Below are 288,358 nucleotides of genomic sequence, written 5' to 3' on the forward strand. Positions count from 1 at the left end.
TTAAAATTTTATTTTTAAGACTATCACAAGAAACACATTAGTATTTGTTAAACATAATTAAATCAAATGCTTAAGAGAAGTTTTCATGAACCATCAAGAATTTAAAAAAGCATAATCCTTTTTATCCCAAATATTGCCATAAATAATGTATATGAACACCAATTGCAAAAAGCTTTATTTATGAATGAAGTAGCTAGCAATATGAGATGATAGAATTATACAAATTAAATTCAATTCCATATCCCAGATTAAAGAGCAAAGGGAATTGTTACATTAAGTACCATGGTAGATTCAAAAAGAAAAATAGTATCAAATATACCTTGCTTCTTGTGGCATTCCAGAATGAATGCAAATTGATGGAAAGTTGCACTCCACAAGAAGCTTGTTCAACTTTTTAGCTCTATTAACACTCTTCAAAAATATCACAACTTGATTAAAGTCCAATGCATCAAGTAGATCATTTAGCTTCTGGTTCTTCTCCAACTTGCTCAGTTTGATGTAGTGCTAGAAGAATCTCAAGACATAAATACCAAAAACAAAAAAAGAGAGAACAATTTACTATTTTATCGAACATTATTAAACTCAAATAAATTCAATACCTAAACTAAACCATAAGTGTCAATTTTGCCTCATTGTCAACGTATATCTCCATAGGCTATAAATGGAAAAAAATGTGTGTAACATTAGGTGGTGTGATTGCCATCAAGAGCCAATAGTGCCACAACAATCCACTTCATATGTGTACCATGAAAAAGAACTAAACATAGCTAGTGCAATTATCATCAAAACTTCTAGAGGTCAAGACATGATTTGTGCCCTCAAAAAATGGTTTATCTAGTGAACCTATCAAGATAATTATAGAGAAACTAAAGAGGGCATGTATATTGACAATAAGTGACATTGCTATATGATACTTTATTCACAAAGCTAAAGAAAATCTAGTTAGAAGATGCAAATATTTGTTAAGCTGTGACTATCCATATGAGTTAGGTGACAATGAGATGTTGTAAAATATACCAAATCAGAGTTACCAATAAATAATGTTTGCAATTCACACAAGCATATTTATTATTTACAATTTATAGACTTATTGTGCCAAAAGTATTAAATAAGAGAAACTAGTAAAAAATATTGTGTTGTCTCTTGCACATAAAATTAAGTTCTGGCTACAAGGGGGGAAAATAGAATTTTGAAAAGAATGAAGCTTTTGGCTTTCTTCCACCTTGCATTTTGGCTTAAATAGAAGAAAATTTGAAGAATGTTAATGTCATAGCTCTCCACTCTCCTTGCTAGAACAAGCTCACAAAATATAACTATATGACTTGACAAAAAAAAAGATCACAAATGGACATCATAGTTGCAAGATTTATACTTGGCAAGCTAGTTTATGACTCAAACCTGGTAGAAAAGCTCAAAAAAACAAGAGCAATTTTTCAAAACTAATATGTAATTGTTTTAATGCTTTTTTTAACAGTCAATTGTCTTCCTATTCTTTAGCATACTTGTAAATCTGATAGTTTGATTCACAAGTCTTGGTTGTCAGATTCATTGTGTAAGTTAAGGCTTCTAATTGTACAAGAGTTTCTCAAGTTAGAACTTGAAAAGTACTCACCAATACTTGGTCAAGATGGTGAATATTATGATTAATTTTAGTAGGAATAGGCACCAAAAATGGTTCCCTAAAGTCAAACTAAAATTTCTAATGCCACCTGTGATAAAACTCATTTTCTCATTTAAACCAAGGTCAAACAAATTCTTGTTTGTTAATGTATTCCAAAATCATTTAAGGTGAATATCATCTCAAATCCTTTGGAATAACCTATTTTCTGAGGTTTTACCTTGTTTCACATCACTCTTCCAACAATAACACATGAACAATTTATGTAAAAAAATTGTACTTGTTCAATAATCAATATTTACCAAAATAGGCCAACAAAAAATGTATTGCCCTGAGCAAGCATATGTTGCAGTTGAAATGCAAGACCTAGAAAGAAATGAAAAAAAATTGATATATTGAAGAAAGGATATGTACAAACTAGAATACCTTTACATCAGCAAAGGAACAAAAAATCTAAAGTTGACAAATCATACAAAGTAATCATGCAAATTCCAACAGTAAGACAGAAGGGAGCATAAACTAAGTACAAGTTAAAACAATAAAGTGATGATGACAGGCTCACACATTAAGAATAATAACAAAAGGTTAGCTAATGAAAATTTACAACCACTAAATTCATTTATTAGGAATAAATTCCACAATCACTTCTAAGTGTAATCATAGCATGTGATTCCACCAGCCAAGGGCTGAGGAGTCCAGGGATAGAAATTATACAATCCATATAACATACACATCATTTCTTGAAAATTGCATGAAAATTACAAGAAAAAAAGGGATAAAAGTTATAACTTATTTTAGACATGTAGAAAACTATAGTAAAGGTAAACATATATCCATGTTTAGACACTCACATGTAGAACACTTGATTATAAAAATGAACATTCAAGCTATATAATTCCAAAAATAAAGAGGGAATTTTAACTTTTTAACCATAGTTACCATATTCCAATAGTATGACTCCTCTAGCTCATGATTAGAGTAATAGCCACCCTTGGATGTGGATTTTTGCAAACTCTTCTCTTTTTAGAAAATCTTCTTTATTTGGGGTTTTTCTAATTTTTGTGAACTCTTCTTTTTTTAGAAAATCTTCATTACAAAGCTAAAGAAAATCTAGTTAGAAGATGCAAATAAAACAAACTAGAGATTTTCAAATCAATCAAAAGTTCAAAATGGTCAAATACTAGTAGAGAACAGTTCAAATAGTAGTAAAACCTTTTTTTTCAATAAGAAAAGAAATTCCACAATATTAATACTAAAAAGCTAAATCAAACTTGGAACAAGATTTGATTCATCAGTTCCTACTATGCAATGAGGCAGATAAGGAGGCTCTAGCTTATCTGGATACTATGTGTCAAGAAATGCTAGCATTGTCCATTTTTTAGCACTAAATTCTCTGGCCAGCTTCACACTCTCTTCCACCATAACATTTATCTGTTGATTGGGGGTTGGGGAGCCTACAAGAAGGAGATCATGCTGATTTCCATTCTTCCAAAAGATCTAATAAAATTTTCATTAGGTAAAATTAAAGTAGAAAGTCCATTTGAGACTAACATAAAATGAACTTCTAAGCATCATAATCTTTCTCTAGTCCAACAGGATTATTTCAAGGCATGTTTAATAACAAAGTAATGCAAAACTATTACAATTGTCTACAAATTGATAACTTGAAAATGTTGGCTTTGGCTTAATCTGAAGATTACTAATATTTCTCCTTTTTGTTTTGGATCAGGCTATAGATAATAAGAGACCAGTTTATGAGCAAGTTTTTAAGACATTTGCTCCATATATAAATTCATAATCAACTGCACTATGTAAAATATAGGAATTGTGTAATCTGCTTTCCTTCATATGCCACTTGCATCATTGTGTATAAAGATTTGACACCACATGATAATTTTCTTATTGCAAATGAAATTTTTTCATTTTGATAAATGAGCATATCAGTTTCAAAGTTGTTTCTATCTTCTAAAAGCATTTTATCAATATTTTCCTTCTAGAAAGTGGAATTTCATAATTTATGAATGCTAGATATGATATGAGGAAATGTTTATAATATCTTAGACATAAATTTCTTTGTCTTTATTTATTTATCGGGATTTGAACAAGATTTGTACATTCAAATAATTATCTTTTTCCTAAGAAGTTGTTACCATTTGTCCTAGATATTTGTTAATCACATATGGTGGTATTAGGTACATGGATCATTCTTAAGCATCCTTTGTACACGGTCTTTAAGTTTAGGTTGGGTAACTATATTACAGTGATTTTATGGATTTTATTCAAGCTTGTAGTTTTCATTAGTCCCATTATTTAGTTTTTTAATTCTTTTTGTTTTGATGTTCTAACCATGGCATTTATTATCCAACAACTTTCTAATTTTCCCTTTTTGTCTCAAGATTCCAAGCAAAATATTACTTGTCCAACCCTGAGTGTTTGCAAACATTGTCCAGAGAAATGATTATGGTTTGGTATACATGTCAGTTAGCTAGCCTAAGCCCTATATGCTTAGTTGGAAGTGGACCAAGGAGAGCTTCCAAAGAGTGATAATAACTTAGATGGCAATATAATTTTGAAGATCTACAAACTTGTTGACTACATAACAAATCAACAGCCTAATTGGCTATAAAATGCCAATGATCTAATAGGTATGTGCAACAAATTCGAATTGTCAACTTTTCTTTCCTGCAAAATATATCCAACTAGGCTTCTCTAGGGCAAGTTGTTTTTGAATAGCCACTCCTCAAAAAATTATCTATAACCCTTGAGAATTCCATGATATAACCTTCATTTATTCCATTGATGGGACTTCTAAGAGAGATGATATCCCCTAATGAGTCAATTGCCTAGTTGGCTACAATTTTCCAACAATGTTAACATCAATGTGGTAAAGCAAAAAGATTGGATCAAGTCAAAAAAATGGCTCATGTGCTTGTTATTTTGAAGGATCCAATAGAAGAAATGTTGAAATTTTTAAGGATCCAATAGAAGAAATGGTGCAGGAGCACCACAAAAAACCAAGCCAAAGTTGAAGTTTATGGTGACCTCAAAGACCCTTAATACAAATCAGGAGGATGGAGTGTATAAGCAGGGTCATCAGATCAATTGCAAGATCTTAAGACCTATAATGAAACTAAAATAATGTAATTCCTCTTTAGAAGAATTGGCCTTATGGAATTTTCAAATAGAAGGTGAGTTGATTAAAATACCTCTAGTCGTTATTCATGAAGCATGTTTCTTAGCAGACTTACAAAGCTATCAATCAACTATGCACTTAGTCTAGGATAGGATTTCAAAGTTTTCAATATGACAATACTACATACATGTAGTTCTTATTGGAGGTTAGGTGATAAATCAAAGAGGGTAGTGTTGTACACCTTAATGAATAATATATAAGGTAAATTAAAGAAGTAATTGCTCTATGGAATGAATAGATAAAGAGAGTCTCATACACCAATTTGTTGTCTTTCATAACAACTAGCTTCATCTTTTTAACTTTCTATTATGTATATGAAATGCTAAAATGATTCAAAAAAATGTTGTAGTGTCAGGTCCTTAAAATAAATCTCCTTCTATTAAGTTATAATACAACAACTAGATATTATGGATGCAAAAAGAATGGTTGGTTGTAATGGACCAAAGTTGTCCAAGTTTCAATAATGTTCTTAATAAGGTTTCTAGGAGTCTAAGATAGGTTGGGGATGAGTCTAGGACTTTAGGAAACAATTAGGAAGAAGTCACATTTTCAAATAAAGCCATTTCTGGTTTTTTAAAAAATCAAATTTTCAAATAATAATGGTTATCTCAGGAAACTATTATTTTGTTATGTTTTTGTTTAAAAATTCAACTCAACACTAAGATTTGGTTGGTTAGTTTTGGGAGTTATATTGGAGTCTTTTTAATAGCAAAGGGTCTTTTTTATAGGATAGAAGAGAAGGTATTGAAATTGGTGTATACAGTTTTGGACGAACAATAAGCAATAACTATTTAAACTTTGCAATTTCCCTGATCTATCAATTCTCAATTTGATTGATTAAATTTCAAATGCATTGATAGGGTTCTTAAATCATTTTATTTTACTTTGGATGTGCTTCCAAATATTGCAGTGACTCATTGTCACACTAGTTACTGTTAACCAGTTGTTTGTATTTGAAGTTTGTTGTTGCAGTAGGGTTTAGGAATAATTTAGAGTCATTCCATGAATATACAGGCATAATTCATGGAAAAACAACTATTAACTTGTGTTATAAATTACTGACCAAGCATTTGCAGAGTTGGATTGAATAGAAGTGATCACAGTGAAGGAAAAACAATGGAAATGGTGGATCAGGTATAGCAGTGGCTAATTTGGTCAAACAAGGAGTGTGTTTTATGTTTGGGAATTTTATGTGGTTTTCATTAGATGGTGAATCCATCTTCAATTTTTTGCAAGAGAGTGTAGAACCAAGAGATTATGGAAGCCCTAGATAACAAGGGTTTTAAGGCATAAATTGGGGGTTTTGATGCTACAGACCCGTTGGAGTTAATTCCTTTTGCATATGGCCATTTTAAGGCACAATTAGTTACTATCTAGTAGTTGGGTTTGATAGGATGTCATTTGTTGATATTTCCTTAGGAAAATTAGTCATTTCCATGCATTAAAAATAGGGGTATAGTCATATATTGGTATTGACCCAAAACAAGCATATGAATTTTTTTGATATGTCATAGAACATTGAAAAGGTTATCCATAAATACCATCACCTTATCATGTGTCTTGGAATAAGTCTAAGTTATTTGGGTTTTTTGTTATGCTTCCAATCTACTAAATAGCCTACTAGCTTTTTTAATAGTTTGAGGAAGAGTTGTGTGGATTGCAGGTATTGGAATTGAATTGGAACCTTAGAACCCTTGAGTTCGAGTGTTTTAAAGTTTATAAAACCAAACCATTCATTTAGGATTATTGAAGATAGTCTTGACAAATCATATCCTTGAAGTATTTGATATGATTGATAGGCTAGAGTGCCTAAACCTCTAAAATTCTAACTTTCATTGTGTTTTGAATACCACCACCCTACTCAACTACATCAAGAAATGTTGAAGGATAACAAAGAAGGATATATAGATGAGAACTCAAGTAATTATAGCTTATTCAAATTATGGACATAAAGCTTAAACTACACATTAAAAAATATTATGAGACCTTGTTTACATTAATATTATTCATTTGAAAAAAAAAAATATTAGACTATAGATAAATACCATTGTACACTAGTGAGGGTGGATCATGAAGATATTAATATCATTCGTCTATCTCCTTTTAATAGTGTTTTCTCTTTGCTATGGGAACCCCAATAAAATAGCTAGTGTTAAAAGACATTTTACGGCTCTAGAAAAGAAGATTAGATAGAGAAGTTTAGGAAAATTTTAGTATGCAATAATAGATTGATCATGATGTTAGCTGGTTGGACTAGATCCTAGTCAATGTACAAGTAGACCTGACAATCTCCAAACCAATATATACTATGATGGGCTCATGAGCAGAAATAAACTAATTATGACCCACCCAATTCTAGTTTTTGTGGACTAAGATGAATTTTGGGAAAATAGGTATATATATCAGTAGACCTCACAAAATATTCAAACCAATATACTATGATGTGCTCATTGTTAGAAATACACTAGTTATGACCCACCCAAATCTAATTCCTAGAGATTAAGATGGATTTTGGATAAATAGATAAATATAGAAGTTGACATCATAATCTCCAAACCAATATACCATATGCTGATGATAAAAAAAAAAACACTAATTATGACCCACCCAATTCTAGTTTGTGAAAACTTGTGTATTTTGGGCAAATAGGAACCTGGACTTCCTCATGTTTCTTCTCTGTGTCCAAAAACTCAAGAATGAAAATTGGTTTAAAGATAACCTTAAATGATGTGTGACATAGAAATAGAGGCGAAAGAGGTGGAGGCCTTTCTATTGGAGGATTCTAAAGAATAGTTGAATCGAAAGGGAACCAGGAAGGGAAGAACTCACATTATGGTAGCAATCCCTCCAAATACATCCCTGCCCATCAATAGTACCAATGTCACTTGTGAAAATGAATATGTGAAGCAAAATATTAGAAGTCTAATAAACTAACCAAACACAAATAAAAACTTTAAAGTAATAACCTTCACAACCATCTAATAGCAACACCTTTTGATAGTTAACTGTTCATTCTAAGCAAGAGGGTAAATTAAGCATCAATAAAGATAAGATTTCATGATCTACAATTTAAGATCATGCTATAGAAAGTACATCCCCACCTATTATTACAACATTTGTCACATTGAATGCAATTATAAGGGCACTATGAAATGAGAAACCATAGAAAATGAACATGAATTATGTTCAAGTAAGACCATTCTATTGAATTCTATAAACATTTATGCAAACCTAGAAAGGTATTTAAAATTAGATACAAAAGTAACAAATAAAACTAAACATACCCCAGCAATGTTATCAAATGAAGGCTACATTTAAACATTGCATAATCACATGTTGCTTTCTTTGCTACCATCTTTGAATAGCAATACCAATTCTAAGCACCAAAAGAGATAGAGGAGAAATTAGTTTAATAAATTTGGAATATGGAGATAAGTTTACAAATCTTTCCATGGTATACAAAAACAAAGTAAATGGGTTAACTTTTTCTGGATGTAGTAATGAAGGTTGCTCCAGTACTCCTCATCCACTATGTTTTGTGGATTTCTTATGGGGTCAAGGTTGTTCAAAGAAACTATCAAATGACTACTGCAAACTAGAACACTAAGGAGGGCTATAATTACCTAATTACAAAATAGCTAAGACCAAATACAAACATCTATTTGAAATAAGGTATGGTGGCTTGTGGACTGCAACACCATCTATTGTCATATGAAAGTTATGGTAGGAGAGAAATAGGTGCATTTAAAAAAATAAAAGGATAGGATAGGAACAACTTACCAACAAGATGGAGGCTGCCATTATCAAGATTGTGAATAATAGAATACTGAAAATGCAAAAAGTGGCAAAAATTATGACTTATTGGGATGAGAAGATGAGAAGTAGATGGATTTGGGTTTTGTGATTCCTTGGTATGTTAGTTTGAGCTTCACTTGGTTTTGAGAATATTATAATATTCTCTACTTAACAAAGCCAACCATGTGAAGGTGGAAGCTCATCTAGCCTCACCACCCTCCCCCTAACATCAATCTAAATTACCCATTATCATCTAATTACATACTTCATTCATTTATTCATCCATTTATGAACTATAACATTCAATCAATACAATCACATAACATTCATTAATAAATATATAATTCATTAACACAGAATACTAACATTCATTAATATGATATAATGCTTGCAGGCAAACAAAAATAGGGGTGAGTCAAGGTTTGAATGTTTGAGTCAAGTAGTTGATGACTACTTCTTATGATTGGTAGGTCAAAATGTCATGAATTTTCTCTATGTTAATCTAAGAAGGAAAACCTAGTGATCTCTCATGAAGAAGAAAATTGAGTAAATGGGTACTTCACATCTACAAATAGTGTTACATAGTGAGTTGGCTAGAAATGTTGCACTGTGAGTTGTAAAGATTTGGATTAAACCACATTGAGTTATCTTATAACACATCAATTTGTAAAGGTCCACTTATCAAGACTTCAAAATCAAAGTGTGTCTTAGAATAAAGGATGACTATGTAAATAACTAATGTTGATCTAATCCTTGTCCCATTCCACCAATCAGAGGAAGCCATGTACACGACCATACAAATGTCTTTTAATATTTGTTGTCATGTGATGTTTTAACAGTTAGTTGAGAGGTAGTTTTCATTAATTTTTTTTGGATTTTCCAGTTACAACAACTTTCTTTAAAAATTCATGTTGAATGCATGGAATGTTATCACCCAGAATAATATTTGGTAATCATTCATTTAGTAGGAAAGAATGATTTGTTTACAAGGCTACAACCTTTATAATGCAATGCATTATTGTGCTATTGAAAATATCATGAGTCTCTAAAATACTAAAATGTAATCAATCTTGGAGAATTTGAATGATATATTTTTTTTGTTTTTTTACCAGTGCTATGTTTTTTGTAACCATTTGAGCTTATCCTATGTTTGTTGTTGCATTTTCAAAATCTACATAGAATTTTATGTTACTTTTCTAGTTGATGAGATCTTTGGGTTAAACCACTTGCCTCTTCCCTTAGCTTCCTCTCCTCCATTAATAGAGCACAAATTAAATGGACTCTAGGCTCCAAAGGGGAATTCACACTAAACTTTAAATGGAACTGCAAGAGGCAACTCATGACATTTGAGTGTTGGTAGTATTATCAAGGATGACTTCAGCAAAATAATAAAGGTAGCTTCCAAGAAACTTCCACCTAGAACAAACCATATAAGAGAGGCAAATACTCTTCTCCATGTTCTCCTTTTGGCTAAATCATGTATCATTCAAAAGATTTATATTGAAAGATACTAATTATTATCATCCTTTGTATGCACAAAAGGCATTCAACAAGTTGGAGGCTTAATAACATTATGGGAAAAGCTTGGGATATTTAAGGAAGCTTTCCCAAATAAACTACTGCCCATTGCTACATGAAGATAACAAGGAGGTAGACCTTTTATCTAACATTGGTATCAATGAGAGAGTATCTAATTACTAATGAAAACATCCAGCATTAGTCTCACTAGATTCTTTTCCATTCACCGAGTTTGAGTTTAGATGGTTAGAATTCTTAGAGACAATATCGGGGCATCAAGGCAACATTAAAGCCATTGATTAGAAAGAAAGTGAATATAGATAACTTTATTAATAATTTAGGTGACAAGCTAGAAAAAGCCACTAAAGCCATCAAGTTCCTATGGTATTGGGTTAATTGGTCAAGTTGGAGAATGGAGAAAATACCACCTCCTTCTTTAGTTCAGATAGCATAATTACAACATAGAAACTTTTGAAAATTTTGTTACTTATTAGTTGTGTAAGATATGCACTCAACCTCTCCAATGCACACGAGCATACAACAAACATAATTACTCATTTTGATTGCCTAAATTGGCATCAATTTTGAAGAAATAAGACCCAATTTGCTATATGGAGTTAGAATAAAAATATGAGTCCTTCCATTTGATTCTCAATAGTTCACGTTATGAAACCAAAGAAGAATTTTCCCTCTTTGAAGTTATGAACATTCCTTCTTTAACATTTAGACCACTAAGGTGCTTCTATATGACAGTGGCAATATAATTCATCTAATCTTCTGGTAAGGTCCATGAAAATTGAATGTAATGATTTCGAGTGCCTTGTTATCTCAACTATTTCCTTTCCTTGTCTTGAAATAGACAAAGAAAAACTAAAAAGTCTCAAAGATTATCTTCCTTTGAGTTTGGATCAAGTTTTACCACTCAAGCTGTTGTTATATTAAGAATATTTAGTTCATCTTTGCCACCATGCATTTCTTATTTAGGAGCATTTAGGAGTGAATTGCAGATTGTCATACCATCAGAAATAGTGACAAACAACCATTTTTGGCCTATAAACTATGTAAACTTTTCCTTATTGATTTTTTCCATCAAATTCACACCAGGATTGGCCAATGCTAGCTAAAACCCATATAAGCTCAACTAGGTATAATATTGTCTTATATAAGGACATACTTCTCCTATGAAAACATTGTCTCTTTTGAAAAAACCTATTTACCAACTTTAAAATCAATTGTATGTTTCTTATATAATTCCATGAACCTTGTAACATTGATATATAAATTGAAGTTAAAAATAAATATTATTCATCACCTAAAGATGCTTGTTATCAAGGACCCTCTTAAGCTCTTGCAAAATTCTAATTTCATCGGTGTCAATGTTGGCCACTGCTTCAAGAATGAAAATAGAGGAGTGCATCTTTTAAATGTAGTTTAAACTCAATGTGATAGAATTCAGAGTATGTAGAATTTATTAGATTTTCTCAAATCCCCATCAAAAGGTAGATCATGCTGAAAAAGTTTGCATATTTTCATATGAACTATTTAAAAATATTTTGATTTGTGCAAGTAGATCATTTAGAATCACGTAAAATGGTAGATGAAGCTTAAAAAGTTAATATAATTTCATATGAACTACTTAAACAAGTCAATTAAATCTATCCCACATGACACTAAATATCAAATTTGGTAATTGATTCATCTAAAGGTAGCCTCTTTCATGGGGTGATAACAAATAATGAGATTTATTCAAGTAGAAGAAATGGGTGCATTTCACAACTTACAGGGCATATCCAGAATAACATACTGTAAAATATTTTCTTTAACCCAAAGATCCTTTTCATCCTTTATCCATCTCATTAGCCTATATTCAATGGTAGATCATGGCATGTAAATATGTGTGATATGGCTATTTTTTCTATAAATATACTTTATGAAGATGAAATGTGTAGGATCATGTACTATGTTTTATTGGAAACTTGTGGGTGTAAATTATTACTATGAATGATTCAAAATTTACTTAAAATGAATTGATTCTTGGAGATGTTATTTGCAATTTTTGATTTATAAATAGATAACTAACCTTTCTCTTAAGTAGTTTTAGTTGGCAAAATATATTGGAGAATCTATGTGTAGAATGATGATTCCTGGAACTCTTATGGAATCCGTATACTACTCAATATCTCTGTATATTGTGGTGTTTGGGATATTTCTAAGAGCTATAGTATGAGGCCTTGAAACGGTCATTATCAATCTTAGTATAGAAATGACCACCTATAATGAAAGGATACAAACTTTGTTGAGTAAAGTAAGCACTTCATTACTTATTTTACCAATTTATTTTAAGAGGTACTAAATTCAAAACTAACACTATCGAAACAAATGTAATGTATACTTATTTTTTCATGGGTCCCTGGCAATGAAATAATAATAATTATCAACATACCTCTGTGATAAGACCTATCTCAATATCTCCAAAGACCACTCCAAAAAAGCTCCCATGCAAACTAAGAAATCAATTTTGTCCACCTACTAGAGATGATAACCTCCAAGGATATTAATTAAGCCAAGTGTGGCTGAAATTATAATGGAAGAAAGGACTACAAGGGGAGTGTAGTGAAAGAGTGGAGTCAAGAAGAGGAGAGTTAACATCACTCCAATGGTCATCACAATGTTTGATACTACTATCTAGCAGCCACCATTGAATTTTATAGTTGATCTTGAAAAGACACCTAAAAAAACCTCATGTATAGTTAAGCAAGGCTATTCAGTACTAAAACACAAAAACTTTAGTGCCATACCAAGTTCAAAACCTAAAGCTTTAGGAGTCCAAACAAATAAGAAGCCCAAAGACTTACCCATTGTGAGGTAGCAAGAGAAACATGGACCTATAATTTTCATTATGCCAATGGAAATCATCTCCTTATTGCCATCAATATGGTAGTTCTTAGTGAGCCCAAAACTTCTACCAATTGTTATTCCTTCCTATTTTTTATGTCACCTAGATTAGCCTAAATGAATATGATATATGAAGGTATCATGAGAAATAGCCTTGAAGGAGACACTGACCTAATAAAGGAAAAAAAATTCATCTACCTACCATAGTATAGCCAAATTAGGGCTCTACCTGGCTATATCTTCTCTGGCCTTTGCAGTATGAGTGTTCATGTGAAGCACCCAAATTTCTCGGCCACATAGAGATATGGTTCCAAAGAAGGGATTGGGCTAGACACCTACCGAGAACCAATTGATAGCCCAAGAATTTAATTGTTTATTATGGCCAAGCATTCAAAATAATTTATAGGCTCCACTAACTCATTAATAAAAACCTCACCTCTACCTCTCACTAGGAAAGGTCCTATAAACAAGACAATACAGAACCATGGAAAAGTTTTTCACCCATTTTGAAGCTTTATCTTAATCTATATTTTGTTGTGATAAGCTTTCTCCCAATTATTTGTCTTGTCTCTTTATTTCTTTTGTCAATTCCAACAGATAATTTTTTGTTTCTAAACATTTAACTAAAGGAGCAATAATTGGTAAGAGTTGATTAATATAGGAAAATCTAAAAATATATGTTTGATGTTCACTAGGGTTTACAGATCAGAAATCATTTTAAAACCTCTTCTTAATCATATTCTATTGCACTTGTAGTAAACAAAAACATTAGTGAGCTACACTTTATTGCTTGAGACTAATCTACCTAACCTGTGTTATTTTTACTGAGTTAAGTCCAAATCCAGGGCTTCCTTCACATTTTTGGTTGGCTATAAGCAAAAAACTTGAGCCATATGCATTCAATTTATGCCCTATTTCAAATGTTAATGAAGGGTTTTAGATTTAAAAAGTTGAAAGAACGAGGATTACACAAAAATGCTTTGGCCATATGCATTCAATTTACGCCCAGTCTTAAATGTTAGTGAAGAATTTTAGATTTAAAAAGTTGAAAGAACCAAGGATTGTATTTAATAAAGAGAAAGAATGCATGAAAAGGGGCACCAAACTGTCTAGATTATAGGAAGATTCCCTCACTACTTCTAATTTCCAATTATCATTCAAACTCTTCAGCTGGTGTGAAATCTGTGATGAAGACTTTTATTAGGGTTTCTTTCAATACAAAGTCTAGACATAAAATATAACATATATCGCAAGAGGATATCGACTTTAATATTAAGCCTATTATTTAACTAGTTCTTATATGTGTAAATACCTTCAATAATTTAGACGAGAGCTTGGCAAATGTTTTAGTTATTATGGCTCCTAGACTAAAGAGCATAACAAAGTCATTATGGAGGAACTACTAAAAGTATCTAGTTATTTCCTACTTCATAGTTATGGCATGAAATCTCATGAGCAAAGATGGTCGAAATCACTAGAGCTAATGAGAAATCCTGTGAAATCACCAGAGTTCATTCTCTCGCGAAATCACCAAATGTAATGAAAAATTTATTAAACTCAAATGTGTGCTTGAGCATCTTTATCATAATTTTAAATTTGGATATTTTCAACTTGGGAAAACTCATATTGTTGGTTGAAATTTTGACCAAGGGGGAATTTTTTTTTTTTTTGCAACCAACGTGGGAATGAAAACAAAAAATAAGGAGGATTCATAGCTTTGGTCAAAAAATTTGGTAGAAAAATGGGTGCAAATGTACTAGTCCTAGGTCTTGCAGAGCCTTAAGAAGAAGAAAAAGGAGAGTTAAATAGCCTTATAGTTGGCCTTGGCGTTTAAATAGGTGCATTGAGGATGGGAGTTATCTACCCCTAGGTGTAAATGTTCTTCCACTAGGTTATTCAAAAGTTGTTAATTCAAAAGCCAACACTCTAAAAGTGTTGCCTCTTGAACCATCACCTCCTCTGTGCAAGATTTGTTAAGGATACAAGCAAATATCCTCCTCAAATATGGGTACAGTAAGGCATGACAACTCCTATCCAATTTTTTAACTCCCTTTATTAAATAATAAGATTTCTAATTTTGAACATCTTTATCCCCCCTTTCCCACCAACACAATTTTGACTTTCTCTAGTTCCTCTTGAAGCATCTTGATGTAAAAGTAGAGCTTATCCATGGTCATTGAAATATCATCATTTTTTATTTCAAGATTCTCCTGGTTCTTTTCTAAATCCATAGTTCAAGTTCTATCTATTCATGACATTTTCCTTACTCATAATCACAATCATTTGAGGAAGTGTCCAAGGAAAAGACGATGATTGGTAGGTGCTAAGACGACATCAAAAGGATGTAATTAACTATTATGGGAGGCCATGAATGCACAAAAAAAGGTGTAGACTAGGAAAAATAATTAATTTAGACATTATAGTGGTCATTTTAATCTCAAATGATAAACATCTTGAATGCAAGTCACTTAAAATTTGTCTACATTGAACTATATAAAACATGTAATGATGAATATGTGATAAATTTTTCTTTTCTAAGAATAGAAAGGACCTACTAAAGGTGAGAATGATGATATATGTATTTCTCCCTAAATTTTGTTAGTATTGTGAAATTAGTTAGATCCCAAGTGGGCTTGGCTAAAAAAAAATCAAACTGAAACACTTGACCTTTATTTTTCAAACTGTAACTTTCTACTTGAAAGCCTCTGAGACTAATTTTAAAAATGACTAAAACACCTGACTGAGCAATAAAAATAAACATATTGATTATTTTTTCCACATTCTCTTACCCTATTAGATCTTGTTTCATGATGACACCTGGGTCAAAAGATATTGACTATCAAAGTTGCCTTCTCTGAATTGCTTGCAAACAAACATGTTAGCAAACTATAAAATGTGTTCAGTTTTGGCTTCAAAAATAAGTCAAACTAATAGTTGAGGGCATGAAAAATGAAGCATTAGTTGATTTTCATGAGGAGAGTATAAATGTATGATTTGGGATCATGAAAAATAACTAGTCGTGTTTGGTAAATGTGCGAAGTTAGGTATTTAGAATTGCAAAACTAGGAACATTGGTAGAAAAGTGACTTTTACAAATGGAAAGGACTTGGGAAAGTGTGCATATGGATTGATCAAGACTCAAGAATTGGTAGAATTAAGGTATCTTTAGAGTAGAACATAATGTTATAATCCATTTTGTCTCATATATCATTGATTTAGAGTTATGACATCCTCAACAAGGGTACTGATCAATTTGCACTTTTTGACACCAGTAAAACTTTACAAATTACATTTGAGAACTAATCAAATGGATTTGTAATAGGTTCAAGACTGAAAAATAAAAAGTGGCTGACCTTTAGAAGACAACGCAAAAGGAATTTTCTCATTTCAATCAACTGAGTCAAAGTTATAACTGGTGAAATAGGCCTTCTTAATATTTTGAACAATTTGCATCAGCACAACAAAAATAAACAACCAACATTCAAGGATTAAAAACCTAGACAAAACATATCAAAATTACTCAAAAACTAAAACATAGGTTCTTTTATAGGCTTTCTGTCACTATTTGACACTTGAGAAAAAATGCATATCTGAACATAGCTTTAAACAAAACTTCACATAATGACTTAGAATGAAAATTTATCATTAGGAGAAATATGGACATGTTCAAAGAAAATTATTAGAAACATAAAATACGTATAGGCCTGAAAAGGATAATTGGGTACTCATGCATTAAATGCACTTATAGGGACTTAATATGACTCAAAATTTTAGAATGGTACTCAAAATGGGAATGTAAATTTGAGTCCCATTAGGTGGTAATTGGTTCCATTCCTCTCCTATGGATTGACTTGTTGGAGTATCCTATATCTTCTCCCCCACCATCTTAGTGCCAACAAGCATGAAATTAAAATCTGAGAGGTCAAAGACATTTGTCTCTTAACCCTACATATATGCAATCCACTATTTTTGCTCATCCTCTAAAGTATGCACTTGAATACATTCTTTTAGAATGGATGTTAGCATTAGAGTGGAGCTTTTTCTTCTTTCTTCTTATGTGGTCATAGCCAAGTAAGTCCTCTAACTCAAGGGGACATATTCAATTTATTCCCCTTCTTCTTCCATTTTGGATTTAGGAATGGTTTCTGGCACCTATGGGGGAGGAGTATTATTTTTCTTCAATTGTCCTCTATGTGACCCTTCCATAGTGGACTCAACCCTTGCCTTCTTTGGAATTGAGGGGAGGCTTCTTCTATTGATCTTAGATTGGTTTTCACAAGTGAGTGTTAACACGCTTAAGCTATTTACTTAGTTCATGCCAAACTAGTAATACATGTCAAGCACAACATGTAAATATTAGACCATGCTGAGTTGTAATGAGTTTCAAGTCACTCAAGTGCCAAGTAGATAGACTAGGTCTAGTAATGCAGGTGCCAAGTAAATAGTGGATGTTGAGTAATGTAGGTGCCAAGTCATAATATAAAGATCAATGCATGCCAAACATCAAAGACTTCATATGTCGAGTGTCATAGTTTTAACATATTTGTTTGTAGTGGCACAAACAACTATGTAAACTATTTTTGAGCTAACATAAGATTATATTTCTATATTTTGGAGATAAGGATGAATCATTATTTTAATTCCTATGCAATTACATGTAGCCAAATAGAAAATGGAAAGGATTAAGCGAAGAAATGGATGAATCTCAGTCATAGATTCATACCTAACCCTAAGCCACCAAAGTCTTCTTAAGGAGGACAAAGGCCTAAACTCTTTAGGGATGAATGATAGAATTGAAGGAGTGAAGAAGATAGTTTGCAAGTAGAGCATTCATGGTGACTTAGAAGTGAGAGTAAATTGTAGATCAATTAGAATACAATAGAGGATAGAGTAAAGGATACAACATTGATACATCTGATCAAGAAGGATCAAGAAAGTATTATTTAGAGGTGATATGCTATCAGGAAAGCAAGTGCTAACTGCAAGATCTATGCTAAGACATTTTAATAGGTGATTTTAGTCAAATCCCTTAACAAACTAGTCCTAAAAAATTGTATGAAATCCTTTAATAAGGTACTTAGTTGTAAGTTGAAGTCCTCTAACAAGGCACACCTCTAATAGGGTGTTGAAATCCTCTAAAAAGGTGAGACCTAACAGTCTTTGTAAGCCTTTAACAAGGTAGATCTTTCACAGGGTAGATCATATATTATGGTCAAAACATTGTAACCTTCATTGGATACACTTTATTACTATAGTAGTGAACATTTTGGGGTGACATCCCTACCTCTATTTTACCTTCTCACTTGGAGGGTTTTTGGGTAATCATATCTAGTGTTATGTGTGTGAATGCTTACATGTTTACCTTATTTAGATGTCTATGCTTTACATTTTATTTCAGCTTACTCATTGAATGCATGAGATGGATGTGTGGTGAAATTTTTATGGTTCAAGTTTAAACTATTGATTCACCCACACCCCCCCCCTCCCCCTCTCCAAACTAGAAGTTTACCTTTCTTACTGTAATTGCAAAAATTGGTATTAGAGCACTGTTCTCTAAAAGAGAAGCTTTTTAGCTTTGAGGAAAGATATTGAGATGGAAGTCTACAAGTTGGGAAAGACTATTGAGAATTAGGATATTGCAATACATCTCATACTACATAATTGAATCAAGCAAGAGAAGATTTAAAGAATTCCTTGAAGAGAAGGAAACAAATGGCTATTACAGAGAATGACACACAATATAAAGAGATAGACACTACTAAGCTATTTGCAAATGAATACTCTAATGAATTTGATGCAATAGTTGTAGATCTAATGAAAAAGAATAGAGTACAAGTTGATGAAATCAAAAAATCTCAAGTTAGAGCAAGAATCAAAAGCTATACTACTATGTGAGGTAATCGAATAGAAAAAGAAAGCTATGGAAGACAAAGCCATGATTGAAGAAGACAAAAGAATTCTAGCCAATAGACTGGAAGTGAAGTCAACAGAGCTAACCAAGATTTCTAGCATGTAATTGGATACTCTAAGTCAAATAATGAATGCCAACAATGAATTGAATGTCAAGGATATTGAGATAACTACATTAAAGTTACAGAATGAACAATTATAGAGTGACCTAAAGAGAGAAAAGGAATTTTTTGAAAGTTTCAACAAGCCAAATGAAGCCATCAAATACTTTGAGCAATTATTGAGATCATCTAGATCCAACAATGATACATCAGGACTAGGCTATACAAGCACTGAAGAAGGAGAATCATCCAAAAGTATAGAAGAAAGGAACAACAAAGGTTAGAACCCAAACCTACTTGTCATATTTATGGTAAGAAAGGACATACTACTAATGTGTGTAGGAGACAAACTACAAATCAGAATGTCAAGCCTAATAACATGATTCATTTTCATAAATGCAACAAGTAAGGTCATCAGGCACATGAATGTAGAACTAGGACCATGCATACACAAATATTTGAAGGATATTGCTACAATTATCAAAAGTATGGACATAGAGATTTTGAATGTAGATCCAAATCCATGTGGACACGAAATAGGCAAACAAAGGTAAAGAACAATAAAAACTCTTATAATTGGGATTACAATACAAGATATAGCTATCATTATCATCAAGAATATGGACATGTTCCTAATAATTGTATTAAGACACACTTCAGTGGTAATTACAAAAGACAATTAAGTCAAACTACATGTTTTAGCTCCTTGAAGGTTGGTCACATCAATAGGTATTATTCAACTAGGTCAAAGGCACCAAGTTGTGGATTTGATAAAGGTAAAGGCAAGGTAGGTGTTGAATACATCAGAGATGAGATAAATAAGACATGGAAAAAGAAAGATGTTTACAACATATCAAATGGAGAAGGGATCACTTTGCCCAATGGGTCAATTGATCACACCTCATCAAACTAGGAAAACAATAGGTATGTGAGACTGATATTTAAAGGCTATATCATGCATCAATTCCAAAAGAAGATAGTAATAAAAAGACTAGATTAGCATGAATAAAGATGCAAGATTTTGTTATAAATTCAAGACAAATCTTTAAGTTTTCCATGTTGTTGCTAAGCATTAAAATTTTTCTATATGTGTTGAGTGGAATGCTAGAAGATGTCAAGATATCAGACTAGGTAGTTGATGCTGAGCTCATAGTGGCTGTCGAGTGATGGCAGTATCAATGGATGTTGAGTGAACTTGAAATTGGTTTATGTTGAGCTTACAACTATGTAAGCACTTAGTATTAAATGCAAGGTTTTCAAAGGGTATATGATTGATTTTATCTCATTTTTCATTATTTCAAATTTGAAGAAGAGTGAGAAGAGTAGAAGGCAATTTGGAAATCCATTCAAAGTAGTTGCAAAAGATTTTAGCAGCGATATCATGCCAGTTGATTAGATTTCTAAGGTATTTATCAAGAGTTGAGCTATGTAGTTTTAGTTTCCATAAACCCTAGTTTGACACAATGACATCAAGTTCAAAAAATGTTGAAGGGAAGGAATTTTTAAATGTTTAGCTAGTTAGTAATGAAGTTAAGCAGCCCATGTTTAAATCCATTCTTGACATTGCTTATAAAAAAGTCCCTTCTAGCACACTATCAATGATCACACCAAACATAATAATGGTACAAGATGTGAGAAAATGATATAACTACAAGATAGGAAGCATTGGTGATATGGGAATAAGAGGTGCATACAACAGGTTGTGTGAAAATAGTGTTCTAAAAGAAGAATTCAAGACTATTGAGAAAAAGGGTTTAACATGAGCCCTAGATTTTGAAAATGTATTTAAGATAGAGTGGAAATGAATAGTACTGAGCCAAATTCATTATGCTTCCTTATGGCTAGAGAGTGGACCTATCAAATTAACCAAGAGAATAATTCATAGGGTTATTGGGTACCCAACCCTATATTGGCCTAAGACACTAAGAAGTTATTTCAAAGAGATGATTGAGAAGAATATTGGAGTAATTTGGAATAAGAGAGGTATGACAATAGATACAATCATAGATCCTCTTATTAACTTTTTTGTAAGGGTAATAACACATAAGTTCTATCAATCTAGTAGATTGAATAGTGTACCCTGTATAGTTGTGGATGTTGGTTACAAGATTGTTACGAAAGATCATACATATGATCTAGCAGAGCCACAACTACAATAACTGATGGGAATCTTGGAGAAATCAGGAAAACCAAGATTGCACAATTCAAGTTTGGTTTTATATTGATTTGAATATTCTTTTATGTACAAAACACATTCCCTTCATTTGGTATTATGTGATGGAAGACTAACAGATCAATTGTAATACAAATTGGTGAATACATTGAGCAACTAGGAGAGAATTTTTAATCCTTAATCACTAGCTACTTTGAAGATTTCAATAAGTCAATGAAGGAGAGGCTAAGGATACTAGTTTCTTTAGTTGAGAAACATTATAATGATGTATGTTTTCTTGTTGATGCTGACTACACATTTGTACAAGCTACCACACCAAGGTTAAGATAGTTGAGACCCTTAGGATATGAGGTAAATGTAGATGAAGCCTCAACAACTATAATAGCTCTACTAGTAGAGGAAGTGGAAAAATTTGAATTTTTTTTTGGAAATTATGAGATGGTAAATTCCAAGATTACTATGGAACTAATAAATGCATCAGTTATATAGAAGAAGGACAAGCTGGTAAAGAAATTGGAAGCTAAATTTGGAGAAGGTGCCAAGGAGGAAGAGGAAGAAGAGGAAGAGGATCAAGAGGAAGAAGAAACTCAAGCTCAAGAACCTCTAGTATTGACATAGGGCATGGGAGAAGATAAAGAATAAGAGGAGACTAAAGTGTCAAGGGAGAAGAAGTTGAGGAAGCACCTGCTCTTGCAGAGAAAAAGAAAAGGCAAAGGCACAGTCAGTGGAAAGGACAAAGAAACTTGTCAAACCAAGTCAACCAAACCCCAGTACACCTACAACTAGAGCCAACACACATGCTACAACACAAAAGGCTAAGGAAAAGAAAAAGAAAACAAAGCAAAGAGGTCAGGAGAAAAAAAAGATAGAGAAGGAAGTATGTGGCATAGCCAATCGATGAAGAGAAGACAGAGTCAGATGACAATAGCCAACTCAAGGTGGTGATTCATAATCCTCTCTCAGATCTTGAGAATTTATGTGAAAATGTAAAGAACAATGCAGATCTATCAAGCTTTGGTCATTTTGATTTTGATAAATTGGGTAAAGTGGAGAAAAACCAAGTGGAAGAGAAACTATATGCCATGATGTCAAAGTTTAAGACAACACCACTAGAATTTTTCAACTCTATACTTAAGAATCTATATGACATTGTTGAGAAAAAATGACATTATTGTTTGAATTTGGAAAGACAAATTAGGGAGACCACACTAGCCCAAGTAATGTCAAAATTGACTACAGGACAAATTTCTAAGGCTATAAATAAATATGTAGTTAGATTCACACCTAAATAGAAAGCCTTTAGCATTCTCCAAAATAATATTAAGGATGTTGTTAAGAAATCAAGACAAATATGGAAACTCATTAATGGGTTAACCACAGTGAAGAAAGGAGAGACTGAACCTTTAGAGGTTAAAAATGATGAAAAAGAACATGATGACAGAGATAACATAGTTGGAGGAGAGATAGAAGTGAAAGAAGATGACAAGGCAACGACCGAGCCTAAGTAGCAAGAAGAATAGAGTGTGCATGACACACAATTACTGAGTGTTAGTCTTGCCCATGACACAACCAAAACTACTAAAATTATAACTGTCAAGGATGTCTCTAATCCATCAACTTAGAACATCAATCCTCTTACTATTGAAGACTTGAACAAAATATTAGATCAATCTACATTGCAAGCCAAACTTAGTGGCAATCCTATTTTAGTTAGCATAGATGAACTATAGAAGGTAGTAATTGATATTACAAGGGAAAAGGTGAATCCACAAGAACCACCTTCTATCATCCCTTCAATTACTCATGTACAACCTTTGGTTCAAATGATAGAAACTATATCTACCAAGGTTGATACAATTGTTAAAGTTGATACTGTTGAGAAGAAGACAATAGAAGAGAAAGACACCATTGTAGATTAGAAAGAAACAAATTAGATAGACTCATCTATACCTACAGCACAAGGACAAGATGCAAATAAAGTCATAGTGATAGACCAAGACAAGCCTAAAGAGAGTGAGCTAACATCAAAGGTGAAGGAACAAGTTTCCATCCAAGCATTAGTAGCTTTACCAGTATCTGGTACTCCTTCCACACAAACTCTTCAAAAGTCAAGCATAGATGCTACTCCATTTCAAATCTTAGTGTCATTCCCAAGCTTACCAAAAATTGAAAAGGTAATTCACTATGGAGATATCACTCTTGATGAAGAAATTGTTATTCCAAAGTATGATTATGATATTGTGACACTAGAACAAATAGGCATACTACAGTAGGCCTTAGAAAGGAAAAAGCATCAAGAAATGCTTAGGAGAGAACATAGGCAAAAGCAATCACTTCAAGATATGAAGGACATCTTTCTAGATACATTCAATATGCCAACTCTTGAAGAGACCAAGCCACTAATAAAACAATTGATAGGCATAGTAGAGAATGTTAGTAATGAAGACCTTGATACAAAGGCTAAACTCTTAAAATGGTTAGAAAGAAATTCCAAAATAAAGTCAATGAGAAAATATCTAGCGATATAGCACTTACACAAGTTGCATTGGAAACAGAGGTTGAGGATGTGAAGAAAGTACTTGAGAATATATTCTCATTATACACAAAACTATATAATCCTACACTCTTCACCCAATAGACCAAAAGTCACATTCTAAGTTTGGAAAGCCAAATATCTACATCATGTGCAAGATTACCATCAAATCCAGCTCAAAGTGAGAAGAATTTTAGGAAATTGATTCAATCATAGAGTCAATTAGTTGTTTTGACAAAAAATGAGGCTAACATAAGAGCCAAATTGACAAGCATACAAGCAATCCTCACCCCACATATGGAGATACTGCACAAGGAGCTAGGCTATGCTAAAACTCTATTGAAGAAAGACCCCAATCTTTCTACTCTAGATGGTTTAGTCCACCTTGTTGTCAAGCTTTCAATCCAAATTAAGTCGTTGGATATTGTATGTGATAACTAGGATATAGACCTCAAGATCATAATGGATGTCCATAAATCTTTTTTGGACAAACACACAATAAGTGTATAGCCCATTTGACGTAAGTGTCGAAAAGGGGAAGAATAAAATGAAGGAATAAAATAATATGGGGGAGTATAAGCAAAGGGGGATAATAAGAGAGAATAAGAAAGAAAGAGCATAGTAGCAAAGATATATCAGTTGAGGAAAAGTAGGTATACAAGAAGTATATGAAAATAGAACATTGAAGTCAAAATGTATCAGTAGAGACACATTTACTCAAAAAGGAGTATAGAATTTTGGTTACATAAAAAACATATTAACTCAAGGGGAGTTATCAAATTTTGAGGTGTACAAGTTATTGTAAAATTTTGAAATTTTGAAGTTTTGTATGTAAGCTAAGTCATGGATGTGTTATGCTCAAGAGATTAAGATGATAATATATATTCAAGTGTTTTTGGCACTCATGTCAAAGGGGGAGATTTTTTTATCTTAGATTGGTTTTGACAAGTGAGTGTCAACACACTTAAGCTATTTACTAAGTTCATGCCGAACTAGTAATACATGTCAATTACAACATGTAAATAGTAGACCATGTCAAGTTCCAATGAGTGTCATGTCACTCATGTGCCAAGTCACTCAACTACCAAGCAGATAGACCATGTCGAGTAATGTAGGTGCTGAGTAAATAGGGGATGTCGAGTAATGCAGGTGTTCTATCCAGTATAAATATTAGTGCATGTTGAGCATCACAGACTTCATATGCTGAGTGACACAATTTTGACATATTTGTTTGTAATGGCACAAACAACTATGTAAACCATTTTTGAGCTGACTTAAGATTATATTTTGATATTTTGGAGATAAGGATGAATATCTATTTTGATTCCCTATGCAATTATATGTAGCCAATCAGAAAATGGGAAGGATTAAGAAGCAAAATGGATGAATCTCAGCCATAGATTCATACCTAACCCTAAGCCACCAAAGTCTTCTTAAGGAGGACAAAGCCCCAAACTCTTTAGAGATGAATGATAGAATTGAAGGAGCAAAGAAGATAGTTCACAAGAAGAGCATTTGTGGTGACTTAGAAGTGAGAGTAAATTGCAAAATTAGTTAGAATAGAATAGTGGATAGAGTAAAGGATATAGCATTGAAGCATCTGATAGAGAAGAATCAAGAAGACATTATTTAGAGGTGATTTGTTATCAGGCAAGAAAGTGCCAACTGCAAGATCTATGCTGAGACATTTTAATACATGATTTCAGTCAAATCTCTTAATAGAGTAGTCCTAACAAATGATATAAAATCTTTTAACAGGGTGCTTACTTAGTTGTAAGTTGAAGTCCTCTAACAAGGCACACTTCTAACAAGGTGTTGAAATCCTCTAACAAGGTGAGACCTAATAGTCTTTGTAAGCATTTAACAGGGAAGATCTTTCATAGGGTAGATCATATTTTATGGTCAAAACATTGTAACCTTTATTGGATACTGTTAGAAAGGTTAATCTTTCCTTGGATATATTTTAATTGGGATATTCCAAGGGTCCCTACATGTAGTTTGTCCACTTGTACACATGTGGAGGACATGTCATTGTTTGTCCTTTATTCCACATGTAAGGACAACTCTTGTTTATTTCTTTATTTAGTTTATCCTCCTTAAGAGGATTGTGACACTTTGCACACACCTATTATGAATGTGGCATTCATAAAAATGGGAGTTACAAATGCAACTCCTCTCTCATCTCTATATAAGAGATGCTCCTCCTTCTTTCTTCACAACAACACACCACTCTAAGCACTTGATGTTATTGTATTGAGCTATCTTTGCTCCAACACTCTCTCTCTCTCTTCTTTAGGCATTTGCCTTCATTCATAATAACTCACAAGGGGTTTTCTTTTCTTTCCCCTTATAAATCCTTGTCTCCATTGTTGAACCATCTTGGTGTATGCTCTTGGAGTTGCTTATCTTATGGTAACATTGTTTCACACTTAACTTACTTGGATTGTTTCTCATTCCTTGCTCAACATTATTCATTTCTTACATGGTATCAGAGCTTGGTTATCTAATCCTTGTTTTAAGTTTTGTGGTGAAGGTTGCCATTCATTGGAGCACACCTTATTTGGAGACGTTATTGAGAGAAGAAGATTGTGTTGTGATCTTAGCTCGTTTTAACTAATCTTGTGCATGCAAGCTTCATATTTTTTACTAACCCTCTTTGGAAGGCTTGCCGCCAAAGGGTTTTCTTGCAAAGCTTCATATTTTTTTTACTAACCCTCTTTGGACGGCTTGCCGCCAAAGGGTTTTCTTGTAAAGCTTCATATTTTTCACTAACCCTCTTTGGACAGCTTGCCGCCAAAGGGTTTTCTTAGTAAATTTTAATTTTTTTGGTTTGTTTTGGACGGCATGCCGCCAAAACAAAACATATTACATTGGTAAAGCTTTTTATAAAAACACAATAGTAAAGCTTTCTATCTCTCTATTTTTTTTTCTCTTACTTCATTTATCAAAAAAAAAAAAAAAAATTTCTTTAGGAAAAAAAAATATATTTTACTACTTTGTGTTTTAAAAAAAAAAAAAACAAAAAAAACATAGTGCAAAGTTTTATATATATATAAAATAAAATTTAAAAAAAAAACATTCTTTTATAGGGCGGCCGCGCCACCCGCGCGCCACCCCGTGCCTCAGCGAAGCAACCACCGCCGAAGGCACTGTTTCAATATCTCTGCATTTTGGCCTGGGACCTTCCTCAGCAGCTTAACATTTAATCTGCCGAAGCATTTTGGCCACCATCTCTGCACCACCGGTCCCGATTCGTGCCGCCGCGCAAACCCCGCCGTTGCAGATTTGCGTCGCCGCGCAAACAGCCGCCGGTTCAAACTTCCGCTGCCGTCGGTGCAGCTTTGCACCTCTGCGACCCTTGCTGCGCGCAACCGCCACTCTGTGTGCTTTTTTTAAAACCCCCCACAACCGCTTCCTCCGCTCCCACCACGCGACGACCACCGACTTTGGCCGCTCCCGCCACGCGGCAACCACCGCCCGCGGATCGCCGCTCCCACCACGCGGCGACCACCGACCGCGGCCCTTCTTTCGCCACGCGGTAGCCACCGCCCGCTCCCCTCCATTTTCCAATTTAAAAAAAATGGTTCCCCCTCTTTCTTTTCCAATTTTGTTTTAACTAAAATTAATCCAACTTTAATTGTTTAAATTACTTTTTAATTTTCTCTGTCACCATTAGTTAAAATTAAAAAAACCAAATATTCTTAAAAAAAATAACATAAAATAATAAAATATAAAATTAAAAAAAAACAATTTTGTTCAACTCATAAAATTTTAATTTTTTTTTTCTCCAAATCATCTGATTCTCAAATTAAGGGCATTTTTTTATTTTTTCCCAAAAAGCGAAGAATTTTTTCCTAATCATGTCAACATTAATTCCAGAAATCAAACTTAATTATTCGAATTATCATTCTTGGAAAACTCATATCTCATTTATTTTTCATTTTAAACATCTCTTCGAAATAGCCACTGACCCTTCTCTTGAGCCTGGTTCAGCGGCTACTCAAGATGAGAAAGATACTTGGAAAGCTAAAAATGAAGAAGCTTCAGGGTTAATTGGTATTTCTATTATTCTAGATTTATATGTCTTAATTGCTCACTGTTCTAAAGCTCATGATGCATGGTCCATCTTGAAAACCAAGTATGACAGTGGCGATGAATATCGCAAAATACAATTGCAAGATCAACTCGAAGATCTCAGGTATGCAGATTTTAAAGGTATGGATGAATTCCTCTTAAAATTTGATTCTCTTAAAAGTCAAATTATCACTTTAGGTGTTCAATTAGAGGACATTCGTTTAATCCATCTTATTCTTAAAAAATGTCTTCCAAGATAGTTTCAACAGTTTATAACCAATATTCATGCACAGCTTGCTATTCCTACTTTATCTACTCAGTTAACTTATGTTATTTTTCAAACTTTATTGAGACAGGAAGAAGCTAAGCTAATTCAGTTTGGTACTCTCAAATCAACTGAACATGCATTTGTCTCTAGAAATTCAACTAATAATTTTCGTTCCAATAATCATAATTACAAGCAATCTAATTCAAATAACACCAACAATAAATTTCATCCCAAATATAATAATACCCATCATCCTAATAATACTCGTAATACTAATAATCAAAGGAACCATTCCAATTCCAAACCTCATTGTTCTTATTGTGGTAAAGATGGTCACCTTGTCAATAACTGCTTTGAAAAACAAAATGATAAAAAACCTATGAATCATAGTACCAATCATCAAACCTCAAACCATAGAAAAGGTAATTCAACTAGTTCTAATCCTCGTCAAGCTTTTACTTGTAGCTTTAATCTTTGTAAACCTTTAGAATGGATTGTTGATAGTGGTGCATCACAACATGTCACCTCTCATAAAGAAATTTTTGATTCCTTACAACCTGATATTGCTAACATTCCTATTCAGTTAGCTAATAATCAGACATGTAAAGTTGAAGGACTAGGTGATGTTACTATTCCTAATGGTAAATTGCATGATGTTTTATATGTACCTGACTTGAAAACTAATCTAATTTCTGTTTCACAGCTATGTCAGAACTATAAAGTTGAATTCTACAAAGATACATTTTATATTATAGATCCTCAAACTCTTAAAGTAATTGCTTATGCTAAAATGGATAACGACAATTTGTTTAAATTCCATGAATTTGCTAGTTCACGATATTCTTTACATACTTCTATTGATTTCAATATATGGCATGAAAGACTTGGTCATTTAAATTCTGATTATATTACTTTCATGCAAAAGCATAATATGGTTGATGGCTTGCCTAACATTATTCCTTCCAAGATTACCTGTACAGGTTGTATGAGTGGTAAGATGCATAGGGATCCCTTTCCAAGTGGAAAATCATGGCGAGCAACTCATAAGTTGCATCTTGTCCATAGTGATCTTTTGGGTCCCATGGAGAATACCTCCATCCAAGGTTCTCAGTATGCACTTACCTTTGTTGATGATTTTTCTAGACAAACTTGGGTCTATTTTTTGCATAGAAAGGATCAAGTTCTTGATATATTTATTGAATTTTAGTTATATGTTGAAAGGAAATCTGGGTATAAACTTAAAATTCTTAGAACTGATAATGGGAAGGAATATGTGAATAATGCTTTTCATTCTTATTTGAAATCGTGTGGAATTAAGCACGAGCTTACTATTCCTTATACACCACAACAAAATGGTGTAGCAGAAAGAAAGCATCGGACCATTGTTGAAATGGCTCGAAGCATGTTGCATGCTAAGAATTTGCATTATAAATTTTGGGCTGAAGCCATGTTTTGTGCAACTTATATTCTTAATCGGACTCCTACCAAAGCTCTCAAAGCTATCACTCCAGAAGAGGCTTGGTCTGGTAGGAAACCAAATTTACATCATTTACAAATATTTGGTTCTATTGCTTATGTCCATACGCCTAAACAAAAAAGGCATAAATTAGATGCTAAGTCATCTCCTTATATGTTTGTTGGCTATGATGAACACACTAAGGGTTATCGTGTTTATGATTCCACTACTAAAAAAGTTCAAGTTGCTAGAGATGTTTGTATTGCAGAAAATGGAGTTCATGATTGCTCTACTACAACGGATGAAGAATTCAGTGGCACTAAAATTGTGCTAGTGGAGGACCAACCTCCTTCTCTTAACCCTACTCTTTCTCTTAATCAAGTACCACCGGTTATTTCTACTCCTACATCTCATGATACTCAAATAGATACTAATGATACTTTTCTTACTCATGATTCTTCCTCTAGTGATAATTCCATTACAACTAAACGTAAACCTAAATGGGCTCAAAATCTCATCAATGAAGCTGATGATTATATTTCTAAATCTGGTGGAATTAAACATAGACGGATTAATTATTGTAATTATGCTTTGATGACTACTATTATTAATTCTAACAATCCTAAGTATTTTGATCAAGCTAACTCTCAACCTCATTGGCAGAAAGCCATGCAAGAGGAATATGATTCGTTACTTGCTAATCACACTTGGGACTTAGTCACATTACCTCCTGGCAAAAATCTAGTTTCATGTAAATGGTTATATAAAAAAAAATTGAATACTAATAATGAAATTAGTAAATTTAAAGCTAGACTAGTTGCTAGAGGCTTTTCCCAAATTGAAGGCTTAGACTATAATGAAACCTTTGCACCTGTCGCTAAAATGCCTACTATCAAATTAGTTCTTGCTTTAGCATCTAAAATGAATTGGCCCATTCATCAAATGGATGTTAAAAGTGCCTTTTTAAATGGTGAGTTACATGAAGAAATCTATATGGCTCAACCTCCTGGATTTGTTAAGAAAGGTAGTGAAAATCTAGTTTGCAAATTGAACAAATCTATTTATGGTCTTAAACAATCACCTAGAGAATGGTATTCTCAAATTAATTCTTTCTTCATTTCTCAAGGTTTTACTAGAAGCAAAAATGATCCTAATTTGTTTATTAAACATACTACCGATGATATTATCATTGTTATTGTTTATGTAGATGATTTAATTCTCACTTCTAGTTTAGACATTTTGATTTTTGATATTAAATTCCAACTTAAACAAAAATTTCAAATGACCGACTTAGGTATCTTACATTACTTCTTAGGTATGCAAATTTTTCAAACTCCTAATGGTATCTTTGTTTCTCAAAGCAAGTATGTTTATGATCTTTTAGAAAAATTTAAGATGAATGACTCTAACCATGTTTCAATTCCATGTGAATTAGGAACTAAATTAATGAATGATATGAATACTCCTTTTGTTGATGAAACTTTGTATAGACAGTTAGTAGGAAGTTTAAATTATTTAACTCTTACTAGACCTGATATTGCTTATAGTGTTGGTTTAGTGTCTCGTTTTATGTCTAAACCTCAACAAACTCATTTTAAAGTTGCTAAACGCATCTTAAGGTATATTAAAGGAACTATTAATATAGGCTTATTTTATGATCCAAACTCTGAATTCATTTTACATGGCTATACTGATTTCGATCTAGGTGGAGATCCCAATGATGGGAAATCCACTTGTGGTTATTTTTTCTTTGTTGGTTCAGGTCCAATTTCTTGGAAAAGCAAAAAGGAACACTCTATTTCCCTATGCTCAATGGAAGATGAATACAAAGGTTGTACCAATGCAGCTAAGGAAGCTTTGTGGATTTGAAGAATTCTTGATGATTTTGGTCTACCTCAACAATCACCTACACCTATACATTATGACAATCAAAGTGCTATTGCCTTGGCAAAGAATCCAATGTATCATGCCCGCACCAAACATATTTCACTTCAACATCACTTCATTCGAGAACAAGTTGAAGACAATCAAATTATTCTTCTTTATTGTAAAGGAGAAGATCAAGTGGCTGATATCTTAACCAAACCACTTTCTAAAGAGAGATTTCAGTTCCATTGTAAAAATTTGGGTTTACAACCCGTTGAAGTAAACTCCCCAAGTAAATATTAAGGGGGGGTGTTAGAAAGGTTAATCTTTCCTTGGATATATTTTAATTGGGATATTCCAAGGGTCCCTACATGTAGTTTGTCCACTTGTACACATGTGGAGGACATGTCATTGTTTGTCCTTTATTCCACATGTAAGGACAACTCTTGCTTATTTCTTTATTTAGTTTATCCTCCTTAAGAGGATTGTGACACTTTGCACACACCTATTATGAATGTGGCATTCATATAAATGGGAGTTACAAATGCAACTCCTCTCTCATCTCTATATAAGAGATGCTCCTCCTTCTTTCTTCACAACAACACACCACTCTAAGCACTTGATGTTATTGTATTGAGCTATCTTTGCTCCAACACTCTCTCTCTCTCTTCTTTAGGCATTTTCCTTCATTCATAATAACTCACAAGGGGTTTTCTTTGCTTTCCCCTTATAAATCCTTGTCTCCATTGTTGAACCATCTTGGTGTATGCTCTTGGAGTTGCTTATCTTATGGTAACATTGTTTCACACTTAACTTACTTGGATTGTTTCTCGTTCCTTGCTCAACATTATTCATTTCTTACAGATACACTTTATTACTGTAGTAGTGAAGATTTGCAGGTGTCATCCCCATGCCAGTTTTACCTTCTCACTTGGAGGGTTTCTGGGTAATCATAACTAGTGTTATGTGTGTGAATGCTTACATGTTTACTTGATTTAAATGTATATGCTTTACATTTTATTTTAACTTACTCATTAAATGCATGAGATGGATGTGTGGTGAAAGTTTTATGGGTTCAAATTTAAACTACTGATTCAACCCCCCACCCCCGCCCCCCCAAAAGTTTACCTTTCCTATTGTAATTCCAACACCTTCCTCTTGACCTATCAGTGGCACCCTCTATTCTTCCTCTACCTACTCTATTCCTCTCCTATTGGAGGTACTTGCTCAGTCTCTTGGACTTGAGCTTCTAGGTTAGCTTGAAGCTCTAGAGCTTTAGTTTTAAGTTGCTTAGGCACTCCTTTTCTTTTGTTATTTCCCTTATCTTCCCAAAGGGCCCATTTTTTAGCTATAATTTGAATGGAATTAGTATTTGGAATTCTAGAATCATTCTAATTCACTATTTGGGTATGCACAATCAAAATTGGATTTAGAAAAAATGAGAATCCAGTATGCTTGTTTACCTCAAAAACCAAGATTTGGTATTCCATCTCAATAGATGGAATTGGTGTAATTCTTGTTTTGATTCCAATTTACCCAAAATGGCATTATATAAAAATTAAAATCAAAATTATTTGAGCTCCAAATGACCTATTTTGTTTCCCGCTATGTTCCAACATTATACACACTTTTCTTTGGTCATTATTTTTGCCACCTTTGGTTGCAATCTCTCATTTTTGCTTTGGTAGTTTTTGGTTGCCTCTTGTTGCTCTACACATGTTTTCATTTTATTCGTGTACATACCTTGCAATCATAGAGACATTTGAGGCATTATGTCAAATGATTCATGTGTTAGAGAGGGAATGATTTTCTTTTTCAACTTGAGGGTTGGGTTCACACTATCAAACTATCATTATTTCAATATTTTCCCAAGTTTGATTTTGAACAATGTCTGAATGGCTTTCCTGTTGAAAACTAGGGTTCTAATTTTTCTTATAGCATTCAATGAACTCTAGAATAAACATAGCATCTTGAGCCATCATCCATCCTAGCACTTCATCGTTACATTCAATTGGATCACTATAGCACTTTATTATATCTATTCCCATTTGAATAATCTCCTTGACCAAATGTTATATACTACTATTCTTTTGTCTTTTCTTAACTTCAATGGAAAGCCTAGATTTATATCTTTCGGCCTCATATATTTTGAGTTCAAGGTGGTGATAAGGCCGAAGAGAAGTTATTAGAAAGGGTCTCTAGTATTGTGAAAATGTATGGATGCTCATGAGATGGTTGCCCTTCTTCTTTCCCCTACTATTGCATCTCCTTTATAAGGTGCAACCAATTCTATAATGTGCAACCAAATGGAGGAGATGTCAATTCTCATAATGAATTCTTGGTCAACCGAATGGTCTCAAATTGAATTCCCTAATCATAATGTGCGTTCTAGATTCCAGAATCCCAAAGCCAACATTCTAAATGCCAATGCTTAATTTATATTCTAGCAACCAAACAGGCCCTAAAGTACTCAACCTCCCTCTCATATTGATGTACTATTTCTAGCCTCACTAAGGATTGAGCAAGGAAGGTTGGTATTGTGACTTTTGCACCTTTACCCCTAGTTGGGCATGTTGTGTATTAAAGAGGAATAGTCTAGGGAATTGGACCAAGTTTGAACTTTGAAGGGTTTCTTGATCCATTCCCTTGTTAGTTGGACTATGTGCCTAGCTCTATTATTATAATCTACATTTTTTATTGGCATATCATAAATTTTATCCCTATTATATAGCAGATGTAGGATATTTTTGTGTCCTTCTTGATAGCCTTTAATGGGATCTTTATTTTCAAGGCCTTTTCTACTAGATACAATCATCCTACAATAATCCCTTATTCAAATATCATAGTCATCTATTGCATTCATTTGATGGTCTTCCAATACATCCTTGTGTAAAAAATACTTCCCTACCAAATGTTGCACCCTCCCAATGTTATCAAAGTATGGGCAAGGGGACTTATACTCTTCCAAGGGATACTAATCCCATTCTAAATCAAAGGTCATAGTGTATTGCTTCTTCTTGACCTTGAAAGCACCTATGGTGATCAACTGCACCCATGTCTTCTTGTGTCATTTCCTCACTCTGTCGTATATAGATGTGAGTTTCCTGGCAATCTTTAAAAAAACTAGCCTATCTAAAGGATATCTTGGAAGCTTCATTGGGTATACTTGTGTGCTAGCTGCCCTTAGGTATGTGAATGTTTTAAACTAGATGTAGTAGGTGTCAATCTCTATGATATCCAAGTTGAATCTTCTATTGGTCGTCATTTATAACTGGTTGAGGAAAATCCAAATGGGCAACCTCTGCTATGGATATCCAAGTTGAATCTTCTATTGGTCATCATTTCCACTTCACTAGGTATTCTTCATACTACCTATTTTTGCTACTTTGATGCACATGACTATCTAGAATTTCTTCTATATCTTCCTTCTTAGAAATAGGAATTGGACATGGCTCCAGCATCAACTCCTCATCTATACCATCATCGTGATATTTTGTTAAGTTTGCAATATTAAAAATCGAAGATATGTGAATCCCATCTAGAAACTCCACATCATATGCATTTCTTGAATCATGTTTCTTCAAAATTTTGCAGAGGTCAAATTTCTTCATCTTCAGCTTGTTGTAGGTACCCACTAGAAATCATTCCTTCCTCAAGTATACCATAACCAAATCCCTAACTTGGAATTCCTTATGTCTCCTCTTTTGATTTTCCCTAGCCTTATACTGTTGGTTCATCTTGGTAATATGTACATGTACCTCCTCATGTAGGTTCTTGACATGTTTAGCAAATTCTTCTACCTTAACACTTGTCCTCTCCCCTTGCTCCATGTCCCTCAGCTCTGGTGCAGTCCTTGGACTACTCCCATACACAATTTGGAATGGTGATCTACCAATACTCCTATTTACAGAAATATTATAAGAAAATTCTACTTGTGGTAGAATCAAATCCCATCCCTTAGGCTTATCTCCTACTAAACACCTTATCAAATTGCCTAGACTCCTATTCACTACTTTTGTTTGTCCATGAGTCTGCAGATAATGTGTAAAACTAAACTTCAATTCTGTCTTCAACTTCTTCCACAAAGTCCTCCAGAAATACCCAACAAATTTAGTATCTCTGTTAGAAACAATACTTTTTGGGAGACCATGTAGGCTCACCACCTTTCTAGAAAAATAAATTTGCAATAGGTACTACATCATGAGTCTTGTGGCATGGAATGAAATGTGCCATCTTAGAAAACCTATCAACCACCACAAATATTTAGTCATTACCTCTTTGTTTCCTTAGCAATCTAATAACAAAATCCATACTTATGTTCTCCCAAGGCTTCAATGGAATAGGCAATGGTTGATAGAGTCTAGTATTGTGACTAAATCCTTTGGTTGTTTGACATACTTGAAAATTCTACACAAACTTCTTCACATCTTGTGATAATTGAGGCCAAAAATAATGTTCTCTAATAATGGCAATGGTCTTATCTCGACCAAAATGTCATGACATCCCTCCACTATGTTTCTCCTTGATCAAGTTCTCCATTATAAAACTCCTCGAAATACACAATTGAATTACCTTGAACAATATACCAGCCCAAATCAAGTAATCTAGCCACTTGGTCCTATCTAGAGTAACAAGTTCTTTACAAGACTCCCATTCCTCTACAAAATTAGGATCTTTAGGGTATAGATTCTTTAGTTCATCAAACCCAACCACTTCAACTGGCATTATTGTTAGCAATAGTTGTCTCCTACTTAGTGCATCTACAACCCTATTAGACCTTCCACCTCTATGTTTCAATACAAATGTATAGCTTTGCATGAAGTCTACCCATTTCAAATGTCTCTTATTCAATTTACCTTGGCTATTTAGGTACTGCAATACTTGGTGATTAGTGTACAAGATAAATTCTTTTGGCAACAAATAATGCCTCCATTTCTTTAAGGCCTAAACTATTGCATAGAACTCTTGATCATAAATAGAGTACTTCTTCTTTGCATCATTCAATTTTTCACTAAAATAGGCAATAGATTTACCTTCTTGGCTCAACATAGCCCCAATAGCACTACCACTAGCATCACAATCAACCTGGACCATGGAAGCGTCCTCTTCCTAGACCTTATCCATGTCCTCTATCTCTTCCTCTCTAATCTCCAAATTTTTTTATCATTGAAGTAGTTGACACCCTCATTCCTTTGGTTTCAACTAGTACCCAATCTTCATTTTTTTTTTGGTTCTCATTTTGGCCTTTAAATGACCTACCATGACCCCTTCCTCCTTGGCTATGCTCTCTTTGCCTTCCATCAAACCTTTTTTTTAGCTTCTCCTCAACTCACAAGGCAAACTAATATGTATCTTCAATGCTAGTCATTCTAACCAAACTTAACTCCTCCTGAATACTAGGTCTTAACCCACTAAGTTAATGGGTAATCTTTTCCTTGTTTGCTTCTACATACCTTGCCCTAATAACAACTTGGTAAAATTCCTTTGTGTATTCCTAGGAAGATTTTCCCACTTTTTTTAACCCTTGCATCTTCTTGAACAAATCAAGCTCATAATCAACAGGAATGAACTGCTTCTTTAGTTTGTCCACCATATGATCCCATCTTGTGATTTTCTCCTTTACTCTTCTATTTCTCTATAGCTAAATCTCTTGCCACCAAATTTTGGCATGGGCTTTTGTTTTTTCCTTTGCAAACTTAACCCTACCAGGGTCCCCAATATCCTCATACTCAAAATATTCTTCCAGCTCATTGATCTAATCGATCAACTCATCTAGGTTTAAATTTCTTGAAAAACATGCCAATGTTAATTTTAGGTCTTTTTCCAAGCTAGCAATGGCCCTTCATGGAGGCATCTTCTTGTATCAAAGCCACAACCACAAAGTCCTGGTGCAAACTACCTCACAGTCAGCACTCTATCTACACACTCAGGAAAACCTACCCTAATACCACTTGATGAGGGCACAAACCACAACCAAAATGAATGCAGTAGGAAATAGAAAATATTAATATCAAAATTGATATGCTATTACCTTAGGTACAATGAAAATAGACTCAAATATATGCCCTACAGGCTTACAATGGTCTAATTTAGGAGAAAATCCTCCTAATAGTACCCTCTCTCAAACTCCACCAAGAACTACCTTTACGATGCCAAACATGTTCTTAAATAAACCCAAATTAGGTTTAGGGTTAGGAATACATTTTAGAATATGCCATTTGGCATCCACCACCAAAATAGAAAGTTCTAGAAATCATGTCAGAAGTTGGTGTAAAATTAGAAGAATCCAGAAATGGTAGTCCAACTTCTAAAAGGCATAGTTTTTCATCTGGGACTCCAATTAATGAACTCTTTACATTTCTAGAAATCTCTCTAAGCAATCTATAGGCCTAAGTACTAGATTTTATCATCTCCCATTTTTTGGGCCCATAGGAGGGCACTAATCTAACTTTGGTAATCTAACTTTGAAGTGCTCTTAGGAGGTCTCCAAATAACTTAAAACCACAATAACTTTCAAATTGTAAAGACTTTTGACTTGATTCTTTTTTTTGGAGTGCTTTAAATTACAATTTTAATCATCCCTCCAACTTACACATTCTGACTCATCATAATTATGGCTCAATTATGAAATAACCTATTTTCTACATTGGCACATAGCCCAAGGTTCTCAAAGACTCTAAACCAAAAAACCAATAGTGAAACTATGAGAGTTGGAACCTTTATTTGACCCAAATTAATATCCAAAAATGAAAACACATTAAATAGAAACTAAAACTAAACATATTTTTGGGTGATACAAGATTGCCCTTACACACTTGGATGCTCTTGCATCAAAATATTCCTTAATAGAGGATGGACCCTGTTAGGAGTCTATTACAATATTTTGTACATAATGTCCCTATTAGGATACTTTGAATCATTTTCAAGAGATTCTAACCCTATTAGGGGTTGTGGTACAATGTATGAAAGATGAACTCACTGCCCAAACATTCAATTTTAACTACAAGAAGAGATCGCTGCTCAAACATGTAATTTACTATTATGTTCTTCTTTCATTTTTTCTGTCAACTAAACTAATCTCTATCAGACCTTTTAGAATAGGTCATGAACCTCATATCCAAATATCAAACCTTAGATCACTCAGCAAAACATTGGCAATGAAGTTTCCGTCACTTTCACACTACTCTACTCAACTTCACATTTTTCTCTCTGCTTACAATCTGTTTACATCAATATAATTCATGTCATACTTGATAAAGGAAAATTTCCTTTCTTTATGCTCAATCCTCAAAGAATTCCCTAAGTTGGTTGTTAGATCTTCTCAATTAATTATTAAAGGACCACATTAAGAACATGTTACACTTAACGATAACATAAATCTTTTGCCTTTCAATTTGAATAAATTTCTGTAGATGCAATATTATGAAGAGAAAACTTAGCCACATCATCATCAACATGTCTTTTTGATGTCCTAAACCTCAATTCTTAGAATATCAACTCTGCTAAGAGATATAACAAGTTTACCAGAATATGTCTCTATAAACTCTATCTTTGAATAGACATCACCAAAACTTACATAACTTCTTATAGACATATCCTTTCTTCTTTTGATGTTAACTACATGTACTAGATACTCAAAAGTATCTCCCATAACCTCAAATAGTTAGAATACTTGACTAATCATTTTTACCAACTTGATCTTTTCTATGTTCTTCTATTAGATACCACAGAAAACTATTATGTTGACATCAATGACAAACTCAACCATGAATGTAACGTATCATCATAGTAACATATCTACAATACTCCCCCATAGGAATATCATTAGCATTAATGCTTGAAAAAATATCCCACTTTGGCATTGATGGAAACATAGATGAAAAACATCTAGTTCCAAGAGTACCAACAAAAGACTATTTAACTTACTTTTCAAATCCTCTTCAGCAATCATTCTCCCCCATTGATATACCTCAATGTACTTTATGTCAAATTGTCATTCCATATTGTGCTTATGCTGAACATACTATTTCTTCATGTTGTTTTTCATGTCAAACTTTTCCCCCATTGACATCAATGTCAAAGGTTTCAAGAACCAACTTTATTGCATCAAACTTTGCAACAACTAATTCTTACTTAGCTCGAGTGTCAAAAGACACTATTCAAAATAACATCCAACAAGAGTCCTAGATGACTCTATTCATCATGGATACTCCCCCATATAGGAAGCATCAGCATTTAGTCTAGACAACAATGGTGTTCTGTTACACTGGATTGATGCATTCTTGCATCTTCTACTTTGATGTAGGAAGGTGCATAACCTCAAGCATACCTCACAAATACTCAAAAATCTCTTCAGGAAGAAGTTGGGTGAATATATTTGCAATCTTCTTTTTTGTGCTCACATACTCCAATTGAATTTCCTTTTCTACAACCTTCTCTCTCAATATATGACACTTAATAGAAATGTGCTTGGTCTTAGAATGCAACACTGGATTCTTAGACATATTTACCATGCTTTTGTTATCACAATGTATGACAACAGGTTCATTGATTTCTATCTTTATATCCTTTAGCATCTACTTCATCCAAATGACTTGATTGCAATTATTTTCTACTACAACATACTCTACTTCTACTATACTTTGTGACATACAATCCTACTTCTTTCTTAACCAAGAAACTAATCTTCCTCCATGAAAAAAGGCTCCACTACTGGTCCTTTTTCTATCATCCATACTAACTACCCAATCTACATCAGTATAAGCACTTAGAGTAAAATCATTAGATCTATCATACCACAATTTGAACTCAGATGTTCCTTTCAGATATCTAAATATCCATTTGACTGCTGCATAATGTGATTCTTTGGGATCAGCTTAAAATCATGCAACAATTCCAACTGCATTTGCTATATTAGACCTTGTGTGAGTCAGATATTGCAATCCTCTAACCATATATATCTATACTTTTTTTGGTCAATAGTAGGTGTCTCATCTTTTGTAGATAACTTATGTCCTATTACCATAGGTGTTCCAATGAGTTTTCATGTTTTTAAGACAAACCTTTTTAGTAAATCCTTCAATTACTTAGTTTGAGAAATAAAGATTCCTTCTTTATTCTATACAATCTACAATCCTAGGAAATATTTCATCTCTCATATCACACTCATTTCAAATTCTTTCTTCATCTTCTTAGCAAACTTCTCACTTTCCTCATCATTTCCTCCAAATATGATATCATCAAAAAATATTACCAAAATCATCAAACCATCATCAACCTCTTTCCAATATAGGCTATTGTCTATGATACCTTTTCTATATCCAAGTTTTGTCAAATGTTTTTCCAACCTTGCATACCAAGTTTTGGGTGCTTGCTTCAATCCATACAATACTTTCCTTACTCTGCATACTATGTCTTTGTCATCTGTCAAAGTTTATATTGTGAAATCTCTTATGCCATAACCAATTTTCATCTACCTTTGCAACCAAATATGTCATTTCAATAGGATTCAACTGAAATACATTACCTCTAGATCTAGTTCCTGTTCCAATTACCTTTCCATCTTTGTCTTTGATCATGCATGTCTTTTCTATGAACTATAAATAATAACCTTTGTCTACTAATTGTCCAAAATTCAAAAGATTATGCTTTAAACCATCAACAAAGTATACATCCTCAGTGTTAATTTTTCCATCAAGAGTTATAGATCCAATACCTTTAACTTGGCATGTTGCATTGTTTCTAACTCTGACAATGCCTCCATCCTGACTTTTGAAGTTAAAAAACTTGTTCATATCATCAGTCATATGATGTGAACAACCACTATTAATTATCCAATCAAATTTCTTCTCAACCTATGACACCAAAGCTACTTTTTCTAGACTTTCTTCTTGAATTGCCAAAAACCCTATTTCACCATCACTAGCACTTACTTCTTGTTCATCAAAATCATTATCTTGATTTTTTTACAAAAACTCTCTATCTTTTTTAGGTTTGTAATTTCCTTTATACTTTTTCTCTCTTTTAGGATACTTAGATACATAATGACCATATTCATCACAAGTCCTGTTGGTGTTTTAAAACTACTAAGCAATAAAATGCTCAATACCAAGATGACAGTACTCACACAATCTAAAGACTAGCCAATTCTTATTAACAATTGTATGTGCAAAGCATTTGGGCCCAACTTGAACAAAACCAAGGGTGGTTTTCTACTCTTCTGGCTTTGCAAAACTAGGGTGGGTATACCCAAAGATGATTCAAGACTAGGAAAACTGTATAAGGATTTTTTTAGTTTCATTCTGATTCTCATCTCAAATCCTCAAATACATGCACAATTCTTGATAACTTGATAAACACATCCCATATAACAGATATGGCCAAAAATTCTTCTATAGATCTGCAGGTGCTCTCAGCAAAAGTGGTTAACTGAAGCTAAAATATTCCATGCAGACAAGTACTGGCCAACTTTTAAGATCTATAGGAAATAAAAGTAAAATTGATTTAATTCTGCATTTTTGACAACTATTTGTGACATATTTCTCTTTCAGCTGGATCAAATTTGATCAATGCCTAATCCATGGGGTCTCAAAGTCTACTACAAATTTCTAGATCTAATTTTTTGCCTTACAAAAAATTTCATTAGCAATTCTTATCAAAACTCATCATTCAAAATCCTTTCTCCTACTACAGCAATCTTATCATATTCATTAGAGCTTTTACTTAATCCATTGAATTAACAGCAGTGACAAACAGATATACAACCTAACTGGATTGCATTCAATTGCATAAGCCTTTACTTATACAACATAAAGATAACCAAATAATCAAAAGGAGACAAAGTTTAGAAAGAAAAGATATGGGTACAGTTCATAATTTATATTCATTTTCCTTGAAAATTGTATATAATTTACAATAAACTCAGAATGACCCTCAGAAAGAAACACGTATCATCCTATATTCATGTATTCTCAAGATCTGATAGAGAAAATACCACCAATTTCTACTCAATACAATGAACCAAAAATAGACTAAGCATATCACTTAGAAAATTAGAATTTAGACCTCTTTCTCTAGTCTTGGGATCTCACTTATATAGTGTGAGATGCAACAAGCTTCAGGCTAAGAGAAAATGATAGGTGTCTTTTACAAGGAAAATTTACATACATCTATCAGAAAGAAAATGACTAACAAGAAGTTATGCCAATCACACATTCTCTTGCGGCTTTTGTCTATCACCTCCTTTTGTTGATTTTTCTCCAACGGTGATTCTATCATATATGTAACTGCTAAGCTTCTCCCTGACAAAATCTATTCTGATGATTGTATTCTATCCTTGACCCATGGGTTTTGTCAAGATAACTACTTTATGAAATTCATCTTTACTTCCCACTCTTCACTGATCATTCCAGGCTTCAAAAATAGTGGAAAAATTACTTAGTGTGCAACCCTTGAGTAGGGAGACAATGTGGCTATCAATTATACCAAAATGGGTAACTTCTGATTCCCAGCCACGTCTGCTTTCTTAACCACCTTTTGACCAAAATTTTCCATCCACTGACGCAAAAAAGGTGCATACTAACAAAAGGCAAGAATGACCATACCCGTGAGTATGAAATCTTCTTCACCTTCCTCAAAAACTATGCACAAGATGCCACACATTTTTGTTACCTTGGCATCAAGCTATGATATCTTGAAAAAAAATTTAAAGGATGATGTTACCGCTGAGAGGGCTGTTATCTTACCAGGTTCATTCATTATCCTTCTCAAAACCTTGGTTACTTGACTACGATATCTTACCATAGTTTCAAAGAGATGAAACTTTAAGAAAACACTTAGGATTACTAGCTTTCCTCTATCAAAAATCCATATACTTCTACATGAGACAAAACACTTCTTTTGTGCAAACCAGTTTGAACTAGTGTGCGGGATTTTACGATCTTGGGCCCAAGTATTTTTACCTAGTAATCCCTTTGCTATCCACAACCTAGGATCTAATGAACTCCTTAGAACCATCCTTTAATTAAACCATACAAGACTGAAAATTTTTCAGAAACTATGGCATGAGAACTTACTTGGAGTTTTTTGCTCTTTGTAACTCTATAATTTATCTTTGAACCAATCGCTTAACACTCATGTTAGATTTATCTCAATCCTTGCAGTAATTATCTTTATTCAAGGTAAATCTTTATTTGTGCAAGGTAAAACTAGGAAAATCTTTCCTATTATACACTATTATTAACTTCACAAGCGAAACTTTTCACATCTTATTAATGTGTAGAGTGCCACTACCTTCAACATTTAAACCTGTGCCTTCGATCCTATGAAATCATATGATCAAGGAATGAAAACTAGGCTGACTTAATATTTCTTTTAGCATGCTGGTAGTCAAACCAATAAATTGCCTCCATCTGTATCTTTCCTTCAAAGCTGGTGTTTCAAACTGGGTCCACGGATGACAAGGACATGGGTCATTGACTCATTAACTCGCTATACTTATCTTTCGAGCATTTTCTCATAGCGAGCTAATGTTAGCCACTGATCTTGCTTTGATCATATGGAAGATACTCATAGCAACTTTTAAGAACATAATGGTGGGTCCCTCACTTGTTAACTTGCTATACTTATCCATCGCACATCTGTTCATAGTGAGTTAATGAGAACTGTCAATCAATACTTGATCTTGTGGACAGCAATGTACTGCAACAGTGGTAGGCCATTGCTCACTAACTCGCTATGCCTAAATTTCAAGCATTTTTTCATAGCAAGCTAACAATGGCCTTTGATCCTAGTTTGATTTGGTGATCAGAATTCTTTGTGTGCTTCGTACATGGGGAGTGGGTCCATATATAGCTATCACTGAGATGGCTAAACACGCTGGCACACACATGTACTCCTTTTTATCTGTTAATGACATCACACATTCTTGGCCTTGTAGCATTTGTAATTTTTAGGCGGGTCACCACATCGCTACCGGCAAAAATATTAAAAATCTGGCTAGCGACCTCTCGGTAGACAGATGTCGGGACATAAAGCTCCACTTGCAGAAATAAAAGCAAAGTCTACACAAGATTTTCTTTGTGATCTTCAAAATTACTTCCTATTATAAAAGAACATCGTGTTTTCCAATGATCGGGTCCTCGCTAAGTCGCTATCGGGAAAGTGGTGTTTATTTTGACTAGCAATTATAGCGACCTTTGAGGAATTCTTATTTCAACATGATAGAAAACAAAACACACACTGACTGAAAATCCCACCAATAAATGTGGGTGTCAGAGAAGGTGGCCGTGCATGTTTATAATGCGGCGTGGGAACTTCCACGATCATATCAATCTTTTGAAAGAACACTGCCCTTTTGCAAAATTTGGTCACTCGCTATATCACCACCGGCAAGTCATATGAATTTTTTTAATAGCAACTTAGCAAATGCCAGAAAAACTTGGACGTCAGGACAGAATTCACAATTTTCTTCATGTGCGGCTATTCTCAAAATTAACAAGCGTGGGATATGGTATGTGCCAAAATTTACCTTATACTTAACATTAATTCTCAGCACCATATTTCACCCTTCAGCATCACAGACATGTGTCATCAACTTGTTAACTTGCTATACTTATCAGTTGAGCATTTTCTCATAGCGAGTTAACAATGACCGTAGATTCAAAAGGATCCGTTGGTGGGTAAAACTTCTTTCACAAGGATTGAACAATGAACTCACACGGGCGAGAAAAGAATATTTGCTTATCCTCATATTTTAAAAAAAAATTTCTCTAGGAAAAAATTAAAAGGAATAGGATACAAGGGTTTTAACAAAATTTTCAAAGGCTATCAACAATATGACTTAGCTAGAAATCCTATTCACCATTTAATGGAGACAATCTGAATTTTCTATTCCAGACAACAAAAATTTATTATGCAAAAATTCAGACCAACAAGTCCAACATTTAAAGATTTTATTACCTCCTTTTTCTCTTTTTACAAGAAGGGCTACTCCTTCTTCAATCTTTCTATCCTCCTTAGATCTACTACTACTAGAAAAATCTACTCTAGCACTTGTGCTCCTTGATAGACTAGGTTGAATATTTAGGGCACTAAAAGTTGTCTCTATTTTAGTCAATTCTCCAAACTATCTGAGGTCATTCTCAACTACTTTAATTCTTCCAAGTAATGACTCCTTTGTGAAATCTTTGGTACAACATATCAACAACTGTATCATCTAAACTGCTAACTCAAATGGTGGTATTAGAGTCTTCAATATCTTCCATATAACCTCATCATCTTCTTTGGTTCCTCCTTGAGCTTTGATACCTATAGTGATTTTTGATATCCTGCCTATATATAGTCTTATAGATTCATCTTCCATCATTTTAGCATCTTGAAATGCACAAATCTAGCTTTGTAGTCTCAACTTCTTAGAATGTGCATCTCCTTCAAGACTATTTTCCAAAGCTTTCCAAATCAAATGTGAAGTAGTATGTGATTTTACCTAATCGTACTCAATTTTAGGAAGTGTAGTGAATAGTGCTTCTCTATCTCTCATTTTGCACATAAAAAGATCTCTTTATGTCTCAGTAAAAATTTTTAAATCCTTTTCAGCAATGATTGTTTTCACTAATTTTGTCAAGATCCAATATCCCAAACCCGTACATAACAAATATGTCTTCATATTTTCTTTCTAACTATCATAATTTGTTCCATTAAACTTTGGACTATCTTTCCTAAACATGTTCACCATGGATCTCCAAAAGTTGTTAAAATTTACCTTCAAGGACCTGATGCTCTGATACCAATTATTAGAAACAATAGTCCATCAAGATAACAATGGGGGGCAGGGGGGTGGAGGGGTGGTAAATTAGTTATCTGATAATTAAAAAATTTATCTTCTTTAAACAAACTTAACCATTCAACCAAACTAAATAGCAAGCATAATAAAATGCACATAGACAATTACAATAGATATGTTGACTAGGGAAACCCTTGATTAGAGGGAAAACCCTAGTGGGAATGATGCCCACAAGATGATGTACTAATATAAATATTCCTTGTTAGAGGATGGACTCTATTAGGAGTCTTTTACAACATCTAGTACATAGAGTCCCTATTAGGAGACTTTTAATCCCTACTAGGAGATTCCAAACCTATTAGGGGTTGTGGTACAATGTATGCAAGATGAGCCCATTGCCCAAACATGCATTTTCAACTACAAGAAGAGCTCACTGCTCAAAAATGTAATTTACTATTATGTTCTTCTTTCCTTTGTTTTTTCAACCAAACCAATCACTGTCAAACCTTGTAGACTAGGTCACATATCTCAAATCCAAATATCAAAGCTCGAATCACTCAGCACAACCTCGACAATGAAGTTCCCTTCACTTTTGTACTACTCTGCTCAACTTCACAATCTTCTCTCTCTCTACTTACAATATCTTCACATCAATATAATTCATGTCATACTTGATAAAGGAAAATTTCCTTCCTTTATATTGAGTCCTCAAAAAAATTCCCTGAGTTGGGTGTTAGACCTTCTCAATTAATTATTATAGGACCACATTAAGAATACATTACACTCAGTGATAACATAAATCTTTCACCTTGCAACTTGTATAAAATTTTGTAGATGAAATATTATGATTAGAAAACTTAGCTATGTCATCATCAACATGTCTTATTCATGTCCTCAACCTTGATTCTTGGAATATCAACTCTGCTAAGAGATATAACAACTTTACTAGAGCATTCCTTTTTAAACTTTATCTCTGAACAAACATCACCAAAACTTACATAACTTCTTCTAAACTTATCCTTTCTTCTTCTAATGTTAACTACATATACTAGATACATAGAAGTATCTCCCATAACCTCAAATAGTTAGAATACTCAACTAGTTGTTCGTACCAAATTGATCTTTCTGTTGTTCTTCTATCAGATACCATAGAAAACTATGTGTTGACATCAATGACAAACTCACTCATGAATGTAGCATATCATCATACTAACATATCTACAATACTCCCCATAGGAATATCATCAACATTCATGCTTGTAACCATTTAGCACACACACTATTGAGTCTATTGGATTTATAGAACTTGTATGCTATAATCCTTACTACAAAATCAATTAAGGGATCTATGATTGTATCTATTGTCATCCCTCATTTATTCCATATAGCCCCTATATTCCTTTCAATTACCTCCTTTTCTTCACTTATCATTTTCTTGGGTTGATCTAGGGTTGGATACCCTGTAACTCTATGCACAATCTTCTTGGTGATTTTTACTGGTCCATTCTCTAACCATATAGAATTTTCATGAATTCTACTCAAAACTATCTTAATCCATTCAGTCTTGAAGATATTGGGGAAATCTAGGGCATAGATTAACCCTTTCTTCTCAATAATTTTGAATTCCTCCTTCAATGCTCCATTTTTACACAATTTCCCATATGTCTCCCTAATTTACATGTCTCTTATGCTCCCAACCTTACATTTATAGTAGCATCTAACATCTTGAATCATTAAAACTTGTGGTGGTATCATTGACAATGGAGCAAATGGATCTTGTTTATAAGATATGTTTAGAATATCTCTAATTTTTTCTTGTTTAGTCTCATTTCTTATCAATTGCACATTCAAAACTTTCTTTCCCTCTACAACCTTGGCTATTGAAGAACTAGATGTCATTTCATAAAACTAAGTTTTACAAAAACTTAAACTACGTAGATCGACACATGATAAATACCTTTTCAATCCTACTAAGATGGTGTCAAACAACTATTAAATCCATTTTCAAATGCTCAAAAATATTTCTCTAATTTCACCTTTAGCTCTTCATTCTCTCCTTCAAATTTTAATGATCTCAAATGAGTAGAAATCAATCATATAGGCCTCAAAACCTTGCAATTAATGCTTAGTGCTTTCATAGTTGTAAGCTTGGCTTCAATAAAGATTTTGACTCACTCATCTTCCATGAAGTTTCCTCTTAGAAACCACTATGAGCTTGTTCAACACTAACAACTTTGATAGCTTGGCATCAACTAAAATTTCATTTGGAAACCATAGTGAAACTTTTCATGCTCAACAGTAACATGAATACCAACAAAACTTAAAGATTTCTTCTAAATTCTTAACAACACTTTGCATCTTTCTTCATGCATATGTAATATTTTCATAACTAAATCCATAGAACTGATGTATATTATATCTTTAAGATATCAGTCCCACATACCTCTTTATTGCTTAATTTGAGAAAGTTTGATCATCTAACCCATTGAGTGAAGTGATTCCTTCTGAACTTGATGTACTACAATCTTCCTTTCTCTTCCATGTCTTGTTCATCTCATCTCTGACATTCTCAACATCTACCTTTTCTTTGCACATGAAAAATTTGATGCTTAGTCATAACAAATATTCATGTTATCCCTTGACTTTTGAAGGCTCAACACTTATTGTATAACTCAACATGAACTAAGTCTGTATAGCTTAGCTTATATCAGCTTATGTCTCACCTAGAATTTATAGGAGTACTCAATGACTATAGACTTTCTTGGAAATAAAAATTTCTTGGCTCAAACTAAAATTAAAAAATTATAATGTACATGGATTTTCCTTAGTAGGATGGCTATGTTGTAGTGATGATCGACCAACTCTACCATAGAAATAACTAAGTGTTTGACACTAATAGACAAAAAATTGTAGGGATAAACATATACTATGAGGATTAGGAGATGCAATAAGTGGTTGACCATTAGAAATAGAAGAATTAAAATAAATAGGTTTTGAATTTATAGGTGAAATACCATGAGGCATAGTTAACTCAAAAATATTTTGATATTTATATTATTGATACAATTATAACATATGGTCTAGACTAGTAGGAGCAATAGTAGGAAGAGAAGCCCAAAATAAATTAAGAGTAGTAGAATCTTGAGGTTTAAAAGGATCATAAAGACTATGATTGATCTTATTAATCTCACCATCATAAGGATTTATAATGCATTAATGAATAGGAGAAGCAATAGCTTGCATAGAAATCAGCCAAGGTAAACCAAGCTTCACTTTGAACTAATAGGAAGTAGGAATGACAAGAAAAGCATTGTTCAACCCTTTACCATAGAGCTTAATAAGAAAAGAAATGAAACCTTGCAAAGGATAAAAGAAACCATTACAAGTTTGAATCCAAGTATTATTTGAGTCATAACATTCATGTTTTTCCCTATATTATAAACATGATCCTCAATAATAATATTTCCCATAGAAGTAGGATCAACAAGACACCCATAAGAATGATATTTAACAATCTAAGTAGCTATTTAAAGAGGACCATTTAGAGCCTTAAACTTATCAGCATTGGTGAATGATATAGTAAAGGCTCTAGTACACTTATGCTTTACTTTAGATTTAGGTTGAGAATTAGATGTGTTAGTTCTCAAAATTTTTGGCTGAATTCCTTCAAGTCTTTCCCACTTGATACTAGGAATCTCAACACAATCTTGGTCAATGTCAAAGACTAGAACTTAATTTATCAATCTCTACACTTTAGGCTCTATGTAACCTAGGTGATTGTACCTATATTTATATTTATTGAAATGAGTTACGGATTACTAATGTAGTCTTTATGACTAATACTCTTGAGTTGGAAAGTGTGTTCTCAAGAAGAAATCAAATGTATAAATATTTTGAGTGTACATAAAATGTTAAAGATAAACACTACAATAATTGTGGATAGAACTTCACTTATCTACAAATATATATATCAACTTATAAGAAATAGGCAAAGACCAATCCTTAATCCAATTGGAAAAATAGAGTCAACCCCCACATAATCTTATCATTGTACCCTTAGAGACAATGTGCACCCCATCAACTACTAGATAGAGAAAATATAAAATGCAATTCCTTATTCTAAAAGAATTAACCCCAACCAAATGAGATCAATTAGATAGATACCATAGAACATTAGGAGAATATCTAATAATCAAGATCATGCATTACTTTAATCCATCAAAATAGTAGCATAGATCCAAAGGGACATGAATATCATGAGAAATTAGTAAACCATATGCCAAAATATATGTAAGGAAAACATCATTGTATTAATTTCATTGATAAGGAAATACATTAGAGTCTAGTTTAGTTGCAAATTACTTCATAATGCATTCATTGTAAAGAAACATATTGTATTATATCCAAAATATGTCCTCCTATCTATCTCTTAAAAATATTTGATTCTTAAATAGAGGTCTTCGTACCTTTTCTCATATTAAAAAGAAAAGAAAAGGTGCAACATAGCTTCAGAACTCTTCATAACTAAAACTAACTAATAACTAAATGTGTAACAAAGTTTTTTTTTTTGATAAAATAGAATAATAACTTAAAACATGAAAATCATTTTAAAATTCTTCAGTTTCCTCATCTCAAGTAGTTGCTACATCTTTTGGCACATCTTCTAGAACTTTCATGTAAACATCTATCCATTTGGAAATCTCAGCATGTCTAGGCCATAAACATTCGGAGGTTGTTGTACTGAAGGCTCATAGATCTACCCACTTTCTCTCTTGAATAATATTAACATCCATTATGAATTTTGTAATATTTGTATCCATTGCAATCAATTTGTTCAACAACTTATTAAATGAGTCCAATCAAAAAAATTTCTCCTCTTTAAACTTGGTTATCACTGTTTGGCACAATATTTCAAGCTTATGCCTCTAATCCTTCAATTATTTGATTTTTCCTTCTTCATCTTTAATGACAGGAATACTTGAATGATTAGTAGATGCAATTTTCTTCAATTTCTCTTCCAACTTCTATTGTTCCTAGTTTATGCAATTCAATTTTTACTCACACCATCAATGGAATCAATAGTATTTTTTATCTATATAGGGGCATCTAGGTATCTCTTAGCAACTTCAAAGATTTTATTCAACTCATATCTGATTAGCTCCATTTCCTTTCTATTTCTGAAAGTATATTCTTGCATTTTGCAAAGAAATCCAACATATTACAAAACATTATTTCCATCAAACACTTCATAACACTTGGCCAAAACAAGATTTATTCTACAAGCAAGAATTTCCTCTAGGGTTTTCAAAACATAGTCTTTATTATCATCTTATTGATTCATTTAGTTATCTTGATTTTCTTTAATAGCAATAGTTGGTGTCTTGTAGACTATCATGGCATCAGTACTTTTAATAGATTTCAACTCAATCAACTCTTTCTTGAACCTTCTTATTTTCACATGCATTTTGTTTATTATATAATTCATTTCAATCTCCCTTTGTTACAATTCCCTAATCATCTCTTACATATGTCTAATCTAGGATTGACTAGACATAGATTCATGTGTTATTTGTGTTGCAACAAGCATAGTGTCTTTATTATCCACAATCTATACCAAGGCCATTCATGTTGATCTCTAGGTCATGTTGCCAATTGGTGTCAAACATTTACTCATTTTTAAACCAAAGTTTGTCGTTTGTTACTACAAATGAGCCATTCTACTAAGGTTGAGAAATGTATGTGATTTCTATAAATATCATATGTATATTGAGAAGAAGTTACTACCAAGAAAATTAGTGGTATTTGAGTACTCCAGTACGTGTCAAGATAAGAAAGTATATTGAGTGACAATTTATATAGTGTAGTGTGAATATTGAGTGACAACATGTGGATAACACTTTTGGCTAAGCACTAGGAATGATTATGTTGAGTAAGCCAATTTTAGTATATGTCTTTGAATGACATAAACACTTATGTAAACCATTTTGTCCAACTTCTATGCTTATTTTAATGATCAATGAATAATTCAAGGAGATAACTACATATTTTATTTTGATCATTTATCTCAATGCAAGTCATGTAACCAATCACAAAAAAGGAATGCATAAACATTAAATTTTTTGAATACATATCATTGATCTTGATCTAGAATCTTTGTCAATTTCCTAATTAAGGAGGATAAAAATCCCTAAACTAGTATGTGACTAGAGGGAGAGTTGTTATGCTAAAGAGGCTATGTTTGGATGTTAGAAGCAAAAACTAGGTAGAGCAACCAAGCAATGAAATATAGAACAGAGTCTATCAGATAAGAGAAAGGATCAAGAATTGGAAAGAGAAGATTCATAATCTTGCATTTGAGTACTAAGAAGGATCAAGCACTGATACATTCTAGAAAGTGAATCAAAGTAAATCTCTTAACAGGTTGTTTGGATAGGTTTATGTAAATTTCTTGACCAAGTGCTTAAATTTTTGTAAGTTGCAAATCCTTTAATCAAGGAATACAGAATAAGTCTTGTAAGTCTTAGCAAGGAAGACTCCTCATAGGGTAGATCACCTAAATTCATGAAACATTGTGACACAAGGATAGGGTACATTCAAGCTGAAACACTTAAACTATACAACAAGCCCTACTCAGAGTTACACATGTGTTGGTACTGATATAGACCCTGGTAATAAAAAAATTTAGTTTAGGGTCTTGAACCTTTTTGAACTAAGCTTGAAGTGGTTTGAAGTGGTTCAATTTTTTGAAGCAAGTTTAAATGGTTTATTCTAATTCATCTTGGTTCAAAGGTTTAGCAAGTTCAATATTGAAAGGGTTCTAGTGATTTCACTTCAAATTATAGGTTCAAATATATAGTGACTCTAAGTTCCCATTCAAAATAAATTCAATGAGATTCAAATTGATCCTAAGAGGATTCATAGGTATGTTTGAGGTCCTTGTTTCATGACAGTTTTGCGATCTACTTTGGTACAATTAGTTCAGTCAAGTTGAAGAAGCTTAAGTTTGATTGTTAGTTCATGGATATAATCACAATTTCATATTTTTGAATTTAGATAAAAGGAAGCAAAGTTAAAGATCTTGATAAACAAGTAGAAAATGATGGTTCTCACTCTTGATAAACAAGTAGCAAATGATGGTGTTCTCTTGGTCTTTCTAAATAAAAAAGGAATGACATGCTCAATAAAATTGTTTAAATCTAATGGTCCCATACTCATTTAAAAACTTGATTTAAACACCTGAAGGAGACTACAAAACCTTCAAGAAGAATTTCAAGCTTGAACATGTTTATATGGTAGGTAAGCATGCATTACAAGATACTAGTAAAACTATTTGACCAAATGCTTACCCACAAGTATTCAAATGTAGCCTATGGTGATAATTGAAGACCATCAATACAAAGAATTCATGCCTCAGCAAGTTCTAAATGTAAGGGACATTGGGTTGATAAAGACCATAAGTATGTAGTGGACACATGTAAAATGTCTAACATAATGCCTTTATGGATTGCGCACTACTGCATGAACTAGCCATTCAATCTAGAAACACTCAGTTTGTGCTCCATGCTAATTCACTCAATAAAGTTGTTTGAAGAAAGAATCATATGGAGAATGAATAATACTCCCCTCATTCCTTAAATCCACACATGATGAATTTGAAAGCATCAATATGAAATATGGTGGAGTACAATAGTTTGGTGCAATGAATCTCATATAAATGCAATGGTTTATTCTAGAAACACAAGTGAAGCACATGAAAAATTGGATAGAATGCCTTAGAGTGGAAACCTAGGTGTCTATGCAGAGGTTTAGAGCCATTCATATTTTTTGAATGAAGCATACATGATAACTCAACCAATGAACACGTTGAAAAAGGTGTGTAACCGGTCACTATGATAGTCATGTAACCAAGCACAAGCTCATTCATAATGGAACGAGACACATTATGAATTGTTTGAAAATCAAATATAGTCTTAAACCCAATGAAATACATGGAATTAAAGGAAGATCAATAGTCAAAATGACATATCTTCAAAAGCTTTAACTATAGTTAAAAGGTGATGAACCTAAATCATGGGTTGGGATATTAGAAAATATTCATATGGAGGATAAATGAATCAAAGCCTGTGATGTTCTTTATAACCAAATGTAGAAAAAGTGAAAACTAATTAGGACATTAGAATATAGTTCAGGTAGAAGATGAGCTAATCATTTTAAAAAATCTCTATGGAAGGCATGACATGTGCAAACAACCAATTGGATGTGGAGCAAGATTGTAAAAGATTAGCAACCAATTTCTTTATTATGATTTGACAATGGTGTGAAATGTAACCACATGTTGAGAAGGAAGATATCAAAATTTAGAGCATCACCCTAAAAGAGTCATCATGTATGTTGTGAAAGTAGTATGAGATACACTTAGTAAAATTCTCTCTCTCTCTTTATATGTTAATCATCAAGTATTATCAAGACTATGGACTTCATCTTATGATGGCATGATATACACCAACTCATAAAAAACAAAGAACATCTTTTTGATGCTACCTAGATAGCAATATCAAACTTAATATTACCTTGATTTATGAAGTTATAATGTTTATTGATTAAATCAACATTCATTATAAAAAATGAGATTAACATTCACAGGAAACATATCACTAGTACATTTGGGCTCATTTTTTGACCTTTATTGGTCAAAATTTTGACCCATTTTTCGACCAAAATTTGACCAAATTCGACAAACAAATTGGTCAATAATTTTTCGGTTGAAAATTTGATGAACCTACTAGATGGTCAAAATTTTGACCAATACGTTGGTCAAAAAATGTTGAAGTTGTTAGGTCATTTTCTGCCATTCATCAGTCAAACTTTCGACCAATGCTTGGTGGAAAGTTGCAGGACATTGGTCAAAATTTTGACCAATGCATGGTAGAAAACTAGATGGCATTGGTCAAAAAAAATTTGGTCAAAAATTCGACCATCCAATAGGTTGGTCAAAATTTTGACCAATACGATGGTCGAAAAATGTTGGAATTGTTAGCACATTTTCTGCCATTCATTGGTTGAATTTTCGACCAATGCTTGGTAGAAATCTGTAGGGAAAATGATATCATGAACCCACTTCCCATGTACTAGGTATGAATATTTTTTATCGTGAGATCGAGCCGAGATCAAAGGGTGGCGTTGACTCACTATGAAGAAGTGCTCGAAAGTTAACTCTAGCGAGTTAGCGAGAGTGGCCCACCACTATTGAAGTAAAATTGTTGTCCACAAGATCAAGTCTGGATCTACCATGCTCGTTGACTTGCTATAAAGAGATGTGAAAAAATTAGGTATAGCGAGTTAATGAGCAATGGACCCACCATTGTGTTCTTAAAGGTTGTTTCAATTATCTACCACACGATTAAAGTAAGATCAGTGATCATCACTAGCTCGTTGTGGAAAGGTGCTCAAGAATTATGTATAACAAGTTAGTGAGTTGATAACACATGTCTGTAGTCATCCATGGGCCCAGTTTTTTATGTCCCCAGAGTGGGCCCCTAACGGAAGGTGACGTAGGTCTGTTCATGCAATTTTTTGCTACCACATGTCCAGGCTCCTCGCTAGCGAGGTTGTCCTGGGGTTGCCCCCTTAACATGGGGAGGTGTCATTTACTAATAGTCTAGGCTTTTGGTGCAACAGTTACTAACTTGGTATCAGAGTCAGAGGTCTTGAGGTCAAGACCTGCAGAGCGTGGTGGGCTGTGATGTCCCCAGAGTGGGCCCCTAACAGAAGGTGATGAAGGTTTGTTCGTATAGTTTGCTGCTACCATGTGTTCGGGGTCCTTGCTAGCGAGGCTGTCCCGGGGTTGCCCCCTTAACGCGGGGAGGTTCCATTTACTAATAGTTCGGGCTTTTGGTGCAACGGTTACTAACTGTAGACACCTAAATTTGATTACACTATTTTAGTAATCCTATTTAGTTATCTAAAAAGGCATTATTAATTAAATTTCTATTTAATTAATCCTTTGTCATCCCCTAGTTGATTAATTTAATTAATCATCTATAGTCCTAATTGATAAATCAAATAATCTATTATTTATCAATTAAATCCTATTCTTCTATCTAATTCCAAAAATCCCCATTTATTAAATAAATCTATTTGATAAATGAAATCCTCAAATTCAAAAACCCCTAACCTATCTCTAATCCTCCATTTAGCCTAATCCACCCCATCCACCCATACTAACCAAGCTTAGCCACTAACTCACCCACCCTCATTAATTCCATCCACTTGCACATCTCTAAAATCCCTAATCTAATCCTAAACCCAAGCCTAATCCACCCCCTAATGTTGTCACATTCCTTAAACAAGTTTAAGACTTTCCTAATCCAAACCAAAGTCTCCCCTCAAAAAACCCAACCACTAAGTCATGAGTGCTCTTAAAAAACATAAAAGACTCTTACAAGCCCACTCATGACTCTTACATCCATCTTACACACTCATCCCTCTTCCACACTCATTCCTCTTACATCCCTCTTACATACTCAACCCCACTCATCATGCCTTTAACCAACCCTTTACCCTACCCTCTCACACTCATCCTCCTTGTGACAAGTGTCACCTTCCCATTGGTGCTAAACAAGCACAATCCATGTGCTCTCCTTTGAGTGCATCCTAGCCCTCCTTAAGCCTTCATCCATCCTTGCATCTAAGCCCTCCATCCTTCTACCCCTTAGCCTATAAATTGAATCCCATCCCAAGCCATTTCATCAACAATCTTTGAGCTAAAGTTAACATGCTATTTTGAGAACCAAAGCCATCAATCTTACCCTTATAATGCCAAATTGAGAGCTCACAAAGCTACCAATTTTCCATTACCCATCTCCATTGAAGCAGCTTTTGAGCATCTTGAGCATACATCCACAGCAAAAGGACACATCTACAGAATCCAGAAAGCATGGAGTGTTTTCTCTTGTGAGGTTTGCACTTCTGGTTTGCTTTCTTTGTCTAAGCATATATGTGAATTTAGTTTTTGGTTTGTGAATGTTTACTTTATTTGTTAATGTTCTTTGCATACTAAATTCTTGTTCTACACTAACTACCTGTAATGTCCCATTTTTTTATTTATTGTTTTTGGGAGGAATTAATTATAAAGTCATCAATTAAAAAATATATATATTATAAGGTAACTTTATAAATTAAATAAAGAAAAGCTTCTAGAGGTTGTTGGAAGAAGCAGAGAAAAATTAAAAAGGGAGGCCGACCTATCAAGGAAAAAAGAATAAATAGGCATTGAGGGCTCATTGTCTATCATCGAGATTTATTATTGATTTTGCTTATGTGCGTTGTGGAGCCTAGGGTTTCTGCAAATAGTCACAATTGGGCATTGAGAACGAAAAATCTCAATTGGTATGCAATTTTGAGGGTGTGAGAGATCAGCTGAATTATTGCAGCTATGGGAAGGATATTTCAGTCCTTTCATTTGTGCTTAGTTGTTGATTTGGAGTTTCTAGTGGAGTTGCACTTTCACCATATCATCTACAGCATTCAGTCTCCACCATTTGATCAATCCAAGTTCTTTATTTCAATCTGTAGTTGCAACAAGTTCTCAATTGTATATAGCCAGTTAGGGTTTTTTTTTAATGTGCTATGTCATAATGTTTTGGTGCTGAACTTTACCATATCATTTGTAAAAATATTTGATTTTCATTGAATGAATACATTGGCATTGCTATTTCTTTAATTTTAGCAATATATTTTAGTGGTGTGTTAAAATCTATAGTTTTTTTAGTGGCCTATTGGTACGGGTCATTATAGTGGTATCAGAGCGATTTCCTGCCAGCCTGATAGGGTTACCCAGCCACCATTTAAATAAGTTTACAAAGGAACCAGCATAACTAAGAATATGGCTGAGAGAAATTCTCCAAGCCCATCAAGAAGTGTGCGAGATGATGAGACTTTATAGCAATAGGAGAGGCTTCTACAATCAATAAAGGAAAGTACACAAGCAATGATGGTTATGATGTAACATTTGATTGGGGAAAATAGGAGAAATAATCATGATCAAGATGATACAAGCATGGTTGGATCACAACATAGGAAACGGTCTGGAACAACTGATAGACCCACATTTCCTACATTTAGAGAAGAAACTCCAGCATGCACACCTGATGCTATGGTAACAGATATTGTAGATGAACTCCGACAAGCAAGGAATGAGTGGGATTCATTACTAGAATATGTACAGGATGGATGGACATTTGATAGGTACCTGAACTATAGAGCTGCCAGGCAGAAGCAAGTAGATAAACATAGTGAGTTGCAACATGTCACCAACAAGAAGGTATTACCCACATTTGATGGCAGTGGAAAAATGACTGCTCATGCTTGGATTCATAAGGTAGATACTTTCCTATCTCTGAAGACTATGACAAAAAATGAAGCACTCAAGTATGCCACTTTACACTTAGATGGGGCAGCACATGATTGGTGGACACATGGCATGATAACATTGCAACACAATCAGGTAACCACTTATCAAGAGTTTATGGATAGATTGATAGAAAGTTTTGATAAAAAAAAATCCTAAAGTTTATTTCCAAGAGTTAGCCCAGTTAAGACAGTTAGGAGACTTAAAACAATTTATCAATGACTTCTAGAAGCTTGCAGTGATGGTGCCTGACATTTCAGAAAGGGGGCTAGTCATTTTATTCATAGAGGGATTAACTAAACCACTCAAGGGGTGGGTAAAGGCATTTTATCCTCCTACATTATAGGAAGCCATGAAGAAAGCCTGTAGTATGGAACTTGTAGCTCTAGCAAACTGGTTTAGTTCAAAGAGTTCTTCATCATTTAGAGATAACAAAAGGGAATTCAGCAAGGGTAAAGAGAAGGTTAGTGACTCAAAAGATAGGTTAGTTGTACCTTGTGATAAGGAAACACTTAATGATCTGTGTAGGAAGAAGCTATGCTTCTTTTGCAAAGGTCCCTATGAGTTTGGTCATGATTTTCCTATGAAGCCTAAGGGGAAAGCTAACCGGGTGATGTGGGCTTATTATGAAGGTTCAAATTTAGACATCTCAGAGCACCCTGATGAGGATCTTGATGAGGTAGAGGGTGAACAAGAGGTAGATAGTGCTAAGAAAAAAGAGGCTCTAGAGATACATTTATAGGAGGCACGTCTGTCTAGTATTCAAAGAGAGGGATCTTTCAGATTTTGAGGAGTCTTGGTAGGACAAAAGATTATTACTCTATTGGGTAAAGGTGCCACGCATAATTTCATTGATGCACAATTTATGGAGAGGCATGGACTCATTATTGAGGAGTTCGAGGGACTAAGAGTTAAGGTAGCTGATGGATATACTCTTCGTTGTGATAGGATGGTGCGAGATCTACCTTTGCACCTAAACAACTATGAGTTTAAGGCAGACTATCATGTGGTCAACATGGGTGACATGGACATAGTACTTGGGATGCAATGGCTACATTCTTTGAAGGAGGTTACCCTGAGATTGGAGGATATGGAGATATGATTCGTGGTGGATGGCAGGACTCATGTGCTAAAGGCTATCTATAATGGTGATGTTAGGACTATCTCATTTAGGTGGTTGGAGAGATTAGCCAGGCATAATAATATAGAGTGGGCAACAATATGTGCCTTGATGCCTACCCTTGGGGAGCAACATAAGATTGAATATCATCTAGACATTCAAAAATTGAGAATCAAGTATGGGAAGGTATTTAGTGAGATTCCACTAGGCAGGCCACCAGACAGAGGTATTGAGCACATTATCGAGTTGGAGGAAGGTGCTAAGCCTGTCATGATCACACCATACCAGCACCCAAAATGACTCAAAGATGAGATCGAGAGGACCATCAACGAGTTGCTAGCAATGGGACACATCAGACCAAGTAAGTCACCTTTTGCATCTTTTGTTGTTTTGGTAAAAAAGAAGGATGGAACTCTATGAATGTGTATTGATTATAGGGTGTTGAATAAGAAAACTATAAAGAACAATTATCCCATCCCACGCATCGATGAGCTAATAGATGAATTGCATGGGGCTTGTTATTACACACAAATTTATTTGAGATCAAGCTATCACCAGATCAGAGTTCGAGAGCAGGATATTGAAAAAACTACTTTTAGATGTCATTACGGTCATTTTGAGTTTGTAGTCATGCCTTTTGGTTTGACTAATGCACCTACCACTTTTCAGTCCACTATGAACAAGTTCTTCCACCATCAGTTGAGGAAATTTTTGCTAGTGTTCTTTGATGATATTTTGATCTATAGCAGGACATGGCAGGAACATTTAGAGCACTTGGAGACAGTATTAAGCATTTTACAAAGTGAGTCCTTATATGCCAAGGAGTCCAAATGTGATTTGGCAGATGACAGAATTGTTATATATTGGACACATCATTAGTGTAGAAGGAGTGCGAATGGATCTTGAAAAGATCTGTGCTATTTTTGATTGGCCACCACCAGAGAACCTTACATAGTTAAGAGGGTTCCTTGGTCTATGTGGATTCTATCATAGGTTTTTTAGTGGATACTCATGACATGCAGCACCCATGATAGATTTGCTAAAGAAAGGGGCATTTGTGTGGACTCGGGAGGCACAAGAGTGTTTTATGCAATTTAAGGAAATAATGACTACATGCCCAGTATTAGCATTGCCTAATTTCACAAAGCCATTTGAGCTTTATGTGATGCTTCTGGAGAGGGAGTTGGTGTTGTACTCATGTAGGAAAAGCATCCTATAGCTTATGAGAGTAGGAAACTCAGAGGGGCTGAGAGATCATTCAGCATATATGATAAGGAGATGCTGGCCATCATGCATGCCTTGGCCAAATTCAGACAGTATCTTGTGGGCAACAAATTTTGTATTAAAATTATCATAATAGTTTGAAGCACTTTTTGGGACAGCGGGACCTGAATGATCGTCAGCAAAAATGGGTGAGTAAGTTATAGGCATATGATTTTGATATCACATATGTTAAGGGGACACAGAATATTGTAGCGGATGCTTTATCCCGTAGACCACACCTCACTTCTATGATTCAGACATCAGAGGATTGGTGACACTTGATTGTAGCAGAATATGCCAAAGACATGTGGGCCTCTTCTATAGTGGAGGGGACAACAATCAACACCAAATACACTCTCATAGATGATTTGATCATTTACAAGAATAGGATTTACTTAGTCCCAGGATCGAAATTGAAGCAGTTGATTTTGAGAGCATTCCATAATTCACCTAAAGTAGGCCATCCTGGGTATTTCAAGACTTACAGGTTAGTATGGGAACGATTCACTTGGAAGGGACTTAAGGCTGATGTTTTGTAGTATTTGTGTGACTGTCATGTTTGCTAGCAGAACAAACAAGAGCACACTTATCTAGCAGGGCTCCTACAGCCACTTCTTATTCTTGACAGGAAGTGGGAGTGCATCTCTATGGATTTTATTACGGGCTTGCCTAGGGCCTAGGGGCATGATTGTATCTATGTGGTGGTGGATAGGCTGACAAAATATGCTCACTTCTTCCCTATCACTACTACATACTCAGAAACTCAGGTGGCAAAGGTCTTCTTCAGGGAGATTTTTAGATTACAGAGGTTACCTCAGAGCATTGTGAGTGACAGGGACAGCCACTTCATGAGTCACTTTTGGCAGGAGATATTTTGGCTGTCTTGCACTGAGCTTACACCTAGTACTAGTTATCACCCACAGACTGATGGTCAAATAGAGATTGTAAACAAATGGGTGGAAGGGTATTTGAGAAATTATGTGGCAGATCAACAGTGAGCTTGGGTCAGATGGATATATCTCTATGAGTATTGTTACAATACTACATATCATATGACTATACAAATGACACCTTTCATGGCACTTTACAGTTATGAGGCACCTAGTTTCTTAGATTTTTTGTTGGGAGATAGTCGAGTACCCCATGCAGGTGAACTATTACAAGAAAGTAAGGATATAGTTGTTACTCTCAAAAACAACATTGCTAGAGCTCAAAAACAGCAAAAATAGTATGCAAACAAGAAGAGGACTGAGCGTAGTTTTGAGGTAAATGATATGGTTTACCTCATGTTGCAGCCATATAAACAGTCCACTCTCAAGAAGAGTGGTACATAGAAACTCAAGCCACACTATTATGGACCATTCAAGATCATAAAATGAGTTGGTGAGGTGGCTTATGAGTTGGAGCTTCCCACAGATAATTGAGTGCACAATGTGTTTCATGTATCACACCTCAAAAATGCATTGGGTCAAAATGTGATGCCTTCTGCAGTATTACCTCCCTTGAATGATGAAGGAAAATTGATCTTAGTGCCAGAATTCATTCTAGATAGTAGAGAGAAGCAGCTTTGCAGGAGAGTAATCAAAGAGTATCTAGTTAAGTGGAAAGATTTTCCGATTGAAGATGCTACTTGGGAGGGAGAAGTGATTTTACAGCATCCAGCATTAAGATTGCTTGACGCCAAGCAATTTTAGGAGGGGTAGACCTATAATGTCCCATTTTTTTATTTATTGTTTTTGGGAGGAATTAATTATAAAGTTATCAATTAAAAAATATATATATTATAAGGTAACTTTATAAATTAAATAAAGAAAAGCTTCTAGAGGTTGCTAGAAGAAGCAGAGAAAAATTAAAAAGGGAGGCCGACCTATCAAGGAAAAAAGAATAAATAGGCATTGAGGGCTTATTGTCTATCATCGAGATTTATTATTGATTTTTCTTATGTGCGTTGTGGAGCCTAGGGTTTCTGCAAATAGTCACAATTGGCCATTGAGAATGAAAACTCTCAATTGGTACGCAATTTTGAGGGTGTGAGAGATCACTTGAATTATTGCAGGTGTGGGAAGGATATTTTAGTCCTTTCATTTGTGCTTAATTGCTGATTTTGAGTTTCCTGTGGAGTTGCACTTCACCATATCATCTACAGCATTCAGTCTCCACCATTTGATCAATCTAGGTTCTTTATTTCAATCTGTAGTTGCAACAAGTTCTCAATTGTATACAGTCAGTTAGGCATTTTTTGTAATGTGTTATGTCATAATGTTTTGGTGCTGAAATTTTCCATATCATTTGTAAAAACATTTGGTTTTCATTGAATGAATACATTGGCACTACTATTTCTTTAATTTCAGCAGTATATTTTAGCAGTGTGTTAAAATCTAGAGTTTGTTTAGTGGCCTATTGGTAGGGGTCATTACACAGTTTGAAACACCAGCCTTGAAGGAAAGGTATAGATGGAGGTGTTTTATTGGATTGATTTCCAATGTGTTAAGAAGAAAGCTGACTTAGGTTAGTTGTCATTCCCAGATCGTAGGATTTTTCAAGGATCAACGGCACAAGTTTAAAAAAGAAAGTGGGATGCCACTCTATTTTTCTACTTGACGCATTTATGATAAGTGAAAGCTTCACGTGTGGGAGAAACAGAGTATAACATAGAGATCTTCATTAATTCCAGTCCCACGCGACTAGAGATTGCAATTTTTTTGAGCACAAGAGCCTGATTGATTGTGTCATGTTAAGCCTAGTAAAGACATGAAACTATTCTTCTATCGTTCAAGAGAAATTTTAGAAGTTTAGAGAAGAACAAGTTCATCAAGTCAGGTACTCATATTATAACCTCTGTGGCATTCCAATTCTCTCAATACTGTCAAAATGCCTCCTAAGAAACCATTCTTTGGGCAAATTAATTATATGGATAGGAATGTCCATGATGATTTATTAGAATTACTCCTAGAATCTATTGTACAACCTGCACAAGTTAAAAAGTTAATTTCCTTAAACCTTAGGCTTAAAATTGGTGATGGCCTATATGACAAGGGGAACTGGGTTAGGGATGCAACAACTACTCAAACTAGCCTTATCTTGTTTAAAAAGTGGTTTTCGGAAAGAAATTTGTTTGCCCCGCATGCTAATGTCTGGACTTCTGATTTGGAAAGTTAGTAGTCCCAAGTGTTTTCATGGATTATGATTTTCTTGAAGTCATTGCTAAGAATTATGACCAAGCCATTAGGGTTGTAAGAAGAAAGGATGGCGTGCCTCTGGTCTCGATTACTCCTAAAGAAATTAGAGAGGTTTTTTCACCTGGAACCATTATAAGACTACCATGTGCAAATCAATCTGTTAGAATTAGAGAATGAATATAAAGAAAAGAAGGATATAATTAGGGGAGATGCACTAAGGGCACATATTGGTACAATAGGAACTTTGCAAGTAATTACTGCAGCCTCTAGAGAGCCTTTTAAGAAGAGTCTTTTCACTTCCCAGGCTGTAGAGATATACAGGACCTTATGCCGAGTTTTTGGTGAAGATGAGCAAGAATTTATGCCCATTGGTTTCATGTACATGATGGTTCAAATTGATTCCTTTGGTGGAGATGTTATTTTTTATTTTGCTTCCTTTTTGGCTGAAGAAATTCACATTGGTTTAGTTGGGATTGCGAAGGGCAAGGTGGAAAAAACTTTTGGTCACTACTCTCTATTAATGCATATGTTTTTGTTCAAAGGAGTGACATATTTTGGTAATGAGATGGAACTAAATAGAGAGGAGAATGGGGAAATACTGCCAGTCCAGTTGTGGAGTGCAGATATGACCTGGGATGCAAGTAATGCTAGTTTTGTTAGATTTGATAGATATTTTGCTACTAAATTGAGATGCCTCATATTGAGTGACAATCCTAGAATCCCTAGGGTACTAGTGAGTCTCATCAGGCCTATGGATAATCCCCATGACTTGAAAGTTTCACATAATTGGGGAGATATCATCCCCTACCCTGTTTCTACTATTTTTAGAATCTATGGTTTCAAGGGGAACCCTCATATTTTGCCTTACCAAGTTCCTTTGAAGGTGGTAATGGCTGAAGTTTTATTGCAGTTAGGGGGAGTGGAAGAAATTTTTTTGTTGAAAAGGCAATTAGGGTCAATTTTCCCTACCTACAAAGTGGCCCATCAGTTTGTGATTACAAAAGGGGGATGGATCTTTTTGCATAAAATTTTGGAGCAGTATATGATGGTTGTCTCTCATTCCCGTTTTTGTGATTCTGAGGAATTTTTCAATCAAATGTTGAGGCATAGAATCAAGTTGGGAACGGTCAAGCATGATTCTTATTATCAAGAGGATATTATAAGGAATGAATTCTCATTGCAGGAGCAAGAAACTAAAAAGGAAAAATGGAGAGTTTATTCCTAGGTCTTAGAATTCATTCATTGTTTTGATAATAAATATGATCCTTTGGATAATGCTATTACAGAGGCTAACAAAATAAGTAAGCTCATGAATACCTTCCCTAAAATAATGGAGGTCATGAATGAAAAGAAACAATTTTTTATTGATTCATATCCTGATAAGGCCAGAGAGGTCATGAGGAGGTTGGCTTTCAGTCCAAATGTGAGAACTGATAAAATAATTGTACAAAAGAGGCCTGGATATACTATAATTCAGAATAAAAGGGTTCCTATAGACAAGGGCAAAAAAATAATAGGATCTACCATTATAGCCCAAGAGGAGAGACCTAAAGAGCCTAGTCCTAAGAGGCAAAAGGTAATGATAGAAGAAAGGTCTCAAGATGAGGAATATTCACCCACCCAGTCCCCTTTGAGGATTGGAGAAGAGTAGCTCACTGGTGAACAGGTTGAACAAATGGGATCACAGGGAGATATTTTTATTACTCAAGCAAATTTAGATGAGGGTAACCCTCCAGAACTTCCTATCCCAAGTTTGGATCTAACAATAGCTGATTATAGAGGCAGGGAGTTGGACCCTATATTAGAGTAGGCAAGTCATCAATTTTTTACTGATGATAGTTTTGTGAAATCAAGGGCTTTTTAGCAGTTTGCATGGAGGACAAACATGAATGTTTTCAAGGAGAAATGTAAAAATATGAAAACAAAGCATCCAAAAATGGATGAAACTTCCATGTAAAACCAAATTAAAGAAGAAATGATGAAGGAATTATAGAATATAAGCCCTGAGGAGGGGAGGAAAATGATAAAGGCATCTAACATTTTATTATTGCCCAATTGGGATATTGCAAATGCATTAATTTTCAATTTTGTTTCAAGTAGATTGGAGTTGCAAGACCCAAATAGAAGGGACTTCCAAGGCACTTCATTCATTGAAGATCAAGTTGCATTAGTTAGTTGGTCATTGAGAAAGGGATCTAGAGCCACACCATCACAATCAGATGAGTCTAGGTTGATCAGAAATATACTTGTAAGAAGGGTTGCTAACACTTCACATGTACAGGTAGCATATTGGAATGTGGATTCTTCTAAGTTTGTGTTGGCCACTACTAAGAAGGAGGAATAGGTTATGTTTGAGTTACAGAATAAATATGAAACACTTCTTGAGGCCTATAATAGGGAGTTAAAAAGGAGAATTGAACTTGAAAGGAGGTAAAAAGGAGAATTGAACTTGAAAACAAGGCAATGGGGAAATCCACAAGGCCAAGAATAACATACCCCCGTCCTCCAGTGGAACCTTTTAAATCCACCCCCCTTGTAGAGATACCAGACACACCTCAAAGGCCTAAATATTATATAGCTAAGGAATTTGAAGAAGAGAAGAGAAAACTATGGGCCTTACATGTAGAGTTAAATATGCAGTATGAGGATAAGCTTAGAAAGGCTCTAATGTATTTAGTGGAAAAAATTGAGTGGCCCTTATTCTTTGATCAGTTGGTAAAAGTAATAGATATATGGGCAGAATTGAAAACTCATGATGATACCCTAAAGCCTACTGTTAAAAAATGGGGAAGAGGGGAAAAGAAAATCACCCTTCTATGTTATTCAGTTATAAAGTCTTCCAATGACCATGTTGAAAAATTGTATGATATTGCTAATGACTTGTCAGATTTTGATAATAGGAGAGTTGCTCTGCAACTAAAAATTGTTTCTTATTTGAATAAGTACAAGAATCAAAAATTTGATCTATTTCCTTGTGCCTTGGATAGAAAGAAGAAATTGAAAAATAAGGAAGAGTGGAGTAAAGAATTGGATGACATTTTTTGCACAAGGATAAATAAAGTTAGTAATGAAAAGGGGCATGCTTGGTGGGCCACCATGACAGAGGAATTGGTTAAAGTCCAATTTTTTTTTATTCTTTAAAGCAAGAATGTGTTGGTTTTGAAAAGAAGGCTGGTTATATATATTTTTTTTAAAATGATATCCTACAGTTCAGCTGGCCAGATGATATACAATTTGACACTTGGATGGTAGATCTTCTATTGGACAAGCAGTTAGAGGAGCACAGTTCAGATGATGATGAGAAAAAAGAAGGCGAGCTATAGATTATTGACACCTCTGCACTAGAACTAAAAAAATAATAAGGGGAAAAGGTAATAATGCCTGCTCAGGGTGAAAGCAGTGAGAACCCATAGGAGAAAACTGATTTGGAGGTATCACAAGATCATCCTTCTTTGGCTAGCTTGGTAGCCACGTATTCTGAGAGCTGGAATAATGAAAGACAAATTAGAAGTTGATGATTCACAACAAAAATTGGAATGGGCCTACCTAAAGGAATATTTGATATGCCTAGCATTCTGTTGTGATTGTTTTTGTCTTTTGTATATGCTTTTTTCCTTGGACACTTGTCAGATCACAATTGCCCTTTGCTTGTTGCAACTCATGCTATATAAATGAGTTTTCAAGGCATTGTGATGGTCTGAGACTTGTGCAATTTTTTGTTTCTTTCAAGAAGAATACATATTCAGTCGATCCAATAGTATGTAGAGGTTTTGAGTTTGCTTCCATTGTACTTTCTAATAAGCAAATTGAAATGACAGAAATGGCAATGTATTCTGGGCATTCAATTGGTTTTCTATTGGTTATTGTATTAGTCATATGAAAAGGATAATACAAAGGGGTATTTACACTATATCTATGTCATCAATTTCTATCTCCAGTTTATGGGTTTGTTTACTTTGAAGTCATTTAAATAAGGTTTATTTGGCTGAATGTGGTCTGGATGGGTTGTATGTTGGTTTTATTATTGCTTTTAATTCAAGCAATTATATAAATGCTTTAGTAAATCAGTAGGGTTTATGAGTTCATAAAAGGGATATTGCATAAGAATGGAGATGGGTGATTTCAGTTGATTAATTCTTATACAAGTTATTTGAATTAGATCTCCCGCCACTAGTCAATTTCTTGCCCAATGGATAAGGCACTAGTCCTATAAATCAGAAGTAAACAAGGATGAATTCTATTGTTGCATATCAAATTATCTTACAAAATCAAAATTATTTTCAATCCTGTTCAAGAATTATAAATGCTGGTCTCAACTCATTTATATCTAATTCCTAAGTCTTAGGTAGCTGCTATTTCCAGGAATATTTGTAAATTTTAGGAGAATTCTGACTAGATCTGCTAATAAGGGATGTGTATAAGTTTGAGAGCATTGAAGAATTGAAGTGAGTTGTTTATGTATGTGAGGGTAACATATGAGAATCATAATGAAACTAAGATAATTTCATTTTTGAATTCTACTGAACCGTGCACTTGTACATATCCTTTCTTGTTCCTCTTTGTGCCCACCACTTAGCCCACATTATTGAGTGTCCTATACAAGAAAGTCTTATAGCAAGCAATTTACACAAGATTCTTGGAGTTGTTCCACTATAAGATATGATGAAATCATGAACTAATTGCCTATTATTTAAGAAAATGAGAAACACTATAAGACACTTTGTAGTGCTGCAATAATACCCAAATCACCAAAGTAGGCATGCTTTTTGGATCATATTCTCTCTTAGACATAGATGTAACATGCATTTTGGTTGCAGGTGATTTCTAGGAGCTTGGGGTTCACTATCAATTCCAACACCTTTGACTAAATTTTTTGAACAAGTCAAAATTTGTTCCACTATAATGATTACTAATAAACTTTATCATTGTTCAAGTCAAAATTTTATCATTAGCAAAAATGGTAGATAATTTTGTTCATGGTCTCAAGGAAAACAAAGACTGCTTGACAATAGCAAGAAACAACACAGATGACTTAGAAATAGTCTATCACAATGAAAGACATATTTTGCCCATCATAACACTAGCACTGCTCTACTGTCTCATTTTTGGTAACAGAGACACCCCCCAAACATCTTCAAACATGAAATGATCCACTGTCTATTAGACTGGTATCTAATCCAGGCTAAACCTCCATCAGCAATTACCATCCAACACTACACTTGCACCAAGTTTTCCCACTCTCCTGCATTTGGTTAATATAGTACAAATAAATTATCACAACCTCATTGTCTCCCACCAATAACAGTGGCTACAAGTGGTAGGAGAGAATCTACATTGGAAACTTCAGAATAAGTACACTTGACTGTGCCTAACCAGTCACTGGTTTGAATGCACTAGTCTATTATTCCTTACTCAACCCATAATGAAAATTAAAAGAATGCGTATTAGTCAAAATGCATTTGATACATCATAGGAACTCACTGTTCCATGGGATAGAGAATGAATTGCAGAGAATAGGATTATTTTATTGATTATAATTTTTTCACAATGCCTTGTCTCACCACCCCAACTCTACTTCTCCCCCAAACACTCAACAAATCCCTTCTAAATAACCAAACAACAGTAAACAACCACTACTGTCTAACTATCTGACTATTACCAGTTAGTTATAAATTGAAATTTATTGTCTAAGTTGACACAAAGTGTCAACTTCGATAACTTACAATCATATATGCCTTTAATATATTTCACTAACCTTTTCAAAGGTTTTATAACTTCACTAACCCTTCTAAAGACACCTAAAACCCTTACAAGCTATAATAGGCCTAAAGACACCTAAAACCCTTACAAGATTTTCTTTGCATTTTTTCTACATTTGATACTTTTCTTATAGGTGGACATGTCTATCACAAACATCCAACATGTCTATCCTTAGACTTCATGGCAAAAACCCTACAAACAACACAAAAAAAATTACATGAACCATCCAAACATCTCTAATAGCTTGTGGATATCCCAAAGATGCATAAGTGCATGACTTGTGAAAACCAAAAAGATAAGACTAACTTGTATAACAAGCGAATAATCAAAATGATTTTATGTTTGTGTTATGTTTGACAATGACAATGATATTTTGATTCAAGTATGAGAAAATTTGTATCAATCAATTCATTAAATATCATTTGAATACAAAGAAGATTTTAAGAGATTCAAGAGCATAATTATAAGCCAAATTTGTGGAAGACCTAAATCAGACCTAAGTGAACAGACATGTGAAGGCTTATTTTGAATATGATGAGCAGATCTAAGGTAGAATTTTTATGAAGGTATATTTCAAGTTTAGAGAATTTATTGAAAAACACTATTTCAAATCTTTGTGGATTATTCATAAGTACAAGGAAGATTTCTTGAAGACCTTAAAGGAGATCTAAGGCAAATCTACCTACATTATAAACACTTTTCATTTCAAAGGTCAGTTCCTTCTGCATTGCAAGATTTGAGTTTGGTGTCTCTTGCTAATTGAGTCTACACATTGTTTGAAGTTATATACATACATAAATATATGTGTGTGTGTTTACATACACACACAATTCACCTACAAGGATTTCCATGCTAAATAGTATATGCATCTTGTCTTCTTTTGTTAGACATCAACTATGTGAATGCTTTCTACATTGCTTTTAGTTGACTAAATATATATATAATAAAATATGCAGGTTTCTATGCCAAACTAACTCCAATGTGGACAAATATCTAATAATTGGGATGTAAAATAAGCAAGAACTATATGTTCAAGGAGCCAAAAGATGACTGCAATAAGACTATTACAAGCAAAAAAACTTCAGTCTCGTTAAAGAGAATTGGGATGTGTGTTTGAAGACTTAACAAATTTGAGCTTCACTTGGATTCAAGAATACTATAATATTCTCTACTTAACAAGGCCAACCACGTGAAGGTGGAAGCTCATCTGGCCTTACCCCCCTCCCCCTAACATCAATCTAAAGTACCCATTATCATCTAATTACATACTTCATTCATTCATTCATCCATTTATGAACTATAACATTCAATCAATACAAGCACATAACATTCATTAATATGATATAAAATTCATTAATACACAATACTAATCAAAACTTCATTAACATAAAATAAAAATCTGTATTAATATGCATCATTCATACATAATTACTTAAAACAAAGTTCTTTCATTATCCAACAAGGTTTATCAAAGAAGATTTTTAAAACATCATTTCTTTTTTTTGTTTTTCTGAGCTCTCTTAAGAAAAGCGCTCATAGGGACATCCATATCTACTTCATTCTCCTCCTCTTCTGGCACATGTAATGTCAAATTATGATGGCTCCTTCTCTTTGGAAGAGCAGGAGGTTGTTGCACTAAAGGGGGCTCTATTGCAAGAACAAGTGAATGCGATAAATTGGCATACTCTTTTTCTTTTTCTAACTGTTACAAGTTTGTAATTAAGTACGAGTACAACATAAAATGCATTTTTCTTACCTATTGATCTGCCACCTCATCAACATGTTGAACACTTGGAACATGGTCTAGTCCTTTAGCATGATGTTCAACATGCTCTAAAATATTCAAAAAAAGGATACACGTCAAATTCCAATTGAAGCTATTAAATTGTATTCATAATTGCATAATTAATTTACAATAGCAAATTAATACCTCCACCACTATAATGCACATCATGGCCTTCATTAGGAGCAGGTTCTGTGGTAGGATATGAAGGCTGTAGTAAAATGTTATGCACATTGTTATGTAGTCAATTTACGTTTAAAACTAATACCAAAAAAGAATCTTCTCAACTATTTAATTTCATTTACTTTTCATCTAACCAATTTACCTATGAGATATCATTTGGTGCACTGGATTCTTGGACAAGGCTTAGAGATTCTTCACGTAGGCATGCAAACACAACTTTATAGCCTTCCTTCAAGGTAATTTTTCTATCTTCATCTATGACCTCCACATTGAATTTTGTGCCCTATGGTTTTTTCTTGATAACGTCAATTTTCCATGTATGGTTTCATTAAACAAAAATCTTTGCAACATTATATTAAAAAAAATAAAGAAAAATCATTTCTCTACTTACAAGTCGAGATTGCAAATTCATATAGCCACCAGAGCTAAGTTTGTGTTGGCCAACCTTTTCTATTCTCGCTTTTGTAGCCACAAATGTGTCCTACAATCTATGAACAATTTCAAACATCTTAGATTATATATTTACAAATATCAATAATTAGTGCATGATTACAATGTACTTAATACTATAATGACATACCTCTTTTGGCCCTATGTTGCTTCATTATCTCTATCTTTACATAGCCTTTTCTCCTTTGCATCTTCTATTATTTCATTCCACTCCATCAATGGAATCATAGGAGGATGGTCATACTTTGGGTTATCCTTAAGACCCCATCTATATTGATCTCTCACAGTCTTTATATGCTTTGCTACTCTTTTCAGAAGTAGGCTAGTGTCAAAAATGTTTTTCCCAAATTTATCCTCAATGGATGCAATCAACTGATTTTTTAATTCCCCAGCTTGTAAATTCTACCTTTTTAAAAACAAATAGATTGTTAGATCAATAACTTTAATATATTACAATAAATAGAAGAAAAGAAAAATTATGTAGCAATGATATGAAACTACATACCTTTTACGTATGGTGGGTCCAAACAGTCTCAATGTCATATGAAAAAGATGTTCAAAGAAAGCATTATTACCTACAAAAACATAAACGATTTATCAGTCCAAAATGAGTAATGTAAAAGTAAACTAAATTTACACTTTAAATAATATCAATTTTAAAGCACCTGGAAGCTTTTGTTTTCTTAACAGAAACATAGTTTTCTTATTTAGCAACAATTTCCCTTCATATGAACTAGTACTAATCACATGAACTGCTCCAGGAAATGGATCAACTTTAGTAGTATTGCTCTCTGTTGCTCTATCAACTGAAACATCATAACAATTAAATGACAATTTTAGTACTGCTCTCTATTGGTCTACCTCCCTGCCTATGTCCACGTCTCTCTATGTGTGGCTATATATATGTATGTATGTATGTATGTATGTATGTATACGTGGTGTGTGTATGCATGTGTTTGTGTGTATGCAAGCTTCTGTAGACATCATTTACTACTTCTTTTTTCATCAACTTGTAGAAAGACATTACAAAATATAGCAAAACAAGGTTTTACTAGTTCTACTAGGCATAGACGATGATGTTTACATGGTCCTTGTTGTCGACAATGTAGCAAAAAATAGTGGACCATCAACCGAAGGAGGAGTCCGTACTTCATCATGAGCTGAAGAATAGAATATTGTTAGCAAAGACATTTGCAATGGATAAAGATCAAATGGGATACTAGTGAGAAACGTCGACAAAAAAAGGGTAAGTGTTATAATGTTGATCAAAACAAACAAAGTGTTACTTACATGAAGGTACTGTGAAACAACCCTGACCATGTTCAGCATGTGATGTCGCAATTGGCACATATGTCTATACAAGAACACATAAATTCAAAGATCATGATCCATAAGATACTATAAAATATTAATATCTATTGAACTTCTATTACTCCTTTAGTCGAATTACTGCTTACTTTCAAAGATTGGATTCTATTGTCCAAATCTATTCTCAGTGCCTCTTTCTCCTCACTTCTGTCACCCTTGATGATAATTTGAACAAGCTCATCAGTGTATCTTTGTGTAATTTGTTTGGTGATGAATACAAGTTCAGTACTAAGGCCAATGTCATGTAGATATGATGCCCGTATTTTAGATTGCATTGGATCAGAAATCATTATAGCTTTTTCCTATCATTTGTGACATCAAATATTTGTATACTTTCATCAAAATAACTCCAAATCCATAAAGAAAAGAACATAATAATAGGACATTTGTTTCTACATTAACATTAAAATTTACAATAATTAATGTTTACCTCTACTAAAGGTGTCTGACATGGTGCATCCATATCACCCTGTGAAAAAAATTAGTAAGTCTTAGAAATCAGCAACAAAATTAAAGTAATAGACCTACCAAAAAAAATATTAATAATAAAGTAGATTGTATATGTAAATCATTTGTCTTAAGTTAAAAATTTAGCGTACTAATGTTTATATCTAAAAAAATATTTGACATGTTCTACTTAATGTTTATATGTGCACATATGGTTTGGAAAGAAATATTTGGTCATACAAGACCGCATCATAGTTGACATTGATCGTACCTGAAGATTTCATTGATCATCATCCATGTCATCATCATCATCATCATCATCATCACCATCATCGTACTCGTCACTTTGATTGTCGCTGTCGCCACCACCATCTTCATCACCATCATCATCCTCTTGATCACTATCATCATCATGACTATCATCACCATGATCATCACCTTCTTCATCACCATGATCATGATCGTCATCAACATCATCATCATCATTATCACCATTATCATTAGCATGACCAAAATCATCACCATCTTCTTCCTCTTCATCATTGGGTAACTGTCATTCCTTATAATCATTTACTTCCTCTTGTGCTTCTTCAATATCTTCTTCTTCGATCACATTATACTTTATCGGCCTTCCTCTTGGGTCATGTCTAACAAAAAATGACCAACCTGGTTTGTCTGGAACACCAAAGTAAAACACTTGCTCGCATTGACTTGGAAGAACATAGGGCTCATCTCCAATTAGCTCAAATGACCTTGTATTAATCATAGTAAATCCACTGTCATGTTCAATAACAGTCCTATCAGGATCATTTCAATTCAGTTGTAACCTAAACCATTTGATGACAAATAGAACTATTCTGAATGAATTAAAGTCGCACTCAAGTATATCATCCAAAATGCCATAGTATAAATTTTTAGATTATTGAGGATGTATGTCAGTTCTAGATGAAATATTGGTGACCACAAAGATAGCACTTATCCCAGAATCACATGTTTTCTTCGTTTCATCTAACTTTTTTCTGTGGAATTTATAGCCATGGTAGTACATAGCTTTGTGTTGTTTGACCTACAATTATTCAAACATGTCAAGAATCTTCTCATTTTTCTGTGAGTTGATATTAAACTTATGTCTCATGATTAGTAATCTTATGCATATCTTTGTATCTCTTAAGCCATATATTAGATCAAGTACCATTGGCGTAATATTGGGATCTCCATTACGATAAGCTTCTTTAACCAATGATGCAACACCATCCCATGTTAATGAGCGACCATTTTCTTGAGACTGTTCAATCCACACTATCATCCAATCAAGATTATTTATAATATACAAGTGTAGTGCATCCCACTCATGACCAACTATAAAGAAGACAATCACACCAGTTAGAAACAACTTATATATATTGATGATGGATAAGAATTGTTAAATTACAAAAAAAAACTTATAATTACCTCTCACCCTCCTCAATCTACCTTTCCCTGTCAGGTACTCCCCTTTGAATTTGTCATCATAGTTGGGATCCCAAATACGATCTAGATGGATACCTGCTGCAAACTTTGGAAGATATTCACTGATATACACCATGGTCTGGTATATCATATATCCCTCTATCATAGAACCCTCAGGACGTGCTCTTTGTTGAACCAAGCCCTTCATAAATTTCAAATTCCTCTCAACCATCCACATTGATCTAGCTTGTACAGGTCCACACAATTCAATCTCCTCAACTTGATGTATGAGGTAGTGTTCTTGAGCATTGAAAAACGTTGGAGGTAAACACTTTTTCATTTCACACATAATATGTGGAATTTTTCTCTTCCAATATTTAATATCTTTTTTATCAATTTTTTTAGATGATAACCACCTAAATGAGATTCAACACGCAAAAACACATAGAGGAGATTTCAAATAAAATTATACAATAGATTTCAGATAAAAAGCTACAAATCTAAGAAAAACCACTCTTCTAACCTCATGTATTTTTCAAGATCATATATAACTTGTTTAATACTATTTTCAAACTATTGTGGAAGGGATAGAGGTAGGACGAACTGCAATCATTAAAAAATGATCATTTCAATATATTATTAAATAATGCAACTGGTACTACATTCAATCTTACAAATATACTATAAATATTAAACATGACTTACCTTGAGGAAGGTATGCCATTCATGTGTCTTCAACCTTGGCCCAAAATCACCTTTCTTTGATAGAAGAGTGCTTATATTTGCAGCAAATCCTATTGGAAATTTTTATTTTTTTTATGACTTCTTTTAATGCATCACTTTGTTGCTCTGTTAATAACCAAGGAAGGTCACTTGTATTTATGTGATCTCCATTCCTATTTGATTCAATGAAAACTTTTAGTGCATGATTAGATTCATGAATGTTAGTACAAATTTTAGCAATTTGTTCTCTATCACACCTTCCATCCAACATTTTCCATAGGGTCTCTGTTACATTCTTTCCAACATGTATAGCATCAAACAAATGCACGATTGGGAGATCCTTGTAGTATGGTAACCTACTAAATTGAGTAGGATAACTTTTCATTCCTCTAGGAAGTTGATCATTGATGCCTTGATGACCTTCATGAGCATCAGTTACAGCATTAGTAAATATAAGACAATATCGAAATACAAATTGTAAACTACAGATGACAAATTGGACATTACCTCAATGATTTAGTCGATCATATTCCAACTTCCATAAATGAGGTGTCATTCTTCATGGCCTTGATGATGTCTCTTCTTTCCCATTGAAAAGATGTTTTTCAGAAATTTGACACCTATGATTATTGTGGAAAAAGTGTCTAAACTCATCAAACACCTGCTTTCCTAAACTTCTTGAATGATGACATTTCATCTTCGGACCACAAACTAGACATGCAAATTTTCCCTTTGTCTGAAGATCTAAAAGATCATGTATAATTGGATCATGTACAATTATCATGCACAACTTAAGCATTTGATAGTAATGTGTAAGTACTATAACAGACCAAAAATATGTGATCTTAACAATATAACATACAGCAAAAATGAGTTAGCCCAGGGGCATCATGTATTGTCCATACAAGCATTGCATGGAATTGAAATTTTTGATGTCCTATTAGTCTAGAGATGTCATACATAGTGATGCCATTCCATAACTTCAACAACTCATCAATTAGGGGCTCAATATACACGTTCATATCTTTAACTTGGTATTTACCTAGCAATTGAATAAGCATAAACATTACGTAATTATTATAACCATTTTCATGCACTATTTATAAATTAATTTAGATAACTATAAAAATAAAATACCTGGCACAATCATTGACAACATTATGTGCTCCCTCTTTATGGACATCCAAGGAGGAATGTTATTGTTAATAAAAAAAAATAGGCCATACTGCGTAAACAGATCTCATATCTCCATATGGATTGACGCCATCTGCCACCAATGAAAGTTTCAGATTATGAGGTTCTTCTTTAAAGTGTGACCATGTTTCTTCTATCTTTTTAAATGCAAAACCATTGGCAGGCATTTGCATAATGTCATCCTGACTTCTATTGCATGCATGGTAATCCATAAATTGTGCCAAGCTAGTGCACCTAAATAACTGTTCCAGACATGGAATAATGGGAATGTACAAAGAACCTTGTGAGGCGCTTTTTTTGTTATTTGATCTGATCGATATCTACTAACATGACAATCAAGATATTCTGTCGCAAATTCATGTTGTTTATGATATAGAATATGATCATTGGGACATGCATGTATTGTCTGATACTTCATTCCAATCCGATCCATAATGTTAGATAATTCTCGGTACGAACGAGGCATAATGTTTGATGGTGGTAACAAAAACTCACTAATCAACCTACAACAACAAATATGCATTATTAATATAATGAATAGTAATTGTATGCTAACATTGAAGATGACAAAAATGACATACCTTAGCATATGTGACATTGCTACATTGGATATGCTATTCATAACCTTTAAGTTCACCAACAACACTATAGCCGATAGTAGAGTTGTTTAGAAGCCTAGGTATAAGGGCTCGTGTGCCTTCTCAAGTAAAAGTATATCAAGACCATCTTCATCATTATTATCAGATTCGATAGTACCATCATTGTGAGCATCTTCATCACTTGCCCCAATACCATCTTCTTCAATCATGTCCTCTAGCGCATTATCATCTTCTTCCATGGGAGTGTTATCCTCAACTTGGATATTCACACCTCCATGTTCCTCCAGTAGGAAATCCACATTCAGCAATGGACGAAAATCGTGGCCCCCTTCAACATGACCATATTGCCTACAATGACTCTGGGTTGTTGTGATTAGAATTCTTTGATTCTTTAAACCCTTACACTTTTTGCAAGGACAATAACATTTATCAGGTTTTCTTCGAAATTGAGCCCACAATGCAGCCATTGTCTCATTATTTTCTTCTAGATTCATATTGTTAGGTGTGGTCTTTCTTCATAGGAAAATATACCTACAAATAAATTGGACATGTTGTGATTAATGTTTATATCTGCACATATGGTTTTTGTTAATTAATGTTTTCAAATGTAACTAAAATGATTACAAACATATCAAAAAGGGCCTTCACAGGGTCTTATTACATCAATTGTTCTAGCATGGTCATGTTGGTTATCTTGAGACCTTAATGTCTTCTCATTCCTTCAACCTTGACCTTGATGCTCTTGCATCATTCTCCCAAGGATCAAGGAAAGTTGGATCATCATGGAATTGAGTAGGCAGACCTTCTAGGAAGTTGCAATACTTCAACCTTGTAAGTGTCACATCAATGCAATGGGTACTAAACAAACAATTTAAGTTGATGAGAAATGGTTATCATGAATTCAAATTGTAAGCATCACCTCAATGCATTGGGTATTAAACAAACAATTCAAGCTGATGAGTATGGGTTTTTATGAACCACAACTCATGAAATATGCATTAAGTCCATACCTGCTATTTACAATGAGTATGGGTTTTTTTTTCTAATAACATACCTGTTGTTTACAGTCAGTAAGTTTCTATATCCTCTAACAAATTTGAAGCAATGAGCCAAAGTCACACAGTTGAAGATGATCATTGTCCCCTCAAAGCACCATCCTTTGATAAATTGTTGCATTGAAATATGATCTAGAAAGGGCCTTTCCACATAGTATGTTGGCACTATTTGGCAATCATCGATCATGTGGTTATTGAAAAGAGGCTAAGGACCAAACATGGAATCATGGAGATAGTGCACGAATGTACAAGGAAAATTTGTTGCTCTTTAGCTACTAATATTGCTTTGTACTTTTCAATTAGAACATTATTTTTAAACTTGATCTTCATACTTTTTATAATCAATGGTTTTCTTTCCAATGCCTATCTCTCGACTCAACACATTTTTTCATTTTTCTTTCCTTCTTGATTCCTCATAAATACTTGGTTCACAAGCACTTATGGTGTTCTTCTTGCTAATATTATGAAGTGGACAATGACTTTCAATCTAGATAATCAAATGTTTGGCTCAACTTTTTTGGGTAAGTGTGATGATATGTAGTGCACTATAAATTTTATCTTCAATGAAAGGATTAGCACCTCTAATTTTCAAATGGCGATCAACCAGAACTAGCTGACAATCTAACCTAAAAAATACATTTTATGCCAAATTCTAATCATAGTTAAAGACATTTAGCTATTGGAAAATGGCAATATTATATCTTATTTCAGATATGCAATAAAATGGGCAAGAAATGTGGAAGAACGTTAAGTTTTTATCCACCAAAACATGAGTAAAATTGTATAAACTGAATGTATTTTTAAAAATAATGTCAATTCCCTTCAAAAGAAATATTTTGCATGCAACTTACTTGCTGAAGATATTTCAAGTTCAGCAACTCTTTAATCACAAGATCCACAATAATTGGAAGCTTTGACTTGTCTGTCAGCTGTGGCTTGGCCTGCAGCAACAAAAAATTCTTAGTATATGCATCTCAACATTTAAAAAAAACATCAAGCAATTCAGGTTAGTTATAGTCTGTAAATTAACTGGTATTTTTTTCTTCTTTAACATATTCGACAATCAAGTACAATTAATAGGAATACAAGAGCAAAACTTGGAATTCTACTAATGTCATCAATGTTAATCTTGGGTACTAGTACAAAGCCAGTAAGAAATCTGCAGTTGTACCAACTAAGATATTTACAAGACTTGATCACAAAAGGTTCATTTAGCACAAAACAACTTCAAAAATATTGTATATATACACTCTTTGACATTGTCAAAGGGAACAATTATTTTAATGATGTTTTACATAAGAATTGCTAGAGGAAATGATAAGCATGAAATATATTCAAGTTTTGACACTAAGGAATTGAAACATCTGCACTCAGGAATTGCCTAGAGTATTTAAATTCACTCAAATTATGCCTTACAGCTTCTTTGAAAAATAATGATTTAGATATTCAGTGGTATCTTAAGTACTATATACTAGTGCTTGCACCAAGCATAGGTGCAAGAGTATAGTCGATAGTGGCATGCAGTTGATCATTTTAGAAATGTGGCTACTAGTAGCATTGTTTTATAGAAAAGTCCTATACTGTTATTTGGTAGGAAGATAATTAGAACCAAAGTAAACATGGTGTACACAACTAGCATCATTTGATTGTTTTCTATTTTGAGGTGTAGAATATTTGGTGGATCTTAATTTTTGTGGAAACTACTTTGAGAAAGGATATGCTAAAAATGAGTTCTTCTACACCATAAAAACATTATCAGATTCACCATCCAAACTATTGAGTTTCAACCAAATATCAATATGTAGTTTACGAACAGTTGGCCTAAATGGTTGTTGTTATAATTGAGAATAACACCGAGCTTGATTTGATGAGTTTTTTATATTGACTCATAAATTTTCAAATAATTCAATAGATTAACCCATTGATAAAAAAACATGGAAACTCATTAGCTATTATTGTGGAGTTAGATCTCAACATTGGCTCTAGTATTTCTTTAGTTGGCAATCGTGCATTGGTTACATCTGGATTCTCACCAACTATTGCAGATGATGGAAGTGATACTATGTATGAAGCTTCTAATATAGGAACTCCATGAGAATCTAGAGATCATTTAATGGAGATTTGGTAATGAAAAATGGGATCTCTAAAGATGAATAGAGCTCGTTGAAGTTAAGAGGGCTCGTCAAAGTGTTTGTTGAAGTGTCCTATGTTTTTTTTGACAATTAGGATTGGTTACAAAGTGTAATGTCCTCATTTTAGCTAGCCATGGTTTATGCTTGGATTGACCTATTATTGGCCCTTGTGGGTTAAGGCTGATGGCTAGAGGGCCCTATCTGGCAAAACAAGAGGATCTTTCCCTTTGATAGTATAGAAGTGTTTACAATTGCTCCTCATTTGTTTCAGTTAGGTACACTTACGATTTATAGTAAGCTATGTATCCAACATTTCTACATTTGGCAAGGCACCTAGACCGATCTCAACTCAGTGATGACCATTGGCACTACTGATTTTATCAAATATTCAAGGAATTACTAGTTATAGTAGGTTAGGAGTTAATAGAGAGAACCATTAATATTTTTAGTAAGGCAGTTGGTTGTGCGATGGAAGCAATGGTTGACCAACTAGTTCAGATGAGACAGAGAGGTGATGAGTAATCAATGAGATATTAAAATTATAGTAACAGTAATAAAGCTATTTATAATGGTTATATTGTAAATTTATTACTTATCTTCATAAAATATTATTCAGGAGCCATTATATTTAATGGAAAAGTATGCCTTTAATAATGACATAACTTAATTCAAACACAAAAAATAGTTATATAAGTCATTAAAGTGACATATTGGTGAAGCCTCATGAGTCAAACTTTATTGAGGAATTATAAAAGCCCTAGAAATGAAATTGATTGATTTTTTGTTTATACGTTTTGACTTTTATATTGGATGTTCCAGGGAAGAGTGCAATGTGACCTAGGGTTTTATATTGGATGTTCCAGGGAAGAGTGCAATGTTGAGTTACAAAACATTATATGACTACTCTGAGTCTTTATTGCATTCAAAGCATGAAATTTAGTACTGGTCCTAAGTTTTCATAGCAATCAAACCATGGATTTTGTATTGATTGATTCTAAGACTTTATATTATTCAAACCATGGATTCTAATGTTAATTCTAGGTTTTTATGGCATTCAAAACATGAACTGTAGAAGAATTTATATGGTCTAAAGGGATGCTGCCCCACACTTCTCGTCACCACCCTTGTAGTCAAATGTTGTTCTTGGACTCCTGGGATATTATTATTGGGTAAAGCTTAAATGGTCTTGAATTTGTTTGTTTGCTTTTTCTATTTGGGGTTCTTTGGAAAGGGAGGAGATCCTAGTAGTGGCAAGCCCAAACTTTAGATTTTTGTTCCTTCTACGGCTTTTGGTGGAGCATTAATAAGTTTTGTTCATTCTATGAGAAGAAATACACATAAGAAAATAAATTCATTCAAAAAACCTATGACAACTTATCATGACAGACAAAATGGAGATGATACCTTCTATTTGGAAAATAAGTAAATATCTCCAAGGAAATACCAAATTCAAACTCATGCTCAGGTTACATGTGTCAACATTCCCCATCAACCTTAGTTGCAAGGCTAACTAACTTATCAAGAGTGTGTATCCCACAAATGAAATTGGTATGAATGTTACAACCACCAAATTTGGAGGGCATGGAAATTCAGTCATCACTATCCTATGTAGTACACTTAATTTCATATGTTGGAATCATTTTGTGACTTGTACACATAATAGTCCAATAGTTTTTAATATCATCTTCATCACAATTTTTCTATGATAGTCTAATAGTTGCAGGTGGCATCTTCATCACAATTTTTCCATGATAGTTTTGTTGGTCTAAATTTTTGAATAATTGAATTCCTTTGTCCAAGGTATAGAAGAATTTAGATTGGGATCCACCTATGGTGAATAGGGTTTCTAGCCAAGTCATATTTTGTAGGTCTTTGAAGAAAATTTTTGTCCAAACCCTAGGTCTTGTTTTCTTTTAAATTTTTTGGGCGTAAAACTAAAAATATGCGAAGATTCCCATCCTTTTCAAACTTTTCGCGCCCTAAGTCACATCTTTTCTTTTGTGTTTCTGACAGCCCAATCCTTAAAAGATCTATGTCAATCGCTATCTCACTAGGAAAAGATACAAGTATTTTACCCTTAGTGACATAGCAACCACCGCTAAGTTGAAAAGTGGTACCATCAAGTGGAAATACGGTGATCAAAGATTGTATTGTTTCAGAGATATTTCATCACATTTATAATAGACATGTCAAAACCTGAAAAGGAATTACAACACTGAGGTACAAAAGGCATCAACAAAAATCTTAGCTTTTTTGATTAGTCACTTTGTCGCTATCGAAGAAATTGGGCACTTCACCATTAGCGACATGATGCCTTCACCAAAAATAATTGCCAGTAGTCACTTCTAAATTTTTTGATGATCGTAAGTTTTTTTAGGCTGCATGGTGCATGTGTTATTTTATTATGTATCAAATGCATTAACGAGGGTAGTTATGACTTCACTCGCCTTTATCTTTTTGACCCTAAATTTTGATGAGTCACCAGAAATTGCTATGTCGCTATCAGAGAATTGGCATCTCTCATTGTTAGCAAAATAGCACCCAGATGAAAAGTAGTACTATGGAAACTTTTTAGAGTAAGTGGGTCCTAGAAAGTACTCCATCAGATATCAATTATAAAGCTTTGGAAAAAAGCTAGCATCTAATGGGCTACAATTATACGCCGAGAAAAGCAAAGACACCAAGATTCGCTATGTCGCTATTGAGAACTTGTTCTTCTCGCCGTTAGCGACATAGCACCTGATCAAGAAATAAAAAAATATGGGCCCCGAGCAGCAGGTAATGTAGCCAGGATTTCATCACGTCATCAATGATTGGATCCATGCCCTATTCACAAAATATATGAAAGACTCTTATCATCAGATCTATCTCAGATACATGATTGTCGCTATCTCACTATGGCGAGTTGCACGAAGGTTATGAATAGCAACATGGTGACAAGCAGCCCACCATATTTATTTTGAGCAATGCATCAAATGTCATCTGCATGATCAAATCAGGATCAATGACGGGTGCTATCTCCCTATGGCAAGGTGCTCACTCTTTATGTATAGCGAGATAGCGCCTCAGTGACACATGTCCTTAGAGTTCTGTGGGTCCAGTTTAGAGGTGCCAAAAATGAAGGAAAGGTACACATGGAAAATTTTCATTGGGTTGAGTACCAGCTTGTCAAGAGGAACATGAGTCATCTTTGCTTGCATCCCTGGATCATAGGATTTTTCATAAATCCACGGTATAAATTTGAATATAGAAGGTGATGCCACCCTATGCATTTATGAGAGATGAAAGCTTCGTGTGTGAAGAAAAATAGAGTATAACAAAAAAGATTTTCTCAATTCTACCATACTCAAACAAAGATTCAAAGCATTTCTAAGTAGAAATAGTTGTTGAGAAGATCGTGCTAGATTTAGTAAGATTGTGAAGTAGTTTGTTCACAGAAAGATTGTAGTAACATTGAGAAGAACTAGAGCAAAATTCAAAGTAAGTACTTGCATTATAATCCTTCTGTTGTTTCAATTCCTTTGAGAGTTAATTAAAATGGCTCCAAAATAGAAAGCATTTTCTGGTCAAGAGAACTATTTGGATAGGAATGTCCATGATGATTTTCTTGAACTGCTCCCTTCTTCCACTGTTGAAACTGTAGAAGTTAAGAGGCTAACTTCATTAAACCCTAGGCTGAAAATAGCAGATGGGTTGTATGACAAAGGAAACTGGGTTAGGGATGCAACAACTTCACAGACTGGTCTTGTTTTATTCAAAAAATGGTTTTCAAAGAGGAACCTTTTTGCCCCACATGCCAACATTTGGAATTTTGGTCTAGGGAAATTGGTGGTTCCTAGTGTTTTCATGGATTATGATCTTTTGGAAGCTGTAGCTAACAAGTACGACCAAGCCCTTAGGGTAGTGAGGAGAAATAATGGTGAAATCTTGATTATAATCAGTGCAGAGGAGATTAGGGAAGTTTTCAGTTTAGGGCCTATCACTGATTATCATGTGCCCATTGATTTGAAAGGGTTAGAAAATGAGAATATGTCTAAGAGAGATGCAGTTAGGCAAGGTACACTGAGTGCACACATAGGTAGAATTGGAACATTGCCAGCAATAATAGCATCCTCTAGGGTGCCTTTCAAAAGGGCATACTTCAATTCTAGGGTTATAGAAATATATAGGTCCTTGTGTAAAGTTTTTGGGAGAGATGAAGAAGAGTTCATGCTTGTGGATTTTATGTATATGATTACTCAGATTTCCTCTTTTGGTGTGGATATAATTTTTTTTTTTGCTTCTTACTTAGTTAAGGAGATTCACATTGGACTGGTTGGAATTGCTAAGGGTAAGGTGGAACAAACTTTTGGCCATTATTCTCTACTAATGCACATGTTCTTATTCAAGGGAGTAACATATTTTAGTAAAGAAATGGAATTAGATAGAGAAGAGAGTGGGGAAGCATTACTAGTTCAATTGTGGAGTGCACATATGACTTGGGATGCAAAGAATGCTAGTTTTGTCAGGTTTGATAGGTATTTCGCTTCAAAGCTAAGATGCCTCCTATTAAGGGACAATCCCAGAATCCCCAAAGCATTAATGAATCTCATTAGGCCTATGGACAACCCAAGTGGTTTGAAAGTTTCACATAATTGGGGAGATGTCATTTCATATTCTGGTTCTACTATATTTAGAATATATGGTTTTAAAGGAAGCCCTCACATACTACCCTACCAAGTGCCTTTGAAGGTAGGAGTTGCTGAGATATTGTGGTAGCTGGGAGGAGTGGAGGAAACCCTTCTATTGAAAAGACAAAAGGGGTCAATTTCTCCTACTTGCATAGTGGCTCATCATTTTGTAATCACAAAAGGAGGTTGGCTTTCTCTGCACAAGATTTTGAATCCTTATAAGATGGCCACTTCCCATCCTCATTTTTGTGATTTTGAAGGATTTTATCATTTGGCTCTAAGGCGGAGAATTAAGCTTGGTAAAATTGAGCATGAATTTTATTTTCCTGAAGACTTAATAAGGAATGAGTACTCCTTGTAGGAGCAAGAGACTAGGAAAGAAAAGTGGAAAGTCTTTTCTAAAATTTTGGATTTCATTCATTGTTTTGATCCAAATTATAGTCCTTTGGACGATGCAGTTACAAATGTAGATAAGATGAGAAAACTTATGAATAATTTTCTTGAAATAATAGAGGAAATGAATGAAAAAAAAGTAATTCTTTATTAGGTTCTACCCGGATAAGGCCAGGGAAGTAATGGGAATATTGGGTTTTACTCCCAATATAAGGGTAGGTCAATTAACTATCCAAAAAAGGTCGAGATATACTATTGTTCAAAATAAAAAGAATACAGTGGACAAAGGCAAAAAAATAATTGAGTCCACTAGTAGGGTTTTGGAAGAGAGGCCTACTGAGCCCTCCACTAAGAGGAGGAAAATAATAAGAGAGGAGGATTCTCATGTTGAGGAGTATTCACCTTCACAGACCCCTTTAAGAACCAGGGAGGAGCAGCTCACTATTGAGAAAATTGAACAAATTGGATTGCAAGGGGGAGTTTTTGTCACTCAAACAGAGATCAATGAAGGTAACCCCTAGGAACCTCCAGTGCCAAGCCTCGAGCTAACTGTAGTTGATTTTAAGGGAAGGGAATTGGAGCCTATTTTGAAACAATCCAGCCAGCAATTTTTTTCAGATGACAATTTTGTAAGGTCTAGGGCTTTCCATCAGTTTGCTTGGAGGGAAAACATCCACAATTTTCAGGAAAGATGTAAGAACATGAAAACAGAGCATCCAGAAATGGATGAAGCCTCCATCCAAAACCAAATAAAGGAGAAAATGATGCAAGAATTCCAGAACATTACCCCTAAGGAGGGAAGGCAAATGGTAAAAACTTCTAACATACTATTATTGCCTAATTGGGATATTGCAGATGCATTGATTTTCAACTCTATTTCTAATAGACTGGAGTTACAAGACCCAAATAAAAAGGAATTTGCAGGGATTTCTTTTAGTGATGATCAAGCTGCTCTTGTTATGTGGTCATTAAGAAGAGGATCCAGGATTGTATCAGCATAGCCTGATGGTTCAGGAATGATAGGGAATATTATTGTGTAGAGAGTTGCTAATACCTCACATGTACAGGCAGCCCACATGAATGTGGATTATTCTCAATTTTCCTTGGCTATTGCTAAAAGGGAGGAAAAGGAAATGTTTGAATTACAAAGTAAATATGAGGCAGTTGTGGATGCCTACAATAAAGAGGTAACAAGGAGAGTTGAGCTTGAAAACAAGCTACTAGGAAAATCCACCAGGCCTAAAATAACATACCCTCGCCCCCCTGTTGAACCTTTCAAATCTACCCCCCTCATTGAAATACTAAACACACCCCAAGGGCCATAGTATTACACTACTGAGGATTTTGAAGAAGAAAAGAGTAAACTGTGGGCCTTACATGTAGAGTTGGAATCTAAATATGAAAATAAACTAAGAATATCTCTTACATATCTAGGAGACAAGGTTGAATGGCCACTAATCCATGATCAATTGGCCAGGGTGATTAACATCTGGGAGGAGTTAAAAGCAGATGATGAGGCTCTAAAGCCTATTGTGAACAAATGGGTGAGAAGGGAGAAAGCAATAACCTTCTTGTGTCTAACTATTATAAATAATTCTCATGATCAAATTGATAAAACCTTTGACATTGTTTTTGATCTTGCTGATTTTGATAACAAAAGGATACATTTACATACGATAATAATAGGTTACTTAGACAAATATAAGAGCCAAAAATTCAATTTATTTCCTCATGCCCTAGATAAGAAAAATAGTTTGAAAAGCAAAGAGGAATGGGCAAAGGAACTTGATGATTTATTCTATTTAAGAATGAATCAAGTCATAAATGAAACAGGGCATGCACGGTGGGCCACCAAAATTGAAGAAATGGTGAAAGCCAAAATATTCTTTGATTCTTTAAAATAGGAATTTTTTGATATTGATAATTAGGTTGATTATATAATAAAGAAATAGAAGGATATTTTTCAATTCAATTGGCCAGATGACACATTATTTGACAGGTGGATGGTAGAAATGGCTTCTTCTGAATAGTTTGATGTAGATGAAACTGATAGTGATGAGGTGCAGGGTGAGGAAGTCCAAATCATTGATACCATCACTACTCAAACCTAATCAGAAGAAGAAGAAAAGAAAAACTTGTCACTTTCAATTGCAGAACTGGGACCACAAGATGCCAATACAATTAAAGAAAAGGAAAAGGTAGAATTCGTCCTTACCATGCAGAGTGAAGGTGGTGGAAGCCTATAGGTGGAGGTTAATGTGCCCTCATCAGAACAAGCTTCATCGTTGGCTGATTTAGCAGTTACATATGAAGATATATCAGATCAATAGCCAACTCAACAACATCAGAACATGTAACAGAAGCTGAGCCACCGAAAGGAATGATTTGATTTTGATATCTTCTGTTACCCATAGTTTTGTCATTTTGTGATAGGTGTATGTAGATATTCCTTGTAAAAGACACCTGTCAATTTCTCTTAGCCTAAAGCTTGTTGCATTTCACACTACATAAGTGAAATTCTAGGGCAAGAGAAAAGGTTTGAATTCTATTTGCTAAGTGATACACTTAGTCTATTTTTGGTCCACCATTTTTGAGCAAAAATTCATGATGCATTTTCTCTGTCAGATCTTGAGAATACATGAATATAAAATGATTTGTGTTTCTTTCTGAAGGTCATTCTAAGTCTATTGTAAATTGTATACAATTTTCAAGGAAAATGAATACAAATTATGAACTATCCCCATATCAATTCTTTCTGAACTTTGTCTCCTTTTGATTACTTGGTTATCTTGATGTTGTATAAGTAAAGGCTTGTGCAATTGAATGAAGTTCAATTAGGTTGTATATTTGTTTATCATGGCTATTAATTCAATGGATTAAGTAAAAGCTTTGATGAATTTGATAAGGTTGCTGCAGTAGTGGAAAGGATTTTGAATGACGATTTCTGATAAGAATTCCTTATAAAAAAATTTATAAGGAAACAAATTAGATCTAGAGATTTGTAGTAGACTCTGAACCCCAATGGATTAGGCACTGATCAAATTTAATCCAGCTGAAAGAGAAATGTGTCACACATGATTGTCAAAATGCAGAATTATAATCAACTTTACTTTTATTTCCTATAGATCTTCACAGTTGGTCTCTACTTGTTTGCATGGAATGTTTTAGCTTTAGTTAGCCATTATTGTTGAGAACATTTGTAGACCTATAGAAGATTTTTGGCCATATCTATTATATGGGATGTGTTTATTAAACTATCAAGAATTGTACATTTATTGGAGAATTTGATATGAGAATCAGAATGAAACTAAGATAATTCTCATACAGTTTTCCTAGTCTTGTATCATCCCTAGGTATACCCAACCTGGTTTTGTAGAGCCAAAAGAGTAGAAAACCACCCTTGGTTTTGTAGAAGTTGGGCCCAAATGGTGTGCACATACAATTAATAATAAGAATTGGCTAATCTTTAGACTGTGTGAGTATTATCATCTTGGTATTAAGCATTGTGTTGCTTAGTAGTTTTAAAACACCAAAAAGCTTGTTATTCATTCAAATGGAAACCATTGTAGGAAGACCTAATTGCAATGCAACAATTAAATGTAATGTTGAAATATAGGAGAGAGATTCTTTTGGTTGAACTAGAAGATAAATCATCTTCTAACAAAATGATAGAGACTTTCGGTGAAGGATCCAAAGTACATCAATTCAATTATAGTCTAGTAAATTTAGGTGCCATCTTCATCATAAGTTTTTGAAGATAGTCCAGTATTTGTAGGTGTCATCTTCATCAAAAAATTTCCATGATAGTCTATTAGTTTGAGGAGTCATCTCCATCAAAAGTTTTCCATGGTATACTTGTAGTTAGAGGCGCATTGAAGACCTTTTATCACTACATGAGCTAGTAGTAGATGTGATTATTCATTATCATCATCATCATCTAACATAGAATCACAATAATATCATGTTTTATAGCCCACATGGCCTAGGTATTGAGGTACAACTCCAAGCACTAAACACACTAGATTTCAAATTATTATCTTCATGTGTTGATGTTTAAGTTGAATGTTCTAGAGTTGAAGAGAGAAACACACTCAATTTATTTTTCTTTTTGTTCTTTTTTTGAATATGAAACTGTTGTCTAAATGATACAATATAATTATGTATTATTAAAACAAATATACAAGAAAAATATGATACCAACACAACTATATTTATAAAAAAAAAAATTTGTCATTATTATTTCTTCTAAGCTTTTAAAACTACAGCTTCTGCATATACATTTCCTTTCTTTTCTTTCATTACTATAACAAAAAGTATAATAGTTGTTACAATAGACCAACATTCCAAATGATAAATCTGCATCTACACACTTTCAATAAAATGAAACAACAAGTAAATTACATTCTTTTTGCAACTAGACTCTTTTTAACACTTATCATCAAAACATCACTGAGAAAAAACACTTGAGCGGAGACTCTCCCATTTATATTACACAACAATGGCTAAACTTTGGCATAAAAATTAATAATGATAGTAATAGTATTCACTTCCATCTTAAATATTATCATAAAAACCTACAAAAAAAATACACATGTACCTATGGAAATATGCTCGAAGAGAAATCCATCTCCTCGACCATTGGAGATGCAGGTGTGATTGGAGGTTGTGAATGGAAGAGCTTTTGAAGTCGAGCACATCAAGAAGAATGAAAGAAAGACAATATTGAGAGTTTTGAACTACTATTCCGCCCCCCCTATATTGATGCAAATGTAGGGCCCCCTTTCATATTATTCCTAGGGCTAGTAGACATCATTAATCAAGTGGGTGGAGAAAACCTGAAACAAAACTGGGCTAAGAGAAAATCATGCGAAAATGTAGAGATAACCATGTGAAAATTCTCCAAAAATGTCAAATGAAATTGGGCATGAAAGACGTAATTGGGCAAATGTGTTTTAAACTTTGCAGATGTATAAGCCCTGTCTTGGTCAAAATTTCAACCAACACAGGTCTTATATGTAAACAAATGAAATTTTTGCCTTTACATTTCGACCACCCTAAATGTATTTAGTTGATGGTCAAAATTTTTGGTCGAAAAATGATGTTAAATGTAGCAGTGTATCATTCAAAGATAGTTTCCAAGGTTTAGTTATAAAAATTAAACAACATTACCTAAGCTATTTACTATAAAGATCTTTCAAGAGAAAGGTTTTGGGTTTTAGTTTCTTGGCTAGACTTTGTTTTGGAGAGAAAATTAGAAAGAGATAGAGAGAGAGACTGGGGAGTTGTATTTTTTTGTATAATTTGCGCTATAGGAGGAGGACTATGTTTCTTCTTGTAGTTTTAATGTACGGGAGGCGAGATACTTTTCCAAATAGTGATTTGTGTATGTTAGAAAACAAAATATATGTTATCTTATTATGTTTAGAGGAGGAAAACTTTAGTAAATTAAAACTTTGAGTTTGCATGCTAGTTTTTTTATCAATATTGATCTTAGAATTATCTTGATTATCTCTAAATGTAGTTTTGGTGCATACAATTATTTCCATGATTATCATTTGGATTTTGGGCCTTAGTTTTTTGTGTATTTGGAAAGAATAATTCATCTTTCTTTCTATATTTATTCCGTAATGTAATGATTGGGTAAATGAGCTCTATATCATTTACTTTTTATTTCCTTTTAGTTATTTAGTTTCTTCGCATCTATGTTGTATTTACAAGTGGATGTTTGTGTGCCTTTTGTGCTTTTTAAAAAAAGCATTTATGTATGTAGTTATGTAAATTCATTGTAAATATTGCACAAGGAGCTATATCTAAATAATTCAAAGGGAGCTTACACATTCCAATAGCGAAGTGACCCAACTATTAGTGTAGATTGAGTCTTCTTATTTGGGCATTTTAGGGGTCATTTTGTAAGTGTTTTCTTGGAAGACAAATATGTTCACTAACAGATTTTTGGCAACTCTGCTGAGGAATCAAAATCGAAGACCAGTGTCACATTGATTTCCTCTATTATTCTATAAAATATCTTTGTATTTTCAGGATTGGGGACTCTAATTTAATTCATCATGTTGAATGGAAAGGTTTTATAGAAGACCAGGTTGAATTTGTCATTCATGTAAATGTACTAGACAAATGATAAAGTGTTGTATGAGTTCATGGATTGTTTTAAAGAAAGTGTCTCCTAGAATGTGAGAGAAAATATCAGTCTTAACGATGACTACAACTCTATCATGCTATAGAGAGGCATGTGTTTCATGTTTCACAAGTTGAAAGACCTCCATGAACACAAAAAAAAAGCACAATAACTTGAAGAAGAGTTGGCAGTTGATGACAAATAACCTTTGGTAATATCATCTAACTTCATTTCTCATAACTATGCAATCTTTTGTGATCATGATGAAACTCAAGAAACTATAAATAAAGGTGATAAAGGTGCATCTAAACTTTTCTTCTCTCCTAGCTTAGAAATTTTCAAATTTGAAGGAAGTGATCTAGTTTTCTTGCTACCAAAGGTTGTATTTATGAAGAATTTCAAGATGATACAACACCAGAGGTAGAGTCTTTCATTTTTAAAGTGAATAAAGGTTATTCATGCATAACAATGTATAATCACATGGTAGAATAATCTTTTCAGCTTGAAAATGTTGAGAGCAATCTTGTTTCAGCACACCCTTTTTATGAAAGATTTCAAAAAGAAGTGCAACTTGAATTTGAATCATCTTCTTTTTATAAAATGGCTGAAAGTGATTCTTTATGTTTTAAATTTGTGAACAACCCATTGGAGAATCTTGTCAATTCAAAAATTAAATTTGTGGTGATGATAAGGAAAAACTATAAGTTGAAAAGGTTTCTCATGTTGAAACTATGATTGAAGGAGGAAAGATTGAAGTTAGCTCCTAGCCTATTAGTGACTTAGTTGAGATGTTGAATGATACTCTCCTCTCTAAGGAAGAAGAAGACATCATATGCAGATTTTTATCATCTCTTGGACAAGAAAATCCCTCTTTGAATAGTTCAAGTATAAATTTAAAATAAATAGACTGTAAGAATTTATTTGGTGATTTTTTATTCCTTTCTTTTGGGTGTGAATCTACTAAGAATAATGTTTTGAAATTTAAAGATGCATTGGGGGAAACAAAAGATCAAAATGTTTTACATATTTGATAATACCCTGATTCTTAATAGAGTTGAAGAAACAATTTATGATAAATTTGATCCCATGTTAGATGAATTCCCTCTTTTTGACAATATAAAACATAATTATCATGAGTATAGAAAGGAGTGTTCCATTGTGGACAGTAGTCTGGAGGCCAATGAAGAAGTTCCTGGATATTGTTCTTTTCAATTTGAGATGATTCATGGTTTGAATAATGTTATGGACAAACCATTCAAAGATGAAGAATGATATGAAAAATTTTGGCTATATGGGAGAGAATGTCGAGTTTCCAAATTTTTGCATGACATTAACTTAAAATTTAGAATTGAAAAAGTCACTAGTAAATGGTGGTTTAGAGCTATTTCACTAAGACAAAACCTACTACTCTAAAAAGGATACTATTTCTCCTAGCAAATTGATGGATTCACATAAGTTATTTCTTAATTTTGTTTCTTTGGGTAGGGTTCTTCCTACTTGTTTACATATTGGAGATAAGTTTTGATTGTGGGTAGTTTATTTGGTTTTGTTTATGCTATTGGGTTGCTTGATTATACTCTCTTTTTGCCTTGGATTTTTTGGCTTTTTAGTCTAGCCCTGCTCTCCTTCACTCTCCCCACAAGTTACTGTTGGACTAATCACCAACTTTCAACTTTGAGATTTGTGACATGGCTTAACCACCTCCTATATTCTATAAGTCTAGTGGTTGTATTAGACATTAACAGGTCAATCTTTTGGTGCAATGGCAACCCTAGCTTGTGAAAAATGGTATCAAAGCTTCGCAATAGGTTCAAATATCCTTGGGTAACATTGAGGGGGGATTTTTGGACTAACTACCAATGTTACTCTTTGAGATTTGTGGCATGGTTTAACTACCTCCTATGTTCTATAAATCTAGTGGTTGTATCGAGCATTAATAGCTCAATCTTTTGGTGCAACGACAACTTTAGCTTGTAATAGTGACTCCCTTTTTCCTCTTTTAGATCATGTAGCCCAATGGATAAGGCACTTACCTTTTACTAGAGATTGTTGGAGTTCTCTTTTTTTGTGTGAAAAATAGTCCCATGATCAGAGCCCATGTTGGTACCCATATAGACCCCAGTAATAAAATTTTCAATTTAGGGTCTTGAACCTCTTTGAACTAACTTCAAAGTGGTTTGAAGTGGTCCAATTTGCTGAAGTGGGTTTGAATGGTTTATTCTAATTCATCTTGGTGCAAAGGTTCAACAAGTTCAATATTTCAAGGGTTCTCATGATTTCACTTCAAATTATAGGTTCAAAGATTCAGTGACTCTAAGTTCCCATTCAAAATGAAAGTCCATGAGATTCAAATTATTCCTAAGAAGATTCAAACTTATGTTTGAAGTTCTTGTTTCATGATTTTTCTATGGTCCACTCTAGGAAAATTAGTTTAGTTATAGTGAAGAACCTCATTTTCTATTTTTAGTTCATAAAATATAATCACAATTTTAGATTTTTGAATTCACATAAAAGGAATCAAATTCAAAGTGAATATCTTGATAAACAAGTAGAAAATGATGGTGCTTGCTTGGTCTTTATAAATAAAAAATAAATGGCATAATCAACAAAGTTTTTTAGATCTAATGGACCCATACTCATTTCAAAACTTGATCCAAACACCCGGAGAAGACTACCAAACCTTCAAGAAGAATTTCGAGCTTGAACATGTTTGTATGGTAGGTAAGCATCCATTATAACATAAGTCAGTCAAACTATTTGACCAAATGCTTGCCCTCAAGTATTCAAATGTAGCCTATGGTGATAATTGAAGACCATCAATGTAAATAATCCATGCCTTGGTGGATTCCCAATATAAGAGGCATCGGGTCAATAAGACCATGAGTATGCAGCAAACACATGTAAAATGGCTGACACAATGCCTTTATGGATTGCACACCACTGTATGAACTAGTCATTCAATCTAGTAACACTCAATTTGTGCTCCATGTGATTTCACTCAATAAAATTGTTCAAAGGAAGAATAACATGGACAAGGAAAAATACTCCCCTCATTCCTTAAATCCTCACACGATGAATGTGAAAGCATTGATTTAAAAGATGGTAAAGTTCCATAGTTTAACACAATAAAGCTTGTATACATGCAATAGAATCATTGGAGAGACACAAGTGAAGCACGCAAGAGATTGGATAGAATGCCTTAGAGTGAGAACCTAGGTGCATGTACAGAGGTTTGGAGCCATTCATATTTCTTGAATGGAGCATACATGATGACTCAACCAATAAACATAGTAAAAAAGGTGTGTAGCCAATCACTATGATAGTCATGTAACCAAGTATGAGCTCAATCATGGTGGAACGAGAAATATTGTGAATTTTTTGAAAATCCAATCTGGTCATAAATGTAATGGCACATATGGAATCAAAGGAAGATGACTCGTCAAAATGGTGTATCTTCAAAGGCTTGAACTATAGTTAGAAAGTGATGAACCCAAATCATGGGGTGGTATATTGGAAAATATTCATATGGGGGATCAATAAATCAAAGCCTTCAATGTTCTATGTAAATAAATGCAAAAACAGTGAAAACTCATCAAGACATTAAAACATAGTCTAGGTAAAAGACAAGCTAATCATTTAATGAAATCTCTAGGGAGACATGACATGTGGGCACAACCAATTGGGTGTGGAGTGGGTTTGTAAAAGATTGGAAACCAATTCCTTCCTTATGCTCTAATAATAGCATGAAATATAATCACCTTGTTTCGTAGGAAGATATCAGAATTTAGAGCATCTCCTTGGAAGAATCATCACATATGTTATGAAGGTAATATGAGATATGATTAGTAAAATTTTCTCTATTTCTCTTTGTATGATACTTGTCAAGTATTATCAAGACTATGGACTTCATCTTATGATGATATGATATACACCAAGTCATCAAAAACAAAGAACATCTTTCTAATGCTACCTAGACACCAATATCAAAATTAATATTACCTTTATTTATGAAGTTATAATGTTTATTGATTAAAGGGATGTTCATTATAACAAAGTGGGATTAACATTCATGGGAAACATATCATTCAAGGACAAATTCCAAGATTCAATTATAAGAATTGAACAACTTTACCTAAGTTATTTATTGTAAAGATCTTTCAAGAGAAAGGTTCTAGTTCTTTGCTTCTTGGGTAGACTTTGTGCTAGGGGGAGAACTAGAAAGAGAGAGAGATATATTGGGGAGTTGTCTTTTTTTTGGTAGACTTTGTGCTATAGGAGGAGGATTAGCTTTCTTCTTGTAGTTGTAATGCATGAGAGGGGAGATACTTTTCCATATGGGTATTTATGTGTGGTAGACAACAAAATCTCTATTGTCTTGTTATGTTTAGAGGAGGACAACTTTACTATATTAAAACTTTGAGTTTGTGTGCTAGCTTTTTTATCAATGTTAATATTTGAATTATCTTGGATATCTATTAATGCAGTTTTGGTGCATACAATTATTGCCATGATTATCATTTGGACTTTTGGCCTTAGTTATTCATGTATTTGGAAAGAACAATTTTTCTTTCTTTCTATATTTCTTCTATAATGTAATGATTGGGTAAATGATATTTGTATCATCTACTTTTTATTTCCTTTTAGTTATTATTTTCTTTGCATCTATGTCATGTTTATGAGTGAATGTTTGTGTGCCTTTTATATATCTTAGTGAGAAGAATATATGATTGTAGTTATGTAAAATTCATTATAAATCTTGCATGGGGAGCTATATCTAAATAATTTAGAGGGTGCTTGTGCATTCCAATAGAGAAGTGACCCTACTATTAGTGCAAACTGAGTCTTCTAATTTGGGAATTTTAGGGGTCATTTTGTAAGTGTTTTCTCAGAAGATAAATCTATTCACTGATAACACATAAGAAATATAAATATCACATGAAACAATGGAAACAAGATCCATATAAGACTAGGAAATTGGTAGCCACACTAATGTAATAATTAAAAGAAGTTTTTCAAGATGCTTGGCTTATGAATTTATGAAGTTAGAATCCAAATTTCTTTCCTATCTCACTTCTCCCTATATCATATCATCCTCTGCTACTCTACTTCCCCTTCTATCTCTATCTAATCTTCTTATATAGCCATCTAAGCCACAAGTTGGCTAGTCAAGCATTTTTTTACATTATAAGTCCAACCTAAGAAGAGTAAGCCTAAACCATCACTAAATAAAGCATAAAACATTATGCACTCAAAGGTGGATCCACATGTGTCCTAGGAGTCAACTCCTGACTTTGCAACATGTCACAATAAAATAAGAAACCTCACCAAAAGAAACAACACACCTCGCTAGAAGGAAAACATAATAAACAAGGACCATAAAGAATGGTTCATAACTTGAGAAATACAAATAATCAAGTCTTGTGTACTTAGGAGGAGGATCAAGGGTAGGTTATCATCATGATGTTAACCATGCATAACACAAAACCAAAATAAACAATGACTACTTTATGAACAAATGACTAGTATAGAAAATAAGAAATGTTATTGGTTGATGCAAGATTGCTCAAAGACCCAAGATGCTCCTGCATCACATTATAGCCTTAAAAAACACAATTTATTGCTATAGTAGTGAATATTTGTGGGTGTTATCCCCACCCCAATTTTACCTTCACCTCAGAGGTTTTTTATGGAACCAAATCTTTGTGTTATGTGTTTGTCATTTACTTTTAAGCTTATTATTGTGATTAGTAGTTTAGATCAAACAAATCATTAAAATACTTTTTGATGTAATTTGTTATATTATTGAGTAAAGGGTTAGTTGTGATAGTTTGAGATATTTTTCAAAGGAAAAAAGTTTCATAGATCTTGATTCACTCCCCCTCTCAATACCTTACTTTCCCAATAGACTTCTAAAAATTGGTATCAAAGCTTACTTCTTTTAAATAGAAGTTTAACCACTTGAGAGTTAAGATCTTGGAGATGGAGGCCGATAAGTTGGGAAAAAATCATTAAAAATTAGAAGCTTCACATTCAAATTGTACTATAGTAGCTAGGGAGATTAGGGACTCCCAATGAGAAGTAACTCCTAGCCACACCTAACCTAAGACTTAGACAAATTTTGGCATGAGTTTTGCAACTAAAGGGAAGGCTTGAAAAAGGGATGACTAAAAGAGTGGCAACAAGGTCAAGGTTAGTTCAAGTGGTTCACTTACCCAAGAAATACTTGGATCACTTACCCCTGACTTGAACTAAAATAAACAACCTAACTATGACTCAATTTTACTTTTTTGGATAACTCAAGCCTCAAAGTAGTGTTTGAGGATTTAGCCATTGACTATCAAAGAAATCCATTTCCTTTAAAGTCTGCAAAACCTAAAATAATTATCCCCTATAATTTTGAAGATCTCTTAGGGGTCAATCCATAGGCACCAGAATTTTCTATGACTTCTTGGTTTCTCCTTCAATTTGTCCCACATGAGAACTAGGTCAAAGGTTTTGAAAGTATTTATTGTGGCCCTTTCATCAAAGCAACATTTGAAGATAGCTTGATGTTTTGACATACGTTCCAATGTCATTGTCCTTTTCTCACCCAACTCTAAAATATTCATCAGTCTAACTTGGACTTTATCTATATTTTCAAAATATGCCCTCATGAATTTTAGTACTAGAATATTAAGGGGAAAAATAGGCTTTTGGCCATAGACCAACAAATAGGGGGATGTGCCCAAGGCTTTCTTCACTCAATCCATGTTTGTCCACAAGGTATACTTCAATTATGTATGCCAATCTCTTGAATTTTATATGAGAAAGTATTTTATGACCATTATTAGGTTCTTATTAGTTGACTTAGCAACTTCATTTCATTGTGGGTAGTAATTGGATAAAAACTTTATTATCACATGATTCTCTAAGGCCCATTGGGTAAGGAAGATTGATGCAAAAGAAGATCTATTGTCGCATACCAGAAAGAAGGGCATCCCAAACCTATTCACAATGTGTTCTTTAAGAAAATTGGTGACCACTTGTGCAATGTAATTCCCAAAAAAGAAAATTATTGAAATCATTTACAAATCGTGTGCTCATCTAAGAAATAACATGAGACTTACAACCTTATTCAAGCTCCTTATGAGAAACCAATCTAGAAAAAAAAATTGGAAGACCAAGAGTCACAACTTAGAATCAACATTTTTTACAATGAGACAAATAAACTAATAGAAGACCAAGAGTCACAAAATATAATTCCATAAAGATGTCCCTCTTGGGATTTGAACTAGGATCTCCACAATGATAACTCATTTCTTTAACAAACTAAGCTAAACCCCTTCAATAGTTACCAATTTTTTTTGCTGTAGTCCACCTTGTGTAATAATCAATAGTTATCAATATGAATGCACACATTGTCAAGGATGACAAGCTTACTAGTTTGATGAAGTCTGACTCCCCCTTGGCAAAAGGGTGAACCTCAAAAACTAGCTGCAGCAACATGGCTATATTTCTCTCTACTGGTACTTGTTTGACAAACATGAAATGATTCTACATGCTTATGTGCATCCTTAAAAAAGGTAGGCCAATAATATCTAGACCTCAAAATTGGATGAGTTGTAGCCTCTTCTGATCTATGCTTAGTGCCATATTTATCAGGGTACTACTCTAATACTTCCTTTGCTTCCTCTTAGTTCATATACTTTAGGTATATTCTTGCATAGTTCTTTTTTTAGAGTTTTCCACCCTAAAGGATATAGGACTCACATTTCATCTTCAAACATCTATATTGGGAGTGTTAGAAAAAATATTCCACCAAGATAACTGAGAGGGGGGGAGGGGGGTCAATCAGTTATCCAATAATTAAAACATTTTTCTTCTTTAAAAAAACATAACCATTCAGCCAAAGTAAACAACAACTATAATAAAATTCTCATAGACAATTACACCAGATATGTTGACTAGGGAAATCCTTGATCAGAGGGAAAACCCTGGTGGGAATGATGCCCAGAAGATGATGTACTAATATAAATATTTCTTGTTAGAGGATGGACCCATGTTAGGAGTCTATTACAACATTTTGTACAATAAGTCCCTATTAGGAGACTTTGAATCCTTGTTAGGAGATTCCAACCCTATTAGGGGTTATGGTACAATGTATGCAAGATGAGCCCACTACCCAAACATGCAATTTCAACTACAAGAAGAGCTCACTAATCAAACAAGTAATTTACCTATCCCTATCCTAGTGATAATTTGGATGGATACTGGGAACTATTTATGTTTGGTCGGGGCAGTAGACTAACCAAGATTCACGTTTGTAGTTTGATTCGGTTTATTCGTCGTGGGTTTAGTAGGGGGCTGATGCAAAGGGAAATGGAGGAGGGGGATCTTTCTTCTTTCCTTTTTTCTATGAACCAAATCAATCATTTTCAAACCTTGTAGACCAAGTCACAAACCTCGGATCACTCAACAAAACCTTGATAATGAAGTTTCCTTCACTTCCACGCTGCTCTGCTTAACTTCACATTCTGCACTCTCTTCTAGTTATCATCAATCATCAAATCATATCATCCATATAATGATAAAGGATAAAAAATTTCCTTTATACCAAATCCTCAAAACAATTCCTTGAGTTGGTTGCTAGTGCTTCTCAATTAATTATTATAGGACCACATTAAGAACATGTTACACTTAGTGATAACATTAATCTTCTGCCTTGTGACTTGAATCACTTTTTGTACATGCAACATTATTACAAGAAAGCTTAGCCATACCATCCTCAACATGTCTTCTCCATGTCCTCAACCTTGATTCTTAGAATAACAATTATGCTAAGAGATATAACAAGTTTACCAGAACATGCCTTTGTAAACTCTACCTCATATTAGACATCATCAAAACTCTCATAACTTCTTCTAGACTTATCCTTTCTTCTTCTAATGTTAACTACATATACCAGATACTCAAAAGTATCTTCCATAACCTCAGATAGATATAATACTCAACTAGCCATCTGTACCAACTTGATCTTTCCATTGTTCTTCTATTAGATACCACAAAAAATTTCTATGTTGACATCAGTGACAAACTTAGTCATGAACATAACATATCATCATAGTAGCATATCTACAATACTCCCCCATAGGAATATCATTAGCATTCATACTTGTAGCCAATCTTCTAACAATCTCTCAAATCTTCCAGCAATCTCCCCCTTTGGCATTGATGGCAACATAGATAAAAAAACATCTAGTTCCAAGAATACCAACAAAATATTATTAGTCTTCTTTTCAAATCCTCTTCATCAATAATTCTCCCCCATTGATATATCTCAATGTGCTTTCTATAATACTTCTCCCCATTATGTTCCATGATGTTTTTCATGCAATACTCTCCCACATTGACATCAATGACAAAGGTTTCTGCAACCAACATCTTTGCAACAACTGATTCTTACTAGCTCAAGTGTCAAAAGACATTTTTCACAATAATATCCAACAAGAGTCCTAGATGACTCTATCCATCACAAATACTCTCTCATTCATGAGGCATTAGCATTGAATTTAGATAAACAATGGTGCTCTGTTACCCTAGATTGATGCACTCTTGCATATTCTACTTTTATGTAGGAAGGGGCATAACCCCAAGCATACCTCGCAAATACTCAAAAGTCTCTTTGGAAAGAAGCTTAGTGAATATATCTACAATATGCTCTTAAGTTCTAACATATTGTAGTTTTATTTCCTTTTCTACAACTTTTTCTCTCAACATATGATACTTAATAGAAATGTGCTTGGTCCTTGAATGCAACACTGGATTCTTAAACATATTTACCATTCTTTTGTTGTCACAATGTATGACAATAGGTTCATTGATTTCTATCCTTATATCCTTTATTATCTAGTTCATCCAAATGACTTGATTTTAAATATTTGTTGCTGCAACATACTCTACTTCCACTATATTTTGTGATGTACAATCCTACTTCTTGCTTAACCAAAAAATCAATCTTCCTCCAAGAAATAAAGCTCCTCCACTAGTGCTCTTTCTGTCATCCATACTGCCTACCCAATCTACATTAGTATAAGCACTTAGAGTGAATTCATTAGATCTATCATACCACAATCCAAATTATGAAGTTCCTTTTAGATATCTCAATATCCTTTTTACTACTACATAATGTGCTTCCCTGGGATCAACCTAGAATCTTGCAACAATTCCAACTGCATTTTCTATAGCTGGCCCTATGTGAGTCAGATATTGCAATCCTCCAATCATAGATCTATACTTTTTTACTCAACACTAGGTGTCTCATCCTTTGTAGATAAATTGTGTCCAGTTACCATAGGTGTTCCAATGGGTTTACATGTTTCCAAACCAAACCTTTTTAGTAAATCCTTCAAGTACTTAGTCTAAGAAATAAATATTCCTTCTTTATTCTATACAATCTGCAATCCTAGGAAATATTTCATCTCTCCTATCATACTCATTTCAAATTCTTTCTTCATCTCTTCTATAAACTTTTCACTTTCACTTTCTTTATCATTTCCTCCAAATATGATGTCATCAACAAATATTACCAAAATCATCATACCATCATCAATTTCTTTCCAATACAAATTATTGCTTGCCATACTTGTGCTATATCCAAGCTTTGTCAAATGCTTGTCCAACCTCACATATCGAGTTCTTAGTGCTTGTTTTAATCCATACAATGCTTTCATTAGTTTTCACACTATGTCCTTGTCATCTATCAAAGGACATCCTTCAGGCTACTCAACGTACACTTCTTCAAGTTCTCCATTCAAAAATGTTGGCTTAACATCCATCTGATATACTTTGAATTTCTTTTGTGTTGCATAGGCTAGGAATAATCGTATTGATTCTATTCTAGCCACTGGAGCATAGGTTTCCTCGTAGTCTATTCCTTCTTCTTGTGAGTAACCTTTACAAACCAACCTTTCTTTGTTCCTTACAACTTCTCCTTGTTGACTCATCTTGTTCCTAAATACCCATTTGGTTCCTATCACATTATTGTCTATTGGTCTAGGGACCAATTCCCATGTTTCATTCTCTACTATTTGATCCAATTCCTCTTTCATAGCTTGCTTCCAATAGTCATCTTTACATGTTGTATCTACATTCTTAGGCTTGACTTGAGATATCAAGCATAGTTCTTCATTGACTCTACTTCTTTTCATCACTCCTTTGTCTTTGCTCTAATGATCTGTTAAGATGGGTGATTCTTTATCATATTCTTTCCTAAAGTAGGATTTTCTATCTCAACTCTTTGCTCTACTAAAGGTTTCAAGCTTCATTCCTACCTTGGTTCTCCTTCATTCTGCAAATCATTGTTAGCCTCAAGAAATACCTCATCATTCCTTGGCTTAGTAACAACATCATCATTTGAATTGAAATCAACTATTCTCTCTTGTATTGTAAATTTCTCATCCATTCTCACATTTGCACTTTCCATAATAGTCTTAGTTCTATGATTATAACATCTATAAGCCTTGGTTTTCAATGAATAACCAAGAAACTTACCAATATCATCATCTATTTTGATATAACACTTACTTCCAAATATTTGGAAATACTTAACTATAGTTGATTGACCAAACCATAGTTCATAAGGGGTCTTTTTTGTGTCTTTCCTAACATGCACTCTATTCATAGTGTAGACTATTGTATTCACAGCTTCTCTCCAAAATTTCTTGGATACATCATTTTTTGCTAACATAGCTCTTGCAGCTTCTATATCTGACTTGTTTCTTCTCTTTGCAATGCCATTTTGTTCAGGGGTTCTTAGAGCTGATAGCTATATTTTAATTCCATTTTCTTCACAAAAAATGTTAAAGTTGTTTGAAGTAAATTCTCCTCCTCTATATAATCTTAAAAATTTAATCTTCATACCAAATTAATTCTCAACTCTATTCTTTAATATCTTAAACTTATCAAATGCCTCAGATTTCTCTTTAAGAAATGCAATCTACATCATTCTAGAAAAATCATCAACTAGACTCATAAAATATCTTTCAACATAGATTCCTTTAGTCTTTGTAGAATTGTTGAGATCTATTTGTACAATCTCCAAATTCACTATAGTGGTGAACTTCTTGCCAAGAAAAGAATTTTTGTTATGCTTTGCCAAAATACACTCCTTGCAAATTGTGTTAGTAAGCTTTATAATATTTAACAAATCTCTAACTGCAAACACCCTACTAGTCCTTATAATACTGTCAAAGTTTATATGAAAAAATCTCTCATACCATAACCAACTATCATCTACCTTTGCAACCAAACATGTCATTTCAGTAGGATTCAACTAAAGTACATTACTTCTATATCTGGTTCCTATTCCAATTACCTTTCCATCTTTATCTTTGATCATGCATGTCTTTTCTATGAACTACAACAGATAACCTTTGTCTACTAGTTTTCCAACACTCAAAATATTATGCTTTAAACCATCAATAAAGTATATATCCTCAGTATTAGTTTTACCGTTAAGAGTTACAGATCTAATACCTTTAACTTGGCATGTTGCATTGTTTCCAACTCTAACAATTCCTCCATCCTAACTTTTTAAGTCAACAAACTTGTTCATGTCACTAGTCATATGATGTGAACAACCACTATCAATTATCCAATTAGATTTATTCTCAACCTATGACACCAAAGCTACCTTCTCTAGACTTTCTTCTTTAATTTCCACAAATCCAATTTTATCATTGCTAGCAATTAATGCTTGTTCATTGGAATCATTATCTTCATTTGCATACAAACACTCTCTATCTTTTCTAGGTTTATAATTTCCCTTATACTTATTCTCTCTTTTAGGACAGTTGGATGCATAATGATTATATTCATCAAAAGTCCAAAAAAAATTGAATATTTTCTTATCTCCTTTTCCTCTTCTTACTAGAAGGGCTACTCCTTCTTTAATCTTTCTATCCTCCTCAGATCTATTACTGCTAAAAAAATATCCTCTAGCACTTGTTCTCCTTGATAAATTAGGTTGAATATTCAAGGTGCTAAATGATGTCTCTATTCTGGTCTATTCTCCAAATTGTCTAAGTTCATTCTCAACTACTTCAAGTCTTCTAAGCAATGTCTCCTTTGTGAAATCTTCGGTACATGATATCAACAACTGTATCATATGAATTATTGACTTAAATGGTGGTGTTATAGTTTTCAATATCTTCCTATTAACCTCATCATCTTCTTTGGTTTCTCCTTGAGCTTTAATGCCTGCAGTAATTTTTGATATCCTACCTATATATATTCTTACAGATTCATCTTCCATCATTTTAGCATCTTGAATTGCACAATTCCAACTTTTTAGCCTCAACTTTTTAGAATGTGCATCACCTTCAAAACTATTTTCCAAACTTTCCAAATAAAATTTGGAGCAGCAAGTGATTTTACTTGATTGTACTCAATTTCAAGAAGTGTAGCCAATAGTTCTCTAGCTCTCATGTCACACATGAAAATATCTCTTTCTACCTCGATATAAGTTTTCAAATCTTCTTTAGAAATGATTGTCTTCTCTAATTTTGTCAAGATCCAATATCCTGGACCCATACACAACAATATCCTGGACCCATATACAATAGATTTATCTTCACCTTTTCCTTCCAGCTGTCATAATTTATTCCATCAAACTTCATACTATCTTTCATGAACATATTCACCATGGATCTCCCAAAGTTGTTAAAATTTATCATCAAGGACCTAATGCTCTAACACCAAATGTTAGAAATAATAGTCCACCAAGATAACTGAAGTGGGGGGGATGGTGAATCAGTTATCCAATAATTAAAACTTTTGTCTTCTTTAAACAAACTTAACCATTCAGCCAAAGTAAATAGCAACCATAATAAAATTCTCATAGACAATTACACCACATATTTTGACTAGGGAAACCCTTGATTAGAGGGAAAACCCTCATGGGAATGATGCCCACAAGATGATGTACTAATATAAATATTCCTTGTTAGATGATGGACCCTATTATGAGTCTATTACAACATTTAGTACAATATGTCCCTACTAGGAGATTCCAACCCTATTAGGAGTTGTGGTACACTATATGCAAGATGAGCCCACTGCCCAAACATGCAATTTCAACTACAAGAAGAGCTCACTACTCAAACAAGTAATTTATTGTTATCTTTCTTCTTTCCTTTATTCTATCAACTAAAATAATCACTTTCAAACCTTGTAGACTAGGTCACAAACCTTAGATCCAAATACCAAACCTTAGATCACTTAGCAAAACCTCAATAATGAAGTTTCCTTCACTTTCACAGTGCTCTGCTTAACTTCACATTCTACACTCTCTATTGCTTATCATTAATCATCAAATCATATCATCCATATCAAGATGAATGAAAATGTCCTTCCTTTATATCAATTCCTCAAAACAATTACCTAAGTTAGTTGCTATTCCTTCTCAATTAATTATTAGAGGACCACATTAATCTTCCATCTTGTGACTTGAATAACTTTTCTTACATGCAACATTATGATGAGCAAGCTTAGCCACACCATCCTCAATGTGTATTCTCCATGTCCTCAAACTCGATTCTCAAACTAATAATTTTGCTAAGAGATATACAAAATTTACTAGAACATGCCTTTGTAAACTCTATCTTAGACTAGACATTGCCAAAACTCTCATAACTTCTTCTAGACTTATCCTTTCTTCTTTTGACATTAACTGCATCTACCAAATAGTTAGAAGTATCTTCCATAACCTTGGATAGCTATAATACTCAACTAGCCATATATACCAACATGATCTTTTCATTGTTCTTCTATCAAATACCATAGAAAATTGCTATGTTGACATCAATGACAAACTCAGTCATGAATGTAATATATCATCATAGTAGTATATATACAATACTCCCCCATAGGAATATCATTAGCATTCATGCTTGCAACCAACCTTCTAACAATCTCCAAAATCTTCCAACAATCTCCCCCTTTGTCATTAATGGCAACAAAGATGGAAAACATCTAGTTTCAAGAATACCAACAAAAGACTATTAGTCTTCTTTTCAAATCCTCTTCATCAATCATTCTCCTCCATTGATATACCTCAATGCACTTTTTGCAACACTTCTCCCCATGATGTTTTTCATGCAATACTCTCCCACGTTAACATCAATGTAAAAGGTTTCTGCAACCAACATCTCTACATCAAACTCTGCAACAACTGATTCTTACTAGCTTGAGTGCCAAAAGAGACTGTTCACAATAATATCCAATAAGAGTCCTAGATATCTTTTCCATCACAAATACTCCCCCATTTAGGAAGCATTAGTATTCAGTCAAGACAAACAATGGTGCTCTATTACCCTTGACTAATGCACTCTTGCATCTTTTACTCTGATGTAGGAAGGGGCATAACCCCAAGCATAGCTTGTAAATACTCAAAAGTCTCTTTGGGAAGAGGCTTAGTGAATATATCTGCAATATGCACTTTACTGCTCACATACTCCAGTCTGATTTCCTTTTCTGCAAATTTTTCTCTCAACATATGATACTTAATAGAAATGTGCTTGGTCCTCAAACAAAACACTAGATTCTTAGACATATTTATCATGCTTGTGTTATCATAATGTGATTTCTCCTCTCTTTTGAGAAAAATGGAACATCAACCATGTAGATGATGATGCATTTGTTTACTAAGCCTTTGAAAGCCTTGTCCATAGCTCATTGACATGTGGCTCCTACATTTATAAGGTTTAATGGCACCTATTTATATGTGATTTTTCCCCACTTGGTGGTTAATGTCACCTTTAATATATCCTCTTCGTCTACCATCACTTGGTTTACCTAGAGTACCCATCCGAGAATGGCATCATCTTGGATCTAGTCATAATCTATGTTACTCTGTCAAGTAAAGGCAATGGGTACGTGTCTCCTCGAGATGCTTGATTAAGATTCCAAAAGTCAACACAAACCCAATTTATTCTTCTTTTCTTTCTTATGGGCACCAAATTGGAAATCCAAGTCAATGCCAAATAGGTAAAATAATCTTAGCATCTAATAATTTTTGGACTTTTTCTATTATCACTAGCTCATTGATCAGGTCCATAGGCCTTTGCCTTTCACAAAAAAGTTTGGCATAAGCTTTTAGAGGAATTTTTTTTGTGATGGTGTTGAGATTATAAGTTTTAAGCTCCTCATAGCTCCAAGTAATGATAGCCCTATACTCAATGAGAAGGCATAACATTTCATCTCTCTCTTGAGTAGTACATGCCTTCCTAATGATAATCATTTTGGGATCATCTTTAGTGACCAAGTTGTAGGAATTACACTCACCATTCCCCATTTCTTTAAGGGTTCTATGTAGTATGCAAATTCATCATAGTTGAAGATATGTTCCACCTTCACCATCCCTTTGGGTATAGTTTTGGCTTTGAGGTTTAGGATGCTATCCCAACCACCTTCTTCTTGGTCTTCTAGAATTTTTTAGGCTTGTCATCAATTATTTTTCCATCAAATAGACCATTGCACATGATGAAATCAAGGATGTATTGATCATCTTGTAAGTCTTGGAAATTTTTTATATTATCTGGGATCAATAAGCCAATCACAAGTTCAACATAAAACCTTTTGAGATTTTCCTTTTCAATAGGTTGTAGTACACTAATTGAGAATGCCAATGCATCAACATTGTATTCCTCACTCTAGGGATAGATTTGATGTCCAATACCTCAAAATCCTTCATCAAGTCCCAATCTTTAGGAGTAGATTTCCTTGAATTACAAAAATACTAGCAGGGTCTCCCTCACCTTGACATTCTTTTCAAGTGTGAAAAGGATTCCTTGTACAAGAGCTTCCTACTCAACCACATTGTTGGTGCATATGAGCTGCAAGTAATAGGCGATGTAGAAAGATTTTCCCTTGGGATTAGTTATCTTGATTCTAGCTCTAGATCCTTGTTTATACTTGGAGCCATAAAGCATTAGAGCTTAGACCGCTCCTTCTTTTGATGCTAGAGACTTGTGATTATTCATTCTAACCTTTTTCTTTCACTTTCTCTTTGAAAGACCTCTTCCTGAGGACTCACTACATCTTTTCTTGAGTTGGCCCCCTACTAGTGGTCACCTATGATATGGGAACCATTTGTTCCCTTTTCTTTTCTTGAATTTCTTCAATCAATTCAGTGGTCTTGGAGACTTAAGGTTTAGGATGCACAACTACTAAGACCTACCCTTGACCTTTTACAAAATGTCACCTCCTATGTATTGTGACTATCCCTTCAAGGGGAGCAACTAAGACCCTTCCATCTGAGGATGTATTACTATATGAGGCATAAATATATTCTTCAATTCCTTTAGAAAGGACATCATCCATAATATTAAGATTCTCTTGAAGAACCTTACTATCTTTGTCATTTATGATATGGGTATGTGCAGGATCATGGTTTGTCAAACTATACCCTTAAGTGGTAGTCTAAAATCAACAAATCAGGATTATGTCAACTTGATGTGCAATTTTGAACTAGTTATGAAGTTTATAATAAAAAGTTGTAACAATAGAATTTGTAGGGAATTAAATGTAGTTTCCAAACTACTAGCTCTTATTTGAAAATAGTTTAATCTGATTGGTCAAAAATTCTTATTTTAATGTAGTAGTACAAACATTTTAGGACAAAAATAAGAAGTTGGTTTATGTTTGATGACCTTAATCACAATCAAATAATAATATATTTTTTTAAGATTCTTGATATAAGAAGCAGACTCATTCTTGGATATGGTGCATATTTTTTGGGTATTTTTATTCCAATAAAATAATTAATTATGAATTTTCTACTACAACATTTTTAGAAAAAAAAAAATCTCATGTCTGACCACCTTAACTAATTCAAAAAATTATCAATTTTTTTTTTTTTTTTTAAATTGTAGTAGACAAAGCATAGAATGTGACACATCATTCAAATTTCAAAAATATTTTACAGTTTGAAAGTTATAATTATTTTTCAATCAGTATGTCAATCAACACTTTATAGCCAACTCCATTAGAAAATAAGTAAAAATTACTTACTGAACTTGTAATTTGATAAACATTATATTAATGGAAATATGAGAACATTATTAAAAAACCCTTTTCATTTCATCAAATATTGGTGAAAAAAAGTCATTAGCTACATGCTCAAATTAAAAAACTTAGAGAAACAGAATAAAAACACATTTTTGGGATGTTTTAGGCATTAACCATGTAGGCTTGGTATCCAAAGCACTACCAAACCTAAATCATGTATCTGATATATCGGATACCCATTTTTCTCATAAATTTTTTTTAATAATATTACTTAGAATCTCTTTTGAGGACCCTTAATATGTATTTCTTATAGGGTTTTAGAACCCTTAACTACACATATAATGGCTCAAAAATATTGAAAAGGGCTCATAGGGTACCCTATGATCCCTTTTGACCTATTCAAACACATTGACTACATTGTTAGGGATCTAACAATTCTTATGCATACATAATATGATCGAATGGGTCAAAAGAGATTATAGGTTACCATATGACCCATTCAAACACATTATTTATATCATTATGGATCCTAAGACCCCAAAGAACACATAATATTTGAATAGCTCAAAAAAGGTCATAGGGTACCTTATAACCTCTGATGACCCATTCGAGCATATTATTTATGTTGTTACGGGTCATACAAGCCCTAAATTCATATAATGTGATCGAATGGGTCAAAAGGGGTCATTTGGTATACTATGACCCCTTTTTACCAATTGGATGAGATTATCTATGTACTTAAAGGTCCAAAGGAGTTACAAGGTACTTTATGACCCTTTTTAACCCATGACCACTAGAGATGTATATGTGAGATTTGTTTGTAGGGGTCCTATGACCACTAGAGATGTATATATTGTCATCAAATGGGTTGAAAGGGGTCATAGGTTTTCCTATGACCCCTTTTGATCTATTCATTCACATTATATATGGCCTTGAGATTCTAGGACCCCTAGCAATGTATGTTGTGATTGGAATGGGTTAAAAGGGGTCACAGGGTACCCTATGGCCCTATTTGACCCATTTGAACAAATGATATATATCCCTATATAATTATTATATATACTATATAATTACTAAGTTATAATTACTATAATATATACTATATGATTTAATATATACTATAATATATACACTATACTTAAATATATATTATAATTAATGTTACATACTATATAATTACTATGTATGCTAAAATATATACTATATACAATAATGTATAATATTCTATATCCTATATAATATAATATAATACTATCCTATATATTATAATATTATCCTATATAGTATACATTATAAACTCATAATATTAAATATTTGCTATTGGATACAATTGATTAATTGTGTATTGTCTTTGATGTTACACAAATGTCATAATCATTATCAGTCAGTATATGCTAAGCTCACTTAGGTAGTGAAGATAGTTCTCAGTGTCTACCGAGTGTTCTTGTGTTTACCTAGTTCAAAATGCAGTGTCTATCGAGTTCACTTGGGCATCGAAGGAAAAGTTGTAGAAAGCAATTGGTAACCAAGCTCACTGGGGTAATGAAGGAAAGTTGAATGGAACTAGTGCTAATGGAGCTCACTCAGTTGCCATAGAATTTTCATAAGTTTTCATTGTTAACCAAGCTTCTATTGGTTAACAAAGGAAATCATTTCAAAGTCAGTTTCTACCGAGCAGGGTCGACAAATGAAGGATTTTCTTATTTTGTTGTATTAAGTTTAATTGACTTATCTATTGATTCCAAAAGACTAAGGTGATGAATATTGATTATTTTAAGTTGTATTTGAGCCGACTTGACAAAGTGGAAGATATAAGTATAAGGTCAAGTTGTGATTTCAAAGTGTGCAAGTGAAAAAGTGCAAAAGAATGTGTGAATTATGGTGATTTGGTTAAAGATATATTGATGAGCAGAGAAAGTGAATTTGAACGATAAGCAAAATATCGTTGTGGTGCAGCAAAGTCATATTATATCAAAAAGGATCAAGTATAAGCTAGAATAGAGATCTAAAATGAGAAAATTGGTTGCAGTCAAATTAGGTAATCTCATTGTTACTCTCTAACCATTGTAGCAGTGATCTAAATATCCTAACAGAGTTGGCTTAAAAGCTATTTGCAAATCCTCTAAAAAGGTGGCAATTCCATTGAATTGTTCTCAAGACCTCTAACCAGGGCACTCCTAATAGGTTGATTAAATCCTTTAATAGGGTCACACCTAACAGTGTGTTTTGTAACCTTTAATAGGGTTGGCTCCTAATAGGGCTCACTTCAGAAGAGTGAAAATCAGTAACTAATTGCTATTGCTGATTTTTCTCAAATTGGTTTTCCATGTTAAATTTTGATGTCAAATGTGTGCATGCTATTTTTTTTATGTGTTTGGAACTAAGTTAAAGTAATGGTAATCATAGATAATATTTAATGGTTTATATGATAATCTTGTACTAAGCTAATCCAATTTTTACTGAGTTACAACATTCTATGTGTTTATTGAGCTTCCGCAGTATTCAATTATCTGTTTGCATTTTGTACTAACATCTAAGGGATCTGGGATTTATTTTAGTTGTAACTAATTCACCCATCTTCTCTTAGTTACTCTTCTTATATTTTCAACAATTGGTATTAGAGATTTTGGTGCTTGTAGAGAAGGTCTCAAGGACCTAAGCTAAAGATTAGGATGTCTTACAAAAGAGAGATTCCCAAGCTAAATAGGGACAATTTTGTAGTATGGCAAGGACTTATGAGATTACATCTAGCTACCATCAGTAATTTAGGTTTCAAGTATCTTGATGATGAATATAAGACTCCCACTAGAACATTATCAATTGAAGACATTGTTGAAAAGAAGAATCATAATATCATGATGATTGATATTGCATCTGCTCTCAGTTATGTTGAATTTGATGAGAGAAAAGATTACAAAATTGCTTTCAAAATTTGGAACAAACTAAAAGATATCTATGGAGGAGATGACAATGTAAGAAGAGCCAAAGCTAAAAGCCTTAGAGGACAGTTTGATCAAATGAGAATGAGAGAAGATGAAAACATTGAAAAGTATGTGGAAAGGATCAAGACTAGTGTAAGTGCAATCAAAACATCTAGAGGAGACATCAAGGAGGAAACCACTGTAAATAAAGTGCTCAAAACTCTTCTTCCTATTTATGCAATAAGAGTATCTATTATTCAAGAAATGAGATGTGATCCAACTAATAAGATAGGGTTGGATTCTCTGGTTGGAAGACTAATAGCTTTTGAATTAGACAATTATGATTACTATGTTCTGCTTCAAAGAATATTGAATCTACATTTAAGGCTAAGATTTCACTCAAAGAAAAAGGTAAAAGTCAAAATCTAGTCAATTACAAAGTGAAGAAGATGGATCAGATCTTGAAGTCTTCTTTGCAAGGAAGTATTTCAAAGGAAGAGGAAAATACAAAGGTAAAGTTCTTCTGACTTGTTTGTCTTGTGAAGAAATTAGTCACATTGTTGCTAGGTGTCTAAACAAAGAAAACAAGGATGAGAAGATAATCAATAAGCATAAAGGTAAGAAGGACTCCAAGAACTACAAGAGCTTCAAGGAAAAAGGTAAGAAATCCTATTTTATGGCTAAAGATTTTGATAACAGTGAAGATGAAATGTTATATATTGATGTGAAAGATGAATCTAATGGTGAAGGAGATAAGATGGAACTTATCTCTTGTTGTGGTTCCACAATGCATGCCTCATTCCCTACTAGGAATGAGGACCCCCTACTTTTTTCAAGTCCTCAAACTCACAATTCAAGATCTGGGAAATGTTAAAGAGTCAAAAAAATTAAAAATCAAAAAAATCAAAAAAAATAAATAAATAAATAAATAGAAAAACCAAAAAATATACATAATAATAATTAAACCATGCTCTTGTACACCTCACGAGGGTCACAAGAATGTGTCCCACCCTTGATGGGGTGCAATGCACAACTGTGTAATGCGCACTGCACAGCACAAAGGGCGGGCATGGTTATAAAACCCCCCCACCTTTTCTGACATCCTCACTATTTTCCTTTGTCATTTTGAAAAAAAACTTCAAACTTATTTGCACTGTGCCCCACACTTACAAAGAGGTGCATTTAAACTTCAATTAAAAAATGCACTTTGCACCACATGTAGAGCCACACACACCACCGAATGGCATTTCGCATGCTTTGTGAAGTGCACCCAGCCATGCACATCACCAAATGGTGTTGCATGCACATTGTGCCATGTTCCCTAGTTTCATTGCCCCACCACTTTAAAAGTCAAGCACTCACCATAAAGCCATGTCGTGCGCAATCTGCATTGCGGGTACCCTCTATTGCACACGCACCATAAAACTTGTACCACGGGTGCCCTCTATCATGTGCACACCATAAAACTTGCATCGCACACTTTTTTGTGTCAAGTGATGTGCACCGACTTGGTGTCACATCCCATTTTCATTATGTTACATGCACTTGGCATTGCGCCTCATTTTCATTATGTTGCACACATCCCATCCCAAAATGCACTTCATGTGCCAAGCTGCACCACGCGCGCACACCTCCATGCCTCCACACCTCTTTAAAACCCTTGAAAATTTTGTGCTTAAAAAATATATAAATTTAAAATTTTAAAAATATAAATTAAAAAAAGGAGAGCGAACCTTATTTATTTATTTTGCATTAAATAAAAGGAGGAATTAAATGTATTTTTTTGCATTTTTTTAAGTTTTTATTTTGAACTAAATAACATTATTTCTCATATCATGCAGATATAATGGCATCCACTTCCAGAGATAAAATGGCACCTAAGCCTATTGTGTTTAGGTTCCAGGGCATGCCATCAAAGTTGAGGTTCCAAGATGATTATGCAGAGATTAAGGACATTGATCTAGGACACACTAACTTGGGAGAGTTCCTCAAAATCTATAACAAACCCACTGAAAGATTAGCTCTAGTATCTACCTTGATCCATTATGGGTTGGTAAGCACAGCTTCGCATCCAGTATCAATGCAATTAGCAAAATTGATTATGACACTAGCTCAACATTTTGTTTTTGAAGAGAGAGTGGTTAAGAGTGTAACTAAAAAAATTGTATTAGACCTCTAACCTGACAACATTGAAAGGGTCTTCCATCTCCCGAGGGAAGATTAGTTCATAAGATTCTCCTGTGAAGCAGCAAAGAGGTGGTATAGGCAACACTAGAAAGAGGCGACAAAAATCATCCAATCCTCCTACCTTATTGAGAAGACTCCTTTTGGTAGGGTCACAAGAAAGCTGGACATGACTAGGGGATACATGAAGGATGATATTGGTTTTTCTATCATTCTTCTGAGTAGAGTTGTGGGTCTACCAATAGTTGGCCACCTCAACACTTTCATGGTCAATTTCATTGAAATAATCAAGATGGAAAGGATGCCACTAGACTGGGCTACCACCCTAAGTGAGAACTTGTGTGAGAAATTAGGGGAAGTTAAAGATAAGAAGTTCTATGTGACTTCTTACATGGTATATCTACTTGTAGCAAGGGTGAAAAACTACCCCGGTTTGTACAAAAGAGGTAGTATGCAAAATCCTAATGTCTGACCCTACATTGTCTACCCTCAACTAGTAAGGAAGAAGCTCTTAGCACAAAGCAAGGAATATAGAATCATGAATGATGCATTCATTTTTTTGGTCATTTGATTCATAGAAGGTGATTATGCAAAGAGGTTATCCGATGAGGAAAAAGCATAGATAACAGCTCTCGGGGCCTCTTTCATCCAGTTTAAGACATTCACATATTTGTCGGTAGTTAGTGCCTTTGTCAACCCCAAGAAACTTCCCAGATATACAAGTGACAAAATAGTGTTATTGGAGATTGCACGGTAGATTGAGTCTACATATAAGAGAGTGAAGAGATAATGAAGACCTTGTTGGACATGGCCCTTGGTCATAGGACCATACTAGGTGAAACAGAAGCAAGATATTATGTCCTTTGAGTGGGAGTGGGAGAATTATCCCCTCAAGGAGTATGATTCCCCTAGGCTCTATTTTGATAATATCAAGAAACTGGAGAGTTTGGCTGGCAAGGAGTTCCATCATGAAGATGTTATTAAAGACCATTGGATGAATGTGAAAAATGACTATGATGTCCGTATAAGGGACTATTATAGGATGACTTTGTATTTGGCTAAGAAGGCTCTCAAATTGAACATTCCTAATGAATTAAGACAACAAGATTCATGGGAAATGTTGGACCCCTGTTCAACTTAGAAAAAATAGGAGAGAGACCCATCATGAATGTCAAGGTTGACAGGGAGGAGGGTGATAATATTAATCATCAGGCAAAGCATGTCATCAAAATTACAAAGGATTGGATCAAGAAGCCTTTTCAACTTGATCTAATACTAGACACTATGATCCTTAATGCTCAAGCCCACCTAGAGAAAGGTAGAGGGAAGAAAGTTACAATTCTTACCTTTGCTGCCTAGTCTTTTATCAGGCTAGAGATAGTATACCGAATTGATTACCTAATTGGATACTATCATCCTCCAAAGAGGAAGGAAAAGAAAAAAAGGAAGAGGACCTCCCCTCAAAGGATTCAAATATAATAGGGTGAATTTCAAACACCCTCCCAGTAGTAGAAGGATAGTGTACAAGGTTTCAAGGATATTGGAGCTGCTCAAGTCCAAGATGACTCTCAATTGCCTCCCTTTGTGCCTAGCCAATTAGAAGAGGGAGAGAGTCACCAAGTTTCCACTCCTCCTTCACAACAAGAGCCAACATCCCCTTCTATCTCCACAAAACAAAAGAGGATTAAAATTTAAACAAAGAGAAGCCAAAGGGTGATTAGGAGAATGGTGTCTTTTCCATCTATTCCCAAGACCATTCTAGAAGGAGAAGAGGAGGAAGAAGAGAAGACAAATGAAGAAGAATAGGTGCCCCTGTAGAGAACCCAGCTAGCTAGAGCCATAGAGCAAGAAAGGAGAAGTACCATGAGCACATTTCCATCCACCCCAACATGACCCTTGGAAGTCTCTTCTTTGAAAGATGAAGTACAACAATGGGTGGATGAGCAGAGTAAAGAAGGTGGTGATATTTTCAAAATGTCAAATTTTGATTTTATGCCTATTGAAATAGAGTTAATTGGGGATAAGATTAGGGATACCCCTACAAGTGAAGCTCAACAAGAAGACTAGATGTAAATATTGCCAGACTCATAGAGTCCTGATCTTACTCCCCCATCTCCACCACAAGTCATAGTGGTAAATAAAGGCTCAATTACTCCTCTACCCAAAAGTTTGGTAGAGGAACAAGTTCAAAAGGAATCATCACAAGGGGAGAAACCAAAAAAAATAGTGACCGATGAAGTGTCAAAGGAGGGGAAAATGGTGGAATATTCTCGACCACCTTCCCAAGACACTGAGGTGCAAGCTGCAATAGAGGCTACAAAAGAAGAGCCTGCACAAAGGGTAAGTACTCCCAGGAGGAGTGATAAGGTAAGGAGGTAGAAAAACATACTCCTTCATCCTCAAGAGGCAGGTCTTTGGTTGAGCACATCCCAAGATGGCTCTGGAAAGAAATAATGAGTAGTACCAAACCTTAATTCTGCACTAATAAAGACATTTTTGAAATTGTAGAGATTTTGAATAAACCTAAGTCCCCATTGCATGAGGCAAGACCATTGGTGTTTTCACCAATACATGAGACCAAGAGTTGTTTGTACAAGTGGTCATGCCTCCTGAAGACACAAATTTAGAAAGCCTTGGTTCCCGAGATTATTAACTCAAAGAGGCTATGCTAGGAAGACCCACATGGGATATGGCCTAATTAATGGTGACCATGGGAATCAAAGAAGTCTTTAGGAGGATGGAGCAAGAAGAGGTCACACTTTGAACTCTTTGAAGGTAGAACAAGATCCTAAGGGGATATTTTACTAAAGTGGTTAGTCCTCTTGATCTTGAGCACCCTGAGGACACATTGAATACCATACTCAGAGAAGGGGTAGCTGTACATGTAGATCCATTTTTGAAAGCCTGTCAATACTAGGGGGAAAGTTTTGAGGATAAAGGAATTTTTATAATTTAGGGGAACCTACAGTTACTACATGCTACATAGGAGAATGTGAATAAGATGGTAGAAATTTTGAAGTAGGACTTTAGCATTATGGATGAGGTAAGGGCCTGAAGAAAGGACTTACAAATTTTGCAAACAATAAAGGGGCAAAGGTATAGAGTTTTGGTAGATGTATACACTACTAAAGAATTAGATATGATTGATGATTGGATAGAAAGGATCACTGATAGTAATAAAGTAATGGAAACATTACATGCAGAGATTCATAGGCTCAAGGACCAAGCCCAAGAGTGAATGAGAAGCATTATAGTGATGTTAGCCTAAGGATTTTTGAGGATGAAGAATGGGAGAAGTTGTTGCTTGTAGAGGTAGTAGTGGAAATTTATAAGACAATTTTGTGGAATTTGTTGATGACAAAGATATACGGTGAGCCTTTAGGACTAAAGAAGCTTTGTTAGAATTGGATACCAAACTCGAGGATTTTGCTAACACCCAAATTGAGGTAGACAATTACAAGAAAAAATTCAAGGAAAAATATGAGGCTTTAGATTTACTAGATGCAACTAAAATTACTAAGATTATAGAGAAATTTAAGGGCCAACATCCAAACATAGTTTTGGGATGAAGAAGAACAAAACCCAGATGCTTCATAGGTCTATAGGTGTGAATTTTTAGAAAGCTCCACTGATAGTTAACTACTAGTTCCAAGAATAGAACTTTCCATGCATCGGAAGCACATTCTGATAGCAGTTTAACTCTAAAAAAAGCCCAATAAAGCATTAGCTTCCAATTTTGGCACTTCTAGACACTTCCACTTTGACTTAGAGCTTTCTCATTCTATCTTCTCTCATAATTCTTTGTTTTTAACATGTAAAGTCTCATGCATCCAATTAATGAATAAAATATGGATGGAGTCCTAGTTAGCACCAATTAGATTGTAGTTTGTATATAATTAGTTTATTTTGTTAATTAAAAGAATTTTTATTGCATGGATAATATCGCTCACTCTCAACACAAATTAAGGAGACAATTTCTTATAAATACCCCATTGTAATATGTAATGAGGGCCCCTAATATTTTGCTATAAAATTATGTTTTTGGTGCTCGCATTTGGAGTGTGGTAATTCTTTCCTGAATGTGTCATTATTTTATGAATTATATTCATGGAATTATGATTGAGCCAAAGGTTTATTGCTTTGTTTCCAGTTGTACATTTTATTAGTTTGGTATTTGTTATGGTATTTATGAATTGCACTACATAACTAGCTTGAGAAGAAATCATCGAATTGTGCCTGCATAACTTTTTGTCTTGCATCAGCACACTTCTCATGGCCTTGTGATTGGATGAAGGGTGAAACATCATAGTCTTAATAATTTTCTCACCGATGATTACATCACTGGAATTAGGGAAGCATTGCTCCTCCTTTCATTGGTTATTTATTGATCTCTTTGAAAGCTTAATTTGTAGACGTGTCATTCTCCATAACTTATGTCTGTTAGGAATTTTCAATTTCATGTTATTTACATTCAAGTTTCATTATTTACTTTGCTAACCCCCTGTTAGAATAGAAATTCATAATAGTTGCATTGTTAGACTGCATTCATTAAAAAAAAAACATAAAAATACAAAAACATAGTTTACTTTTGTGTGTTATTTTGAAGCAATGCACAAATTTTCATCTCATCCAAAATTGAAATGAACTAGCAAAGGCCTCCTTGTGAACAATCACATTTATCTTCAACTAAATAGATTCTAGTAGGTAGTAAGATGAACCTGGAACCTTGGAGTTGATTCAAAAAATTAGTTTTTCACGAGAGGAATTTGCAAGAATTCTTGTCATTTAGCATCATGCATAATGACAGCTCAATAAAAGTGGTGCTAGAAGGAGGGCTATACTTTTGATTATCAGAAAAGGAAGGAAGATTTGATAAAATTTTGAAATTCTAAACTTTTTGCAAAATTTTGCATTTTCCACAAGTTTAGAATTTTTTTTGAGTTCTTGGGAAATTCAAATTCACAGGTGTGTAGGTGCACAGCATTGCAAGTCTGTAGGTCCATAGGTTTGTAGATCTGTAGCTAGGTAGGTGTGCAAGTGCACAAAACTCTGTGGTGCATTGATTTGTGAGAAAGTGTGCTTCTACAGAGGTGCACATTTTCTAGAATTGGTGCAAACTAGAGGGCTCCGATCTAGAATCCCCATTTCAGCAAGCATTAAGATCTTCACCAAGGGCACATGAGTTTCTTGAGCTTACCCACTTCTGTAAACCTCATAGTGATAAAGGGATTCCCTGAATTCAACTAGTTCCAGTCGAGCTTTCATCATCTTCTTCAACTCCACCTCCACTCCAACCACCTGGTGGACCACCAAATACTACAATAGTTCCACCTCCACAACAACCATGTTTAGGTCCATCAAATCTTCTGATGGCCTTCTTCGCAAATGTTGTAGACTCACCAATAAATTTGAGAGGTGCACTCCATGAGCTCCCTAAGAATCCTAAGAAGTTTTTCCCAAGGTTCATCTATGGAGAAACACAAACTACTGAAGACCACATTAAAGTATTCAAAGAGATTTGAAATTGAAAGTAGATTGCTAATCAGGATGTGGTCCTTCATTTATCCCCCTATTCTTTAGGGGAAGTTGCCTAGAATTGGTACGTCAATTTACCACATGGATGTATTAGAGATTGGAATACTTCAAAAAATTATTCTTGGAACAATTCAAAACATTCATCAACCCAGTTGTGATACATCAACAATTCATATCAATCAAAAAGGACCCTGCTGAGACAATTTCTCACTTCAACCATTGCTTCCATATGGCATATCGCAAGCTAGAGGTGCCATACACTATACCTATTGAAGTAGCTATTTAGATTTATCTAAATGCTATGGAACCTCTTACTACTATCTTTCTCAGAAGTCTTCCTATAGTAGATATTGATACATTAGAAAAGGTTTTCATAGAAGCAATGACTTTTAAAAAGCAAGTCAATCCTAATGGAGGAGGATTGATGCTTCCACCTCAAGCTATCATGGCAACACCAACATACCTAGTCAGAGTACCCACTATGCCAAGTCAATTCATGCTAGTGAATCTAATTCCATTATAGTAGGCACTCACTCCATAGAACCCTACACTGATTTATCCAGCTATGAGCCTCCTAAGACCACTTTCTTCGAGAAGAAGGCAATGGATCCTGTAGAAATAGATAATAACTTCAATTCAAAATTTGATTAGATAAAAAAGACTATATCACAAATGAACAATTGACTCATCCTAGATTGTCACAAGGAAAAAACAAAAACTTCCAAAGAAATAATGCTGGTCCTTACAAGAATAATTATGGCCAAAATTATAATTGGAACTTCAATGGGGGAAACAACTTCAATCCTGTTGATCATAATAATGGCTTCCAGATATATAACTGACAGTGGAACACACATCCAAATAATGGAAGTATTCCTATTGACAACAACAACAATGTTCAATATGCAGATATCAATCAGTATGATGATGGTCACAGTGTATCTAGCAACGATGGTTCATGATATAATGGAAATCAAGAGGTGGCTTAAAGCTCTCAGGTAAATGATAGTACACCCCCTATGTAATTTAATGCTATGCTATTGGAATCCTATGACCCTACGCAAATGCCATAGGTAGATCAATTAGCTGATGAAGAGTTGTCATTTCCATTCAGCCAAGAGCCTAACCTTCAACATGAAGAGATGTTCACCTTTTGTAGTGACAATCAAAATATGTACAACTTGAGAAGTAGAAAGGAACCTGTGTCAAGTGAAATTCCTCCAGTGCTGCAACTAACTCCCCCTAATCCAAGGGTGAGCAACAATCTAGTGCCAATTAAGCCACCACTGGAAGGACAAAAAAATCAAAACCAAGTGAATGTACTAATGATATTGAAGAATCTCGCTTGGTCTACTGAAAAGTATAGTGTCATTGAAGACTTGAAATGAACCAAGGCCAATATGTCTATGTTTGACATGTTGCAAAACTATCCACAAAAACAAGAAGCACTCATGAAGACCCTAGACCATACAAAGACTTCCCACAATGTGAATACTACCCCTCAAAAGATGGTGTCACAGCAAGTTAATGCTACAGAGGCACTACCCACCATGTTCAAAGACAAGGTAGAGGTGCCCCCATTTTCGCTTAGTATCAAGATATACAAGAAAAATCTTCATAATTCCTTGTTGATTTGGGAGATTCATGCAATTTCATGCCTTTATCCATTGCAAAAAAATTGGGGGTCACCCCTCAACCCACCAACTGGGTAGTGATACAGTTGGACAAAATAGAGGTCAAAGTCATAGGTGTATTGAAAGATGTATGGATATAGTTGACAGTTGACCCTCAAATTCAAGACGGCATTGATATACATGTGGCTGATATTCCAAAAATGTATGGATTGCTCCTCAATAGAGAATGGACAAAGTGTCTAAGGGGGTGGTTTTCCATAGATTTCACTCAGATTTGGTTATTGTGGAAAGGTCTGAACAATCAAATCAAAATAGATGTAGAACCAAAGTTTAAAATGATGATTACAAATTATAATGCCCCTAATAAGGTAGCCTTCTTACAAATAAATTTAGGCTCCTACAAGGTGATGGTTTTTGATACTATCTTATCTGGAAAATTAAATGATCAAGGTATGTACTCCATGATTTCAGCCCCAAAAGATGAGGTCATAACACAATTCATAGACCATATGATGGCCAATCTATAATATCTAGGAGAAGAGGCTAATTCCAATATTCTCCTCCTTCCGAGATTTTGTTGATTGCATAAAGTTAGCCATTCAGACTTCGAGTGTTCATCATGTCAAGAAGTAGTTGCTAAGGTATTGACACAAATGGTAAAATTAAATAAATTCAATGACCCACAAAATCAACCTATGGAAAGCCAAAGTCCTACAAAGGCATCTAATTCTATCAAAGAGATTGAAGAGGAAATGAAAGATTTGAATGCATCATATAGTGATACCTCTTCACACGGTGGAGGATTATCTTCTCATCTGCTCGGAATGATCAAAGTACAAAGAAGAAGATAGTACATAAAAGGCCAAGGATGGAATTTAGTCATTGTTTGTCCTCTACCTAAAGTGGAAGAGATTAAAGAACTGATAGGGGAAATTCAAGACAAACAAGAAAAACACATGCCTCCTCTATTAGGTATTCAAAATAGAGAATCATCAAGTTTTCCTCCTGGAAAGTTATAAGGGGTTCCTAAGAAGAAATCCTTTAAAGCTCGGATAAAAGAGAAATTGAGAAAAAATAAGCACAACGTTAGAAAACTCAAGGAAAGCCCAATTTGGACACTTCATTTTGACAAATCCAAGTGCAAATTAGGAGCTGGTGCAAGTATTGAGCTAGTTGGACCAAGAGGTAAATCTTTTTATGCTGCATACCGATTGCAATTTAGATGCATAACAACATTGCAGAATATGAAGCCTTAATTTGAGGACTTCTCTTTGCACTTGAGAAAGGACTTATAGCTCTCATCGTCGAAGGAGATTCTTAATTGGTTATTCAACAAGTAAAATCATTGTATTCTGGCAATGATAAGAGATTGATTGCCTTTAGGAAAAGGGTATGGGATCTATTAGATGACTTCCAAGCTTTGAACATAAAGTCTATTCCAAGAAGGAAAAACATGGTAGCCAATGTCCTTGCTATTTCAGGAAGCGCATTTCAACTCGTTGAAGGAATAAAGTTGAAATGGTTTTCAGTTGAGTTGGTTGCTGCTCCATCTATTCTAGATAATATCATGAACTTCAAAGTTTTTCAATATGATCAACATATAGTGGAGTTTATTATGTGTAGCAATCACTTTAAGGGACAAGAAATAGATGACACCCCAGACAACGAACCTAAGGATACAATAATTCAAGATGAAGATGGAATTCTTAATTTGAAAACCAATACTATTCCAAAGGGAATGGTTGAATTATAATGTATCTTTGATTGTGATGAGTCAACACTCGACAAGAGAATTCCTAAAGAAAAGGGGACCAACAAATTTGATTCATATAATTTACAAATGGAAGATGATCCCAAGATGGTAAGGATTGGGAAAGCATGCAGTTTGCAAGAAAGGGAAGACATGCTTAAATTACTCACAGAATGCAAGGATGTCATCACTTGGAGCTATGAAGATCTGAAGACATATGACCCTCAGATCATTATGCATGATATTCCCCTCAAGCTAGATGCCAAACCTTTCTAACAAAGGTAGAGACCTATCAATCCCATCCTCGAGCCTTTGATAATGAAGGAAGTCAAGAAATTTTTGGATGCAAAAATTATTTTCCCTATGCATCACTCTACATGGGTGGCTAATCTAGTTCCTGTATGAGAAAATGCTAGAGAGATTCGACTTTGCATAGACTTTTGCAATCTAAACTTGGCATCTTAGAAGGAAAATTACCCATTGCCCTTGCTGGATGAAGTCCTACAAATTGTGAATGGTTTAAAAATGATGTCTTTCTTGGATGGATACTTTGGTTATAATCTAGAAATGGTAGAAGAAGAAGCTAGATTAAAGACTGCCTTTACGACCAAATGGGGATCCTTCACCTATAAGAGAATGCCATTTAGATTGATTAATGCAAGATCTACATTTCAACAAGCCATGGATGAAATGTTTAAGGGACAAATTAATAGATGTATAGTTATCTATATGAGTGACTTGACCATCTTTTCAAAAGATCAAACTACTTATATTGTTGACCTGAGATAGGTGTTCAACAGGTGTCATAAATACAACATATCTCTCAATCCTAAGAAGTGTTCATTCAGGGTCACTAAAGGAAAACTCCTAGGTCATATCATTTTCAAAGCTAGCATCTCCATAGATCCTAATATAGTTGAAGCCATTTTGAAGTTATCACCCCCAAATAGTCAAAAGGAACTCAAGTCTTTCTTTGGGAAGATAAATTTTCTTCTAAAATTCATAAGTGGATTTGCAGAGATTGTGCATCCTCTCAATAACTTGCTCAAGAAGGGAGCTAAAATAGAATGGGTCCCTGAAGTTAGGAAATCATTCAAGGATATTAAGGTAGCCATTTCTACAGCTCTGGTATTGGTCAATCCTGATTACAACCTTCCCTTCAAGATATATTCCTTTTCTTTAGAGAATTCATGTGTAGGGGTTTTGACCCAAAAGAAGGAGAAGGAAGATGAAAGACATATTGCTTTTATGAGTTGCCTGCTAAGAAATGTCGAGTTGAATTTTTCTAACCTCAAAAAATAGTCTTTTTCTTTGGTTAAAGTAGTGAAGAAATTCCACCTTTACGTACTAAAAAGTAAGGTGTATGCTATTGTACTTGACCCAATAGTAAAGACATTGTTGATATAAAATGAACTTGGTGAAAGGCGAGGTAAATGGATGGTGATACTTCAAGAGTTTGACCTTGAGATTCAACCTATGAAATTAGTCAAAGGTCAAGGATTATCAAGGATGATAGATAATAAACACATGGATGATGAAAAGAAATTTGAGTTCAAGAAGGAAATAGATGATGAAGATAAAAAAAAAATGATAGTATCTCAAGTTGATATTGGCCAAGGTGTGGTGATAGATGTTTGGTACCAGGATATTATGTACTACCTCCTACAGAATCGATGCCCAAGTTGGATGAATAGTTCACAACATAGAAGACTTAAAAGGAAGTGCAAGTCCTATATGCTACAAGACACAAGTTGTACAAAAGGAACTATGAAGGGATCTACTTGAAATTCCTAGGATGTGAAGAAGCAAAGGAAGTCCTGGAACTATTCCACGACAAGTATGGTACAGGGCATGGTTCAGTAAAAGTGACGACTCATATGATTTTGAGATTAGGTTATTTTTGGTCCACATTATTTAAGGACACATTTGAGCATGTGCACTCTTGTCATGTATGTCAAACAAGTGCTAATAAAGAAAGACACCTAGCCATGTTGCTATAGCTTATATATGAGATAAGCATTTCGCAAAGTGGGGGCTAGATTTCATTGGCTCAGTCAACCCACCATCATAAAATGGACACACTTACATTATTATGGCCACTGATTATAGTACAAGATGGACCAAAGTTGAAACTTATAGAAATTACACTACCAAGTTGGTTACAGATTTCTTAGAGGAACACATTCTTACCAAATTTGGAATGTCATTCTCCCTTATGTGCGATAATGGATCTGCTTTTGTGACAATATTTCTGACTCAATGGGCACTTCAGAATAAAGTTATCATCAAATTCTCTTCCAATTACTACCCACAAGGAAATGGGATAGTGAAATCTATGAACAAGAACTTGATAATAGTAATAAAGCAATTATTGAAGGAGAACCCTATAGATTGGCATATGTAGTTGAAATATGCCTTATGGATAGATTGAGTAAGGGTCAAGTATACTTTAGGGACTTCTTTGTATTTACTTGTCTATGGACAAGAGCCAGTATTTCTACTCAATCTCAGAATTCCTATTTTGAAGGTCATGAATGGATATGTTGAAGATGCTAACAGGGTATAAATCAAATTGATGAATCTTTTGGAGATGGATGAAGAAATGCACACCTGCATTGGAGCACATGGCCAAACATCAAGCTATCATAAAAAGATGGTTCAACAAGCAAGCCACAATAAAATACTTTAGGAATTTTTAGCATGTTCTACTTTAAGATAAGGCAAAAGAAAAACCAGGAAGCCATACCAAATTTCAACACTTGTGGATTGGTCCTTATCAAATTGCTAAAATCCTCAAAGAAAACACTTTTAGTCTCAATTCTTTATAGGAGGAATTTCTTCCCTTGCTCATAAATGGGCAATTTCTGAAACATTATTTTGAAGCCTAAAAAGAAAAATTAAAAATAGTAAGGTTTTATTTCTACTTTTAGTTGGATTCCATTTCTACAATTAGTTAGGATTTATTTTAGTAAGTTTTTTTTAATTTTCTGCAAGTTTGTTTTGCTTTCAGTTGTGTTTGTGCTTTCAGCCACATGTTTACTTTCAAAGTTGTGTTAGTCCTAGGGGGTAAGGTGCAGTTGAGATTTTATCTTGAGATATCTCACTAACCACTCTTTGGTTCCAATTTCAAGGAGAGGTATTTCTTTGTCAAAATACCTGGACAATTGTGTGTTTTATACCAACAAAACAATGGACGTTGCTTGCAGAAATAGGGAGGCTTTCAATCTTAAGTTTAGGGTTCTAAACCAATGAGCTTTCAACACTTTTCAAACTTAAGAACCAACCATCTTAGGTGTTGTCAAATTAAGGTTGAGGCAGTAAGGGATGATTCAAACTCCAATTGGTTCAAATAGGAGGTGTCTTCTCAAAGGGTTGCTAAGATCATTGTTCGGCGTGAGAGTTTCTAAAAAGTTCTACAGAATAACGCAAGGAATGTCCACCAAAGATTGAATCCAAGAAACAATACTAATTTCATAGCTACATAGTCTAAGTGTAGTCAAAATATAGAATATTTATTTATAAAAAATAGAGAGAGAGAGAGAGAACGATGTTAAGACTAAAGGATTCTAAAGATCTAAAATGGAAAAAGGATACAATTTCAAAACAAAGTATCTTTGTACTAAAACATTGCTTCATCAAGTAGTGACATTACATTACAAGATGCATGGAGTGATTCTTCAAAATTTGCCAAAAATTAAAAGAAACTGACAGCCCACTAAGAGCCCTTGAACTAATTCTCCCATCTGGGCAAGCAAGCAATCAATAAAAACCTTTGTGAAAATTTTGAATGGGTGAGCCGTGAAGGGTGGAAGATTTTTTTCAAGTTTTCATAAAAATTTGATAGACTACATCCTGAGATGTCAAAGGAATGAACACATGCATCACATACTGAGCTTGATTGCAATGTCATTCGAACTATGCTTAAGGTGTTTGAGATTTTGTTGGTGTTTGACACACGTTGAAAGGATGTTTGCTAATGAAGGAATGCCTTGGTCATTTCTTCCTTTTTTCAAGGCTATTTTTTGTGGTTCCACAACACATGCCCCATTCCCTACTAGGAAAGGGGAACCCCTACTTTTTTCAAGTCCCCAAACTCACAATTCAAGATCTAGGAAATGTTGAAGAGTCAAAAAAATAAATAAATAAAAATTATATATATATATAATAATTAAACCACACACTACGCACCTCACAATGCAAGAATGCATCCCACCCTCTGTGGGGTGCAATGCGCGGTCCACACTGCACACCAAAGAGGGTGGATGTGGTTATAAACCCCCCCTTTTCTGACCTCTTCACCATTTTCCTTTGTCATTTTGAAAAAAAAGCTTCAAACTTCAATTTAAAAATGTACTTTAAGTACGAAGCTACACACACCACCAAATGGCACTGGTGCACTTTACATAGCGCACCTAGCCATGCACACCACCGAATGATGCTACACGCGCTTTACACCGTGCACCCTAGTTTCATTGCCCCACCACTTCAAAAGTTGTGTGCTCACCATATAGCCACACCGTGAGCACCCTCCACCATGCACTCACCATAAAATTTGCACCACAGGTGCCCTCTGCTGCATGTACACCATAAAACTTGCACCGCATGCATTTTTGTGTGGAGCACTACATGCATGTTTGCACCGCTACATGCACTTACACACCATTGTGCACACTTTTTACCACACCCCATTGCTGCATGCACTTGGCACCATGCCCCATTTTCATTACACCACGCATGCCCCATCCCAAAATGTGCTTCACGTGAGCGTACCACTAGGCTACACTGTGCGCGCATGCCTTTGCACCTCCACACAACTTTAAAACCCTTTAAAATTTTGGTGCTTAAAAATATATATAAATAAAATATAAAATATAAAATATACATTTTTAAAAAAATTAAAAATAGGAGAGCGTACCTTATTTATTTATTTTGCATTAAATAAAAGGAGGAATTAAATGTTTTTTTGCAATTTTTCTAAGTTTTTATTTTGAACTAATAAACATTTTTTTCTCATGTCATGTAGATATAATGGCATCTACTTCTAGAGAGAAAATGGCACCTAAGCCCATTGTGTTCAAGTTCCAGGGTGTGCCATCGAAGTTGAGTTTCCAAGATGATTATGCAAAGATTAAGGACATTGATCTAGGACACACTGACTTGGGAGAGTTCCTCAGAATCTGCAACAAACCTATTGAAACATCAGTTCTAGTATCTTCCTTGATCCATTATAGGTTGGTAAGCACAGATTCACATCCAGTATTAATGTAATCAGTAGAATTGATTATGACACTAGTGCAACATTTTGTTTTTGAAGAGAGAGTGGTTAAGAGTGTAACTAGAAAATTTGTATTAGACTTTTGACCTAACAACATTAAAAGGGTCTTCTATCTCCCAAGGGTAGATCAGTTCATAAGACTCTCCTATGAAACAGCAGAGAGGTGCTATAGGAAACACCAGAAAGAGGTGACAAAAATCATCCAATCCTCCTACCCATTGAGAAGACTCCTTTAGGTAGGGTCATAGGAAAGCTAGACATGAATAAGGGATACATGAAGGATAATATTGGTTATTCTATCATTCTTTCGAGTAGAGTCATGGGTCTACTAGCAGCTGGCCACCTCAACACTTTCATGGTCAATTTCATTGAAACAATCAAGGTGGAAAGGATGCCATTGGATTGGGCTACCACCTTGAGTGAGAACTTGTGTGAGCAATTGGGGGCAATTAAAGACAAGAAGAAGTTCTACATGACTTCTTACATGGTATATCTACATTCAACAAGGGAGAAAAACAACCCCAATGTGTACAAAAGAGGCAGTATGTAGGATTCTAATGCCTGGCCCTACATTGTCTACCCTAAATTGGTGAGGAAGAAGCTCTCAGCATAAAGCAAGGAATACAAAATCGTGAATGATGCATTCATTTTCACAATCATCTGATTCATAGAAGGTGATTACACAAAGAGGTTATCCAATGAGACAAAAGCATAGATAATAGCTCTTGAGGCCTATTTCATCTAGTTTAAGACATTCATATATCTACGGGTAGCTAGTGCCTCTATCAACCCCAAGAAACTCCCCAAATATCCAAGTGAAAAATTGGTGTTATTGGAGATTGCATAGCAGATTGAGTCTACATATGAGTGGGTGAAGAGACAATGAAGACCTTGTTGGACATGGCCCCTGGTCATAGGACCATACCAAGTGAAACAAAAACAAGATATTCTATCCTTTGAGTGGGAGTGGGAGAATTATCCCCTTGAAGAGTACAATTCCCCTAGGCTCTATTTTGGTAATATTGGGAAAGTGGAGAGTCTAGGTAGCAAAGAGTTCCACCATGAAGATGTTATTGAAGACCATTCGATGAACACGACAAATGGTTATGATGTCCTTATAAGGGACTATTGTAGGATGACTTTGTATTTGGTTGAGAAGGCTCTCAAACTAAAAATTCTTGAGGAAGTAAGGCAACAAGATTCATAGGAACTGTTGGACCCCCTATTCAACTCAGACAAAATAGTAGAGAGACCCATCATGGATGTCGAGGTTGATAGGGAGGAGGGTGATGATATTAATCATTGGGTGAGGCATTTCATCAGAATGATAAACAATTGGATCAAGAAGCCTTTTCAACTTCATCCAATACCAGACACCATGATCTTTCACACTCAAGCCCACCCAGAGAAAGGTAGAGGGAAGAAAGTTACAATTCCTACCTTTGCAGCCCAATCTCCCATCATTCCAAAGATGGTATACCAACTTGACCATCCGATTGGATACTATCATCCTCTAGAGAGGAAGGGAAAGAATAAAAGGAAGAGGACCTCCTCTTAAAGGATTCAAACAAAATAGGGTGAAGGGGAAACACCTTCCCAGCAACAGCAAGAGAGTGTATAGGGGTCCAAGGATATTGGAGCTGCTCAAGTTTAGGATGACCCTTAATTACCTCCCTTTGTACCTATCTAATCAAAAGAGGGAGAGAGTCAACAAGTTTCCATTCCTCCTTCACAAGAAGATCCATCATCCCCTTCTACCTCCACAAAACAAAACAAGATTAAAATCCAAATGAAGAAAAGGTGAAGGGTGACTAGGAGAATGGTGCCTTTCTCATCTATTCCTGACACCATTATAGAAGGAGAAGAGGAGGAAGAAGAGGAGACAGATGAAGAAGAACATGTGCCCCTATAGAGAAGAACTCAACTAGCTAGAGCCACAAAGCAAGAAAGTAGAAGAAGTGCCATGGGCACATTGCCACCCACCCTAGCAGGACCCTTGGAAGTCTCTTCTTTGGAAGATGAAGTACAACAATGGATGGATGAGCAGAGTTAAGAAGGTGATGACATTTTAAAAATGTTAGATTTTGATTTTATGCCTATCAAAATAGATTTAATTGGGGATAAAATCAGGGATACCCCTACAGGTGAACCTCAATAAGAAGACTAGATACAGATGCTACTAAACTCATAGGCTCCTGATCTTACTCCCCCATCTCCACCACAAGTCTCAGTGGTAGATAAAAGCTTGGTTACTCCTCTACCCCAAAGTTCAAAAGAGGAATAGGTTCAAAAGGAATCATCACAAGGGGAGGAACTAGAATAAATGGTGCCGATGAAGTGTTGAAGGAGGCGAAAATGGAGGAATATTCTCAACCACCTTCCCAAGACACTAAGGTGCAAGTTGTAGGGTCCACTAAAACAGAGGCCACTAAAGAAGAGCCTACACAAAGGGGAAGTACTCTAAGGAGGAGTGATAAGGGGAAGGAGGTAGCAGAATATACTCCTTCATCTTCGAGAGGTAGTTCTTCGGTTGAGCACATCCCAAGATGGATCTGGAAAGAAGTAATGAGGAGTACCAAACCTCAATTTTGTGTTGATGAGGAGGATATATTTGAGATTGCAGAGATTTTGAATAAACTTGAGTCCCTTTTGCATAAGGGAAGACTGTTGGTGTTTGTCACCAATACATGGGACCAAGAGTTGATTATGCAAGTGGTTGTGCCTCTTGAAGACACAGATGTAGAAAGCCTTGGTCTCCAAGATTATCAACTCAAAAAGGTTATGCTAGGAAGACCCATATAGGATATAGCTCAATTAATGGTGACCATGGGAATCAAAGAAGTCTTCAAGAGCATGGAGCAACAAGAGGTCAAAATCCAAACACTTCGAAGGAAAAAAAAAATCCTAAGGGGATATTTGACCAAAGTGGTTGGTCTTCTTGATCCTAAGCACCCCAAGGACACATTGAATACCATACTCAGAGAAGGGGTAGCTATACATGTAGATCTATTTTTGAAAGCCTATCAACAATGGCAAGAAATTTTTGAGGATAAAAAAATTTTGATAATTCAAGGGAACCTAAAGTTACTACATGCTACATAGGAGAACGTGAATAAGATGGTAGCAATTTTGAAGTAGGACTTTAGCATTATGGATGAGGTAAGGGCCTGGAGCAAGGACTTACAAATTGTGTAGACAATAGAGGGGCAAAGGTACAGAGTTTTGGTAGATGTATACACTGCTGAAGAATTAGATTTGATCAATGATTGGATAGAAAAGATCACTGATAGTAATAAAGTAATAGAAACATTACATGCGGAGATTCATAGGGTCAAGGACCAAGCTCAAGAGTGAATTTTGGAAGCAGAGAAGCATTATAGTGATGTTGGCCTAAGGGTTTTTGGGGATGAAGAATGAGAGAAGTTGTTGCCTATAGAGGCAGTAGTGGAAATTTTTAAGAAGATTTTTGTGGAAGGTACTAATGATGAAGATATTAGGCAAGCCTTCACGACTGAAGAAGCTTTGTTAGAACTGGATACCAAACTCAGAGATTTTGCTAACACCCAAATTAAGGTAGAAAATTACAAGAAAAAGGTCAAGGACAAATACAAGGCTTTAGATTTACCAGATGCAGCTAAAATTACTAAGATTATAGAGAAATTCAAGGGAAAACATCCAAACATAGCTCTGGGATGAAGAAGAACAAAACCTAGATGAGAGAATTTCAATTTTGACACTAAGTAAAATTTTGAGTTTTTGGACCATTTTGAGGTGCGCAAGTCCACAAGTTTGCAAGTGTGCATTTTCAGAAAGCTCTGTCGACAATTAACTACCAGTTCCAAGAATAAAGCTTTCCATGCATCAGAAGCACATTCTAAGGGCAATTTAACTTTGACAATCACCTAGTAAAGGATTAGCTTCCAATTTTGGCACTTCCAGACACTTCCACTTCGACTCAAAGCTTTCTCATGCTATCTTCTCTCATAATTCTTTGTTTTTAACATGTAAAGGCTCATGCATCCAATTAATGAATAAAATATGGATGAAGTCCTACTTAGCACCAACTAGATTGTAGTTGTATATAATTAGTTTTTTTTTAAATTAAAAGCATTTTTATTGCATGAAACTCTCAACATAGATTGAGGAGACAATTTCTTATAAATACCCCATTGTAATATGTAATGAGGGCCACTGATATTTTGCAATAGAATTATACTTTTGGTGCTCGCATTTGGAGTGTAGTAATTATTGCTTGAATGTTTCATTGTTTTGTGAATTATATTCATGGAATTGTGATTGAACCAAAGGTTTATTGCTTTGTTTTTGGTTGTGCATTTCATCAATTCTAGTGTTTATTATGGTATTGAAAAATTTGGCTACATAACTAGTTTGAGAAGAAATGATTGAATTGTGCCTGCATAACTTTTTGTCTTGCATGAGCACACTTCCCATGGCCTTGTGATTTGATGAAGGGTGAAACATCATATGCTCATAAGTTTCTCACTAAAAATTGCATTAGTGAAATCAAAGAAGCACTGCTCCTCCTTTCATTGGTTATTTATCGATCTTTTAGAAAGCTTAATTCGTAGATGTGTCTTTCTCCATAACATATGTCCATTAGAAATTTTAAATTTCATGTTATTTACTTTCAAGTTTCATTATTTTCTTTGCTAACCCCCTATTAGAATAGGAATTCATACTAGTTGCATTGTTAGATTGCATTCATCAAAACAAAAAAACAAAAAAATACAAAAACATAGTTTTCTTGTGTGTTTTATTTTGAAGTAGCTTGCAGATTTTCATCTCATCTGAAATCAAAATGAACTAGCAAAGGCCTCCTTGTGAACAATCACATTTATCTTCAACTGAGAAAATTCTAGTAGGTCGTAAGATCAACCTGGAACCTTGGATTTTATTCACAAAATCAACTTTTCAAGAGAAGAATTCACAAGAATTCTTGTCATTTAGCATCATGCATAACAACAGCTCAACATCTCTCATGTTATCAAAAATGATATATGGATTATTGACAATGGCTGCTCACATCATATGATTGGTGATAATAAAAAATTTGACCATATGGAATATTATGATGGAGGTAGTGTAAGATTTGGAAACAATAAACCTTGTAACATAAAAGGAAAAGGATGTATCTTGCTGACTAAAGACCTTGTGTGTGATAATGCTTATTGGTTTGAAGGACTAAAGCATAATCTACTAAGTGTGGCATAGCTGAATAACATTGGATTCAAGGTAGAATTCATGAATGGACATGCCAAACTGCTGGATGGGAAAGGAAATCTGGTTGGTTCTGGCAAGCAAAGAAAAGGTAATCTATTTTATCTTGATCTCAGTGAATTTTCATGTTTTATTGCTCAACTAGAGAAAATCTAGTTATGGCACAAAAGGCTATGTCATGTGAACTTTAATAATCTTGTTAAGAGAAGCAAACATAAATGAGTAAGAGGTACTCCTAGTTTGAAGAAACCTAACATGGGCCTATGCAAGAATTGCCAAATTGGTAAGATGGGAAAGACAATTTTCAAAATTAAAAAAAAACTATCAGTCAGAAGAAGTCTTGGAAATTGTTCATACAGATTTATGTGGACCTATTGGAATAGAGAGTTATAGTGGAGAAAAAAAATTTCATTCTCTTTATTGATGACTACTCTAGAATGATAACAGTAATGTATCTAAAAGAAAATCAGAAAACTTTCAAATTTTCAAGTGGTATCTAGCAAGAGTAGAAAATGAAACTAGAAAGAAGTTGAAATGCTTGAGATCAGACAGAGGTGGTGAATTCATCTCCCATGAATTCAACAATTTTTGCATTTAAAGACAAGTATCAGCCCCTGGTACACCATAGCAGAATGGTATAGTAGAAAGAAGAAATAGAGCTATCATGGATTGTGCAAGAACCTTAATGATTGAAAAGAACATTGCTCTCAAATAGTGGAAGGAAGCTATCAGCACTATAGTTCATACCTTGAACAGAGTTCAATTGAAGAAAGATTCAAACAAGACACCTTATTAGCTATGGTATGGCTAAAAACCTAATGTAAGTTACTTGAAAGTATTTGGCAAAAAATGTTATATATTGGAAGAATCTAGAAAAGGAAAATTTGATGTAAAAGGTGATGAAGTCATATTTGTAGATACTCGTGCAGAAGTAAATCATAGAGATGTTTGAATTTCTCCACTCACAAAATTATAGAAAGTGCACATATTAGAATTGATGAATTTGCATAAAAGAGTAAAGAAGAAAGCAACAAGGAACTTGAAGACTACAGAAGATTTTTTTATTACAAATCTAATACCTTTCCAAATATATTTTAAAGAAAATAAGCTTCAACTCCTGAGTCCCCAAAAACTCCAATAGTTATCAAGTTGCAGATAGTGCGACCCAAGCTACAAGGACCCGAGTCACAATTAGAGGCCACCAAGCTAGTTCAAACGAAATCTGATGGACCCAAGTCACAGATAGAAGGACCTGAGCTTGAAACTAATATTCAAGAAGTAGATGAAGGAACTCATTCAAAGACCAAGGAGCCTATGTTAGGAAGATGTGTCAGAAGACATCATGCACCTGATCAAATCATTGGAGACAAATCAGATGGAACAATGACAAGAAGAAAATTAAAAGGTACATGTTTACTTGCTAAGTTTGAACTTAGAAGTGTTAAAGATGCTCTAGAAAATGAAAGTTGGATTGAAGCAATGAATGAAGAGATAGAATAGATAGAAAAGATCAAAACTTGGACTCTTGTTCCTAGACCCAAGGATAAAAATATAATTGGTACAAAATGGGTATTTAGAAATAAGCTAAATGAAGATGGAAAAGTATCAAGGAACAAAGCTAGATTTCTATGCAAAGGTTATTCTCAAGAGGAAGGTATTGACTATTGTGAGACTTTTTCTCCTGTAGTAAGACTTGAAGGTGTTAAAACTTTACTAGCATATGCAGCACATAGAGGATTTAAAGTATATCAAATGGATGTTAAATTTGCATTCTTGAATGGAATTCTTGATGAGGAAGTTTACATTGAACAACCAAAAGGTTTTGTAGATCCTAGCAAAGGAGACATGGTTTGCAAACTACATAAAGCATTATATCATCTCAAACAAGCTCCCAAAGCTTGGTATGAAAGACTCCATAATTACTTGGTACAGATTGGTTTTCAAAGGACTAATGATAACAGTAGTTTGTATATCAAGGAAAAGAAGATCATTTTAGCAAAAATATTTGTCGATGATACTCTATTTATAGGACATGATGATTTATGCAAAGTATTCTCAAAATAAATGAGTAAAGAATTTGAGATGTCCACGTGTGGTGAAATAAAATTCTTTGTTTGATTGCAAATATAGTAGAACAAGAATGGTATCTACATCACTCAATCTAAGTATATCAACAAGACACTGAAGAAATTTGGAATGGAAGATTCAAGACCAGTTGGAAAACCTATGTCTACTAGACATAAGCTTTCCAAAAATGATGATTCCAAAGAAGTAGATAAGACCACTTATAGATCAATGATTAGAAAATTATAGTATGTAGTTCACACAATGCCTGATATTGCTCTAGTAGTTGGAATAGTGGCAAGATTCTTAGCAAATTCCAATAAAAATCACATGATGGCAATCAAAAGAATCATGAGATATATGAAAAGGTACTGAAGACTATGATACTAAAGAAATTTGGAATGGAAGATTCAAGACTAGTTGGAAAACCTATGTCTACTAGACATAAGCTTTCCAAAAATGATGATTCCAAAGAAGTAGATAAGACTGCTTATAGATCAATGATTAGAAAATTATAGTATGTAGTTCACACAAGGCCTGATATTGCTCTAGTAGTTGGAATAGTGGCAAGATTCTCGGAAAATTCCAATGAAAATCACATGATGGCAATCAAAAGAATCATGAGCTATATGAAAAGGTACTGAAGACTATGGTTTATAGTAAAAACTTGGAGGTAATCTGGACTTGAAATTATTTAATGATGTTGATTGCGCAAGAAGTCTTGATGATAGAAAAAGCACTAGTGGTAGAGAATTCTTTCTTGGTAAAAGACTAGTATCTTGGACAAGTAAGAAGAAAAATTATACATCTCAATCCATAGCAGAGGCAAAATATATAGTAGTAGTAGTCAATTGTTCTAACATTGTTTGGTTCAAACAATTGTTGGAAGGAATGAAGGTATAAATCAAAGATCTAGTTGTCATATACTATGATAACACCAGTGCAATCAACATATCATAGAATCTAGTAATGCATTCCAAAACAAAGTATACTGCTATAATATATCACTTCTTAAGAGAGTTGGTACAAGATTAAGAAGTCAGATTGGAATATGTGAATAGAAAGGAACAAATTGCAAACATATTCACCAAGCCATTACTTAAGGATGCATTTTTGTATCTAAGAGGTAAGCTAGGGGTCATTCCCCCATCTAAAATTTACTAAATGAAGTTTAGTGAATGCATCAACCAAAACCTATTGAAGATCAATCAATCGGTGCAAGAATTAGCAAGGGCATATTGCAAATGAATCAGTACTTAAGGTACATTGGTATTTATAGAGTTATTGTCTTTGGCATGTTTTGTCAAAGAGGGAGAAATTTATTGTCATATCTTTGAGAAATTTTTTGGAACCAAAATTAAGTTAGAATCATGAGAGGGAGAATTATTCTAAAGAAGAAGTATGCAAAAAAAGGGAGGATGTTCTGAATGAACTTGGTAATAGCCATTGCAGATAGAATTTAGTAAAAGGAAGAGCTTATAGTGATAGAGGGATTTCTCAAATCTAAAATCTAAAATTTCATTGTGCTATGACATGTTGTGTTGCCATCAATGCCAAAGAGGGAGATTGTTGGATACAATTGATTAATTGTGTGTTTTCCTTGATGTTACACAAATGTCATAATCATTATCAGTTAGTATATGTTGAGCTCACTCAGGCAATGCAGACAATTCTCAGTGTCTACCAAGTGTTCTTGTGTTTACCTAGTTCCAAAGGTAGTGTCTACTAAGTTCACTCGAGTGTCAAAGGAAAAGTTGCGGAAAGATAGTGTTAACCAAGCTCACGTGAGTAACAAAGGAAAGTTGAATGGGACTAGTGCTAATTGAGCTCACTCGATTGCCAAAGGATTTTTTTAAGCTTGTAGCATTAACCAAGCTTTTGTTGGTTAACAAAGGAAATCATTTCAAAGTTAGTTTCTACCAAGCAGGGTTAGCAAACAAAGGATTTTCTTATTTTGTTGTATTAAGTTTAATTGACTTATCTATTGATTCAAGCTGGTTAAGGTGATGAATATTGATTAGTCTAAGTTGTATTTGAGCTGACTTGAAAAAGTGGAAGATATAAGTATAAGGTCAAGTTGTGATTTCAAAGTGTGCAAGTGAAAAAGTGCAAAAGAACAGCCAAATTATGGTGACATGATTGAAGATATATTGATGAGCACAGGAAGCGAATTTGAAGGATAACCAAAATATCCTTGTGGTGCAGTAAAGTCATATTCAATTAGAAAAGATTAATTACAAGCCAAAATAGAGATCTAAAATGATTAATTCAAAATAGATTAATCACTTTTGGACTTTTTCAGACTTTTTTTTCTCACATCACCACTTTTTGGCCCACCATGATCTTGTACATACCCATATCCTCACAAACACCATTTCCTACTTGTTTATCTATCATTGAAAGATTTTCTAACCTTGCTTTTGTGGGTTGAGACAGTTGATTCAATACTTGGGTAATTGCTTCCTAGAAACTCAAACACTCAAACTTGGAGTGGCTTGTGTAATGTAGTCTACAAAATTAGAGGGGAGAAAAATATTTGGATATGTATCTTCTCTAAGGTATTACAAATTGGAAACTATGTTGTCAATGAAATTAGTGACAAGTTCATTCAGTGGGGGAGGCTCATGTAACCCTATAGTAGGGTTTTTGTTAGGTTTTTTTGTCTAAAACACATCAAATGTCATCACTCTATAGGAACCCAAGTCTAACTGAAGGGAAACTACCTCCTTAGGGGTGTTGTACTCTATGACCATCATCTTTAGCTTGGGCTTGACATCAATTTTAATTTGGTTCTTCAATCCTTTCTACAATAACCATAATTAAGTGAAATTTATGGAAAACCATCCTCTGAGGCATCTAGTCCATTCCTTACTTAGGAGCATGCCATATCTCTCTAGGATGTCTACTACATGAATACCAATGATGTCTTGGATTGTGGGATCGATATTTAACTAGATACATACATATTTCAACACTTTGATGACCTTCACCTCTATCTTATCAAGTTGTATTACCACTCAGTTAGTAGGATGTGGAGTGAATCCTAGTCTTTTAGATATCGAAAGTGGTATGACATTACATGAAGTGCCTAACTTGATAAGGAAATTATGAAGACTAACTCTAAAGATTCAAATACATAGAAAAAATGGGGACACTTTTGTCTTGTCTTTGAACATGGTGGGTATAACTTTAGTAGTGTTGACTAGAGGGCTTGCCACTTTCTAAGTGATGGCACTAACATTTGTCTTATTATGATTGAGTGTCTTAAAAATTCCTTCTCTTTGGCTAGCACTCTAATACCCCAAAATTGGTACATTGGTAGTCTAAACCAATTTTAGTGCATCAATCTTAAATCATCAATTCGTTGATCAATTAAGTCGTATTGTACTAGGCATTTCTAATTCTAATTGTCTTTATTTGACCTAAGTGTCCAATGTAGAAAACCCCTAATCTGCATTAATCACATACTTTATTTAATTCCTAAATATTGACTTAAATTGGCTATATTAACAATCTAGTCAAATTAATTTAATTACAAAGTCCTAGCACTTTAACTAAATTAAATTCACCCCTTTAGCTAATACACATGAAAATGGAATTAAATGTATTTGAATTAAGTAAATATCCTCATCCTAATTGTGGAATTTAGTTATTCAATTAATTAGAATATTTGATTATGAGATCATATTTAATTGAATAAATAAATATTCATTCCTAATTCATCTCATTCAACTCCTTCAATAATAGAAACTTGTTATTCTCACTCAACTCTCCTCTATTCTGAACCATTCATCTAGTTTGATCTTGATTGTTGACTAGTTCTAAGATTCTATCACAGAGACCCTTGGCCTCTCATTTGAAGAGGATGCAATTGATGAGTATCGAATTGCTATTGGAGTTAGCACTCAAGCATTTTGCATTCAAAATTCCATTACTTTCATATGCTTTCTCATATAGATTACAATGCATCCATTTAGAGTAATTTGCTTATATTTTTCTTAGATTCATCTCCATATCATCTATATTAATTCATATCATCTCAAAAATATAGATTAATCTTGCATTTGCATTCATTTTAATCCTTCATTCTAATTGGTCTGGTTATTGACCTCTTGATTTTAAGAGTGCGTAGTAAAACCCCATCTAGTTAGAAGGCAATAGATTGCCTTTTTTAGGATGAATAATCTCATGTTCATTCCTAGGTGTATCTGAAAAATAATAATCATGTTCAAGTGTGTGGTTGATTTGGAGGCCCATATTTAACACTCACATTTTTGGTACCCACTATGGGGAAGAAAAATCAATTTTTTATCCTTGTTTATATTTATTTTCAATATTTTGTATTATGTTCCTTAAATACAACAAAAACTCATGTAGAAAGTTCTCTTCTCACATGAGAATTCTAATTTTTTGCATCGTACTATGTACTTGCTCATGTGAAAATTTCATATGCTCACATGAAGAAGACATTCTCTTGTGTGGAACAAAGCATATCCTCGTGCGTCCCTGTGCAAAGCCTCATGTAATACTTGACAACAAAGTTTAAATTTTTTATATTTTGCATTCTATCATTATTGTTTCTGTTCTAAACTTTTTTCTAAAGCATTTATTTAATGATTGATAATTTTTGGAATAACATAACAGTGATTTTTAGGATGATTATTGAAGACACATTGAAACAAACATACAAAACTTTCTAATGGTTTGATCATAGGATGCTTGTCAAAGAATTTCTTGTTGAAGAAATTTAAAACCCACTCAAACATTTTATCTTTTTACTTGCTTTCAATCCACATATTTTAAATAGGCCTTGTAAACTTCTTAGGACCCTAGACAATGGAATAGGGGATTATTTTCTTTGCTACTTGGAAGTGATGCCCAAGAGTAAATTAGAAAACAAGACACCTTTGGAAGAAGGTACTTGTGAGTGGCAAGAAAGGTAGTGGTTCTCCAAAATGATTCTTTTAGTGAGGGGATTATGTTCTTTTCCCTTTGGAAAAATCAAAAACTTTGAAGCTTCTAGACAAGTTGGGATTAATAAGATACTCAGTGGTTAATGTGTTTTGCATGTTTGGGTTAGGTGAAAAGGTAGAGGAGTATGCTCTTTTCCCTCTTGGGAAAATCATAAACTTGGACCCTTGAATCCAAACCAAGTTTGAGTCAACCTTTAGTGGGTATGTCAAAGTCATCCAACCTCTGGGAACAACCTAAGTGAACACACACCTTTTGCCAATAATTCCAACTCACCATAATAAATAATCTTTGTAGAGTAAAATATTCCAAAGCCATGTCAATTTCTTCCTCATGATTCTTGATATTGCATATCATGAGGAGGCTCTATCTATTGCACTGAGTGATGCCACTCCTAGTCTTGCTAGCCAAGTGTGTACACTTTCAAACATTGATGTGGTTGAGAGGCCTTAACCTCACTTGTGAGGCCACTAGGGATTAACATGAATGAAATTCTATTAAAAATTGTAGATAGTTGCTACCTAGTTCACCTCTAAAAGGGGGCATAATATTTGTGCAAGGAGTGGGAAGAATCTCTCTTATAGATCCTTGCCATAGGGATGTACCTGGATATTGGAAGGTGGTATATGAAACTAGCCTTGCCTCAAAGGTAATCTTTAAACATATATGTTATTGATTCCTTAGAATACACCAAAAACATGGGTGCCCTCTAGTGGGGTGACATGGTTGTGTGAGGTGAACACATGCACATAAGATGTGAGACAAAGGTTTTGCTTCAATTATAGGGATAAAGTGTCTTTTTGAGTCAACAATTATCCAAACTATCTAAAACAAAAGGACAAGACTCCCCATCCCTTTGAGTTATAATTTTTTCCTCGATTGGATTTTTTACAACTACTGCTTGTGTCCCCCTGTCTATTTTTCTTACAAATGAGTTGTGCAATGAACCAACTATTATGCTTTACAATCAGTCAAAACTATTTCAATCTAAAAAATAATGTTTGAATCTATCTAAAAACTAGAAATATTATCTAAAACATGTCTAAAACATATCAAAATATCTTCAAAATATGGTCAAAATTGATAAATCTATCCTTTACTTGCCTATTTTGTTGTGAAATTTTGCATGAGTCAAGACCATAGGGTCTTATACTCTCCATTTTCTTGTGCCACTCTTTATACTTCTTCACATGCAAAGCTTTATTTTCTCACATGAGCTTGTGCAAGAGTACTATCAAATTGGTCCAAAATATTGGTTAAATCGGTTAGTTTGTTACTTCCTCATGCAATTTTTTGAAAAACTTTGTGTAAGCCAGGAATTTGGGATTTTTTGTTCCCTTTCCTCGCTTTGGTCTCTATACTTCCTTTCATGGGTGTACGTAGATCCTCACATGATATTTTTTCCTAAACGATCAAAATTTGATCAAATATCTGTTAGGTCCATTTTCTTGCCTTAGAAGACAATTACTCACATAGTCTATGTCATTTACTCACCCAAAAGAGCATTTCTTCACATCAGTCTATCAGAAATTGTCAAAAATAGTGAGCTTTTCTCAACTTCTTCGTCAAAACTATGTCCAAATCTAGTCTCTGTTTAGGTACACTAGGACACTTCTTTTTCTGTAATAGTTAGAAACTTAAACAAATTTCTTGGTTGAATACTAGTGATCAATGTACAAACTAGTGTCATCACTCTATTCTCTCATTTGTTCTACTGTATTGTCATACCTTGTGTCATGATAGTCAATATCTTGAGTATTGTAGCCACTTATTTGGCTACTCATACTCTGGTATACCACACATTTACTATCACTTACCTATTTTGAGACAAAGTTTTTAGTGTGGTCCTTGTCTAAACTTTGTCATACATTATTGCATATGACTATTGCAACTAGGAGTAGAAATGTGTTTCACTCTCATTGACCTAGAAGAGGAAGAGGTAGAGGTAGGAATCATGATAGAGGTTATCACAAGTTCTATACATAGTGTAAGTACATTGAAGGATCCGCACAATCTCCTTCACCTATTGTATTCGAGGAAGGATCATATCAATGTTCATCCCCTATTGGTCCACCTTATGTTAGACATTTCTTTTCCATAAACTTACAAGTGGTTAGGAATCCACTACTTCAAGAAAATCCAAACACTAATAGGTCATCTTCTAAACTTGATTTTGACAACACAAACAAGACACCCATGTTTTCAAAAAAAACATTGAACCTCTATATAAGACACCTATATGTTATAGTCAAACTGAAAATTTGCATACTGATAGGATGATAGACCAAGACCACAAAAATGGTGAAAATAATAGGAGAGAAAACAAAGATGAATTTCAAAGAACTAAAAAATTCAAGAGTCATAACACCTACAAAATGACTATGGGGATGTTGAAGAAATACCCCCAAAAGACATAGAAAAATGTTGCAAAGACAAACTTCCAAAAGATGATGAAAATCTTACTCAATGATGAGAAAGAGAAATATTTCCTCAAACTAGCTCAAGGAGCTAAGCTACCTCAACACTACAGTGTTGAAGCCATTATCATCAAAGAAGAGGAATCTAAAACCTCTAAAATACAAAAACAACTCCAAGCCATACAAGATAAATTGGCACAAATGATGAAAGAAAAAGACAGACCTGATAAACAATACACACTAGATTTTAATTGTCCATTTCCTTTTAACAAGGATCTCTACATGCCTCATTTTCCTAGAGGAGTTGAGCTTCCTAAATATGAAATTTACATAAGTACATTTTATCCCCAACAACCCTTGAGGGAATTTTATGCCTTGTACAAGGAGTTCATGCATAATCAAACATACCTCATGTGTTTGTTCTCACATAATTTAAGTAGACAAGCTATGGAGTGGTTCTCACAATTACCTACTAGAATCAAAACTTTTGATTAGATTGCCTACATGTACAACAATACTCACATAACATCCAACATCTGGTTAACATAAGAGATCTTTGTAACCTCAAATAGAGAATTGGAGAATCTTTCTTAACATTCCTCTAAAGATGGAGACAACTATACACCAAGTACTCATGTAAGATACCTGAAATTGAGAAACTTGACATATTCATGGATAACCTCTTACCTAATTTTGGACACAAGTTATAGCTTCAAGGTGCACATAACTTTTAAGACATAATTACACACAGTATCTACATAGAGGAATTCATGGTTAAGAAAGGAGAGTTAACTCTTCAAAAATACACCAAGCAATGGTCAAACTCTAGCAAAGACAAGTCCAAGTATGTTAACAAAAATCAAGATGTAGTACATGATGGAGTGGTGGAAAATATCACTCATAAGCCTCTAAGGAAATTTTCAATCTCATAGATAGCATACATGCATCCAAAGCCATTAAGAAGGCTACTATATAAAATAGAACATCGAAAAACAACGCTACAAATACATCTTAGGTTTCTAGACCCAAATGTGACTACACACCTCTTAGTGAACCTCTTGAAGTAGTCTACAAGACTCTTCTTCAAAATAATATTCTCACTCTTATGGATAATTCTAGTCCATATGATCCACAACCAAGATCTAAATGGTGGAATGAAAATGAGTATTGTGAATTCCATCAAAACAAAGGTCATAAAACCAATAACTATATTAATCTAAGACATGAGATCCAAGACCTCATTGATGATGGTGACATATTTGTGGGAGGACATAACAAAAACTCATATCATAAGGATTTTAAAGAACCATTTTCTCCATATGAAAAAAGAGAAAGTTCTAAACTAAAATACAACAATAAGGTCAACTATACATATACCAATGATGACAATGTAATCAACATGGTTGAACCTTTAGACTCTAAATATTGTGATGTAATCACAATAAAAGGGAAAATTGATACTGTAAAACCCAAAACTCCATTCATTTTGAGAGGTGTTACATTTCTCAAATCTGATCAAGAAAAATCATATTTTTATGTTAACATAGTCACACCATGTGATGCTAAGATAGTACTCAAAGGCCATGTGCTTTATGCTCTTAAAATGGAACAACATAAAGATAAGTATGTTGTTGGTCCAACTAGAAAGAACATGAAACTTGTAACATCTTCTACTATTGCAAAATATAGCATACTCAAACAAGTGCAATGTACTAATGCTCAAATAACCATTTTTGAACTACTTAAAATCTCACCTTCTCATAGGTATATTCTTGACAAAACTCTTTTTGAGGTGAGCTTTCCTAAAGATCTTGATCTTGATCAGTTTCCATCCATTATAGGTCACTTGGCCTTTCCCCACTATTTTCCTTTCTTTGATGAAGATGATAATTCTTTGAGTTATCCTCATAATAAATTGTTGCATATTGAAGTCATGATCCATCAAAAACATGCCCGTTGTATTATTATAGACAATGGTGTTGGTCTTTACATCTATTCTTCTAGTTTCTTTATACAACTGGTTTACAATCAGGAGTCTATTGATCCTCACACAAAAAATACCATCAAGGCATATGACAAGGTAGAACAAAAATCCAAAGGTCTTGTTGTACTACCTATCAGAGTAGGACCTATAGAAATTGATGTCATATGTCAAGTCCTTGATATTCCTCTAGCATACAACATAGTATTAAGAAAGCCTTGGATTCATGAAATACAAGCAGTACCTTTGACATATCATCAATGCAAAAAATTCTTGTTTCAATGATCAGAGGTTATTGTACCTACTTACACTTGTAACATACTCAAGTCCACTTATAGCTTTGTTCCAACTAATAGAGAGTCTACTGATAATCATTTCAAAAAATTGAAAGAAATGGAGAAAACTCTTAAGCTAAAAGAAAATGGAATAGGAGAATATCAAATTGAACAAGTTTTACCTCTGACATCTCTTCCTAAATCTCCCTATCATTATGGGAGACCATCTAAAATGATGAAACCCATCTATTGTATCACCTAAGACTTTCTTTAATGGTTCCTTTGTACAAGCCACTATACCTTCAGAAGATGAATATGAAAATAGAGCCATTTTTGCTTAGCTATACAAAGTAGAGGTTCCATCTGATCTTACAGTTGAGTCTCATAAAATAACTCCTAAAAAATATGGACAAGTTCTTTAACTAATGAAACATTTGGGCTACAAAGGTAATGGTCCCATAGGATGTAACAACAAAGGATAGATAGATCTAATAAAAGAAACATCTAGATAGCCTTGTGACACTATGAGTCTAGGCTTCAAGAAAGTTTCCTTTCATCTAGGGATCAACAAATTTGTACTAGAGTCCAACAGTCCATCTGAACATGAGTATCAAACCAAGTTTGATAATCAAGTGGAAATTTCTAATAATGAGGATACCTTTCCTTATCCTATTCTATTAGATCTTGCTATATTCTTTGCAAAGCTCAATGACTTTGCACCATTTGTCAATATTGTTGAAACTAACAATAATTCTACTAAGAATACTATTGATACTCACCTAACTCAAAAGGAATAGGGTGAGTCTAGTCATCCTCTTATTGTTGATATAATTTGTCAAAATCAAGATGATCTTGAAAGTGGAGAATGGGAACCCATGACTGTTGGGGGATACTTCCATTTGACTCCATGTAGCCCTGATTCTTGAGAGTGTGAATTTGATTCCCTCTCAGATACAACTTTTGATAAGGATGTTGAGATAGTTCACACATATGAAAACCAACTCAAAATAGGAGATCAGTCTAGGGTTCAATCTGATGAGTATGACTTTACTAATGTGGATGTGTCTTTGGTTGATGACTTGAGGACTTGGAGGAATTTAAACATGTCTTTAGATAAAATTTCCCTAGGTCTTGACTTACTTGTCCATGCATTTAATAACTATATTTTAAATGCAATTGAACTTGCCACTTCTCTTTCACTCACTTATCTTGAGATAATAGACTAGAACTCAAACACTACATCTAGCAAAGTCCCCACGTGCCAGAATGACTACACTCTCGCTCTCTATCTACACATTGTTGAACTGCTAATGTCTTCCACTAGTGATTACAACTTCAACATGACTGAAGCTACTATCAAATATCTCAGTCATACAATTTAAAGAAAAGATAATAGGCACTCTAATGGTAAAAACCATATTGTAACAATATCAAAGTCAAAAATAGTAAAAGAAAAGATATATCCTGTTGGTGAACAGTTTTTCCCAAGATCTGTGGTAGATTGGAACAAGGGAGAAAAATTAAAACTAACAAATTGAATTCCTATTTATTGATAAGGAATTCTCTACTTTAAAGATTTCTCAATATTAATCAAGGTGCAGTAAACCTTTATGAAAAGATAATCATTCTTCCTCTATCGAGGGAAAATCTTCCCAAGAAGTATTTTACTAAAAATACTTAAAAGTTTCAAAATCATCTCACAAATACAAGATAAATGTTGATACTAAAAAACCACTTAATCTTAACAATCAATATCATATACATGGTTGAATGTTAAGATAAATTATTAGTGTTAAAATAACAGATTTAACCTCCCACAACTTTTGAGATTCAAAACAAATAATTCCAAAAGAATGCAGCAATTATAACTTAACTTCCAAATATAACACACACTCTCAAGAATGCATATCACCACAAAGCAAACAATAGTATTTGCTTCAAGAAGTTTTAGTAAAATAAAATTATAGAACTTTACTTCAATTGCTTCAAATTTGAAATGTTCTATTTGAAAATTTAAAAGCATAGAGTATCAAAACAAAAGTATTTTTTCCTTAGTCTACATAGAGATTAACCCTATCAAATATCATTTATTACATATATAGGCATAGGGCTGGATAGTTATCCAAAATTACCTCACCAAGAGTAAATTATCTATACATTAACACAATCATGTCAATTAAAAGCATTAGAAATAAAATAGGAAAGAAAAACAACTGCCCAAAGATCATGTGACACATCAGGAGGAACTATTTGCACTAGCTATAATCCTTGTGGCTTTACATGTCTCATATAAGGTTGAAAATGTAGAGATAACAGACTGATGAGGTAAGCCATTTCTAGATTTCTTTTTCTTTCTTCAGTTCTATCATCTTCTCTATGTGCATCTCCAAATACTTCAAATTGATTATCAGTATAGCCTCAGTATGAACAACATTGGAGAAGCCTTGCCTACATGGTGTCTTCTTGTCTTGGACCTCTTGGAACTTTCTTTGTATTTCACTTATCAATTCTTCCATAGGGGCAACAAAGTCACTCTCTTTTCTTGCACAATTCTTACTGAATTACTTCAGATCACCTTGAATGATTTCATCCATGAGCCTGAGGCTATCCAAGATTTATTTGATTTCAGTGACTGCCTGGGCTAGTGCCTCATTCCTCTTTCATTTCCTTCTTGTCCTATTTATCCTTCCAAACTCTATCTGCTATCTTCTTGTTTGAAACCTCAAAAATCTTCATATCAATAGCATGACTCCCCTTTTCAAGGTCAATCTTGAATACTTGATAGTCTTGAGGAGTGAGGTTCTCATGGTAACTACCTTCTAGTGTCTTGGCTATTTCAGTTGTCTAGTGTCCTGAATTTTTATCAAAGTTCAACCTAGACTCAGTTTTTGCCCTTTTAATTTTTGAAGGCTTTCCTAGGCATTTGTTGACTAGGTCATCAATAGGCATGGATATTGGTACTAAACTCCTTTTCTTCTCAACAGAAGTTTCCAACCACTTGTGGGTAGTAGGTTCTTTACCTACCATAGGAGAAATTATTGCTAAGGCCAAGGCATCAAATTGAGAACCAGTATTTTCAAGAGACTTCTAAGGATCCAGGTTATGGTAAACCATTAGGGAAATGGGAGACTACTTCAAACTTGCCTTTGCTTCGGTAGGATCTAGGTCAACTATGACCATCCCCTTTTCTTTGCTCATTGTTGCCTTTTTAGTGCTAGAACAAGTTACCCTTTTGAACTTTAGGACCTCTCCTTGAACTTGAAGTTAAAGTGGTGTGGGAGTTACTTCAACTTTGACTTCAACTTTAGCTTTAGGGGAACCTGCAATAGAGTCAGCAACATCAAGATTAGAGATGGCCTTAGGTTTGGGCTGTGATTTTTTGTGCTTAGCTCTTGAGTTTTTTTTGGGACTTTGAGAGTGGTTGGTTCAACATTCTTTGATTTCAACCATTTCTTAGTTCTTTTCAACACTTCTAAAGTATAGGGCATTAGGTCATCTTCTTCCCTCTTAGTCCACTCAAGCTCAGGGATAGGTATGCATTCAATTTGTTCAACATAGAATGGATCAATCACCTCTTCAGCTTCATCTTCATTTATCTTGTGGGTATTGAGATCTACCTTAAACATATTGATCTGATTGACTGTCAATTTGGACCATAATCTCTTTTTGACTTCAAATTCATTGGGATAATTTTCCCAATAATCTTCTAGATGAGGAACATGGGTTAATAAAGATGCATGCCTAAAATTATCCCTAGCAAATACTGCATAATCAAACTCTTTTCTAGGAGTATATAGTTTGAGGCATAAATGTGACAATGTAGATTGTGCTAACCTAGCCTATTTATAGTTTGAACACCTGTAGTGACCAATTTCAATAGGGAACAAGAATGAGACTAACTTCCTTGTACTTTTAGAAGAGTCAAACATAGAAATAAGCTGCCTCCATATCTTTGATAAAACAATAGTGTCTAGATAGTAATGTGGAAACTTAAGTGGTTCACTAGAAAAAATCCTAATTCTAAGATATGTAAATGTAGGGAATTGAATATAAAAAATAGCCATAAATTTTAATAGCCTACATGGATTCCTCTAATAGCCTATGATTTTCATGACCTTGGAGCTCAAAAGGAAAGATTTTTTGAGCTTAGGAATTTTGGGGCGAAGGAGGATCACGGTTCAATTTAAAAGACACATATTTATAGAACTAAACCAAAAACACTTCAAATGAAAGTGAAGCACAGAAATGACAAAGTGGGAGATAATGCACTTACAATTTTTTGTTGAGTTCAGACTTCCACGTGCCTTTCTTACTAGTCGGCATTGAGAGCTCAAAATGATTAAATGAGCACTCATACAAGACAAGGGGGGTAATTCTGGGGAGTGATCAGAAACCCAAAACTAGATATGAGCAAGCATAAATCTATTATAAATGTTCCACCTTTACTTTGACAAGACTTGTAATGAAATTTATAGTTAATACCCATCAAATCCACATACATCTCAACCTTTCATGATGTCGCAAAATCTATGTGCCACCTTTTTCCATAAAGTAATCATACTTTAGCATGATTTCTCATAATTACCATAATTATTACCTTTTGTGTCTTCGATATCACCTTAAGATGGGACCCATTCCATTGGCTCATAAAGATGAGTTTATAATCTCACTATGCACTTTCTACAAGAAAATAGGCACATGTTAGAAAATCTCAAAGTTGAATTTGAAGTCAAAGTTTGAATTAACTTCCCCTTCAACTTCAACTTCAACAAGTAGACCTAGGTCAATGGGGAGGACACTTTTCTAAGATGAAAAGGAAAGAGTGAAATTGAAATCAAACTTGAAATAAATCAGGCTTCAACTTCAACTTCAAGTTGCAAATTAACACTTGGGTGGTAATTTTGCACATCAAGGAAAAGATAGGGTAACATATCCAAAGGTGAAAACCTCTCTGAGGCACATAAGGATGGGATATTTGATAACATATCCAAAGGTGAAAACCTCTCTGAGGCACATAAGGATGGGATATTTGATGCACTTCCAAGTGACTTTTAGGAGTTCTCATTAGTGTTTGATAGAGCCAATGCAATCAATAAATATGGTTATTGAGGAGCATCCTCGTATCATACATCTTACACAATCATTATTTGCTAAGAAAAAAGAAGAATTCACTTCTTTCTTCTAGGAAAAGAAGATTGAATTTTCATTGACATATTTAGATATGCTAGGTTTGGATCTTGATCTTATTATCCATCATTTTATCCATCACACTAGGGATGAAACCTATTAAACAAAAAATCAGAAAGATGCACCCTCATATGGCACTTTTTATCAATGCTAAATTGGAAAAACTATTGAAAGTTGGTTTCATTTTCACCATTGATTATGTCAAATTGATATCAAATATAGTTCCAATATCAAAACATGAAAATTCTATTAGAGCCTACACTAGTTTATGAGATCTCAACAAATCATCCCCTAAGGATGATTTTTTACTCCTTAACATTGATATGATAGTGGATATGACATCTAAATATGAAATATACTCACTAATGGATGGTTTCTCTAGATATAAACATATCAAAATTACACCAAAAAACTAGGAGAATATTGCCTTTACCTATGCCTGGGGAACTTTTTGCTAGAACTTAATGTCCTTTGGCTTAAAGAATATTGGTGCAACATATTATTAAGTAGTCAACAATATTCCATGATATAATGCAAAAAATAATGGAAGACTATGTTGATGATACTTTAGCCAAGATTATGCACTAAAGCAATCATCTATAAGACTGAATCCTAAGGAAGTATGCCTTTGGTGTAACATCAAGAAAATTACTAAGGTACATTGTGTCTACAAAAGACATTGAGGTAGATCCTTAAAGGGTTCAAGTCATAATGGAGATGCCTCCACCTCAAAACATCAGTCAAATGAGTGGGCAATAGGGAAGACTTCAGTCTATTCATCGGTTCATATCATAGTTAGCAAATAAATCACAACCCTTCACAAAAACTTTGCATAAGGGTGTAAAATACAACGGGAACACAAATTGTGATCAAATCTTAACATAGATAAAGTAGTTGCTTGCTAATCTACCAATATTGATGCCTCCCATTCATGAAAAGCCACTCAATTTTTACATCTCTACAATAGACTCATCTCTAGGTATCTTATTGGCTTAAGAAGATAACAACATTGCAAGCTATTTATTACCTTACTCGTACATTGATCTTGTATGAAATTAATTATAGCATCATTGAGTAGGCTTTCTTGGTAGTTGTTTTCACTTCTCAAAAGCTAAGACACTATATGCTTTCTCATACTACAAGATTGATTGCAAAATTGATCCATTAAAGTATTTACTTGACAAAGCTATTGTAACAGGAAGGCTGACAAAATGGATTATGATCCTAAGTGACTTCAACATTAAGTACATTGAACAAAAATCTATCACAAGACAAGTGATCATCAATCAAACTAGAAGAGGCATCATTGCAAAGTCACCAATCACTAAATGTTGTATTTCTTGATGAGTCTATTCTACTATTGATACACCAAACATGGGTTATGTTCTTTGATGGATCATTTACACAACAAGGATCTGGTGCTTGACTTCTCTTCATCACCCCACATAAATGTTCTCTACCCAAGGCATACAAGATTATTTTTCCTTCTATAAACAATAATGTTGAATATGAAGCCTTTATCAATGGGATGAAAATTGCAGTTGAATGGAGGGTAGACAAGCTAAACATATTTGGAGATTCACAACTAGTGATCAACCATGTCAATGATATCTATCAAAAAAAGATGAAAAATTGATGCCTTACAAGAGAATGGTTGATGATCTAAAAAAGTACTTTACATATGCTACCTTCCAAAAAATTCCTCAAGCAAATAATAAAGTAGTTGATGCAATGGTCGCTCTAGCTTCTATGTTGCAAATGCTAGAAAATGACTTTCAACATGAGTTCTTGGTGGAGACATTATCCTACCCTGCATATGACTCCCCTAAATCTTGAATGATTTGTTATTTCATAGGACATGATTCATCTTGCTATCACCATATATACTCCTACTTACATGGACAAATTTTTCTGGATACCCTAACCCAAAATGAGAAATGTCACCTTATTTACAATGCTTCACAGTATATCATCATCACTAACAACTTATTTATGAGCAGTATCAATGGTACATTACTTGGTTGTCTAAAACCCAAAGAGTCAAAACATGCTTTAATTATGGTACATGAAGACATTTGTGGGTCACACTGAAATAACTTGACACTGGCTCACAAACTTATTGGAACAAGTTACTATTGGTCAAAAATGGAGAAAGAGACAATCAAATATACCAAGTCTTTTAAGTAGTATCAACTCCATGGCAATCTAATTCACACTCTAGCTAGGGAGATAATTCCATTCATCACACTTTGGCCATTCTAGTAATGGGCCTTTGATTTGGTGGATCATATTCATCCTTCCTCCTTGGAAGGACATAATTTCATCATAACAACTACAAACTACTTCATGAAGTGGGTAGAGGAAATACCTCTTGTTGAGGCTAATGCAAAATTGTAGCTATGTTTATTCTTAACTAAATCATTTGTAGGTATGGTGTACCATCCTCCATTATTAGTAATAATGGAGGACAATTCAAAAACAAAGATCTAAAAGAGTTATTTTCAAAGATCAAAAATATGTAACATGGGCCTTCCATCTACTACTCCTAGGGTAACAAACAAGTCAAACCATCCAATTATTGAAATTAAGGTCAATTTTTCTATCAATGACTCAACACTTAGTCAATTGGTTACATTGTTATAGAGCCCTACAGTTTCTACTAAGCTTATCATTCACTCAGCAATGTTAACCAAGTGTTTTACTTGCTCCTAAGCTATGTAGTCAGAATGCAGTTCATGTCAAGCTTCACAATGTATATCAAGAACCTAGATAGTTTATAGTTTTTTCCAAGTTCCATAGTGTTTACCAATATTTAGAGGAAATGTACAATGTAAATCAAGCATAGCAGTGGCTACTAAGCTATCTAATAGAAGTCATGAAGACTCTAGAGTTAATCAAGATTTGTGGTGTTAACCAAGTTCCACAGTGTATACCAAGCTTGCAATGTTAACGATGTGAATCTAGTGTTGATGGAGTCATGCAATGTCAACTAAGTGATTCAATTTCTACTAATTTTCTCAGTATTCATTGAGTCACATAGTGTTGACCAAGTTCAAGCTACTTCAAGAGTAATCAGTATGGATTGAGCTTTAACTACAACTGAGTGCCAGAGTTTGTTGAGCATTGATAGTGGTTGTCGAGTATCAAAATATCACCAAGTTTTTCCTTAGAAACTAAGTTATAGTTGTTGGGCTGACTTTGTGAATTATGATTGATTTGGTATTGTAGTCAACTCTAGTAATGAGTTAATTGGATTGGTATATATGTAATGCATTATATCATATCCAAACACATACATGAAGAGTATTATTATGTGCATGAGTGTGAATTGAAAAAGGATACAAGCAGTATAAGGGACAATAGATTTTTTTTTATCACAGTCAGGTGATCATTATAATACAAGGAATCTCATTTAGCAAATCAGAGCTGCAGATTAGAGACCAGCCATTGATTCATCCTAATAGTTGCATCGGTAAAATCCTTTAATAGGGTAGATTTAACAATATTTTGTTAAATCTCTTAACCAAGTGCATACTTTATTGTATGTTTTTAAATCCTTTAACAAGGTGAACCTCATAGTCCTTATTTCTCCTAATAGGGAAAATCACGAGAAGAGATCAATTGTAAGCCTTAATAGGTTAACTATATACTGCAATACTAAAGCTTGTGGGTACCATCCTCACCCTAGTTTTACTTTCTTATTGGAAGGTTTCTAGGTTACCATATCTTACGTCAAAAGTTATGAATGTTTTATTTTTTTAATTCTTTCATGAATGCAATTAAATCAGAATTATATATGAACGATTAACTAGTTGACTAGTGAAATAAGATAAAGTTTTATTGGTTCCTAATTCACCCCTGCCCTCTTAGTAACCTAGTCTACCTTATATTTCCATCACCAATAAGGCTATTCTCAAAATCTTACATCACATTTTTAACAAATATAGAAGGGACTGACTCCTTCAAATCAATCTGGCACTATGGGCTTATAGAACAAGTATCATAACTCCTATGAGGACAACATCCATTACTTTATTAAAGGAGTGGATAATATGCTTCTGATTGAGGTCAAGATTCTTACTTTGTGAGTCTCTCTAAAGGGCCTCATTACTGATGATGACTATAGAATATCTCAGCTACTAGAGCTCAACTACTAGATGAACGTCGTCAAGTGGTGTTCAATCATCTATGAGCTTACCAAAAGAGGATATCCAAGAGCTACAATAAGAAAGTTAAACCATGATATTTCCAAGAAGGTGACCTCATTCTGAGGGAAATCCCTAAGATTTAGCAACATTAGGTATAGAAGGGAAAGTTTGAACCCAATTGGCTTGGTCCATACATTGTCACTGTAGTGTTCAGAATAGATGCTTACCAACTCTCAACTACTCAAGGAGAACTACTTAAGGAGTCGATCAACACCCTTCATCTAAAAAGGTTCTACAACTAATATTCTTTGAAGCTCTTTGTACATATATAAATGTCCTGAACAAAGTCTAAAAATTGCTAAAAGTCCTAAAAAATTCTATTATACTAGTGAAAACCTAGCACTAGGTGCCTTGATAAAACCAAAAAAATTTTAAAAAAATTTAAAAAGAGAGAGAAAAGAACAAAAAAATTGAAAAACAAGAAAAGTATCATTGATCAAAACCTAGCAAACATGCATTGTGGTAGCAAAAATAGAATCTTTACCAATAAGGTAAAAATCTGGTAAATAGGCACTTCTTGTCTCAAATTCTTCATCTTGCAACACACCTTCTTGCTTATCTATAATCATTTTCCTACTTTAGTTTTCTTCTTTTTCTCATGCATATATTCTTAATTATCTTTGAGCCTCTGCCTAAACCCACATGGATTAAAACTAGTCATAATCTATGGGGCAACACCTTATGTTCTTTGAACATCTCTTTTGCATTATCAATAGTTATCTTAACTACATCTATCTACTATCATTAATCTACTAATGACATTCCTCTCAAATAAGAGCTCTCTCACATCAGTCACCAGTTGTCCCAACTGCATTTGTTTTGTATCGTCAATCTACTGAAGAGATTTCTCACAAACATTCTGAACTTCAAAATTTGACATCAATCCTCTAAGACTAAAATTTAAATTTAAATCTAAAACTATTTAGGCTATGTTGTTCTTTTCTTTGTATGTTTTTCTTTCACTTAGTCATTCACCTTTGAGAAACTTGAGGATTTCTAATTAGACTAGAGGAGAAAGGACTAGGGGGCACAATCTTTTCTTTGTTTTATGTTTGTTGGTTTAATTCCAATGATCTGAAGGATCTATATAAAATGGTTGTCCACTATAAGATCCTCTATCTCGTGCTAAATGGCCATGTGTGCCTTGACTCATTTTATATGGAAACTTCAGTGAGGTTGGTTCTTCTCCTTATATGTCAGAGTGAATTCTCTATGCTATAGTAGAACACTAATATTCGTCTTGTGAAGTGAAAATACGGATCACTGTAAGTATGCTTAGCACACTTCTATCTCAAGTTATGAATGCAAGAGTCATTCTAGATATAATACTTACTAAGTTCTTAGCATGAGAAGGATCTATCACACATCTGGTGTGTTTTTACACAAGAAACATTCTAGTCATCCTAGCGTTTATGCTCTAATTCTTAAGTTCACTTGCTAAATTAATAGGAATAGATGTTTTGGTCAATCTATCTTCATGTGTTGCTTACATCTAATTCTAAAAAAACTATGACTCATGTAATATTCATATTCTCATGATTGTAATGTCAAAGAGGGTTGTACAACATCCATGGGCCTTAACAAAATGCTCTATGATGAAAACTATATCTTACAAGTTTAGTAACTAGTCCTAGGGTTTGCATCTAGCATAGGACTACATTTCATACTATACTTTCATTAGGGAATGATCCTGACTACTTATTCAATTGTATTCCTCAAATTGAGAAGTAGAAGACTTCTTACACATATCACATTTCATCTTGACTACACAAGCATTCGATCCCACAATCGATCTTTACAAATTTGATGGAGCACCTATCATGAGAAACAAATTTGAAACTTGTATGAGATGTTAGTGCATATCCATTTTTGCATTATCATAACATTCATTTACATTTCAACATAATCAAATCATCTCATAAACATACATCACATAGCTATATCTAATCCATCACATATACATCATACATCACATCTCATCTGGGTTGTGCATTCATACATCGTAAAAATCTGCATAAATCAAAATCAATTAGGAAAACATATCATGTATGAACATCATAAATAAACAAAATGTAACACATGAAATGATATCAAAAGAGAGCTCTCATGTATAGTCAAAATGTGACATGATACAAACAGGGTGCTACTTAAGAACTATCAACAACAATTTCTCAAAATGATACAAAAGTGATATGATTACACATCTCATATACTTCTATACATCAAAAATAATAAAGGAGAGTGAGCTAATTGTAACCTTCTCATCTATCCTCTAATGGAGGAGGATGAGGAGGAGAATCTTCTCTAATAGGAATTTGAGAACCCTCTGACATTTTGGCATACTCGGAGAAGCAAGGCATCTGCTTTGCAGCCTCTAGCACCACCCTAATGTATGCAGCATAATAATGTGTTTATCACATTTCTTGTGTGTGGACCTCATCATGTTGCCTCTCCACCTAATCTTAGAGCTCTCAAATCTCTCAATCACACTCTATCAAGTGTCCATCCCACACCACCACCTAAATCTACAACTCTCCTAGCTGTCATTTTATTGTCCTCACTCTCTCTCAAGATTGTCACAGAGCATCTTGTGTTTGCACTACACATCTCCACCATGTGGTCTAGGAGTAGGCTGATTGTACATCTCCTCATAACCACCCCTTGCTCTCCCTACTCCACCTATTGTGGAGGCTGATCCTCTACCCTCTAATTTTGTGCATTACCACCAATGGAACCCAAGGTTCCCATCTCTCCCCTAGGTCTCCTCTATCCAGACTCACTTCCACTAGCACTAGGTTGGATCCTCATTTGATGAGGTGGAATAGGGACCTATGTGGTCCTCTGTTAGGGCCCCTACTACTATGGTTGTTGTGGTGGTTGTACTTGTTGAATGGGTATAGCCATGACCACTAGATCTGTAAATTATGGAAAAAATGACTCACAAAATACTCCTTGAACTCAAGAGTCATCCCTCCATCTACTATCACTAAAAAGTAGTCCCATTCGGTAAGTGTGAGGCCCTACAAATCTATCATCAACCAAACAAGATCTAATCTCACCAACCACCCATTCTTCACCTCCTTGGTGAAGCAAGTGTTTGAGTGGTACCTCTATGCTATGTTATGTGGTTGTCCATATTGCCTCCACACTCATGTCAATGGGAATCTCTCAATCACCTAGATTGATTGCCCAATTATTGGCCCCAACACAAACATATATCCCAACTATGCCTTGGCATCATCCCATGCCTTTGTATCCCTCTAAGGTCTCCATACCATTGACACTAGGTCATCTAGTTGTGCCCTCCACTACTCTGTTTTACCTAACATGAGTTGGGTCATTTGTCCCATGTATTAACAAATATAGGGATCATGTGGCTGATGCAGGTCCTCACAAAGAGGCTTGGTAATGGGAAAGTGCTCACATGCCCACACCTATAACACATACACCCCTGATGCCATACTCTTTAGCTCTCCATAGGTGATCTTGTACATCTCATGAAACAAATGTGCTAGCATACACTAGCCCCATCTAAAGCATGTGGGTTGCTCGATCATCCATTGTAACATGCGGCCCCATCCACACTCTAACATGTGTTTCCCTATGTCTGGCATCAAATAACAACCAAGGAAAGTAGCTAGCATCATTTACAATCTATGGGTTAGACCATGATATTGTACAAGCTCCTCCCAAGGAATAGTCCTACCCATAATGATGTCATCCTAGAATATCACCCTCAATGCTAAGGTATCTAGCCTTAGTTATGTGTCATACTCAATGTGCGGGTCATGAAAGGGAATTTTAAGTATCTGATATATGTATCCTAAGGTATAGAAATCATCTCTTTGAGTGGAAGGTGGAATTTGTTCATTTCCAAATGGAAATGCTCCACCAATGTTGTCAATAATGTTTGATTCACCCAAATGTTGGGGATATCACATAAATGAGGGAGGCCTAATGAATCAATATATGCCAACTCTGCAGGATCCAACTATCTCACTAAGGCCAAGATGGCCACATAATGTGATCAAAAATTAACATCTAGGAAGTCTACCTACAAATAGTCAAACCATATAACATAATCAGTACGCAATCAATCAAAATGATATCTATAAAAATGCAACATGTTGCTAAAAACTACATACAACCATGCTACAATGACCCATGATGGTGCTAGAACAATGAAAAATATGAAATTTGACCCACAAATTGACTTGATAGTTACTAAAATGTTGCATAAGATTTTACTCTCACACTAAATGTCCACTTTACTATGCAAAGAAACTTTATAGGCCACATGAACAAAGATTCTTGTGTGAGGTTTCCCTATGCTACATGCAAAAAAAGAGCCAATTGTAGGGTTTCTCACACGAGACATGGGTCTGTCTCCTACAAGTTTTCCCTTGTAGCTACGTGAGATTGTACTATTGTGTTGCATAAAATTGTAACCAAGATTATGCAAACCTCAAACTATGAACATAGCAATGGAGAGTATGTTCGGTATGCTCTTAGAAACACAATCATGGATGAATCTCTTGGACGTGTGAATGCAAATGGAAAATGTACCTAGCCTAGATGATATGCACAAATCAAAATGATAGGATGATGATGCAATCATAAGAAATTCTAATGGACCTCTAATGATTCCTAACCCAGCCGGGGTTCTCTTCGTGTCTATGTGTAAAGCTTGAGACAAGATGTCTATTTAAAGTGGATGGAGGAAGCATCTAGAATGTGCTTAGAAACCACTAAGAGATAAGGATAGGGATTGACAACTAAGCATAGGAGATAAGGATAAGATTTGACAACTAAGCACCTTATCTCACATTCTAGATTGATAGATATGACTGATGAGATGGCATGTGTGTGTAGAAGATTCCTATGGTGTAGACAACATGTGCTTAAAAGATGTGATGACAAATCATACGAATGCACGTACTTCTAGGTAGAATAAAGATTAAATTAAATGAAATTTAATTTAATCAAGGTCTAGAAGAATTAATGGGAATATGGAGGATTTTAAATAAATAAAATTTATTTAAAAAAGAATATGTGGAGAATCATGTGTTAATTTAAATTAACACATTAGAGCTAGGAGTATTTAAATTAAATTTAAATACTTAGACAAAAATGAACTTATTTAATTAAAATAATTTAATTAAATAAGTAGAGGAATGTGACCATTATTAATTAAATTAATATAGTCATTTAGGACAATTTTTAGTGTATACAACTATCATAGCACATCTTCATGTGAGAACTCGTGTAGGCCCACACAAGGTTTAACCCTAGAATGACCTAAAATGAAGCAAAATTTGACCAAAATGCGTAAGGAGTCACAAGGAGGTTTATCAATGACTTACTAGTGGTGCATAGTCTATTAGTCAACTGTAACACCTAGATTGCTTGAATTTTTAAGAACACATGAGGACCACCATTTTCACCTTAGAGCTCCTTTTCCACAAAAGACAAATGATCAAATTATTTGAAAATGACCCTTTGGGGCCTTAAACAAGTTTTGACCTAATTTTTCAAAGTGCTCTAATTGGCGTGAAAATCACCCCGTTGGCTAATTAGACCTCTCTGAACTCATTTTTGAGATTGAAAGCAAAATATGGCATACTTGAACAACTCAAAATTGCATTTTTTATTTTTGGGACTAACATGATCAAATGCCTATACAATCTATCTTTCTAATGCAATATGAATCTCAAAACAACATCAACTCAACATTTTCTTAAAATTTTCAAACTTTTTCATCAAAAGCCAACTCTAGTCAACAAGGTCAACCTTGGTCAAACTTGGTCAAACAAACCCCTAAATCACTCTAAATTGACTCAAAATCTTCTACATGCTCCTCTAATCTATTCTACATTCTTCTGAATCTCTGATTACATTAGGATCTTCAAATCTACTATTTTACATCATTGTTATGATGTGTAATCTTTCAATTTTGTTGTCGAGGGGGTAGGATGATTACATCATTGAATCAATCAAATATGGCTTTGATTTGATCTAAAATTAATGTTCTCATTGATAGAGGTATCTTTGTTTCCTCTATCTGGCATCATATGCTATTTATCTATATTTATCTATAAATTGATCAAACTTATAGCAATCCTTATCATAGCTCAATGGACAAGTATCTAGGCATTTTGTCTAGTTTCCTGAGGGTTAAATCTCCTTCTAAGGATAATCCTATGACTCATGATAGTTCTTTTTTTCTCTATTATGTACTAGGATTAAGGTGTTTTATCTGGACTTTAGAGGATTAAGCTTCATTATTGAGATAATCCTAAACTTTTTTCAGACATTGTTTAATGGACACATATTGAGGCATTCTAACCCTAACTCTTGAGGATTAAGCCGCATTCTAAGGACAATCCTATGAATCATCATTGGTCTTGTCTTCTTTTAATGGATAGGTATTAGGGAATTCTACCCCCGACTCTTGAGGATTGAGTCTTGTTATGGGAATGATCCTATGAATCATGACAATCTTTATTCTCTTAGATAGCTATTTAGGTGTTTTATTTGGACTTTGGAGGGTTAAGCTTCATTCTAGAGATAACTCTAAAAATATCATCAATTGGTTTTAGTATCATCAATCTCAGAACCAATCTCAATTCTTGTTTTATGTTTCAGACTTTTGATTTCTTTGAATCAACATACTACTCTCACAATAATTCAAAGATGGGAAAATATAATACCCCAATATTAGCACATTGGAATTCTAAACCAATTTTTGGTGCATCAATATTACAACATCAATTCTTTGATCAATTAAGTCCTCTTGTACTAGGCATTTCTGATTTTGATTGTCTTTATTTGACCTAAGCTTCAAATGCAAAAACCCCTAATCTCCATTAATCACATACTTTACTTAATTCCTAAATATCAACTTAAATTATCTAAATTAATCTTCTAATCAAATTAATTTAATTACAAATTCCTATCACTTTAATTAAATTAAATTCACCCCTTTAGCTAACACACATGTAAATGGAAATAAATATATTTGATTTAATTAAATACCGTCATCCTAATTGTTGAATCTAATTATTCAATTAATTAGAATATTTGATTATGAGGTCATATTTAATTGAATAAATCAATATTCTTTCCTAATTCATTTCATTCAACTCCTTTAATAATGGAAGCTTTCTATTCTTTCTCAACTCTCCTCTAATCTGAACTATTCATCTGGTTTGATCTTGACCTTCATTAGTTCTGATATTCTATAGAAGAGAACCTCAACCTCTCATTTGGAGAGGATAAAATTGATGAGTATAAAATCATTGTTGGATTGAGCACTCAAGAATTTTGCATTCAAAACTCAATTTCTTTTATATGCTTTCTCATATAGAACTTACAATGCATCCATTTGGAGTAATTTTCTTATCTTGTTTTTAGATTAATCTACATATCATCTAGATTAATTCATATCAATGCATATAAAATTTCAAAAACATAGATTAGTCTTGCATTCACATTCATTTAAATCCTTCATTCTAGTTGGTCTAGATATTGAACTTTCGATTCTGAGAGTGCATAGTAAAACTCTATTGAGTTAGAAGGCAACAAATCACCTTGTATATACATTCAATAGGAATAATCTCATGTTCATTCTTGGATGTATTTGACAAATAATGATCATGTTGAAGTGTGTGGTTAATTTAGAGGCTCATATTTAACACTCACAAGGACAAGTTTGCAGCATGTCATACATTGAGATATATGCCTTGGTCATTTTTTGTTCTTCTATTGCGCTATATTTTTTTGTTGACCAAGCATGATCTTTTAGTAAGGTGTGGATTGTCCCTATGCTAGGGATTTTTTTGTCTGAATGAGCATGCACTTGGTTACACTACTATATTTGGGCCTAAATTATGATAGCAGGCTATCACAATTACAATGGCTACCCATAGCCTCAGTGATAGAACCATGAATTGGCTTGAGTCAGATGGGCGTCGGACTTTTTTTGTCACAAATTACAATGGCAAGGTCATCCATCATAATTATGATGGATAAAGCTATCATAACTTAGAAGAATGAAGGGGCACAATATTTGGTTTATTTCATCACAATTGTGGCATCCATGCGATAGCTATGCTATGGAAGAGACATTGATCCATCAGTACTATCCATCATAATTGTGACAGTATTGTGATAGTACTATGCAATGATAACTAGCTATCAGAACATCATGTCTCAATTGTGATGGCTAGCCAAATTCTTTTTTTTAATTAATTTTTTATGTCATTTTAGATTTGAGTTTGGAGGAGGCAAAGCTTGTGCCTAAGTTAGCTCTCAAGAAGAGGAAAAGAAATGAAGAATGGGAGAATAACAAGAAGTAATAGTTGGAAGTTACAAAAGTAAAAAATGCTACAAATTGCAAACTAATATTTGAGAAGGCTGAGGAATATTCAAAGGGTTATATGAAGCAAATAATAAATTGCTTGATTTGTGAGTGATGTGTCACCATTCCATCTAGTGTTAAGTGTGTGCCTTAGTTTCTTTTTGGCAAGTTTTATTTAAATTTATGAGTCACCAAGGAGTATGTGGATCCTTTAATAAATTGTTGGGTTTTTTATTGATGTTTCATCATGCCATCTAGGGTTGAGGAATGTATCTTAGTAAGTTTCTTGTGTACTTTGTGACAAAAATTAGGAACAAAAGGTTATCAGATTGAAGAGAGGGGCAAAAATGAAAGAAGGCTTTTATGTTGAGCCAGAAGCTAAGCTATTGTTCATTATTCATATCTATGGGTAAGTAGCTAATCTATAGTATTTATATACCTTGTACTTTCTTGGTCTTTGTATAGTGATAGATTTGGTAGACTATTAGCTCTCTAGTCTATTTTTCATAAAAAAAGAGAAAATGTTTTTTTTTTTCCAAATTTTATTATAATATATTTACATCTCTTCTATTTTAAATAAAGAGGAACACAAAATTATTAGTCTTCCCCAAATTCTAATATAACTTTTTAATTAGTTTTTTTTTTGTTTATTGAGTTTCATATTTTTCTTATTCAATGTAAATGATATGCATCCAAAGACAAGAACAATTTTGTGACTTTTGTGTTTGAGGTAGGTTGGTCCTTTTTTAGCTTGACCTATCTCTTTTGCACTTTTGGTTTCTAAAATAGTGGTTAGTGATCACTTTTGGATGTATATACAACATTTAGTGATATTGACTTGCTATGGCACTTCATTTTAGATCTTCAATAACTTGTTTCTAAAAGTGAACAAAGCAAAAATGAACATGTTGTATTGGGTTGAGCCATATGTGACCTTTGTGTATGTCCTTGGTCAGATATAAGCATTATGTAGATCATTTTTTTTCTTATTTCATAGATTCTTGTGTCTACTATTATTTAGCTCTCTTCCTTAATTCTTTCTAGATATCCAATTTTAAATAGCACAAGAGAGCTAATTTACAAGAGAGGTTATGGAAAGGTTGATAAGAAGTTGATTCCTTTGACTGACAACTTTTTTATCTAAAAGGTACTTGTGTTCATGATGCCTTTTTGTGGTAGTCAATATTCTTTCCCAGTGCTTATTATTTCTACCTTGTTGCTTGTGAAAATGTTTTAGGTAAATATGGAATAATTTTTATTGAAGATCTTATCCACAATATTGTTATTGTTGGCCCCAACTTCATGAAAGCGAATAACTTGTTGTGGCTATTTAAACTCAGTGCTCCATCTGGTGGATTCAAGAAGAAACACAACCACTACATTGAAGGTGGCAATGCTAGCAATCAGGAAAAATCATACATTAAGATTAGACTGGTCAAGCATCCCAACATTACACAACCTTCTCTTAAAGATATTACATAGCTAGGTTTTAGTTATCAATTCCTACTTGCTAGTAGGAAGTAAGAAAAATTAGTTTTGAGACAAAATTAGAAGTTTGGTATTCTAATTAAATTTTTCCAATTTTGAAACAATTGCAAAAAAATTCAATTTTGAATTTTTGAAAGAGCCAATTCCTTTCATCTTCCACGAACCAAACAGACCCTTAGGGATCTCTCCAGGAAAACAAATTATGAGAAAATTTGTAGTTGCTCAACTTTAATTACTGTAACTTCATTTTTTATGTTGGTCTAGGATATGTAGAAGGTTTTACAATACTATTTTACAAAGTTATCCTCCCTTAATTTTTAAAAGAAGCAATACAATAACTCTAGCTGGCTTGTTTACCCTAGTGGGCCTTGAGAAATTGAAAACCTAGATCTAGAGTGATGCACACAAATTCATGGGGGACTGGTGCATCTAAAAGGACTCCCCAAACTAGATTTGTTTAATATTGGATGGTTATTATAGAAGAGAAGATGTTTGTATGTTCTAGAGTTTTTCCCTTAAATACTTGATGTATAGCATAGCACCCAACTAAGAAAGATACAAACCCTATTAAGGATGTGTTTTATTCTGCTTCTTGCCATAGAATCTTGTACTTGCATAAATATTGATGAGAAAATCCTTATGGAGTTTAAGAAGTCCATCATATTGGATTTTCTCCATTCCATACAAAAATGGGTCTCTAATGTTCATTTTACTACTTTGTAGTTCACATTTTGTAACTTGTAATTGAGTTCTAGGTTCAAACTTAGAACACAAAGAAAAAGAATAAGCATATATTGCACATTATAATCTTTAACATCAAATCAATGAGAAAAATATACATTTCATGTGAGAACTAACCCCCAACAAGATTTAGGTATAAACTTACTCTTCAAAGGGTCCTAAGGAAATCCATTTGGATAAGTTACTTGTTAGGACACATTTCATGATTCCTTCCAATCACCCAATAATTCATTGTAATCAAAATTGTGTAAGAAAAATGGCAAGAATAATCACAAAAAATGAGGTATTTTTTTCTTCAACAAGTGAGTTCTCTTGACAAACTTTCTGAGTCAAAGTGTGTCTCAGTAGAGATATGCTAAGTAACTAGCATGGTGTATTACTTGTCTACTATAGAAACATGTGTGTCTAATGAGCACCCACCAAAAGTTCAAACTATATAACTCATATGCTAAACACATTAGTGGAAAAGAAAAAAACTAAACTACTACATGAAACCTTAGTAGACATTTAAAAGTCTCATTTCTTATATCTTTTGTCAACCAACATATATTCTAACAATAAAAGAGTTGTAATGTTGAAATAGTAAAGAATAGAAAAATGAACAGTAGATAATGTTCTCAACTTCTCACCATATCTAGTTCGCTTGAAATGAGCAAGATCTTCTTTGGATAATTGTTCATAATTACATTGATACATTACTAGCACATGTTTTACCAACTAACTCCTTCCATATAGTTTTAGGTAGTGGAGAATACCTTAGCATTTATTTTCAAGATGATAATTGTATAATATTGGTTGTTCATTTTCTTTGATGGGACTATGCACTAATTCACAGTACACATCTCTAAAAGGAACTTTTTCTTCCAAGGACCATTTTGGATAAGGGCAATAGTGTTCCAAAGTTTAGTCAATATATAAAAAGTAAAATGTCATAACTAAAATAGAAAAACTACTAAACAAATTATCTAATCACCATAAAGATCACTTGTCTTCCTTTTTGGTAGAAGACACAATAGAAAATTGGGTTTAGTTGAAATCTTAGATTTCATTTGATCTAACATCCTATCCACCCTACCCATAGGGTTAGAACACATACTTCTCTAATTCTCACAAAACATTTGGCTGATGTTGGTCAAATCAAACTTCTACGAAAATAAAAGAGACACTTCAGTTATATACTACAAAACAAGCTTGTCAACTACACCTCATTTTCTAACAAACTACATACCAATCCTTTTCTAGCATAGCACCATTGAAGATCATCAACAATATGCTTACACTAGTTCATGTGGCATTTTTTGAAATTAGCTATAGCCCATATTTCAAAATTTGTTGGTTGGAACATGGTCTAAATAAGGTTTTCTCCACAAGTTAGACCAAATTAATTAAATATTTAAAAAAAATATATACAAAATTTAAATAATACCTTATTGTTGAAATTTAAATCCATTGATTTAGATATCATCCTTTTTAATTGAGTACATTAATATTACATCCCACCCTTATCAATTTGAGAAACAACACCTTTTAGTCTCTTTATAATAGTATCAGTTATTGCTTCTCGAATACTTGACCTCTATCCATACTGTGATATGTGAGAATTAATTCCACTTACAAGGTTAAAATTAAAAACTTCAAGAGATTATCAATACCTACAACATTCAAACCAAGCTGCTACTAAGTCATTCATAGTTGGTGTTTGCATACAAACTTACAATTATCTTCATATCTTGTCAACCAAAAGAAAAATTGGTAATGAAAATGTGATAATAAAATTCACATGCCCAATTCTATTAATTTTTAAAAAATACTAACCCATCTACAATTTCAAAAAATTGATGGCCATTACCTATATAGATTAGAAAAGTACCAGATACTACATACCTCACTTCATATTTTGATGCAATCCTAGTAAACTTGTTTGCATTATATCTAGCAAGCACTGGAGCAGTAAAATCTAATGTTAGAAAATTTCCATAATTAAAAAAGTTGACATAAGTTTCAAATTAAAACAACTGACATAAGTTCTAGAAAAATGTTACACTTAACCATTTCTTTTTCAAGTCATCCTTAAATTGGTCTCCACATCTCCATATTATGAAGACAAAAGGCCATAGAGTGTCAAAGCTACATGGTTCAATTGATAATACCATCTCCCTCATAAAGGAATCATCTATCAAGTTGCAGGTGCCCACGCTACTTGTTAAATTGTACTTCAACATAAGTCAATCGTTTATTAATGGGAGACAACGCATCTTGCCTAATGAGGGATCATGAATCCTTAGAAAATATTTTACAACACAAAACTAACTTTAAGCATATGTATAGTTTGCAACAATAGCCTAGCAATTAACTAAACTTTCTAATGTAAAATTGTATGATTTGATAAACTTGTGAATGCCACTTTGAATCAAGAATGCATGTGTAGCTATGTTCTATATGCATGGACAATAGGTGGAGCTGAAAAAATACACCACATTTACATTTATTTAATAGATCTATTAATATTTTAAAATTATAGACCATCATGAACATTAGAACTCTAGTTGATATGGACAAGCAAGCCAACCCATAGAAAGTATTGGTTTGCTTGTATTTTGAGGAAATTTCCCTTTCCTATAAGAGTCAAAGTTATAATGTTCGTGATGGTCTATAACTTAAAATATCTAATTAAAGACCTCTAACAAAAATGCAAACTTATTGCATTTTTTCAGCTCCACTTGATGTTATATGCATATGAATTGAGATTGCATATTAAACTATGGTATCGTTCTGCATATCATGAAACCAAGAGATTCACACAATTAGTATTCATGCAATCATAGGTTAATGTTGATCATTACTTGGATTTGAGAATAGTTTAATATTCTCTACTAATCAGGGCCAACCACATGAAGGTGGAAGCTCTTTTGGCCCCCACCCCCACAACATCTAAATTCTTCATTGACATATAAAATCTTTAAGAAAGGATAAATCTTTAAAGTACCTAGAAGGTGGGCTACTCCTAGGGGAAGTCCATCTTCATTCATCACAAGAAATTTATCACAATTCTTTGGTGTTCTTGTACATCTAACACAAGTACATCCATGAATGTCCTCATCACCTCCTACATAAAATGAATCCAATATTACAAAATGCCCCCCAAGGAATAATAGTTCAAGTGAAATAAACACATGAAAAATTAGAGAGAAAAAGAGGAATCTATTTACCAATAGGCATTTCCATTGCATATGTGGTCATGCTATGTGTTGAGTGAGTTTTATTATTTTATTATTTGAATTCTAGAACATGTATGTAGCTGGATCAATAAGCACCTTAAAATGAATCACTCTGTATATATACATACATGCATAGACACACATATATGTGTGTATATATACACATGTATACATATACATATGTATATATATATGTATATATATATATATACATACATGCATACATAAATACATATATAAATATCACAATGACATGACAATAAAATGCAGAGATCACAAGGACATGACAATGAAATACAGTGATCACAAGGGAATGACAATGAAATTCTAGATCTCCACTAATCTCCACCAATGTTTAGAGCTCTCCACCCTCATCTGAAGCTCTCCATCCTCTTTCATGCCAACTCTCCATAATCGATCAAAACATATGAGGAATTATTAATTTCTTGTTTTCTTCTTCTTCTTTTATTATAATCCATAATCCACAAACACAAGATCTCTCTATATACATACATATATACATACATAAACATGCCCATATGTGTGTATGTATGTATATATACATATATGTATATACATACATACATACATATATATACATATACACATACATACATACATATATACATACATACATACATACATATATACATGCATACATACATATACACATACATATATACATACATACATACATACATCTGCATATGCAATTTTATCACCTTGGAAAATTGTATTTGATCCTGCTAGTTGGGAATAGTTGATTGTTCATTTAATTTTACCTAATTGGATAATAGTTCTACAAGAATTTGTAATCAACCTAGCTAATCAGCAACTAGACCAATTTAATTGGGTGATGACTTATTTAACTAAAAATATCTAATATGATATGTTTTTGTAAAATTTCTTGTGAACTCTACCCATTCATCTTGGTCTATATTATTTGTTTTCAAGATCTTGACCAATCTTGAAAACTTGAATGCTAAAATGAAAGCTATCAAGGAAGTGATTGAAACATATGCACAAGAACATGACATCCAATTTTTTCCTAAAGTGGGACACACACATGATGGTCTTTAGGCTTATGGCTTTGGAACTATTAGTATCTATCTAGATTCAGTAAAATAACAAATGCTTGCATAATCTGGAGATAGATGGGTGATTGCATCATTGGAGCAGCTAGTTGGGATGTATTGTAATTGAATGAGAGAGAGCCTATGGAAATATAATAGAAGGAGAAGAAGTGGCTTTAGAAAGAGATTGCACAGTAGAAATAACAACTAGGCAACATAGAGGATATTAGGGGAGCACTCGATATAATACAGGAAAGTGTTGCGGTAGTTAATATGACATTGGAATCACTTGCAAGTGTCTTTGAGAATTTATAGTCCAAATATAGGAAATTTTTGCGGTAGGTACTATGACATTGGGATCACTTGCAAGTGTCTTTGAGAATTTATAGTCCAAATATTGGGAGGACTACAAGTTGTGTAATTTTTCATGTATTGCATCTACATTTGCTTTACCATTGATTATAAGAATGTTTCAAGGTTAGGAACCACTTCAACATCCTTTTCATGGTTTAGAGGTAACATCATTGTGGCAGAAGCTTTTGCAAGGGAATGAGCCTCACGATTATGGCATTTACATAAAAATAGAACTTTCTTCTTCAACTCCTTACACTCAACTCTTCACTAAAGTTATTCTTCTAGTAGTGAGAATAGTTGCTAAAAATTCCTAGGAGTCAAGGCATTTTGAACCTATGCTACATTTTCTAGAGACATGGGATAAGTTACTACTAGCTTCAGTACTTCATAACATTTTAGATCATATAGTGATGCCCAAATTAACAACAACAATAGATACTTGTGATCTTCATGGGAGATGGTGCCAATACATGCATGGTTACATTCTTGGCTTCCATTTTTGGGCTAGCATATGGAGCCTTTATATACAACCATTCATTATTAATTGGAAAATGTGCTTCATGCCTGACATGCAAGTGATTCATTTGCATATGCAATTTTAACACCTTGGAAAATAATAGTAGGTGGTATGAAGAGCACAACCCATATGACACAAAGACTAAAGCACATAGAATGCATGTTTTAAAATAAATAAATCCAAAATTTTGTGTAGTGATCTATAATTAAATGAAATATTTCTCTCTTCATAAACTCCACACAAAAGTTGAATACAAACCATAGTTTTATTTGTTTTTCCTACTACCATAGACTGTAGATCAAATTCCTAAATTAATTGAAAGAAATAACAAAGTCTTAGCAACTCCTATGCACGTTGTACATGGTTTATTAGACATAAAAAATAGTTTGATATGCAAGTGAAATCATGCATTTATTCTTGGACTCTTAACTACTTATTCCGCTACAACACTACAAGCTAGAGCATAAAACTTCTCCTTAATATATGCATGAGAAAGACTAAAACTGTTGCTAATTATGCGGAAAAAAATTGCATGGTCTTTGTGATTTAGCATCATAATCTTAATAAAAATTGCCATCAATAAAAAATTAAAAACTTGTACAAGCAATGAATTAGCAAATAAGGGCAATAATCTTTGATCCTCAATTAGATCATTCAAAGAGAATTGTTGGTATGCTTCTTTTGTTAAAAAAAAAACTTGATTTTGGGTAGCATCATTTCTAAAAAGGTATTCATCTACTCTGAGGACATTCAATGCCTCTTCTATTTTCTTATTGTAAGGGCTTATAATAGTCAAATGATGCCCAAGTTCCTTGCAAATCTTCACACCAATTTGACTTGAAAACTGTAGTCCAGGGACTAACAAATAAAACTAAAATACATTGTGATAATCCCTACACTCTCAATGTAAATAAATAAAAATACTATTGTTATTCACCAATTTACAATAATATAGTTTGGAAAAGCATAGAATTTTTTTATTATGAATCCTATCTTTTTTTGATTAGACCAATTTTTATTCCAACCTATACATAACTTTTTAGTAGAAATAGAGCTAAATCAAGAACTATATTTATTTAATAAATATTCATATTCTTTATGATGCCATGCCAATGAGATAATTATGAATCCAAGGGAAAATTCTCACTGTAATGAACATTTAAATGGTAAAAAAATGGGATATATATTGAAATTGTCAATTTTAAGGTCGTTGATGTTTGTTGCTAATTTGCATTAATGAATACATTACCTCATCTTTCAACCATAATGTGAATGTTTTAGAATTTAACTAGGGCTTGATTGAATAAGATAATTGTGGATAGGTTAAGTATTTTTCAATGAGGTTCATAAATATCTCCATTGGCAATGATTAGCTTCCCTAGCATAAAATCTATGAGTGCCAAGTGAACACATATTATATTGAACATTTTTAAAATTGAATTATGTAAGTTATTTTCTCTTTGAACACCTATTGAGATTAAATCTTACAATTTGTAGTCAAGATGATCATATATAAAAGGAATATAAATGAAATATTGTCAAAAATATTGATCTGAAACACAAGACGCTTCAAATAAGAATGAAATGGCTTCCAACAAAGGAATATTCCAAACTTGAGGTTCAATCCCCTAATTGAGTGAGGATTTATATCTAGATTGATGAAGAGAAAAAGAATCATATACTAACAGCATATGAAAACTAAATGAGCCCATACATATTTCAATACCATTATACTATTAACACAGTAAATAGATGCAACTATACTTTATTGAACACCAATTAACACAACCCTAAAACCTCATTTTCCCAATAATGATGAATGAAAAATTGATCTTTAAAAGGAAAATGCAAAAAAACTAATCACCTCTCTCACAATAATCTCATTCACAACTAAAAACACATAAAACAAAATTAGTAAAGGGATCAATTTGATTTGTACTATAAAACCAAGGCCATGAAAGACAAGAAGGTAAGGTGGTTGTTTAGTCCTCCTCTGCTAAAATTATTTTGGTAACACTCACTTCTACACAAGAATTGTTAGAGTAATTAGATATTTTCTAATTAAATCTAGTCTACTTAAGCTAAACTTTAGGCATCTAATAATTAGTTATTTTATTAATTATTATGATTCAACCTAGGTTAGACCATTTTAGGGTTTTGATCTCCTTTATAAGGATGATCTCTCTTTGTAACTATTGATTAATTCGCTTTTGATAACAACAATCTTTATTTTTTTCTCATCAAGAATATCTCATATATGGATTTGGGAATTCCAACCTCCATAGCTTTTGCTTCTCTCTTTTTGTGACAAGTGTTTGTATGTAAGTGATTCTTGGGAGTTGTGGGATTCATCTTTCATCAAATTCAACATGGTATCAGAGCTTTAGATCCCATGTTTTGTTCTTGAAAGATTTGGCATCAATTTTGACATATGTGGCTTTTAGAGGATTTTTGTATTGAATCTCGGGGGGTCATTGATTTTCAATGCACTTTGAGCCCAAACAGATATCAACGTTAAGCTCAGAGCACCCAAAAACCCTTATTTTCATATAAAATTTGTCAAACTTGGAGACAGTTGGAATCTGAGGCAAAATGATATTGCTTCTAGATTAGGCATGTTTCCTAAGGTTTTTTTAGCATGCAAATCGAGATTTTTTTGGCATAAATATTAGGATTTTTGGCATGCATATTGAGTTTTTTAGCACATAAATCAAGATTTTTGGTACACAAATTGATATTTTGGCACACAAATCAAAACAATTTTGTACAAATCTAGTACACTTTCCAAGATATTTTCTAGTACTGGTGGGCACACTTTCTAATGCATTTTGGCACGTATCTTGATGGGGTGATTTTATTTTATTTTTGCCCTTCCAGCACCTTTTTGACCTACATGTGCTTTTTTGGCCATAACTTGCTCATTCGAACTCTGTTATTCTCAAACAAGATATTTTTGAAAAACTAATTTTGAGCCCATTCTAGTGGTGTAGGTTATTTTTAGTTTTGGTGCCTTTTGTGGCTCTTTTTTCTATCAATGTAGGGGTACATTTTTGCACTCCAAGAGACATATCTTAAGCATCTAATCTTTGATTTGGGAATTCTTTATATTATTTGAAAGGTCTTTTTGAGATCTTTTCAATGATGATGGTTGATTCTCCAAATTCTTCTTAAGGCATATTCTATTTAATCTTTTTTATTTTTTTATTTTGGTGGATATCTTGGTTGTTTTAGGTCTAAGGATTGATTTTGTTACTTCAAATGATTCATCATGACTTGTACTATCTATTGTATTAGTATTATGTCTCTTTTGGTCTATTTAGACATAATTTGTATGCATTCTTACAAACACATTGAGATAAAGTGTCATATTTCATCTATATTTTTTATTCAAAAGTTTTGCCTTGTTTTGCTTTTGGATTTGAGCAATGTTATCTAAGGACACTCATAGATTATTGTATTCTTGGGATTCACCACATCTTGCACCTTATTGTACATGCAGTACTCATGATTAAAGTGCCATGGGGGTTGATCATTTTCCTTTGTTTGTCATCTTCCTTTGTCGAGTGAGCTTCCCTTTTGAGACATTAGCCTCATGATGTGTCTGAAATTAATCACCTCAATGCACACATATGTACTTTTTTGTGCAGCTTGATCATAGTTCCTTGACATGCAATTCTTTTGGCCCGCTTTTCCAATTGCTTGTCACCTCACCCTTTTTTGTATTAGGGGGTTCTTATTTTATTTCTCATGTTTCCTTGGTTTGATGGAGTGAGCTATGTATTTAATATTTGTTCCTATGTGCTAGGTAGATGTAGTGGTTAGGTACCTGTGCATTTTAGTGAGATGGATCATTTACCATAGAGACACTCTTCTTTTCATCCCTACTTTGGTTGCAACCTTCCATGTTCGATTGGTCAACTCTTCAGGATTTGGTGTTTCATGTCATCTATATCTTTGAGTTCAGTTATTTTCCTTTGTGTGCCTCTTCATTTGATGTAGATTATAGTCTTCTCTACCTAGTCAAGTTTTATTTTAGTGGAGGTTCTTCAGATTAGCAGTTAATTTTGATAGAGGTTTGTACCTTCTAATGCTTTAGTGGTGTTCTTCATGATCATCTTTTGTTCCTATCTTCTAGGACATTCCCTAATTTGGAGGCTTCTTTGGTCTGTCACTAGTTTCTTTTAGCATTATTTCTATCTCTTTTTGAAGTAGGGTTTTCCTATGTGGTTTTATCTATTTCTCCTCTTTTTAGAGATTTGGTTGTGCTTGAGTACCTCATTGGGACCCAAATCTACTTTCTATAGTAGTTTCTAGGTTTTTAGCTACTCCCTAAGTTTATCTTAAGGGGGGTGTTAAAGTAATTAGATATTTTTTAATTAACTCTAATTTTCTTAAGCTAAACTTTAGGAATCTAATAATTAATTATTTTATTAATTATTATGATGCAACCTTGGTTAGACCTTTTTAGGGCTTTGAACTCCTTTATAAGGATGATCTCTCGTTGTAATTATTGATTAATTCACTTTTGATAATAGCAATCTCTCATTTTTCTCATCAAGAATGTCTCGTCTATGGATCTAGAAATTCTAGCCTCCATAGCTTTTTCTTCTCTCTTTCTATGATAGGTGTTTGCATGCAAGTGATTCTTGGGAGATATGGGGTTGATCTTTCATTAAATTCAGCAAGGATTGTTGGCATTATGTTGTATTTGTCATTAGTGACAACATTTAATCGATTGTAAATGCTTACTGATCTCATCACTCAGTCTATAATTTATACCAAGCATTCAGTGGTTACCTTGTAAGTTTAGCACTTATGTAGTTCTCACTGAACATTCCTGAAGCTATCGAGTAAATGGGTAGTTCAGTAGTGTATACCAAACTTATAGTATTCACTAAATAGGTAGTGGTCACCAAGCTTCATAGTGTCTATCGAGTTATCAATTTTTGTGATATGAAGTAAGTTTCTACCGAGTGATGGATGTGTAGTGTTTACCAAGTGATAGTAACATAAATGAAGGCTTCAGTATCTATCAAGTGACACTATATCTACCGAGTCTCCAATGGTTACAAGTTCCAAGCTAGGTTGTGTGATTAGTATGGACTAAGCTTCTATTTCTATTGAGTGCATGATGATGTTGAGTAATGTAGTGGATGCCATGTATCAAAAGGTCACCAAGTTAGCTTGAAGAGCTTGAGTTTTCTACTATTTGGCTGACTTAGTAATATTTTGTTTACTTGTGTTTTTAGCTAACCTTGAAATTGTAATTATTGAAGTGGTATATATGTAATGTATTGTATCATTTGTAATAAGACAATAATAAATATGTTAAGGAATGGAGATGTAATGTTCGAGAAGAGTGAATTTGAATCAGCAGAAGAGCAGAGTATTCAGCAAGGTCATTAAGGAGTAGCAAAGACATATCAGTCACAAGAGGGGATCTATACTTCAAGATCTATTCAGCAATCAAGTTGTAAGATAGATCTATTGTTTCATCTTGATAGGTGAATCAATTTTCCAAATCCTTTAATAGGATAGACTTAACAGTCTTTATATAAATCTCCTAACAGAGTGCATACTTTATTGTATGTTTATAAAACCTCTAACAAGGTGGACCTAGCAATCCAAATTGCTCTTAACAGGGAAAATTATCAAAAGTGATCAATGTAAGTCCTAACAAGCCAACTTTATACTGCAATAGTGAAGTTTTGTGGGTATCATCCCCACCCCAGTTTTACTTTCTATTTGGAAGGTTTCTAGGTAACCAAAATATTGTGTTCATGTGTTATGAATGTTTAACTTTTCTCATGCATTTAATAGATTAGATGAATGAATGGTGAATGATTTATATGGTTAAGTGCTAAATTAATTTAAAGTTTTCAAGGTTACTGATTCACCCCTCCCCTCTCAATAACCTAGCTAGTCTTGATTATTTTCAACAATTGGTATTAGAACATTCTAGTTCTCAAGATAAATTTTGAAAGCTTGAGCAAAGATCAAGGACAATGGAGATATTCAAACTTGACAAAGCTATTGAGAATGAGAAGTTAGATCTAGAAATGGTCATAGCTCAACTCAAGGAAGAAAAATAACATCTTTCCCAATCTCTAAAAAGAAGGAAGGAACTTGCAAGACAAATGAATGACCATTAGTATGTCGAAGAAAAGATTGAAGACTTTTTTCCATCAAGTAGTTCAAATGAAGTTAATGAGGCAATCAAATAACTCCTAGTGAAGAATGGCTCTCTACAAGAAAAGGTAAGAAAATTGAAAAGAGAACAAGAAGTTCAATCAATAAGAATGTGTGAAATCTTGGAAAAAAGGAATAAGGCAAGTGAAGACTTGGAGGTAAGGAAAAATACAAATCAAAACCAATCCCTTCAACAAAAAAGTCTTATCAATTAGCTCTCTAATGCAAATGAGGAAATCATGAAACTAAGATTTGAAAATGAAAGTTTAAGGAATGATCTAATCACTAAAAGATAGATCAATGAAAGATTGAAAGTTGATCTAATCTCTAAAAAGCAACTCAATGAATGGATTATGAAATCCCAAGCAAACATGGATCAATTGACTCAACAAAATGAGTAGAATCTTCATAGGCAAAAAGGTAAAGCAGGACTTGGTTACAAAGAAGAAGGTGAATCTTCCAAACAAGGTGCCCAAAGGAATCAAAGACCTACTTGCAATCACTATGGTAAGTTAGGTCATACATCAAACAAATGTTGGAGCAATGGAAAAAAAAATTCAATGGAAAATGCTACAATTGCAATAAACATGGTCATAAAGTTAATGATTGCAAGGAAAAACCAAAATTTGAAGGTAAATGTCACAAATGCAAGAAACAAGGCCACAAGGCATCTGAATGTAGATCCAAACCATTTCAATCCAGCTGAAAAAAATTTCAAAGAAATATTTGGTTGGGATTACAATACTTGGTGTAGATGTCACTATTGTGGAGAATATGGACATATTTGCATAGACTGCACAAGGCATCACTTAAGAAAGAGAGATTCAATAGTAAGATGTTATACATGCACTAAAAGTGGTCACATAGCTAAAAACTTCATGAACATAGGAAGAGTTGAAGATGAAAAGAAATCTAAAGCTAATAATATCAAGAAGTAGATGAGACAATAATGGATTCCTAAATCTACCGAGCATAACAATTCAAATGATGGAAATGTCACTCAAGAAGTGGGTGACTCCACCATTTCCAATTAGATTCTTCAAGGAGGGACTAGAACTGTATCTTCAAGCTAAATCTTGAGTAGTTCCAAATAGAAGAAAGTAGAAGTTCCAAATTAGTATATTAGATACAAAAGGATCACATGAGTTTAGTTCATACTGAGCAAGGTTAGCCACAGACTCAACCGAGCTAGGTTAGGAGAAGTAAAGTTTTGTTTGATCACTGAGTCACAAGTTTTTACTGAGCTAGCAAGAGGATGATAGTCTATCATGCACTATGTCAATATGGTACCTAGAATTAATGGAAAATTTTCATCAAAATGGGTAGAATTTGACTCCATTTTTCACCGTGTCTTCAGTATTCATAGAGCAAAGCGATTTCTAGGTGCACTCAAGCAATTCCAATCGATTTGGAATGAATTTGTAGCTAAAGAATTTGTTCAAAAAGTGATGGCATCTAGGAGAACTAGTAGTAGAAAAGTGAAGAGGGGTTCAGAGATGTTGATTAAGGGTGTGGAATGGAAAATATCGAACTTCAAGCTAGTTCTAGCAGTGGCAGAGGCACTCGATCCTAATGGTACGCAATATCAAATTCCACCAAAGGTACTATTAATTAACAATATCTGCACTCATTTTAAGTGTTTTATTTAGGAGTTAGGAACCCTAGAAATGGATAGTACATTAGAGGAAATGTGTGTTGATGGCTCATTGAAACCTGAGCAAAAGCACTTAGAAACAAAAGGGTTGACACATATCTCACACCTACCAAGGAGTTTTTAGATAAAATAGATTAGGTATATTTTTAGTTGCATACACAATGGCCAATTATGGTTAGAATATCCCATGTTGATTACCAAAAAGATGATTCATAAGATTACTAGCCTTCCCATGCTGAGCAAAGCAAAATCTACCAAAACCTTGGGTCAAGATGAACTCTAGAAGAAAACCCTAGCCAAGTGGGATGGTAGAGGTTTGAAAATTAGCATTGTTTCTGATGTGGAGTTGAGATTTGGTATTCATGTAATTGCCCACAATATTTAGAGCTCTAGTCAATTAAACATTTAAGGTTGTGAAGAAAAATATGGAATTTGACTTGTTAGAGTTACTGCTGAAATAATTTAACAAGAATATGGATAGCATCTGAACATCAAAGAACAACCCTTACAAATTCGATTCTTTTTTGACATATTTGTTCTTCTATGTGCAAAAATTCTTTCCATCCAAAGGTTCTATTGTGTGGAGAAAGGATGTTCCCATTTTATACCAAATAAATGAGTTTATTGTAGAAATGAGTGTAAATTTTGACAGTATAATGAACAATTATTTTGAAGATTTTAAGGAAAGAATGAACAAAAGGTTCAAGATTCCTCCTAAACTTGTTGAGTATTATAAAGATGATGTGTGTTATATGGTAGATTGTGATAGAGTATACATTCAAGCAGTCAGGCCTTGAGTTGCATGGGTAAAACCTCTTCCTTATGAGATCAATATTGATGAAACCAAGGACATTATTGAAGCACTGGTAAATGAACCTATAGACCCTAAGCAACCAATTTTTGGCACTTATGATGAGGCAAAAGCCAAAATTGAACTGGAGATAAAGCTACCTCAAGTGATCAGCAAAGGCAAGAGGAAAATTACAAAGATGAAAACTACTACTGGCCCTCTAATGCTTACCAAGGGAAAAGGAGAGGATGAAGAAGAAGAAGAAGAAGAAGAAGAAGAAGAAGAAGAAGAAAGAGAAGAGCAAGAATTAGTGGAGGTAGAACCAGCCAAGAAGAAAGGGAGGATTATCATTACAAAACCTCCAAAGGCCTCCACAGTTTCTTTCACCAGGAGAGGCAAAGGCAAAGGAAAAGGTGAAGTTATGTTCAGCAAGCCCTCACTTACCTTTCAAGAAAGGCTAAAATAGATGGAAGAAGGAGCTGGCATTACAAACTTCAAGGTTCTAAAGTTTGAAATAAGAACTGATGCCGAGAAGATGCAAATTGAGGAACTAGTACTCACCAAAATGGGAAAGTGGAAGTATTCCCTAGACTAGATTGCTCCCCAAATCTCAAAAAATTTGTTAGTGAGATTGCAACCAAGATGGGAGTCAGCTGCATAGACAGAAAAGGATATTTATGAACAATCCTTGAAGAAATTATTGCCTAACCTTACTAATGCAAAAGTGAAGGTAGCCATGAAGAACAATGAAGGTAAAATGATGATTAGATTCCACACATGTTTGATGTTAATCAAAGATATTGAGCATGTTGTAAGAGATGCAATAAACATGTGGAGAAACATCTATCATTTTCATAAGCCTAGTGATGATCTAGTTGAGATCAAGGATGATGATGCTGATAGTGATGAAGAAGATGATAACACTCCATGTGCTACTATTGATGTTGAAGACTATCAAGCACTAAGGGCTGATGATGAAGAGAAAGAGGAAGATAAGGAAGAAAATGAAGAAGATGATCCAATGAAAATTGTAGCATAAGTCATTTCTTCCCTTCCACACTCTCCACCTAAGCTAGCAACATCATCAGGGTTGGAGTTAGCTTCAGTAGGATTGATTGCAACTACATCAGAAATATCATCTGTACCTTCTACCTCACAACTCTAGGTATCTTCAATGGAAGTGACAGTCACTTCATCTACTGAGCTGCAACCCTCTTCATCAGCACCCGAGCAATCTACCTCAACAGTGTGCATAGTTGTCAGTTCTCAAATTGTGTCAACTTCTACTAAAGCTTGTTCAGTAAGTTTGTCAGTTTATTCTACAATTTTGTCTTCTACAGCTTTATTAGCACCAATTTTTGTTCTAGTTAGCTCTTCAGTTGTAAATATTTTAGTTTCTACATTACCTACTGGTACTACATTTTTGGGAAGCACATCAATTTTGGATGCAATTGGTACTTCTTTCAGCTTTCCTTTAGTTTGACCTATTCAAGTCTTTTCTACTAGTCCAACTACTTCAACTATTATTTCTATTTCTAAGTCCAAGGAAGTAAGCACAGAAGTAAAACCAAAGACTCCTCTAAAAAAATTTCTTACTGGCAAGGCAATTGATGAAGACATAGATTTGGACAAAAAATTGTTATTCCTAAGATAGATCTAAGACACTACCACAGCTAATGAAATGAGATTTTTTAGTCAACTTTTAGAGCAAAAGGCAAGGCAGAAGCAACTTAGAGAAGAGAGAAAGATAGAGAATTTACTATAATTGAGAATGCCAAAAATATAATCACTAAGGCTATAGGTGTTGATGTTGATTCCTCTCAACACATTTTGTTACAATTAGAAGAGGCTATGAATAATTTCAATGAGACACTTTTGGCCAAGAGAAGCTCATTGAGAAGGCAGAGAAGAAATTTGACAATAAGGTGCTTGAGCACATTGCTCAGCACATTGCAGTAAATTAGGTAGAATTATCTACAATTTTGAGCAACCTAGATCAATCCTTCACAAATGTAACATCACTTTTTGGCAAGATTTGTGATGTTATCAAGTACACCAAGGATATAAAAGAGAAATTAAATAAGATTGATGTAGACATGAAGGCTAGTGCTCAAAGGTTATAGCTTGACCCGAGTTCAAGCTCAACACATCACATGAAGGTGAATTTTTTGTCAAAAATGTAGGTAGAGTTACTTAGAGAGGAAGCCAAGATCAGGTCTACGCTAATTGATATCCAAAATATGATCCTTCTAGTTATGGACCCAATGCAAAAACATATCGCATATTAAAAAACATTGATCCAAGACAACAATTTTTCAGTAGCAGATCATATGATTAAACTTTCTGTAGAAGTTACAAGTGGCCCTCTCCACCTGCAAAATTTTGCAAGATAATTGGGATAAGACATTGGCTATTACTCTCAAGGTACACTCTGAATTTCTCTCACATTTTGATCTCTCTGTTTGAATATAATGTATATACCCTTTGGCATTATTGTCAAAAAGGGGGAGTATGAGATGAACAAGGGGAGAGAACATGGGGAGTAAAGAGACTTGTGGAGAAATCAAGGAAGAAAATAGATTGATATATGTATAGATAAAAGCTATGTATACATTATGTCATATGTATGGGGGAGATATGTAAGATATGTATATATAGTAGCTTTACAAAGATCAATTTTGAAAAATCAAAAATTAGTATGTCAGTGTACATAAGTTTTTGCTCATAAGTGTTTTTGTCACTAATGCCAAAGTGGGAGATTATTGGCATTATGTTGTATTTGTCATTAGTGACAACACTTGATCAATTCTGAATGCTTACTGAGATCATCACTCGATCTACAATTTATATCGAGCATTCAATGGTTACCTTGTAAGTTCAGCAATTATGCAGTTCTCACCAAGCATTCCTGAAGCTATTGAGTGAATGGGTAGTTCAAAAGTGTATACCGAGCTTACAGTATTCACCGAATAGGTAGTGGTCACTAAGCTTCATAGTGTCTACTGAGTTATCAATTTGTGTGATATGAAGTTAGTTTCTACCAAGTGATGGATGTGTAGTGTTTACTGAGTTACAGTAAGGTAAATGAAGGCATCAGTATCTACCAAGTGACATTATATCTACCAAGTCTCTAATTGTTACCGAGTTCCAAGCTACATTATGTGATTAGTATGGAATAAGCTTCTACTTCTATTGAGTGCATGATGATGCCAAGTAATGTAGTAGACGTTATGTATCGGAAGGTCACCAAGTCATCTTGAAGAGCCCGAGTTTTCTACTATTTGGCCGACTCATTAATGTTTTGTTTACTTGTGTTTTTAGCTAAACTTGCAATTGTAATTATTGAAGTGGTATATATGTAATGTATTGTATCATTTGCAATAAGACAATAATAAGTATGTTCAGGAATGGAGATGTAATGTTTGAGAAGAGTGAATGTGAATTAGCAGCAAAGTAGAGTATTCAACAAGGTCATTAAGAAGCAGCAAAGACATATCAGTCACAAGAGGGGATCTGTACTTCAAGATCTATTCAGCAATCAAGTTGTAAGTTAGATCTACTATTTCATCCTGATAAGTGAATCAATTTTCCAAATCCTTTAACATGGTAGACTTAATAGTCTTTATATAAATCTCCTAATAGAGTGCATACTTCATTGTATGTTTATAAAACCTCTAACAAGGTGGACCTAGTAGTCCAAATTGCTCTTAATAGGGCAGATCATTAGAAGTGATCAATGTAAGTCCTAACAAGCCAAATTTATACTGTAGTAGTGAAGTTTTGTGGGTATCATCCCCACCCTAGTTTTACTTTCTATTTGGAAGGTTTTTGGGTAACCAAAATATTGTGTTCATGTGTTATGAATGTTTATCTTTTCTCATGCATGTAGTAGATTAGATGAATGAATGGTGAATGATTTATATGGTTAAGTGCTAAATGAATTTAAATTTTTCAAGGTTACTGATTCACCCCTCCCCTCTCAGTAACCTAGCTAGTCTTGATTATTTCCAACAAGAATGACATGTGAAATATGGTCTATATGATCTGCACAATAATCGTGATGGGCAATATAATGAATGTCTATGATTCCACTTTAGACCACTACTAAAGAACTACTACATCCATTTTGGGGCTAAAGGTTAATAAGAAATATACATTCACAACCCTAAATGGAGTAATTGCGCATGTTTTAGAAGTTCCACCAAACACACCTCTAGAAGAATGTATATGCAAGAGACTACACGGTAGAAACAACAACTAGATAACATAGAGGATATTATGGGAGTGGCACTGGATATAATCCAAGAAATTTTTGTGGTAGGTACTATGATATTGGAATCACTTGAAAGTGTCTTTGAGAATTTATAGTCCAAATATCAGGAGAACTACAAGTTGTGCAATTTATCATGTATTGCATCTACATTTTCTTATAAGAGTATTTCAATTATAGGCATAGTCTCCCTACAATGATCCCAAGTATCCATTTCTTATAAAAGTGTTTCAAGTTTGGGAAGCACTTCAACATCCTTTGCATGGTTTAGAGGTAATGTCATTGTGGCAAAGGCTTCTCCAAGGGAATGAGCCTTGTGATTATGACATTTACACATAAGAAAAGCTTTCTTCTTCAACTCCTTATACTCAACTCTTCACTAAAGTTTTTCTTCCAACAATGAGAATAGCTACTACAAATTCTTGGGAGCCAAGGGACCCTAAACCTATGCTACATTTACTAGAGACATGGAATAAGTTACTACTAGCTTCAGTACTGCATAACATTCTAGATCATATAGTGATGCCCAAATTAGCAGCAGCAATAGATACTTGGCATCCTCATAGGGAAAGTGTGCCAATAAATGCATGGTTACATCCTTGGCTTCCATTGTTGGACCAACATATGGAGCCTTTATATCCAACCATTCTAGAATATGTATGCAACAAGGGTAGAGCAAGGGCAAGGGCATGAAGATCACAAGGGCATGGCACAACAATGCAATCGTAGGGCAAGGTCATAGATTGACTAGAGATTATTACAATACAGTCAAGCTCATTCGATGTTATGGACAAAAAAAAAACATTTTGTTAAGTTTAAGATCTCATATAGGGAGGAATATGTTTAAAGTACCATGGAAACAAAATGCAAAGAAAGGGCAGCATACCATGACAAGATATGCATTATAAGAAAAATACCACGAAAACAAAATGCAGATTAAAGGGAAACAAAATGTAGAGCAAGGGAACAACAAGGAAATTATAGATCTCCAAACTCCACACTCTTTCACAAATTCTCTATACCCTCTTTTGGAGCTCTCCACAATATTTTGTGTGCAACTCTCCATAATTGATCAAAAAAATGGGTAATGATTCATGTCATGTTTTCTTTCTTTTTTGTTTATACTCACATAGGTGTCACAATTATGATGGTGTTGGGGACAATTGCAAAAAAAAACATGAAAATAAACACAAATTACACTACCATCACAAATTATCATCACAATTTTACCCCAAATGTTGTAGTGGTGTGAGATTATTATTTGCTCGCAAATCAGGAGGAGTAGGTTGCAACCCTGGAGGAACTCCATCAGTCAATGGTTCATTTTGACTATACAAATTATAAGTGTTTAGATTATCATTATGAAAAAAAAAAAAAATAGCAAGTTCAGGTTTAGTCTATTGGTTGAATGGAAACACAAATTCTTCGTAGGCAATGTCTCTTGTCTCTACATGAAATAGATTATCATATGATTGCAATTACATTCTATTGAACTAAAGGGAATCTACATCATTAGCATCATGTGAATTTTGACTTATCTCCTAATTTCCTCTCAAAAATATGTGGTTTTTATTATTGGGCACATTTTGGTTCATGTCTACTTGATTGATTTTGGCAAACTAAACATTATTGTTGGTATCAGTCGAGATGCTTACATTATTTGTGCAAGTTTTTCACTATCAATTTTGCTTGGGAAGCACATTGTTGTGATTTGATGTATCAAAATTATTTCCCACGACATTATTCCTAGCTGAGTTGAATTTTTTTGATTGATTTTTCCCATAATTATTATTGTTCAAAGCTAAATTAAATAATAAAAAATTGGTGTTTTGTCCCTGTGATAATCGAAGGTGAGTGAGCTCATTTGTTATTTGGGACATGGTCTTCCTCATTTTTTCCAACGTGACTATAATCTTATCTTCCATTTCCATAACTAGTACAAGCTTTTGCTCAAAAAATGCTACTTTTGAGGACTCATGCCCTAGATAAGTTATGGTTGGGGTTAGGATAACATGCACCTATTACACTAGTACTAGATTGAAAGGTGGGAATTGATTACACGATGTCAACATCAAAAATCCTTATGAATTTCTCTCTTGAAAAGTTGATCAAATTAACCAACTCCAAGGTTTCAAATGGTTGTTTTCCAACCTACTGGGTAGCTCAATTGAAGATAAATGTGAATGTTCACAAGGAGGCCTTTGCTGGTATCTTTAAGATCTATAAAATTGTTGGAAAATGCAACCACAAACCAATATATTTTTTATATTTTCTAATTTTTATGATGAATGTAAGTTCTAATAATGCAACTATATGAATGTCTCATTGGAATTAACAAGTAGGAAGTATACTTCTAACAAGGGGGGTGAATCAGAAGTACTAAACTCTAACCAATAAAACTTTCAACTTTAAAACATTGCATGCATAAACATATAGAAATAACATGTAAAGAAAATGAATCCACATAAACACTTGACACTAGATATGATTACCCAAAAACCCTCCAATGAGAAGGTAAAACTGGGGTGGGGATGACACCCACAAATCTTCACTACTAGAGCAATAAAGTTCACCTATTAAGGTTACAAATTATGATCATTCTCATGATCTGCCCTGTGAAAGGCCTACCCTATTAAATGCTTACAAACGATTCTTAGATCCTACCTTGTTAAAGGATTTTGACACCCTGTTAGAAGTTTTATTGGCTAAAGGACTTTAGAACACTCACGTGGAATGTCACTCTATTAAAGGCTTTATAAAATGGTTGTTAAACCAACCTAAGTCCATAAGATTTCATTCTATTGTAACAATTGTTAGATAGTACAATAGAATGTTTGATATGATACACTTACAATTAGATATTGCTAATTTCAAATCCCAATTCAATTCATCTTTATCCTCTTTGATCTAATATGAAAATGTTGTAATCTTGATCCTTTGTTTTGCTAACTAATTGTACAATTATATCCTTCTTCTAAGTCACCTTTAACTTGATCAATTCACCCCTTTCACTTCCTTCAAATCTTTTGCTACCATTATCTCCTCACATGCATTCTCTCTTACACTATGTAAAGTATAGGGCTTCGTCTCCTTTAAAAAATCTTTCATGACTTAGGGTTAGGTATGAATCTATGATTGAGATTCATCCACTTTTCTCACTCAAATCCTTCCATTTTTCTCATTGGTTGCATGTTGATTGCATAGGGAATCCAAATAGATTTGATCTTATCTTTAATCCTTCAAGATTTATCCATATGTCAGCTCAAAAATGGTTTACATAATAATTTGTGCCTTCACAAACTCTTATGTCAAATCTATGTTGCTCAACACTTGTTGATTCCTAATGCTCGGCACAATGTAAAATTGTCTCTTACTCAGCACTTGAACTTGCTCAACATCTATTGTTCACTCAGCACTTGAAACTTTCTTAGCTCTGTCTATCTACTTGGCACTTACTATTTACTCGGCACATGAGTGACTCAGCACTCATTGTAACTTAGCATCTATATTATACTCGGCATGAACTTAGAAAATGTCTTAAGTGTGTTGACACTCAATTATCAAAACCAATCTAAGATCAACAATCTCCTCCTTTGACATGAGTGGCAAAATCACTTAACTATACATGATGAATCTAATCTTCTCGAGTATAATATACATTCTATTCGACACATATACAAAACTTCAAAATTTGTTCAAAATTTGGTAAAGAACCATATACCTCAAAACTATATAACTCCCCCTGAGTTAATGTTCCTTTTCTGTATCAAAATCTCTCTGAGTAGAGTGATTTTCCTCTGCTGATACTCCTTGTGTTTATTCTTAATTCTGATGCTCTCTATATGATATGTCTTGTTATGTACTATTTCATATTGTTTGCTCTCCCCCTTTCTATTCTCTATTTGTTTTGGCTCCCCCTTTCACATGTCTCCCCTTGCAGATTCAGTCTCCTAGCCTTTTGATTTTTCTCCTTCTTTTACAATATCTTCCCCTTTTTTACACTTATGTCAAAGGGTCTATACACTGACTGAGTATTTTTCCAAGAATGTCTTGTTCACATCCATCACAATTCTTAGAGCAACATCCTAGTTTTGTATTGCAACTTCTAGGGATTTGATTTGTATTTTTGTCTCTACTACAAGGTGAACTAAGCCATCTAATGTTGAAAGATTAGGATCCTTCTTCAATACATTTTCTTCATAGGATAGTTCCTCTTGGAGAATTTCCATGTGAGGGGTTAGGGCAGCTTGTATTTGAACTAATTTGGCTCTATTATTAGCCTCTTATGTTGTTAATATAGCTAGTTCCTTCTGTGTGTGAAGCATTGTATGAAAGTGCTTCTCACTTTGAGCTGGATCTTTTGGCAATTGTATGCTTGATACTTTCAAATTTCTTGCCAAGCTCATTATTCTCTTGCTGGTTTCTTGTGTGAAGATTGAAGGATCGCAAAACTTTGTGTATAGTGAGAATATATTCTCAAGTACTATCTTCACCTTCTCAATTTTCTTTGCAGCTCTACCTATGATAGTGTTGTTTCACTGGATATTCTTTCATTCACCTTTCCTTGAAACTTCTTCTCTGACCATTCCATGAGTTGTACATTTGTCTCTTAGTCTTCATTGGTCACCTGTTCAACAATTTCTAATAGGTGTTCCATTATTGGCTTAGTTTCATTAGGTTCCTATAAGTTGAATGCATCTAAAAAGATGTCTTTTATTTCAATTAGTGCTTGCCTTTGCTTGTACTCTTTTTTGAGTATCTCTTGGTTTTTCTTTCTTTCCAATGCCTCCTGTATCGCATTGATTGGTCTATGTTCATGGTTTCATGGTCATACTATGGAATGACTATTTCTTCATCTAATGTAGGGTCTCCATAGTGAATTACCCTTGCAACCTTTGTGAAGCTCAAGCCTGGTGCTAAAATTTGGAGTGGCATTGCTTTAGTGCTTGGCTTCTGAGGCATTCTTGTAGGAGTCCTAGTGGTTGGTAGATTTACCAAGGTTTGAATTACTTCTTGCTCCTTTTCCTTTGGAATTTCCTTCTCCTCCTCTGATTTATCTTTATCAATAATAATTATTTGAGGTGGTGCACCTTGTACTTGTGCAATAGAAGTAGAAGTATCCATCTACATTGACCAATACTAGGTTATTACATAATTGAGCTTGTGATGTTGATAGATCAAGGATCTTCTTAAGATTCTCTATAGTAAATGGATTAATGTTCTAACTAGAGTTGTCAGGAACATCCTTCACTTTGATTATTTTTGTAGGTGTATTGTTGTCATGTGGAGGGCTTGGAGGTGGAAATTATGTGTCTTGCACACTCTAGCCTATTTGTTGCTCTTCAATAGTTTCCATATCATCTCCCTTTTGTGTTTCCTCCTCCACTGTATTGTCTGCCTTTTCCTTCTCACCTTCTCCTTCCTTATCATTGTCTTCCTCTTCTTCATTATTTCTTCCCTCAAAGGGATCTTCTTCTCCTTCCTTACTATTTTTAGCCCATATATTGACTTCCACATTTGAGTGGACTTCTTGACAACATCTTCAATATTGTTTTGAATAATGTTGAAGGCCTTATATTTGGGTGCAAATTTGCTCCCATGCTTCTTGTTAGACTTTATTATTTTTCCTTTGGTAAGTTTTTTCATTACTCGAGCCAATGTGGACTCTCTTATTTCCTTTTCCATGTTAAGGCAATAATGCTATTTATTTTCAATAATAGAATATAAATCTTTGGGCATTGAATTGTCAAGTTCAAGTGGGGTGTTCTTGAACTTGCCCATCATGGTATAGATTGATTCCTCAACCATGTTTTGTTCTTCCCTACTCAACTTATTGAAATCAATGTTCTTCAAGCCTATTAAGTCTGCATTATCTTTAACATTATCACAAATATTTTCTAAATCATACTTGGTGGCATGACTTACCACTCTAAATTGGCTTGTGTCTTTTGATTCAATCCTTTCTTCATCAAATTTAGGTTGTGCAACATATTTTCTTCTCAATTTCTTCTTGGTTGGACCTTGTTGCTCGATAGCCTTCTTCTTCTCTATTATTTTCTCTTTTGTCTTTTGAGTAGTGGCCCTTGTAGTCGCTCTTGTGGTTGGGGCAGTAGGCTTGGCTAGGCTTGGCTTTGCAGTCTTTTTGCCCTTGGTCTAAGTAGTAGGCTATTTTTGAGCTTTTCTCTTCTTAGGCTCTGGTTTAGTTGGTTCTTACTCGGCTTGATCTTCCTCAGCACCTTCTTCCTCTTCATCTTCTCCCATGCATTATGTCATGGCAAGTGGCTCCTAGCCCTATTCTTCTTCTTCTCCTCCTTCTGTAGTCCCTTCTCTAAATTTTTCCTTAAGTTTCTTGACCAATTTATCCTTTTTCTTCAAAGTTGAGGTAGTTTTCAACTCCATTTCCACTTTAGAGTTGAGATAGTTTTCAACTCCATTTCATAGGTGCCAAAAGGTTTACTATATCATAGGTGCCAAAAGGTTTTGCACTTTTATCAATTTCTTCTACAAGCAATGTTGTGATTGTTGTTGATGCCTCATCAATGTTTATTCATATCCTAATGGCCTTAGCCATCTCACTCTTGGTATTGTTGCTTGGATATAAGTATGATCAATGTCAACTAAGAAACAAATATCATTGATATGTTGATCTACTAGAGAGATTGGAATCCTTAGTCTTTTCTTCATGGACTTCTTAAAGTCCTCAAAATAGCTTGTCATGATAGTTTCAAAATTAACTCCCATCTATTCTATGTACTTATTAACTTGTATAGCTATAGACCTATTGGTCTTCCATCCTATCTTTCCAAAAGAGGGAAAATTCATTCTGAACATAGAAAAAGATGCATATCAAAATTGATCCAAACTTACATTGAGCACTTTTGGATCTCCTTATTGCTCCCAAATTCTCCATAATTTGTTGCAGCTATAGTTTTGCTAGATCATATGTATGATCCTTCTTAACAATTTTGTAACCTACATCCACTGTAATGCATGGCACACTATTTAGTCAGCTTGACCAGTAGAATCTGTGGGATATGACCCTCACAAAAAATTCTAAAAGTGGATCTTTTATTGTGTTAATGGTCATGCCTCTTTTATTCCACTTTGCCCTAGTGTTCTTCTCAATGGCTTTTTTTGAGTCACTCCTTAGGGTCTTTGGCCATTCTAGGGTTGGGTATCTTGTCACCCTATGTATGATTCTCTTTCATAGCTTAATAGGTACACCTTCCAACCATAGCCATCCATCATGAATCCTACTCAAAACTATTCTTATCTACTCTATTTTGAAGACTGTGGGGAAATCTAGGGCATGGGTTAAGCCCTCTCTCTCAACAATCTAAAATTCTTTCTTCAATACCTTGATCTCACATAGTTTGTCATAGGCCTGATGAATCTCCATGTCACCAATTGCTCCAACCTTACAATTGCAGCATTTTCTAACATCTTGTATCATTATGACTTTTGGTGGAATAATGGATAGTACACTAGGAGGGTCATTTTTGTATACAACTTTAGGTATTGGCCTATAATCTGGTTGCTTTACTTCATTACTAACCAACTAAACCTCAAATAGTTCCTTGTCTTTGGGATTTCTTGAACTAGAGGCCATTTTGCAAAACTAGGGTTTCAAACGATGTTAAACTTCATAATTGCATAACTTGGCACTTGAGAAATACCTTAGATCAATGAAATGATGTTGAATCTTTGCAAGAATCTTCGCAAAAGCTTCAATCTCTACTTGGAAATCACTTATATGCTCTGCTCACTCTTGATCTTTGTTTGAATGATGAAAAATAATCAAAAATTTGACCTTATACCCTTCAATACATAGCATTTAATGCTTAGTGTGTATATAGTTGTACACTCAGCTCCTCATGCAATTTCTATTTCACTTGGATTACATTAATTTTCTCATCACTTGGCATCCACTAGAGTTACCCTTACTCGGCTTCAATAGAAATTCCCTTTTACTCAGCAACAACTATACACTCAACCTCAACTAGCTTTGGCTGGTAGCTCAACATATACTAGGATTTTACTTGGCATCTGAAGGCAACTTTCCTTACTCGGCAACAATGTGAAAAGGTTTGAAGATTTAACCTTGCATCTTTATTCATGTTGATCTATGCTTTTTAGCACTAACTCATTCTAGGAACTAATGTATGATAAAGCATTTAAATATCAGTTCCACATACCTTCTCTTGCTTAGTTTGATGAGGTGTGACCACTTGACCCTTTAGGTGAAGTGATCCCTCCATTTGATGAGTTTCTTCAATCTTCTCTTTTCCATGTCTTATTTATCTCTCCTCTAATGTGCTCAACATCTAACTTTCCTTTTCCCATGTTTGACTCTGAGTTAGGTGCCTTTTGTCCTTGCTGGATAGTGCTTACTAATATGACCAGGCTTCAAACAACTAAAGCATGTAGTTTGGCTCAACAATCTACTGTACATTCCACTGAAATGTGTTCTTATGCAATTCTCAAGGATGTGTCCATATTCTTGATAGTAGTGATAGCCATTTCTTGTATTGTAGTCCCAATTGTAGGAATTTTCATGGCTTCTTCCCTTGTTTGATGAACATGTGGACTTGGATTTGCACTCAAAAGCTTTGTGTCCAAACTTCTGACAATTGTAGCAATGTCCTTCAAATCTTGGTGCATGCATAGTCCTGGTTCTACATTCACGTCCCTGATGACCTTGTTTTTTGTATTTGTAACAATGGATCATGTTCCTTGGCTTAGCATTCTGACTAGCATTCTTGCTCCTACAAATATTAATTGTTTGTCATTTCTTTCCACAGTGATGACAAGTAGCTTTAGAGTTCTCACCTCTATCATTCCTTTATTCAACAGCCTTGGATGACTCTCTTTCTTTAGTACTTGTATAACCCAATCCTTATGTTTCTTTATTGGATCTAGGGGATTTCAGTAATAGCTCAAAGTAATTGATAGCTTCATTTGGCTTGTTGAAACTTTTTGCAAACTCCTTTTCTCTTTTTAGGTCATTCTGCAGTTGTTCATTTTGTAACTTCAATGTAGTTATCTCAATGTCCTTGACATTCAACTCATGATGGGCATTCATCATTTGACTTAGGGTGTCTAGTTGCATGTTTGAGATCCTAGATAGCTCTGTTGATTTTTCTTCCAATCTATTTGACAAGATTCTTTTGTCCTCTTTGTTGTGATCTCACAACACACGCCCCATTCCTCACTAAGAATGGGGACCCCCTACTTTTTTTCCTAACTCTCAAACTCACAGTTGGAGAGTCGAGAGAAAAAAAAATAATAAGTGTCAAAAAGATTGAAAAATACAAAAATAAAAATTAAAAAATTACAAAACACAAAAAAAAAAAAAAAAAAAAAAATCCAAACCACATTGCGCAAGCACAAGCATGCGCATAGGCGAGATGTGCACTATGCAACTCGCCCAGCGTGGGGGGTTATAAACCCCCCAAACCCCCCCCGACACTGAACACTTTTTTTTTTTTGGGACTTCAAGTGCAAGGTAAAGTACTCACAATGCCTGAGGCACTTAGCACACATGGCACACACTTAATGCCCGCGGTGCTTTTGCACATGGTGCCTTTGGCGCCCATAGTGCCACCAAGGTTGAATGCCCATGGGGCTTTTGTGTGTAGCACCATTGGTGCCCACAGTGCCACAAATTTTGCTATGCCAATGGCACCACTTCATCATGCACAGCGCCTTATGCACCCCCATCACCACTCATTGCTTGCGACACTTTTTGCACCCGCAATGCCAACTGGCGTCTGCGACACCCTTGGCGTCTACGGCACACCATAATGAACCATGCGGCCTTGAAACCCTAGCCGCATGCACATCCACTTTTCCACTCATTTTTTTTATTTTTTTTAAATTAATTTAAAGTTTTAAAAAAAAATTAAATTAAATTTTTTTTAAAAATTAAAAATTAAAAAAAAGAAAATGATAAAAAATTTAAAATAAATAAAAATGCCCAAATTGGGCATTTTATTTTATGTTTATTTAAATTTAAAGCTTTTACGTTTTATTTATTACATTGAGCTAATAAACATTTTTTCTCACAATGTATAGGTGATCAAATGGTGTTCACATCTAGAGTCACACCCAAACCCATCATCTTCAAATTTCAAGGCTTACCCTCCAAGTCAAGATTTCATGATGACCACGCAGAAATATGAGATACTAATTTAGGGCACATGAATCTAGGAGAATTCTTAAGAATTTTTAGCAAACAAATAGAGAGATCTACACTAGTATCCTTATTGATCCATTTCGGGTTGGTGAACACAGCATCATATCCCGTGTTAGTATAGTCAGCTGAATTAATCATGGCCCTGACACAACATTTTGTTCCTGAAGAAAGGGTTGTCAAGAGTGTTACAGGAGAGGTCGTATTGGATCTATGACCCTATAATATTGAGAGGGTCTTCCATCTCCCAAGAGTGGACCAATTCATAAGACTCTCATATGAAGTAGTTGAGAGATGGTACAAGGAATACCAACATGAAGCCATAGACATCATCCAATCCTTGTACCTTATTAAGAAGCCTCCTAGGGGAAGAATAACTAGCAAAGTAGACATGACTTGAGGATACATGAAGGAGGACATTGGCTACTATATCATTCTCTTGAGCAAAGTCATGGGCTTACCTACAGCAGGCCACCTCAACACATTCATGGTCAACTTCATTGAGACCATCTGACAAGAAAAGATACCATTGGACTGGGCCACCACACTAAGTGAAAACTTGTGTGAGCAACTAAGGATGGTGAAGGATAAGAAGAAGTTTTACATGACTTCTTACATGGTATACCTACTGGCAGCTAGGGTGACAAACTACCCTAGTTTGTACAAGAGAGGCAGTATGCAGGATCCTAATGCCTAGTCATACATAGTCTACCCTAAGCTAGTGAAGAAGAAGCTCTAAGCACAGAGTAAGGAATATAGAATCATGAATGATGCATTTATCTTTGTGATCATTAGATTCATTTAGGGAGACTATGGGAAGAGGTTATCTGATGAAGGCAAAGCATTGATTACAGTTCTTAGAGCCTACTTTATCCAGTTCAAGATGTTCACATATTTGTAGGTAGTTGGTGCTTCCATCAATCCTAAGAAGCTCCCGAGATATCCAAGTGACAAACTGATATTATTGGAGATTGCTTGGCAAATTAAGTCATCTTATGAGAAGATAAAGAGAGAATAGAGACCTTGATGGGCATGGCCATTGGTCATTGGAGCATATTAGGTGAAGAGGAAATAGGATATTCCATCCTTCGAGTGGGAATGGGAGAACTATCCCCTTGAAGAATACAACTCTCCCTGGCCCTATTTTGACAATGTTGGGAGAGTGGAGAGTCTGGTAGGGAAAGACTTCCATCATGAGGATGCTATTAAAGATCATTGGATGAATGCAAAAAATGACTATGATGTCCACATAAGGATTATTGTAGAATGACTTTGTATCTAGTAGAGAAGGCTCTTCAGTTGAACAGCCTAGAGGAGATAAGGCAATAGGATTCTAAGGAGTTACTGGACCCCCTAGTCAATGCTAGAAAAATTGGTGAAAGACCCATTATGAATGCTGAGGTCGACAAGGAGGAGGCTAATGATATTAATCATCGAGTGAGGCATGTCATTAGAATGACGAAGGATTGGATCAAGAAACCTTTTCCACTTGATCCAATTCCGGATACAATGATCTTCCATGCACATGCCCACCCAGAAAGAGGTAGAGGAAAGAAAGTAACAATACTTTCCTTCACAGCCTAGTCTCCTATTAGGCCAGAGATAGTAGACTAGCTTGATCACCCATTTGGATACTATCACCCTCCTAAAAGGAAGGAAAAGAATAAAAGAAAGAGGACCTCTCCTTAGAGGATTCAAGCAAAATAAGCTACAGAACGAGCACCTCCCCAACAACAAGAATAGAGTGCACAAGGGTTCAACAATACTAGAGCTACTCAAGTCTAGGATGAACCTTAGTTGCCTCCCATTGTGTTCAGCCAACCAAAAGAGGGTGAGATTTCACATACCTCCATTTCTCCTATGTAAGAAGAGCCAGCTTCTCCTTCTACCTCCAAGAAACAAAAGAAGAGAATTAAGATTCAGATGAAAAAGAGGCAAAGGATCAACAGAAGATTGGTGCCTTCCCCATATGTTCCTGAAAGCATTCCAGAGGGAGACAAAGAGGAGGAAGAAGAAGAATCAAATGAGGAAGAGGAATAAGTGCCCCTATAGGGAAGAACTCGGCTAGAAAGAACTAGAGAGTTACAAAGGAGAAGTAGTGCCACAAGTACCTTGCAATCCACTCATGTAGAATCCTTAGAACTCTCTTCTTTGGAAGATGAAGTATAGCAGTGGGTGGATGAGCAAAGTGAAGAGGGCGATGATGTTTTCTCAATGTCATATTTTGATTTAATACCTATAGGTATAGAGTTGATTAGGAATAAGATTAGGGACACCCCTATAGGTGAACCTCAATAGGAAGACTGGACACAAATGCTACCAAATACACAAAGTCCTAATCTTACTCCTCCATCTCCACCATGAGTTATAGTGGTAGAACAGGGCTCGATGACTCCTCTACCTCAGAGTTTAGAGGGAGAGTATGTTCAAAAGGAACCATCATCAGAGGATTAACTAGAACAAATGGAGATTGATGAAGTATCAAAGGAGGGACAAATGGTGGTATATTCTCAACCACCTTCTCAAGACATTGAGGTGCAAGCTATAGGATCCATAGAGACTAAGGCTATAGAAGAGAAGCCCTCACAACAAGAGATGACTCCAAGCAAGAGAGATAAGGGGATGGAGATAGCAGAACACACCCCTTCATCATCAAGAGCTAGGTCCTCAGTAGGTCGCATCCCTACATGGATCTGGAAGGAAATAATGAGGAGTACTAAGCCTCAATTCTGTGCTTTAGAGGAAGATATTTGTGACATTGGAGAGATTTTGAATAAACTTGAGTCTCCATCACATGAGGCAATGTCATTGGTGTTTGCCACCAGCACACGGAACTAGGAATTGTTTGCACAAGTGGTTTTTCCTCCTAAAGACACAGATGCATAAGGCCTCAGTCTTGAGGATTATGAATTGAAGGATGTTATGTTAGGGAGGCCTACATGGGATTTAGCTTGATTGATGATGACCCTAGGATTCAAAGAGGTCCTCAAGAATATGGAACAAGATGAGGTTGAACTCCAAACACTTCGAAGGTAGGTAGAGATCCTAAAATGATATCTAGCCAAAGTAGTTGGTCCTCTAGATCTTGAACACCCTGAGCAAACTTTGAATATTGTTCTCAAAGAAGGGGGAGGTGTACAACTTGGTCCATTTTTGAAGGCTTGTTAGGAGTGGCAAGAAAGCCCTGAAGATAAAGGTGTTACAATAATCACAAGGAATTTGAAGTTACAACATGCTACGTAGGAGAACAAGAATAAGATCATAGCAATTTTGAAGTAGGACTTCAGTATCATGGATGAGGTATGGGCCTAGAGTAAGGATTTGCAGACTCTACAAGCCATAAAGGGCCAAAGATATTAGGTTTTGATCAATGTATATATAGGAGAAGAACTAGATATGATCGATAATTGGATAGAAAAGATAGCAGATAGCAACAAGGTAATGGGAACATTACATGATGAGATCCATTAGCTCAAGGACCAAGCCCAAGAGAAAATTTTGGAAGCATAAAAGTTATATAGTGATGCATGCTTGGATATTTTTGAGGATGAAGAATGAGAGAACCTATTTCCAGTTGAGGTAGTAGTAGAGAATTTTAAGAAGACCTTAGAGGAGACATCAAGTAATGAAGATATTAGACAAGGCTTCAGGATAGAAGAAGCCCTGTTAGAATTGGATACCAAACTCGAGGATTTTGCTGATACTCGAATTGAGGTAGACTTATTGATAGAAGGAAGGATAAATATGAGGCTTTAGATCTTTTGGATGTGGCTAAGATTACTAAGATGATAGAGAAATTTAAGGGCAAACATCCAAACATAGCTTTGGGATGAAGAAGAACAAAACCTAGAAGCTAAAATTTCAATTTTGACACTCTGTAAAATTTTTAGGTTTTGACCTAGTCGAGGTGCACAGCTCTGCAAGTCCATAGGTGCACAGGGATGCAGGTTTGTAGCTTTGTAATTCAGAGGTGTGTCGATAGTTAACTGCTTGTTCCAAAAATAGCTCTTTCCATGCATCGGGAACACATTTTGATGGTAGTTTAACTTTGACACATACCTAGCAAAAGACCAGCTCCTATTTTTGGCACTTCTTGACACTTCCACTTTGACTCAGAGCTTTCTCTCTCATAATTTCTTTTTTTTTGACATGTAAAGGGCTCATGCATCCAATTAATGAATAAAATATGGATGGAATCCATCTAAGCACCAGATTAATTGTTAGTTTGTATATATTTAGTTTGTTTTATTAGTTAAAAGCATTTTATTGCATAAAGAATATCTCTCACTCTCAACACAAATTGAGGAGATGATTTCTTATAAATACCCCATTGTAATATGTAACAAAGGTTGCCATTATTATGCAATAAAATTATGATTTTGATGCTTACATTAGGAGTGTAGTGATTCTTGCTTGAATGTGTCATTTTTTTGTAAATTTTGTTCATGGAATTATGATTGAGCCAAAGGTTTATTGTGTTGTTTTTGGTTGTGTGATCTTTTAGTTCTAGTGTTTGCTATAGATTTACGAACTCTACTGATGTATTGAGCTTGAGAAGAAATCACCAAATTGTGCCTGCATAACTCTTTGTCTCACACAAGAAAACTTTTCATGGCCTTGCAATTTGATGAAGAGTGAAACATCATTCGGTTATTGAAATTTCCCATCGATGATTGCATCAGTGGAATCTAGGAAGTGCTACTCTTGTTTTCATTGGTTACCCATCGGTTTCTTCAAAAACTTAACTCACAATGTGTTGTTTTCTATAGCTTATGTCCTTTAGGATTTCAATTTCACATTATTTGCTTTGAATTTCATGTTATTTTCTTTCAAGTTCTATTATTTTCTTTTCTAACCCCTTGTTAGAATAGGAACTCATATTAGTTGCATTGTTTGATTGCATTGTTTGATTGCATTCATTATATATATATATATATATATATATATATATATATATATATATATATATATATATATATATATATATATATATATATATATATATATATATATATATAATACAAAAACATAGTTCTTTTTAGTGTTATTTTTGAAATAGTGTGTAGATTCTACATTCCATCCAAAATCAAAATGAACCAGCAAAGGCCTCCTCATGAACATTCACATTTATCTTCAACTGGGTCGGTTCTAGTAGGTTGCAAGATCACCCAGAACCTTGGAGTCAATTCACAAGATCATCTTTTCAAGAGAGGAGTTCACAAGAATTATTATCATTTAGCATCGTGTAAAATGATAGCTCAATAGAAGTGGCACTAGAAGGAGGGCCACATTTTTAGATCTTAGAGAAAAGTGGAAAATTTGCCAAAGTTTTGAAAATTCTGCACTTTTTGCAAAATTCTACGCTTCACACAAGTTCAAAAAAGATTTGAGTTTTTGAGAAATTTAGGTCCGTAGCTCTACAGGTATGTAGGCCTATAGATTCATAGGTACGTAAGTCCATAGATCCACAACTTTGCAGGTGCACAGTTGCGTAAAACTCTATGGTGTGCAAAATTCAGGGAGGTTAGAAAGTGTACTTGTGCAAAGGTGCACTTTTTCCAGAATTGATGCAAGTTGGAGGATATTGACCCAAAATCCTCATTTCAATGAGCATTAAGGTCTATGCCAAGTGCACAAAAGTTTCTCAAGCTTACCTACTTTTGCAAACCACATTGCGATAAGGGAACATCCTGAATTCAACCACTTCCATTTGAACTTTCATCATCTTCTTAAACTCCACCTCCACTCCAACCACCTAGTGGACCACCACATATTCCAATAGCTACTCCTCAACAACCACCATTAGGTTCGCAAAACCCTCCAATGATCTTTTTCGCAAACACTGTAGACTCAACAATAAACTTGAGAGCTGCACTCCATGACCTCCCTAAAAATCCTGAGAAGTTTTGCCCAAGATTCATCTATGGTGAAACACGAACTACTGAAGATCATGTCAAGGTATTCAAGGAAATTTGCAATCGCAAGTAGGTTGCTAATGAGGATGTGGTTCTTCATTTATTCCCCTACTCTTTTGGGGAAATTTCCTTCAATTGGTACATCAATTTGCCACTTGGATGCATTGGAGATTGGGATACTTTCAAAAAATTGTTCTTGGAACAATTCAAAACATTCATCAACCTAGCTGTAATACATCAACAATTCATATCAATCAAAAGAGACCCAGCTGAGATAGTTTCCCACTTCAACCATCGCTTTCATATGGCATATCGCAAGCTAGAGACATCATACACTATACCAATTGAAGCCACCATTTAGATTTATCTAAATGCTATGGACCATCTTACTACGATTTTTTTGAGAAGACTTCCTGCAGCAAATATCGACACATTGGATAAAGTCTTTGCAGAGGCAATTAACTTTACTAAGCAAGCTAATTCTAATAGAGGAGGATTCATGCTTCCAGGTCAAGCTATCATAGTAATGCCAACATACCTAGCCAGAGCACCCATGATGCCTATTTAGTTTATACCTATGAATCCAGTTCCATTGCAATAGGCACCCGCTCCGCAAAATCTCGCTCTAACATACCCAAGGTTTGAACTCCAAAAGTTGCTTTCTTTGAGCAAAAGGTAGCAACACCCGCTAAAGCAAACAATAGTTTTGTTTCCAAATTTTGCCAGATGAAAAAGACTATTCCCCAAATGAACAACGAATTGACTCATCTTAGGTTGTCTCAAGGAAAAAACAACAACTTCCAAAGAAATAATGTTGGCCCTTACAATAACATTTATGGCCAATAACAAGAATTTCAGTGGGAACAACAACAATAATGTAGGAGACAAAAATTGGTGAAACAATTTCAATCCTCTTGATCATAATAATGACTTCCAAAGATAGAACTAATAGTGGAATGCTCAAACAAATAATGGAAGCATTCCTACCGAAAAAAACAATAACAATGTTCAGTATGCAGATATCAATCAGTATGAAAATGGTTAGAATGCACCCAACAATGATGGTTTATATTAAAATAGGAATCAAGAGATGGCTCAAAGTTCACAAGTGAATGATAATGCTCCTCCTGTGTATCTTAATGCTATGTTACTAGAACCCTATGATTCTGCACAGAATATACAAGTAGAATGACTAGCTAATGAAGAGTTCTATTTCCCATTTAGTCAAGAACCTGATCTTTAGCATGACGAGTTGTTGGCTTTTTGTAATGACAATCAAAATACATATAATCTGAGAAATAGAAAGGAACCTTTCACAGATGGGATTCCTCCAAGTTTACAACCAACTCCTCCCAATCCAAGAGAAAGTAACAATCTGGTGCTAGTTAGGCCACCATATGGAGGACAACAAAATTAGAACCCAATGAATGTACCAAAAATATTAAAAAATCCTGCTTGGTCTACTAAGAAGTATAGTGTTGTTGAAGACTTGAAAAGAACCAAAGCAAATATGTCCATGTTTGACATGTTGCAAAATTGCCCATAACAACAAGAAGCGCTCATGAAGACTCTGGATCATACAAAGTTATCCCACAATGTGAATATGGTCCCTCAAAAGATAGTATCTCAACAAGTCAATGTTGCAGAAGCAATGCCCACTATGTTTAAAGATAAGGTGGAAGTACCCCCGTTCTTGCTTAGCACCAAGATATATGGAAAGAATCTCCACAATTGCTTGATTGATTCGAGGGCCTCATGTAATTTCATACCACTATCAATAATGCAAAGGTTAGGGGTAAGTCCTCAACCTTCCAATAGGATAGTGATATAGTTGGACAAGACCCAGGTGAAGGTCATTAGTGTATTGAAAGATGTTCAAATACAGTTGACAGTCGATCCCTAGATTCAAGATGTCATCCATATACATGTGGTGGACATTCCAGAGACGTATGGGTTGCTCCTAAGTAGAGAATGGAAAAATTCCTAAGAGGATGGTTTTCTACAGATTTCACTCAGTTATGGTTACCATGGAAGGGTTTAAACAATCAAATCAAGATAAATGTTGAACTCAAATTGAAAATAGTGATTACAGACTACAATACCCTGAATGAGATAGCATTCTTACAATTGGATTTGGGTTCACACAAGGTGATGGCATTTGACACTATCCCAATCAAAGTATCCCAAGATCAAGATAAGGAACTCAAGATACCAACCCCAAAGGATGAGATTGTAACACAATTCATAGATAATATGATGACTAATTTGTAATGCTTGGGAGAAGAAGCTAACTCAAGCATCTTACTTCTCCTCGGATTCTATCAATTACACAAAGTTAGTCACTCTGATTTTGAATGTTCTTCATGCCAAGAAGCAATTGCAAAGGTGTTAACACATATAATGCAAGGTAAGGATAACCACATTCCAAAAAAGGGACCTATGGGAGATCAAAGTAATATAAACTCAACTGAGTCAGTAGGGCAGATCAAAGAAGAAATTAAAGATCTAAATGTGTCATATAGTGATACCTCTTTAGATGAGAGAGGTTTGTCTTCTCCTCCTCTAGCGATGATTAAAGTCCAAAGAAGAAGACAATATGTGAAAGGTAAAGGATGGACTTCAATAGTCATTCACCCTAAACCTAAGGTTAAGGAAATCAAAGAACTGATAGGAGAAATTCAAGATAAAAAAGAAAAACACACACTTCCTCAATCAACTGATTACGAAGGGGAATCATTGAGTCCTACACAAGGAAAGTTACAATGAATTCCTAAGAAATAGTCATTCAAGACTCAAGTGAAAGAGAAGCTAAGGATGAATAAGTATAAAGTTAGAAAACCTAAGGAAAATGCAATTTTGACACTCTGCTTCAATGGTTCTAGGTGCAAGTTGTGAGCTGGTGCAGCTATCAAATTGGTCAACCCAAAAGGTAGGTCTTTTTACATAACATATTGATTACAGTTTAGATGTACTAACAATGTTGTAGAATATAAAGCATTGATCTGAGGACTTCTCTTTGCACTCAAGAAAGGAGTCACAGCTCTCATAATCAAAGGAGATTCTCAGTTGGTTATCTGACAAGTAAAATCATTATACTCTTGTAATGACAAAAGGTTACTTTCCTACAGGAAAAGGGTATGGGATTTTTTGGATGATTTTGAAGCTTTAAACATAAGGTCTATTCCAAGGAGGAATAATATGATAGCAGATGCTCTTGCTATTTCAACAAGTGCATTACAACCAGTCGAAATAATGAAGTTGAAAAGGTTTTTAGTAGAGTTGGTTGCTACCCCATCTATTCCGGACAATATTACAAACTTTCAATCTTGTAGGATGATCAACACATACTTGAATTTATCATGTGCAATGGTCACTTTAAAGGGCAAGAAATTGATGACAATCTAGATGAAAAGCCTAAGGAAAATGAACTTGAAGATGAAAATGGAATCCTAAATTTAAAGACTAACACTATTCCCAAGGGGATGGTTAAGCTAGAATGCATTTTTTATCGCAATGAATCAACACTTAACAAAAGAACAATCCAAGAAAAGGGTATCGAAGAATGTGATGAATATAACTTGGGAATTGATGAAGAGCTAAAGATGGTTCGAATAGGAAAAGCATGCAATACTGAAGAAAGGGAAGAAATGCTCAAGTTGCTTATTGGGTATAAGGATGTTATTGCTTGGAGCTATGAAGAGTTAAAGACATATGACCCTAAAATTATAACTCATGACATCCCTTTGAAACCATATGCCAAGCTTTTTCGGTAAAGGAAAAGACCTATTTAACCCATCATCAAGCCCTTAATAATGAAGGAAGTCAAGAAATTGTTGGATTCAAAGATCATATTTCCCATTCACCATTCCACATGGGTGGCTAACTTGGTTCCTGTACAGAAGAAGACTGGAGAGATTCACCTTTGTGTTGATTTTTGTAACTTCAACTTGGCATCTCAAAAGGACAATTATCCTTTACCCTCGCTTGATGAGGTTCTACAAAATGTAAATGGTTCAAAAATGAAATCTTTCCTAAATGAATATTCAGGATATAATTAGGTGATGATTGAAGAAGAAGATCGACTAAAGATAGCTTTCACCACCAAATGGGGAACTTTTTCCTATAGGAGAATGCCTTTCGGATTGATTTATGCAGGGGCCACATTTCAACAAGCCATGGATGAAGCTTTTAAGGGATTGGTAAATAAGTGTATAGTCATCTACATGGATGATTTAACCATCTTTTCAAAAGACCGAAGCACTCACATTTTTGATTTAAGGTGGGTATTCAATAGATGTCGTAGGTACGAAATATCCCTCAATCCCAAGAAATGTTCATTTGGGGTCACTAAAGGAAAGCTCCCGGGTCATGTCATTTCTGAGGCTAGGGTCTCCATCAACCTTGATAGAATCGAAGCTATTCTAAAATTAGCACCTCCTTAGAGTCGAAAAGAACTCAAGTCTTTCTTTGGGAAGATAATTTTTTTGCAAAAATTCATAAGCGGATTTGCAGAAATTGCTCATCCCCTTAATGATTTATTCAAAAAGGGAGCTAAAATGGAATGGGTTCCAAAGATAAAGAAATCATTTAAAGATATCAAAGTGGCCATTTCCATGGCCCTGGTCTTGGTGAATCCTAATTACAAGTTACCTTTCAAGATCTATTCCTTTGCTTCAGAACACTCTTGTGCAGGGATCCTGACATAGAAGAAGGAAAAGGAGGATGAAAGACCAATTTCTTTTATGAGTTTCCCTTTGAAGAATGCCGAGTTGAAGTACTCAAACCTCAATAAAAAATCCTTTGCATTAATCAAGGTAGTAAAGAAGTTCTATCACTACATACTAAGAAGTAAGGTGTATGTAATTGTACCTAATCCAGCAGTAAAGACACTTTTGATGCAAAATGAACTTGGTGAAAGGAGAGGTAAATGGATGGCCATACTTCAAGAGTTTGATCTCAAAATTTATCCTATGAGATTAATTTGAGGTCAAGGGTTGTCAAGAATGATAGCTAATAATCAGGATGGGAATGAAAAGGAGTTCAAGTTTGACAGTGAAACAAATAAAGATGATCAGGATAAGAGGATTATATCTCAAGTTGATATTAATCAAGGTGTGGTGACAGATGTTTGGTATCAAGACATTGTTTATTATCTCCTACAAGACTAGTGCCCTAGGTGGATGAATAGTTCACAATGTAGAGGACTTAAAATGAAGTGTAAATCCTACATGCTACATGACAAGAAGTTGCACAAGAGAAACTATGAAGGGATTTATCTAAAGTGTTTAGGCTGTGAGGAAGCAAAGAAAGTCTTGAAACACTTTCATGATAAGTATGGTATAGGACATGGTTTGGCAGAAGCAATAGCCCACATGATTCTAAGATTGGGTTATTTTTGGCCCTCAATATTCAAAGACACTTTTGAGCATGTACACTCTTTCCATATCTATCAAACCAGTGCCAATAGAGAAAGGAATTCGGTAATGCCCTTACAGCCTATGTATGAGATATGCCCCTTTGCAAAGTGGGGGTTGGATTTCATTGGTCTGGTCAACCCACCATCATCAACTGGACATGCATTTATTCTCACAACTATAGACTACTGCACATGATGGATGGAAGCAGAAACATTCAAAAATTGCACCACTAAGGTGCTAACAAACTTATTGGAAGAACACATTGTTACTAGGTTCAAAATGCCATTTTCCCTTGTGTGTGATAACGGGTCTATTTTTGCATCAGCATTCCTAATGTCGTGGCATTTGAAAATCAATTCATTATCAAGTTCTCTTCGAATTACTACCTATATGGAAATGGGGTAGCAGAATCTACAAATAAGAACTTGATCATAGTAATAAGATGACTGTTGAAGGAGAACCCTAGGGATTGGCATACAGAGCTCAAATATGCCTTATGGATAGATCGAGTGAGAGTCAAAAATGCTTTAGGGGCTTCTTTGTATTTGCTTGTCTACAGACAAGAACCAGTGTTCCCACTTAATCTCAAAATTCTTATTTTGAAATTCATGAGTGGGTATGCCAAAGATGCTGACAAAGTACAAATCAGATTGATGAATCTTTTAGAGATGGATGAGAAACAGATAGCTGCATTAGAGCACATGGCTAAACATCAAGCTGTTGTGAAAAGATGGTTCAACAAGAGAGCCACAATAAAGTCATTTAGAATTTTTGACCTTGTTCTACTCTGGGATAAGGTTAAAGAAAAGTCGGGCAACCATACTAAGTTTCAACACTTGTGGACGGGCCCCTATCAAATCATAGAAATTCTCAGAGAAAATACTTTTAGGCTCAATTCCTTATAGGGAGAATTTCTTCCCTTGCCTATAAATGGGCAGTTTCTGAAGCATTAATTTGAAGCCTAAAAGACACCAAAAAAAATTAGTTAGATTTTATTTCTTTATTTATCTTAGATTTGTATTCCTATAAGTGTGTTTGCTTTCATGTTGTGTGTTTGCTTTCAGTCATGTGTTTCCTTTCAAAGTTGTGTCATTCCTAGGGGGTAAGGTGTACTTGAGATCTTCTCTCAAGATTTTTACTAACCACTCTTTGGTTCCAATTTGAGGAAGAGACATTTCTTTGTCAAAACATTTCAATGATTGTGTGTCTTATATCAACTGAGAAACTCACATTTCTTGTGGAAATAGGGGACTTTCAGTTTGGAAATTAGAAGCCTAGAACAAAAAGTTCTCAACACTTTACAAATTTAAAAGTTTGATTGTTTAGGTGCTATTGAATCAGAGTCAAGGATGACGAGGGATGATCCAAACTTCAACTATTTCAAATAGGAGGGGTCTCCTCAAAAGGTTGCCAAGATCGTTGTTTGGCATGAGAGTTTCTAAAAGTTCTAAAAGAGGAATGCAAGGGATGTTCACAAGAGATCGAATCCAAGAAATGGCACCAATGTCCTAACTACATAGTCTAAGTGTAGTCAGGATATAGAAAAAAAAGAAAATACAGTGTTAAGACTGAAGGATTCTAAAGATCTAAAATGGAGAAAGATACATATTCAAAATATTGCTTCATCAAAAGTAACATTCTAAACAACATGGAGCAATTATTCAAAATTGCCAGAAAACTAAAAGAATGTGGCATCCCGCCAAGAGCCCTCGAACTAATTCTCTCATCTAGTCAAGCAAATGATCGATGATAGCCTTCGTAGAGATTCTAAATGAATGAGCCAAGAGGAGTGGAAGATTATTTCTAAATTATCAGAAAACTTTGATAGATTGCATCCTAAGATATCAAAAGGAATGAATACACAAGTCAAACACTGAGCTTGAAGGTTTTGAATTCTAAGATTTTGATTGTAAAGTCATCTGAAAGATGCTCGAGATGTTTAAAGTTCTGCTAGTGTTTGACACATGCTGGAAGAATTTTTGCTGATGAAGAAATGCCTTGGTCATTTCTTCCTTTTTTTGGGGCTATTTGTTGTGGTCTCACAACAAATGCCCCATTCCTCACTAGGAATGGGGACCCCCTACTTTTTTTCCCAACTCTTGAACTCATAGTTTGAGAGTCGAGAGAGAAATAAATTGTAAGTGTCAAAAAGATTGAAAAATACAAAAAAAAAAATTAAAAATTAGAAAACACAAAAAAAAATCCAAACTGTGTCGAGCAAGTGCGTGCACAAGGGAGATGTGCATCATGCACCTCGCCTAGTGTGGGGGGTTATAAAACCCCCCCTCAACATTGAACACTTTCTTTATCTTTTGGGACTTCAAGCACAAGGTAAAGTACTCACAATGCCTAAGGCGCTTAGCACTCATGGCACACACTTAAAACCCATGGCACTTTTGTGTGTGGCGCCTTTGGCACCTACAGCACCACCAATGTTTAATTCCCATGGTGCTTTTGCACACAACGCCTTTAGCACCTATAGTGCTTTTGTGTGCAGCGTCATTAGCACCCACATCACCACCAATTTTTCTATGCCCACGGTGCCACACCATTGCAAGTGACGCCTTATGCACCCACATCACCACTCATTGTGCATGGTCCTTTTTGCGCCTGTAGCGTCAACTCACTATGAGCAACACCCTTGGCATTCATGGCACACTACCATGAACCATGTGGCCTTGACACCCTAGCCACGCACATCCACTTTTCCACTCATTTCTTTTTAAAAAAATTAAAAATTTTACAAATTTAAAAAAATAAAAAATCTAAAAAAATAAAAAGTGATAAAATTGAAAGATAAAAAAAAATGATAAAATTTTTAAAATAAATAAATAAAAATGCCCAAATTGGGTGTTTTATTTTATGTTTATTTAAATTTTAAGCTTTTATGATTTCTTTATTACTTTGAGCTAATAAATATTTTTTGTCACAATGTACAGGTGATCAAATGGCGTTCACATCCAGAGTTGCACCCAAACCCGTCGTCTTTAAATTTCAAGGCATACCCTCCAAGTCAAGATTTCATGATAACCATGTAGAAATTTGAGATACCAATTTAGGGCACATAGATCTAGGAGAATTCTAAGAATTTGTAATAAACCAATAGAGAGATCTGCACTAGTATCCTAATTGATCCATTTGGGTTGATGAACACAGCATCGCATCTCATGTCAGTACAGTCAGCTAAATTAATCATGGCTCTAGCACAACATTTTGTTCCTGAAGAAAGGGTTGTCAAGAGCATTAAAGGAGAGGTCGTGTTGGATCTATGACCCAATAATATTGAAAGGATCTTCCATCTCCCAAGAGTGGACCAATTCATAAGACTCTCATATGAAGCAGTTGAGAGATGGTATAGGGAACACCAGCAGGAAGCTATAGACATCATCCAATCCTTGTACCTTATTGAGAAGTCTCCTAGGGGAAGAATAACTAGAAAAGTAGATATGACTTAGGGATACATGAAGGAGGACATTGGCTACTCTATCATTCTCTTGAGCAGAGTCATGGGCTTATCTATAGTAGGCCACCTCAACACCTTCATGGTCAACTTCATTGAGACCATCCGACATGCAAATATACCATTGGATTGGGCAACCACACTAAGTGAAAACTTATGTGAGAAACTGAGGATGATGAAGGACAAGAAAAAGTTTTATATGACTTCTTACATGGTATACCTATTGGCAGTAAGGGTGTCAAACTACCCTAGTTTTTACAGGAGAGGCAGTATGTAGGATCCTAATGCTTGACCATACATAGTCTACCCTTAGCTGGTAAAGAAGAAGCTCTTAGCACAGAGTAAGGAATATAGAATTGTGAATGATGTGTTTATCTTCTTTATCATTTGATTCATGGAGGGAGACTATGGGAAGAAGTTATCTAATGAAGCCAAAGCATGGATTACAATTCTTAGAGTCTACTTTATCCAGTTCAAGGCGTTCACATATCTATGCATAGTTGGTGCCTCCATCAATCCTAAGAAGCTCCTGAGATATCCAAGTGGCAAATTGGTATTATTGGAGATTTCTCAAAAAATTAAGTTGGCTTATGAGAAGATAAAGAGACAATAAAGACCTTGTTGGGGATTACCATTGGTCATTGGAGCATAGCAAGTGAAGAGGAAGCAAGATATTTTGTCCTTCGAGTGAGAATGGGAGAATTATCCCCTTGAAGAATACAACTCTCTCCGACCTTATCTTGACGATGTTGGGAGAGTGGAGAGTCTGGTAGGGAAAGACTTTCATCATGAGGATGCTATTGAAGATCACTAGATGAATGCAAAAAATGACTACGATGTCTGCATAAGGGATTATTGTAGGATGACTTTGTATCTAGTAGAGAAGGCTCTCTAGTTGAACATCTCGGAGGAGATAAGGCAATAAGATTCTAAGGAGTTACTGGACCCCTTATTCAATGCTGACAAAATTGGTGAAAGACCCATTATGAATGTTGAGGTTGACAGGGAGGAGGCCAATGATATTAATCATCGAGTGAGGTATGTCATCAGAATGACGAAGGATTGGATCAAGAATCCTTTTCCACTTGATCCAATTCTTGATACAGTAATCTTCCATGCACATGCCCACCCAAAAAGAGATAGAGGGAAGAAAGTAACAATACCTAACTTCACAGCCCAATCTCCTATCAAGCTAGAGATGGTATACCAACTTGATCACCCAATTGGATATTTTCATCTTCTTGAAAGGAAGGGAAAGAATAAAATAAAGAGGACCTCTCTTCAAAGGATTCAAGCAGAATAAGCTACAAAACAGGCACCTCCCCAACAGCAAGAATAGAGTGCACAAGGGTTTGATGATACTAGAGCTACTCAAGTCCAAGATGAACCTCAGTTGCCTCCTGTTGTGTCTAGCCAACTAGAAGAGGGTGAGATTCCATGGACCTCCATTCCTTCTACGCAAGAAGAGCCAACTTCTCATTCTACTTCCAAGAAATAAAAGAAGAGAATTAAGATTCAGATGAAAAAGAGGCAAAGGATTAATAGAAGACCGGTGTCTTCCCCATCTATTCTTGAAAGCAATCTAGTGGGAGATGAAGAGGAGGAAGAAGAAGAATCAGAAGAGGAAGAGGAACAAGTGCCCCTATAGGGAAGAACTTAGCTAGAAAGAGTTGCAAAGTTACAAAGGAGAAGAAGTGCCATAGGTACCCCACCATCCACTCAAGCAGAACCCTTAGAACTCTCTTCTTTAGAAGATGAAGTACAATAGTGGGTGGATGAGCAAAGTGAAGAGGACGATGATGTTTTATCAATGTCAAATTTTGATTTCATGCCCAGAGGTATAGAGTTGATTGGGGATAAGATCAGGGACACCCCTATAGGTGAACTTCAATAGAAAGACTGGATGCAAATGTCACCAAATACATAGGGTCCTTATCTTACTCCTCCATCTGCACCATGAGTTACAGTGGTAGAATAGGGCTTGGTAACTCCTCCACCTAAGAGTTTAGAGGGAGAGTAGGTTCAGAAGGAACCATCATCAGAGGAGCTACCAAAACAAATGGAGATGAATGAAGTATCAAAGGAGAGACAAATGGTGGAATATTCTCAACCACCTTCCTAAGACACTGACATGCAAGCTACAAGATCCATAGAGACTGAGGCTACAGAAGAGGAGCACTCACAATAGTTGATGACTCCAAGTAGGAGCAATAAGGGTAAGGAGATAGCAGAACACACCCCTTCATCATAAAAAGCTAGGTCCTTAATAGGATGCATTCCTAGATGGATTTGGAAGGAAATAATGAGGAGTACTAAGCCTCAATTTCATGCTTTAGAGGAACACATTTGTGACATTGCATAGATTTTGAATAAACCTGAGTCTCCATTACACAAGGCAATGTCACCAACACACGGAACCAAGAATTGTTTGCACAAGTGGATGTCCCTCCTAAAGACACAAATGCAGAAGGCCTATATCTTGAGGATTATGAATTGAAGGATGTTATGTTAGGGAGGCCTGCGTGGGATTTAGCCCAATTGATGATGACCCTAGGAGTCAAAGAGATCCTCAAGAACATGGAACAAGATGAGATTGAACTCCAAACACTTCGAAGGCAGGTTGAGATCCTAAAAGGATATCTAGCTGAAGTAGTCGGTCCTTTGGATCTTGAACACCTGAGAAAACTTTGAATACTATTCTCAGAGAAGGGGGAGGTGTACAACTTGATCCATTTTTAAAGGCTTGTTAGGAGTGGTGAGAAAGCCTTAAAGATAAAGGTGTTAAAATAATCATAGGGAATTTGAAGTTACTGCATGCTATGTAGGAGAATGTGAATAAGATCATTGCAATTTTGAAATAGGACTTCAATATCATGGATGAGGTATGGGCCTGAAGTAAGGATTTGTAGACTCTACAAGCCATAAAGGGCCAAAGATATTAGGTTTTGATCGATGTATATATGGGAGAAGAACTAGATATGATCGATGATTGGATAGAAAAGATAGTAGATAACAATAAGGTAATGGGAACATTACATGAGGAGATCCATAAGCTCAAGGACCAAGCCTGAAAGTGAACTTTGGAAGAAGAAAAGCTATATAGTGATGCATACTTGGATATTTTTGAGGATGAAGAACAAGAGAAGTTATTGCCAATTGAGGTAGTAGTAGATAATTTTAAGAAGACCTTATAGGAGGCATCAAGTGATGAAGATATCATACAAGCCTTCAGGACAAGAGAAGCCCTATTAGAATTGGATACCAAACTCAGCGATTTTGTTGATACCCAAATTGAGGTAGACAATTACTGATAGAAGGTGAAGGATAAATATGAGGCTTTAGATCTTCCAGATGTAGCTAAGATTACTGAGATGATAGAGAAATTCAAGGGCAAACATCCAAACATAGTTTGGGATAAAGAAGAACAAAACCTAGATGCCAGAATTTTAATTTTGACACTCGGTAAAATTTTGAGATTTTGACCTAGTTGAGGTGCACAGGTCCACAGGTCTATAGGTGCATAGGTACACAATTTTTCATCTTTGTAATTCAGAGGTGCACCGATTGTTAACTGCTTGTTCCAAAATTAGCGCTTTCCATGCATCGAGAATGCATTCTAACGTCAGTTTAACTTTGACACATGCCTAGTAAAGGACTAGCTTCTATTTTTGGCACTTCCTGACACTTCCACTTTGACTCAAAGCTTTCTCTCTCATAATTTCTTTTTTTTTGAAATGTAAAAGGCTCATGCATCCAATTAATGAATAAAATATGTATAGATTCCTTCTAAGCACCAGACTAATTGTTAGTCTATATATATTTAGTTTGTTTTATTAGTTAAAAGCATTTTATTGCATAAATAATATCTCTCATTCTCAACACAAATTGAGACAATTTCTTATAAATACCCCATTGTAATATGTAATAAAGGTTGTCATTATTATGCAATAAAATTATGCTTTTGGTGCTCGCATTTGGAGTGTAGTGATTCTTGCCTAAATGTGTCATTGTTTTGTGAATTTTGTTCATGGAATTGTGATTGAGCCAAAGGTTTATTGTGTTGTTTATGGCTGTGTGATATTTTAGTTCTAGTGTTTGCTATAGATATACAAATTTTGCTAACATATCAAGCTTGAGAAGAAATCACTAAATTGTGTCTGCATAACTCTTTTTCTCGCACAAGTGCACTTTTCGTGGCCTTGCAATTTGATGAAGAATGAAACATCATTTGGTTATTGAAATTTCCAATCAATGATTGCATCAGTGGAATCGAGGAAACACTGCTCCTGTTTTCATTGGTTACCCACCAGTTTCTTTGAAAGCTTAACTCGCAGTATGTTGTTTTATGTAGCTTATGTCTATTAGGATTTCAATTTCACATTATTTGCTTTGAATTTCATGTTATTTGCTTTCAAGTTATGTTATTTTCTTTTCTAACCCCTTGTTATAATAGGAACTCATATTAGTTGCATTGTTAGATTGCATTCATTAAAAAAAAACATAAAATACAAAAACATAGTTCATTTTTAGTGTTATTTTTGAAATAGTGTGCAAATTCTACATTCCATCCAAAATCAAAACAAACCAGCAAAGGCCTCCTCGTGAACATTCACATTTATCTTCAACTGGGTGGGTTTCAGTATGTTGCAAGAACACCTGGAACCTTGGAGTCGATTCACAATCAGCTTTTCAAGAGAGGAGTTCACAAGAATTCCTGTTGTTTAGCATCGTGTAAAATGATAGCTCAACACTCTTCAATCATGGCCTTTCCCTCTATAGCTTTCTTCTTTTGTTCAATGACTTCACATAGCAGTATTGCTTGTGATTCTTGCTCCAACTTGAGATTTCTGATCTCCTCAGCTTGTGCTTTGTTCTTGTCCATGAGATCTGCAAATGTTGCATCAAATTCACAAGAGTTACCATCTACAAATAACTTTGTAGTGTCAATCTCCTTATACTGAGTGTCATTCTCTATTATGGCAATTTCTTTCCTTCTCTTTAGCAAACTTCTCAAGGAATCTTTGGCTTCATCTAATTGTTGCAATAAGAGATGTATCTTAATCTCGTGATTCTCAATAGTCTTTCCCAACTTGTAAACCTCCATCTCAAGATCTTTTCTCCAAGCTATAAGGCTTCTCCTACTGAGAACTTATCTCTAATACCAATTGTTGAAATTAACAAGTAGGAAATATACCTCTAAGGGGGGGGTGAATCAAAAGTACTAAACTCTAACCAATAAAACTTTCAACATTAAAACATTGCATGCATAAACATATAAAAATAATATGTAAAGCAAATACATCCACATAAACACTTGACACTAGATATGATTACCCAAAAACCATCCAATGAGAAGGTAAAATTGGGGTGGGGATGACACCCACAACTCTTCGCTACTGCAGCAATAAAGTTCACCTATTAAGGTTATAAATTATGACCATTCTCATGATCTACCTTGTTAAAGGTTTACAAAGAATTGTTAGATCCTACCTTGTTAAAGGATTTTGACACCTTGTTAGAAGTCTATCTGGCTAAAGGACTTTAGAACACTCACTTGGAATGTCATCATGTTAAAGGCTTTATATAATGGTTGTTAAACCAACCTAAGTCCATAAGATTTCATTCTACTATAACAATTTTTAGAGAGTACAATAAAATGTTTGATCTGATTGTTGGAAATCTGATTGAAAAGCTCATTGTTGAAGATCAAAGAGGGAAATTGTTGCAAAGAAGGAAAATTGATTGTTTTCAATCATTATTTTGTCATTGATGTCAAACCTGCTATTTGTAGGAATGACATTTGCTGATAAGATCCAAGTACTATCACTTAGTTGATTGATGAAGAGGATTTGATCAACAAGATGTAACAAGAGCACCTAAATGAAAGGTTGAGTTATGATGTTGTAATGAAGTGAAAGGATTAGTTAAGACAATGGTTAAATGATGTATTGATAGCATACTCAAAGGTACAAAGGTTAGTCACACTTAGAAACATTGGAGAAAGAAGTTATACTAAGGCCGATTGCAAAGCTTAAACTAAGATCATTAGTGGGTGTCAAGCAAGTTAGTTGTGGCCAAGAAATTTCTCAGTTGGAGCCAAGTAATAGGAAATTCTAGTGTGTGTTGAGTGATCTTTAGGTGCCAAGTGAAGTTCAAGTGCCAAGCATCAAAAATTCTTAGTTCGTGCTGAGTGATCTTTAGGTGCCGAGCATCAAGAAAAACACAGTTTATGTCGAGTAACACAATATGTGTTGAGCATCAGTATTTCAATAGTGTCGAGCTATTGCATTATTTTAAATAACAAAGATTTGCTAAATTTAAGCCAACAAAGTGGTTAGCTTGAATTTTGTGAACGATTTGGAAGATAAGAATGATGAGATAGTGGCATAGAATTCTATGTAAACCATTTTTGTGCGATTTCAAAAGGATTATTCAAGAAGTTTCTAGAGGAAACAAATATGGGTTAGATACAATGAATCTTACCTAATCCATATGAATTGAAATTAAAGAATGGAAGAATCAAGCGAGAAAATAACTCCAAGACTTCTATTTAAGGATTCATAGACCAAGAAGCAAATGTTATTGATGCTACTACTGCCAAAGAGCCAAATTGCGAAGTGGTTAAGGGTGTCAAGGAGAAGACATCTAGGAGAAGGAAGAGCACAGAGGCTCTACTTCTACAAGTGGTCAAGAAGAGATGATTGCACTACTACAGTGAGCATGAAGACTCAAGGAGACTAAGCTTGAAAGGAGGGCAAGCTGTTAGAGTTGCAGAGATTAAAGGCTAGGAAATGATATGAGCTGAGAAGTGATTTGAGATTTGCAAGTTAAGTTGTATGTTGTAGTCAGGTCAAAGATTTTCTAATACTCTCTAGCAATTGTATTAGATAAAGAAAAATCCTATGGACTTAGGTTGGCCTAACAGCCATTTGTAAATCCTTTAATAGGGTGGCATTCCAAGTGAATGTTCAAAATTCCTCTAACTAGGCCCACTTCTAATAGGGTGGTTAAATACTCTAACAAGGTCAAATTTGACAGTGTGTTGTAAACCTTTAACAGGGCAGGCCTTTCACAGGGCATCACTTCAAAAGAGTGAGAATTAAGTAGCATGTTACTGGTGGTTTTTCCCAAATTGGGTTTCCATATAAATCATTGTGTTATGTGTTGATTTCTTATGTGTTATGATTGCATGTTGATTTACAATAACTTGCTGGTTAGAAAAGTTAAAGCTTGGATGAATGAATGGTTGAATGGGCTCACTATACTTAGTGAAAAGTTTGAATAGGATATTTGGAACTTGAATAACTAATTCACCCCCCCTCTTAGTTATTCTAAAGCATTTCTAACAATTGGTATCAGAGCCATCTGTTGATTTAGTTTCAAAGTACTAGAAGCAGGAAGATCAAGATGTCCAAGAGAGAAGTTCCCAAGCTCAACAAAGACAACTTTGCTACATGGCATAGTCTGATGAAATTGCACCTTGGATCAATAGGTGACTATTCAAAAACCTCAATTGGAACAGAATATGTAAATCTAGCAAGACCTCTTACTGTAGATGATTTGAATAAAAAGAAGGAGCACAATCAAGCAATGTTGGAAATTGCCTCTGCACTTAACTATGTAGAATATGATGACATCAAAGATTGTGACACTGCATTCAAGATGTGGAAAGCTTTATCAAATATCTATGGAGGAGATCAGAATGTCCAGAGAGCAAAGAGAAAGCCTAAGAGGAAAGTTTGATGACATGAAAATAGAGGAAGGTGAAAATGTTGCTCAATATGTTGCAAGAATGAAAGAAGTGTTAAGTGCAATAAGAAGTCTAGGTGGTCAATTGGAAGAAGAAACTATCATCAAAAAATACTTAATAACTCTACTCCCTATCTATGCTATTAGAGTATCAGCCATCCAAGAGCTAAGGTGTGTACAAGGAAACACACTAACCTTTGAAGGAATAGTGGGAAGACTTACTACATTTGAATTGTCCAATTTTGATAACTACAGACTTGAGAACCTTGAATCTACTTTCAAGTCCAAGATGGCAATAAAAGACATTGAGGAGGAGACATCAAGAAATAAGAGAAGAAACTAAAAAATGCATCCAGTGATAGCAACGCAGATGAGGAAGATGTGGAACAGTTAGAAGCGCTATTGGCTAGGAGATTCCATAGAGGCAAAGGTAAATTCAAAGGTAAACTCCCTATCATATGTTTCAATTGCAATGAGGTAGGTCATATTACTGCAAGATGTACATAGAAGAAGAACTAGAAAGAAGGAAACAAGTACAGGAACAAGAGAGAATATGATAGCAAAGACTACAAGGAAAAAGGCAAGAGATGCTACATTGTTGAAGAAGATTCTGATGAGAATGATGATGAAGTATTCTATGTGGCCATGAAGGATGAATCAAATAAAGATTAAGATGAAGCAATAGCATTGGTTACCTATGTGAACAAGAATGACAAGTGGATCATGGACAGTGGATGCTCACATCACATGACAGGAGATAAAAGTAAGTTCATTACCTTTACTCAATATGATGGAAATAGTGTTAGATTTGGTAATGATGCTCCATGTCAAATCAAAGGAAAAGGCTCTATTAAACTCATAGAGAAAATTTCATGTGATAATGTATACTATGTTGAAGGATTGAACTATAACTTGTTGAGTGTATCATAGTTAGGCAATGTAGGTTGCAAAGTAGAGTTTAGAAACAAAATTGCCAAGATCTATGACACTAATGGAAATCTAATAGGAAAAAGTGAACAAACTAGGAGTAATCTACTTTATCTAGATATGGAAGATACAAAATTTCTTGTTGTTAGACTTGATGATGTGTGGTTGTGGCATAAAAGGTTGTGTCATATTAACTTTGATAATCTGATCGGCATTAGAAAAAATAAAAAAAGTTAGAGGATTACCCATATTGAAGAAACCTGAAAACACAATGTGCAAACAATGTCAACTAGGGAAGATGACTAAGTCCAGCTTCAAAAGTAAAACATACACTTCCAATGAAGTACTAGAGTTAGTCCATACAGACTTATGTGGACCAATAGAAGTGAAAAGCTACCTAGGAGATAGATACATAATGTTATTTGTAGATGATTATTCCACGATGATGACTACTATATTTTTAAAGAAAAAATTTGATGCATTTCAAATGTTTAACTGGTATTTGGCTAGAGTTGAGAAGGAAACAGGAAAGAACCTAAAATTCCTAAGGTCTGATAGAGGAGGTGAGTTCACATCAAAAGAATTTGAAATATTCTGCAATGACAAAGGTATCAAAAGACAAACATCAGCACCAAGAACTCCACCACAAAATGGTATTTCTAAAAGAAGGAATAGGTTAGTGATTGACTGTGCTAGAATTTTGATGATGGAGAAAAATTTTGCACTAAAATATTGGAGAGAAGCTATAAGTACTGCAATCTACACACTGAATAGAGTTCAAGTCAAGAAAGGTACAAATGCAACACATTTTGAATTATGGTATGGTCATTCACCTAAAGTAAAATATTTCAAAGTATTTGGTTGTAAATGCTATATTCTTAAAGATACTAGAAATGGAAAGTTTGATGCAAAAAGTGATGAAGGCATATTCCTTGGAGACTCCACTAGAAGCAAAGCATATAAGTGTTTGAATACTAACACTAACAAGATTATCGAGAGTGCAAATGTAAATTTTGATGAGCATGCAGAAGTTTATAGATCCTTTGTATACTTCTATGAATGAATGATTGTTGAAGACAATGTTAAAAATCAAGTTGGGAATCAATAAAAAATTTCAGTATCAGCCAAGTCTCAGCCTGTGAATGCCAAGCTGCATTTAGAAGCTAAGCTACAAAATGTAGAAAATGCACATTCTGGTTATGAAAAGAGTGCACTTGAGAGAAATGATGGAGTGCTAGATGAAGAAGAACAAAATGACTCTAAAGCTGAAGAATCAAACATGGAAAGAAGGACAGAACCAAGATTAGCCAAGTATGTGAAAGACATCACCCTATAGATCAAATCATTGGTGACAAGGATGCCAAACCAATGACAAGGAATAGGCTCAGGAATGAATCATATCTGTTGAGCAAGGTGGAACCTAAAATAGTGAAAGATGCACTACAAGATGATGACTAGTACAAAGCCATGGAAGAGGAGATAGATCAGATTGAGAAGAACATAACATGGACCCTAGTTCCTAGACCAGCTGATAAGAATGTGATTGGTACCAAATGGATGTTTAGAAACAAACTTGATGAGAATGGTGAGATAACAAGAAAAAAAAGCTAGACTAGTTTGCAAAGGCTATGCACAAGAAGAAGGACTAGATTATGGGAAAACATTTTCTCCTATTGCAAGAATGGAAGGATTAAGAACATTACTTGCATATGCTACATATAAAGGTTTCAAATTGTACCAAATGGATGTAAAGTTTTCTTTTCTGAATGGCATAGTGGAAGAAGAAGTCTACATAGAACAACCAGAGGGATTTGTAGATGACAAAAATAAGGACCTCGTCTGCAAACTGCACAAGGCACTTTATGGATTGAAGCAAGCACCTAGAGCATGGTATGAGATACTACACAAATATCTTGTGAAGATAGAATTTGAGAGAATAGATGAAAATAGCAACTTATACATCAAAGCTGAAAAAGGTAAAGACATTTTGATATCAGAAATCTTTGTTGATGATATAATATTTGGAGGAAAAGATGTTCTTTGCAAATATTTTGCTAAACAAATGAAACATGAATTTGAGATGTCAATGTTTGGAGAAATCAAATTCTATGTTGGTTTGCAAGTACATCAATTGAAGAATGGCATATTTGTGACCCAATCCAAATACATCAAGGAGATACTCAAAACATTTGGATTAGAGGAGTCAAAATTAGTTAGCACACCAATGGCAATAGGACATAAGCTATCTAAAAATGATGAGTCAGCTAAAGTGAATCAAACATTGTATAGATCAATGATTGGAAAGCCACATTATGTTGTACATAGTAGACCAGACATTGCATTAGCTATTGGAATAGTGGCAAGATTATCTACAAATCCAAGAGAAAATCACATAATGGCAGTAAAGAGAATACTGAGGTACCTGAAAGGAACTGATGACTTTGGTTTGTACTACAAGAGGAGTGAAAATTTTGAACTGAGAGCCTACATTGATGCAGATTGGGGAGGTAACATTGATGATAGAAAAAACACTAGTGGAGGAGCACTTTTCTTGGGAAAAAGGTTGATTACATGGACCAGCAAAAAGCAAAGTTGTACCCCACAATCCACTGCTAAAGTTGAATATGTTACAGCTACTATAAATTGTACCAATATTGTATGGATCAAACATTTGTTGCAAGATATGAAGGAAGAGGTAAATGATCTTATGATACTTTATTATGATAATACAAGTGTTATCAACATATCAAAGAACCCTGTAATGCATGTTAAAACCAAGCACATTGCAATTAAGTACCACTATGTAAGAGAATTGGTGGAAGACAAACAAGTGAAGATGGAATATGTTAGTTCAAAGGAACAAATTGTTGACATCTTCACAAAAGCACTACCTAAAGATGCTTTTGAATATCTTAGAGGTAAGTTAGGGGTGAAAACCCTAGCCAAGGCTATTTGAAGCAAAAGCAAGAATGTCCTGCATCAAATGAGCTAATTATTAAAAAGATTTTACACATTGATGTAGAGGATGTTTACTTTAGGATTCATGCCTAAAGTAGTAGAAGTGCTAAAGTTCCAAATCAGTCACAAGCAAGGTGACAAAGGGAGAAATAGAATGAACTTGCAAAAACTACACTAGCATATTAAGATGCTAATTTGTGTTTGGCATTGTTGTCAAAGAGGGAGAAGTTGTGAAACAGCATGTGATCAAAAGTATGAGGGAGATACTAATAAAATAAAGATAGAGGGAGAAGTTGATAGAAATAATCAAAGGTTGATCAGAATAATAGAAGATGAGCAATACAAAGGGAGAAACACAAAAAAAAAAAAAAAAACAAGGATACAGCAGCAAAGAGGGAGAAGCAGAAATGAAGCAATCAAAATAGTAGAGGGAGATGTGAAAACTAATGGTAATACAATTTACTTTTTGGCATTTGGCTTACTGTTCTAACCTAGTGAGCTTTTGGTTAAATAGTTTAGTCTGATGGTTGATCAATTTGGTTTGCCATCAATGTCAAAGAGGGAGATTGTTGGAAATCTAATTGAAAAGATCATTATTGAAAATCAAAGAGGGAGATTGTTGCAAAGAAGGAAGATTGATTGTTTCAATCATTGTTTTGTTATTGATGTCAAACCTGCTATTTGTAGGAATGAAATTTTCTATAAGATCCAAGAAGTATCACTTAGTTGATTGATGAAGAGGATTTGATCAACAAGATGTAACAAGAGCAACTAAAGGAAAGGTTGAGTTATGATATTGTAATGAAGTGCAAGGATCAGTTAAGAAAATGGTTAAATGATGTATTGATAACATACTTAAAGGTACAGAGGTTGGTCACACTTAGAAACATTGGAGAAAGAAGTTATAACAAGGTTGATTGCAAAGCTTAAACTAAGATCATTAGTGGGTGTCAAACAAGTTAGTTGAAGCCAAGCAAGTTCTCAGTTGGACCTGAGTAATAGGAAATTCTAGTGTGTGCCAAGTGATCTTCAAATGTCGAGTGAAGTTCAAGTGTTGAGCATCAGAAAATCTTAGTTGGTGCTGAGTGATCTTTAGGTGTCGAGCATCAGGAAAAACACAGTTGATGTTGAGTAACATAGTATGTGTCGAGCACCAGTATTTCAATAGTGTTGAGCTGCTGCATTATTTTAAATAATGAAGATTTTCCAATCTAAGCCGACAAAGTGGTTACCTTGAATTTTGTGAACAAGTTAGAAGATAAGGATGATAAGCTGGTGGCATAGAATTCTATGTAAACCATTTTTGAGAAAATTCAAAAGGATTATTCAAGAAGTTTCTAGAGAAAATGAAATATGGATTAGATGCAATGAATCTTACCTAATCCATACGAATTGAAATTAAAGAATGGAAGAATCGAGTAGGAAAAGAACTCCAAGACTTCTATTTAAGGAGTCATAGACCAAGAAGCAAATGTTGTTGATGTTGTTGTTGCCAAAGAGCCAAATTATGAAATGGTTAAGGGTGTCAAGGAGAAGACATCTAGGAGAAGGAAGAGCATAGAGGCTCTACTTATACAAGTGGTCAAGAAGAGATTATTGCACTAGTACAGTGAGCATGAAGACTCAAGGAGACTAAGCTTGAAAGGAGGGCAAGCTGTCAGAGTTGTAGAGATTGAAGGCTAGGCAATGGTATGAACTGAGAAGTGATCTAAGATCTGTAAGTTAAGTTGTATGTTGTAGTTAGGTCAAATATTTTCTAATACTCTCTAGCAATTCTATTAGATAAGGAAAAATCCTATGGATTTAGGTTGGCCTAACAACCATTTGTAAATCCTTTAACAGGGTGGCATTCCAAGTGAATGTTCAAAAGTCCTCTATCCAGGCCCACTTCTAATAGGGTGGTTAAATCCTCTAATAAGGTCACATTTGACAATGTGTTGTAAGCCTTTAATAGGGTAGGCCTTTCACAAGGCATCACTTAAGAAGAGTGAGAATTGAGTAGCATGTTACTGGTGATTTTTCCCAAATTGGGTTTTCACGTAAATCACTATGTTATGTGTTGATTTCTTATGTGTTATAATTGCATGTTGATTTACAGTAACCTGCTGGTTAGAAAATTTAAAGCTTCGATGAATGAATGGTTGAATGGGCTCACTATACTTAGTGAAAAGCTTGAATAGGACATTTGGACCTTGAATAACTGATTCACCTCCCCTCTCATTTATTCTAAAGCATTTCTAACACTAATACACTTACAATCTAATATTGCTAATTTCATATACTAATTCAATTCATCTTGATCCTCTCTAATTTGATATGAAAATGTTGTAATCTTGATCCTTTGTTCTGCTAACTGATTCTACAATTATTCTGAACTTGATCAATTCACCCCTTTAACTTCCTTCTTATCTTTTTCTAGCATTATCTCCTCACATGCATTCTCTCTAACACTTTGTAAAGTATGGGGCTTCGTCTCCTTTAAAAAATATTTCATGACTTGGGGTTAGGTATGAATCTACGATTGAGATTCATCCAATTTTCCTATTCAAATCCTTCCATTTTTCTCATTGGTTGCATGTTTATTGCATAGGGAATCCAAATAGATTCAATCTTATCTTTAATCCTTCGAGATTTATCCATATCTCAACTCAAAAATGGTTTACATAATAGTTTGTGCCTTCACAAACTCTTATGTCAAATCTGTGTTGCTCAGCACTTGTTAATTACTGATGCTCGGCACATACTCAATTTTTGTCTTGCTCAAACTTGAACTTGCTCGGCATCTATTATTCACTTGGCACTTGTAACTTACTCGACTCTATCTATCTGCTCAGTACTTACTATTTAATCAGCACATGAGTGACTCAGCACTCATTACAACTCAGCATCTATATTATACTCGGCATGAACTTAGAAATTTCTTAAGTGTGTTGACACTCAATTCTCAAAACCAATCTGAGATCAATGCCTATTCTAACGACTTATTCAAAAGAAAATAAAAAAGTTAGGGTAACAAGAATTTAAAGGAATCCGCTAAAATGAAATTCCTAATGAACATAAATCAAGGCAACAATGCTTATGTGAATTAAATCTTCAAAAGGATCAAGTAGAAAACCATTGAAATTAGGAGCAATGTGTCTTCAACTCCACTTATGCAATCATCAAAGGAAATGATGATAATTGTATGATGTTTCACAATTCATCAAATTATGTAGTCATGAAAAGTGTGCGTGCACAAGACAAATTGTTATGCAAGAACTCTACGGTGATATTTTCTCCAATTTGTCATAGCAAATGAATTTTTTAGTAAATAAAAAATACTAGAAATAATTGATCATACGAGCATTAAAACACAATAAAACCATTAGCTCCATTATTATTCATGAACACAAAATCTATAAAGGACACACACATTCTAGCAAGAAACACTACACACATAATAGGAGCATCAATATCATACTTTATTGAATCATAATATCAGCCTAGAATACATATTACATCTCTGCACTTATAAGAAAATTAGTCCTTTATGCAATTTTTGGATCTAGGGTTTTTCCTAAAAACACTAATTTTAAGAAAAGTATGTACAAACATACTCCTCACTAGGTGCTAAGTAGGCCCACACTCTTTATTTTATTAATTGCATGGTTCATGGACCTTTACATGACTAAAAACTCATAAAGAAGAAGAAGATAAGAAGAGAGAATACTTGGGATGATCTGGGAGTCTCTAGCACTTCTTTAGATGCAAGCTTGAGCTCCATTATAAGTCTCTACCAGTTAAGTTGTTGCCAAAACATGTTTTTGGTACATTAGATGCTAAAATAAAATAGAGTTGGCAATTAATTATCAGCGCCATCGTAATAGATCCAAAACTGCAATCACCCTTGCACACCTTACAAAATAATGCACCTTTGCACTTGCACACCTTTTCCCCTAGTGCACCTATGAACCTCTAGAGGTGACATGACCAAAATGAGAGAAATTTCTCTAAAGTATAAAAAATTTAGTTTACAGCATTAGGGTTTTCTATCCCTTCTCCCAAAATGATGTATGGATGTGTTGCTTTGAACTTTTGGATAATAGCGGTAATCTCTTGAGTATTTGGTAAATCTTGAGACTCATATTTGGTCTTGCTTGCTGGTGGTATTCATTGACCTCATTCCTAATGTTTGCAAAATCTTCCAGGTTGGAGTCCAACTCTTTTAGTGCCTCCTCAGTCTTGAAGATGAGCCTAATGTCATCTTTGGAGGATATTCCTTCAAAAAATGCTTGGAACTATTGTATAATTGTTTTAACTGAGCACAATTGTGACCTTGAGTTATCTTTAAAAATCTCCAAGCTGGTAGAGCTGTAATATTTGTTTGCCTCCAAAAAATTTTCTAGGGCCTCTTCTTCATATTCTAAATGACATTGTATACCTTGATCATAACCCTATTACTTATCACTATCTTTTCTATCCAATCATCTATTTTATCCAATTCTTCCCACATGTATATCGAGCAGCATCTGATATCTTTGACCCTTAATGGTCTTTAGTGCTTCCAAGTCATTGGTCCAAGTGGTCACCTAACCCATTAACCCAAATTCTTAGTGAACCACTATAACCAACATGTCAATATTCTTCTAGATATTGTGCAACAAGTTATGTTCACCTCAATTATCTAAACAATTATGTCCTCAAAACTAAGACAACATCTCTTACATGAGTCCAAAAATAAAGCACTTTGTTCAGTGGCTAGAGCTCGTTTGTTGAGGTCAGCCACTAAAGTGATCTCAAGATGATCAGGGTCCAAAGGAATTACTATCTCCTTCATTTATTCTTGCAATAGATCATTAAGTTTCCTTAGTTCCAAAATCTCTATCTCATCCTAGTCCAAGTCTCAAAACTTGTGCAAAGACACCTATTTATTGGATGTCTCATGGATAAATTAATATTTGACATTGTCATTAATATGGTTTTAATGTTATGTAAGGACCTAAATACCATTTACAGTTCATTCAAATTATTTTGTAAGGCTATAAAAGCCATGAAAAATATAGCGACTTACAAGGTCTTGAAAAATGTCAAGTGTGATAAAACCACTCAAATATATCAAAATAGAGTGGAAATAGTTTAATTAGAGTCTTAATGTAATCTCTATAATATTTTAAGGTTTTATGGAAATTTTTTAGTCATTTGGATAATAATTGTAAAAGTTGTTTAACAGGTTCATATTCTCAAGCAAAAGGATTGAAATCATTGGTCCAAGTGGCCACCTAATCCATTAACCCAAATTCTTAGTGAACCACTATAACCAACATGTCAATATTCTTCTAGATATTGTACAACAAGTTATGTTCACCTCAATTATCTAAACACTTGTGTCCTCAAGACTAAGACAACATCTCTTACAAGAGTCCAAAAATAAAGCACTTTGTTCAATGGCTAGAGCTCGTTTATTGAGGTCAGCTACTAAAGTGATCTCAAGATGATCAAGGTCCAAAGGACCTACTATCCCCTTCACATATTCTTGCAATAGATCATTAAGTTTCCTTAGTTTCTAAATCTCTACCTCATCCTAGTCTAAGTGTCAAAACTTGTGCAGAGACACCTATTCATTGGATGTTTCATGGATAAATTAATATTTGACATTGTCATTAATATGGTTTTAATGTTATGTAAGGACCTAAATACCATTTAGAGTTCATTCAAATTATTTTGTAAGGCTATAAAAGCCATGAAAAAAATAGTGACTTACAAGGTCCTGAAAAATGTCAAGTGTGATAAAACCACTCAAATATATCAAAATAGAGTGGAAATAGTTTAATTGGAGTCTTAATGTAATCTCTATAATATTTTAAGGGTTTATGGAAATTTTTAAGTCATTTGGATAATAATTGCAAAATTTGTTTAAGAGGTTCATATTCTCAAGAAAAAGGATTGAAAGACCAAAAGTGAAGATGAAAAGATCTTTGAAACCCCATTTCCAATAAGACTTGGAAAAATGTCAAAGTTGGGGAGTATGGTGCACAGGCACCTATTCATTGGATGTCTCATGGATAATTTAATATTTGAAATTGTCTTTAATATGGTTTCAATGATATGTAAGAACCTAAATACCATTTGGAGTTCATCCAAACTATTTTCTAAGGCTATAGAAGTCATTAAAAGCATAGTGACTTATAGGGTCCCGAAAAATGTCAAGTGTGATAAAACTAGTCAAATTTATCAAAAAATAGAGTGGAAATAGTTTAATTGGAGTTTTAAAGTAATCTATATACTGTTTTAAGGTTTTTTGAGTCTTAAAGTAATCTCTATAATATAAGGTTTATGGAAACTTTTAAGTCATTTGCATAATAATTGTAAAAGTTGCCAAAATTGTAAAGACACCTTTTACAACTTGGTAACAACTTTTAAAAGTTGGTTTAAATAACTTAATGGGTAGTTGTAGGTTGGTTGGATGTGCTTCCAAATTATATATATTTGGTCTCCAAAATACTAAACTAGAAGTTGGAGAAGTTGGAGGAAGGATTTGGAATGGAAGAAAACTTATTTTGATGTTGTATATTTCAATTTTTCTGGTTGTTTTTTCCTGTAATTTCTCTGATGTTTTGGTTGATGTGAACTCATTTTTAATGATACAAACCTATGACTTATATTTTAAGAAATTTATATGAGTTAGATTTGATTTGATTTTTGTTTGGATGATTTTCATTATGTTTGGAAAAAGTTACGTCTATTTGGTTAAGAATGGTCAAATTCTATCATAATATGAATAGTTTTGAGAAAATTGCAATAACTTTTATTTCCTTGCTTGGATTTGGCTGAAAATTGGGGAAAATGTTGGTAATTAACTTTTATTTAATTAAAAAAAATGAATTGGTTGAATTATTTCATTTTTGAAAGTTATAAGTGACTAATTAAGGGTTTTAAATTATGCCTTCATTGAGATACTATTTTTAAAAGTTGAAATATTCTTGCATTCATTTGAATGGATGGAAATACTATAAATGAGAATCCCTACCTAAGAATTGAGTGGAATAATATATTTCAAGTTTTGGGTTGATTCCATGTACCCATTCCTTAGTACTTTCTTTGTGAACCAAGTCTAATTAGGCCTATTAGGTCTCTGTACAAGGCAAGGGTTAAGGAGTGCTAGAGTAGAGTTGGTTCTATAACTTTGAAATTTGGGGGAAGGCCCATAAAGCACACTTTTTCTATGCTCTCTGCATCAAAAACACATGCTTGAGGCCTATGGAACTCAAAACTTTGGCCATATCTTTATTGACCTTTCCCAATACCTCTTCCTTAATTTAGCAATCCTTAGGGGCATTGTCTTCTATATCTAGATGAGGAGGATGGATAAAAATATATGCCATTAAATCATCATTTCGGTTCTTCATGATGAAGGCCAGTTACTTAGGATCACCCTAGATGGGTGTTGGTGCTCTTACTACCTCCATCAAGGCTTTTAATCCTTCTTCCTTGGTATACTCTACACATCTCTTTTGATGAGTTAATACTTCTCATTTTAACCATGTTGGAGCAGTACCCATAGGAGACATATACTGACTAGACAATGATGTCATTTTCGAACTTGTCAACAAGTTTGCACATGTTGTGCACTTTGCACCTATGTGCAGGTGAGAAACTACTCCTAACAGTTATGAGCTCTCCAAATAGTGCCCTATCTACACATTGCAAACCTATGAAGGTGTGCCAGGTGTGTCATGTGCACCAGTGCGCCAAATCTAATTTTTTGCCAATTTGATCATTTCCTAGTCTTTTTTGTCAGTCTTTTTCTAGTTTGACTGGTCATTAAGCATTACTTTGATTTCTTAATAGCAGTGTAATGACATCTGTCTTTTGTGTAGGTTAAAATGGTGTCTTCATCCTTATCCATCACAACAAAGATCACACCCAAGTCAATAACATTAATGTTTCAAGGTGCACTAAAGAAGTCTCAATTTTTTGAAGAACACTCATAAGTATGTGACACAAAATTGGGACACATAGACTAGACTAAATTTTGGTCTTATGCATCAAGTTGTAGGAGATATCAGAGATGATCTCATCATTTATTCTGATTGGGTTAGTGAACACAACTTCACATCCTATATCAATACAATCCTTTGAGTTTATTGTGGTGTTGGCTCATCACTACATGCCTGAAGAGAAGGTAGTGAAGAGCATTATTGGGGAAATCATCTTGGGTATCCACCTACATAACATTGAGAAGGTTTTCCATTTACCAATTGCAAACCAATACTAGAAGATAACTAATGATATAGTGGACATTTGGTATAGGGAACATGAATGAGAGGCCAAGTACTTGGAACAAGAGAAATACCTTCTTGCTAGGCTCCCTTCTAACATAAGAGAGGACAAGACCTATGGGTACATGATAGATGATATTGGCTACTGAGTAGTCCTTTTGAGAAGAGTCATGGGACTCCCAATAGAAAGTCATTTGAAGACATGGATGGTCCACTTTATAGAAACCATTAAGAAGAGAGGCCTATAGATTGACTAGGGCACCATTATCAGTGACTCTTTGAACAAATAACTCATTTTGATGGTCTTCTCTACTCTTGGTGGCTCCACTACTAGGGTAGACATTATGGTTTTGGAGAAGAGGGTCCCAACTCTACTACAGGTGACTTCTATTCTTGTTCTCTAGTAATATGTCCTTCCTTTGAGACTTCATATGTATGTAGTAGAAAGTCATCCCCTCCAATCGTTTGACTCTTAGACTCTGTGATTGGAGTAGAAAATAGAGTGGCTTCCTACTTTGGTAGTGGACAAGGTGGTGAGGATGGATTCCCTGAAGGGGGAGGAGGTATGCCCAATGACCCTTTTGGGAGTGGAGGCAATTAATTCTAATCCTCACTCAATTATTTTCTATATAAAGTATCATTTATTACCCATCCTTCCAAATGAGTCCCTCTAGGCATAAAATCAAACTCTGAAAGATCAAACACAATTGACACATCTCCCTCTATAGACTTAGTCCACCCTTCCTTCTCTTGATCGGTGGACTCTTGAACCTGAATTGGTTGTTCTTGAATAGATAGGAGTCTCTAGGTTGTCCTTATTCTTCTTTCCTTTTTCACAACCCTTGTTGACCAAGTCCTCTTGTTTAGAGAGAGATATTCAATTTCTTCTTTGTTTTCTTTGTCCTCTGCCTCGGGTATGGTTTCTAGAATTCAGGGTGGAGTTCTTTTCTTCTTCAATTTCATCTTCTTCACCTAAACCACCATTGTTTTAATCCTGGCTTCCTTTGGCACTAATGGGGATGCCTCTATTTGTGCTAGGGCCTCTTTAGGTTGAGTTTCTTTGCATTGAGCCTTTTCAAAATGAGCCTCTTCTTCCTCACCATCCTTCCTCTTCTTCTTCCCTTTTATTTTATCATTGCAAAAGTATGTCACTTCTCGCTCATGCTTGTAGATGATCTCTAGCTTGACTGTGGACTTATCCTAGTATGTAGGAACTATGATCTTAGTCCTTGTACCCTTTTTGGGCCTTATGTGTGATTGTAAGGCTAGTGTATTAAGGACTGGCTCCAAGTAGAAAGGCTTCTTAACCCAACCCTTCAAAAATTGAATGACATGTCTTTTTTGATGCTAGATTTTATCATTCTCCTCTCGACCAATCTCTACATTCATTATGGGTCACTCAGATATTTTGTCCCTATTGTAGAGAGGGTCCAATACAATGTTGTCCTTGTTCCATGACATATTTAGGGGTACTCAAATTGAGTTCCCTTTCTGCAAGTTGTGGACTCATCCTACAATAATTCCTTATTCAAACACCATAGTCATCTATGTAGTTCATCCAATTATCTTTGATGGTTGCATCAGGTATGAATTCCCTTCCTAATAGATGTTGGACCATCCCAATGTTTTCAAAATAGGGGTGGGGCACCAAATATTCATCCAAGAAATATTGGTCCCATTTCACTTCATAGGTGGCAATTTTCTACTTCTACTTCACCTTGAAGGGCCCTATGGTGGTTGGCCATATCCATTTCTTCTTGTGCGTCTTCCTTACTTTTTCATAGGCAAAAGCCAATTTCCTAGAAATTTCTAGCAATATCAACCTATGTGATGGATAGAGAGGAAGCATCTTATGGCACATGATGTCCCATCTACCTGGATGTACATGAATGTATTAAATTGAATGAAGTAGTCACCCATCTACATTATTTTGGAGGCTGCCTCCACTCGTATCCTCTTTGCATAATCTCCTTATGGGAATGAGATTATGGTGAAAACAGAAGCATCATTTACCAGTCTATATTATGAACTCTTGTTTGGAAGCTTCTTCCTTACAAGCTAGGTGTACACTATGTAACGCCATGTATTTGGATCTTGCATGCTTCCCTTCTTTACCAATCTAAGGTAGTCGATTGGCCAAGATGCCAACAAGTAGACCACATAGGAGGTCATGTAAAATGAAGGATCTAATTTCACTGAAATGAGTTGTTTGATCAAAGAGTTGATAATGGTGCCCTAGTCAATCTATAAGCCTCTCTTCTTAATGGTTTCTATAAAGTGGACCATCCACATCTTCAAATGACTTTCCATTAGGAGTCCCATGACTCTGCTTAGAAGGACTATTTAGTACCAATATCCTCTATCATGTACCCATAGGTCTTGCCCACTTTCCAATCTCTTCTATTAGGAGGGGGCCTAGTGAGAAGGTATTTCTCTTGCACCAAGTACTCGGCCTCTCATTCATGTTCCCGATACCACCTATTTGCTATATCATAAGTTATCTTCTAGTATTGGTTTGCAATTGGTAAGTGGAAAACCTTATCAATGTTATATGGGAAACTATCCAAGATGATTTCCCCAATAATGCTCTTTACTACCTTATCTTCAGGCATGTAGCGGTGAGCCAATGCCACAATCAACTCAGAGGATTGTATTAATGAAGGATGTGAAGTTGTATTCACCAACTTGCTCAAAATAAATGATGAGATCATCTATGATATCTCCTGTGACTTGTTGCATAAGACCAAAATTTAGTCCAATCTATGTGTCCCAATTCTGTGTCACATACTTTTGAGTGTTCTTTGAAAAATTGAGACTTCTTTAGTACACCTTGAAACTTTAATGTTACCAACTTAGGTGTGATCTTTGTTGCGATGGATGATGATGGAGACACCATTTTAACCTATACAAAATACAAACGTCAGTACACTCAAAGTAATGCTTAATGACTAGTCAAACTAGCAAAAGACTAGCAAAAATGAGCAGGAAATGATCAAATTGACAAAAAATTAGATTTGGTGCAATAGTGCACATAACACACTATTTGGGGAGCTCATAAGTGTTAGGAGCAATTGCACACCTGCACATAGGTGCCAATTGTGCAACATGTGCAAACTTGTTGATAATGGGGGGTAGACTTGGCATTGTTTGAAGGAGGCACACATGGCGCATAACACACACCACTGGAGGTTCACAAGGTGTGCTAAACACTAACCTTAGTTTTTGGAGTCGGGAGAAGCACAAGTCTCAAGGTGCAAATATGTGGTGTTTGAAAGACTAGGAATGTAAATGAGCACAATAAAGGTGGACTCATTATTTATAGGCATGTTGGGTCAAAAGGGCGCACCTAGTACACCTTGTGAGAGTGTGCAAGTGCACGTAGTGTGCCCAAAAGGGTGATGATAGGTCTTGCACACTTATCACACATTATAAGGGTGTGCAAGTGCACTATTATCACCCTGTGTGAATAAATCAATCTCCAAGCCCCTTGATCTTCTAATGACATTGACCAACCACTTCTAACTTGAAACTACAGATCTTTGAGGCACATAGAAAGATGAGCTATTCTGGAGAGGGATCCCCATTTTTGAGTAAAAAATAAGGCATGTGCTGTGAAACCATAACAATAAGTATCTATGTATACACACACACACACGTGTATGTATGTATATATACATACATACATATACATATATGCATACATGTATTTATATGTATGTATGTATATGTGTATATATATATATATGCATGTATATATATGTATGTATATATACATACATGCATGCATATACATCCATGTATATACATGCATGTATGTATATATACATACATACATCTACATAAACATATACATGCATATACATAAACATATATGTATGCATATAGATACATGTATATATATGAATATGTTTATGTATATGCATGTATATACATACATATATGTGCATGTGTTTATGTATATGCATGTATGTATATACATACATACATATACATAAACATATTCATATATATACATGTATGTATATGCATACATATATGTTTATATGCATACATCTATGTATGTATATACATTTATGTATATACATGTATGTATATACATACATATATGTTTATGTATATGCATGTATATGTTTATGTATATGCATATATATATATATATATATATATATTCATGCATGTATGTATGTATCCATGTATATGCATACATATACATGCATATATGCATGTATATGTGTGTATATATGTATACATGTATATATGAATGTATGTATGTATACATGTATGTATATATACATACATGCATATACATAAACATATTTGTATGTATATGCATATACATAAACATACATGTATATATGCATGTGGGTATGTGCAGGATCATGGTGTACCAAACTATGGCCTTAAGTGGCAGTGAAAAATCAAAAAATCAGGTTTATGTCAACTTGACACATAATTTTAAAGTGGTTATGGACTTTATATCAAAAAGTTGTAAGAAAAAAATCTGTAAGAAATTAAATTTAGTTTCTAAACTACTAGGCCTTATCAAGAAAAAAAAAATTTGATTGGTCAAAAGTTTGAATTTTAATGCAGTACTAAAAAAATTTTAGGGTAAAAATAAAAAGTAGGTGTATGTTTGACCACCTTAATCAAAATAAAATGATAATATTTTTTTATAATAATTATAGATATGAAAAGTAGACTCATGCCCGGATGTGACGCATATTTTTTGGTATTTTTATTCCAAATAAATAATTAAATATGAATTATTTACCAAAAAAAATTTGGAAAAAAAAAGTCCCGTGTCTGACCACCTTAACTAATAGAAAATTTTACCAAATTTAATTTTTTTTATTTTTTTCTTATACTAGGCAAAGCATAGAATGTGACGCAACTTTTAGATTTAAAAAATGTTATACCGTTTGAAAATTATAGCTATTTTTCAATCAGTATGTCAATCAGCACTTTATAACAATCTTCATTGATAATTAACTAAAAAATACTTATCGATCTCAGAATTTGATAGAAATTATATTGATGAAATCTCAAGAGCGATATTAAAAAATCATTTTCATTTCATTCAATTTCAATCAAGATAACATTGTCAGACGACTACCCGAAGTCTGAGTATCACTAAAACCCTCTTCAAACACGTCTTTTGGGTTGACCGGGTAGGCTTGGTAAATACCAAGCCTAATCGGATATCGGATTTCAAATCGGATATCTGATTTGAAATCGGATATCCAATATGGCTAAGTGAATTTTGGTGAAAATTTTGAAATCCCAACCGATTTTGGAGGGAAACTCGGATTTAAGACTTATAGCTTATGATTTATAAATTATTTTTGTTATATTACTATGTAAATATGTATTATAATATATTATATATATATTAACGTAATGTAAAGATATAACATATAACATATAATATATTAATATATAATAATATATTATGTTATTCTCATTATAATCTATAAATATAATTTATATTATTATTATTTTTACTAAATATAATAACGTAATATATATATTATATATATATATATATACATGTTATTAATATATATAATAACGTAATCTTTTTATTAAATATTATATATATATATATATATATATATATATATATATTATAACATAATATTTTTATTAAATATAATAACCTTATATATATATATATATAATATTTTTATTAAATATAATAACCTTATATATATATATATATATATATAATATGTATAATAACGTAATATTTTATAGCTTATGATTTATAAATTATTTTTGTTATATTACTATGTAAATATGTATTATAATATATTATATATATATAATAACGTTATGTAAAGATATAACATATAATATATTAATATATAATAATATATTATGTTATTCTCATTATAATCTATAAATACAATTTATATTATTATTATTTTTACTAAATATAATAACGTAATATATATGTATATATATATATAAGTATGTTATTAATATATATATAATAACATAATATTTTTATTAAATATAATAACCATTTATATATGTGTGTGTGTGTGTGTGTGTTATTAATATATATTATTACATTAATATGTATGTTATTAATATATATGTATATTATTAATATATATGAGTCAAAGGGGGTCATAGGTCAACCCATTAGATAACAACATATGTCCCTAGGGGTCCTAAAACCCCTAATGACATATTAGAATCATTCTTATGTGTCAAAGGAGGTCATAGGTTGACCTATGACCCCCTTCGATGCATTACATGACGACATATGTCCCTAGGGGTCATAGGACCCCTATTAGAATCGTTCTTATGGGTCAAAGGGGGTCATAGGTCCATTCAACCCATTAAATGATGACATATGTCCCTAGGGGTCTAGGACACATAAAGACATATTAGAATCATTCTTATAGGTCAAAGGGGGTCATAAGTTGACCTATGAGCCCCTTCAACCCATTAAATGATTACATATGTCCCTAGGGGTCCTAGGACCCCTAGGGACATATTAGAATCATCCATATAGGTCAAAGGGCGTCATAGATTGACCTATGACCCCCTTTGACCCATTACATGATGACATATGTCCCTAGGGGTCCTAGCACCCCTAGGGACATATTAGAATCATTCATATGGGTCGAAGGGGCTCATAGGTTGACTTATGATCCCCTTCGACCCATTACATAATGACATATGTCCCTAGAGGTCCTAGGACCCCTAGGGACATATTAAAATCATTCTTATGGGTCGAAGGGGGTCATAGGTTGGCCTATGACCCCTCTTGACACATTACATAACAACATATGTCCCTAGGGGTCTTGGGACCCCTAGGGACATATTAGAATCATTCATATGGGTCAAAGGGGGTCATAGGTTGACCTATGACACCCTTTGACCCATTACATTAAGACATTTGTCCCTAGAGGTCTTAGGACCCCTAGGGACATATTAGAATCGTTCATATGGGTCAAAGGGGGTCATAGGGTGACCTAGGATCCCCTTCGACCCATTAAATGATGACATATGTCCCTAGGGGTCTTAGGACCCGTAGCAACATATTAAAATTGTTCATATGGATCAAAGGAGATCATAGGTTGACCTATGAACCCCTTCGACCCATTAAATGATGACATATGTCCCTAGGGGTCCTAGGACCCCTAGGAACATATTATAATTGTTCATATGGATCAAAGGGGGTCATAGGTCAACCTATGACCCCATTTGACCCATTAAATGTAGACATATGTCCGTAAGGGTCCTGGGACTTCTAGGGACATATTAGAATTGTTCATATGGGTCAAAGGGGGTCATAGGTTGACCTATGACCCCCTCTGACCCATTACATGATGACATATGTCCTGAGTACCCCTAGGGACATATAAGAATCATTCTTATGGGTCAAAGGGGGTCATAGGTTGACCTATGACCCCCTTCGACACATTACATGACGGCATATGTCCCTAGGGGTCCTGGGTCCCCTAAGGACATATTAGAATCGTTCATATGAGTTGAAGGGGGTCATAGGTTGACCTATGATCCCCTTCGACCCATTAAATGACGACATATGTCCCTAGGGGTCCTAGGACTGCTAGGGACACATTAGAATTGTTCGTATGGGTTAAAGGGGGTCATAGGTTAACCTATGACCCCCTTTGACCCATTACATGATGACATATGTCCCTATGACCCCTAGGGACATATGAAAATCGTTCTTATGGGTCAAAGGGGATCATAGGTTGACCTGTGACCCCCTTCAATGCATTACATGTTAACATATGTCCCTGTGGGTCCTAAGACCCCTTGAGAAATATTAGAACCGTTCTTATGGATCAAAGGTGGTCTTAGGGTGACCTATGACATCTTTCAACCCATCACATGACGACATATGTCCCTAGGGGTCCTAAGACCCCTAGGGACATATTAGAATCATTCTTATGGGTCAAACGAGGTAATAGGTCAACTTATGACCCCCTTTGACCTATTACATAATGACATATGTCCCTACGGGTCATAGGACACCTAGGGACATATTAGAATTGTTCATATGGGTCAAAGGGTGCCATAGGTTGACTTATGACCCCCTTTGACCCATTACATGATGATATATGTCCCTAAGGGTCCTAGGACTCCTAGGGACATATAAGAATGCTTCTTATGGGTCAAAGGGGGTCATAGGTTGACCTATGACCCCCTTTGACAAATTACATAATGACATATGTCCAAAGACGTCTTAGGAACCCTAAGGACATATTAGAAATGTTTTTATGGGTCAAAGGGAGTCATAGGTTGACCTATGACCCCTTTTGACCCTTTACATCACGACATATGTCCCTAAGGGTCCTAGGACCTCTAAAGACATATTAGAATAGTTCTTATGGGTCAAAGGGGGTCATAGGGTGACCTATGACACCCTTCAACCCATTACATGATGACATATATCCCTAGGGGTCCTAGGACCCCTAGGGACATATTAGAATCATTCTTATGGGTCAAACCTTTGACCCATTACATGATGACATATGTCCCTACGGGTCATAGGACACCTAGGGACATATTAGAATTGTTCATATGAGTAAAAAGGGGTAATAGGTTGACCTATGACCCCATTCGACCCATTAAATAATGACATATGTCACTAGGGCTCCTAGGACCCCTAAGGACATATTAGAATTATTCATTTGATTCAAAAGAGGTCATAGGTCTTCGACACATTAAATGATGACATATGTCCTTAGGCATCCTAAGACCCCTAGGGACATATTAGAATTGTTCATACAGGTCAAAGGGGGTCATAGGTTAACCTATGACCCCTTTTGACCCATTACATGACAACATATGTCCCTAGGACCCCTAGGGACATATGAGAATCGTTCTTATGGGTCAAAGGGTGTCATAGGTCGATCTACGACTCCCTTCGACACATTACATGATGACATATGTCCTTATGGGTCCTAGGACCCTTGGGAACATATTAGAATCATTCATATGGGTTGAAGGGTCATAGGTTGACCTATGATCCCCTTCGACCCATTAAATGACAACATTTGTTCCTAGGGGTCCTACAACCCCTACAGACATATGAGAATCGTTCTTATGGGACAAAGGGGGTCATAGGTTGACCTATGACCCCCTTCGAAAATATTAAAATCATTCTTATAGGTCAAAGGTGGTCATAGGTTGACCTATGACCCGCTTCGACCCATTACATGATGACATCTGTCCCTAAGGGTCCTTGAAATCTTAGGGACATATTAGAATCAATCTTATAGGTCTAAGGGGGTCATAGGTTGACCTATGACCCCCTTTGACCCATTACATGATGACATATGTGCCTAGGAGTCATACGACCCCTTAGGGACATATTAGAATGCTTCTTATTGGTCAAAGGGGGTGATAGGTTGACCTATGACCCCCTTCGACGCATTACATGATGACATATGTCCAAAGGGGTCTTAGGACCCCTAGAGACATACTAGAATCATTTTTATGGGTCAAATGGGGTCATAGGTTGACCTATGACCACCTTTGACCCCTTAAATGATGACATATGTCCCTAGGGGTCCTAGGACCCCTAGGAACATATTAGAATCATTCATGTGATTCAAAGGGCATCATAGGTTGACCCATGACCCCTTTCAACCCATTACATGACAACATATGTCCCTAGGGGTCTAGCACCTCTAAGGACATATTAGAATAATTCATATGAGTCAAAGGGGGTCATAGGTTGACTTATGATCCTCTTCGACCCATTACATAATGGCATATGTCTCTAGAGGTCCTAGGACCCCTAAGGACATATTAGAATCATTCTTATGGGTCAAAGGCAGTCATAGGTTGACCTATGATCTGCTTCGACACATTACATGATGACATATGTCCCTACAGGTCCTCAAAACCCTAGGGACATATTAGAATCGTTCTTATGGGTCAAAAGGGGTCATAGGTTGACAATTGACCCACCCTAACACATTACATGATGACATATGTCCCTAGGAGTCCTAGGACCCCTAAGAACATATAAGTATGCATCATATGGATCAAAAGATGTCATAAGTTTACCTATGATGCCCTTCGACCCATTAAATGACGACATATGTGCGTAGGGGTCCTAGGACACCTAAGGACATATTGCAATCATTCTTATGGGTCAAAGGGGGTCATAGGTTGACCTATGATCTCCTTTGACCTATTAAACGATGACATATGTTCCTAAGGGTCCTAGGACCACTAGGGACATTTTAGAATCATTATTATGGGTCAAAGGGGGTCATAGATTGACCTATGACCCCCTTCGGTCAATTACATGACCACATATGTCACTAGGGGTCCTAGGACCCCTAGGGACATATTAGAATCATTCTTATGGGTCAAAGGGGCTCATAGGGTGACCTATGACCCCCTTCAACCCATATGAATGATTCTAATATGTCCCTAAGGGTCTTAGGACTCTTAGGGACATATGTCATCATGTAATGTGTCAACGTGGGTCATAAGTCAACCTATGATCCCCTTACACCCATAAGAACGATTCTAATATATCTCTAAGACATATGTCATCATGTAATAGGCGAAGTGGGTCATAGGTCAACTTATAAGCCCCTTTGACCCATATGAAGCATTTTAATATGTCCCTAGGGGTCCTAGGACCCCTAGGGACATATGTCGTCATGTAATGAGTCAGAGGGGGTTATAGGTCAACCTATGACCCCCTTTGACCCATAAGAACGATTGTAATATGTCCCTAGGGGTCTTAGGACCCCTAGCTATATATGTCATCATTTAATGGATCGAAGGGGGTCATAGGTCAACCTATGACACCCTTTGACCCATGTGAAGCATTCTAATATGTTCCTAGGTGTACTAGCATGCCTAGAGACATATGTCATCATGTAATGTGTCGAAGTGGGTTATAAGTCAACTTATAACCTCCTTTGACCCATAAGAACGATTTTTCATCATGTAATGGGTCGAAGGGGGTCATAGGTCAACCTATGACCCCCTTTGACCCATATGAATGAATCTAATATCTTCCTAGGGGTTCTAAGACCCCTAGGGACATATGTCATCATGTAATATGTTGAAGGGTGTCATAAGTTAACATATGACCTCCTTTGAGACATAAGAATGATTCTAATATGTCCTTAGGGGTCGTAGGACCCTTCGAGAGATATGTCATTATTTAATGAGTCGAAGGAGGTCATAAATCAACCTATGACCCCTTTTGACCCATATGAAGCATTCAAATATGTCCCTAGGGGTCCTAGGACCCCTATGGACATATGTCGTTACGTAATGGGTTGAAGGGGGTCATAGGTCACCCTATGACCCCTTTTGACCTATTAAAAGGATTCTAATATGTCCCTTGGGGTCTTAGGACCCCTAGAGACATATGTTGTCATGTAATGGGTCAAAGGGGATCATAGGTCAACCTATGACCCCCTTTGACCCATAAGAAAGATTCTAATATGTCCCTAGGGGTCATAGGACCCCTAGGGATATATGTCATCATTTAATGAGTTGAAGGGGGTCATAGGTCAACCTATGACCCCCTTTGACCTATAAGAACAATTCTAATATGTCCCTAGGGGTCCTAGGACACCTAAGGACATATGTCATCATTTAATGGGTCAAATGGGGTCATACGTCACCCTATAACCCCCTTTGACCTATAAGAATGATTCTAATATGTCCCTAGGGGTCCTAAGACTCCTAGGGACATATATCATCATGTAATAGGTCGAAAAGGGTCATAGGTCAACCTATGACCCCCTTTGACCCATAAGAATGATTCTAATATGTCCCTAGGGGTCCTAGGACCTCTAGAGATATATGTCGTCATTTAATGGGTCGAAGGGGGTCATAAGTCAACCAATGACACCCTTTGACCCATATGAAGCATTCTAATATGTCCCTAGGTGTCCTAGGACCCCCAGGGACATATGTCATCATTTAATGGGTTGATGGGGGTCATAGGTCACCCTATGATTCCCTTTGACCCATAAGAACAATTTTAATATCTCCCTGGGGGTCCTAGGACCCCTAGGGACATATGTCATCATGTAATTGGTCGAAGGGGGTCATAGGTCAACTTATGACCCCCTTTGACCCATAAGAATGATTCTAATATGTTCCTAGGGGTCCTAGGACCCCTAGCGACATATGTCATCATTTAATGGGTCGAAGGGCGTCATAGGTCAACCTATGACCCCCTCAACCCATATGAAGAATTCTAATATGTCTGTAGGGGTCCTAGGATCCCTAAGGACATATGTCCTCATGTAATGGTTCAAAGGGGGTCATAGGGTGACCCATAAGAATAATTCTAATATGTTCCTAGGGGTCCACATATCTTATCATTTAATGGGTAAAAGGGGGTCATAGGTCATCATATGACCCCATTTGACCCATATGAAGCATTTTAATATGTCCCTAAGGGTCCTAGGACCCCTAGGGACATATGTCATCATGTAATGTGTCGAAGGTGGTCATAGGTCAACCTATAACTCCTTTTGACCCATAAGAACGATTCTAATATGTCCCTAGGGGTCCTAAGACCCCTAAGAACATATGTCATCATTTAATGGGTTGAAGGGGGTCATATGTCAACCTATGACCCCCTTTAATCCATATGAATGATTCTAACATGTCCCTATGGGTCCTATTACCCCTAGGGACATATGTCATCATATAATGGGTCGAAGGGGGTCATAGGTCAACCTATGACCCTCTTTGACCCATATGAACGAATTTAATATGTTCCTAGGGCTAGGACCCCTAGGGACATATTTCATCATGTAATATGTCAAAGGGGGTCAGAGGTTAACCTGTGACCCCATTTGAGCCATAAAAATGATTCTAATATGTCCCTCGGGGTCCTAAGACCCCTAAGGAGATATGTCATCATTTGATGGGTTGAAGGAGGTCATATGTTAACCTATGACCCACTTTGACCCATATGAAGCATTCTAATATGTCCCTAGGGGTCCTAGACCCCTATGGACATATGTTGTTAGGTAATGGATCGAAGGGGGTCATAGGTCACCCTATGACCCACTTTGACCGATTAGAAGGATTTTAATATGTCCCTAGGGGTCTTATGTCGTCATGTAATGGGTCGAAAGGGGTTATAGGTCAACCTATGACCCCCTTTGACCCATAAGAACGATTCTAATATGTCCTTTGGGGTCCTAGCACCCCTAGGGACAAATGTCGTTATTTAATGGGTTGAAGGGGGTCATAAGTCAACATATGACCCACGTTGATCCATAAGAACAATTGTAATATGTCCCTAGGGTTCCTAGGACCGGTAGGGACATATGTCATCATTTAATGGGTCAAAGGGGGTCATTGGTTTACCAATGACCCCCTTTGACCCATATAAACAATTCTAATATGTCATGAGCGATCCTAGGACCCCTAAAGACATATGTCATCATGTAATGGGTTGAACAGGGTCATAGGTCAATCTATGACCCCCTTTAACCCATATGAATGATTCTAATATGTCCCTAGGGATCCTAGGACCCCTGGGGACATATGTCATCATGTAATGGGTCGAAGATTCTAATATGTCCCTAGGGGTCCTAGGACCCCTAAGGATATATGTTGTCATTTAATGGGTCAAAGGGGGTCATAGGTCAACCTATGACCCCCTTTGACCCATATGAAACATTCTAATATGTCCCTAGGGGTCTTAGGACCCCTAGAGACATATGTCATCATGTAATGGGTCAGAGGGGTTTATAGGTCAACCTATGACTCCCTTTGACCCATAAGAACGATTGTAATATGTCCCTAGGGCTCCTAGGACCCTTAGCTATATATGTCATCATTTAATGGGTCGAAGGGGGTCATAAATCAACCTATGACACTTTTTGACCCATATGAAGCATTCTAATATGCCCCTAGGTGTCCTAGGACCCCTAGGGACATATGTTGTCATGTAATGTGTCGAAGAGGGTCATAATTCAACCTATGACCCCCTTTGACCCATAAGAATGATTCTACTATGGCCCTAGGGGTCTTAGGACCCCTAGGGACATATGTCGTCGTCTAATGGGTTGAAGGGAGTCATAGGTCACCCTATGAGCCCCTTTGACCCATAAGAATGATTCTAATATGTCCCTAGGGGTCCTAAGACCCCTAGAGACATATGTCATCATCTATTGGGTCAAAGGGGGTCATAGGTCAACCTATGACCCCCTTTGACCTATATGAAGCATTCTAATATGTCCCTAGGTGTCCTAGGACCCTTAGGGACATATGTCGTCATGTAATGTGTCGAAGGGGGTCATAGTTCACCTTATGACCCCCTTCAAAACATATGAAAGATTCTAATATGTCCCTAGGGGTCTTAGGACCCTTAGGGACATATGTCATTGTGGAATGTGTTGAAGGGGGTCATATGTCACCCTATGATCCCCTTCGACCCATATGAATGATTCTAATATGTCCCTAGGGGCCTTAGGACTCCTAAGGACATATGTCATCGTGAAATGTGTCGAAGGTGGTCATTGGTCACCCTATGACCCCCTTCGACTCATATGAATGATTTTAATATGTCCCTAAGGGTCCTAAGACCCTTAGGGACAAATGTCGTCTTGTAATATGTCGAAAGGGTTCATAGGTCATCCTGTGACCCCCTTCGACCCATATAAACTATTCTAATATGTCCCTAGGGGTCTTAAGATCCCTTAGGGACATATGTCGTTATGGAATGTGTCGAAAGGGGTCATAGGTCATCTTGTGAGCCCTTTTGACCCATATAAATGACTCCACTAGAAATAATATAGTAAAAATAATAATAATATAGTATAACAATCATATATATATATATATATATATATATATATATATATATATATATAATTTATAGATTATAATAATAATAACATAATATATTATATATTATAATTTACATATGATAAAAATAATAATAATATATTATAGATTATAATTTATATATGATAATAATAATAATAATAACATAATATATTATTATATATTAATAGATTATATATTATATCTTTACATTATGTTATATATAAATATATATATATATATAATTATATTATATTATTATATAATTATATTATATTATTATATAATATATAGATTATATATTATTTTATATATAATAGTTATGTTATTAGATTATATATTATATCTTTACATATTTCATAACTCATTAGTTATATCACTTACAAATTTATTTTTCCCTCTAATTTTTGTGCCTTTTCCCTCCAATTTTTATGCCGCCGATATCGGATATCGGATCTCATATCAAATATCTGATATGAGATCCGATATTCGATTTCATATCGGATATCCGATCTCAAATCGGATATCCGATAAGGCTTGGGCCTTACTTTTCAGGTTTGGTACCTGGATAAGTGAAAAAAAGTCAGAGCGAATTTTGAAGCGCTTTTAGACGTGTTCAAACTCTTTTTTTTTCACATTGCCACTTTTTGGCACACATGATCCTGCACATACCCATGTATGGATATATACATACATGCATATACATAAACACACACACACATATATATATATATACATAAACATAAATGTATACACATGTATATATGCATGTATGTATATATCCATACATGCATATACATAAACATATATATATATATATATATATTCATAAACATATATGTATATACATGTATGTATATATACATACATGCATATGTATATACATACATGTATGTGTGTATATACATACATGCATACACATAAACATAGATGTATATGCATGTATGTATACATGTATGTATATATACATACATGCATATGCATAAACATATATATATATATATATATATATATATATTCATAAACATATATGTATATACATGTATGCACGTATACATGTATGTATATATACATACATGCATATACATAAACATATATGTATATACATGTATGGATATATACATACATGCATATATGTATATACATACATGGATATACATGTATGTATGTATACATGTATGTATATATACATACATGGATATATGTATATATATACATGCATATACATACATATATGTATGTATATATATACATATATATGTACATGCATACATATACATAAACATATATGTATGTATATACATGCATATAGATAAAATATATACATACATGTATATACATGTATGTATATGGATGTATGTATGTATATATACATATATACATATATGCTTATGTATATATACATACATACATATGTACATGCATGTGTGTATACATACATACATACATATGCATAAACATATATGAATGTATATGCATAAAATATATACATACATGTATATATATGTATGTATATGGATGTATGTATGTATATATACATATATGCTTATGTATATACACACACATGTATATGCATGTATATATATGTATATGTATGTATGTATATACATACATGCATATATGTACATATATATGTATATATACATACATGCTTATACATAAACATATATGTATGTATATCCACACATGCATATACATACATATATGTTTATGTATAAGCATGTATGTATATATACATATATATGTACATATATGCATGTATGTATATACATACATACATATACATATATATACATGCATATACATGTGTGTGTATATACATAAGCATATATGTATATATACATACATAAATCCATATACATACATATATATACATGTATGTATATATTTTATGCATATACATTCATATATGTTTATGCATATGTATGTATGTATGTATACACACATGCATGTACATATGTATGTATGTATATATACATAAGCATATATGTATATATGTATATATACATACATACATCCATATACATACATGTATATACATGTATGTATATATTTTATCTATATGCATGTATATACATACATATATGTTTATGTATATGTATGCATGTACATATATATGTATATATATACATACATATATGTATGTATATGCATGTATATATATACATATATCCATGTATGTATATATACATACATGTATACATACATACATGTATATCCATGTATGTATATACATATATGCATGTATGTATATATCCATACATGTATATACATATATGTTTATGTATATGCATGTATGTATATATACATACATGTATACGTGCATACATGTATATACATATATGTTTATGAATATATATATATATATATATATATATATATATATATATATATATATATATATATATATACATGCATGCATGTATGTATGTATGTACATACATATATGTTTATGTATGTGTATGTATGTATATATACATACATACATGTATATACATGCATATGCATGTATATATGTATGCATATACACATACATATGCATGTATGGATATGTATGTATGTATATCTACCTGTGTGTATATATACACAAGCATATATGTATGTATATACATACATACATACATGTATATCTACTTGTGTGTATATATACACAAGCATATATGTATGTATATACATACATACATATCCATACATGCATATGTATGTGTATATGCATACATATACATGCATATGCATACATATACATGCATATGCATGTCTGTATATATATACATACATATACATACATGTATATACATACATATACACATACACATATACATACATCTATGTACATAAATGTATATGTATGTATGTATATACATGTATGTATACATACATACATATATATGTATATACATGTATGTATACATACATACATATATATGTATATACATGTATGTATACATACATACATATATATGTATATGCATGTATATGTTTATGCATATGTATGTATGTATGTATACACATACATACATGTATATATACATGCATATACATATATATATATATATATATATATACATGTGTGTATATACATAAGCATATATGTATATATACATACATACATACACATACATGTATGTATGTATTATAATATACATACATACATATACATATATGTATAAATGTGTGTGTGCAATTATGACTTTTAGTCTATTTGCAAAGTCATAAATTAAAAAAATTAGATATTGCCTTTCTTTATATCAATACATTTTTCATTTGCACGTATTTCACTTTAAATTAAAGGTTGATTTGTCATTAATTGACATTTGATGGAGGAAAAATCTCCTCAACAAAACATGTTCTTGATCTTTTGTGTGCAAGAGCATGTGGCACTAGTTTTAGGACAAGATCTAGTAGGTACATAACCTCAAATATAGTTTGCAACTAAAAATAGTAGAAAGTGTAATCACCTAAAATTGGTCTAGCTTAATCAATTTTCCTAAACCTTCATAAGGAATCAATCATCGAGTATTCATCATCAAAGAACATCAATTAATTAAAACTCCTAGCCTAATTAATTAAGTAAAACTCTAAAATCCCATGGCTAGAGTTATTAATTAAAGTAAATTAATTAATTATCCTATTATCTACTCAACTCACAAAAGGAAAAGGAAGTTAATTATAACCAATCACATCAAAGTGTAAGGGTCACTTAATTTTTAATCTCAATATTTCCTTCCAGATGCATCTCAACCCTCTAATTCAAATAGAAATCTATATAATCAGCTCTCATCAAGTCATTTCTCATCTAAAAAAGTTGGGTCACAATATCATCGCCAAGTTTTCTAGCTTGCATCATTTAGTAGCAATTCCTCATCTCAACTCATCAATATTATTGTTTTCATTCATGTAGATGTATATTTTGAATCTTTCATTTCATTGGAGTCAAGCCACTAATCTAATTTATAATCTAAGAGTAAATTCATAATTATACTAACTTTATTATGACTAAGAAGCTATAACTTAATTTCAATTGTTGTATTTAATGACTTCTTATTGACTAATAATTAATCTAATGAGTTATAGAAGTGTCATGTTTACAAATTTGTAGACTAGATAAGGGACACAATAATATACACAGATAGAAAGTGCAAGGAATGCACCAACCAAATCAACATATTCCTACAAATAGGTAAACCCAATTGATCTATTCCTTCTAGATCACATTCAAATTGAGTTTACAAGTTAGTCTTTATTTCTAAATTCTATTTCTAGTAAAAAAAATTGTCTACTTTTTGTCAACCTATGCATGCAAAAATTCATCACTATTCTTCATTTCATCTTCGATTTGACCTCTCCCCATCAATTTCACATTTACATTCACTCCTAATTTGCATAATAGAAAAGCATTCATTGTATCTCTTTGATTCTTGATTCCTTTCTCAAACCTAGTTGGGTCTTGGTCCTTCCAATATAATATAAAGGAAGTAAATGAACCTAGGTCTCTAAATTCTTCCATAAGAGCTCTAGGAACTTTCCCTTACCTTTTCATCATTTCATTATTTATTTTATGTTATTAGTTCCTCTTGAAAATCCTAAAAGATATAGTCAATGATGTTGACCATGATTACAATCTTCAACTTATTCCCTCTCTTTAGGCATACCACACAACTATCTTTACATCAATAAGTGCAACTTCATATTCTCTAGTCTTTGGATTTATACCCATCTCACTAATTAAGGTTGAAATCCCATATTTTTGTATCTTGTTATAGCATATCATTGTGGATGATGAGTATTAGTCGATATACTTGCGTAACTTCCTAATGAATGACATTGCAATTCCTTCAATAACCTTCACTCATACTAGAGTTGCCTTTATCATAGCTACAACAAGAAGATCAAACCTTAGGAGTTTTAGATTTTTTTATCTTTATTTAATGATAAATAATAAAGAAATATTCAAGATAGAGATAAGAAGGAAAATTTTGAGCCTACCTAGTTAGGCCTATATATTATCATTTCAATATATGGTTCAACAACATATCAACTAGCTATCCTTGAAGGTGAATAGTATAATGACCCCATCTTTTTAGCACCTCAATGGAGTTCTTAGCCTTTACGTTATCCAAAGGCTAAGTGGAGAAATAAGAAATTGATTAAATTAATTTCTTATAAAGTCATTAAATAAATTAAAATTAAAAAGTGACTTTATATTTAATTAATTTAATTTTCTAGAAGCACAATTAATTATTGTAGTGCAAGGAGAAGCTTCTAGATAGTGCATTAATTATTGAAAAAAGGGAAGCCTCTAGTAATTTAATTTTCTAGAAGCACAATTAATTATTGTATTGCAAGGGAGGAGTGTCTAGAGAGTACATTAAATATTGGAAGGGGGAAGCTTCTAGTAAATGCAATTAATTAATACTTTATTTCCTTCTAGAAGGGTGAAGGAAAAGTATAAATAGAGGTGGGAGCTTCATTATTTAGCATCAAATTATTGTTAATTGCATTTGATAAGAGCTTGGAGGTGTGAGTTATAGATTTGTTATTAGCATTAGAGGACATCTATCCTCTCTTGTGACATTCTAGACATCGTTCTCTTGGGGTTTGGCCTTTGTAATTCATTGCTATGTATTTGATTTTATTAGTTTGAAAACTAATATTATTTCAGTAGTGATTTAATCTTCAATTTGCATAAAATTCCTTCTTGTTCATGTTATGTGGTTTTAAATCTATGCAAAGACATTAAAATATCTATTAGTAGTTGGTTTAGTTTTTGGACATTTCCAAGGTGCCTATTACAATGGTATCAGAGCTAAGTTACAATGGTATCATAGTTATAAGTCCTGCCATCTTGTGGAGGTCTTATAGGAAATTTGAAACAACATTTATGTTTGAGCATGCGATAGGGATTTTATAATTTCCACAATACCAAAGCAAGACAAAGTAGGAGTTCAGACTTGTAGAGCAAATAGTCTAGTTCATCAGTGTAGAGGGACATACAATCTAGTCATATAGACACAGAGGAGATATTCTTTGAACAAGACAATAGTAAGGGTGACCGAGATGACAGGGATATAGGACTAGGTGGAGGTAGGAATATTGGTTCAAATTGAAGGATGTAATGTTCAAATAGTTACTAGGTACATTAGAGGAGGGATAGTGTATGCAACAAGAGCAAAATAGGTGAATGGATATGATGTTGCAACTTATGGCTAGACAAATGGGCATCAATATTAATCCAGATGATGTCAGCAATGGAAACAATAATAATGGAGGAAACAACAAAAATAGGGGCAATAATAATGGAGGCCGAGGCAACAAAAACAGTCCTGAGAATAACATTAATGGTAATAATGGACATGGCAATAATGGAAATGAGGCTAATAACTTTAGACATGTTGCATGCCCAGCTTGAACAACGAGCTCGAGACCTCTTCTACCCATCTTTCCACCCAAAGATCTAGTTCAAATAGTTAATGAACTGTAGATTACCGAGTTATAAGAACAATTCAAGAGGGACTGGGAGGCTAGTGGACTGGAGTTTCAGGCGAATATTTCCCTCAGAGATTATATGGACTTGAAGATGAGACACATGCCCAGATTAGGAGGGAGAAATCAAAACTTTGAGCTGAGAAATAAAGTTGGGAAACTTTCTTTACTTTATTATGATGCTTTAGGGAAGATGACTACACGAGCTTGGGTGCAGAAGGTAGATACATACTTGCAGCTAAATCATATGCCTAAGGAGGAGGTTATAAAGTATGTGGTTATTCACTTGGATGGACTGGCACATGAGTGGTGGCACCATGGCATTGTAACCTTGGGGCATAATCAAATCACATCTTATGAGGAGTTCACTGAGAAGCTCATAGAGAGATTTGATACTAGGGATCCCAAGTTACAATTTAAGGGATTGGCACAACTCAAGAAATGGGGATCAATTGAGACATATATCAGTGAATTTCAGAGGTTAGTTGTGTTGGTCACAAATATTTTAGAGAGGAGGTTAGTAGTGTTGTTTACGGATGGACTTTCAAATCCCTTGAGGGGTTGGGTCAAGGGGCATGACCTAGCTACATTACAAGAGGCTACTAAGAAGGCTTGTGACTTAGCACCTTCTTCTTTTAGGAGCATATTTTAGCATAGAAATTCTTATATGAGAAAGGACAAGGAGAAGGACAAAAAATCTTTTCACAAGGATGCTTAGCCAAAAAGGGATAAGTTGGATAATGACACCCTAAATGAGTTGAGAAAGAAGAAGCTATGTTTTCATTGCAGAGAGCCTTGAGACTTATCTCATAAGTGTCCTCTTAAGGCTAAGGAAAAACAAATGGAGCATTTCTCAGCAAAGGGGTCATGGTTAGAGAGGGAGGATCAACACCCTGATTCAGATGAGGATAGCACTATAGAGGAGAGCAGCATTCCTAAGGATGAGAAGTCATTGGCACAATTAATGAGGGCTCAGAAGGAAATCACATTTAAGGTTGAGGGTACTATCCAGGGACAGAAAGTGATCTCACTCATTGACATTGGGGCTACACATAATTTCATAGATGTACAATTGGTAGCCAAGAGAGGTTTATAGACCAAGGAGCACTTTGGGTTTAGATTCATGGTAGCTAATGGTGACAAATTATTATGCACTTGGAAGATATCTAATCTTCACATCAAGTTTGGAGATGGTTATGAGTTGGAGGATGAGTTCTATGTAGTAGAAATGGGAGACTATGATGTCATCCTCGGCATGACATGGATGGTCTCACTAGTCAAGTTCACGCTCAACCTAGGAAAATTAGAGATGAGGTTTCAGCATGATGGGAAAACTGTTGTACTTAGAGGACTTTCAGATGGGAGTTACAGAGTAGTCTCCTTGAGGAGAATGTAGAGACTTTTTCAGCATAATGACATAGAGTGGGCAACAGAATGTTTCAGTATGCTAGCTTCATGGGAGTCATAGGTGAAGAGTCATCCGCCATATATCTAGGAGATACTTGACAAGCACACTATGGTATTTGGCAAGATTCCACATGGGGTTCCTCTTGATAGGGGAATAGAGCATGTTATTGAGCTTGAGGAGGGAGCCAAACCAGTTATGATTACTCCCTATCATCATCCTAAGAAACACAAGGATGAGATAGAAAAGGTAATTAAGGAGTTATTGGAAATGGGGCATATCAGGCCTAGTAAGAGCCCCTTTTCTTCAGTAGTAGTGGTGGTAAATAAGAAGGATGGGATGATGTGCATGTGCATTGATTACAGGGCATTAAATAAGAAGACCATTAAGAACAAATATCCCATCCCATAGATAAATGAGCTGATTGATGAATTGCATGGTGCATGCTTTTTTATGAAGATTGATTTACGGTCAGGGTATCATCAAATTAGGATGAGGAAGGAGGACATTGAGAAGATATCTTTTTGGTGTCACTATGGCCACTTTGAGTTCTTGGTTATACTATTTGGGCTAAGCAATGCCCTTGCTACATTCTAGAGTTGCATGAATCAGGTATTTAGAGGATAGCTTAGGAGATTTGTCCTGATTTTCTTTGATGACATTTTGGTCTTCAGTAAAACTCAAGAGGAGCATTTACAACATCTTGAGATGGTGTTGTCCATTTTTGAGAAAGAGTCACTATATGCCAAGGAATCTAAGTGTGAGTTTGGGTTAACTAAGCTACTATACCTTGGGCATATCATTAGTGCAGATGGAGTTTGTGTAGATCTCAAAAAGATTAGAGCTATTGTTGATTGGCTTACTCCTACAAACCTCACACAACTTAAGGGGTTCTTTGGTCTCTACGGGTTTTATAGGAGATTTGTTAAGGGATTTTCACAAATTCTTGCACCCTTGACAAACCTTACTAGGAAAGGAGCCTCATATGGATAGGGGAAGCTCAGAGATGCTTTGATCATTTCAAGAAAGTGATGTCATCATGTCCAATACTAGCTCTACTAGACTTCACGAAGCCATTTGAGCTTCATTGTGATGTGTCAGGTGATGGGATTGGGGCAGTATTGATGCAGGAGAAGCATTCCATTTCTTTTGAGAGTAGGAAGCTCTATGGAGTGGAGAGGAGCTATTCCATCTATGATCGAGAGATGTTGGCTATTATGCATGCATTGGCCAAGTTTCAGTCCTACCTAGTTGGAGGGAAGTTTGTTATCAAGATTGATCACAACAACATCATATACTTCATGAGCCAACATGATTTGAATGATACACAACAAAATTGGATTACAAAGTTGTAGGCCTATGAATTTGACATTGAGTTTGTCAAAGGTAAGAAGAATGTGGTGGCAGATGCTTTATCCAGGAGACCTCATATTTGTGCTCTAGTTGAGATTACAGGAGATTGGAGAAATAATATTACATCAGAGTATGTGAGGGACACTTGGGCTTCTGGAGTAATTGCAGGCACCATATAGGATGATTGTTATGTGGTGATGGACAGATTGATCAAGTTCTAGGGTAGGATATATTTGATTCCTTCATCACATTTTAGGGAGTTAATACTGAATACATTTCATGATGCACCCACAACTGGACATCCAGGGTCTTTAAGACCTATAGGTAGATCTATGAGTGGTTCACATGGAAAGGGCTCAAGGATGATGTTCAGAAGCATGTCAGGGAGTATGCAGTTTGTCAACAGAATAAGGGAGAGCACACATACCCTGCAAGGTTGTTACAACCTTTACCCATTCTAGATAGGAAATGGGAAAGTATTTCTATGGACTTCATCACCGCCATGAGTATAGGGGAGAGATTGCATCTACATGGTAGTTGATCGGCTAATGAAGCTTGCTCACTTCTTTTCTATTTCATCCACTTACACAACAACACAGGTGACCACTCTTTTCTTCAAAGAGATATTCAAGTTACATGGGCTGCCTAGTTTTATTGTCAGTGATCGAGATAATAAATTTATGAGTACTTTTTGGCAAAAAATATTTGGGTTGTGTGGTATAGATCTTACACCTAACACTAGTTATCATCCGTAGATAGATGGGCAGATAGAGATTGTGAATAAATGGGTGGAAGGATATTTGAGGAACTATGTGACTGCACAACAGAGGGTTTGGGTCAAGTCGCTACATATGAGAGATTATTGTTATAACACCACTTATTATATGTCCATCTAGATGACTCCATTCATGGCACTGTATGGTTATGGAGCACCTAGTTTTATGGATCTAGTTTTGGGGGATAGTAGAGTTCCCAAAGAAAAAAATTTCTTGCAAGATAGTTAGAATATTTGAGGGTGCTCAAGGAGAATATACAACAAGCCCAAAATCAGCAGAAATTGTATGCTGACTAGCACTAGATAGAGCATAGCTTTGAGGTTGGGGATATGGTTTACTTGAGGCTTCAAATATATAGACAGTCATCACTCAAGAAAAGTAGAGTAGAGAAGTTGAAGCCTAGGTTTTATGGTCCCTACAGAGTGATTTGCAAAGTGGGCAAGATTGCCTATGAGATTGAACTTCCAAAGGATAGTCGGGTGCATAATGTGTTTCATGTGTTAAGGCTTAAGAAAGCCATCGGTCAGAGAGTTGTGCCTTCTGTAGAATGGCTGCCATTAGATTAGGAGGGGAAGCTCATATTGATTCCTAAGGCTATTATGGATACCAGGAAAAAGGACTTTGTGAAACATGTAGGTTAAAGAATATTTAGTCAAATGGAGACACCTGCCAGAGAAAGATGATACTTGGGAGAGTGAGCAAACAGGACTAAGATTGCTTGAGTTCAAGCAATTTCAAGGAGGGAAAACTATAATGTCCCCATCTTTTTAGTAACTCAATGGAGTTCAGCCTTTACGTTCTCCAAAGGCTAAGTGGAGAAATAAGAAATTAATTAAATTAATTTCTTAAAAAGTCATTAAATAAATTTAAATTAAAAAGTGACTTTATATTTAATTAATTTAATTTTCTAGAAACACAATTAATTATTGTAGTGCAAGGAGAAGCTTCTAGACATTGCATTAATTATTGGAAAAGGGGAAGCCTCTAGTAATATAATTTTCTAGAAGCACAATTAATTATTGTATTGCAAGGGAGGAGTTTCTAGAGAGTGCATTAATTATTGGAAGGGGGAAGCTTCTAGTAAATGAAATTAATTAATATTTTATTTCCTTCTAGAAGGATGAAGGAAAAGTATAAATACAGGTGAGAGCTTCATTGTTTAGCATTGGATTATTGTGAATTGCATTTGATAAAAGCTTGAAGGTGTGAGTTATAGATTTGTTCATGGCATTAGAGGACGTCTATCCTCTCTTGCGATATTCTAGACATCATTCCCTTAGGGTTTGGCCTTTGGAATTTTTTTTCATCGGTAATAGTATAATATATTAAATAAAAGATAAAGCAGTTACATACAAGTCATTCGAATATTAGCAAAACATCACTAACAAAAAAGCTGTAAAGGCTTGAGCACCCAACCCGACTGCCAATCCTAGTTTCAATACAATCCATTGTCATACATATACAAAAACCACCCACCCATTACAAGCCTTAGCCCCCTACCACTAACATATCAGCTAGCTAAAAACATAGCATTCACCTACACAAAAAATTTATACATTGTCAGCTTGCTAGCATACCCTAGCCCATATCATCACCAAGTGAAAAGACTACCCTTGTGTCTCCGAAGCAGCACACTGACCTTGAGGACTGCACCTTCAATGTGGAGAGTTTGGCCTTTGGAATTCATTTCTATGTATTTGATTTCATTAGTTTGAGAACTAATATTATTTCAACAGTGGTTTAATCTTCAGTTTGCATAAAATTCCTTCTTGTTCATGTTATGTGGTTTTAAATTTATGCAAAGACATTAAAATCTCTATCAACAGTTGGTTCAATTTTTTGTGCATTTCCAGGGTGCCCATTATAGTAGTATCAAAGCTTGCTTTGAAATGAAATGCCCAAGAACTAAACCAACTACTGAAAGAGATTTTAATGTCTTTGCATAGATCTAGAACCACATAACATGAGCAAGAAGGAATTTATGCAAAATTGAAGATTGAATCATTGCTGAAATAATATTAGTTCTCAAATTAATAAAATCAAATATATAGCAATGAATTCCAATGGCCAAACCCCAAGGGAATGACGTCTAAAATGTCACAAGAGAGGATAGACATCCTCTGATGCCAAGAAAAAATCTATAACTCACACCTCCAAGCTCTTATCAAATGCAATTCACAATAATCTAATGCTAAACAATGAAGCTCCCACCTCTATTTATACTTTTCCTTGATCCTTCTAGAAGGAAATAAAATATTAATTAATTGAATTTACTAGAAGCTTCCCCCTTCCAATAATTAATGCACTCTCCAGAAACTTCTCCCTTGCAATACAATAATTAATTGTGCTTCTAGAAAATTAAATTACTAGAGGCTTCCCCCTTTCCAATAATTAATCCCCTATCTAGAAGCTTCTCCTTGCAATACAATAATTAATTTAATTAATTAAATATAAATTCACCTTTTAATTTTAATGTATTTAATAACTTTATAAGAAATTAATTTAATTAATTTCTTATTTCTCCACTTAGCCTTTGGAGAATGTAAAGGCTAAGAACTCCACTGAGTTGCTAAAAAGATGGGGACATTATAATCCACCCTCCTTCAAATTGCTTGTCCTCAAGCAATCCAGTAACACAATGAACTTCGATCTCCACTTGGATCCCAATTGAAGAAGTATGTGACATCCCTGTGGACATTAAACCAACTGCAAACTAGCATCATCAAGACTAACTACATGTCCTACAACCTAGCTCCCAAAACTTGTGTTGATGATGTAGAAGTCAGAATGTCACCAAAAGGCAACTTCATAGAAGATCTATGAAATCTCTTCTTCCCTATATCCACCCACATAATATATATTGGACAGGAATCTTGATCATCACCAACATGCATTGAAAAAGTTGTAGCTACAAGCGAGCCTTATGCACTCATGCTAACTGTATCAACAATATGTGTAGCCACATTGAAATATATGGATATAGGAACAACACTAACTGCTGCAATAGAAAATTGAACCAAATATATAGTTGATGAAAACTCATAATCATCAACAAGTGCACCTTCATTAGAACACACATCAACAATTGCATGCATACTGCTAAACTCCTTATTGGATGGTTCAACTGACACAGAAGTGGTTGTTGATATGATAGTATCCTCGCATTCTCCTAATCCCACTATTGTTGCATCACTATCCCTTGATAAAGCCTCATTCCCATTATGTCCATTATTACCATTAATGTTATTCTTAGGACTGTTGTTGTTGCCTCTACCTCCATTATTATTGCCCCTATTATTGTTGTTTCCTCCATTTTTATTGTTTCCATTGTTGGCATCTCCTAAATTAATATTGATGCCCATTTGTCTAGCCATAAGCTGCAACATCATATCCATTCACCTATTCTACTCCTATTGCATATGATGCCCCTCCTCTAATGTACCTAGTAACCATCTGAACATTACCTCCTAATCTAGACTAATATTCCTACCTCTACCTAGACTTGTATCCCTATCATCTCGGTTACCCATATTGTTGTCTTGTTCAAAGAATATCTCCTTTGTGTCTATATGATTGGATTGTATGTCCATCTACATGTATGAACTAGATTATTTGCCCTACAAGTTTGAACTCCTACTTTGTCTTGCTCTAGTATTGTGAAAATTATAAAGCCCTTGTTGTATGCTCAAAAATAAATACTTAGCCCTTTTAATTTATGATTTTAGTGTTTTGACATTTTATCAAACACTTTCCCTCTATCTAGCTATCCCAAATTCTTTATAAGACCTCCACAGGATGACAAGACTTATAGCTTTGATACCATTGTAATGGGCACCCTGGAAACACCCAAAAAATTGAACCAACTGCTGATAGTGATTTTGATGTTTTTGCATAGATTTAAAACCACATAACATGAACAAGAAAGAATTTATGCAAACTAAAGATTGAACCACCACTGAAATAATATTAGTTCTCAAACTAATAAAATTCAATACATAGTAATGAATTTCAAAGGTCAAACCCCAAGGGAATGGCATCTAGAATGTCATAAGAGAGGATAGTCATCATCTAATGCCAAAAACAAATCTATAACTCTTATCAAATGTAGTTCACAATAATCTGATGCTAAACAATGAAGCTCCCACCTCTATTTATACTTTTCCCTTTACCCTTTTAGAAGGAAATAAAATATTAATTAATTGCATTTACTAGAAGCTTCCCCCTTCCAATAATTAATGCACTCTCTAGAAACTCCTCCCTTGCAATACAATAATTAATTGTGCTTCTAGAAAATTAAATTACCAGAGGCTTCCCTTTTTCTAATAATTAATGCACTGTCTAGAAGCTTCTCCTTGCAATACAATTATTAATTAAATTAATTAAATATAAAGTCACCTTTTAATTTTAATTTATTTAATGACTTTATAAGAAATTAATTTAATCAATTTTTTATTTCTCTACCTAGCCTTTGGAGAACATAAAGGCTAAGAACTCCACTAAGTTGCTAAAAGGATGAGGACATTATAGTTTGCCCTCCTTGAAATTGCTTGTCCTCAAGCAATCTAGCAACACAGTGAACTCCAACCTCCACCCAGATTCCAAATGAAGTAGTATGTGACTTTCTTGTGGACATTAAACCAACTATAAACCAACATCATCAGGACCAACCACATGTCCTGCAACCTAGCACCCAAAAATTGTGTTGGTGATGTAGAAGTCAGAATGTCACCAGAAGGCAACTCTGTAGAAGATCTATGAAAAATTGTCTTCCCTATATCCACCCACATAATAGATATTGGACTAGAATCTTGATCATCACCAACATGCATTGAAAAAGATGTAGCTACAAGCTAACCATATGCACTCATGCCAACTGTGTCAATAATAGGTGTAGCCACATTAAAATATATGGACATAGGAACAATACTAAGTACCGCAACAGAAAATTGAACCGAATCCATAGTTGATGAAAACTCATAATCATCAACATGTGTGCCATCATTAGAACACACATCAACAACTGCATGCATACTGCTAAACTCCTCGTTGGATGGTTTAATTGACACATAAGTGGCTGCTGATATGACAATATCCTCACATTCTTCTAATCCCACTATTGCTGCATTGCCACCCCCAACAAAGCCTCATATGTGGACTCCTGACTCAACACCAGATTGCGAATCAATAATACTAGAGCATAAACCCACATCTACTGACTCTACTGAAACACCCACATCAACAACATCATAGCTAGGTAGCTTTTTATGTGCCTCAGTTCCATTATTATTGCCCCTATTATTGTCATTTCCTTCATTGTTAGCATCATCTGGATTAATATTGATGCCCATCTGTCTAGCCATAAGCTGCAACATCATATCCATTCACCTATTCTGCTCCTGTTGAATATGATGCCCCTCCTCTAATGTACCCAGTAATCGTCTAAGCATTTTGTCAAACACTTTTCCCTCTATCTGGTTATCCCAAATTCCCTATAAGACCTCTACAGGGTGGCAGGACTTATAGCTTTGATACTACTATAATAAACTTTGATACCACTATAATGGGCTCTGAAACCACTATAATGGGCACCCTAGAAATGCCCAAGAACTAAACCAACTGCTAATAGAGATTTTAATGTCTTTGCATAGATTTGAAACCACATAACATGAACAAGAAGGAATTTTTGCAAATTGGAGATTGAACCACTACTGAAATAATATTAGTTCTCAAACTAATAAAAAGCTCTTATCAAATGCAATTCACAATAATATGATGTAATAATCCGATGCTAAATAATGAAGCTCCCACCCCTATTTATACTTTTCCTTCACCCTTCTAGAAGGAAATAACATATTAATTAATTGCATTTACTAGAAGCTTCCCCTTCCAATTATTAATATACTCACTAGAAACTTCTCCCTTGCAATACAATAATTAATTATGCTTCTAGAAAATTAAATTACTAGAGGCTTCCCCCTTTCCAATAATTAATGCCCTGTCTAGAAGCTTCTCCTTGCAATACAATAATTAATTAAATTAATTAAATATAAAGTCACCTTTTAATTTTAATTTATTTAATGACTTTATAAGAAATTAATTTAATCAATTTCTTATTTCTCCACTTAGTCTTTGGAGAATGTAAAGGCTTAAAACTCCACTGAGTTGCTAAAAAGATGGGGACATTACAATGTGAATGGCATTTGAGTTATAGATTTTTTCTTGGCATTAGAGGACATCTATCCTCTCTTGTGACATTCTAGACATCATTCCCCTAGGGTTTGGCCTTTGGAATTCATTGCTATCAACTCATTAACAAGCAGCTTGGACGCATTTTCAGCTACAGGTAGATTAGGTGTAATTAGTGAGTTGAAGATTTTGTTATGTATTTGATTTTATGATGCCGGAGAAATTAGTGAGTTTGCTATGTATTTAATTTTATTAGTTTGAAAACTAATATTATTTTAGGAGTAATTCAATCTCCAATTTGCATAAATTCTTTCTTGTTCATGTTATGTGGTTTCAAATCTATGCAAAGACATTAAAATCTCTATTAGTAGTTGGTTCAGTTTTTGGGCATTTCCAGGGTGCCCATTATAGTGGTATCAGAGCTATAAGTCCTGCCATTCTATGGAGGTGCCCATTATAGTGGTATTAGAGCTATAAGTCCTGCCATCCTATGGAGGTCTCATAGGGAATTTGAAACAACATTTATGTGTGAGCATATGATAGGGGTTTTATAATTTCCGCAATATTAGAGCAAGACAAAATAGGAGTTTAGACTTGTAGAGAAAACAATTTAGTTCATCCATGTAAAGGGACATACAATCCGGTCATATAGACACATAGGAGATATTCTTTGAACAAGAAAACAGTATGGGTGACCGAGATGATAGGGATACAGGACTAGGTAGAGGCAAGAATATCAATCTAGATTAGGAGGTAATGTTCAAACAGTTACTAGGTACATTGTAGGAGGGGCAACATATGCAATAGGAGTAGAATAGGCAAATGGATATGATGTTGCAACGTATGGCTAGACAAATGGGCATCAATATTAATCTAGGTGATGTCAACAATGGAGGAAACAACAACAATAGGGGAAATAATAATGGGATAGAGACACGTATAGAGCCACCCAATTATGATATTGGTGATGTGGGTGTTTCAACGGAGTCAATAGATGTAGGTTTACACGCTAGTATTATTGATTCACAATTTGGTGTTGAGTCATTTATGCAGAGTCAAGAGTCCACATATGAGTCTTTGTCATGGGATGGTGATGCAACAATAATGGGATTAGGAGAATGCAAGGATACTGTCATATCAACAACCACTTCTGTGTCAATTAAACCATCCCAGTATGCATGCAATTGTTGATGTGTGTTCTAATGAAGGCGCACATGTTGATGATTATGAGTTTTCATCAACTACAGATTTGGTTTAGTTTTCTGTTGTAGTAGTTAGTGTTGTTCCTATGTCCATATATTTCGATTTGGCTACACCTATTGTTGATACACTTATAGCATGAGTGCATATGGTTCGCCTGTAGCTACATCTTTTTCAATGCATGTTGGTGATGATCAAAATTCCAGTCTAGTATATATTATGTGGGTGGATACAGGGAATAAGATATTTCATAGATCTTCTATGGAGTTGCCTTCTAGTGACATTTTGACTTCTACATCATCAGCACAAGTTTTGGGTGCTAGGTTACATGACATTTGGTTGGTCTTGATGATGTTGGTTTGTAGTTGGTTTAACGTCCACAGGGATATCACATACTACTTCATTTGGGATCCAGTTGGAGATTGGAGTTCATTATGTTGCTGGATCGCTTGAGGACAAGCAATTTCAAGGAGGATGGACTGTAATGTCCCCATCTTTTTAGCAACTCAATGGGGTTCTTAGCCTTTACATTCTCCAAAGGTTGAGTGGAAAAATAAGAAATTGACTAAATTAATTTCTTATAGAGTCATTAAATAAATTAAAATTAAAAGGTGACTTTATATATAATTAATTTAATTAATTATTGTATTGCAGGGAGAAGCTTCTAGATAGGGCATTAATTATTGGAAAGGGGAAAGCCTTTAGTAATTTAATTTTTTAGAAGCACAATTAATTATTGGAAGAAGTTTCTAGAGAGTGCATTAATTATTGGAAGGGGGAAGCTTCTAGTAAATACAATTAATTAATATTTTATTTCCTTCTAGAAGGGTGAAGGAAAAGTATAAATAGGGGTGGGGGCATCATTGTTTAGCATCAGATTATTGTGAATGACATTTGATAAGAGCTTGGAGGTGTGAGTTATAGATTTGTTCTTGGCATTAGAGGACATCTATCCTCTCTTCTGACATTCTCGACATCATTCCCTTGGGGTTTGGCCATTGTAATTCATTGCTATGTATTTGATTTTATTAGTTTGAGAACTAATATTATTTCAGCAGTGGTTCAATCTTCAGTTTGCATAAATTCCTTCTTGTTCATGTTATGTGGTTTTAAATCTATGCAAAGACATTAAAATCTCTTTTAGCAATTGGTTTAGTTCTTGGGCATTTCCAAGGTGCCCATTACGCATCTTTTTAGCAAATTAGTGGAGTTCTTAGCCTTTACGTTCTCCAAAGGTTAAGTAGAGAAATAAGAAATTGATTAAATTAATTTCTTGTAAAGTCATTAAATATATTAAAATTAAAAGGTGGCTTTATATTTAATTAATTTAATTATCTAGAATTACAAGTAATTATTGTATTGCAAGGAGAAGCTTCTAGACAATGCATTAATTATTGGAAAGAGGGAAGCCTCTAGTAATTTAATTATCTAGAAACACAATTAATTATTGTATTGCAAGGGAGGAGTTTTTAGAGAGTGCATTAATTATTGGAAGGGGGAAGCTTCTAGTAAATGCAATTAATTAATATTTTATTTCCTTCTAGAAGGGTGAAGGAAAAGTATAAATAGAGGTGGAAGCTTCATTGTTTAGCATCAGATTATTGTGAATGACATTTGATAAGAACTTGGAGGTGTGAGTTATAGATTTGTTCTTGGCATTAGAAGACGTCTATCCTCTCTTGTGACATTCTAGATGTCATTCCCTTGGGGTTTGGCCTTTGGAATTCATTGTTATGTATTTGATTTTATTATTTTGAGAACTAATATTATTTTAGCAGTGGTTGAAATTTATATTATTGTGAAGGAATTTTATGCAAACTGAAGATTAAACCACTACTAAAATAATATTAGCTCTCAAACTAATAAAATCAAATACATAGCAATGAATTCCAAGGGCCAAACCCCAAGGGATGCCAATAACAAATCTATAACTCACACCTCCAAGCTCTTATCAAATGCAATTCACAATAATTAGATGCTAAACAATGAAGCTCCCAACTCTATTTATACTTTTCCTTCACCCTTCTAGAAAGAAATAAAATATTAATTAATTGCATTTACTAGAAGCTTCCCCCTTCCAGTAATTAAAGCGCTCTCTAGAAACTCCTCCCTTGCAATACAATAATTAATTGTGCTTCTAGAAAATTAAATTACTAGATGCTTCCCCTTTTGCAATAATTAATGCACTATCTAAAAGCTGTTCCTTGCACTACAATAATTAATTGTGCTTCTACAAAATTAAATTAATTAAATATAAAGTCACTTTTTAATTTTAATTTATTTAATGACTTTGTAAGAAATTAATTTAATCAATTTCTTATTTCTCCACTTAGCCTTTGGAGAACGTAAAGGGTAATAATTCCACTGAGTTGCTATAAAAAATAAATTATAAATCGCTTGATGAACTAATCAACCTAGATCATCTAAAATGTTTCCATTCTTAGTTTGATGGATATCCCAATTGCTACCATCCAAAAATGCAAAAATACAAAAAATAGTAAAAACATTTTTTTTTTTTAACAAAGATAAAAATTGTTCTCTAGTGAAAACTACCTTTGTCGATGTCCTAAAAAAAATCACAGAGAAAATACATTGGTAGATGTCATGTATAATAAAGTGAACTATGTCATTTTGTAGGTACTTGTCCACTTCTTGATACCACTTTTATGTCATTTAGTTGAGTCTCCAATCTATCCATTTTGCACCTTGTTTTAAAGTAAATGAGTACACGTATTTAGGGAATAATCCATGGTCTATGCCTTTTGGCTCACTTGGTGATTAGAATACCTTTCATAGTTGATAAGTTATATGCATTTTTTTGTCATCCATCTATAAAAAAATATATTTATATAAAAATAAGCATGTGCTTCCAACCTTCAAACATCATACTCAGAACATGCAATATTAGTTGGTGAAACTTTTCTATATGTCTTATTTTGGCATATGGAGAATATAATTATAGAAATGACATAGTCCTATGTTAAGTTTAGTACACATTTTGATCCATATCCATCCCTACTTATTGTCACTTAAACACATTTCAACATTTTACTTGATTATTATCTCAAAATTCCATGTACTTGTTCATGATCTAAATAATATATATTTTTGTGTCTTTAGTCAATCCTCTCATGCTTGTGTTTGGTATTGAGGTGTTCAAGTTTTACCCTAAATTTTAAATTTTAAATAAGTTGTTATCCATATTCACTAGCTTTTATGTGTGAACTTGCTACATGTTTACACAACTTATTATTGTGTCTTAGTATTTAAAAACACAACGTGAAATGATTAAGCATAATTTGATTTTCAAGGAAAAATCATTTATTTAGATTTTGAGTTTAAAAAGAATCTATTGCATTTGAATTCACATGCATGCCTTCTACACATTTCTTGTGAAGTCTACAAATGTTTACCCAAGGCTGATCCAACAACTTCTCCAAAGATATTTCTAAATACCGACATCCTGAGATACATCTAGATGCCAAAGATTTTAATGTAGGAAGTTGTAGAACTGTAATGTTTATCATATTAGATCCACACATTAAAGGACATGTTCGTGCCTCTAGATCAACCTTAAGCCACTCGGAATTGATCTATATGAAATTCCAAGCCCATTACAAATATATTGAGGACAACTATTTTTGTATTTTTCTGAATTTACTCTACATATCTTCACCTTCCATATTTGAACATTAGAGTGATAAACAAGTGCACCTATCTTTCTCAATTAATTTTCAATATATTTATTATAATGATAAAAACTATAATTTTATGACAACTATTATTTAACATCTAGGTTAATGCATATGTAATTATCTATTTTATTTGGTTAACCTAACTTATGAAAAATAAGTTATTTTTTAAAAATATCTTATATTCAGTTGTATATCAAAACATACACAATTAATTTAAAAATCAATCTTTTGAATATTACAAGGCTATCAAAACATACATAGTTGATACAAGAAGCAATCTTCTAGATACTACATGACTATCAAAACATATGCAATTGGTTCAAGAAGCAATCTTTTAAAAACCCATGGCTATCAAAACATACATTGTTAATTTGAGAGGAAATATTTGAAAAACTATATAGATATCAAAACATAGAGTGTTGATTGTAGAAGCAATCTTCTAATTACTACATGACTAGAAAAACATACATAGTTGGTTTTAAAAGCAATCTTTTGAATACAACAAATAATCAAAACATATATAGTTGATTCTAGAAGCAATCTTTTGAACACTTAAAAAATATCAAAACATATATAGTTGTTCTAGACATACTCTTTCAAATGTTACATGGATACCAAAACATACATAGTTGTTTCAATAAGCAATCTTTTAAATACAACACGTCAAAACATATACAATTGATTTAAGAACTAATATTATGAATACTTCATGAATATCGAAACATATACAATTGATTCTAGAAACAATCTTATGAAAACTGCACAAATACCAATATACACCCACAAAGATTTAATAACTATCTTTTGAATACTACATGAATAACAAAACATGTACAATCACATCTTTCTAATTCTATTTTATTATTATTATATAAAATGTTTAACCTAACTCTTTGTAATGTCTTGTAAGCTTTTCAACATTATCGATGATGTTGGCATGACGCATCTTCTAACTTCACATGAAATATTTTTCACCTGAAACTATGACCCTATGACCCTGTAAGACTATAAATAGAAGACCTCATCTCCACACTTCACTTGTTGAACAACCCAACAAACAAAAGCATAAGACCTACGAATACAAAGACCCAAAACAAAATTGAACCTTAATAACCACTTGGTAACCAACATAACAAACCTTATTCGTATGGATAAGAGCCTGCCTATATTTGTCACAATCATCTAGTACTCCTTACAATTTTTAGTCCCCACTTTAACAACCTCCCAACTTCAATCAACACCGAAGGAGAAAGGGAAGGAAAAAGGAAAGACATAAAAATACCCACCACCTACCATTCCCCCACAATGAGAACGGAAGCTTCGAGGTACTCACAAACTTTTTCCAAACTTGTACAACAAAATCTCTCCCAGGAATGCCAATTCACAGGGTAGCGTCTTGTTGGATCGCATCGGGTCATTGACAGCCCGAAGGAATTCCTCAACCCACACATCATCCTTCCTGCCGGGAATTTTTCTCTCTTCCTTGCACGTCTTCCTCTCACTTTACTTCTTGGGAATCGATCGCGCGACATATAAATTGTCTGTAACAGGCACCTCAAACCCCAATGCAAGCTTAAAGCACTCATTAGTGACAAAATGGCGCCCTCGGTTCGAATCTCTGCCCTTCTTTTGTTGTTGCTGTGTGCGTGGACATCTCCTTCGTCCGCCGATGACTTACGGCTGCCAGATAGCGCGAGTTTTCCGCAGGCACAGGCTGAAAGGCTAATTAAAGCTCTGAACTTGATGCCCGGGGTTGCAGAGGTCCAGGAGGAGTCCAGAAATGAAGGGCCTCGCTTGGTGGAAAGAAAGATCGATCTCCACATTAATGGCGATTCGGGTAACTCCGCCACACTGGAAGACCTCGGTCACCATGCCGGATATTATCAGCTCGAACATACCCACGCCGCCAAGTAAGTTTCACAAAGAGTAAAGTGTTCATAGTTGCCCTTAAAATGGAAGGCCTTAAATTGGAAAGGAAATATGATGGACTAGATGTATAGATATTGTCAATCCTTTAGTATGTTTGACAGTCTGCCAAAAATCTTACCATTTATTTGTTATGGGCTTCCTAAATTTTTTGTAGTATTATGCCACAACAATAATACATATAAATCACGTTCATCACATCTAGCCTGGTTCCTCATGTCGGTGCCTTTCGGAACCTTGGCTCGCTCTGCTTCATGCTCCTTTAATTGGTGCGTCTAAGGGATCTCTTTTTGGCTGGTCCTTGATGAGTCATTAATTATCTGGTGCGTGCATCCTGAGAGGTCAGCATTGGTGAGTTCGATCTCTCTTGGGTTCTATGTGCTGCCCTCGCTTTTTAATATACGCATCTCAATTGAACTTTATTAGGCGCTTGTTGTGGAAGCTCTCATTCATTTTTAAGGTCTTATTGAGAATTGACGGGCTCTTTGGTAGGTTTGGCTCTCGTTACTTGATTACTTGATTGGTTTTATCGGCAACCGAACCTTGCCTTTTCACATGCTAGCTCTTTCTCCAGAAAGAGCCCAAGGCCTCTTTGTATGCTTGTACAAATGGGTAATTGAATGTCTAGTTTCTGTGAGAGCTGGCTCATTCCTTAACTCTTCCCTTGAAGAATTGAACCTTAATGCAGTTTCCAGGAGGTAAGTTTTTAAGTTGTTCTTTGTGAGAACTGAACCTTGGTGGGCTCATTGGAAGCAAGTGTTTCTTGCGAGAACTGAACCTTGGTGGGCTCGTTGGAAGCAAGTGTTTCCATTTGGAAATTCACCTACTTTGGCCTGTGTTTTGTTTACGAGAATATACATAATCAGGCCAACTTATATGAAGTTTGGATCAGAGGAAAGTTCTAATGAGAAGATGTTTAGGGAAGAATTAGAAAATGTAGTCAATGAAGAATTTCTAACGTTCAATGAGGATGGATTTCTTACAAGATTTTTTGAAAACAAAAACAAAATAGTGTTAGATGAAGAATAATGAAGGCCCATTAAGGAGTTGACGTGATTGTTTTTTGGAGCTCCAAAGTGATGGCAATAATATCTGATGTTTTCGTTTCCCTTAGTTTCGTCTAGTGCTATCTAACTTTATTGCATCATATTAGGTGTATTTGCCGAAGAATATTGTTAATGACTTCTATGTTAATAATATTTGGGAGCATTTATGCTACCAGTTTGGGTTTGAGGTTCATGATCGGTGGTTTTCCTATTATTTTTTCTTTGGGATTTGAATGGTTTTGTTCCCATTCATCATTAGAGATAATTTTAAATGCTTTATAATATATATTAGTGCATCTGGACATGTAAAATCAGTAGAAATTGTCATGTACTGTTCGTCAAGAGCATCAATGTCATTAGCTGGTTTTTTGTAGGATAAGCAGTGCCAGCACCACACTCACTGGCTGCACCATTCAAATGACGTGTAGCAACTCTTGAGCTCATCATCCTCAATCCTGATTAAAGAAGGCTGTTAATTAGGTATAGGCTTTTTTTTCCTTTAATTTTTCTGAGTCCAACACAGATTCTCTAGTGTCTTCCGTCAGTCCTCTGGATCCAGCCTAGGCACATTCAGTAGAAATTACTCTGGTTGAATTCAGGACTTGTTTATTTTATTTGTATTGCTTCATTAATTTTTCAAATTCCAAGGTAGGCTCTCCATGCATCCTTTGTCTGGCGTCTGGATCAAGCCCAAGTACATTTAGATGCACCCAGGCTGAATCGAGAGGCTTGAGTCAAATCCAGGATGGAAACAGACTAGGATCAGATCCTGGTTCAGAGTCCAGACCACTTCAGGTTCAGCAAGGCTTCCTGCAGAACCTGGTAATATATAGATAAAACTGTGAAAACAATTTTCAGAATGAGCAATTCGAATCTATCGTCATTACTTTTTCAAAATTCTATTTTTCTTGGGTTATATTATCTTTTTAGTTTTTTGTACATTTTTTAGAGTTTTGAAGACATGGGCAAGCACTCTTATAGCTAAATCGGGTTGTGGACTGCGAAGTATTGACAAAAATTGGAAACTTAGTTAGTATTAGATACTGATAGGCTCCTGTGCCATGTCTCTACCCACTCAGAACATAGAGAAACCAGCAATAGTGTGCTTAGCCATCAGTGAAATTACCTGCTCCGAAACATCTCCGAGCTATGCACATCTTTGGAACAATGAAAAATTGAAAGATGAGTTTTACCTTTGGAACAGTAAAGATTTGACAGGTGAGATTTTTTGGGACAAGGATGCATCTATAGTTTTGGCTCCTGATATTCAAAATATATCTGCAATATGAGACAGTAGTTTTTTGTTAATTTTTTTTCTGAGTGGACATGGCATTTGCTTTAGTAAATATGTACTTTGTAAACCAACTTGCCACATTTAAAGTCTGATGTTTTATATGTGAATTGCAATAGAAAGCTGAAATTACACAGAGATACTTCTGTGTTTTGTGGGATCTGTCACTATTTCATTATTGCCAGCATGTGTTAAAGAAAGGTCACAGGCTTGTGGAAAGTGGTCATTATAGAGATGACTTTAATTACAGAGGTAAAAATCTCACAAAAATAACTATCCAGCTAAATATAGCTGTGGAAGCTCCAATTACTTAAGAAACTATGAAATATTATTATATAATAGACTTAAATGAAAGGATAGAAGCAGCAAAATTCTTCTATTGAAGTTCTCTTGGAACCACAAACTCGTTGTCACTTTATTAAATTGCAAATCCTCAATGTATAATCTTCAAAGGCTCTATAACTGTTTATAGAGCTGCTTCATCCATGGACTGCATTTTTAATATTTAGCATATATAAGTAGCAATGTTTTCACAGGAACTTTATTCCAATCTTTTGTGAATTTGTAGGATGTTCTACTTCTTCTTTGAGTCTCGAGGAAGCAAAGCAGATGATCCTGTTGTTCTCTGGATGACCGGAGGTCCTGGCTGTAGCAGCGAATTAGCTGTGTTTTATGAGAATGGGCCTTTCAAGATTACAGATAATTTGACTCTGGCCTGGAATGACTATGGATGGGACAAGGTATTCTGCATGTTTTGTTTCTGTTTTTCTAAACAATTCTGTCTTCTACTAAGAATTTTGTTCAGAACTTTGTGATTGTTCCAATTCTTAGAAGCTTGAAATTTAGAGCAAGTATATACTTGAGAATTCGGTTTATGCAGGTCTCTTTTTTTTCTGACTACCAGTGTTTAAGATGTTATGCGTGATGCTTGTCTTGGAGGGGTTGGTGCTCTTCACAGCATTACGATATGTTTGATGTGTATTTGTTTCCACAACGTAATGCGATAAAAGATTGTTCTCTGTGCTTGAATGTAGATATTCAATGCATTCAACGCCATCTCAAGATTGAGGATGCCTAGTGAAAATATTTTAGGCTGTTGAACCTCCAAGCTCTTGTTTTACCCTCATAGAAGTGAACAGTAACTTAATTTTAATGCAGAGAAAGATTATGACCACTTTTAAAATCTGTATCATGGAATCATAGCTACAATGGATACCTGATTTGACTTTGCAGTCTATAAAATTGAAATGATAGTATCACAAGTGTTTTGGCAGGTATCAAATCTCATCTTTGTGGATCAGCCTACTGGAACTGGTTTTAGTTACAGCACTGACGTACGTGACTACCGTCATGATGAGACTGGTGTTGGTAATGACATGTATGACTTTTTACAGGTTTGTTTTAACTTTTATGAATTTTTTATTTTTTATTTTTTATTCTTATGAACATCCTATAAATCTTGCTTGTTTGAATATAATTTTAGAGTACCCAAGGTTCTATTGCGAGGAACCAGATATAGGTATTTGACCTACATATGAGTCCTAGTATTCTGAAATATGCAAACTTCAAAGGTTATGTTTGGGTGAGCAAATATGAAATTTGGTCTGTGCTGTTGTAGTAATTTGATTTTGCTGTCACCTCTTAGGCATTTTTCAAAGAACACCCTCAATATGCAAAGAACGACTTTTTTATCACTGGGGAATCATATGCTGGACATTATATCCCAGCTGTTACAAGTAGGGTTCATCAAGGAAACAAAGCAAGTGAGGGTCTTCCCATAAATTTGAAGGTATAGTGGGGCATAATCCTGTTTTTATATATTGCTAAAGTGTTACATGTTTGTCAGCAGAGCAAAAAGACAGTTTGTGGACGTGACATCTATTTTATATTCATGTGATAGCTTCTGAGTAGAGTTAGTTTGTACGGCAGTTCTCTAATGATCATCCTTATTCCTAACCATTACAAATTATCTATAGGGGTTTGCCATTGGCAATGGACTTACCAATCCGTTAATCCAATATAAAGCATACACAGATTATGCACTGGAGATGGGCTTAATCACAGAAGCTGATTACAATCGAATCAATAAGATCTATCCAGCTTGTGAACTGTCCATTAAACTTTGTGGTGAGTTATCTCATCACAAATAGATGAAATAATGTCTTAAAGTACTGCAAAATAAGTTTTGTGATGTAGCATCTTTTGAAATCTTCAACTAATAAATTTATAATTGAAAGGAAAACTGAGTTTTGTGATGATGTAACCACAGAAACAATACCGGCAGCTTGTTTTAAATTTTTTTGACCAGTTTCATGGAATTTTGAGAAATATTGTGCACTTCAGATATCTAGTTTCTTTTTAAGTAAATTTTGTATTCTATTTTTATCCATGGCTAGATGGTGAGAGCTATGTAATGTCAATATCTGCATGACTGTGATCTTTGCTACTAGGAGCTTACTGATGGTTATACATTGTAATTAAAGGATGTTTGTACTTCATCTCATGATAGGTTTTTCAATTTAGGTTCATAATGTGGACTATCATTATATTATCATCATAGCTAATATGATGTCTTGCCAGGTACCAAGGGGACTGTTACTTGTTTTGCATCATATTTGATTTGCACGTCAATTTTCAACTCCATTATGTCAATAGTCGGGGATATCAATGTGAGAAATTATCTCTTTTATCTAATAACCTTGAGAAAAGTACACAAAATGATAAAACTAGCAATTATTTAATGACCCTTTTTAATTTGAAAATGTGTTCATGGTTGGAAATGCTTTCCATTTTGCAGTATTATGATGTTCGGAAGAAGTGTGATGGAAGTCTCTGCTATGATTTTGGAAATATGGAGAGTTATTTGAACCAGGGTTCTGTTAGGGATGCTCTGGGAGTTGGTGATAGAAAATTTGTCTCCTGTAGCACTGCTGTTTATGAAGCTATGGTTACAGATTGGATGCGAAATCTTGAAGTAGGCATTCCTGCTCTCCTAGAGGATGGAGTCAAGCTGTTAGTATATGCAGGGGAATATGATCTTATTTGCAACTGGCTCGGTAATGATGATTCAAATAACATGCTATGTCTTTTTTATTCAGTTGAAATTTGTTAGTGTGAATTTTACAGTTTATCTTCTGAATACTTGGTTTTAGGTAACTCGAGATGGGTGAATTCCATGGAGTGGTCAGGCCATGAGGAATTTACAAAGGCACCCACAAAATCCTTCCTTGTAGATGACAAAGAAGCAGGTTTAATAACCAGTCATGGATCCCTTAGTTTCCTGAAGGTAAAATGCACTCTGTGGTTAACAACTGTTTTCCATATATAATTGTTTTATTTTTTATTCATCAAAATTCTGTTTTGTTGTCCTAGGTTCATGATGCAGGTCATATGGTCCCAATGGATCAGCCAAAGGCAGCATTAGAGATGCTAAGACGCTGGACAAAAGAAAATACTCTTGATGGTAGCACTGAGATGCTAGAAACAGTTACAAAGTCATCAGAGGAAAGTTATTTACAGTAGTTTCTCGATAAAACCCACAAAATGTTGAGATTCATTTTCAACAATGCTCTTATGTAAATATTTTCATAATTTAGCGCTGTGGACACCCATACTCTGGTGTATCTGTAGAATTGTGAACATATCTAGTGCTGAAATCATCTATTCTTCTGCTTGTGTTATATTGACCATATTAATTGCTATTGGGATGACAGGATATACTATGTTATTGCTCGCAAAGCTTATGACTTAATTCCGAATGCATGCTTAGCTAAAGTTTGTACAGGAAATGTAAGGTTCTTCAGTGGCTTTGTTTTCCAGCATATTATGATGTTTAATAGGTTTTTTATGCATATAAATTTCATATATCTATGCTTTTGAAATAATGGATTTGAAGGAAGCAGTCTACCTTGGCCGGGACTAAATTGTTTTTGGCCAAGTTAATTGTGCATGTCATGGATTTTTTTTTTCTCGAACTTCATTTGAGGGCTGAGGTCTCTCTTGCGTAGATGAGAGGTGTTTTTAAGGCCCTTGTGGGCCTTCTCACCCTCTTTGATCTAATTTACCATTTTGTTACCAATTTTATAAATAAGCTGGGATCGGCTCCATGAGCAGGTTTTGAGGCCTATGGTTATCTTTTACTCTTTAGGTTATTTTTGAATGATAATTGAGAAAATTGCTTCTTGTGTTGCTTCTCAAGTAAGGGCTTTGGTGCAGTTTTGGTTCGTTTACACCAAGAGTTTCTTGATAAGACTTCTCTACTGCGTCTTTGTTACTATTTCCCTTCTTTAAATATAGATTCATATTTCCGGAATAGCACATCCACCCGGGTGAGGATGGGGGGTACTGCAGTTGAAGCATAGGCACGGTATCATCAAACATTTAGAAATTTAAGGTGAAAGAACAACTTTCTGTATATGCTTCTGAAAAAGCAACACACTTCATCTATTTGCTCATTCATTACAGTGGTTTCATATTCTAGGATCTTTTGGTCCATTAATGCATCTATGACACGTGTAATGTCCCCTTCTCTGCACTAGAGCTAATGGCATCTAGTTGGTCTATCTTTCCATCAGGATAGGCTAACGGCATTTGTTTAGGATGCCAGCCAGTCAAAGAAGTCTTTGGTTTCAGTAGAGGAGACATTTAAGTGGGAATTCTAAGGTTAAAGTCACTTTGATTTATTAAGTTAATTTATAAAGTACTTTATTATTTAAAGTCGCTTTATGACTAAATGACTTGAGTGACTAAAAGACAAAACACACTTTTATCCCACATTGCTAAGTTGAACGCATCTCCCCTCACTCTGAGGTTATAAAAGAAAGCAGTTGCATTGGGATTGTCACCATGAAAGTTAATAATATAATATTGATGACAATGGTTGCTTAGATGTGACTGGTTGCCTAAGGACGAAACCCCCAAGGCATTGGAGTAGTGGGAGGTAGCCCCCAGCTGCTCTTGGAATTGGTCTTGCAGACTGAGATAATACTGGATAGGCATATCTTGGTTTTACCAGCTTGCCGAGAAGTCTGTCTTCACCATCAGTCCTGTTTAGAGGGAAGAATGAAGTGCAGCACGTAGTAGCTAGACTGCTGTGAATGGAGAAGGTTACCATAGCCATGGTACAGAACTTCTACGAGTCACATACATCTAGGGGTCATTTGAATAACAGTGAGAAGAAGTGCCAGTTCCGCAGTCCAGTGTTGGTTGGCATGTGATTTGGGCTGAGTTTGGTGTGTGGGTGATTCACTAGGAGACACGGGAGGATATCTGAAGGTTGCGGGCAGAAGTATTCATCACAGCGGCACTGTATAATGCGCTTATCAGCAATAGACAGCTTTCCCATGTGAGATGTGACAGTCCAGGTGTTGGACCAACATCTTTACTTCGAGCTCCTGTGTGCGTTAGCTTCTACAGCAGCCTTGCTCCACGAGACAGCAACACAAATTTGCTTGCAGCATACCAGGTTCTTGAACTGTAATGCATTTGTGTTTAGATATTTAATGTGAATGAGCTATATTACGTCCAAATTGATGTATACAATATGATTGGTTCATTAGTGAAAATTTACAAGTAATGAGCAGTAGAGGAGTCTGAGAATTTGGTTGTATGTTTGATGTTAAAGTTCAGATTTTAAATTTAGTATTGTATTCTGGAAAGCTTCATTATTTTCAGTTGTATCATAACTTAATATCTGGGTTACACGCCAACTGTTTGACAAAATTCCACAAGTCCAAGTTTAAATTTTCTGATTAGACCAAGCCAGGATTATTACAGCACACTACCAAGAGTAAATCCAATTGCTCTGCTCTGACGTGTAGAAATTTGAATTTGATAAAATTTGTGTTTGATCACTGAAAATGTATTTTCTGAGGCGCTTTCCCTAGGTTCATCTGGGCACATGGTTCAATTTTATAATTGCAGAGATTATTGTGAAATCAAATTATTGGACATTGAGTATTTCTTTGGATTAGGCGGCAATTGTCATGATGCCACTGCATAATGCTGTGTCTGTTTAATATACTGGGTTGGTGCTCTTGCTGGTTTAAATAACAATTTTAAGCGTTCAATTAAGCAGTGTCAAAAATTGAAGGATTGTACATCAATTGGTAAGAATGATGGTAAGATTCTGGGTAGGTGCTCTTGTTGGTTTAAAAAAGAATGTTCAATTAAACAGTGTCAAAAATTGAAGGATTGTACATCAATTTAGTAAGAATGATGGTAAGATCTTTGTTTAGACTCTAGAGTGGGTATGAAGATTCAAATTTTGCCGGAGGCGCACTAGAGCCCAGCTCAACCCCCAGGTAACTTTGAAACTTTGGACTGGATTCTTGTATTAATAATTGCTCACCTAAAAACGACCATGTTTTTTAGCCTTGTTTAACTTGAGGGAAGAGGCATAACTTAAAAACGTATAGGAATGTTTCGAGTGTTAATAATCCCATCTGTAACATGATCCGCCACAGGCTATTAGCCCTTATGCTGGCTTTACAAAACTGTCATTTTTAGAATGACCATTTACAAACACCGCTTGGGAATTCGTCTCGGAGATTTACAAATCATATTGTTTCGGAATTCTGCTGTAGAACTATTTATTGCATTGGTTGATGTTAAATGGAGGATTAGTCTGATAATTGTCTAGCAAATCGGATTTAGTATTCTTTTAAGGTTGCGTTGCTACAACGTTAAAAAAACTAACCTTAGCAGTCTTTAACAAAGAGAAGCTTATATATTAATAAAATACTATCAATTATTGTGGGAAACAAAACGCTCCCGGTCCTTACTCACCATTGGGAGGGGTATCATGAGCGGTTTAATCCTCGTGAATTTTAACTAGATCATTGCAATATGTTAATTTAGTGGAGTCAATAACAATGACTTAAATTAATTAACATGAAAAATAATAATAGATGTCGATAGCAAAAAGACAATATATATAAATATTAGAGCTATTTAGCAAAACGACAACATATCTAAATATTAGAGCCATTTAGTCTAAGAACAAACTTTTTCTTCAAAATATAAAAGTAGTTTGCTACAACAATTTTACATATATAGAATCTTTATACTTCACTTTATTTGGAATAAAATTTTTTTTTTTTTCTTTGGCTTTAAACTATATATAAAAATACACTTGATTTTACTTTATTCCATAATCTTAGAAATAGTCTACTAAAGAATAAAAATAAAATTGTTGCTAAATATCTAACTTGATTTGCTAAGCAACTTCACTCCACCTTTTGAGCGAAACAAAATTCAACACCTATTGAGGAAGGTATTTTTGCACCCAATTTATCGTTTACGAACTTATTCTTCACCAAGCATTTGTAATGATATTTGCTATATGATTATTTGTACGAATGTATTAGATTTTTACTATCTTCTTCTCCACAGAATCTCTAATGAAGTGGTATTTGATCTCAATGTCCTTTTGACTTGTCACAAAATGCTAGAATCTTAGAGAGTTTGATGTAACTCTAACCATCACATAAATGATTGTAAGAGCTTAGCTAGGAGTTTTTGAAGCTAGATAGTTTCACATGTGGCCATACTAGTTGCTATATTCTCGAAACCTAGAGAACTTAGTGTAGTTGGTTTCTCTTCCTTTTGTACCAAGAGATTGCTCTTGATTGCAAGATAAAATTACACCTTGAAGTGCTCTTATTGTCAATTGTACTACTTGCTCAATTTGCATCAACAAACCCCTTGAACTTTACTCCATCCCACTGGACATAATTTAACTCAAGGAACTATGCCTTAGAGATATCTCAAAACATGTCTTGCATCTATCTAATGCACACTTTTAGGTTCCACCATAAACTAAGAGAGTTCACAGTAAAAAAAATGTCTAGCTTAATATTGATTAGATACATAAAAAATCCTATCAACTATTTGGATAAAGTTGGGTCCACTCCCTTTGATATGGAGGCACCAATCTTCTTCTGGTTGGTCACAAGTGGCGTGGACATGGGCTTACAATTCCCCGTCTTGAATTGCTTCAATGTATCAATCAAGTATTTCCCTCATCTATGGAAGATCTTCCCCTCTTTCTACCATAACTCTAATCCCAAAAAGTAGTGCACCTTCAACTCGAATTCTCTTGCAAGTTCCCACATGTAGTGTGTTATGAGCTCCTATAACCTTGTGAGAAATTAGTCATCAACATATAACAACCATATGAGAAGTCAGCCCTTCATTTGAATATAGTGCAGGTTCAAATTTACTTAACTCTTGATGAAGTCCACACTTTGGAAGTAATTGTCAATATGTGAACACTATGCCCTAGAAAACTGCTTGAGTCTATACAATGCTCTTTTCAACCTAAAAATATGAGAATCACTCCCATGTGCTTCAATTACTTCTAGTTTCTCTATGTAAATTTCTTCCTCAATTACTCCGTTAAAAAACATTGTTTCAGCATCTATCTAGTGAATCTTTCAACCCATGTGTATCTATAAAGATTATAGCTCTTTTCGATAAGTACTTGGCTTTTAGAGTGGAAGTCTTGTCACATTTGATTCTTTCCATTTGAGAAAACCCCTTATCCAAGGAATTAGTTATGAACTTTCCATACTACATCTGTAGCATGCTCAATCTTATACACACATCTTGAACCCACCACAAACTTATCTTATAGTTGTGGTACTATCTACCACATGTCATTCTTCATGATGGAAGAATAATCTTTCACCATAGCATCCTTCCATACTTGGTGCTTAGATGATGGAAATATTGTCATTGAGGTCAAAGGGTATCACAAACATGGACAAGATTGTTAGCATCATTATCAATGTCAAAGATACGAATATGAAATTACAAGAATCCAAAACTATGATGTGTGAACAAGTATTGAGAACTTTGTGTTTGATGTTATAGCATATATAATGGAGATGTATGATAAAGTCGACACAACAAATAAGTTTAATCTTGAAGCTATGATTAATAAAAAAGAAATGATAATATTAAAGAAATAACCATTATCACCTTATATTGAAAAGAGTGTAGTAATAAACGATACATGTCATTATGATAAAGATATTTTAAGTGAAAAATAAGTTGCCAATAGAAGGGGAATTATGATAGACTACAAGAAGAATAAAGAGAGTTTTATTCCAAAATTATGAAAGCTTATATGAACGGATATATGAACACAAAATACTGAATTTGTATATTATGCAATGACTATGTCAATTGGAGATTAAACTAATATGGCAAGTGATATTATGTTTATACAAATTATAAAGGTACATATATATTAATCTGAAAACACACATACATATAAATACATGGAAACGACACTAAACGATATAATGTGCCTATTAAAGAATGAAGAAAGACATGTAGTGTTATGGTTAATTCCAACTAATGTTAACCATGAAGAACACAATTATATTGAGACGGGTGGGGGGGAGGATGGTAAATCCATATAACAACAGCTTTGGCAATTTAAAACATTTTACCCAAATAATTTCATTAGTAACTTTAAATGTTGAAATCAATAATTATGCACATGAGCACAATGACACAAGATTAATGTGGGAAAATAAAGCAGGAGAAAACCATGTTAAATAATGCTTTTTATACAAATTTGTTCTTTTACAATGTTTTTTAGGCTCCGACTTACTACATGTTCCAACCCCTATGTTTATTTACACCAACTCATTCGAAGCTCCAACTCCCACACTTTGCAGGCATCACCTATTCGAAACACCAACCCTCACTGCTGTCTTCATGAGCATCAACCCTCTTCACACAAAATGATCCTCCACCTTGATAATATTGCTAAATCAACTGTAATGGACAATTACACTATTCCCTTTATCCTCCACTTTATATAGCTCTGCTTCCAGTTTGCACAGATTCTCTAATTACAAAACACACCCTTCCTTTTTATCTTGTCTTCCCGAAATCAGCTTTTACTAAAGATATTTTTATTTGTATTTACTAGATATACTTGGATATGTGTGTTGTGTACATATATAAAATGCAAAGTAAAAGCATGGTATATGAAAGAGAATTAAACGAAGTGAGTGAGCAGATAAATGAGATTGATGTTTTCTGCTCTACAATTTTATATGGACATTTTTCTTATTATTGATGCTGATAGTGTAAAAGAATGTGGACTGTTCATGCATCACTGCATATCCCTGTTTTGGTCAATTCCTGTGATAATACATCTGACTTGCATGTTTAACTCCTGGTTTGAATGGTGACTCTTCTGGTTTATTACTTAAGGTAATTTCTGTTAATTTCTAACAACGCTTGTGTGTGTTTGTTATTTCTGGATAGACATTCGATGCCCATGCATGTCTTCTCTATTCGATGTTACCTTCCACTGCTTAGGTATGCCATAACCAATGGCATGAATTTGATTTGAGTATTTGGTAAGCAAATCAAATTAATTGTGCGCTTGCTAATCTTCAGACAAAATGTACCAAAACAGATCATTTTTCAAAAATTTTGTTATTTTCGATCACAAAATATATAGATCGTACAGATCAAATACTGAAAATTAAAAAAAGTAATTTTTAAAAATTTAGTCAATGATATAACATCTTCATTCTTTGCTTGATGTATTTACTCCTACATCCGGTATTTCTTGCCAGGATCTAATCTGACGTGGCTTCCTCAGGAACATCTAACGCAATCTGTACATACTCACCCGATGGTCCTGTTGTATACATTTTGACAGAATTTATCAGTGTTTGTTTGCTTCTTCGTGGCTCCCAAATTTGGCAAACGCATCGCTCTATATTTAGATGATGACCAAATATGATTTGGTTGAATCACCCTTATGACATGGTTTTGTCTTGCACATTGAATATTGCTCATGCTAAGTAGCTGCTCTATGATTCTTTGAGGTATCACTGTATATAATATATTACTTGTCTTTAATATAATATCATTTCATACCTTTAACACGTGAAGTTACTGTCACATAGGTTTGTAGTTTACATTATCGTTCTGTTGATTTCTTGATTTATGAATGAATGTATGTATTTTCTTTTTTCAAATTATAACTTTATTTTCTATGATTTCTATGCATTCTCATTTCTACATATGCTTTTCTGTGGATAATGTCTTCATTGATTGCAACAATATTATGTCTTTATTTTAACATCAATGACCACTTTTTTGAATTTTTGACATCAATGACAATATTTCTGTCAAACCATTAGTTCCATGAGTAATTTTTTGAATCACTGTTTACACCTTCCGTTGAGATCCATGATTTACTAATCACCGTCATTCACTAATAGAAAACCACTATTTAATTTCAGCTTATACAATGATTTCATATTGTATAAAGATATGCAGATTGCTATCATACTAATATATAGAATTTCATTTTTTATCAGCTCTATTTTTTCCCTGTTTTTTATCTACATTTTGTGGTTTTTTTGGTCTTTCAACAAGATCCTCAATATATTTTTGCAAATTATCTATGAAATTCTACATGGTTTGGAGTTGAAAGAAGAAACATTAATTTTATTTGAAGGTATTGCAGACGAGAGTTATTTTAGAATATTCTTTTGATTGGATTGGGGGTTGTAGTCATGAACTAAGATAAAGTTCTATTTTTGGGGAGATCAATAATGTCTAGTATTCATTTTCACGCTTCTGTTGTCAAGCTAACTTCTAGAAATTATATGTCTTGGAAAAAGTGGAAAGTGAATCATTGCCTTAAGCAAGATCAATCGCCCTATGTCTTGGAACACATTTATGAGCCAAGTGATTATGAATAGAAAATTTCATGGTTAAATAGTAATGACATTGTCTATGGATTAGTATGCATTACAATTTCTGAAGATATTTTAAATTATATAGACCACATAGATTGCATTTTCATTGCTTGGACCATCATCCGACAATTATATGGAGATATTGATTCTTCATCAGAAAGTGATGACTCCTTGGTGTTGGAAAACAATTTTTTCTCCTCAATATTTTATCGCATTAACTCTATTACCCTATCTTGGGAACAAATTTGATCACTCAACAGTTGGGTAAGTTCAAGATGGTTACTTCCCTTTGAGTTTTTACAAAGTACAACTCCCTCAAATGGATCTTCAGTAATCTATCTATATACGCATGAGCGCTTTTAACTAGAAAGCACATAAGGCTGCCCACATTATTCTTAGATAAGGAGCTTAATTCAACAAAGATGCAAAATCAATCACAAGCTCTAAAAATCAAAGTTTTCTATCCCTCATGAATTGAACTAATATCACAATTAACTAAACATTTACTCAAATATGAAATGCCCACCCACTTTGAACCGATTGAGATAACAACAGGAACAAAATTTTGTACATTCTCAAAGAAACACCCATTCCATGAATTTGAAATCAAAGATCCAAATCCCTTACATATGTTGATTTATATTATCTATGCTCAAAGAAAAAGATATTTTAGATTTAGAATTATGGTGGTTCATTTCATTTTATTAAACCAAAAAGAATACTATCTATGCTAAATATTCTTAATGTTTATTCCAAATTTTCTAAACCCTACTTTCAACATGTATAGTTTTGGAGCAGCTAGGAGGTCTCCCAAAAAACCCAACCTCTTGGTGATTAAAAGAAATAGTTAGTAAAATAAAACATTGATAAAAAGGACACATGTCTTTAAAGTTTAACTATCATCAAAACTTTCTAAAAATTAACTAAACAGATAATATCGGTCTTGCTTCTTCTACTTGATCATCCTCAAACATGGCATTGTGAGTGAGTTTCCATCTCATCTATGCGCTCACAAACTCTTGTACCACAAGTGCATTGGGGTTCTTTATATTTGACAACCGCGTTGTATATGTGTTTTTTTTACATTTGAGTGTTATGATCTAGTCAACATATTTGGGTAATTGATCAACATAGAGACTAAAAATGACTTCAACTTATGCGACCTTGATGAAATCTACCATCGTTGGATTCTTTTCTTCCTTGGTGGATATCATGGTTATTTTAAAGTTTTTTACCAAGGTCTATACATCTTTATTGCCTTCCTCGTACTGCAAGACGCCTATGGGGTTGATGATTTTCATGTCTTTTATCATACTATCATACATTTCTTTAACTTCTCTTTTAATAGCCTAAACCCCAACAATGGTATCTTTGAGCACAAAGCCTCTCCAACTTAAATTCTTTTTTAGGACATACAACATGCTTTCATCAACTAATTTGAAATAATTTTCAGCTAGGAATTTGGGTGCTCCATACCTTTTAATTTCTGAAATCTGTGTAACCACAACAACCCATTTGCCTTCATCTATTTGCCAAATTGGAATTTGGGTTTGTATCTCCCCAATAAATGCCTTTGCATTGTTAAAAATAATGTTGGACTTCTTGGATGAACTTATTCCCATCTTTGGTTATCTCATCTATTCAGTTGTCCATTGCTACTAGGGATTTTTCCCTTTGAATTCGGCGTAGTAACTTTTTGCTATCAAGGGAATTAAGATCGAAGACTTGTGGTGGCTAATCCAGGGGCATTCTCTAGAGCTATTGAATAAGTCTATATATTCTTGCATGGTGGTTATGATTTGTTCAAGTTCCTTCTTATCCTAGTTATCCTTGTGGGACAATGTCAACATGTGTTGTGCAAAGTATTCAAACAAGTGATTCTTAGAATCCGCGCCTATAATTCCCATATCCACCTTAGCTATTTCAAAATTATTAACATCTGAATTCAGGGTTCCTTCCTCTAGTTTGTATATAACAACCTCTACAATCCCTTTACTGGTCTTCGAGTTTGTTACCAACCTCGCAGATTTTTTTACTCTCTTGGGTTCAGGGATTTCGTTGTGTACTTAATCACCATGTCCTTGATGGATATGGAGACTAGTACTAGGAAACACTTCTTGCTTACATATTTTGTTAACCATTGTGGTACTAAACTAGAGATTATTTTCTCCTCTACAGGTTTGACATATATGGATAGAGTATCTAGTATAGGGGCAACATTATCATGAATTTCTTGGCTTTGTTGTTCATTGTCTAGTGAGGGAGAACTGACTTCATTCTCTTTGTCTAAATCCATGAAGGTTGTTTCTTGAGTAGCCATTTTTCTACATTTTTTGGGACCTAATTCTACATCTAGTTCTTTGTATGATGAAATGATCTCCAATGGGTTTAGAGTCTTGTTCACTAAAACTAGCCTTTATGCCTAGGAAGTGTACTCTACCTGTATCATCAATCGAGAGAGATATGTTAGAAGTATTAATAGGGGAATAAAGAAGACTACTGTTAGACCTTTCTAATCGAACCATTTGTGTTCTTTCTTTTCTCCTCTATTTTAGGAAGCTCTTGGTATATCTAATAAAAACTCTAGTCATTTAATGAATTTTTATCTTCTTCTTCCTTGGTCCAATCTATCATAGGCAATGATACTTCCTCTAGGTTTTGAACCCTGGTTCAACAATATTGGAAACTATCATCTTCTATTCCTTCTATGTTTATTCTTAGTTGGAGAGTGACAACTTGGGACAAACAAAACCTAGAATGGTACCTTTTATCAACCTCCTTTTCATGTGGAAAATCCTCCCAAAAGTCCTCTAGATGGGGGACTGTTGATACTATATGATCCTCCAATTCCAAGGCTCATCTAACGAACCCTTTATTGTCAAACCCCTTTTTGTTGCAATAACATTTGAGGCTGAAATTACATGAATCACAACCTATGCTAACCACATCTTCCCTAGATTTACATGCAAGACAACCCAACTAAATGGGGAAAATCGTCTCCCATTTCTCCCCAAGAAGGAACTTCCTGACCACAAGAGAGATTTATTTGCATAATTATGCCAACATGAAATAATCAAATGCATGACTCGACAACTTTATAGGTTCATCTTCAAAACCATCAATTCAAATAAATGTGAACTAAGGGAACTCGATGTAGAAATTGTCATACACCTAAATGAAGTTCTAGGCTTCTGGGGGCATCCTTCTTTCTGAGGTTCCAACAAGTTAAAAATATAATTTTCCCATAAACACATAACACACCCTCCTATAATTCTTAATAACTCTATTCCTCTGTAGCATGGGGCAATATTATGTTGTTGTCCCAAGGCTCATGGGGAACCCTAGTTAAGTTTTGGGTACAAGCTAGGCAATACATTAGGTAGGAAGACATGTAGAAATCTTTCTTCACTACTTGTGATAATTTAAGTTGTTCTCTCAGTGAACCTTCTATGAGTTCTCCCCAATCCATGAATTGTTTACCCTCAAGGATTATTTCAACATAAAAATACATCTAGTCCTCAAATAAGAAGGCTTTGGGGGAACCCTTTACCCTATGTAAAAGCAACACCAACATGGATTTTTGGCTTCATAGATTATTTATTGAGGTTTTTGATGTATAGAAAGATGGGCCTTTCCAAGTTTCAGTGACAAAATGCTCAAGATAATATGTTTTCCAAAGGTTTCAAAAGACAACCTTAAGGATTAAGTTTCCCAAATCAAGTACCTAATCTCTTCAATGAATTATTACAACTCAAAGAGCCTTGAATCCCCTAACCCAATCCAAATAATTAGTTTACCAAGTTTCAAGTATCTATCCCTAAGGCAAAACCAAATTGCTTTGCCTACTAGGCCTCCAATGTTGTTCCCCCACATTTTTCTCCCAACTTTACCAAAAAAATAGATAAATAAATTACATATTTGGATACCCATTTTGATTCTCTACAACATATCAAAAGATTGGATAGGAATGTTTTGGATTGTGTCTCTGTTGTTACATTGTGAGCCTCTTTTTAGGCTTTAAAGCCCCTACTTTTACAAAGGAGGTATTAGAAATACTTATCACCCAACCTTATAATTTTTTTATAGTATCTTAAAATGATCCAAAAAAAATGAGTCTTAAGTTATCTTGGACCCATCAACTATCTACATAAGCATACTAAAAAACCCTCACCAAAATGGGCCCAAAATTAGGGCCTTCTCAAACCCAACCAAGAACTCACTTACAATACCTATTCTTTGATCCTACATCATGTATATGATGATTAATTTAACTATTTATGTAAAACCATGGCCTCCTTTGGTTATATTCTCTGCTACTATACTTATGGCACCACTTTTGTGTCATTTTGCCACTATTCCCAATGGTGTACACCTGCAATATCTCTTCGTACTATATAGATTTGGTTAGCATCATATTATAAAAAGTTTTATAGATTATATTCCATGAGTAACAATAATTACATTCATGTAATGACTCCATTCACATTGAAAACTTCAAAACTACCCTGAAGGGAACACCTTACTTGCTACAACAATATGCCAATATTGAAAGGAAAGTAATCAAACAATCAAGTTATTAAATGGGGATACTTGCATTAATGAATATTAAAAAAATAAAAATAAAAAATAATCTTGAGAGGGGAACAATGACCAAAATTCAACAAATTTGCAATAAAAATGAAGCTTTATTATCCCTTTTTGAACCAAAATTTGTACAAAATGATCTCAAATCCATACATGTTGATGTCCCAGGCCTTTCCTAGGATGTATGGAATGCAAAATAACCTCATCTACCAACTCCAGTAATTTGGAATTCATTAACAACTTGTTTAGGGGCTAAAAATAACTTTCCCACCAAAATTTTCCTAATTGTTAGGATTTGAAAATTCAAATTTCTAACTTTAATTTCTTTGCTAAAATGGATTTATATCTCACTCAAATTTCTTCCAAATTTTCCTTAAGGATAATATACCCTATATAAAACCCTTATACATAATTTAATCCCCATATGGGCACTATTGGCCCCTTTACATCATTTTGATCCTAAGGTCCTTATTACTACCTTTAGGATTTATAAATATTCTATTAGTTTGATCATTACATTTGGCCATAATGGGCCTTAAAACATTCCAATTGAATCTCCTTGATGTCTTTGAACCTTCCTTCACACATAATGTCTTCATTTGATCAAATTCTTGTTTGGGTGCTAGCGCACCATTATCCCCTCCTTTGAAAGTGTTCTTTCCCCAAGAGATAAGGGTGACATTGTTCTTCATCCTCCCATCCTTCTTGATGGAGCTTTGCCTATTTGACTAGGAATCTACTACAATTGACAACATCTCCTTAGGAGTGGTTCTTTCACTTGTATCAAGCTTATAGAAAAGATTAGAGTCAAAAATTTTGGTTACCTTTTGCACTTCATGACAATAAGCTTTAGCCTGTTGTGGCAATTTTACTCTTGTTGTCATTTGATCTTCTTGCCTCTTCACCATGTCCCCCCATTCATAGTGATTCTACTATTACCAACTTTTGAGACCAAAGGACAATCTATGGTCCCAATCATCACTCCATTTTTCAGATCTGTTATAGGACTATATGTTTATCTTTCCTCTGTAACTAGAATTCACTTTCACATTTAATTTTTCCACCTTCTTGTCAACCTACAACCTCAAAGGTTCTTTGCTTCCAAAGAAAATAATCATGTTCTCTTTTTCCCTTTCATCTTCAACAGGTGAACGGTCCTCCTCAAGGCCTACCATAGTCTCTCAGCCAAGATGACATGGAAATAGGACATTGAAATTACATCACAAAGGACCATGTCATGGTAATCCCTAATGGAAAACTCAATATCAACCTGCTAGCTCACCATGATCCCTTGCTTCTTGCTCGGTCACATGGCTTGATAAGGACACACATGTGGTTGTTTTGGAAAATCCCAAATTATCAACCATTTTGCAAGATACAAGATTATCATGTGAGCCTAAATCAACTATATTTTGAAAAATGCTTCATTTTCTCTTGCACCTAGTTCTAAATATGGTTGGCCTTCTTATTAATTATCCCCTTCTCACCATGAGGAAATCTCCTTCCTCAAGATCTACATTCTTTGAAATAGTTTCTTCTTTCTTTTCCTCTTGTACCAAATGGACACTTCCTCCTATCTTTTTGGTCTCATTCAAGGGGCAATTGTATGAAGTGTGCCCCACTTTATCAAACTTGAAACATCTTCCTATAAAGACTCCCCTTCCTCCACCAAATCTTTCACCTCTTGTGCTCTTATTTTGATATGCTATTGGCTCCTTTCCTTTATCTTGTCCATGTGATCCATGATTGTCATTTGGATGTTTGCTACCTCTTTCTCTACCTTTGTTGTTGTCATTTTTTTTGTCTCTCTTTTCTCCTTTTGATCTTCTCCTCAACCCTCATTGAAAATTAATTATAACACTTCTCGATAGTGCTAGTTGCTGCAAGATTGATTTCATCCTGTTTATTGAACCTCATTTGATCAAATCCTTGTTTGGGTGCTCCCACACCACCTTTTTGTAGACGAAAACCCCCTTTTATAGAATGTTTCATTCTAGTTTCTTTATATAACACTACAATGTTTTTCAAAAAATTCATTAAACTTGACTAAGGACTGAGTAGGGGTGAACCTTGAGAAAAGTTATTCTAGGATCTTCAATACAGACATTATAGTCTCTATTGATAGGGATAAACACTTCACCATCAT

At 34.5% G+C, this 288,358-nt stretch overlaps 1 protein-coding gene, 1 long non-coding RNA gene and 1 pseudogene across 3 annotated transcripts; 2 read left to right on the forward strand and 1 right to left on the reverse strand.

The window, feature by feature from the left end:
* Positions 1 to 10,855: 10,855 nt before the first annotated feature.
* LOC149578003 (sulfate transporter 3.1-like) lies at positions 10,856 to 208,933 on the reverse strand (annotated as a pseudogene).
* Positions 208,934 to 267,009: 58,076 nt separating this feature from the next.
* On the forward strand, positions 267,010 to 273,661 carry LOC149578004 (serine carboxypeptidase-like). Its single transcript, XM_089827264.1, has 9 exons — positions 267,010 to 267,534; positions 270,456 to 270,627; positions 271,162 to 271,281; positions 271,533 to 271,676; positions 271,864 to 272,014; positions 272,468 to 272,556; positions 272,685 to 272,943; positions 273,040 to 273,173; positions 273,260 to 273,661. Exons 1-9 carry the CDS (start codon positions 267,221 to 267,223, stop codon positions 273,407 to 273,409), a joined length of 1,533 nt encoding a protein of 510 aa, XP_089683390.1. The 5' UTR covers positions 267,010 to 267,220; the 3' UTR covers positions 273,410 to 273,661.
* A 1,068-nt stretch (positions 273,662 to 274,729) lies between these two features.
* On the forward strand, positions 274,730 to 280,812 carry LOC149578005 (uncharacterized). 2 transcript variants are annotated; one of them, XR_016364171.1, is made up of 3 exons: positions 275,211 to 275,351; positions 280,175 to 280,228; positions 280,492 to 280,623. It is a non-coding gene; the product is annotated as an uncharacterized LOC149578005 (long non-coding RNA). The 2 variants fall into 2 exon arrangements; XR_016364168.1 differs by lacking the exon at positions 280,175 to 280,228 and having other exon boundaries at positions 274,730 to 275,351; positions 280,492 to 280,812.
* The last annotated feature ends 7,546 nt before the right edge of the window (positions 280,813 to 288,358 follow it).

The sequence above is a fragment of the Cupressus sempervirens genome, chromosome 1 (genome assembly GCF_028749045.1).
Source record: "Cupressus sempervirens isolate cs-2001-9-10 chromosome 1, ASM2874904v1, whole genome shotgun sequence".
Lineage (NCBI taxonomy): Eukaryota > Viridiplantae > Streptophyta > Pinopsida > Cupressales > Cupressaceae > Cupressus > Cupressus sempervirens.

Bases quoted from the DNA above. Each gene is read 5' to 3' on its own strand.
- LOC149578004 (XM_089827264.1), top strand. From the start codon at position 267,221: ATGGCGCCCTCGGTTCGAATCTCTGCCCTTCTTTTGTTGTTGCTGTGT. The intron at 267,535-270,455 runs GTAAGTTTCACA...GTGAATTTGTAG, and splicing joins GAACATACCCACGCCGCCAA to GATGTTCTACTTCTTCTTTG. The intron at 272,557-272,684 runs GTGAGAAATTAT...TCCATTTTGCAG, and splicing joins CAATAGTCGGGGATATCAAT to TATTATGATGTTCGGAAGAA.